Source organism: Aythya fuligula, chromosome 13 (assembly GCF_009819795.1).
Source record: "Aythya fuligula isolate bAytFul2 chromosome 13, bAytFul2.pri, whole genome shotgun sequence".
Lineage (NCBI taxonomy): Eukaryota > Metazoa > Chordata > Aves > Anseriformes > Anatidae > Aythya > Aythya fuligula.
Window position 1 is genome coordinate 742,538 of NC_045571.1, and position 243,735 is coordinate 986,272.

At 40.4% G+C, this 243,735-nt stretch overlaps 1 protein-coding gene across 8 annotated transcripts; it reads left to right on the forward strand.

Annotated features, from left to right (window-relative positions):
* The first annotated feature begins 83,280 nt into the window (after window positions 1-83,280).
* On the forward strand, window positions 83,281-241,729 carry GRIA3 (glutamate ionotropic receptor AMPA type subunit 3). 8 transcript variants are annotated; one of them, XM_032196007.1, is made up of 16 exons: window positions 83,281-83,545; window positions 84,239-84,397; window positions 118,732-118,971; window positions 155,498-155,685; window positions 180,259-180,312; window positions 181,810-181,971; window positions 185,872-186,039; window positions 187,647-187,751; window positions 189,040-189,147; window positions 190,214-190,420; window positions 200,292-200,668; window positions 209,561-209,759; window positions 224,595-224,842; window positions 225,403-225,517; window positions 240,388-240,635; window positions 241,490-241,729. In XM_032196007.1, exons 1-15 carry the CDS (start codon window positions 83,449-83,451, stop codon window positions 240,631-240,633), a joined length of 2,673 nt encoding a protein of 890 aa, XP_032051898.1. In that variant the 5' UTR covers window positions 83,281-83,448; the 3' UTR covers window positions 240,634-240,635; window positions 241,490-241,729. The 8 variants fall into 8 exon arrangements, with proteins under 8 accessions (XP_032051898.1, XP_032051897.1, XP_032051893.1 ...); XM_032196006.1 differs by lacking the exon at window positions 225,403-225,517 and adding an exon at window positions 238,283-238,397; XM_032196001.1 differs by lacking the exons at window positions 83,281-83,545; window positions 225,403-225,517 and adding exons at window positions 84,124-84,146; window positions 238,283-238,397.
* The last annotated feature ends 2,006 nt before the right edge of the window (window positions 241,730-243,735 follow it).

Here is a 243,735-nt window from a genome sequence, read left to right on the forward strand (position 1 = left end):
GTCACATGGCAGCACTTTTGTATTTTCATATGAGCGCACACTGGGAACTTGTAGCTAGCACCATGGTCTAACAAGAGGGGAATTTTTAGACATCGTTTGTTATGGACTCAGTGGTACCAATGGTATCTGTCCACAGGGGACAGGAGAAATTTCTCACTGGAGCTATTAATCTGAGGGGCCCAGTACCTTCAAAAGTTTACTGTAGCAAGCTCCAAAGGAAAGGGAATCTTACATTTACTAAAAGTAAAATGTCCTCCTGTCCCCTTCTTTCCTTTCTTTCAGTTCCTGTGAGCATCTGGATTTCTGGGGCTGGGCATTTATTTCTTTATTTCTGGGCAGGAAGTAAACACTCTGAAAGCAATACAGAAAAAGAAATGAACAAACAAACAAACAAACAAAAAGAACACATTTTGCATTGCATAAAATGCCTCTGGTAGTGCAGAATCATTTTCTTTCTTTTCCTAGTAAAGAAAAAAAAATATTTTTTGCATACTCTAGTTATCTTGAAGCCCTTCCTTTCCTGAAGAGATGAAACTCTGCTGTCCACGGTCTCCACAAAATTATATTTACCTCCTTCCCCCCCCACCCCCCCCTTTTTTTTTTTAATTTTGCTTTTCTCTGAATTTCCACTCTTGTCTGCTCCTGTGTGCTCTTGTCCTGCCTCCTTCACCTTTTACTTCTTGAAGTAAATTCAGAGGGGCAGTGAAGACATCAGTAAGGGCAGATACAGACTGGGGACAGTGACTTCACTCATGTTAACACACACTCAGATCTCTGTCAGATCGAACATTAGCAGCCACAGAGGAATTTCTGAAGGACTGCAAAATCTGACACTGCCCATGCCTAGATAGTTCAAATTTAATTTGACATAAAAGAAAAATATGCTCAGCTTTCAAGTAGAAATTCACCCATGATTTGGAGAGAGAAATAAAGAAAAAGGAAAAAAAAAAAAAAAAAAAAAAAAAAAGAATCATAATCAGAAATCCATCTTGATAGCTCAATTTCATTTATTTCAGACTGAGAGAAGCAATTGTGTCCTTTCCTTGTTTACAATGCAGTGGAAGGAAACCGATCACCCACAATGATGTGAACTGCAATTAACAGATCAATAGCAACTTCCCCTTAATAAAAGCCACAGTTCTGTGCTGGCCTGATGTTTTATTCCTCTATGGCAATCAGCACGATGGATCTTTCTTTAATCACTGCATGTATGTCTTGCTAGGTACATACTTATGTGGCAATAATAGGTGTGAGTCAGACCTTTTGAAACAGGCAGACGGACTTCCTGCAGCCGCGCTCTCAGCACACCCTCACCTCCTTACAACAGTCTGTCTTTCTGCACCAGTGTGTAATTACTCACCACATTCCACTTCAGTGCCATATGTATATTCCTAATGATTTACCATATGAATAAATAAGTAGAACAAATCTCCAATGACACAAAATACAAAATGTACATTTTAATCAGGGTAATATTTAGAAATCTACTTGGTGTATGTTTATGAGAAAGTTATTTATTTCTAATGACTGAGAGGTGCTCTAGTGGAACTAATTGTGATAGATTATTTTCTTGGCTCTAACAATTTATCTGATTAACTTAGTCTACATTTTTTCTTTGTAAATTGTCTAAAGCACTTGGACTTCTCTAAATATACTTATTATTTGTAATTGTTTGCCAAATTGCTTTACCAGTGGTTCTTGGTCTTTAGATAATTTGCAAGCTGTTTGCAGCCAGTACTTGCTCCTGAATATGAGAGCTGTGTAATTTTATTTGGATTAGTCACATGGGTATTTAACTGTATGAACAGGAATCCTTATGTGATCTACAGCCCTTATGAATTCAGATTTTACTTCTTATGGCTACTTCTTGATTCACTTGTACTTAGTGGCTGCCTATTTTTTTTCCTGCCAATATCATAACTAATATACTTATTTATGGAAAGTAAGCATAAAGTGGACAGGAATACACAAAGCATATTCCAGACTTGGTTGGTTTTGTTCATTTGTTTTGTTTTGTTGATTTTTGTTTGGTTGGTTTTAGTGAAAAAAAATATTAAGGGTTATTAAAAATAAATGATAGGCAAATACTTAGTCTCCAGAAATCCCTCACTCCTGCTGAAGTATATGCACTGTAGATATGTATTGCTCTCTAAATATGATGGTATGGTCCCTGGTGCTCTTTCATGCAGAATACTCATTGACTTCAACTATCTGGAAAGTGGCTGAAGGTTAAGTGTTTAGGTGAAAGGTCACCAGTAACCACAAAGTAAGCCAAAACTATTATGACTTTTCATTTAACAACTTGAGAAACATTAAAGTAATGAATTCTCTATGATCTTTTCCTAGTAAATGCATTCTTGTCATGATAAGAGCATCAAGCAATAGCCAAATGTATGAATATAATCCAGATAAGAAAAACAGCTGACACCTGAGCACTGGAAAATGAAAAGCTAACTTTTCCTACAATGCAATTAATTCTTGAAACAGTTAAGCTGTAATTGAATAGGAAAGCATCACAAGAAAACTTTATTCTTGTCATTGGGTCATTTTTACCTTTGTATGAGAGGTGCCATGCGTGATAGAAACCAATTAGAACTGAATTTAATTTTGCAAATTATTCATTTAATCTTTAGTTCTCATTTATCAGTCTAGAAAATAAGGTAATTGAAATGCATACTGAACATGAATCAAAGGAAATAAGTTGTAAGAACATTTTAAATTAGTTTAAGAACTTTTGCATCTTCTGTGCCATCAAGAAGTATCTCCAAAGACTCTGACAGCTGCCATTATTTGATATATATTTCAAAATCCTGTTTATTCAGAAATTTATTCAACTGCAAAACCTATGTCTTTGTGCTGGTCTTCATACCTGTAAGCCAAAGACTTTCCTTGCTTTTACAGAACATAATAATGGTGTAGTCATAATGGTCAGGGATATGAGAGAAGTAATTACAGAAGTCTAGATGAATGTCAGTGGATTAAGAGTTTAAAATATTGTCAAGGCATGATGATGCAGTGTTGCATGATAGCAATGCAATGAAAACAAAGTTAACAAAGTAATGGGAGTTTGGGGTAGTGTTTTCTGGAGGGGGGGATTTCAAAGATCACTTGAGGCTAGGCAACTACTTTTCAAACGAGACTGTGGCAACATTGCCCAGAGCTTTGATGGGCCCATGCAAGAGTTCAAAAGATTCCAGGCTGAGCGTTTGCACGTTTCTCCTGCTGGAAAAGTTACACTGAATACAGCCCAGACAAGCAGGATTTTAATGGTCCAAAGACTTCAGGCACGTTGTATTCCTTGTGATTTCCCCAGTGCACTGGTGTGATAGGTTCATATATGACAATCGGTTTTCTTCTCAGTACTCATACTGGAGCACTCCAGTTCTGGCAGGAAGCTGAGCTCCTGCATGCTAGGGTGTTCTGTCCTGTACCACACGGTGGGTGTATTTATGTGATTATATGTTTTTCCTCTTAGGAATACACCTAAGAAATACCTTGATAATACTAGGAAGCTCTAACCAGGGAAAATTTTAGCTCTATTCAGATGACAATGGCATCCGGTGGTTACGAGAAGCAGAGTTTATGCACTTCCTTAGTTATCATGACACTACCAATATATTACCAGGGTGGGACAGTGATATATCAATAGCCAAACTTCCCTTCAAGCCAGGCAACAACAGAAGGTGAGCTTAGTTGATTTTGTATGTCAGGATACATTCACCTTTCAAAACACAAACCTAGCACTGTTTTAGCATTCTGAAAAACTGCATTGATTGTGGCAAAGTAAACTAAGTACTTCAGGTTCTCTGAGTTTTGAAATGAAACAAGTGTTAATTTTGCATTTTGTTATATGTATAATTTTTCGTAGTATGGTTTGTTTGGGTTTTATATTGTGGAATATCGGCATGCATTTTCTCAATGCTTTCTGTAATACGAATCATGGATAGAAGCCATATCAACAAAGAAAACTCATTTTCCTCTTATTTGCATTTTTATCCTGGAAGAGTAGAAATAGGCTTGAGAGATTCACGTATAATGTTCGTAAGATCTTAATGAACGTGTGAAGTGATTCCATCACATATGTGTACTTATAAGTTCTGCATAAGGTCAGACTTTGTCAGTAGCGATTGGAAACAGAATTAAAGTGCCAGAAGTTGTCCAGTTTATTATCATGCTACTGAAGCCATCTCTTCTCTGATATTTCAACAAAGGAGCCTCAGGCAATCACAGTAATTATTCAGAAAAGCAAATCTCAACTACTTTTAAATGCAAAATTCTCTGTCCTAACCAAATGATTGTTAGCACCAGATTACAACATTATAGAAGACACTTTGCCCTTCCTTATGCGTAAATCAATCTTGTTTACATCTTGCCAAGCAGCAAAGACAAAAATTCAGTCAACAAATTCTAGAGATCAGACTGGGATGCACAGCAGATGATGTCAATAAATATGAAAGAGTGAAAGAGTGTTCAGTAATATCCAGTTTTTAGCTGATATCTGAATATGAAGCATCTGTGAGAAATCCATACACTCCAGCAAGACCTGAGTGTATACTACGATAAACTTTAAGTTATTGATCTTTTCAAATAGGAAAAAAAATCCCTCACATAGAAAAGTCTATAACCTGGTAGGAAAATTTGTTTTTGTTTTTGTTTTGTTTTGTTCAAATTAAAAAACTCTTGTTTGAAAGAACATAAATGTATAAAAATTTAATATGGACTCTGACTTTTACAATTAAGTGAAGAAAGTCTTCTTACATGTTAATGGTCCGTAGACTTCAGGTGTGTTGTATTCCTTGTGGAATATGTGGACCATGAATAAAAAATGACAGTGCAAAGAAAAAACATGTTACCCATAGCTTGTTCAATGATAGAAAAAAAGGCAAAGAGGAATGAACTGCCTGGCAGCTGAGAAATTCTGGAGGGCCAGGTTCAATAGCAATCAAAAGTTAAGAAGGGTTATCCTGCTCATTTTTTAAAAAGGTCTTGCCTGCCTATCTGCAAGGAAGGACTTAGGAGAGAGATCTTACTGGAACTGAAATACTAGAGCTGTAGCAAGGAACAAGCTATACAGATTTAAGACGTGGTCTGTCCTCAGCTCAAGGTGAATTCCCCATTTGAATACATTACATGACACTTTCAGGCTCTTGGAGATCATATTCTGCCTAAAACAAAGTCTGAGCTGTGTTCTTTGGTCAGAGTGTGCTGCACAGGGAAGTTGTGCACTGCAGCACCCAAGTGCTCTATGCCATGGATGGCCTGCTGCAGTTTTCCTCCTGTAATGAGGCCAGATCTTCTACCTGATAGCACTCTACATCACTCAAGTGACTAGTTCATTTAGGTTTAAATGGCCCTTCTGCCTGAAGTGTTGGCTGCTGTCTTCATCTGTCATGGCCATCTGCTCTACTCTTTTTTTCTTCTCAGCATGACTAAAGTAACTTACATATAAGAACAGATTGCGGGACACACATTAACCTCTTTAGAGACCATAAATGATCCCTGAGGAGTGTAGAGTTTACTCTTTAACTCTGATTCCTCTTTTCTTGCAAGCACACAAGCGATCTTATACTACTATTCCTACATCTGAATGTCTCAGGCATCTCTGAGTAACTGTCTCTCTAAATTTCTCTTTAGGGCACATTCTGCCTTTAGTTTTTAAAGACTTCCTATTGACGTCAGAGAAGGCTATGTGCATATATCAAGGACAACATATGTCGCAGAATCAATACTTTTTCTTTTTTTTTTGTACTGTCTCTTCTCTAATAGTAGAATACCACCTTGAATCAAATGTGTCATTAAAAGGTGTGCTAAGACTCTTTGAGCTCTGTCATTGCATTCACTGAATTAACTTGGAAATACACGAAATAGACATCTCATATACATAGTTCCTTTAAACACAAGGTTGTTTGGAGTGTTAGTTGAATAGGCTTTTAATCTTACTATCAGTGATTCCTAAAATCAGGTTTCATATTTAAGGATTCAAGTGGAAATATTTCCATTTATTAGTATTTAAAAATACAGCATTTATTTGGACATCGATCTGTTCTATATGTCTAGATCATAAGATTGTCATGCCAAAAGGATGTTACTTCTTATCAATCCCCTCTTAATCAATGAGTTTATGGTACTAGCAACATGCACCTTCAAAATTTTTCATTTATTAGGTAAAAGCTATGCATTAGTGACCCCATATTTCAAGTGTTTGAACCTTATTAATACCTTCCCTTTCCATATCACACAGATTACAATAAATTTAGGTGCAACTATTTAAAAGTCTCTACGTGGATCATTTGACAGTTGTGATTTCTTTTAATTTTGGAAATGCATTTCTGTTAACAAGCAAAACTTAAAATCACACAGGTATCATTGTGGTGCTAAATAAGAAAGTGGTACTTCACTAGATCTCAGATCACCAGAATAACCTCATTTCCTATTAAGACCTAAAATCCTCCCCCAAAAATCACCAAAAGATATCCAAATCTGATTTTGTCAATCACCATTGTTTCTGAAAAGAGAAAACCTTTGCTAGAAATAGCACATTTCCAAATAACCAATTAGTTCATGCAACATTATAAGCCAAAACTACTGTAGAATAATGTTTAGTCCTTCACTGGCATTTGCAAGAAATATATTATCTTTATGAAAGGCTAATTTTTTTTAATTATTTTTATTTTTGCACTTACACCAAATTTTAGCATTCAGAAAAGGGTAGTAGATATGCCTCCTCTGAAAACCTTTGAATCTTCACTGGAAGTCCTACACAGCTATAAAGGCTTTCACACACAGAGAATCACACAGAATTTCTAGGTTGGAAGAGACCTCAAGATCATCGAGTCCAACCTCTGACCTAACACTAACAAGTCCTCCACTAAACCATATCACTAAGCTCTACATCTAAACGTCTTTTAAAGACCTCCAGGGATGGTGACTCCACCACTTCCCTGGGCAGCCTGTTCCAATCCCTAACAACCCTTTCGGTAAAGAAGTTCTTCCTAACATCCAACCTAAAACTCCCCTGGCTCAACTTTAGCCCATTCCCCCTCGTCCTGTCACCAGGCACGTGGGAGAACAGACCAACCCCCACCTCGCTACAGCCTCCTTTAAGGTCCCTGTAGAGAGCAATACAGTCGCCCCTGAGCCTCCTCTTCTCCAGGCTGAACAAGCCCAGCTCCCTCAGCCGCTCCTCGTAAGATTTGTTCTCCAGGCCCCTCACCAGCTTGGTTGCCCTTTTCTGGACTCGCTCGAGCACTTTCATGTCCTTCTTGTAGCGAGGGGCCCAAAACTGAACACAGTACTCGAGGTACGGCCTCACCAGAGCCGAGTACAAGGGGACGATCACTTCCCTAGACCTGCTGGCCGCACAGCTTCTGATAAAAGCCAGGATGCTGTTGGCCTTCTTGGCCACCTGAGCACACTGCTGGCTCATATTCAGCCGACTGTCCACCATCACTCCCAGGTCCTTCTCCGCCAGGCAGCTTTCCAACCACTCATCTCCCAGCCTGTAGCTCTGCTTGGGGTTATTGCGCCCCAGGTGCAGGACCCGGCACTTGGCCTTGTTGAACTTCATACAGTTGGCTTCAGCCCATTGGTCCAGCCTATCCAGATCCTCCTGCAGAGCCTTCCAGCCTTCGAGCAGATCGACACACGCATCTAACTTGGTGTTGTCTGCAAACTTACTGAGGGTGCACTCAATGCCCTCATCCAGATCATCGATAAAGGTAATAAAGAGGACTGTCCCCAGTACTGAGCCCTGGGGGACACCACTAGTGACCGGCCTCCAAATGGATTTGACTCCATTCACCACAGCTCTTTGGACCCGGCTATCCAGCCAGTTTCTAACCCAATGAAGCATACGCCAGTCCAAGTGAAGACCAGCCAGTTTCTTGAGGAGAATGTTGTGGGAAGAGCCTTACTGAAGTCAAGGTAGACCACATCCACAGCCTTTCCCTCATCCACCAAGCGTGTCACTTTGTCATAGAAGGAGATCAGGTTCATCAAGCAGGACCTGCCTTTCATAAACCCATGCTGACTGGGCCTGATCGCCTGCTTGCCCTGTAAGTGCCACATAATGACACTCAAGATAATCTGCTCCATGAGCTTCCCTGGCACTGAGGTCAAACTGACAGGCCTATAGTTCCCCAGGTCTGCCCTCCGGCCGTTCACAGGATTTCACAGAATTTCACAGAATTTTCTAGGTTGGAAGAGACCTCAAGATCATCGAGTCCAACCTCTGACCTAACGCTAACAGTCCCCACTAAACCATTTCCCTAAGCTCTACATCTAAACGTCTTTTGAAGACTTCCAGGGATGGTGACTCCACCACTTCCCTGGGTAGCCTGTTCCAGTGCCTCACAACCCTTTCAGTGAAGAAGTTCTTCCTAACATCTAACCTAAAACTCCCCTGGCTCAACTTAAGCCCATTCCCCCTCATCCTGTCACCAGGCACGTGGGAGAACAGGCCAACCCCCACCTCGCTACAGCCTCTCTTGAGGTACCCATAGAGAGCGATAAGGTCGCCCCTGAGCCTCCTCTTCTCCAGGCTGAACAAGCCCAGCTCCCTCAGCCGCTCCTCGTAGGACTTGTTCTCCAGGCCCCTCACCAGCTTCGTTGCCCTTTTCTGTACCCGCTCAAGCACCTCGATGTCCTTCTTGTAGCGAGGGGCCCAAAACTGAACACAGTACTCGAGGTGCGGCCTCACCAGAGCTGAGTACAGGGGGACGATCACCTCCCTAGCCCTGCTGGTCACACTGTTCCTGATACAAGCCAGGATGCTGTTGGCCTTCTTGGCCACCTGAGCACACTGCTGGCTCATATTCAGCCGACTATCCACCATCACTCCCAGGTCCTTCTCTGCCTGGCAGCTCTCCAACCATTCCTCTCCCAGCCTGTAGCTCTGCTTGGGGTTATTGCGCCCCAGGTGCAGGACCCGGCACTTGGCCTTGTTGAACTTCATGCAGTTGACCTCAGCCCATCAGTGCAGCCTATCCAGATCCTCCTGCAGAGCCTTCCTACCCTCAAGCAGATCGACACACGCACCTAACTTGGTGTCATCTGCAAACTTACTGAGGGTGCACTTGATGCCCTCGTCCAGATCATCAATGAAGATATTAAAGAGGACCGGCCCCAGCACTGAGCCCTGGGGGACGCCACTAGTGACTGGCCTCCAACTGGACTTGGCTCCATTCACCACGACTCTTTGGGCCCGGCTATCCAGCCAGTTTCTAACCCAACGAAGCGTGCGCCAGTCCAAGCCAAGAGCAGCCAGTTTCTTGAGGAGAATGCTGTGGGAGACGGTGTCAAAAGCCTTGCTGAAGTCAAGGTAGACCACATCCACAGCCTTCCCTCGTCCACCCAGCGCGTCACTTTGTCATAGAAGGATATCAGGTTCGTCAGGCATGACCTGCCCTTCTTGTAGATGGGCGTCATGTTTGCTAGCCACGAGTCATCTGGGACCTCCCCCAGCAGCCAGGACTGCCGATAAATGATGGAAAGCTACTTGGCCAGCTCCTCTGCCAGTTCTCGCAATATCCATGGGTGGATCCCATCCGGCCCCATCGACTTGCACACATCCAAGTGCCATAGCTGGTCGCCAACCATTTCCTCATGGATAGTGAAGGCCAAATTCTGCTCCCCATTCCCTTCCACCAGCTCAGGGTACTGGGTGTCCAGAGAACATCCGGTATTGCCGCTAAAGACTGAAGCAAAGAACGCGTTAAGCACCTCAGCCTTTTCCTCATCTTTTGTAACTAGGTTTCCCCTGCATTCAGTAAAGGATGGAGATTCTCCTTAGTCCTCTGTTTTGTGTTGATGTATTTGTAAAAACATTTTTTGTTTTCCTTAATGGCAGTAGCCAGATTGAGCTCCAGATGAGCTTTGCCCTTTTAATTTTCTCCCTGCACAGCCTCGCAACATCCTTATAGTCCTCCTCAGTGGCCCACCCTTTTTTCCAAAGATTATAAACCCTCTTTTTTCTCCTAAGATCAAGCTGCAACTCTCTGTTAAGCCTGTCTGGTCTTCTTCCACACCGGCTCATCTTTGGGCATGTGGGGATGGACTGCTCCTGTGCCATTAAGATTTCCTTCTTGAAGAGTGCCCAGCCTTCCAGGACTCCTCTGCCCTTCAGAATCACCTCCCAAGGGACTCGGCCAACCAGTGTCCTGAGCAGCTCAAAGTCAACCCTCCGGAAGTCCAATATAGCAGTTTTACTGGTCCCCTTCCTGGCCTCACCAAGAATAGTGAACTCCACCATTTTGTGGTCACTCTGCCCAAGACAGCTTCTGACCACCACATCTCCCACCAGCCCTTCTCTGTTTGTGAACAGGTCTAGCGGGGCACCGCCCCTGGTAGGCGCACTAACCAGCTGCATCAGGAAGCTATCTTCCACGCTCTCCAGAAACCTCCTAGATTGCTTTCTCTGGGCTGTGTTGTGTTTCCAGGATATGTCTGGGAAGTTGAAGTCCCCCATGAGAACAAGCACCTATGATTTTGCAACTTCTGTCAGCTGCCTGTAGAACTCCTCATCCATCTCCTCATCCTGGTTCGGCGGTCTATAACAGACCCCGACCAGGATGCTAGCCTTGTTGGCCTTTCCACTGATCCTAACCGACAGGGACTCAACCTTGTCATTCCCAGCCTTGAGTTCCACAACATCAACAGATTGTCTAATATAGAGAGCCACGCTACCACCCCTTCTGTGCTGCCTGTCACTTCTGAAGAGCTTATAGACAGTCATTGCAGCACTCTAGTTGTGAGAGTGGTCCCACCACGTCTCCGTGATGGCAACCAAGTCGTAGCCTGCCTGCTGCACGATGGCTTCCAGCTCCTCCTGTTTGTTACCCATGCTGCGTGCTTTAGTGTAGATGCACTTCAGCTGGGCCATTGCCTTATCCCCCGGCCTTGCCATTGTTCCCCCTGGCACAGCTCCAACAAGCCTTGTTTCAGCCCCATCCCCCTTCTGACTTAATTTAAAACACTCTCAATGAGCCCTGCCAGCTCCTGGCCCAGGATCCGTTTTCCCCTTAGAGATAAGGACCCATCTGCAGCCATCAGGCTGGGTGCCAAGTAATGCAGCCCATGGTCAAAAAAAACAAAATTTCTGTGCTGGCACCAGCCTCTGTGCCACATGTTTATCAGGTGGGCTTTCTGTGTCCTCTCCGTACCCCTCCCTGCCACCGTAGGGATAGACGAAAACACCACCTGTACTCCCGCTCCCTCCACTAATTGTCCCAGCCCCCTAAAGTCCTGTTTGATAGCTTTGAGGCTTCTCTCTTCAATGTCGTCACTGCCAGCCTGGACTATCAAAAGAGGATAATAGTCAGAGGGGTGAACCAGATTGGGAAGCTTCCTGGCAACATCCCTGAGCGTGGCCCCAGCGAGGCAGCAGACTTCCCTATGGGTAGGGTCAGGACGACAAATAGGGCCCTCTGTTCCCCTGAGAAGGGAGTTGCCTACAACAAGCACCCTTCTTTCTGTCCTGGTGGAGGCAGTCCTGAGGCGTGGAGTTGACTTCCTCACCCTAGGCATCCTCCTGGGTACACTTGCTACCTCATCCTCACCCACCAAGCTCCAGGGCCTCAAACCTGTTGCGTAAGGGCACCTGGGAAGGCGGGGCCGGAAGGGGAGGGCATCGCCTGCGATGTCAAGCAGGGACCTGTCTCCATTCCTCCTCAACTCCCAGGTCCCCTCCCTCTGCCCGACAGCGACAGGGCAGGGGGTCCACCCCCATTTGGGGTGTCTCACCCCAGTACCTCTCCTTGAGGCCCTGCAGGGAGTTGCTCCACCAGTCTATCTCCCACTCACACTCCCTGATAGCCCTCAACCTCTCCACCTCCTCCTTGAGTTTTGCCACCATGTGGACCAGGTCATCCACCTGCTCGCACCTCACGCACACAGTCTCTCTGCCTCCCGCCGATGGCAGCAACAGGCTCAGACACTCCCCGCATCCAGTGACCTGAACTGCTGCATTTTTGGACAGGCAGTCGGTCTTGGTGTGTACTGACTTCCTGGAGAGAGCACCTTGTCTTTATCTTCTTCATTTTTTTCTTTAGTTGTTGTTGTCGTTTATGTTTGTATTTGGAGATGGAGCTGCAAGGAACAATATAGTTAGGAAATATTCTTTCCTAATCAGGTCACTCATTGAGTAATCAAACTGAAAGAATATATTTTCTTTACTGCTTTATGGTCTGACTCACAACCCTTGCTCCCATTAAGTGGTGCTTACCACTTACAACCTACTGAATCCTTCACAGCTACCTCGAGTGAATTTCCCAGTGCTACTCAGGAAAATTGAAGGCTGCCAAATAAGACCCACTGTTAACATTTTACCATCATTTTCAGTTTACTATCTAAAGTCCTACTTTTATGTCACAGGGGAAGTCTAGTATTCTTCACAATGTGACAGTTTGTCAGACGCCTACAAATCAACATCATACAGAGGCAATGAAGGTCTTCTTCGTTTGCCTGAAACAGCTTCCAGATGTAGTGCAGGTTAATAGCCCTGTTTGAAGCTGACTAGTTGTTTCAATGTGTATCTGTTTTTGTTGAGGATTTATAAGGTCTGCAGATTTTGTGTGGTTTGCTTAGAAATGTAATGTCTCTGCCACTGATAAACCTTAGCAATATTTTTTTTTTCCTTGAAAAGCAGACATACAAGAAATTCATAAAACAAGAACAACAAAGGTGAATGACAGAAAGCTGTTAACACATGGCTGGGGAGCCAATAGTTCTGTTTGTAGAATCAAGACCAACATGAATTTGTCCCTGCCTGAGCCTGCTGATTTATTCTGATTAAAGCACTCAGCCTCTGTGTGTTGTGACATCCCGATGTGATTGATGAGGTCTCACTTGTTATAATTTGATGTTACCTTTGCTGATCCAGCAGGACTGCACCTAGCAGGGTACCCAAAGCCTGAGAGCTTAGGAGAGCAAGTTCCAAGCTGGTTTGGTGATCATTCAGGGTGTTTAGGACAGATGATGTTAAGCTTGGTTTGTAAAGTGTTTAGAAATATTGTGATGAAATATCTGACTGCTTCGCTACTCCTCCCCAGGGCTCAGAGGCTTTGGAGCCAATACAGGCAGTACCAATGCCTGCAATGGCATAGGTTAAGCCTCAGATCTGATTTCTGTTCTTGCCTTTTTGTGTGAAAAGCCTGCGTGACTTGTGGGTGCTCTTTTCATTAGTCCACCAGTGTCTGTGGAGCTCACTTTGTTCTTGGCCAGAATATTTTAAATGTAGTTTACATATTAATGGAGAAACAAAAGAATCTGTGTGATACAGTTGGAAAAAAAAAAAAAAAAAAAAACACAGAGGGAAGAAAATATGAATCAGTAGAAAGGTCTGACACTACCTGTCTCTCTCCCAGCTTGAGTACTCCAGCCCAGAGAACAAGGGTACCAATTCCTGGTAGCCACAGGAAAGAAAGAAATGCTCAGGGCTCTCAGGTAATAAAAGCTTTTCCCACATTGTCACTGAATTCAGTGAATGCAAGAGCATGCAGCCTGGCCTTGGGCCAAGCTAGCCCAGCAGCTAATGCCGTGCTGAATTGTGAATCTTCTGCAGAAGCGTGAGAAGAAATTCTGCCTTTCAGGCACAGCCTCAGCTCCAGCACCCTGCTGTGAGATAGAGTTACCAGGATTTGTTTGTACATCCATCAGAGAAGGGAGGAAATCAAATTGTCTGAGATTGAGGTGAGGGCACCACACAGGTTAGTAATAAGTGTAAAAACCTTTAGTGTAAGCATGGGATAATATATTCCTACGAAGAGCTCACCTTGTTCTCTATCTGGATATCAGTTTAGTTCCTAAAGCAGGAGAATTTTATGTTCCTTGCAAGGTTTGCTTATGTTAACTATTCTAATGCCAGATATTCTTGACACCCCTATACTGCGATTCAGCCTTGGATTCTGGTAAATTTGTGAAAATAAATTTACCTTCATCTCTGCTCCATCTGCCAGTCCTATCTCTGCTCTTAGTGGTGTCCAAGACTACAGTTTGCACTGAAAGTTGTGCTGGCCTGTTGACCTCTCCCACAGCTTCCATGCTGATGGCTTCCACCTCTATTTGCAGTTTCTACATTCCCAGTTATTCCTATTTTATAAATGACACATTACAGCCTTTTAAATAATGTAAAGGTTTTAGATGTAAATACTTCTTTTACCATCTGTACCTGTTTAAATTAACATTTGGTACGCCCCTCTGACTATTACCCTCTTTTGATAGTTCAGGCGGGCAGTGATAACATCGAAGAGAGAAGTCTCAAGGCTATCAAAAGAGACTTTAGGGGACTGGGTCGGTTAGTGGATGGAGCGGGAGTGCAGGTGGTGTTTTTGTCCATCCCTACGGTGGCAGGGAGGGGTTCAGAGAGGACACGGAAAGCCCACCTGTTAAACACATGGCTCCAGGGCTGGTGCCAACGCAGAAATCATGGGTTTTTTGATCATGGGGCACTTTACTCAGCACCTGGCCTGATGGCCGCAGATGGGTCCCTATCTTTTAGGGGAAAAAGGATCCTGGGCCAGGAGCTGGCAGGGCTCATTGAGAGAGCTTTAAACTAGGTAGGAAGGGGGATGGGGCTGAAGCTAGGATTGTTGGGGCTGTGCCAGGGGGAACGATGGCAAGGCCGGGGGATAAGGCAATGGCCCAGCTGAAGTGCATCTACACCAATGCACGCAGCATGGGTAACAAACAGGAGGAGCTGGAAGCCATCGTGCAGCAGGCAGGCTACGACTTGGTTGCCATCACGGAGACGTGGTGGGACCAGTCTCATGACTGGAGTGCTGCAATGCCTGGCTATAAGCTCTTCAGAAGTGACAGGCAGCACAGAAGGGGCGGTGGTGTGGCTCTCTATATTAGAGAGTCTTTCGAGGTTGTAGAACTCGAGGCTGGGAATGACAAGGTTGAGTCCCTGTGGGTTAGGATCGGCAGGGACAACAAGGCTAGCGTCCTGGTCGGGGTCTGCTATAGACCGCCGAACCAGGATGAGGAGACGGATGAGGAACTCTACAGGCAGCTGACAGAAGTTGCAAAATCGTCAGCTCTTGTACTCGTGGGGGACTTCAACTTCCCTGACATATCCTGGAAGCACAACACAGCCCTGAGAAAGCAGTCTAGGAGGTTTCTGGAGAGCGTGGAAGATAGCTTCCTGACGCAACTGGTTAGTGAACCTACCAGGGGTGGTGCCCTGCTAGACCTTCTCTTCACAAACAGAGAAGGACTGGTGGAGGATCTGATTGTCGGGAGCTGTCTTGGGCAGAGTGACCACAAAATGGTGGAGTTCACTATTCTTGGTGAGGCCAGGAAGGGGACCAGTAAAACTGCTGTATTGGACTTTCGGAGGGCTGACTTTGAGCTGCTCAGGACACTAGTTGGTGGAGTCCCTTGGGAGGCGGTTCTGAAGGGCAGAGGGGTCCAGGAAGGCTGGGCGCTCTTCAAGAGGGAAATCTTAATGGCGCAGGAATGGTCTGTCCCCACGTGCCCAAAGACGAGCTGGCGGGGAAGAAGACCAGCCTGGCTCAACAGAGAATTGTGGCTTGATCTTAGGAGAAAAAAGAGGGTTTATAAGCTTTGGAAAAGTGGGCAGGCCACTAGGGAGGACTTTAAGGATGTAGCAAGTCTGTGCAGGGACAAAATTAGGAAGGCCAAAGCTCATCTGGAGCTCAATCTGGCTACTGCCGTTAAAGATAACAAAAAACCTTTCTATAAATACATCAACACAAAAAGGAGGACTAAGGAGAATCTCCATCCTTTACTGGATGCGGGGGGAAACCTAGTTACAAGAGATGAGGAAAAGGTGGAGGTGCTCAATGCCTTCTTTGCCTCAGTCTTTAGCGGCAATACCGGATGTTCTCTGGATACTCAGTACCCTGAGCTGGTGGAAGGGGATGGGGAGCAGGATGTGGCCTTCACTATCCATGAAGAACTGTTTGGTGACCTGCTACAGCACTTGGATGTGCACAAGTCGATGGGGCCGGATGGGATCCACCCAAGGGTACTGAGAGAACTGGCAGAGGAGCTGGCCAAGCCACTGTCCATCATTTATCTGCAGTCCTGGCAATCGGGGGAGGTCCCAATCGACTGGCGGCTAGCAAACGTGACGCCCATCTACAAGAAGGGCCGGAGGGCAGACCCGGGAAACTACAGGCCTGTCAGTTTGACCTCAGTGCCAGGGAAGCTCATGGAGCAGATCCCCCTGAGAGTCATCACGCAGCACTTGCAGGGCAAGCAGGCGATCAGGCCCAGTCAGCATGGGTGTATGAAAGGCAGGTCCTGCTTGATGAACCTGATCTCCTTCTATGACAAAGTGACGCGCTTGGTGGATGAGGGAAAGGCTGTGGATGTGGTCTACCTTGACTTCAGCAAGGCTTTTGACACCGTCTCCCACAGCATTCTCCTCAAGAAACTGGCTGCTCTTGGCTTGGACTGGCGCACGCTTCGTTGGGTTAGAAACTGGCTGGATAGCCGGGCCCAAGAGTCGTGGTGAATGGAGCCAAGTCCAGTTGGAGGCCAGTCACTAGTGGCGTCCCCCAGGGCTCAGTGCTGGGGACAGTCCTCTTTAATATCTTCATCGATGATCTGGACGAGGGCATTGAGTGCACCCTCAGTAAGTTCGCAGATGACACCAAGTTAGGTGCGTGTGTCGATCTGCTTGAGGGTAGGAAAGCTCTGCAGGAGGATCTGGATAGGTTGCACCGATGGGCTGAGGTCAACTGCATGAAGTTCAACAAGGCCAAGTGCTGGGTCCTGCACCTGGGGCGCAATAACCCCAAGCAGAGCTACAGGCTGGGAGAGGAATGGTTGGAGAGCTGCCAGGCAGAGAAGGACCTGGGAGTGATGGTGGACAGTCAGCTGAATATGAGCCAGCAGTGTGCTCAGGTGGCCAAGAAGGCCAACGGCATCCTGGCTTGTATCAGGAACAGTGTGACCAGCAGGGCTAGGGAGGTGATCGTCCCCCTGTACTCAGCTCTGGTGAGGCCGCACCTCGAGTACTGTGTTCAGTTTTGGGCCCCTCGCTACAAGAAGGACATCGAGGTGCTTGAGCGGGTACAGAGAAGGGCGACGAAGCTGGTGAGGGGCCTGGAGAACAAGTCCTACGAGGAGCGGCTGAGGGAGCTGGGCTTGTTCAGCCTGGAGAAGAGGAGGCTCAGGGGCGACTGTATCACTCTCTATAGGTACCTCAAGGGAGGCTGTAGCGAGGTGGGGGTTGGTCTGTTCTCCCACGTGCCTGGTGACAGGACAAGGGGGAATGGGCTTAAGTTGAGCCAGGGGAGTTTTAGGTTAGATGTTAGGAAGAACTTCTTCACTGAAAAGGTTGTGCGGCACTAGAACAGGCTGCCCAGGGAAGTGGTGGAGTCACCATCCCTGGAAGTCTTCAAAAGACGTTTAGATGTAGAGCTTAGGGAAATGGTTTAGTGGGGACTGTTAGCGTTAGGTCAGAGGTTGGACTCGATGATCTTGAGGTCTCTTCCAACCTAGAAATTCTGTGATTCTGTGTGATTCTGTTTGTTTATGTGCTTTTAAATTGCTTTTTCCATACCAGTAATTTACAAATTGATACCCTTGGCATGTAGCTTTGTGTAACAACATTGGTCAGCCCTTAATTAGTGCCTCACAACCACGTGCAAATCCTGTTAACACAGTAAGATAATATGTGCCCTATATTTCTTGTTGTTATTCCTGGTCTGATGAAAAGGAAGCCATAATAAACATGTTTTATAAATATTATTCAAATGCAAAGAGGCTTGGAACCTATCTTCTAGATAGAGGTGTTGTAGGAACAATAAATAATACTTATGTAAGTTTTCTAAGCCATCAAAATGCAGCCATCCCTAAGGATGTGCTAGAGTAAGTATGTCCAAGGTCAGGATAAAATGTCCTTACTGAGCCTCTCTTTAGCTCTATTACATGCAGCTGTATCTTGAAAACACTTCGGGCCAGACACTGTATTTTTCCATTTGTTTTTGGAGAGCCTGTAGGAGCACTGCAAGCTAAATGATAACTACTTCAAATAAATTTACTGATTTTATTGCAGTCTCATGGGATTTTCCTACTATCTCGTGCTGAAGGTGTTGCCCTATTTATTTATTGATTTGGGGAGATCTGCCTTTTGGAAATGGCTCAAGGACCATTTTGGAACCCAAGTCAAACTTCAAACAATGACATTATGTAAACTGTTATAGGAACTCCAAAAACATGTGTGTTATCTGTACATACACAGTGCAGCAGAATTAACAAAAAAACAGTCTGTTGACTTCTTTATGCCATGCACAGGTAGTGAGTCATTTTTTATTCAGGATTAAGTCCATTTTTATGGGAAGCTATTGAATAAATCCTGAAAATGATCAGAACAAGTCTAAAATGAAAAGTATACCCCTATTGCCATAGCAAAAAAATCCGTTTATTTTTCCCTTTGGTACTCAGTCCCACAGATGCCAGGACAACCATTGCACTGCCCCTGGTCTTAGTGCTGTAGACTACACTTCTCTGTAGGCTTGCAGCTTTTCTGGAAACTTGTCACCCTGTAGCACAAAAAAATAACCTTCAGATGCAGAAGGCATGCGAGGTGCACCTCTGGGTTTGGCCACAGTAACTTGGGTGTATCTGTGCATTGTCTGTAGGTGCCTTAGGGTGCCTGTGCCTGCACTCACTGGGTCACCATTCCACTGTGCTGTCACCACTCTGCAGGATCCCAGCGATGCTCTGACAGGCCCTATGCAGTCAGACTTCCCTCAGCACACTCTCATAAAAATTGGTTAACAAGCAGTTCAGTGTGGACTGCCAAACACCTTGAAGTTCATAACGCAAGATTTAAAATGTGATGATTTAGGCAACACCACAGACTAGTGAGAGTCACCTGCAAGCCTCCTTGGTTTAGATAAATTTGGGGAAAAGATTAAGTAGTGGTTCCATTAAGCCATATACATATTCATGCAAGATTTGTTATTTGTATAGTCATTATTTTTTCTGTCATAAGTATTTAAAAAGCTACACCTTTTTTATGCAAATTTCTGCCTAATAATACTTGCCAGGCTTCAAATTAATGAATTGCAAGTATAAATTTGCCCATTACTTTGAATCACAGAATGAATTAAAATTCAGTCACAAAGATGCTATTTATCTTCAGTTTTGCAGTAGATGCTTCTTAGTCCTCTGTGCGTCAGCGTGTAAATATTCAGGATGGAGATGCACCAACTTGTACAAAGAGATTAGTGAAAACTTAAATTACATATAGCACTTATATTCTTGTGTTTATATATACTTCCAGTAACTGTCAATGTGCTGAATATTTTCAACAGATGAATGGGTGTATATATATGTACTGCATTGACAGGGCATCTTGTTAGCACAATGAACAGTATGTAAAATTCCTCCTCCTCACAGATACATAAGGGTTATATAAAGATTGTTGTGACTTAGATGTACCTACAGATATTGGTCAAATCATAGCAAAATCTAAATTTTGTGCTTCCTAATATAATAGGCAAAATATGAAAGTTCGTGACAAGATTCCCAGTAACTGTGGAAGGCTTTTTCTCAAATCTTCCTTTCCTCTCTAGTCCCCTCTAGCCTAGCTGACAGGACATTTCCTTGGAATTACATGGAACCCGTTTCTCATTGTCTAATTGCCAGTTAAAGCATCCATCAAATAACCTTGGGGCTTGATGCTAATACAATTGAAGTCAGAAGTGTAAGGGAGAGACTGGGTAAGATATGCCTTGCTGCTTGCTGTAAGAGCAATGCATTTGTGCATGCCCTCTTGGCCATGAGGGCACACTGCTGGCTCATGGTCAACCTGTCATCCACCAGGACCTTCAGGTCCTTCAACCAGGAGAAGCAACATTTAAAAATGTAATGAAGTATATCAATATTACTGGATGTTACACGTTTCTAAATGAAACAATGCTAGTATTGAAGACAGTTCATTATGTACTTGAGGACAGGTTTCAGGCAGGTCATTCTTTCAGTTTCTCAGCTTTAGTTAGTGCGTTGTTGGTAAAGAGTAAAAAAATGATGAAATTGCACTACAATTAATCTTTAATAAGTCATGTGCAATTATTACTCACAGTGAAAAGCAATTTACTAATTCATCCAAAAATAGCATAGGAAAAACCTTATCTGTAAGAAGTTATCATCTTATGCATTATTCCATTTAAGCATTAGATTACAACAGCTACTCATTAACTCTGGGAATTGTTAGGCATTTCCATAAAGTGTGTGTCTTGGTAGGATTTTCCACAATTTGCATTTTCCATTGGTATAATGGTGTTTTTAAGGAAATATTTCTTGCCTGCATCCTATTCATTTTCCTACTTTTTCAGTTTTAATCATCTGCTTCACAAAGCTTTTTGAAAACATTCATATTCTCTTCTGTTTTCCTTCTTTTCAAAATAGTGGTGTTTTCAGAAAAGGCGTTCCACTCAGAACCATGGAGACAAAGATTTCAGAATGTTTTTTTCTTAACCTGCAGGACGTTTAAGAGTTTGGCCCCATCTCTGCTTTTCAGAGGTACTTGAGCAGTGTAGGCAGTCCCTTGTAATAGTTTTCTGCAGACAGAGATACTGAAGAGAGATTTTATTGCATTACAGTAAAGTTCTTGTCTTGCTGCCACAGTAATAAGCTCCAGTAATCTTTCCTCTCCATTGTTATTTAAATAATCAATAGCAGCACCGCTTAGTGTCCCCAGTAATAGAGTAGCATCAACTGTTTGAGGTTGATACCAAACCTGTATTTAAGGGCATTGCTATGAGCAATTTATCTGGTATCATACCCATGAGTGTGAAGAAGAATCACAGCAGAGAAATAATCAGCAAAATACTTTGCTTTTGCCTATTTGCCATTGTGTTTGGTGCATCACTGTCACAGACATGGTGTAGTTTCCATCCAGTTAGACTGCATTTGATGCTAGCTAAACTTTTGCTCTTCAGTCTTGTTCCAGAGCAGTCTGCAATGCATGTGCTGTATGACACAGTGGTAGTTGAGGTGAGTGCAGGTATGATCTATGCATACCTTCTTGCTCTAGTTTGCTTTTTCTCATTCAGACTACTATAATCTTAAAGTCTCATTCTAGTGTTATAACTGTGGATGTTCATACAAAATTAATATAGGAAGCATATATTCCTTTGTAGAGTGTAGGCGAAGGAATTCCATCCATTCCTGGTATGACCTTAAAAATAAGGTCAGGGAGATAGTACTTAAGGTTAATGAGGTAATGAGTTAACGAGGTAAAGGTTATTGTTGTAAAAGACAGCAGTCACAATGACTGTTTTCTTCCTTCTTATTAGATACATAAATTGATACTGGAGTTGGAGAAGTAGTGGAGTGCTGTACACCAGCAAAATTTACTTGCTGGAGATAATTACCCATCCAATTACAACTGAGAAAAATAAGTGGCTCTTTCATTAAGTTTGTGATTCAATACACACATTTTCTTGGGTTACATTGGCTCTTAAGCATAGCATATAGAAGCTGTATTTTTAAGTTCTGAATCAAATTTAGAGTAAATTGTAGTAATGTGAATTCCATTAAGTTCCCCAGGGCTCCCTGATCTGTTTGCTTAGTCACATACAGGTGAAAACTTGAGTATCTTACATGCTGAGGCACAGAAAGAATGTATCAGTTGTGGTAGGGAATGACCCTTTTACATGATGTGGTTGTGTGGTGAAATGCTAGTTTTGTTCAGGCTTTTTTCTTGTTTATAACTTGTAAATCTACACATAAGTTTTTTCTTGAGTTACAACTTTATTGTTGCTTAGACTGCAAGGTAATAGCTCTTCTGAAACATTCTCCACTTTGGATGGTAAATCTCCAGTCACATCTGAGAAGAGTATTTTCAGCTCTCCCACCCTACCATCTCTGTTTCCACATTTAATCCTTACTGAGATACTTTGAATTGCCCACTGTGCAGTGGAGTGTAGACTATACAGACTCTATAGACTATGTTTTGTTTTGTTTTGTTTTGTTTTTCTCTATTCTGTTTCCTTTAGTAGGCAACTGAACTTTTCTGGGGTCATATTTGGACTGTTTTTGTAGTATTTCAGAACATCACTTAAGTGACTCTTTCCACTGATGCTACTTTTCTTTGTGTACTTTTTTATTTATTTTGGCATGGTCTCTTGAGTTTACACCATCTGTGGTACCAGCTCTCCATCTCTTAGGTATAACATGCATCAGTGATCAGACTTAAGCTGGCCTTTATTCAAAGAAGCTGATTGATGATGAGCTCCCTCAGCAAGCAGCAACTAATAATAAAAATGACCTTACAGGGTGATTTGAGTTACTGCAAGCAACTACTTACCACCTGCAAGCAAGCAGGAGAGAGGGCATAATTTATAAACAAACTGAAATGGAGAAGATGGTAGAGGTGGTGCTATTGTACCTGCTACCTGCAGCTCACCTTCTTTTAGCTTCAAATATGTATTGCAGGGAGAAAGAAACCCCACTAAAGCAGAGAGAACGAAAAAGATCACATGCTCAGATATGTTAATCTTTGTTTATCATTTCCCTGTTCTCAAATTGTTTATTTGACCAAAAACTTATGTTAAATGCACTTCTCTGGTTCCCAGTTAATCAAAACCAATGTTGTACTCATTTTCCGGTTTGTCAAAGACAGGATCTAACCAGTTTGGTAAAATGTGTACAGTAGAATTTTATTCCATGATGATGATTCTGGAAACTGTCTATGCATATCTAAAATTGTTACTTTTTTTTTTTTTTTTTTTTTTTTTTTCTGCACACCTTCTCAGCTCCTTCATTCACTCTCTAAAAATTACTACTTTTTTATGATCACTTGATAAAGTTTTCACTAGAACAGACACAGCTCTGCCTTCATGTAGTACCCTCAAGCCTTTAGCCATCATCTTTGCTGCATGCAATAGTAGTTTGCTAAGTACAAAGCAGTTTTCATTTGCTTTTAATAATAATAAAAAACAAACAAACAAAAAAAAAAAACACCTATAAGAATAAGGAAGGTGACACTAATGAGGGGTATTGAGGGGTATTTTTGCAGCATTGAGAAAGCTTAAATTACCATTTGTGAGTGATATTCCTAGAGTTTCACACCATACAGATCTGCTTTCTTCAATCACCATCCAAATTATTATACTAAAATGTTAATGATACAGTCAGCGAGTCATATAGAGATGCTGATTTATCAAGTCAGCAGAAAAAAATACAGATAATTCAAAAAAGATAACTTTGGAAAGTTAGTTTGTCACTGCCTGTTGAGGAAAAAGAATAGTGAAAGCACCCACAGAGGCAGAAATAGGTTAATTTTGTAATAACTACAGATGTTCATTACAATTTGTATCATGAGAATTTTCTTCAAACCCTATTAGCATCACAGCTAAAAGATTGTTATCAGAATTTTATAAGCATTATTCTGTTTTTTGTTCTCCTTTAATCTTTGTAACAGTTATGAGTCACCACAGAATTTCAGTGTTCAGTATATTGCCAGTTTAAAACCACGGCCAAATGCAAAACAAAAAGAAAAACTGTGCAAGTTGAATCCATTTTTGTGAAAATGTTAAAGAGTAAATGATCTGCTTGTGAAAAATTGTGTTTCTGGGGCTCTTCCTGATGCACAATTTTGTAGATTGTGAGGCAGATTGTCACAGGATTCAATACAGAAGATGTGTGAAATATCATTAAGGGTTTATAATGTGTATAATAAGTTATATCATCCATTAAATGCACGCTTGTTAAAGCATCGTGATGGATAAATTACCACCTTATTCATGGTAATTGAAATCACACATGCAACTTCAATAATACTATAGGTTCTGTTTCTGGACTTTAAGGGGCAAAATTACACAAATAATCAAAACTACACGCTTCTCTTGGGCACAAAGTACCTGGCAATATGTGAAGGGTCCATACAGATCACAGATCAACCATCCTGGAGGCATCAGAATGCCCACTGGGGAAAAAAAAAAAAAAAAAAGGCCAGTATTATACCAGAGATAAAGTTGGCCATAACAGGACAAATCACATCTACTCAGTAGGATGGTTATGCATTTGGCAAAACAAGGTGTCCATTTCCATATCAGAGTAACAATGATTTATTTTTACTCTTGATATATTGCATTGACCTCAGAGTGATGATATTCAATATGTGTAATTGTATTTGTGTCTTGGAGGATGGGTTAACAAAAAACATTCTTATGATAAATACATTCAGTCCAATTTGCCGTTATCAGATAATGTGGCAACTGTCAACTTTGCAAAGGAAGTGTAAAATGATGACTGCTCAGAACATCATGTGAACTCATTTTGCACAGGCTTAAGTGCTAAGTCAGGATACAAGGCCATGTGAGTTAGGATCAATATGCTCCTAGGCATTTCAGCTACTTCTATTGTTTCTCTTATTTTATACTTTGCATAGCACAGAATCTGTTATTTAATTTCATAAGCAATAAGAAAGTATTTATAGCAACCATAAATGTTCTATAATGAAATAATTTCATCCTTAAATTTAAAAGTACAAGAGGTTTATAGAAGCATTTTAGCATTAACTCTTTTATTTTAAATGTACCCTAAATGAGGTTTAGTCATTTGAGTTTGAGAATGCCCTCTAAATTTGGACATCATGAAAAATAGCTATTCTTGGGCAGCTTTTGCAAACAAAAGCAAGAGTGAGAAATGACATAGCAGTCAGCTTCGGAAGTACAAGCAGCATTTGTATCTGAACTGCTCTAACATTTTCTTTTCTTGAGGCTTGCAATCAGGACCAAATCTGAAACTTTTGTTTGATATTCTCTTCAGTATGGAGTCAATCAGGAAACTGCTGAGCTAAATGCCCAGACATAAAAGAGCACTCGGAATTTAGGCCAAGGAAGTTTAGAAAATTTAACTGCTTCCCACTTAAAAATCCTACTGGCTCCTTCTGTACAATCTACAAAAACTGCTTGCTTTGTTTCTAGCTGAAGACCCCTGGTTTTGTAGAAATCGTATTAGTGACAATATTTTTAAGAGGTCAGGATCAGTCCGCACTGAATGTTTTCTCTCTTTCCATCATTATAGTGTGTGCTGTCTTTTCATTTAGTTTTCCTATATCCTTTCTCTGCTGCTGGTTGGTGACATTTGCCTGCTTTGTGTAGTGACATACTAAGGTCCTCAAGTGTAGCAGTAAATCACAGAATCACAGAATTTTCTAGGTTGGAAGAGACCTCAAGATCATCGAGTCCAACCTCTGACCTAACGCTAACAGTCCCCACTAAACCATTTCCCTAAGCTCTACATCTAAATGTCTTTTGAAGACTTCCAGGGATGGTGACTCCACCACTTCCCTGGGCAGCCTGTTCTAGTGCCTCACAACCCTTTCAGTGAAGAAGTTCTTCCTAACATCTAACCTAAAACTCCCCTGGCTCAACTTTAGCCCATTCCCCCTCGTCCTGTCACCAGGCACGTGGGAGAACAGACCAACCCCCACCTCGCTACAGCCTCCCTTGAGGTACCCATAGAGAGCGATAAGGTCGCCCCTGAGCCTCCTCTTCTCCAGGCTGAACAAGCCCAGCTCCCTCAGCCGCTCCTCGTAGGACTTGTTCTCCAGGCCCCTCACCAGCTTCGTTGCCCTTTTCTGTACCCGCTCAAGCACCTCGATGTCCTTCTTGTAGCGAGGGGCCCAAAACTGAACACAGTACTCGAGGTGCGGCCTCACCAGAGCTGAGTACAGGGGGACGATCACCTCCCTAGCCCTGCTGGTCACACTGTTCCTGATACAAGCCAGGATGCCGTTGGCCTTCTTGGCCACCTGAGCACACTGCTGGCTCATATTCAGCCGACTATCCACCATCACTCCCAGGTCCTTCTCTGCCTGGCAGCTCTCCAACCACTCATCTCCCAGCCTGTAGCTCTGCTTGGGTTATTGCGCCCCAGGTGCAGGACCCAGCCACTTGGCCTTGTTGAACTTCATGCAGTTGACCTCAGCCCATCGGTGCAGCCTATCCAGATCCTCCTGCAGAGCTTTCCTACCCTCAAGCAGATCGACACACGCACCTAACTTGGTGTCATCTGCGAACTTACTGAGGGTGCACTCAATGCCCTCGTCCAGATCATCGATGAAGGCGTCCAGATCATCGATGAAATTTTCTATACTATTTTATTAAATCCTTCTGTTATAGACACTAACTACTATCTATGAAATGTTTTTCATCTCCTCCACTTTTAGAAAGTGAAAGTACTTAAGGAATTGCAGAACAGTAATCCAAGGAATTTTTTCAGATTTGCATATACCTTGCACATCAGTTTCATCATGGAAACACTTTCACACTTCCCTGAGTGGTTATGGCCTAACATAAAGGCAAAAATCTACATGCCATCACCACTAATAAGAACTGTTATCATTTTATATTAGCACCCAGAGATTCAGATGAAGATTAAAGCTTGATATAATACAGGTCCACAAGAAGACCCAGACCTTACTTCAACCTCTAGGCAAAGATCAGATTTTGCTACTGTTACTCATAGTGAAGAATCAGGAAATAACCTCTAAAGGACGATATTTCACAGCCTGAAGGCAAACAAAAGAGAATTCTCTTTTCTGTCCTTCAAAATTTCAAAAAGGACACTCCATATTATCATACAATCAAGGCTGACTGTTTCATGTAATGTTAGCTAGTTCATGAAGAGACCTGCAGATTTCATACTGTTGGTTTAAGTGTTAATGGATACCTATATTTAAGTTCCTTGATGATAGGAAGAAATTCAGTCTCATAAAAAACATAAGGCAAAATTTACTACCCATATTAACATGAATTTAAGGCCATTGCTCTCAGTTACTGTGGAGTATATAAAGAAAGAGGAGATTTTTTTTTCAGTGCTGGCACAGCTTATCAACAGCATGTGTCTGCAATAGCAAGGGGAGCCTGCTGTACTCCATCAAAGGCTGGGACAGTGTATAAAAACATTCAAGGAACTGGGAGAAGCAGCAGACTCCGTTCCAGCTGAGACAGCAGCTGTGTGCAAGGATGTCATACTTCCTGCTGTAACAAGTAACAATAACAAGCATAAATTGAGGAGGTGGAACGGGAAGCGACTGAGTAACTGAACAACTTAGAGACAGTAATTTACAAATTGTTTAGCTGTTTGGCATACCCTGGTGCCAGCAGGGCTGGATCCAGCCTTGAATGTCCCTTCCTGAATATTGCCACTGTTCTGCTGTTGTTTTGGTTGAGGGGATGGTGACAGACAAATAGTACTGGGAAGTTGAGCCTGTATAGAAATGGACACAGATGAGACACCTCACACAGGACAGTGCTCATTTCAAGGACTATTCATTGTTTCTGGATAGTCCTCTCTCCACTTGAGACATGGACTGAAAGCAAAGATGCATTTCACATAGGTCAGCTGAGAGCCAGCAGATAGAGGTGACCTTCAGGTATTCTCAATTTGGTTCAGCCCTGTGGGCTGGAATTGAACTGCCTTGCATGGTGCTGCCAGTTCTCTGACTAATACAGTTCTCTGCTGGCCTTTTTTTCTGTTCAAGACCTCATGCTTTTATTCTGGAAAATCTCTGCAGTTCCATCCAGGAAGGGGAAAAAATATATATTTTAGAATATATATTTATTAATAAAAATAAAAATAAAATAAAAAAATAAAAAATATATATTTAGTTATATGTATTCAGCGAAGTTCAGAAGGGGAGTCATTCTTCTCTAAGTTACCTGTACCTTCCAGCCAGCAATGAGGCCTCCAAAGGAGCAACTGCTTGAAAGGTAGGCAGCGATGCTGAGAGAGAGAGTGACAGGAGTATCAACACCTAAGTTTACAGGTCACCCAAAAGGTTCACCACTCAGGGTAGTCCAGCCTCTATTTAAAGTTACCCTCACATAATTATGCCCACCTAGAGGAAAACAGGGCAAGCAACAGCCCTGTTTCTTGAATGTCTACCTTTTTAAACTTGACAAGAATGTTATATGTCTAATAAATATTTCTCTCATTCTTTGGAGAAAGGAAGAAGGCTTGTCACTCAGGACCCAGATATCAGGTCCTCACATTAAATCCCATGGCCTCCTGCAATATACTACAGAGCTTAGAGGCTTGCTCCCAAAGGATCTGTGTTCCCAAACGTCAGCATTTTTTTCCAGAATCCTTTCTGTTTTGCCAGATGACATTTCAGCTCCTTTAATTTCCTCCTCTTGTCTTCACAGCATCCTTATGGCTACCGCATTATCTTTTCAGCACAGCAATCTATCAGCCTCACAGAGAATATTTTGATGTATTTGGCCTCCCACAGTTGCACAGAATTCCCTAGTAAATCCCCTCCTCTTTTAGAAGAATGTATAATTGTGCTTTTTTTTTTTCCTTTTTCAAAACTGAGTTGGATTTACAATAAATTAGAGCATCAAAGGAAATAAAACCTATTTGTTAGTTTTATGCTAGCAAAAGAGAAAAAGCAGCCCACCTTATCCATGTGGGTGTTCTCAGTCTGTTCCAACAAGGTGCATGCTTTAAAATAAGATTGGGACAATAAAGCTTGGGAATCATTCATCTGAAATCATCAGCCTGCATACACTTGGCAGACTAAAACTCTGGAAAATTTCAGGCTGACATTTAGAATGGAGTGAAATTGTTTAAACTACATTTAACAGTAACTTTTCCATAGCCTTCATCTCTTTGTCTTCCTAGCATGAAACCAATGGGTAATTCACTTGGCAGTCTGCAATATGTCTAGCTGAGATGGTGCCAATCTCACTTGATAATGTATGTTGCATATGTCCTGTGGTGATTCAGTGGGCTGTATTAGACACACGAAAGAACCTTTGCAGAGGCATGGCATCTTAACCTTTAAAACCCTATTTGGAAGGTATTTTGCAGTATTTTGTGCTCACTGCTGGAAAACCACCTCAGTTACCCGACTGAGAACCACTGGGTTAACCCCTGGCTGCTGCTGAACATAATGGTGCTGCACTGAAAACTGCCCGGTTATGCTGCATTTAGTATAAACCTTAGCTGGTGCTCAGAAGGCAAGTTTTTCAATCATTATTAGAACGACAGATCAGCTCTTCAGGTTTTCAGAGTAGATGTATCACACAAACAGCTGCTTTTGGCATGGGGCTCCTGAGCAGCCTTAAATGCTAAGATCTTGTTTTCCGTGATTTGAAAGGACTTTGTGCAGTAGCAGTAATTCATGCAGCTCTAATTAAAATTTTGCTTCTTTCCCCATTTTATGCTTGTTATGTCCAAACTTTATAGTTTCGGCGTCGTGTGCCATTTAGAAAGTGACACTGTAGGTTCCTTTTCTCATCTTGGCAATAGGTTTCAATCCCAATCTCAAAACTCTAACTTCTATCGTTGAAAAGTTCTCGCTTCATTCCTAACACCGGTGCTAATTTTTTGTGTGTGTGTTGTTTTTTATCTTGTGCTGTAGGTCTGATTAAGGCTCATGTGATATTACACAGTTACTGTGATATTACACAGTTCACTAACCCCAGAAACCATGGAAACAAAGCTGATAAGGGACCCTCTGGAGATATTTATTCCAAACTCCTATTCAAAGTAGGGTTAATTTCAAAGTTAGATCAGGTTGTTTATGGCTTTGTCTATTCAAATTTTGAAAATCTTTGAGGAGGGAGATGCATATAATATGATATTATGGTCTTTCTTCCTATTTCTGTAAAGATAGACAGTCAAGGCATAGGCTCATTTTGGCAAAGTGCACTGCAAGGATTGCTAATTCTTGCATACATCCCCAGAAGGGTATGGAGACTAATTCTATCCATGAAACAAAGATTATCATTCCTTTATTACAGATTTTATTTTTTAACAAATGGAAACTGTGCCTCATTCCTAGCACTTAAAGAAGACAGCCTCCATTTTCGTGATTCCTACAGAAGCATGCCACCTTATGACAAGTGGCTTTGTTAATCCCTACTCCAGACCAGCTAGGAATTGTACAGTTTGTATTATTTTACACTCTGCCTCAAATTCCTGGGCTTCTGCACTTGTTCTATTGGGCATTTATACTCTAGGTTTTTAGGCCACTTAAATTTTCAGACAAGAAAAGCTTTAAGGAGTCAAATTTATTGTGTTTGGACAATACCTAGCCAAGATTGTGGTGCCTACCTTGTAGATTTTAAATGGGAGTGAAGAACAAATGTTAAATAATAAATGTCCATTGGGCTCAGAAAAGCAACTATATTAAAAGTATTCATTCTTCAGCTCTCCTCTCCATGTATTCAAGTGGTTTTCCAGTGCAGAAAGGTCTCTGTGGTGGATGATCGTCTAATGCTCCCTATAAGCTGTCTAAGGAAGGGCAGTATTGCCTTCTCAAGAGTCTGTTCTCTCTTCCTTGATTAAATTGGTAGAAAGATGCTTAAAGACGTGGAAACAATTAGTGCTGGTTGAGGTATACTGTAGTGGCAGCAGGAGAAAATGTGGAGATTCGTTTACAAAGAATAGCCTTAACAATACATGGAGAATATTAGTATTTAATCACTTGCTTGTTGTGCAGTATTCTACAAGTTGGAACCAGCCTTGCTGCCTTATGCAGCATTACTTTTCACTTAAGGATTTTGTGCCATGCAAATGTTTTCATTTCTGTGGTGGGCAGAACCCAGAGTTGGGATGGGAAGCAAGTACTACCTGGCCTTGTGTAGCACAGTTGTCACAGGAATGGCAAAACCTGCTCAGAGGATGCTGCAGAATTAGCATTCTCCTCCCAGCCACAGACAGAGAATTGCCAAGAGCTGAAAGCAACTGGTAGCCTGAGAAAGAATGAGTGTGCTGCTGTGACTCTTGGGCCGGTCTTGCTCTCCATCACCTAACTCAGGTGACAGCAGGGCACTCAGGCCATGGTGCAAAGTTATGACAGGGGACAGTCGTGGAGAGGCTCTGGCTTTCTGGCTGAAGAGGAGCTTAGTAGTTTTCCTTAGGTTTGTGTGCCTCTAACGGGGCAGCTCGCCTTTCTGGCTTCACAGTCATGTTAGTTTGCCTCTGGAAAAAATAATAATAGTAATAATAACAATAACAATAATAATAAAAAGAAGCTTTTAGTTATCTAATGGAATCCTTCCTGTGTCATCTTCAAAACCACTCTTCGGTGTATTTCAGTGTTTCACCATATGTCACATGTTACTCCTGTTCACCACATGAACAACATTGACTTGAATCCACTAAACAGAATGAAATGAAATCTCATCTATTAACTGTAATGGGCTGGAGTTTATTTTTAGGAGCTTGGAGTACTTGGTGTAGGAGAGCTCTGTTGTTCTAGCAATGTTGTTTTAGCAACTGCATGTGTACCTACCCTCAATGGTAAATCACTGTGCTCAAGACTTTCAAGTATCAATAATTCTTTTTATTTCCTGCTATTATAACATGCATAAAATAGTACTTACCTACTTTCAGAAATATAACTATATAATCCTTCATTCAGTCTTTGTTCTTGGTAGTCAGACTTTAGTGAATTTCTTTAACTACAGGCATTTTTGCAGCTCAGAGAAAATGTCAGATAAATAAAAGCATAGCTCACACTCCGCTAAACCTGTAGAAAGACACCTATTGACATCAGTAGGAATAGTACAAAGGTTTAAATGTTTCATCCTTTCTTACTCCCTTTATACCTTGTACTGTTATCTGTAATCTCCATTAAATACAGTTCACCTCTTACATGATGATGATGAATCCTCAAATAACGGTAAGATAAGAGGTATCTATTAATGGACAGAAACTAGTTGATGACAGAATCCCATTATAGTTTCATAGTATTATGGTGACATAAAAATCAGCAGATATTCCCCAGAAAAGAGAATTTGCAAGGTGATTTTCTTCCACTTCAAGCCAGAATAGTGTGTTCCTTAAAGATGGAAGAAACACTGGGAGACCTTGCTTCTTTCAAGAACTTTATGACGAACCAGTTAAGTGAATTTGTTTCTTGAAAAGCTTACTGCGTTAATTTCTTTTTTTGCCTCTCACATGCTTTCTGTAAAATTTCACATGGAAATGATCAGAGAAGGGATCTTTGGAACCCTTGTTCACATGAGATATAAGAAAGCATCACACTAAGTATGAGCTGGAATGCATGCTTGAAAAATGTGTAATATTTACATGAATGCATAGTTCAATTCTGATGTCATTTTCAGAAAGATAAAGGCTGTCTCTTTCCTAGCAGACTGTGTACAGCAAAAGAAGAAAACCTTCAGCATGTCTTAACTTTAGAAATGGGAATCTGGTGCTTTTCTCTGATTATCTCCAGCTTCTCTTATTTTAGTTTTTTCTCTAGCCATCTGCAGCCCCTCTGAGATCTTTGCCTTCAAAAGCCTTGTAAATTCACATTTGATTTAAAAAAAAAAAAAAAAAAAAAAAAAAAAAAGAGCACATAGGCTGAGAATCAAAGCTTCAGTAGGGGCCTTTGCTATGCTTTCTCTTGCAACAAAGCAACATTAAATAAGTCTCATGCTGTCCTATCTCCCGTTCCACTATGCTTCTTACTCTTCCACCTCCCCAACATCCCATCAGATGTGATGAGTCAACTGCATGTAGACCCTTGCCTGTAGGACTTTAAAATCAAGATTTAGAATGAAATGTTACAGAAATTCATTTTGTGAGTTTGTTTTTTTGTTTGGTTGTGGTTTTGTGTTTTTTTTTTTTTTCATAATCTGTATCTGGGATCAAGTTTATAGCTTGTTCCCTGAAGGCTAGAATAGTCCCACTTAGAGCTTAGCCCCACAGATAGTTGCGTCTGCCCAGCAAAAGGGAGCAGTAAAGGACAATGGTGAGCAGCAGTGGCCAAGACAGGCTAGACACTTCCAGAGCTGTCCTTTGCTACCTGTGAAATCCTGATGTATGACACTGCAGATAAAAGCATGGGTCCAAAGACAATTAACAGCTGAGTAAATTAGCTGTGACCTTGCAGTTTGTGGCATGTCCCATGGGATCCACTGAAGGGCATCTCCCATGCTACAGTAAATATAAGTCTGCTTACCACATTTCATTAGGAAGGATATCACCCTGTGGTGCTTAGTCCTAGCTAATGGCAAATGTGCCTTGCCATCGGGTAACTTACATGCTGTAAGTCAGAAGCTATACTTGTCCTGTTCATCTGCCATATCCCAAGCTCTATTTAAATCAGTGTAAAACCTGATAAGGATCCAGCCATTCCTTTTTAACTCAAATTATTTTTGTCTTTTAAATTAAGTTTTCTTGTGTCCTATTTAAAATCCTCCACACATTTTCTCCAGCTCTTCATTCAGTATACTTATCTGCTGCACACATTCTCCAGTGATTGAAAGTGCTGTGCTTTTCACTCTCAGTGCAGCCAAGTCAAGCTGATAAACATGCTTCCCCTTCTCCTGTTTGTCAGTTTGCAGTGTGCTGGACTTACATTTTCATTAACTTGACTTTAACAAAACTTTTCACAATCCTCCAGGGACAACATCTCCCCAGTGTAAATGCTCAGACCTCCACTGAAGTCAGACAACTTATGACAAATTTTGCCAGCTGAGGTCCTGCCTACAAACATTGGGTTGAATCTGAATTCTTTATTCCTCATGAAGCTTGATTTACTCTGCACTCCTGCCCTTCCTGGGGATGAGCTTTCTGCAGGAGGGGGACTGCATTATTTTACCAAATGGAAGTGTGTGAGATTGTTTCTCAGCAGAAGTTTCTGCAGCCATTTCTGTTGCAGAAATGCTGCAGAAAGGTCTTTGAACATGATTTCAATTGGGAAGGAGAAAGGGAAAGACACCCTCACTGTTTTGAAATGTAATTTTCTTGTTGAATTATTTATCGCCCCTTCTGCTTCTGTTGCCTCAGGTATTCTTTCAGGTGAAATGCCCTTAAAGCTGATCACATCAATGCCACTCTGTCTCTTGCTTTCACTTCTCCATGGTACTGTGTTTCCTTTTTTCTTGCATCTGTGAAGAGAACTATTGCATATCAATTGCAGAGCCTACAGCTTCACAGAGATACCATGCTGGACAGCTCTGAGTTTTGGGAATGTGTCAAGGGTCTTTTCCTTCATTTATGTCTTTTCACAGCACAGAATGCTCACAAAGATGCCAGTCTTTTTTCCTTTTAGTTATATTACATGATTCTGGTTATCAGATATATTTATGGTCTCATTACCCTCCCCCACCAGCTTGATCACTTTCAATTTGGTGAATGTCATGTTGTTTGACCCATGACTTGCCAGCCTGCTGGCATATTATAATTAAAAGTCAAGCTCAGAAACCACCACTATACTTTATACTAAATACTTAACTTGTGTCCTTGGCAGGAAGACAAAGCCCTAACCATAGATTTTAAAATGGCCTTCAAAATCAGAAACCATTATCTACAAAAAAGGTTTATTCTCAGTTCAGCCATCTATAATTACTGTACAATATCAAGCATCTGTCTGTCCTATTTATATTGCCAAGATGAAATTATAACCATGGTTTTATTCTCTTTATTTTTATACTGAGAACTAGCATAATCCACATTCTTTGCAAAAATAATCACCCTTGTCATTTAATGCTATTAGTTTTTCATTTTCACTGAGACTTCAAAAAATCTCTCTCCATATTAAATTCATTAAGAATTCTCAAACAGAAGTATTTTTAATCTCTAATTATCTGTTGTTCTTATTTTGTATAAATGTAGCAGCAAGAGGAATACTATTTGATTTCCAGCCGTAGCATTAACACTAGATTTGCTATGCTGGGAGAGAAGGGTGAGAAGCTCCTGGTGATGAGAATAATTAGCAGGGTCCTACCGAGCAGTGAGGGTGACAGTGCTTAGCTCAGCTGCTAACTAGGAGCTGGTCACTGCCTGCTGGCTCATGCTCCAGACCTCAGCATAGATTCCTCACATGAGTGCTTCCATTGTCATTGGTGAGATAATTTATATAAATAACATTCACACATAGCTGTATGTTTTCAGGATCTTGCCCGGTAAAATCATCTAAGTGTATCTGCAGAAATGAAAGGAAATTCTAGTTTCTGGTCATGAGGTAACTCTGTCTCCTTTTCCAAAATCTCCAGTTCCCCTCTAACCATATTCTTTTGATTTTATTGACCTTTAATCCAAGTCTCACATCCATTTCCCTGTGTCTTTCATTTCTGATGTTCTGCCTTGCCCCCCTCCGTCCATCCCCTAAGTCTGACTAGCAGCAAACTGGAAGTTAACTCTTTGACATCTTCATTGTTTTGATGCTGTGAAGACACAAAATCTGCTTGGACTCTCCTGACCTGCCTTTCCCAGAAAAATCCTTTTTCAAGTACTGTGAATCTCAGTGAGCAGATATCTCACAGAATTTGTCATTTGCAAGCAAGCTGGCTGAGAGTAGATGGGGTCACGGTGAGCTGTTTCAAAATTATGGATGTTTTTTTCACTCTGGGTATGGAGAGAGGTGTAACACTCGCTGCCAGCATCAAAAAGACATGCTAGCAACTATAATACTTCTTATAAGCTATTTTTTGTTTTGTTTTGTGTTGTGTGTGTTTTGTTTTTTAATTTTTCCTTCTGAGCTGACCAGCTGCTTTTGTGAGGATATTAAAATCCAGAGTTTATAAGTGCAACAGCATCAGAGGAACTGGTGACAGAAGCTGTCTGATGTCTGACATAAGCTGTCTGACAGAAACTGTCACCAGCAGACTGATGACTATTGGGATCAGGATTCTCCATGTGAAATCCAACCAAGCCACTGCAATTTATTCCCTTTTGAATATAAACATTCTCAGTGCATTCTCAGTTTTCCCATTTCATGGTTGAAAGTAAGGAATCACCATGCGTAAATGAAAATGTAGACAAACAATTGAAAAATCCAGTTTTAAAACCTGAACTAATTTTTGTTCTAACACCCTGGCTTGAAAAAAAATAAATAATAATAATACAAGTACATTGTATTGTTTCTGCTCCTCTGCTGACATTCATGGGAATATTTTCAACATAGCATAGCTAATCTTAGACAGGGAAACATGAAATTGTATAAGCAAAATTCAGGCTAAAACTCCTGAGAAATTCTTAACAGTGAGGTTGTTTATATCTCCTGAGTTACAGTATTCTCAGTATAGGAGACTACCAATAGAAGCAGAATTTTACTGTGATTTTATTAAATTACAGTACTTTTAACCATGCTAGCATGGTAGTTTGAATTAAAGTTAAGGAAACATTTGAAATATAAATATTAAAATAAGGAGCAACAAAGAAAGGTTAAATACTTTGTTGATGTGTATGGGCCTATAAGATTTGGGAGGGGAAGCAGAGGTTATTTAGCAGCTCATTTTCTTTGATTAATTTTAGGCTTTCATTCTTTCCAAACATTAGGGGAGAGCAGATGGTATTGATATTTTGCCCACTTTTATCATTGCTAACTGTTCAGTTTGGAATGTGTTTATGTACCCCCATTGTCATGGAAATGCACAGACAAGAAGCCTTAAATCAATTCAGCCATGTATGTGCTTTTGCAAAAGCACATACCTTTTTTCCTTATTCAGCTATGAATTGAACTGGTGTTTTGTTGTTGTTGTTGTTTGGTTGTTTCCTGAACATACATATTTTTAATATCTGATATTTAAAGAAAACCTGGAGAGGGGGTGGTGACTATATCCCATGAATTGTAGTAATTTCATAAGCACTTCTTGTGCTATTTGGATCAATGTTTAAGTCACAGCAGAAAAGCAACAGAGGCCCTGTTGTGTGCTGATTTTGAGCAGTGTTTTTGATATCACATCTTTTGTTATCACAATATTAAAACCACAGTCTGAATAGTCCTAAACCTTAATTTCAGTTAAAGTCATCTTTTTAAAGTTAAAATACTTTTAAAAAAGCTGTTTATATTAACTGGCAAACCTTCATGCTTCTATACCAGACGGCAACTGTCACTTTGAAATTAGCAAAGAGTAATTTAAAGGTACACATTGAATGATATATGGAGTTTCCCTTTTTGTTTCAGTGCTATTACAACCTCACTTGAGATTATTGCTGTAATTTTGATGAATGTTATGAAGTTATTTGACAAAACAGAGTCTGGACTTTGTAATTACATTTTGTGGAAGCATCTCTAAGTATTATTTTGACTAAACCTTAAGCAAACCTATGGCTGTGAAATTATGAAGTAGCTACTTGGGGCTCATCAAGCAAGCTGCATGATGCAAGGTTGATCCCCTTTTTCTTTTATTTATTGTCTCAGTAAATTCTCTAGAACAAATATCAGCTTGACTTAATGAATTGTGGTAATGTGAGGTCATGTATGAGGTGTTAGAATACAGAGAAAATGGGTCTATGTACCTATGGCATGCTTGCTTTGGTCTGCTAATAAGTGCACTGTAATGTTCTAGCCAGATAATGTACAAATACTTTTTTATTTATTTTTTTAAATATCTGTATTCCTGGACTACCTGATCTTGCTTGATTCATTTTGAAATACATACTGTTATTACTGCAGCTAGTAGTACTAGTTCAGTTTGTACTCAAGAAAGTTGTTTCTGCTTTCTTTCTGCATATCCACTTTGTAAATTAAAAAGAATGATTTGGGTTTGCATTTTTTTTTTTAAGAAGTGCACATAAAAGTTCTTTTTGGAACCTTGCTACAGAATTTAAACAGGAGCTAATACAATTACTGGAAATCACTTGGGCATGAATTTGTGTGCACACTAGTTAGTCCTCTTAAGCTCCCCTCAAGTCTTAGCCAACTTGAGAAATTTCGGGCACATTACTGAGACTGTAGTTTTAGAAAAAATATATTTTCTTTTCAGAACTCTCCAATTACTATGAATGAGCACCAGCATTGTAACATTGCCTATCCTCTGTGCTTATTTTACTGCTAATTCTTAAAAGCTGAATACCTAAGGAAATAGAATATATCTGCAAAATGTCAAATAACTTCCTCAACTATAAAAAGTGCTTTTGAAAAAGTACTTTTGAAAAATGGTTTTGATCCAATACTTCATTTTAGTGTAGTTGTAGCTTCCTGGTACTTAGTAGTCTAACAAGCAGAGAATGAAAAAAGGTCAACAGTTGAACCTAGGTCAGCTTCATGACAAAGGAAATTTCTGCTCTTTTTTCTTCAATTAGAGGACAGATTCCCAGATCTGTGGAGTTTAATTCTTTCATTATTGCAATATAAGTGTGATTACGTGGTTTACATTTCTGTGAGGCCATCTTATTTCTAGTTTTAAAAATTCTTTTATACATACCAGTCAATTGAGATATGTCTCCTCCTGTCCTATGTTCTCTTCCCTTTTTTTCCAAATCATAACTACTTTCAGGTATAATTGGAAGACCTCTCCACCTTCTTATTCCTCTAGAAAAAAAAAATACAGTAAGAATAAATCTGTCAAAACTCACATCAGATGAAATGATTTTGATCATTTACTTTTTGGAACCTGTACTTAGAATAGGGCACAGGATATGTTGCATAATACCTCCTGTTCTGGAGACAGATCATTGGAATTATATTAGCAATACTACTCCATCATTTTTGATCTCATGCATACAAATATACAATTAAATGTATAAAAGATGTGTAATCAAAAAAAAAAAAAAAAAAAGATGTATAAAATCATAGAATCATAGAATCATAGAATATCCTGAGTTGGAAGGGACCCTTAAGGATCATCAAGTCCAACTCTTGACATCGCACAGGTCTACCCAAAAGTTCAGACCATGTGCCTAAGTGCACAGTCCAATCTCTTCTTAAATTCAGACAGGCTCGGTGCAGTGACCACTTCCCTGGGGAGCCTGTTCCAGTGTGCAACCACCCTCTCTGTGAAGAACCCCCTCCTGACATCCAGCCTAAATTTCCCCTGCCTCAGCTTAATCCCGTTCCCGCGGGTCCTGTCACTGGTGTTAATGGAGAAAAGGTCTCCTGCCTCTCGACACCCCCTTACGAGGAAGTTGTAGACTGTGATGAGGTCTCCCCTCAGCCTCCTCTTCTCCAGGCTGAACAGGCCCAGTGACCTCAGCCGTTCTTCGTACATCTTCCCCTCAAGGCCTTTCACCATCTTCGTAGCCCTCCTCTGGACACTTTCCAACAGTTTCATGTCCTTTTTATACTGTGGTGCCCAGAACTTCACACAGTACTCGAGGTGAGGCCGCACCAGCGCAGAGTAGAGCGGGACAATCACCTCCCTTGACCTACTAGCGATGCCGTGCTTGATGCACCCCAGGACACGATTGGCCCTCCTGGCTGCCAGGGCACACTGCTGGCTCATATTCAACTTGCTGTCTACCACGACCCCCAGATCCCTCTCTTCTAGGCTGCTCTCCAGCGTCTCATCGCCCAGTCTGTACATGCAGCCAGGGTTTCCCCATCCCAGGTGCAGGACCTGGTACTTGCTCTTATTGAACTTCATGCGGTTGGTGATCGCCCAGCTCTCCAACCTGTCCAGATCCCTCTGTAAGGCCTTTACGCCCTCATTTGAGTCCACAACTCCTCCAAGTTTGGTGTCATCAGCAAACTTGCTCAAAATACCCTCTATTCCTACATCCAGATCGTTTATAAAAATATTGAAAAGTACCGGCCCTAAAATGGAGCCTTGAGGGACCCCACTGGTGACCGCCCGCCAGCCTGACACAGCCCCATTTACCATAACCCTTTGGGCCCTGCCCGTTAGCCAAGTGCTCACCCATCGTATGATGTTTTTATTTAGCTGTATGGTGGACATTTTGTCCAGTAGGATCCTATGGGAAACCGTGTCAAAAGCCTTGCTGAAGTCCAAAAAAATCACATCAGCTGGTTTCCCTTGGTCCGCCAGGGAAAGAAAAATAATATATCAAAATGCAACCTTTTAAATGAGTTTCACTGGGTCCCAGTCCCGTTAAAACTGCAGAACTTCCACAAAAAGGTACTTTTTAATTATTATTTTTTTAAGGGAATAGGTATGGATGTGATAAAGGAAAAGACTTTGTGTCACCCCTGAGTTTTTCTTCTTTCTTCCCATGCACCTTAAGCAGGGGTAGGATGGCTCTCTGTAGAGCCTGGAGTACAGAGCAGCCAACATGGCTTGTGGGAAGGCTCACAGATGTCTTTTCCTCAAGAGGAGAGATGGTGCCAGGCATCAGCCAGTGTGTGCGTTGGGACCATCTGGGATGTGATCAGGGCCCTGCTGTAATCCCCATGTCCCTGCTATGGGGGTGAGGGGGAAGGTTGGTCACTGTCAATGTGAGGGAGCCTGAGATGCAGGAGTAGCTGGGGAGATTAAGTGGACTAAGTGTTGCCTCCTTTCTTCCTCCATTGCTCAAAACAGGGCCAGTACAGAGCACAGCCACATCCCTGTGCTCCACAAAAATTGTCAGATTTGACAGCAAACTCACTAAACGTGCAGATTTTCAAACACCTGAAGAAAGAATCTCCAGCTTTCACCATAGCACAGCTAACATTGTCCTGTATGTATACTGGTACATCAGGGGAGTCGTTTCCTTTCCCCAGATTAACAAAAATGGGAAAAACCCCATCTGTGTAACATATCTGTTATGGGTGGAGATCAAATTGCAGCTGCCTACAGAGCTGACAAATGTAACTAGACAGGAGCAGAGATGGTTGAGATCACACCTAGGACAGCTGAGCTGATGTAAAGGCACCTATATTCCAGGCATAAAGTTTTACACAATTGCAGGTATTCAACACTAATTGAAGCTTTTTTAACACACTTATTTTTTTTTTTCCTGTTGTAAACAAAGCATCAGAAATCACTGTTACTGCTGTATGATAGGTAGTAACTATCAACCCATAAACTAATTTTCTTGAGAAGTGACAGCTCTGCTGAACTACAGAATTTGTCTGAAGTGTGTTCAGTGAGAACCTCAGGAAGAACAAGGATGCAGTTTTACCCAGCTTGTTGATTTCAGGAGAAGCCAGGACTCAAAATCAATTAAATCAATAGAAGCCCTTCCTTTGATAGCAATATTTTTCACCGTAGAACATCAGTGATATTTCAAATACGTCTGTATTATTGAGATGTATTTATTTTTATTTTCTGTGCATGTTTACTAGACATGTGATCTCCTTATTAGCCTAAACAAGCTTATAATGCTCCTCTGAGAGAAAGGAAGAAAATGAAAAGAAAGGAAAAAGAAAGATCAAAGGCCAGGAAACTTGCAGCTGCACTGTTGAATGGGATAAGCAATTAAGTACACAATTATATGTAAAAGGTAACAAAGATATGTAAGGGTAATAAAGTCATCAAACTTCTGCCATTATAAGGGAAATATTTTTACAAGAAAGACCGACCTACTTATTTTGCTGTAATTACAAATGTGTTAGTGCTGAACCAAAACAAATTCCAGGAGTGTGCAATGGTATCACTGAAGAAAAAAAAAAAAAAAAAAAAAAAAAAACACAAAACAACAGCAGTGTAAGTGCATTACTATGCTCAGTAGTCTTAGTGCATTACTACACTTTATAGTTCTCTTGTAGTGATCAAACTATTATTTAGTAGAGCAAGCAAAGAAATAAAGTAACATGTTAGATGCACAATGGCCAGTGAAATCTCCCCAGCACACAAGCCAGAATGCAAAATATTCCTATTTTAATGTTAATGCCAGTCATTTCAACTATGTAATGCATACAGCAGTAGATCTTATTCAGTAAGATACATCTATTTCCACCAGATCTTTATCTTCCCATTCATGTATATCCAGCACAATAAAACTCAGGCTGTGAAACCTTAATTATAGGGATGTATAAGCACCATTTTGGAGATGGTTCATTATATTGATTGTTCCCTCTATTTACCTCAATATTTAATAAGAATAATAAAAAGAAACACAACAATTACCTCGGCTATGATATTAAAACCACTTCACACTGTGCTCTCTTAGTCCCAGAATTTCCATTTTGTTTTTTAGAATGACCCTTGTTCATTAAGTGGGAGCTAGGGCAGGGGGGGAGCTTTTGTTAGGCTTTTTATTTGAAACCGTTCATTTTGATTTAAGAGCCTGCATTTTAAAAGAAAATTCATTGGGATTTTTGTGTGTTCTGAGAGAGGTACAGGAGTCTGAAGAATAAGTGTCTTTCTGTAACACAAAATACTGCTATTTCATGCACTAGTTCTGTAAGTGCAAATGAAGCCAAACATAGCCAGTGAGAGAAGAAAATTAATTGAAGGTATCTGTAGGTTATTCAAACAGCATCTGAAAATTAATCTGGTCATCTGAACATTCCAAAGCCGAGCGTGAGATTACAAAACTGTTGCATGTATCAATGTATCAGTAAATAGGTGAAGAACATTTTCTGCAGAGACTGCAGTTGGCTGGATCAACACCTTCTGAATGTCACTGCTGGTGGAAGGTGTCCCTCAGCTTCACCTCGCTGCCCTCTTTCAGTGCTCTGAGATTCAAAAGGGATATGATGATAATATGGCAAATAGTGCTCTGAATCTGATTCAGCAGCACTCACGTCTTTGAGTGGTAAATAAAACATAACCCCTCTGTTTGTGCTAATGCACAAAAGATATGTAAGCATTGCAGCCAAAACAGATGTAAACTGCATGCCTTCCCCAGAGACACCTGAGTACTAATGTGCTGTCTGCTTAATAAGGTCATGGGCTGTAACACCAAGATAAAACTGTGCTGAAATGATCTGGTTTTGTTAAATATCTGTGACTTTATTCTTGTTTGAACTAGAGTTCTAAGAAAAGCATCTACTTTTGGTTTTCAAATTGCCATTGATAGAATTCATCACAACCTTGATTAAATTGTTGCAAGGTCTGATAACTCCTGCTGTTAAAAATGTGCGTTCTATTTTTAGCCTGAACCATCTGACATCCATATCTAACTACTGAGCCTTGCTAAAGTTTTATTTATGGAGTGAAGACACTGTTGTCTGAGCTATGTTCTCCACATTGGTCCTTATATACAATTGTCTTCTTTCCCCTGCATCTTCTCATCAGTAAACCAAACAGACTTAGTTCCTGGTGCCCGTGCATTCTTTCATCAAGCATTCCTGTCTCTGTACATTTAGCAAAAGCCTTTTGAATGGTAATTTTCCAGGATAGGTTTCACCAGTCTCAAATAGAGTAATAATATTTCCTACTAATCAGTACTCTCCTGTTTATATACTCAAAGATCTCATTAATCATTTTAGATTCAGCATTGCACTCCGATGGTTATCTACCAGGATCAGACAGCTTTTGTATAGTTAGTGCTTCTGCGTTGGTCTTCTGTCTTGTAAATATGTCTTGACTCTAGATGTAGGACCTCACTTCTGTTTGTGTTACATTTTTGTGTATCTTTTTATATCTTAGGATGGAGCCCAGCACACTTAGGTAAGTAATCTATTTACCCTATATATCAGCAATTTATTTCCACTTCAATTTTAATAACCATTACAGTATGCTCATTTTTTGTTTGTCTTGGAAATCTTAACTGCAAATATGTGGTCCTCATCCCTGAAGATATTCACTGAAGACACAACATACCTGCCAAGGAGTCACAATGCTCAGTTATATTATAAGCTTTGTACCTTAATTGTTAACTGACTTACAGTGCACAACACTTGATATTTTCTTAATCATGAAAGATGATTGGATATATTGTAGAGATGCTGTGATCCAGCGAATGGTCTTTCTTCTCAAATAGCTTCTCACAATTTTTCTTCCTTTTTTCTAACACCTGCATAAGAAAGCATGTATTTGTGTCCTGTGCTGCAGCCATTGACTGGCAGTTCGAGCAGTGTGGAAAAAAAAAAGTCTCTGAATATAACTACTTGCTCTATGGTAATGTAAAATTATAAGAAAATAGAAGAAATTGTATTTGTAGGTTCATCACTGGTCATAAGTGTCTACTCAGCACTACATCTCAAATATTCGGGTTAAAGGAATAGCTTCACTATTTGCTCTCCTACTGTCACTCTTGATTAGCTATCATGGACAGGGAGAAGAGAAACCATAAGGAAGCTGCCCTGATATTCACAGAAAGCTTCATTATCTCCTTAAATATGCCAAGTTAAATCTATCTTAAAAAGCTAGCGGTATCAGCTCACCTCAGAGGTATTATCTCTTAGCTGGTTCTCCTGTTTCAAGAAGACTCTGAAAATGCCTATGTTCTATAGAAAAGACTTTTAGCCTTTTAGTACCTCTAATTGCCAAACTCTGATATAATGAAATGATCAGCTAAGGCTCTGGGCTGAAAGTGTATTTTAAACTGTACTTGAAAAATTTTAATGCATAAATTGCATTAAATAAATGCATAATGCATAAATAATTAAGGATTTATGCTTTGTGTTGGTTTATTTTTCAATTCAAGAAACAATTCCTGATGCATAGTGATCATCCATAGCAGCATGCATCTCACTGGGCCATTGCATAACAAAGATCAAAGAAATTATCTTGTCTTTATTTTAGTTAGTAAAGTTTAGTGCTTTGACTGTGTCGTGGTTCCGCTTGAGTGGGCAGCCAAGCTCCACCACAGCCGCTCTCTCACTCCCCCTCCTCAAAGAGGAATGGGGAGAAAATATGTGAAAAGGGCTCAAGGGCTGAGATAAGGATGAGAAAATCACACAATAATTATTGTAACGGGCAAAACAGACTCAGCATAAGAAGATAGTAAGCTTTATTGCTCATTACTAACAAGCTACAGAAGTGAGAAACAAAGGAAAGAAACCAAAAGCACCTTCCCCCCCATCCACCCTCTTCCACCTCCTCCCCCCGAGCGGCACAGGGGAACGGGGGGATGGGGGTTATGGTCAGTCTACAGCACTTCTTCTCTGCCGCTCCTTCTCGGTCACTCTCGTCCCCTGTGCTGTGGGGTCCCACCCACGGGATACAGTCCTTGATGAACTGATCCAGCGTGGGCTTCCCACAGGCAGCAGCTCTTCCAGAACTGCTCCAGATATGGGTCCGTACCATGGGGTCCATCCCTCAGGAGAAAACTGCTCCAACCTGGCTCCCCTACGGGCAGCAGCTCCTGCCAGGTCACCTGCTCCTGCGTGGGCTCCTCTCCACGGGCTACAGGTCCGGCCTGGAATCTGCTCTGGCAGGGGTCTTCCACAGGCGGCAGCCTCCGTTGGTGCAGGTCCACCTGCTCCACCGTGGTCTCCTCCACGGGCTGCAGAGTGGAACCCTGCTCCACCGTGGTACTCCATGGGCTGCAGGGGGACATCCTGCTTCACCATGGTCCTCACCATAGGCCGCAGGGGACTTCTGCTCTGGCACCTGGAGCACCTCTCCCCCTCCTTCTACACTGACCTTGGTGCCTGCAAGGCCGTTTCTCACTGCTCTCTCCCTCCTAGCTGCTGTGTGGCGCAGTGTTTTTTTTCCTGTCTTAAATATGCTCTCACAGAGGCGCAAAACAACATCGCTTATTGGCGCAGCTCTGGAAAACAATGGGGCCCTTCCCAAACATGGGGCAGCTTCTAGATCTTTCTCACAGAAACCACCCCTATGGCCCCCTGCTACCAAAACCTTGCCACGTAAACCCACTACAGACTGCAGTCCATAACAGCCCTCTTGACACACCATCTGTTCTGCTTGCTAATGTTCACTTGCTTCCAAGCTATTGTCCTGTAAAGGTTGATTGCTGGCAACTCCTTTTCTCTTAGACTTTTCAACTTGTGGCTGAAAGTCATCAAAGGCAAATAGATGATTCCAAGGATTCAGGTATCTGTTGAGTTTTTGTTAGAACACTGCAAGCTTCCTGCTCTGGATAATCTGATGAGGAGCACATTTGCTATAGGCCAAAAAAATGAGAGATAAAGCTTTTCTGGTGTATTTATCATTTTAAAATGTTTTCTGACTGCAAGTGTTCCTGTCTGTCAACATTTCTTGAGGTCAGTTGCTGGAATAGAGGGTCAGCTGGGACAAGAACATACTGGGGAAACAAGGAATCAAAGCTGTGTAAAAGAAAACAAGGTTTTCCTATAGCACTTCACAAAGTGCTGTTAAGTCTCTTCTGCTGCTTGGTTGGCTTTACAAGCTCCACTAGGTGCAAAAAAAGATAAGTAACCTTTGTATTTAAGAGAGATCTCTATTTTCAGGGACTTTTTATAGTGGCATGTGGTTTAGGGTTTTTTAAGGCAACAGTGGCAGAGAATCTTAAATCATAGCAGAGCTTTGTTATTACGCAGTGCTGAGTTCTGTGCTTCTGGGTAGCTTCTCTTAATTGTGCTTATTAAAATGTGTTTTAGAGTTGCATGTTACGCACAGTGATTTACAGTTATAGATCTTGTTTCTGCTCACAAATAAGAAACCTTGCCTCCTTCCTATAGCTGCCTGGCCCAGTAAATATCTGAAACAGGTATGACATCCCAGTAAGTCATTTAGTTCATTCCCTAAAGGCTGTTACCAGATGTGCTCTCAGACTATCTGTTTTAGGTGTTCTCTAAGACCTATTGTCCTAGTATCACTGTGATTCTTTACTAAACTAAATCTACATGAGGAGAACCCAAGGACTTTCTTTCTAGTCAGTCTTTTAGATGTTCTGCCTCAGGCCAAACCCAAACTGCAGTCAATGAAGTCTGAACCATATTGGATTTGAACCTTGTCTTCTACCTTTTTCTTTTGCATGCTCCCATGGCTCCATTAAAAGTTCACCTCCTCCTTGTTGTTATTGAAAGAACTCAAACTAGAAGCCAGCCTTCATAAATGTGGCACTTTAAGTGTCATAAACATCAATCTTAGAGACTTGTCTCCAGGTAAAGTGAAAACCAAGCACTTTTCTTATTTGCTATGGCAAACCAGGAGCAGTTTATAAGAGGAATAATTTCAGATCTCTATTCAAAAGTTCTATCCAAATTACAAGTTCAGAATTCAGTTTAAAGGTTTTGTTTTCCTGTATAATTTATTCCTTTAGTATGTACAAATATTGCAATTAAACTCTCTGGTGATTTCTTTTTCCCTTTCTTTTTCTTTTTCTTTTTCTTTTTCTTTTTCTTTTTCTTTTTCTTTTTCTTTTTCTTTTTCTTTTTCTTTTTCTTTTTCCTTTTTCTTTTTCCCTTTCTTTTTCCTTTTCTTTTTCTTTTTCTTTTTCTTTTTCTTTTTTTCTTTTTCTTTTTTTCTTTTTCTTTTTCTTTTTCTTTTTCTTTTTCTTTTTCTTTTTCTTTTTCTTTTTCTTTTTCTTTTTCCCTTTCTTTTTCTTTTTCTTTTTCTTTTTCTTTTTCTTTTTCTTTTTCTTTTTCTTTTTCTTTTTCTTTTTCTTTTTATTTTTATTTTTATTTTTATTTTTCCCTTTCTTTTTCCCTTTCTTTTTCTTTTTCTTTTTCTTTTTCTTTTTCTTTTTCTTTTTCTTTTTCTTTTTCTTTTTCTTTTTCTTTTTCTTTTTCTTTTCCCTGTATGGAGTGAATTTTGCTTTGATTTTTCTTAACTATTCAGAACCCCAACAGAAGTTTAATACCAATATTTTATTGAAATTATCTGTTCTCTAGGACTTGTTGTAGAAGCCCTGTACATGTTTTTATTTAAATATTCTCCAGGCTCAATTTCTATAAGCAACGTTTGCCTGGTGCATATTATATTTTTACCAGTACAGGAGGAGAATTACATGTCCAGTTGCCCCTTCCCATGCCTATGTTTCTCAAATGTTAAGCAAGTTAAGAAATGCTAAACAAGTTAAGTTGCAGGTGTTACTCTTTCTTTGGTTTTAGAGATGTGTTTCTTGTCTCTGAGGTGTTTACTTGCAATTGTATTTACTGCTCATGGCCATGCATGTACACGGTCATTGCAGACCACTTCAAACCACTCTTTTTCCCAATGTAGATTTGGGGAGGTAAAGCTCAGGAAGACAAAACACAACTTAGAGTCGCAGGCCAGTGCAGAGGTACAGGAGCAAACTCTGAGGAAATTGCTAGATCTGTACTGTACAATACAGCAGCACAGGCTCAGGTGCAAGTAGAAAGACTGAAATGTTGCATGTTTCAGAGGCACCTGGTTTAGCAGTAACTCTAGGATTTCTGCAGGATGTTGCATCACTAAATATAGACATGCTGAATTTGATTTCTCTAAGGTTATACAGAAACAATTCCACATCTTGTGATAACAATAATCATGAGACCATCCTTCCTCCTGTTTTTCATCTCTCCTGGGAATGCAGATTGGGAGGACCGAGAATGTCTGACTAAATACTCTGAAAGATTCACAAGCTCCTAACTGGGAGGGAAGCAAAGATACCCAGTGCTACCCAATAGATCAGAGACAGGTGGAAGAAAACATCACCCACCACTGCCATAACCATTAGACTATACTGTTTCAAAAATACATGATTATTATTTTGTCTGTTTCTAGTTTTTAAACAATCTGTTCTTAGTGGCAGAAAGAATGTAAATTCCTGACTTATTTTCAAATATCCACATTCTTCAGTTATAGCAAATGTCTTGAAATATTTTACCTAAATTAAAACTTGCCTATAAATATTCAATGAGTTCTGCTGAACAGAATAGATGTGCTCATTTATCCTTCTGGCAGGGATTTTGGAGGGTCAGGAACCATTATGCTTTCTTGGGGCTTGCTCCAGAAATTGCACATCTCAGTCAGTATCAAGCTTTCCTATTGCTCTGGGGCCCACCTAATCTTGATGCAAAATTATGTGTAAATCCTATAACAAATTCACTATTTTTTTCATCCCATTCACTATGCTGAAGAGATTACTTTCTTCTTTAGATTTCCTCTCACGTATCTGAACTTGGTTTCATGTCTCCCTTCCACAGTCTCTGTTCTTTTTGTCTTTGCTCATAGGCTGTGTTTCCTATGCTTGTTTTAGCATCTCTTCTCTGATAGGACTGGCCAAGGTCTGCAGGAAAGCTGTTGCCAAAAATCCAGGACCTAGAATTCCTAATTTCCTACTTGCTGCATATTGGACTCTCCTGGCTGGCTAAACAAATATAAATATACCATATCAGAGTGAATGTAATAATACTTAATAATGCTAGTTACAAATTATATACATTGTCAGTGAACATTGGAATTTGCTAGGATTGTGAACATGGAAGAACAAATTATTGTTTGGTAAAGGATTCAGCACAGCTGTAACTAAAAAGAACTGAAGCTTTGGGGAGTTCTTTTACCTTGTATTTCACAGAATCATAGAATGGTTTGAGTTGGAAGGGAACATTAAGATCCTCTAGTATTTATCTTACAGTATTTATAGAGTCAGACCTGAAAATCTGCATAAGAACCGTTAACAGCATATGTTATGTCAGAAATAAGAGAGACTGAAAAAGGACCAAGCCAGTTTTATCTCTGGCCAAACATGGAAAAAAGAGGTGGATGGGCAATCTTTCCAGAATACAACATAAAATGAAATAAACAGGTTACAGCCATTTTTACATTCAACTCCTTCTTTAGCTGCGATCATGATTTAGCTCCAACATTTTTCCTGGATATCTCCATAAATACTGTTTTCCAGGGTAAAAATAGTTTTAACTAGGATTAGTGCCATTGCTAACATGATTTCTGACCACTGTATTCTATCTCACTTCATACAGCACAACACTTTCAAGCATACAGACACCTAGGCTGGCAAAATCATATTCCCTAAGATGATCAGTTTTTGCAAGTACTTTTCCTGAGTATGAACTATAACAGAGCAAATATCTTCCCTGCTATTGGAAAGACCTTACATATTTGTGATCAATTCAGATTTTATAAGAGCTTACTAAATTCCGTATTTGCACAGTTAGCCTGAATTTGCTTAAATGTAATGAACAATGAATATCAATTAAGTGATTACTAATGAAAACCTAACCTAGCCTAAGCACAATTAATTTCTGTTGAAATCTGATTCCTTAAAATTTAAGTAAATTGACTTGGTTCTGTTTTAATTGAAAGTGTTTTTTTGTTTGTTTGTTTTGTGTTTTTGTTGTGTTTTTTTTTTTTTTTAAATTAAATATTTTAACAAGCCATATCAGTTTTATAAAACAGGGTGTCCAATTGCAAAAGCTTCCACTTTAATTTGCAGATGTATACATCTTGAAAAGTTAATGCACCATACATAATGAGAAAATTCTTCAAAGTGATTTAAAAGCATATATAACTACTTGTATCCAAAGACCCTGTCTTAAAAGGGATTGATCCTAGTATCCAGGTTATACTCTGCAAGAGAAAAGACTTGCTCCTCCAAGTTTCTAAGGAATAATATCATCTGATCTCCTTACCAAGACACATTTAAATGAGAGCATTTTCCCTAAGTGTTCACTAAGAGCACTGCCAAGAGAAAGCACCAACAGCAGAGGACCACCAGATTCAGTGTCCATGGATCTGCAATATTAGTCCTACAAATCCGTTTCAAGACATGTTGATGATTGGAGCTGCTCTTCCTGTTGCTTAGCATGTTCTATCTGGATGGTCCTTGAGAGTTCAGAGTATGTGAAATAAGTGGCATCATGTACCAAAATGTCTGAGACTTGGGGATATTTCTTAGATCGGAACTAAGTTTTGAAGTGTTTTTGCCATACTAAGCTCAGGGAAGAAGTTTGCCCTGGAAAGCTGTATTTCCTCTCAAGCCATTTTAAGACAAACAAAGGAAATAAGGTGTTACAGGAGTTACCATTCACTTCTAGTAACTCGCCAGTTCCAGCATTTCAGCTGAATATGTAAGATGCGACTCAAATCCCTCAAGGGCTTGTACCAGCAGGCTGGATAACTATCCTAATCTCATAGGTCTAAAGTCATCCTTTCTGTCTGTCTCTGGGGGTGTTCAACTCTATCAGGTCAGTGAAATGTGGACAGACCTCTGCCTGCAGAGATGAGGCTGAGGAAGCTGCTTTGCCCTAACAGCAAAATTAGGACAAATCAGAATGGCAGACAGTTAGCGAAGTCCTCCAGGCTCCCACATCCCTAATATTTTGTGATAACTGTTAGGCTGACTATAGGCTAGTTGTAGATCTACCACTTTCATCTTCCAACTTAAGAGTATGTGTTGTAAGCAAATTAAATCTGTGAATTTTGGTCACTAGCAGTAGCCAGCATTTCAGCAATGAGCAGCAATTCAGTGGTACCTGTTTCAGTGTGTTCATTTTGTGCTTGAATTTAACTGATTGCTTCACTTTGGAAGGAGTTCTGAAAATCAATGCAATAAATAAATACCAGTATTAAGTTCTATACTTGTTTGTTATGAAATCCATCGTTTTAAATGAAAATTTCAATATGCTCACATACTACAAAATAGGATCATTGTAAATTTTAACCCAACATTCACATACTGCAGGGTACACCCATAAAATCTGTAGAGGTTATTGGATTTTTTTACTTGTAGATTTCTTTAATATTGATTTAAAAGCTGTTACCCAGAAGGCTTGCTGATACTAAGCCTTTTTTTTTTTTTTTTTTTGCAGTGAGGAAAACCAGTCAGGACTCTAAGTTTTCAGACACTGATAATATGCATAATTTTGTGCAGCCTTTTAATAATGCAGCAAAAGGATATGTAAATCTGTCAATTTCATTTACAGAGTCGAAATCTGCTTCAATAATTTTTGTGAGATAAAGAGATAAACTATATGTATTCATTTGCATCAAAAGTTCATTGACAGCCTGCTCTTAAGAACAGTTCTGGTGCTTTCTTTATTCTAATGTACAAGTTTGAAATTTTATTTTCTAATAGAAAAAGAACAAGCAAGTGAAAATGGGCTCTTACAAAATGGAGCCTTCCCCTACCAGGCAGCCTGCAGTGGGGTCTAGCTAGAGTCTCTCTTCTCCAAAAGCCTAGAGAAAATATTTTCTTCACCAGACATTATCTATGTATTTCTTTTCCCACATCTGTCAGCCAGTTTGGAAGTAACAGTCAACACTATATGTTGGGAATTATGATGTATGATCTCAAAAAAAGCAATCTAACTGAGTTTTATTAATGAAATTGGAACACATACACACACACACAAAAATAACTGAGATACAATGAATACTGATGATGATACAATGAATACTGAGTTGAGGCTACCACAATGCAGCAAGATAGTCCTTGAGAAATCTGATTCTTTCCAGGTGATCCCCTCAAAAGTATACACTCATGAAGCAGTGGTAGTATATAAGTTTTAAACTGTGACAAGGATATCTGGCACAAAAAGGCTCACAAACATTTTGCTAATATCCAGGTTAATTGTCACCTACCGTTAGCATTTAAAAGATCTACTTTTAGCAGTAAAAAGAATGAAGTATCAGTTGTTTTCTTAGTTGAGACACTGAATTTGGGACACTATGTTTTGTTTTTCTTTGCTATAAGAAATTGATTCAACCTATGTTTTACAGAGGAAAAGTTCAAGTGCTGTAGCTTTGCTTGCCTAGAGATTAACCAGCAAACATACCAATAAGAGACTTTTAGCCATTTTTCTTGAATTGAGCTAGTTATCCAGGGCACAATTATACCACAATTCTCATAACTAACGACACCTGCTTTGCAAACTAGTTGAAAGAGTACTTCTATAACTGGTCTGTTCAGCATGGCCCTGGGATTTCAGCACAGCAGCAGCTCAGAGAGACAAAGGACAGTGCCAAATCACCAGTGCCACTCCTGCAAAAGAGGACTAAGTCCAGGGTCCCCACTCAGCTGAATACCAAAGGGCAGGCAGTGCTTGCTTACTTTCTCAGCACAGATAAAACTGAAGTAAATGTGCATGTTTCACAAGAAAGACAAACCTTCGGGGCTGTAAGAATGCTTGATTTAGCCTCGCACTTTTTTCTTATTACAACCAAAGCTGAGAACTCTTCATTAAATCTGATTCTTTGGGTTTTTTTTTTTGTTTGTTTGTTTGTTTCTACAGTAGAAATATACATATTTCTATTTTATTAGGAATAATAAAATTATTTCTACTGTTATAAAGCAGCTACAAGCCGCCTGTACATATTAATACCAGATGATTAACAAAGGCCAGGCCACCTATCATTGCTGAGTTTTTGTTCCACAATATTTTGTTTTCTTCAGATGCTACAGTAGTACAATTTGCTTAACATACGTAGCCAGTCAGAGAATCCCAAATGTCATTGGTATTTATCTTCTGAACACACAGCTAGACATTCAGTGTGTGCTAGAAGAAGCTCTGGCTGTGTTCTTTGTCTGGGGAAGATTCCTGAAACTGACATTTTTAGAAATTTCCCTCTTAAAATAAGAGAAACTATGAGGAAAAAGAAAAAATAAGCAGTAGGTTTCAACGCATTTATAGGTACTTCCATTTTCATTCTTAAAAAAGGCATGCCAAGGACAAGAGGAACTGGAAAATTTAAGGGGAAGCCAGGATGTTTTGCAGATGCTGGCTAGGTCTACTGCTGAAACTACATAAAATATTTAAAAGTACTGTAAGAGGTCTAGACTAAAGTACCTCTAATGGTGCTGTTTAAGTTATGAATTTATTATGAAGACTTAATACCTGGCAAATCTAAAAAAAAAAAAAAAAAAAAAGTAAGATGAGTAATTTCTGGGTCTTGACAAACGGCAAATAGAAATAAAACATTTTTTCCTTAATCTAGTTCAGACTGAAACCTTTAATTCCCATCCGATTAAACCTGGTTGGTAGAACAACAGGAGTGTTGGGAAAAAAGAGAAAAAAATGGCAGTGAGTTATGTGGTCTTGGTCCTGTAGCTTATATAAAATGTTCAAATTAAGCTGAATACTGAAAGCTGAGGCAGTGAGACAAACATGAAAATATAAGATAGCTCCTGTCTGAGTTTCATAGCAAATTATCTAATTAACTAACTTAATTTCTCATAGTCAGGATCTTAATTGTGAAGCCTTCAAAGCTCCAGTACCCTCTGAATATTGAGAGAACTTCATCACATTACTGTAGCAGTTTAAATGATTGGTTTTGTGTGTCTCACCAGAAGTTACCACTTCCTCAGAAAAATACAGTGGGAACATCCACCAGAGCCTTGGCCTTGCCAGTGCCTGACCAAGTGTCTTAGGTTAACCTTAACACAAATGGAGCTGGACCAAGTTGGCCAGATCTGAGCTGGAGTCACGGAAATGTGTGCATCATCTGCTGAACGCTGTGTGGGTATTATCTGTCAGCAAAATGCCATGAGTGGACTGCTGGGAATACTACCTTCCTAAACTGACCAAAAAAAAATTATCCAGAGCTCATGTCATTCCCTTTTCTACTTCTTAATATTTGTTTCAGGGTTACCTAACCCTAAATGTTTGACTATTGCCATAGCATCTCAGCTTGTAGGAAGCGGCTAACTTCCCCAGACGCCGTAAAATAAAAAGCTTCTGGGAAAACATGACAGATCAGCACATGGATTTTCTTTTTAGTCTTCTACCTCCCTATACTGGCAATTCACACAAGACCCTTCAACTGATTTCACAGAAGGATAGTATTTGCATAAATATGCCTACTATTCTCCATATAAGCCTCCTATTATATGCACATTTTAAAGGAATATTGCCTGCAGGTGTTATCCAGGAATTGAAAATGCACCAATTTGGGCTTTATTTAAGCAATAATGACTGATGGAGAGGGTGTTCCTTTCCAGTTAAGTGTTCCAAGACTTAGGTTTTGTCGTAATTAACTGCTGTGAAAGTCCTCCCTATCAGTCATCACTGCCTAAGTATTAGATGGGGTGGAGGGGGGGAAGGTTTATCATTAATCATTAGAAAATGCCAGACAACTGCTGTTTTGCTGTTATGGAACATGTAAGCATAAAGAAAAAAATTACCAACAGTTACTTTTTAAGGTATTATACGTTGGCCTACAAGTTTTCTTAGTTATAAGTTATTTATGTATAGCATTTAGAAATCAGCATGGTAATTTATAAGAAAATAGGACTATACCGATTTTGTAATTTTCTGTACAATGGCTGTTGCACTTGTTTGCTTTCAGCATGCTCTCAAGTGAAAAAACAGCAGCATTTTCTAGGGACAGGTGTGCATCAACTCTCAGACTGGAAAGAACTCAAGCCATCAGCCACAGCTACAGTAAGGAGGCTGTTGTGAGCTTGCAGCAGGATGCTCGTTTGGTGTTTGTCTGCTACGTGCTTCATTGCAATCTATATGAAGTACAATAAATATGAAATATAGCAGTAATTATGCATTACTAATATACATTTCACATTTATATAAATATCTATATCTTTATATAACATATAAATGAGAATTACATAGATTAATGTTGTGTAAATATGCTAAAACAAATATAACCTATGACATAAACAAAACATGACAAAATGTCTTTTATTTCCACACAGGAGAAAAGGAAGCTCAGTTCATGGTTGTCTGTGTTGGTCCTTTAGCTCCAGCTATCACAGTAACAGTGCATGGACTCTCTCTCTTCTGTATAGGGAATGTTATTACACTGCTGTATTAAGATGAAGCTTGACTTCTACAGCCCTAAACTGCTCTGTAGAGGTACTCCTGTATATCAACACATGGATGTAGTCCTGCCCTCAAATATTTTGGTCCTACCATGAAACCAATGTGGGCCATTGCAACTTATGCCAAGTTACAGCAGCCCTAAGAACTTCTACACTTAGAAGTGAGTGTCCCTTCAGCTGGGATCAAAAGGGACTTTGGTAACACATATTATTTACATTTGCCTGTCTCAGGAATGGGTGAAACTGAACCCTGTCTTTCCACCAGAGCACAGACATGAGATGAGTACTGTGTCAAGACGCTCAGTTTCTGCTTGCCACATATTAGAGAGCTACACACTGGCTCTAATGCTTTCATATTAGGAGCCAATAGTCACGCAAAAGCTTTTTTCCATCTTACCAAGAGTGATTCACGCCACTGTTTTCCCTTTTCTAACAGCAGTATTCAGTACCAAGTAGTCTTCAAAGCAATATACTCCAGAATGAAAAACCAGCTAGTACAGTTTAGCATGGATGCTTTAAATTTTACTAGCTTTACATGCTGGTGCACATATGGACTGAAATTCTAACCTTTGTTAGTTACTACACTGTGATCAAGACTTCACCCGTTATATCTTAAAATGTAAAATATCACCATACATGGTGGATGCAAAACCCTGCATCTGTGCTGTACCTTTGGCAGGTATGCTATATAACAACAGCAAGATAATTTCTTACATGGCTTATTTTCTTGAGATGTGTAATTTCAATGGAATTATGTGTATTGATGATACCCAGGTATATTGTAGCTGTTTCTAGATATATTGCCAAATCTGTCTAGTTTAAATCCTAAGATTTCAGAACAAGAGATCTAATAAGGCTTATTGAAGAATACAATGGCACAGCAGGCTGCCCAGGGGCAAGGAAGAACTAACAAAGCCACAATATTGATATTTTAGCCCAGAAACAAAGCAGACTTAGTAATTTGATGCAGACATATTCCCCTCTGCAACAAGGTTGGTGTGCTTGCCTATTATACACCATTTGTACATAGCATATTGCATAGCTCCCTCTTGAGAAAATCAACCAGGTTGTGTGCATACTGTGTAACACCCACAAAGATTGTGCCATGGCTGGAAGAACCACCCTAGCAAAGAGATGAGAACGGGAGAATAATTCAGCAGACAGACAGCCCATATCAAGTAACGGAAAAGATGGAAGCAGTGATTCAGAACGTTGTTTTCCAGTACCAAAGGATGATTTTAAGTCAAGCAGAACAAAAGAGTACCTTTGTTTATGGTACATATGAATCGTAAGGCATCTTTTTCGGCGTAATCATAAATTGCATTTTAGGGTTAACAGGCAAAGAGAGAAACAGGCATAAGAAAGTTCATATGTCACTCTTTGTTGCAAGTGTGTGGTTTCTTGAATAATTAAATCTTTTCAGACATACATATATTAATGTTACAATTTGTCACAAAAGTACCTCACCGTGATTTTAGGACTAATGTCTTGGATTGGGATTCAGGAAGGCAAAGTATCAGTTTTATCCTGGCACCTACTCTCTCAGTGATTTTCAGCAAGTCCATTTTTCAGTCTCAGCTTTTTACCTGTAAAATGGGAATAGTTATGATAGCACCTTTGCTCATCTCATCTATTCATCTCTCTCACATGCGCACAGCCTTCTGACTTTTTTTTAAAAAAAAATGGTTTATATCATAAACAGTAATATATGAGCCTTGGTAATGTCTCTGAGGAAGTATTTATTTTCTTTCTGGATGTACTGTACATCCATTATTCCTTGATCTTGTATGACCACACTGCTAATATATAAATGCTAAATATCAATGCTTGTAATTGCATAGAGTCAGTGTGCAAATGAGACTATTAAAGACATCTAAAAAAGAACATTTGGTTACTGAGGGAAAGTTAAAGAGGAAATAATTACAATAAGCCAAGCTTATGTTTCTGCAATGCAGAAAAAAAAAAATATATGTCTAAAATGAACTTATGTATATGTTTAAAAGTTGGGCATTTCTCTGGTGAGTAGTTTACCAGTTTGTTACCTTGCTTTGAAAACTTTTTCTAGTTATTTTCAATCTTGCTAGTTTCTAATTTCAACCAGGACTTAATTTTAAGTTATATTAGCTCTTTTGCCATGCAACATTTTTGTATGGTCTTGTTTTTTTCTTATTAAAAGCCCTCATTTTTTTCTACTGTGTTAGAAGTATGTTGTGGGTGGTTGTTCTCGATCATCCAAAAGTAAAGGAAAGGATACGCTGCAGTTATTTGCATGCTTCTTATTTTAGAGCTCTTTACTATGAGGAAGTTAGAATTACAACAACTGGTTCAAAGAAGAAGCATTTAAATGAAAAGATTTGTGTTCAGTTTCAGTTATCCTCGAGATATAATCACATTGCTTATCATTTTATCAATACTATAAGCATTGTTAAAGTAAGAGGTGCCAGAGAAACTACCACCGTATTTTTTTTGGTTTCTTCTTTGTTGGCTTTGTTATGAAAGCCTTTTAGCTACTAAGAGTAATTCAGGATGGTTGGTTGATGGTTGGTTTTGTTTGTTTGTTTGTTTGTTATTTACAAAAGCCCTTCAGGGACTAAGAGTACTTTTGGTTTTCCTTTATCAGATAAATTCTTAGAAATCAATTTATGAAGGAGCTGGATTATTCTAAAGCTAAGCAAGATTGAAGTCCTACTGGCTGTCACTGGAAAGTACTCTGACAGACCAGCAGTCTCCATGAGCAGAAGGCACAGAGCCACATTGGCCGGTTTGGCCGGGACCTCAGGTGTGTATGTGCTTTGCTGTTAGTGCTGCTGTCCAGCATTCCAGCTTCTGTCAGTGTCATCCTCTATTACCTCCACTTTTGCACCTGATGGTCCATAACATAAAAGCACTGCTTCATTTGCGGGTCCAACAAGGGAGTGAATTAGAGAGCTAGCCATCAGCTCAACTCTAGTCCAGAATGCAGTATTGCCAGGAGTGGAAGATTGTATGTACATCTCTTGCCTGTTATTATTTCTGAAGCAGCTTCAGATTGCCTAAGAGTGTCACAATAAGCAAATGAAAGATAAATGAACTCAATTAAATTTAAAGGGGAGAAGGAGGAGCTGGATTTTCAGAACTGCTTCTATGATTTAGAGCCGTAACTCCTGTCATAACTCTCAACTCACTGGGAATTGACTGCCTAAATCTTTCAAGCTCTTTTGAAACTACCACCCAATATTTTTTCCCTGGGCAGATATCACTAGCTGTTTCCTTTCCCCAATGAGATAAGTGTGTCATAAATAACGTTCAGCAAAATAAGTCCATAATATACACTTTTTATGTGCTTTTATACACTTTCACAAGGGTAAAATAATATCTGTATAAAAAGTTAAAATTGTTTAGTTCTGCTGTGGATTAATACATATTTAAACCGTAAACTGGGATAGTGCTTTCCAAGTCTGTCTTCCATTTCAGTTTGGTTTAAAAGATCAAAGAAGTTCCATTACCTAATAAGCCCGGTATATCATGGAGACTGAAATCTGAGATTCAAAATGAAGTGTATCTAATGGCTAAAAAAAAATTATATTTTTTTATTATGTTAATGGTATTATGTTAGAGGTAGGTAAATACTATAAAACGTGAATTCACCTCACTGAAATAAAACTTGCATCCCACTTCTATGGCCTACAAAGTTTATTTTTCAGTCCACGTGAACAAGAGGCTTCTTCAGTTCCAAGCCAAGCTGAAGTTCATTGAATGCTTTGAGAAGTGTCAGCACTTGTGAGTCTGCCACCTGTTCCAGCAGTTAATTACCCCTGTAATTAGGGGGGTTTCCTACTCCCATGGTTTCCCTCCACTTCTCATAAGTGGTTTTAGCATTTCATAGATGCCAGGCTCTAATACTGTTCTTGCTATTGCTGTCAAGAAGGATTAGATAGTTTGATAATTCCTCCTCCTCTTATTCATCCAAGGATATTAGATTACACTGCTCAGAACAGCAGTAAGAACTCATTTGAAGTAACTGTGTATAATGACTCAAGAGTTTCTCTGCATGGGGTGAACAGAGATGAAGTTCTTAATCCCTTTGGCATCATTTACATCCATGTTCTAGATATGTGGTTGCACGTTTGGTAAAAATTAAAAATACTGTGTTGATTTGCATTCGTTTTATCAGGTGAGTCACACCACACTGACAGAGCAGCCTGTCCTTATTGACAACTTTGGTGGTAATAAAAATACTGGAACTTATTGGAACACAAACCAGTCCCTGAGTGTTACCAACAGGTGCAAAAAAGTTGATATCCCGTCAGTAACAACTGTATTTTGTGATCTGTCTGTAGGCCATCAATCCATCTAATTTGTCCTGTTTTATGTCACTGTAATAAGCATATTTAAAGCAAAACTTGATGTGGTACTAAGTCAGGTGCCTTGAAGAATTCACGTATCCTACCTCCAGGGAGTTGCCATTATCAGCCAGGCAGACACTCCTGCCAAAACAACAAGATCTGCCTTCAAGGAATGCTGACTGGCATTCATTTCATTTTTGGGTTTGGATGTTTGCTGACACGGTCCTGAATGCATTGATATCAGATGAACCAATCTGTTATTGTCTAGATCATCCTTCTAATATATCAGGATTATGTTGGCAATTTCCAGCTCTTTAATATTTTCTCAGATTGCCAGAGAGTGTTAAAATAAATGTTAATGGTTGAGAAAGAGCTCAGCTACTACAACCTAGAAGACTCCTGGGCTGAATTTCTCTGTGTATGGTGGTCTGAAAACATATCAAAACACAGAATAAGCTTTTCTGGTTTTTAAGTGTATTGTGTGAGGTATTGCCCTCTTAATTGATACTAGAGTTTGTATTTTGAGCATTTCCTTTAGAAATCCTGTAATCCTGCACACTGTTTGCTTTTCTCATCGGAGTAATTCCATTTATGTGTAAAGGGGGTCATAAATACGAGAAGCAGTTGATCAAGAAGACTTCAGGATGCATTTCCAGAACAAATAGTACCTAGCTAGAGAATCAGGATCTCATTTATCTGTGAGTTATCTCTGTTTTGTAGATGCATATGTACAGGGCTTTGATCTGATATCATACAGATACAGGTGTATCACTTTAGTATCTGATCTTCCTTAGATGTGAATATATTTGAGCAAGGCCGAGCTTTAATTGGTACCACAGCAAAGACCTTACCATTCTTATCTTTTCCACAGGAAAAAAAAAATATATATATATATATGTATATGTATGTGTATATATACACATAATATATATATGTGTATATATATACACATAATGTATAATATATAATATTATATAAAAATGTATATATACTTCTGATTCTAAAGCAACAAAGAAGAAAGAGAGACAGAAGCACTGGCCAAACTTAACTCGCAGATTTCTATGGATAATCAGAAGTTTTAGAAAGAGAAATGGAAAATGTATCAAAATTCCATCCACTGTTGGAAGATATTTGTGGAGTAAATAGCCCAATGTTTCCAGCCATAAGGCAAAACAGGTGTTTTGAGGAAGCAGAAATGTTCTCAGAGTAGATTCAGATTTCTTGTGTGTCATCCTTATTGTTCCTCAGCCTTAGCACAAGGTGATATTCTAAGGGAGGAAGCAGTGGGATCAGAACTAAGAGCTTTCCAGCTTGAACATAACAGTTGCCAAATGATTGTAAGATTTACCTATGTATGATAACAAACCAAACAGGCACACTCAGTCATGAGAAAAGAATATTAGAAAGGTTGATGCATTGTTGTTATTACAAAATACAGAGCAAAAATGCATCTGAAAGTAATTTTTTCTTGTTTCATTATACTTTACAATATGCACACTCAATACTGGACATTAACAATGCAAATCATATATACTGGCTGATATAATGGCTTCCCACTCAATCCTAAGCAGAGCCATTATGAGCAATTTTAGTATATTTTATTGAGTCAGTGAAAATTTTATTCTCTGAAAGACTGTAAGAGAATGAATTGCTTTATGAAAAATACAGCATAGCTCCGCATGCGGTTGGAGGACTAGTGATGTTCCCTGACTTTAATAAGCCACCTGAGTTCAGGAGCCACGTGCTTCTTCTCTGTATGCAGTACCAAGGAATGACATCTCTGGTAATACTGTCACACCTGTTCCAATGTTCAGGGCCTCCAGAAGGCTTAAGACAGATAGGTTCTTCTGCAGTTGAGTTCTGCAAATTTCAAGCAAGATAACTTGTTAGCTGCTGCTTGGTAAATGGCTATTTCCCGTCAGGTATCTCCTTGTCTGGTGCCTCCAACGGAGGAAGGAAGAAAGCAAGTACTAAGGAGAGCCTAAGAGTCCTTCCTTTCCATGAAAAGACCAAAGGTGTGGTGTTTTTTCTTTGTTATTGCTTTTTTAGGTTGAGGTGTCTGTGGTGTGAGTGTGCTGCTCTGAGCAAGGCTTCTCTGAACACAGGATCTCCTGGTGAGGCAAACGTGGAGGTACCGCATGGTGCTGGGTATTCTCTACTCCATTCACAAGGTTGTTGGGGTAAGACTAGGGTGAGCCTAGGGATGTATGAAGCAGTAGCCAGATCATATGAGCTGATGTGTCTCAGGCTGTTATAAATGACAGCCTTGATCACAGTAGCCTGTATACAATGTTTTTCAGGCTTTTTTATTATTGAGGCCCTAAACACCTTTCAGAGAAGCAGACATTTCTGTAAAGATAAGCCTACTAGTATTGGCCTTATTTTTTTCTTAGTTACCTTCCTTGGATATCTTACAGACCACTACCCTTGGGGCTCACAAACCATAGGTTGAAAACCACTGCTGTAAATACACACACAAATCAAGCAGTGGCCCTGCTATTGTTTGGAGGCTGTTGTTCATTTCACATTTGTTTTGTCTCTCTGGACTGCAAGCTTTTCAGAGTAGGCACTTCCTTTTTCTGCTCAATGTAATATATAATGCTCAACACAGCAAGGACTCCATTTCAAGTGACAATACCAGAACCCCAACAATGAATAACAATAGTGAATGAACACAGTGATTGTCATCTAGTGTCAGGAAGGATTCCTCCACAGAAACCCAGTAGCTGAAAGCTGATTACAATGAGACAGAAGGAAGTAAGAGAAACTTTCTATCCCATTACTGACTCAGTCATTTGCTTCTCTTTGCTACTGTTTTATTGGCACAGCAGGACAAAGATGTCAGCCTATTTCAGGGTGTAACATGCGTTTTCTTCCTATAGTATTGTACCTGCAATAGTGCAGTATAGAAGGTTGCAACCACGCTTGCTCTCTTACATGTGACTGTCTAAATACTGACACAAATACTGTACCCATGCTGTTCATTCCAGAAATCTGACATTTCTCAAGATGAGGCCAATGTGTTTACAGATAGATTGCTGAGTTTATTCAAGCTGAAAGGTACTTCTCATCTTTTGAAATGTCAGGCTGCTGCTCCAAGAAAAATGAGTACAAGAGATAGGACCACTGTTGCACAGCTCCATTTTTAAATGAGCAATATATGATTGAAGATCCCAGCATTCATACAGCTAAGTGCTTTGCTGTGATATTCACTGCACTGGCAGAGTTTAGTTACTTGTGCCTGCTAATCACTCGCTTTCAACTGGACTTCCACAGCAGTCCCAAAATTCTAGTATCCCTTACAACTTTTATATCTATTTCAACATCTGTAGTGCCACCTGAGGGGCTGTACCTTTTAAATGATCCTCTTAATAAGCTAGAGTGCACAGGTTTGACATAGAACTGCTCTGTAGAAAGGTAAGGAGAGGCACGAGGAGAGCATAATGTTGTTGAGTTTCACTGTGAAACTGCTGTTAGCAGACTACCTGTGCATGGCAAAAGCAGGTTGGGACCTGCAGTACTGAGGACATGTGAAAAATGTTGATCTAACATCTCCAGCTCCAACTACTAGTGCCAACAGCTTTCATTTCTCCTCTATATCTTTATATCTCCTCAATAACTTAGGGTTCTCTGTAAAATCCACGTGTAAAATCTAAGCAATTATACCATACTGTTCACATACCTTCCATATATATGCTGGATGGAGATGTTTTTAAACAGGAATAATCTGTTCAGAGTCTGGAATGTGCTATTTTATTTTCAACCTAGATGAACTCAATAACTAGCCTTGACTATTTGCCTCAAAATTGTTAGGATATGGAGAATGCACCGCTCCAGAAAATCAAACAGAAGAGCACAACATTCAAAAGCTTAATAAATCACACATCTGTGTCATCACTTAACTGTTATAAAACCCCATTTGGTTAGGCTAGTAGTGCTAGAATCACATTAGAGCCTGCTGCAAGGTAGTAACGTCAATTTGCTATTGCTGTTGAAGCCTCAATTGAACCTCTGTCCCAGAGTACAAATGATCTAGTCTACACTGAGCATTGGAATCACTTTGATCCAGATCTCTACTAGAGCAAGAATAATTTTGTTCAGTTTAATATTGTTCAGTACAAAATTAAAGGTTAGATTATCTGCAACAACTGCAAAGTTTAAACGCGGCAGAACCACTGTGAAGGATTGGGTCACCTAAACGGTAATAAAAAGTGAAGCAGCTTGGAAAATCTGCCGGTAACTTTTTGCTGTTTGTCTTTTAGGTTTCCCTTTCTTTTAATGAAGGTGTCTATTGTTGGCACATCACCCATTACAAATCTCAGTGCTCAACATAAGCTGTTTTATTTTCACTTGTCTCTTCAGACAATTTCATCACAGTCTCTCTTTTTTTTCCCCTCCTATGGCACCCTGCTCAGAGAACAAATATCGACATTAGATCTTTTCTGTTTGTATGGAGAAAGGGAGGTATAATGATATTTAAACGACTTTTAAATAAAGCTAATAGTGCTGCTTTAGACAAGGCATAGATATGTGGAATTTGTTGTACAGAATCTTTCCTATGGGAAATTTTGTCAGATTAGATTTCTATGAACAGACATTTATCTAGCTGTAAAAAAAAAATCAGTCCTAACCCATACAGAGCTCTGTAGGAAAGGAATTCTATGCAAAATTTCTGGATACCCTCCATAGGCATGGGAGAAGAAAACCAACTTGCAGTCACTCTGCTGTGGTGATACCTCTCTACCTGAATTCTTCCAACATCTTCTACAAGTCTGACTTCAAATGTCTTCCTTCTGGAGACACCCATGAAACTTGCTGGGAAGACTAGCTTTATGCAACATGCTGGGTTAAACAGATGCTAAAGAGACAAAATGTTCCCTTCTCTCTCAACTTTGGAAAGCCATACAAAGAGGGAGGCTGGAGGCTGTATGGTCAGGAGATGCTGTCTCTTAGGCCAATAATTTTCTGTTGAAAGGAGCAAACTGTGTTCTCTAACAAACAGCTATGACAGCAATGTGGCACTCAGTACTCCTCGTAAGTGTGATGTAAGGCCTATCACAAACCTAGGCAGCAAAAGCTAGGCCTCCCAGCCTCCTTTCAGTTCATACACCCAGGCATTAACTGGTTCCAATGCTTATTAATTTGTCCTTGTGGTCTCATGTTGACTTATTGTAAAAGTGACTAGTATTTAAAAAAAAAAAAAAAAAAAAAGGATTTGTATTAAGAACAAGGAGGAAAGGAGGAGGAAAGACAAGGAGGGATTAAACTGCAGAGTTCTCAATGCATTATCAATGCCTAGTAGTATTTTCCTAGTTCATTTTTTATTAGTAGAAATGATGGTATTTTCATATAAAAGGGAATACATTTACAAAATACATGAAATCTGGCATCAGGTATAATTTTGATACACACTCCCCTACACAGAGCCTCTCAGAGGATCTGTCTAACATTTATGAAGCTGTGTTTGGTAGACTGAGTTTATATTTGCTGCTGCAGCAAAAAGCATTCACGCCTAATGATGACAAGTGTTATCCTCTTTATGCCATAAACAATTGATTTTCAAACAAAGATAAGAGATTTATATATTATGTATTCCATCTGTAAAACTAATTAACTCCTTTGATTTAGCTGAGAAAGGTGATGTTTTCTGAAGCTCAGCTTTACTGAAAATTGACCTTTCGATCTACAAACATACCATTTAATTTACAAGAGAAACAAAACCTTCGGAATTATATTTACTCAGTTACTTTAATAAAGGTCAACCCTTTTCAGAAACAATTGTAAATGTGGCATTTAGCTTTTCATATTTTGGAAAGTGTTATTTGAATCTCCACATCCAAATAGAACATTGCTTTTGAATTAAAAACAACTACATAAATAAGAACAAAGACATTTTATTAAATTGTCTCTGTCTAAGGTACTGTAATTAACCCTTAGCTTTTATACTTCCCTAGGACTATTTTATTTCTCCTGTGACAAAGGTCAACTAATTTTCAATACATATAATACAAGTACTAAGAATGAATATAATGTGCTTTCAAAGGTCCCCCAAGTTCAGCAGAAAATAGAAGAGGCCTTTTCTTTGACCTTTAGGAAGGAGACTTGCAAATTCATCGAGGAAAAGCTTTTTTGTCTGAGATATGGAGGCCCCAGTCCAGCAAAGCACTTTACTGTATGATTGAGTTTAAGTGTGAGAAGCCCCACCACAACCAGTGGGTCTACTCCTGTGCTTGAAGGCCAGCAGCAGCAGTTACTTAATGAATGGATTGTAGCTGAGCCCTGGGATGTCCAGCTGGAGCACAGCCCTACTGTGTACTGAACTTAAAAAGTACAGATCAATGGAGTGTGCTAAAAAGCGACAATTTCAATGATTTGTTTTGTATTCAAACTTTCTGAGATCAAAGAATCTAATTGTGTTGGTTTCGAGGTATGGAAAGTGGCATCAGGACAATTTCCTTGTTCCTTCAGTCTCTTGCTCACTTGTATACCTGCAAAGAATGAGTCTTTTGATCTGCCAATTCTCTAATAGAAACTGCAACAAATGAAAGCCATTTGGATGGGAATCATTTAAAATTTGTACAATCTACAGAGCGAATGACCAAATAAAAGTGGTAAGAAAAGCAGAGATTGAAACCTATTCTTTTTTGCTCCTGGTTCCTCTCTGAAAGTGTACTCTGTTTAAGAGCTGACAGCGCTAAAGATTGTGGTTAGGTGGAAGGTTTTCTGTCATCTCATGTGAAGCTATAATAGGAAAAAGGATTGGAAGTCTGCAGTAGACCAGAAACAGTTATTCTGAAGCTTGGATTGCTGAAGAAAACCTAGACTCTTACAAGGTATTTGTGATGTTTTTCAGTGTGTGGAGCAACTTAAGCAACCACAGATCCCTTCCAACAGCTTCAATGAAGAAAGGATTTACATAAATCCAATAAAAAAGCTTACATTTGTCATCATATGATAACATTTCAAACTAGCATGTGGAAAAAATCTGCGTAATAGAATTAGCCTGAGAATTGTACTGCCCAGGACATTTCAGTCCTGATTAATGCTAATCTTGCACTAATTTACAGCATGAGGAAACTTTCTCTACAGAATAAGTATACTGGAGCCAGGTCAAAAATGTAACTGTTGATTTCAATGCTGCTACACCTGGATATATTGAGGTTGTCCTCCCATGTGTCCTTTTCTACAGTTCTTGACCAACATTTCGTCCTGCTGCCTTTAAAAGCCTAAAATAATTGTGAACAAATCCCAAAGTGATTGTTTGATTTGCTTCAAAGTTGAATGCTAATCCTGTGTTTTGTGGACTGAGCACTGTAGGCTAAACTTTAAGTTTGAGAGCTGCTAGAGCAAGAAATTGTTTTGCAGAGGCAGCATAAAAAATCCTCTAAAACAAACGCAGTGTATGACCTGTAACAAGGCTAAACCATAAATATCTTGCTAGGTGCAGAAATATTCTGGATTGCTGAAGTTCACTGTGGTTTCAGTAACAGGTTCAAAAGCGTCTTTCCTATAAAAAGCTTGACCATAGGTGAACCAGATTCCAGCATCATTCATTCAAAACTATCATAGTTTTCAACTTTGCTGTCAGCATCTGAGCTAAGCTTCTAGAGGTTTGAATTTCATGAAATATCTCAGTGAAGAACCAGCCTCAACCATGCAGTGCATTACCTTGTGTGACAGACTTTGGGAAAACCCTTCACCTCACTACAACAAAGGCCCTGAGGAATGAACCTAGTGCATTCCTAGTGCATTTTTTATTAGTAGAAATGATGGTATTTTGCTTGCTCAGAAAAACAGAAGGGAAACCAATTAAAACATCTCAGCAGATAAAATTAGCAAAAATTAACTAAAAATGTTATGTCCTAGCTTAATAAAATGAAACCTGTCTAGCCTCAACTAGGGTAAGTTTGTAGCAGCAATTTCCATGGAGACCTATTCCCTCTTCGGTCCCATTTGGTCCAATTGGTGGACCAATTCCACCTACTGTCAGAGTAGGTAGATAATCCAGAGACAGGACAGGTGAAAAAAGTTCTTGGTTCCTGGTGCATGTCTTATCCTACTGAAAGAGGAAGGAAAGTGTGTTTGTCTTTCTTTCTGCTCTGTAAGAGTAAAAGCAGCTTGTTGGAGTTCTTACAGCAAAATGAAAACCAGTCAGAAGTCTTACCAGACCAGGAAAGAAGAAAGTAGTACCTAAAACAAAGTATTAAACAATCACTGAATGACCAAAGGTCCTTGCTTTAGCTGCTCTATACCTTCTTTATTTGGTTGAAGTTTCCAGAGAATTCTCCCTCACAGTTTTTGATGCAAGCTACATACAAAGAAGAGGCATTTTCTGCATCTTATCCAGTCCTAAATCTGTGCAGTTTTTCAAATAGAGGATTTTGAAGCCTCAGTTTAATTCAAATTTTGCAACTCTCACCACAGTAACACAGTGCCAATAGTACTCTCTCGGTAATGTTAGAAATGGTCATCAGTCAAACCACGAATGGTGTATGATAAGGAGAAATTGCAGATCACCTTGTACAGCTATCAACCTTAGTAGCTACAGGTTCTTGGCCACATGTTTCCTTCTAAACCTGTATGAATTAATGGTTACAATAACAAAACTCACTAGTGGAAGTCCAGGACAGATTTTTCCCTGCAGTAGAGACCAGTAACATTTTGACTGTATGAAGTATTTATCTCAGGACAGAAAAAACTTAAATTCTGCTTTGTAGTGAAATGGTTCTAAATATGGGTTGACAATACCAGTTCAGTTCTTCTTTCCCACAGTCACTGTAATGCATGCTGACCTCCATAAGCTGACTGTATTCTTTCAAATCATTCTGAGTCCTCTGCAGTGTTGTCACAAAAAAATGCAATCTTACTCAGCACAGTAATAAATCTCAAAGCCATCTGGGGAACTCTTTGTAATGTGTTTTAAGTGACACTTCTGTCTTGTTGTGTGTCATTTGGACCGTAATGAAATGGTAGTGGTTGGCATGAAGTTGATCAGACTGTATGCATTGGATCAGGCAACATGTTCAGCTTCATTATAACATGCATTTTTGTAATATTATGTTGTGGAACCTGTGATGATAATAAAAATAAGGCAGACAAATCAGCCTGTTCCAGCCAGGTTCAACAAGGCTTTTAGTACGCCCTTTTCCATTTTCCAAAACAAATTATCTTCTAGGCTCAAAAGGTGAAATGATGTTCAAAAGACTTGTTGCTTTAGAAACGAAGTACAGCATATCAAAGGTAAATGGAAAAAATATGTGAACATGGAACATAGTGGGAAAAACATAAATACTAACATGTATGTCAATACATTCAGAAACACTGAAAAATGTATTGTTTATCTTTCTGATTTTAATTCTGAAAACAAATATTTGCAGCTTTCAGAAACCTCAACACTAAAGATTAAGATTTGACAGAACTTACAATGTTAAGATAACATATTTAGTAATAAGCACTGCCTAAGTAAAAGCAATCTGAGAGCGAATACCAAAAAGGTTCTTTTACTAATGAAGGATCTCCCTAACAGAAAATTCCACGAGACAAATAATTCCACTGTCAAGCACCAGCTGTGCTGGAGTTTCATGTTTATCTCATAGAGACCTTGGTTACTAAAAATGTGCCCTTCACTTTTTCACACCAGGCATAAATATTTCAGTAAAGGGAATTCTGAACATCCTTCCTTTCTTTTCTTGAAAGAAGAGTAAGAAAAAACCTGTGTTTGTGGGCAAATGCTCAAATATTGCAACATTATTTGGTTTTTGTAATGATATTTTTGAATGGGATTTGTGTTTGAAGACTTACTCATAAGGGACTTGCAGATATTGCACTCCTAAATGTAACACTTCTGGCTACAGTTCCAACATAATAGCAGCATGCCTAGGGGCTGCTTGGGAAGTGTTTGGCACACAGCATTATCTAGCTCTGTTCACTCTCCCTCATGTTCTCCTCCTTCCTCCCAGGTTGACACAAATTCCTCTCACAGTTTAGAAACCGAAGAGAAAAAATAACAAGTTCCCATGTATTCCTTAAATATTCAGAAGTCCCACTGATCATAGTGGGAATTTTGCACAAGAAAGGATGACAAGGTTGGGTTGTAACCAAAATCCATATTCGAAAACTGGCAAAAGCTTTTTCTCCTAAACTTTAGAAACCATTAAAATGCAATAATCCCCCATTCATATTCATTTGCTATCCTAATCTAGACAGCTGGACAGTATAAAGACATAAAATAGACCAAAAGGTTCTTAGTAAAACCCCAAGCTGGGTTATATTGCTTAAGAGATTCTTTGTTCTTTTTTTTCTTTATTTTATTTTTCATATCAGTTCAGAAGAATTAAGCAACAGAGGGAGCATTCTAACAAAGAACAGCATGATAAACAAGAAAAAATGAAGCTAATCTTTGCTATTTTGTTGATGCTATTTTGTTGATACTCAAGCACTGATATTTCAGTGCTTGAGTATCTTGTACCCCACTTGTGGCTTCCACGTTGCTTCGAACTCCTTGCTAATATTTGATTAAAGCATCACATGGTGTTCTGAAGATTATATGTCAGCTGTCCCCAGGCAATTTGAAACAAAAAATAGAGGTGTGAGTGCGCCCACACACATATGAACTGTATTGACTTATCCAGAACCAGTCTTCCAAGATGGGTGACAGATAGCCGATGAGTCCAGGTCTTTGGCTGTGCTCTGAAAAACACTGCTCCTGGCTGTGGATTTTGCTGACTTGTTTGGAGTAGTGTATTAACTCTCGCATAAAATGCCTGTGCACATTTCTCTATTTTAAATGCGGTTCATTCTTTCATGGTTTTGTGAGCCTCTGTTTGATGACAAAGTAGCTCTTAGCTTGTCAAAGGCTGAATGCCACTTCTGTACAGCGCTGGAGCTTTTTGTGCCTAGCTATCAGTGCATGCCAGTGTTCAACAGCAAAGTGATGAATTCATAAAATGTACTAGCTGCTCAGCATTAAAAATTCTGCACCACAAGGATGCGATAATCGCACTGACTTTTGAGAAAATGTTTTGGGGTTTGGTGTTACAAAAGGTCTCTGTGTCTGGGAGTTGATGCTCTAACCCCTAGTAGTACAAGGAGACTTCTGCAATGCCTCCACTCTCTCTAAATAGTGTATTTGCTGATGTGCTCAGCTTCAGCCTGGAAGTACTAGGGAAGGCTTCCTTACCCCTTTTATACATGCTGGTGACAGAATAAATTTTCTTTCCCTGAGACTGTTTTTGGTAAATAAGATATAGCAAGGATTTGACCAAATAAGCATTCTCACTGGAAGTATTTTCAAAGCTGTTTGAAGGAGGTGATGTGTTTGCAAATCAACTAAAGCAGGATCAGAAGAAATGGGATGTGACTGGGGTGACCAGTGACGCTTTCAAAACCAAGAGCCAATACTTAATTCATTCAATATATAAGGAAGATGGATGGTGCCTTTAATTCCTCTTGAGGGTTTTTCACATGAATATGTATGCGAGGGCCCTGCTGTTCAGTTTATAGATTTAAGTTTAGAAAAATGAAGTTTGTTATTAATGCTGAAACTAGAAGGGGAAAGTGCAGCCATTGGCTATTTGTGGTTAGAAAGGATCTATGCTATTACCTGTGGTCATTAACTTGCTTACAACTCTGAATGTAGTGGTAAATGGTTATGAAAACAATCTTAGTTTTCCTTTGCTCTTACAATGTTTCTCAGGTTTATGTGACCCCATCAGTTAGGATGTGGGCTCCTAGAGGCAGATGAAGGAATGGCAGAAAAATTAGAAGAGTTCCTCTTATGCACAGTTGTTAAAATTCTCTAATGTAGAGGAGCAAAAATAGGCTCCTCCACCTATGTCTCACCACAGAGTAACCAGGCTTCTCAGAGTTATAGAGCTACTGCTGCTTTTACTGATTTATATTGTTTTCAGGTACGTAAATTAGAGACTTGATGTCAGAGGGTATTACTCACAATTTAAACGCAATACAAAATGCAGCTATTTAGTGCAGCTATTCTGTCTGCTGTGACAAAGTGCTCACATGTAGAGTCAGTTGTCTAACTGGGGAATCAGAGTTTGTTTTTTCTCCTCTCTATTTCAGTTTCTTTCTATCAGTCAGTCATCCCTGGTTTTGCAGACAAAAAGAACTGCTAAGCCGTTTTTTAAAAAACATGTATCACATAATGTATTCTTTGAGGGTTTGAGCCTGTGCCCATTGAGGTCAATAACAACGCTTCTATTGACTTCAGTGGTACAGAATCAGGCCCTGAGGCTCAAAGAATTGCTGTACTGTTAATCCCTTGGAGCTAGGAGGGAAAAAGGGCTTGTAAATGCATATCCCACTGCCAATAAACGGATGCCAAGCAGTTAGCATTTCTTGCACCAAAAGCATATGCAGTTTATACCCACATAGGTTTTTAGAAGTCTAGATGAATGATATTCCCTCCCTAGCCTCCCCAAAAGTCACATCACTCCAGTCCTTAATAAACAATGTCAGCCAGATGCATTCTGAAAGTAAGACATAATTTCCTAAAAAATAACAGAGCTAACTTTTCTACCTTCTGCTTAAAGCATCATTAATTAGCAACCCAAATTGTGCTGAATTAAGCCCAAACACAATTCCAGCATATTTATATCTGGAGCAGAAGTATTGGCTGCTTGTTTTATTATCTCCGCCATCATCGATCATGTACAGTACATTTTACAGAGTAAAGTTTTGAAATGATTAACTGCCCTGTTCCCCCATAGTACTTCGTACATTTGATCGATTTCTAGTCATTTCATTCAGCCCTGACCTTGCTGTGTAACAGTCACTTCTATAGCCCCAAATCCAGTTAATCTGTGATTAGTGTCTGAATTTATCTCTGAACAACCAAAATATTTCAATATTAACTAATCTTTGCTTGTGTTTATATTCCTTTCGGCTTCCTAAATTGTTGTTATGGCATGATTTCACTACTCTGCATACAAAATGTGAGGCCAGATCCTGAGGTCTGTAATCCTGTTTTTAGGCAGAAAAATCTTCTATTGAAGATGAAAGTACAACCCTAAAATTTTCTCATTCTCCTTTTTTAGAAAACAGCTCTATTTGGAGGAGAGTACCTGTCCATGTCTTTGAAATATCAAAAAAAAATCAGGCAAGATGGGTGAAGGTTAGTGAGGATATAGACAGTTTTCTGACAGTCAGAATCCAGAGGCAGGAAACATTATTCCTGTGTTTGTGTGAAAGAACTTTCCTTTGCATGCTGCTCCTGGAACAACAGAGCTGCTTTTGTGATCAAACTATCTTTCATCTCCAAATCATTTTGGGTAAACTGAATCGTGTAGTCCACTGAACAGAAGGAAAAGTTGTGAAGCCACAATACCTGCTAACCCTCACCTAAGCAGTTTTGCCCAGAGAGAGTGGTGTTTATTGCACATCCTCACCCAGCAGTCCTGCTCAAGGCTTTCAGGGTTCAGAATCAGTTATGCTAGCTTTCACACCAAAATCAGGCTTTTGCTCCTCTCTTTCTTCTGTTTGCCAGAAAGAGCAATACATCTTGCAGGCGCTGGCTGAATTCTTATGAAGTTTCAAAAGGATTGTTCAAAAGTTTCAGTGTGTTACGCTTGATAAACCCCACTGACAGGCTTCAAGCTGCAAGGATGTCACTGGGGGTACAATTAGAAGGCAGTGGTATTGCACAGAAACCATCACACGTCTTGTATAGTGTTTAAAGACTGTACTTGGTTGTGAGACTGGGAAAATGTAACCCAACTCTGTAGGCCCAAATGAGTTTGCAGAACTGAAAGCTTGAAAGTGCATTTTTAATCTTAAAAGGAATATGTTTGATACAAGTAATGGAGAGATACTTGGGACTCCACAACGCTGTTTTGTTACAAAGCTAGTGGGAAGTTTTTCATTTCAGGGTCAGTTAGAAGCATTCCAACTTCTGAATCGGAAATATATTTCCTCTTTCAGGGAACGTACACATATATGTGCTGCATGGTTTTAAGATGTCATTGTCCTAACCTTATCAAAATGAAATTAGAATAATGCTTCATCCTTCTCGCATTTGTGATCTAATAACTCAGAGTCTAGTGTGATGTCCACTCAAGTCACTGAGGGTTTGTACTTGGAATCAGAAATTTGTCTCAAGGTTACATCTTTATATTTCAGGGCCTAATAACTCTGATAACCTTGACAGAGTCTGTGAACTTTGAAAAATGCTGTTGCTACTAAGAGCTGCCATTCAGTTTCTCTTTGGCTTGAGTAGCTTAAATGGTCTGGTGTGTTCCAAACTTCAGTAATTCAGCAAAAGCCTTTTGATGAACACCAACTAAATTGAAAGCATAGATCTCTCCTGATGAACAAATTTTGGAAATTTTAGTTATGTTTTATCATCAAAAATGAACATTGCTGACGGATGTGAGAAGTGCTGTCAGCTGATACGTGTGCTTTTAGCTTACAGCTATAGTTCTGAGGAACGAATTATTTTCATGTATCTATTTTAGAAGATCACTATCAGCTTATTTGAAATGTCTCATAATCAACGCATACATGAGTATAAAGTTGTGGGGACTCTGCTATTTGACCAAATGATTCTTAGTAAATTTAAGAAATTCAGGAATAATTTCTTATGATTTTTGAAAAAGCTGGTTCATACATTTCGTACTGAAAATAAACAGAAATTAGTTGACTTTCAGTTCATTATTGTGCAAAGTATGGCAAATGCATTCATTGAGAACAAGTAAAACAGCTGGATTCTGGTCTTGTTTTAAATGCAAATTTCAGCGCTCTTATGAAGTTCCCAATGTCATTTCCAATGTGAAATAGCTGTTAGCTTAAGCAAAGCTCCCATTGCAATCAGGGAGGCCATGGCCTGAGATAAAACTACAAAGTATATCTGGAATACATGACCAAACACACAGATCAAGGCCTATGTCCATCATGGCCTGACATTTACTTGGCTTTGCCAGTAGGACTGCAAGGCTGTTTCTCAGGCTTCTTATTGTGTCACTGACTTGAGTTTCTTTATATATTGTCTCTTGGAGTGTTCTAGAACAACAGCTGTTTTTCCTGAATTACAGTTCCATCCTCTGGCATTTGTGTCATCTCCAAGCCTCTTTTTCCTTCTCAGACAGGGTCCTCTACCCAGAATCGTGTGTGAACTGGCATGTTCGAGTGATATCACCAGGCTGGTAATCATAATTTATCTGTACAAAGAATTCCTATTGACTGCTGACTGAACAGGAGCTGAGGGAGCTCCTGACACTCTGAGGATATTTTACAGCTAGCCATTTTTGTATCTACAATGCAGCCTGCTGAGGTGGCATCTTTTAGTATTCTTCTGCAAAAAGATTCAGAGCATGTGGAAAGAAGGGTTAAAAGCTGAGTGGAGGTATATGAACTGGCAGGTAGTTTCTAGCAAGAGCCAAATGGGAGACAAATGACTCAGAAACTACAGGGTCCAGGAGTCGTTATAGTCCAATTCATATAGAATTAGAATAATGCTCTGTCTCCTTCTTGCTTATGACAGGTTTTATTTGCTTTCATGCTTAAATACATTGGTAAGTCTGTAAGAGAGAGATTTATTCTCCAAACTGAATCCATAATCCAAGCAGATGTATATAGCAAACATACGATTTCATGTGTGCCCTAAAGCCAAACTCCTCCTTGAAAACTTCATAACTGGTGACCTACTTAGAAGTTGAGTTGAGCTTTAATGGCAAAACCAGATTCAAAGTTCATGTATATCTAGGCATAAGGGCCTGTGCGATGCTGTGTGGAACGGGGTGGCCCTAAAAGTATGAATAACTTTGCAGTGAAAACATGGCCTTTGGTACTGCTGTCATTGGCTTTCACCTTTGACAGCAGAATGTTTCCCTAAAAAATAGTGGAAACAAATGCTTTCCAAAAGATTTCCAGCATGTTGCTTTTCATATGTAGTTAATACTTCAAAACCTTGTAACAGCACTCCAGAAATTTACAGCAGCAAGGAGCCCTATTTGGCAACACCTTTCCAATTAATCTGCTTTTTTTTTTTTTTTTTTTTTTTTTTTTTTCCAACAGTATAATTATGTTAGAAATAAGGAAAGCAACTGTGTATTCATGGTCCAATTTAATGGGCCCCAATACTTTGCTAAAGCACTGCAGTGGATCAGTTGGAGTTAATTATTATACAAGATTACACTGCAAATAACAACAGTACATCAAAGTAATGTGTAAAGTCTGCCATGCAACGCAAAAGCAAGAACTTTCAGAGTTAAGTCTAAAATTATGTGTTTGCATTTCCTCTTTAACTCACTACATCACACTTAGTGTTTGCACCCCCGATGAAACCTTGTGTAAAACTGGCCACTTCTTACCTAACACTTCTGATGACTGTGTATAGCCACCTAACAGGAAGGTTCTAAGGTCAGTTCTGAATTGTCTTGCTTTCAGAAATTTAATTAACTGATTTATCACTGTGAAACTAACTGTTGGGTTGGATGCTTCTCAGACCCAGAGTGTCCATAACCTAGATGTAGGTGGCAAAGCTCCAGTTCCTGAAAAAGAGTGATTTTATGTAAACAGATTTCAAGGTAGAACTACAAGGTGATGTCTCTGTGACCTTTCCCCAAAATAGAATGGTCCATACTCTATTTTTTTATACTTTCCGTATATTTAATTTTATACTTTCTGATGTACGAAGAACAAGTAGCTTATGAGAGAATTGAAATAAAAATTCTAGTCTTGCCTCTCCTCTCCAGTCTTGTCCCTAGCCTCTCGTGCACCTCAAGAATATGGATATGGCTACATATCCTACAAAATAGGCTATTAGCTTTATTCAAAGACCACTGAAGTCAATAGAATGATGTTTAATAAGTGTAAAGGTTTTAGATTACACTCTAGGCTACTGCAAGTACCAAGGAAATGGCATCTCACTCCTTTAAAGGAAAGATTTTACTTAACTTACATTTATTGTTTTTCATTTTTTAAGGTACACTAATGAACAACAGAAAATGGGGTGACTTCCTAGACTTTGCCAGTCAATAACACTGTGAAGTCTGCTCATGAAGTTTCAGCAAGCAAAACTTACTGAAAGCAATGGCTATATATACAATCCAGTGCTTTGTCATCAAAAATAGGATGTTTTAGCAACATCTTTAGTTAGACAAGCTTCCCATAAATGGGCAGTCACTGATAGCAGTGACCTTGTTTGTTAGTGCTTGAGTGCTTAGTTAGACACAACAGAACTGAAGTAAAAACAGGATTATAGCAGTTTACATGTTCAACATTGGTTTCCAGATAATCTGATACTAAAACATTTAAGAGATGATAATAAATAAATATATCTTTTCCTGCAAATCAGGACTGTGGACTCCTTGGGGCTCATGGGATACTTCTGAAGCATCTGCAAAATGTAATTAAGAAACGTAAATCTATTGTCATTTGACTTCTATTTGCTGCATAAGAACCATGGCAGATCTACTGGAAAATACTTAAGACTCTTCAAATTGATATAAGGTGAGAATTGCTACTACAAAACCATTTTGCAGAGTTTTTTTTTTTTTCACTTCTGATGTCTTTTATTGTGCTGAAAGAGCAATCAAATAGTCAGTTTCATACTGTAATTATCAAGATCCAGCACAGTTGCTATAAGGTGTGAGTTACAAAGCCAAACAACTTTTAATTGGGACTAGAAGTTTTATAAAGCATGAGAATGCTTCTGTTGACATTGGCTATAATGTTAATATAAGATCTTTTCAAATAAACTACTGAGTTTCTGAAGGGTTTGCTGTCTCCTGAACACTGCAGATTATCAGAACTACATTGCATTATTCATACCAATGTAAGTATACACTGTAGTCGTTTTTGTACTCTCAGTTAATCCCACTGAAATCAATTAAACAAATCATGTTAGGTGGAATTCATCTCTGTGCAGAAAGACAATGCAAGCCCTCCACAATAAGACAAAATATGATTTAAAGACTGTGGATTTGATCTCTTTCAGTATACAGGGGTCAGAATCTCCAGCCTGTGGGTTAGACTGTGATGTTACAATAGGATATATCTCTTCTTCCTACGATTTTTCTCTACTATCTTCTTAGATTCTGGACTGTTCTTTAAATTCCCTGTATTGACACCTTGCTAGCAGCATTGGCATTTTTCTTCCAGTTATTGTCTTGTTAGACCTTGAGATGCTGTTGGAATTAGATGGTAGGTTAGGTATCTAGGTGAGAGAAAATAAAGGTCTAAAAGTAGCAGAGCATACATGAGAGGAATGAGCTGCTCTATGTACCTCTTTCCTCTGAGGAAATGCTTTCTTTTCGTGGAAGTTGCACAGGGAGAGTTTTTTTCATGTTCAAGGTGACTTTTTTGGGTAGTGACAAAGCAAGGGAGAGACAAACACCCCATAGACAATATATTTCCTAGGACTAATGAAGACAAAGTTTAAAGTTCCTTTTCTGTCAAATTTAATTCCTGTATTAATTAATATCTTGTTTATATGAAGTGAATGGACTCTTTAAAAAAAAAAAAAAAGCCTGATTTGCTACCTTAGTGCTGCAAAGGCTCACTCCAGAAGTAAAAACACAGGTTCTTTGAAATTAACAGAGGGGAATGTCAATTTCCTGCATAACTCAAACTTTGTAACTACCAGACCACTTGCTTAGGGGAGGAGAGGGATCTCTCTCTGATCAAGTGGAACAGATCAAATCCAAAATCCTTAAACTTCAGTGAAAAATGTACATTCTTATTGTATAGACATCCCTTTCCAAGAATCAGTGAGCTTTTTCAACAGATATTTTCACTAAAAACCACTACTATAAATCTGAACTGAAATGAGTCATAGTAATATACAAACAAATACTGGGAAAAAAAGTGGACTTTTGATTGGCAAGCAGTTATCGGAAGTCATTGTTCACTACTTGCAGCTAAAGGAGATTGTCCTTAATATACTTCAGTAATTATACACAGAAATAAAGTAGTGGTCAGATTCTGAACAGAGTTCTAAGTGGTTTAAAAACTGGTTTTAACTTTCAAGATTGCTTGAAAACTGTATTTATAGGTATGAAAGAAAAAGAGAGAGGATTAATTTTATTAACAGTGTATATGGGATACTGTTACTTTTTTGATTTACTTTTTCTTTAAGTAATAAATATAGATGCACTCAGCAAAAGGGTTTAAATAAGAATTGCAGGGTTATGTTATGCCAGCAGTGCCTAGCGTACAGTTCATCAAAAACCAGAAGGTAATATAAATTGTTTCTGACATTATGGGACTATAATAACCCTACACTTCCACCACCCCCTAGCTCTTAGAAGGACTAGTAATATGGATTCTTAAGATACCACAACCTCAAGAAAAATGAAGGCGTTTGTACATGCTGTTTCCACATTTGTATTAGTTGTGCAATTGTAGTATACATAGGTTATTACTGTAACAATCCATGCTCAAGTCTGATAAAAGTTGATGCAGGAATTTGCTACCTAAAGTTGAATGTCTCCAATAACAGAGTAATGACTTATTTGTCAACAAGTTTCCTCATTGAGCCTGTTCCTATACAAATCTTGATCACCCTTCCATGTGCTAGAACATATTTCTATATGCCAGACAGCATTATTCTGCCACGGTGTAGTAGATAAAATCCTAGTTCCGATGACAGAGGTAACAAACCTCTGTTGTTCCAGGATTTCACTTGTTGACTATTCTTAGCAAAAAAATAATAACAACAAATCAATGATTCACCCAGTCTCCTATACTGTCTCTGCAAAAACTTTCAGAGAAGGTTAGACATACGATGAACTCCCATCATGTGCAGGAAGACCAGGTCTTCTTTGAGGCATCTAGCAGCTACTTTCTCCCATGAATTATTAATCCCAATAGCTTTTTCATCTAACAGATTTACTCTGCTAATTCATATAAATTTTTAAGGTTTTAAAAACAATTATTTTTGCTAAGACTAATGTGTAGAAGGTAGCTTTATAGATTAGCTATAAACTGCACAGCAGAGTATTTCTGTTAAACTGTCTCTCATCTGCTGCTTTTTAATTTAATTTTATGTCTCTGTTACTGCTTGGTAATGAAAGGTAAACAGGAGAGCTTCAACAGTTTGTTCTATGCCCACTCATAATTTAATCAATTTTAACTAGATGTCCTTTGACCTGTTCTCTGAAATATATGTGACTATACTGTCTATATTCATTCTCCCTCTTTTTATACTGTACTTTCCCTTTGACTGCTGCTATCTGTAGTTTCATCTTCTCCTTGAATCCTTTTGTCTTTGCTTCTCTCCCTGCCTATCACTTTAACTGTAAACTGTCAGTTGCAGAATTAATCGGTTTAGCTAATGAAAATGCTAAGATTAACATAAAGTTCGGTTAATCATATCTCCTGTTTTTATGAAGAAATAGCCGGTTAAAATAATTTTTAAAAGGCTGTAAAACACAATTGGCAATTATAATCTAGTTAGGTTGGTAGTGGGAGAAGCACAATGATTTCTGGAAACTCGCTGCCTGTACTTCTCTCTTGCAATTAAAAACTGGGAATCACAGAAGTGCTAAAGTCAGCTTAGTGCAGTTAGGGTGAAGTTTGAGCCAGAGAATCCTGGTGTAGATTTTGCCATGACTTTATGCTAAAACCATGGATTTAGTCTAGTAACATCAGAAAGCTCGGTGAGAACGCTGTGTCCCAAATTCTCTAGCATTTTTCTAATCCAGTATTAGACATCACAATGAGAACACATTAGCTAATTATAAATCATTACCTCCTCCTGGCTCAGGTAGATAGTACTCAGAATCCCCTAGTGTCCCAGGCCACTGTAAATCATCTGAACACGAAGCTCTGATTATCCTGCAAAATCTTGGTTGTATTTAGTTAGGAAAGGTTTGGGAAAGCATCTGGTATGACCTTGGTTACCATGGAACTCATTAACTTGAGTCACTTAACTTCCAAGTATGTAAACTATTTGTAAGGCATTAATATTCACATAAAGCCAACTAATATCATACTAATTTTGTCCTAGGATAGATTGGGTTCACTGTAAGAAAGAAACAGGGATGTAGTCTCTTTGGGATTCTTCAAAATCTGTACAGGATTGTTGCTGTACCATTTGTATATAAAAATATTACCATGAAATGCATAACAAAAAAACAATGTGTTTTGAAAATGTTAATAATAATGTGAATGTTAGGGGCTTCAGGAGGAGAAAGGTGATAATGAAAATTTAGTTGCCTCTTAGCACAGATTCATTTTAGATTATAATGAGACTCCATTTTGAGATGAAGCTATGAAGTACCATTTTACTTGGGATCAGGTACCCATCCTACCAGCTATCTGTGAAAACGAGATTCTGCTATATGCCACCTTCATTACTGGTTATTTAATTTTTTCCCATATGTCCTAACATTTATAACGTTAAACATAATTTCTTTCATATTTTTTCAGAACATCATAATCAGGTGTGTCAAGTGGGGTCAGGCTGGAATACACAACTGGAGAAACAGGAAGAAGAAATTTGTGGGAGCAAGTGCACAGGAAGAAAGCAGGGCTGCTATGAAAGGACACATAAAAGAGGACTTGGAGACTATGTGAAGAATGTGTTAGAAATGGACTGGAGGTAAGTAGAGTGGGGAAAGAGGCATAGTCTGCAACCAGAAAGACAACTTATTAGCCTATAGGAACATGTGTTTCACAAGTATAATGAAAGTCTAAGTTTCACATAGCTGTCTGTAACTTTCAGGTCTGCTATTTTTACCAAAGGACATCTGAGAGAAGAATTCTCTACAGTAAAGCCCAGCTGTTGCTCGTAGTCTTAATTCTAGATCTGAAACTTCCTGCCTAGGTGAGCTGGATCAGTTGCTTTCCCTGATTCTTACATCTGTAACAGAAGAATACAATCCTGCTTCATAGGCATGTCTATGGTAATTCATAAATAATATTTGTACAGTGCTTTGGGCTAGAAGAGTGCTACCAATATAAAGATATTCTCCACATATCTCTACAGAAAACCATTTCTTTCTTTAAAGAGCTAAAGTGTCAACTGCCATCTGAACCTAAAGCGGGAACATTCCCAGCCACCCTACAGCCTGATCTCTACCCTGCCTGGACTGGAATTGATTCCATCTTCTGGAAATGATTTTTCTAAAGGAGCACGCATATAGCTACCAATGCATGCACCTAGAAGTAAGCAGGAGTCACACGTGTGTGCATAAAGTCATATATGTGCTTAACAGCTCTTTCTGTGTAAATGTGATGCCCTGTTATACATCTGTGCCTTTGGCATCCTTCAAGAGTAGTGGTTTGAAACTGCGTGTGTGCAGTTGTCTGCTAGTCTCACATGAGTACTTACATGAAGCTACAGTCAGTATCACTGGCTAATTATATTGCAAATGCAAAGCCAAGTGCTTCTGATATTATCCCTAACTCAACTGTACATAGACCAGAAAAAAACTACCAGCCTGAGATTAGCAAGGAGGGAGGAAAAAAAAAAAAATCAGAGGCAGACCAAGGAAAAGTAGTCTGCTGAAATCAGAGGAAAAGAAAACATCAAGTGTAAAACAATCTTCCCTGGGCCTAGGAGATGGACTGGGTGACCTAGTATCTCTTTTCTGTCTCCATTTTGTACAGTTCCATGAGCCTCAAAGCAGCAAGAAGAGAACAGAGCTTCAGGCTCCATACAGTGAGACGTCAAGGAGAGGGATGCAAGATCAACACACCAGAGAACCAAGTTTCCAGCAAAAGCACAGTGTCTCCGTATGTGTCCACAGGCCAGGGGCATAACAAGATTGATGCTCAGCAAAGAGGTGGGTACCAAGAGGTACGTGGGGTACCTGACACCCGTCTGCCTGCTCCCTGTGGAGATCTAGCATCTGTGCTACTCCGGGTCTGTCATTTTCCACAGCATAAGGGGCAACGGAGAGACTTTGCTGGATTTCTCCCTTTTAGAGGAGGTTTGGAAGGATCTAATATTCCCTTGTGCGGGATAAACTCGTCCTGACGCCCCTTCCCACTGCCCTGTGCCATCCCCGGCCCTGTCCCTGCCCTGCCGCCTCCCTCTCTCCCCTCAGGCGGGCCCTCGCCCTCAGCCCTGGCCCCCCTGGTGGCAGCGGGCCCTCACGGCACCCTCTGCCCCCGGGCCCTGCGCCTCCTCAGCCGCCCGCCATGCCCGCCCAGGACCCCGGCCGCATCCCCTCACCCTCCCCGCGGCTCTGCGTCGCCTCCCCCCTTACCTCCCCTCTCCTCCTCCCCTCAGGCAGCCGGCCGCACCGCACACTCTCACACACACGCACACGCGCACACACACACACACACACACACACAGACGCACGCACGCACACACGCGCACACACACACACACACACACACACACAGACGCACGCACGCACACACGCGCACGCACACACGCGCACACACACACGCGCACACACACACACACACACGCGCGCGCGCACACACACACACGCACACACGCGCACACACACACGCGCACACACACACGCACACACACACGCGCACACACACACGCACACACACGCGAACACACACACACACGCGCGCGCGCGCGCACACGCACACACACACACACCCCGCCCTCGTCCAGGCGATAAAGCTTTAAAGGGACCAGCCGCCGCCCGTAAGCCCCTCAACGGGGGCCGACGGAGGCCGAGTGGCTGCAAGCCCGCCCCCCGCCAAGTTTGATCGATCTCCCCCTCCCGGCCCGGGCGGAGCGCCTCGGCGGCTCCGCTCCCCACCATCTTTGGGGGAAGTCCCTTGCGGGGGGGGGGGGGGGGGGGGGGGCACTGATGGAGACAAGGGGGGGAGAGAAAGGCAAACCTCGCAGCCAATGAGCCCTGCCAGGCTGGGGTGAAGACAAGAGGAGAGGGATCTGAGGGGAAAAAAAAAGGAAAGGAAGAAAGGAGGGGATCGTCCTCCCCGCTACCTCCGCCAGCATCAGCACCACCGTTGGCTGCTCCGAGGCTCCCCTCGCGCCCATGCCCGAGCCGCCCGCTTCGTGCTAGGGGCTGAAGCGCAGGGGCTGAAGAAAATGGGGCAGAGCTTGCCCCGGACCCTGCTGCTGCTGCTGCTGCTGGCGGGGCTGCTGGGGGAGGCTCGGGGAGGATTCCCCAACACCATCAGCATCGGTAAGCGGCACCCAGTTGCGCCGGGGCGGCGGGGAGAAGCCAGCAGCAGCCGGCCGGGGAAAAGGGGCGAGGGCGGCCGCAGCTGCTCGCGGGGCCAGCTCGGCTCCGGCCCCTTTCCGCAGCCGGCAGGGAGATGCGGGAGCGGTGCCCGGGCTGCTGGGGCGGCTGCTGTTCACCCCGGGACCGACGGGAGGCTAGGGTCCGTCTCCGTGCGGGATCGCAGAATGGTTTAAGGAGCGGCAGCGTGAAGCGCAGCGCTGTGCCCTCAACCTGTGGCCGAGGGAGCCGTCAGGCTGCGGGCGTGCGAGTGAAGAACTTGGGGTTTTGTGCCTTTTTCTTTTTTTTTTTTTTTTTCCTCCTTCATCGTCTGTCACACATCGAGCCCCGCGCCCTGCTCCTCAGGCCGGGGTCTCTCAGCCTTCCAGGGGTAGAGGCTGGGGCTCGGGAGTGTCGGCAGCCACCTGCAGCCCCCCAGTGCTCGCCCCCTCCACCCCCCGCCAAGGGCTCGGGGGGGCTACGGGGTGCTTCGCCAGCCGAACTTCGGGGTTGGCATTTCGTGCGTGTGCTCTGCCCAAAGGATGATCTCACGCCTAGGCTGCTAGTATGCAAATGTAACTTACTACCTCTGCTTTTGCTAACAATTCATTCTGAGATACCTTCTATCCCCACTCCTGTTTTTCTCTCTCAACCTAGGTGGACTTTTCATGAGGAACACTGTTCAGGAGCACAGCGCATTTCGATTTGCAGTGCAGTTATACAACACGAACCAAAACACCACAGAAAAGCCCTTCCATTTGAACTATCATGTAGATCACTTGGACTCTTCCAACAGTTTTTCAGTGACAAATGCTTGTAAGTAAATACATGGTTTTAAAAAATACATTTCTTTGTTATCTGTCTTTACATTCGATTGCTCCCTGGCAGCCTTGAGTACTTGTTCATAGGATACAGTGCAACAAATGTGTGTAGTGACATGAGGCTTAGTGGATTTACAGCATAAGGTGGTTGAGTAATACCTTGGGGAAAGTTCTCTCACCACTTTTTCCAATCCTTTTAGTTTTGTTTTCCAGAAAAACAGCCATGTTGTTTATATAGCAGCACTGTTTAGCCGTGATCAGTGATTTGCCACTGAAGTAACATCCCTTTTCTGTTAAGGCTACAGCCTACCCATGTGAAGCAGCATAATTTGCGAATAATACTGTGGAGAGGAGTAAATCAGAAACAGCTGTTCACAAGTGACCTTCAGGGGACAGAACTAGAGGGCCTTCCTTACCTCCTCTGCCCTGAAATACTGCCTTGTTTTCTTACAGTGAAAGTCCTGTTAAAAACTGAAGAGTCTGTCAGCTGATGAATACCATTAGAGCTGAGGGGAGAGAAAATGGAATCAGAATGCTCAGCATTATGAGAAATAGCTGTGCACAAGCAGTGCATATGCATAATTTGAGCCTTTACTAACAAAAGAGGCAAAATAGAACTCTGAGTAGTATTATCATGGTGTTAAAATGCAAAATCCCTTTCTGAAAGACTAATGCGTGTTCTGCATTTAAAAAAGCATTCCTTTACCAATAGTGGCTCCTGAATATTTATTTTACTGACATGTCCATATTCAGTTTTATGCAGCTGTTATCGTAAACCTCTGAAAATGAATGGAGTCTTCTTGCAAGGTAGTTGCACGCACTTTGCAGTATACAGAAATATGTCTGTACATGATCTAAAGAACCTCTGAATGCAATGTACTAACTCTGTGAACAAGATTCCTCTTCATATATTCACAGTATAAAATTTTCAAAGAGGAAGCATTGTACGAAAATACCAGAGTACTGGTGAGTTGAGAACTACTGTGTCCTGTTTTAAAACAATTTAATGTTTTGAATATCTTCTTTCTGTTTTGTTTGTTAGAAAGCTCTTATTACCCTCCCCTGAGCTACATAATAGGAAGGCTAGAGGAGTAGATATTTGATTCTTCCTTGGATTTCGCGTATTTTCTGAGAAATGTGGTGATTAGAAAATATACAATAAGGAAGTACTTGGACAAATTTGGGGTTCATATTCAAACATATCCCCCATGTGACTGCTTCTTGTTAGTGCAGCATTACACTTTTTAAAGGGCTTTGAAGTAGGACCTTTGAAAGTTGGGGTTGGGTATAATTATATCCAATTAAAATATTTTGTAAAGTGGGGGAAAAAAAGGGTAAATAAGCGTGTCTGTACTTTGCATCTTATTTTACTAATCCTATCCTGCCTCAACAGCTCTTACAACAAACATCTGACTATTAATCCTTAATCAGTGTAATCCCTTCAAGAGGGCTGTATCTCAAACATAGTTTCCTAAACATCAGTTATATAGATTTAAACTAAAGACATTAAACTGCTTGGGTGATTAATTATTGATTGTTTTTTTAAAAGTTCTACCAGCACTTCTTTGCAGATCCCACCAAGACCAGTGAACCACATGTTCATTCAGAGGCAGTCAATGTATTATTTAGTCAGTGTGCTTCTCACCTTCTGACATCTAATGATTTTTGTCATTGCTTAGTGAAAGCTGTGGTGATTTTAGCAGGATGAGCTGCTGTTCTGTAGAATAGGGCTGTGTATTTCAGCATACATTACCAGAGTAGTAAAATTTGTAAAACTTAAATCTCTGGAGAAACCGTAGATCGGAGAATACCAACCTACAGTAACCTATTCAAAAATAGAAGATGTGAAAGAAGAAACAGGAGAAAGAAAATGAAAAGGTGACCTTGTCCATAGCTACGTCAAACATCTGGTAATACTGTTGACAGAAAAATAATACAGTGAGTCCAAGTCACTAGCCAGATAGGTCTAAGTAGCTCAAATTAAAAAAAAAGAATAAATAAATCTCTTTTCAGATTTGCAAGCAGTTATCTTTGAAAGTCAGAATGCTTGTGCATATTGATACATCAGGATGAACTAATAAGCTCCACACACTGCATGGCTAACATTTAAAACATTCCGGCCCACATACCTTAGTCCCATCCTCGCTTCCTAGTGGAGTGGCAGATAATTTCAGGGTGCTGCCATGAAGGAATTCTTTCCACAATATTTTTACTTCTCTTGAAGATAAGCATAAATTGTCTCCGGTGCTGTCAAACAACCTTTTGATCAATATTTGCAATTGGCAGGGATCCATATGAGAGAAAGCTGCAGTGACTGTGGCTGCCTTCATCAGCGAGAAAGACTGTGACTGACTTTGTGGTGGGATATATAAAGGAACTGAAGGGAAATCAGAGAAAGTAGCATGTATAGGTTGAGCCAAGTGCCTGTACTGGTCTGTATCCATAAATTAATAATTTTCATTCTCCTTTGCTCTGAATTATTTGATAGTGTCTGTTATAAGTGTTCATGTGTGTAGGAATTGAGGGGGTCTCCACTTAGAAAAGACTTAGCTTCTTACTGTACAACTGCACATCCTACTTGCTGCAATCTGGTGCATTCCAGAGGCAGGAAAAAATATCTTTTCTGAAGTGTTCTCATGAGCCAGAGATAAAAAGCCCACCTCTAGTAGGCTTGATTTGGCAATATCCCAACATGAGAACAAAGTTGTTTAGAAGCAAAAGAAAATTCCTGCCCTAAGCCCCTCCTTCTCATTCCTTTTTCAATTAAATGATGCATAATCTGATTCATGTACATGCATTCCCTGCTTCACTGCTAGCACTGAGCCTCTCTCTGTATATTTAATTTACACACATTCATACGGTATTCATCCACTCTGTGTTTATCTACCCATCTATTTATTTAGGTGTATAACATCTTCACTGAGAACAAATGCAAGCACAGAGGAAAATTCCAGTGTATTTAAAGGCAAATTAAAGTTTATCAGTTGGCTTTGGCAGGATTTATTATATCTCTTAAAATAGGAAGCTTTTTGCCATCAGAAAAAAAAAAAAAAAAAAAAGGAAAAAAGTTAAATTGAGCTGTGAATGTATAAAATGAAGTAAAATATGGATATTTGGATATTTTATCTTTTCTTCAAAAATGCTCACATAGAGAGTGAGCTGCCTTTTTTTTTTTAATAATAAGAATATAGCAACCAAAATGTATAAATCCATTGCTAGAAACATCTTCACATTTTTATTGTAAGCTCCGATGAAGGATGTTAGTATTAATGTTGAATTATGCGTACAGTTCTGTAGATCATATTCCCTAGAAATAACCCACGTATATCTTTCTGCTCTGCATTTGTAGTGCTCTATACTAACACTGCTCTAGCCTCTGCAGTGTCAGCTCATTAGCACACAGATCTCATATTCCCTCTCTGCACTGTCATTGCAAAAAATTGCTGTTGTACACCTTTGCAGCCAACAAATGTGTTCATGCATTACGTACAATTTTCAAGAAATATTTAGAAAAGCAAAATCAACGTTATACATAGTCCCCATGGAATTTCTCAAAAGAAAGCATTAGCTTTCATAAAAATCTGTTGATCATGTAATGATAGTGATGGGATGTGTACGGGAGAAAGGGAGTTTGATTGCAGAATCTAATTAATCTACAGACAGATTCCTGCTCTCAGCTCTACCTAGCCTACTGACTACAAATTCTTGTCCTATTATTTTTTTCTAAGTCATTTCTCATATATCTTTTGAACCTGGAAGGCTCTTTTTATATTTTACCAAATTTTGGTATAATGTTTTTTCCCTAGGCACTCATTCTCGAAGAAAAAAAAAAAAAAAAGAAAGAAAGAAAATGTAATTACATGCTTACCTTAAGTTGCTAAAATCCTTTAACACTTTAACAGATCATATGGGAGTCAAATTTCTGACTTTCTTTGAAAATCTTTCTTTAGCATCCTGCAGTCCTTTATTTAATGTTGAAAATTCAGGAAGATTTTAATTGAAGAAAGGTCTGTTTGTTATTGTGAGAATGTTACAGAAAATGATACCACAGGGCTAGTAGCAGACAATTTTTTCAGTTTAACTGTATTTATTCCTTTTCACAAAGCAGAGTTTCATATATATATAAATATATATATGCTCACATGCAAACTCACACATGTGCATGCATGCATACATACAGTTTTTCCTTAGGTGCTGCTCACCATTTCTTTTTGCCAGTGGGTGGATAATTTGTTTCCCTTGCATCTGTGTACTCTTTGGCAGCTGGCAAAGGATGCTGATGCTGAAAGTGGTCAGTTCCCTTCTGCCAAAAGCATAAGCATGTCTCTGACAGTCTTGCCAAGTTTGGGCCATGTATCAGTGGTTTTACTTAAGTAGAAACCGCAGGGTAGGTGCCCAACTCTCCCAGTACAGATTGCACTGTGGTTTCTCCCAGTATTCCATAGTAAAATGCCTAGAACTGTGCTTTCCGCACTGTTCCATTAATTACAGATCCCCCCAAATGCCTTTTATGCTGTGGAATTTGTTAAATATTGTATGTTACTGCTGTATGGCAAAGCAAATTAGCTGGCTTTAGCTTAGGAGTCAAAGCTTTTGCAACATTGGGATAGATGAAAAGGTGAAGAAGAGCGTTCCAACTAAAGTTTGTGTCCAGTTCATGGCAGAAAGGTGATTTGTCATTACAGCAAAAGTGATCTCAGTGTTGGCAGAAGAAACCATATTGTTTCAAATTAATTTTTGTTATATCTTAATTTTTAAAAAAGTTGGCTTCCCTTTCTCTTCTCCTCCACTACATACAAAAGCATTTAGATGTCGTTTAACTGTTAGGATTAAATTTAACTTGCACTGTAGAGAAAGTAGAAAATCTTATATGAATGGACACTTTCTTAAAGAAGCTCTGTGAATTCACCACATGGATGAAGAGTAAAGTATGATGAAGAGACCCATATACTTGTTCAATTTCAGAAAGATTTTGTGCAGATGCAGAGATCAATTTGTTCACTTTTCCTATATAGCATTGGGTTTGGATGACCCATAAGACTATTAGCATGGGTTGGAGAGCTACTAACTCCAAATCCCACTGAAGTGTGTGACAGCTATAGTTTATCTCTAGGAGGAAATGGAGATGCCACGATAGGAAGCAAGCATGTGTCAGCAGCTTTTAACAACAACAGAAAAGCACAGTTTTGTTGAATGCTGACTTGGGACCTTGTCCAAAAGCCACAGAAAACAGTATGTTTCTTTCCTCTGGGCTCACTGTGCTCACTGTCTGGGAGGTGGGAGGCCATCACACTGCAAGTGTGAGATTGTTATGCAGGAAGGTGTGAAATAAGGCAACTGATGTATCTTTAGAGGTTTTTTATTGTCACCATCCAGCAATTCAACATTTTTCCATTTAAAGTACATATTTTGTCATTACCCATTCTGCATTGCTGATTTTGACTTGGTAAGGTGTCCTTAAAATGTTATTAGAGTATGTTATTTTTAAAGCAGCGACAGTTTTGTTTCATAGTTCAGTTTCAAATCAAGACAAACAATCTAATTGAAAGCTCATGTTCATTTATTGCAAAGATGGTGTTTATGTTGATTTTGTATTTGGCATTTAAGATTCATCCTAGAGTCAGTGGTTCCTGTGCTGCTGTAAAGTACAGAACACTGGATGGCCGAGGCCTTTGTTGTGAGAGAACTTGTATGTAATAGCTCCGCACCTATTGTCATAAAGCTTACATTTGCTATACAGGGTCTTTTACTTCCACTAGAACAATGTAACTATCCAAAAATAGAAATAGAAAAAAGATTGATCCAGACCAAACCAGTTTCTTTGAAACTCTGGTGATTGCAATGAAGCAATTTCCAGATTTCATCCGTTCTTCTAAATGTGTTTGTGTTGTTTTTTATTAGAGTCGTTTCCTTTAGTTATATTACCAGCTTTGTATTACTGTTTATCTTCAGAATATCAGATGCCTTATAAACCTCAAAGTTGGAATAATCTTGGAATTTTTCATGTGCAGTCCTACCATGAGGACTCTGAAGTAGGCATCTCCTGTTCAGTTGTTCATAGGCATTGCAGTGGAGGTTGGCAACTATCACACAGCTTCACAGTCCATACTCTGGCTTTTCTTCATTTCGGGGAGTTTGGAGATAACTCTGTAGCACCAAGTGTGTGTATTGGAGATCATTTATCACACATATCTATATGTGAAACATTCAAACACTGTGTGCATTTTTAGTTGACAGCACCAAGATGTAATCATTAGGGGTAAAAATATCATATGTACACAGAGCAAGAGAGAAACAGGCAGGAAGGTTTCAGTGTAAAGAAGAGTAAATGTAGGACGGAGTTATATCAATGAATTCACCTAGCAGCCATTCGTGCATATCCCTGTTGTGGAGTCCAAGCCACTGGGTGTGCTTTAATTCCTTCTTAACTGCTTCTAAATTAGCGAATGGCAGCGTGTGGCCCTCTGCACGCACAGTGCATGAGGCACGGAGGCCCTTATGCATGAGGATCAACCTGCAGTGGCACTGCGTTGTGGATAAGTTGCCCAGGCACTTCTAAAAACGTGAATCACTCTCCTAGAATTGGATAATAGCCCAAGTGAACACCCTTCTGCTGGAATGGAGTGACCTAGCTGATCACATAAGTGCAATTGTTTTGCTAGACTATGTGGATGCTTCAGATGTGCTGAAAGTTGGTTTTATTTATTTATTTTCAAACAGAATTTACAACACGTTCACTTGTACATTACATGATTGCATTTGGATGCTTGGTCCAGCCCATGTATTGGGCTTGCAACTGTTGAAGTTTAGTCAAATGTGACGTTTGAAATTCTCATCAGGATTTTAAAAAAAAAAAAAAAAAAAAAAAAAGCAGGGCTGCACGATGACATCACTGTCTTGAATCGCTTTTAATGCAAGAACTGGGCTGCATGATAACTCCCTTGTCTTCCTTGTCTTTAGTCCATTTGCATACAAGAACTGTCTTTAAAATGTTACGCAGGTATCTGGGAAATGTGTATCCACTGTCTGATGGTGTACATTCCGCATGTGCTTGCTTTATTTTCATTTTTATTTTGATTCCTCTTTCTCCTGGACTGATGTGTGCTTTCTGATTTCACCAGTTTTGTCATCTGTACACATCATGCACTTTGGGCTCAGGCCACGCCATCAGGGGGCTGATCTTCAGAAATTTTGGGGTATCTGATGGCTCCTAGCATGATTTGGAGTAAGTCCATTTGCTACTTCTGGTAGTACAATTTCGGTATTTCTTGTACAGGAGTAATACAATTTACCTGTACAAAACAGAGATTATGGGGCTGTTTAGAGTGAAAAACTTGGAAAGTCTTGGCTAAATTGCCATTTAATTGATCACTTCTTCTATTCCTAGCCCTTCCTAAATATACATATATATATATATATTTATATATACTCTTCATGCTTCTAGAAAGTTAAAAAATAAAATAAAATAAAGAAATCAGCACTTACTAATTTGCTGTCCTTGGCGGAAGAAGACATGTTCCCACTGAGGGACCTAAGAGAACATGTGTCAGCACTGTGCAGCAAGCCAATCTATCACTTTACAAAGGAGAATTCTTCAGCTCTTTACCTGAAAGAAGCACAGCAGTTGGAAAGAAATCAAGTTTTAATATTGGAAAAGTTCTTTGTCTCCTACACATGCTGGATCTTTGTTATAAGTATGGTCCACACTTCTACAGCACAGCATGTGCCTAATTCTTGCCAGTCTGACCCACGCTCAGATTTGAGTGGGGTAGGATGAAGCGTCTGTACTGGAAGCAGTGTTTCCTGTTGATTTCTGTGAGGTTTGTAGAATGTGTTGTAATCAAAATCTCACAGCTACTAGTTTTTCCAGTAAGTGTGAACAGTGCATTTCATGGGTTGTTGCTCCCATGATTTCTTTGTGTGCTTTCTGTATCAGAGATCTGAGTCCAAGAGAGATGGTGCAGCTCCCTTAGTGAACACACCTTGTGCATCATGGGGTTGCTGCATTGTGGCACAGATCCTGATTGGTCTTTGCACACTGATATGTATGTTAAATTCCGTAAAACTCTTGCTGTTTTGTTGCTGTTTGGCAGCGCCATAGGTGCAGGGAGAGAGATGGTTTGGGGAAAAATGGAAATTGATTAATTTTTTTTTTGAGTGATGAAGCCTCTCTACATGAGAACATGGTAAAATATTGATTTTTATCAGTTGTAGGAGTTTTGTCTTCTTAGGCTTTACCACTTATGTCACCAAGTTTGGAATCTAATGAAGTCTGATGGTCAGAAAGCTCAAGTTCAAATGCATTCTTTTGTCCTAGCAGTTGGATGAGAGCTAATTAGTGTCCGTTGATCTGTAAAGGACTCATCCAGGGTCTAACGCTGCACTGAATCTAAACTGGTTGGGGATTTAAAATTGTCTTGCAAGTACTCAACCATCGCTCTCCAAAGGATTTGTTTAGTGGTCTGGTGACACCTCCAAGGTGGCTTCTCTTCGATTCTGGAGTGTGTCAAAAGGAGTTGGACCTGAGGAACCATTAAATCACAGAATCACAGAATCATCTGGGTTGGAAGAGACCTCCAAGATCACCTAGTCCAACCTCTGACCTAGCGTTAACAAGTCCTCCACTAAACCATAGCACTAAGCTCTACATCTAAACATCTTTTGAAGACCTCCAGGGATGGTGACTCAACCACTTCCCTGGGCAGCCCATTCCAATGCCTCACAACCCTTTCAGTAAAGAAGTTCTTCCTAATATCCAACCTAAACCTCCCCTGGTGCAACTTTAGCCCATTCCCCCTCGTCCTGTCACCAGATACATGGGAGAATAGACCAATCCCCACCTTACTACAGCCTCCTTTAATGGCCAAGCAATCAGCATATCTGCTATCTTACTTCTGATTTTCTTTTTAAAGCATTGCTTTTTGTGCTTATTTTCTTATAACTTCTTCATGATTAAAAAACAATGCTAAAGAGAAAAATTGTGCATGATCATCCTATGCCAGCAGATCCTGTCTCTCTTCTCTGGTAGCTGTGTCAGAAGAGCGAAGTGCTGTGTCAGCATGACCAAAGGCAGTTTTCACCTGCTTGCCTCAAACATCTTGGACAGCTCAGGCCATGTTGCTCCATAGCGCTGTTCTCTCACTGCACTGCTGGGTGTCCCCAAATGGATTGTATGTCCCAGAGCATTGCACTGCATGATTTCAGAACCATGTATGATCAGGAGTGGTGGCAGCTGTGTCACCTGCAGGCCTTTCATTTCAGATGTAGTTGCAAAAAGGTTTTGACGATTAGTTTGGGATCAGCCAGAAAACTGGAGCATTGAAAGCTTTTTAAATAGTTTTGGACTTCAAAAAATTGACTCAGTTTCAGCTAAAGCCAAATGTTGTGTTTTGAAAATGTTGATTTCTGGGTTTTGTACTTTTTCCTGACTGAAACAATTTGGTGAAGCCTATATCAGTTAGCATAGTGTTTCTGCAGACAAGAATCTGCCTTTTTCAGTAAGAGCACCTGTTCTGTCCAATTTTTCTGATGACATACAGATGATGGATGTGAAAATTGTGTGTGTGTTTGTGTGTTTTGGAAGAAGCTGTTTGCATTTTTCAGGGTATGTAGTTCAAGCTGCATGTAATGGATTTTATGGATAAACAATTTTTGTCAGTTCAAGTATGTATAGCATGTCTTTTCCTCACCATCTACAGGCAACTTACTTTATTACCTGGAAAGGCAGTGAGATAAGTCCAAAATTGATCAAAATGAGACCAGTTAAACCTCCTGAAGTTTTCTGCTGTTGCAGTTTAGTACTTCAGGTGCAGAAGTTACCTTGGTTAAAGCACAAATCAGTATAGCTTTACTACATGCGGAATGTTGTAAATGTAGTGAAGTTTTCTATGATTAGAATGTCTTGTTTCAAAAACATGCCTTCATGTGCATCAGGTGTGCTTTGCTGACGGTTGTTTTTTGTGCTATGTAACATAAAAAGAAATCACAAGCAGTGATACGTGGATATATGTGTATCTGCAGTGACCACTGGGACTGAAACATTTTGATGCTTTGTTATTCTACCCTAACATGAAAAAAAAAAGCATTTTTTGTATCCCATATAATAAATATAGTTATTATGTTATGATATATGTTAATATGTTATGACAGTTATGATATATAATGAGGTCTTATTCAGATCAGATTTACACCATGATGAATTTGGAGTGGCTCTGTGGGAGTTTGAAGGAGAGAAGCCAGTGAGGGGTAAAAACAGAATGGTCCTTCGTGAGGTATTCCTGGCTCTAAGACACCAGATAAGGGGGGGTGCAGGTCCCTGGAAAGCCCATAGATACTTCAAGGGAGACATGGAGCATCTTAATCAGTAGCACACCTCTCCCCCAGGACTGCCCAGGTAGTCCAGGCTCTTTACTTCAGCAGCCAGCTGAATGTCCCCTTGTGTAGCATCTCACATATTTCCTCTTGGAACTTTGGGAAATTTAACAAAACATTCACGTTCAGCAGTAATAAGAGTCCCTTTATAAATGATGCTGGGTATCTCAGAAGTATCTGTAATCGACTATGTAGAGCAGAATCTGCCAAGGAAAGATTTTGTTTTTCAGTTGAAACAAAATAGAGTAAATCAAATAGTCTACAGTGCAAAGTGCTGACCTTGCTTTTAGCAGGAGTTGCTTATACCATCTCCACTTCCAGATTTTTATTTTTCTTTTTTCTCTTTTTCCCACATACATGTATTTTTGTAGCTGTGAACCTTTCACTACTTTTCTGTCTATCTCTGCATCGGTTTATGGATTTTGCAATTCTCATATGAATAGAGGCTGGGTGACATTAAAGACTGTAGACTTCCCTGTGAAATTTAACTCGTGTCTCTTGCATGTATAATGGTAGTTCTGATTGAAAAACATGGCACCTTTCTCTGAGTCGCTCTAGAGCTAATTCAAGAACAAGTCTGTGGCAAAAGAGGGTCTTTTGGCTGAAGCGTAAAGCTAAGGCTTTAACCTACTTTCATCTATACAAACACCCCATTATTTTTCATGAGTAGCGGTGCTGCTAACCCCTGCAGCCTGGTCAGGTTCCAGCCTGGATCTCTATCAACATAAATCAGTTATTCTCTTGGAAGCTTTATTCAGATAAATTATCTGCATTTCCTGTCTTAAATTCTTACTGTGTTGTTCTGCAGTGGGAGCCCCTCTTTCATATAAGATGCGTTTGGGTTGAAGCAATCTCTGCATACACTGGTGGATGCAATTTGATATTAGTTTTTCCCTGCAGGTTTTTCAGAAAAGATTTTATATTCCTTGATAATATCTGGAGATTCCCTGTGTTAATAAGAATTGCTTTGTTAATTGATTCCAGTGTCTACTGCTCTGTAGTACTCTGCCTTAATCAGGATCTTCACATGAATTTAAAAATGGCATCTTCCTGGACAAAATTGCAAGCAGGATTAATATAATTCTTCCTTTCAACCATGCAGTCTCTTAAAATGCTTATATCAGCTCTGAGTTATTTTTGTGCATGTTGGGCTGAATTCAATCTATTGCAGGGTTCTCTTTAAGGGGATTGAAATCTCCTTGGCAATAATATAATCAATATTGATTATTAATTGTGGTTTCAAGAAGTTTGGGCAAAGGTGCTTGTAAAATATGAATCTATCACTTCAGTTTCCCAGAAATTCAGCCATGTAATTCAGTGTATGTGGAGTGCACTTGCAAAAAATATCATTAATCCCCAAAGGCAGGAGGTTTCCTTCTGCAAAATGGGTGTAGGAAGGGCAATAGCAGTTTAACATGCTCCCATGCTGTCCTGCTTGTCTCATTTCTGGATGATAGATACCATAGATGTATAAAGCATTGAGATCAAGCCTCCTGGATGACCAGGACCCTGTGACTTTGCTCGGTGTGGCAGGGAAGGGCCTGCAGTTCAGATGCTGCCGGCTGCTGCTCTGCCAAGCCTGCCAGCCAGAGGGTCATTTAGTGCCGCTTGCAGGAGCACGCTCTGTTACTAAGGCCACTTAGGGCTCTTCGTTTAAGCTCTTATTCAGGACTTTGGGCTAATAGTGGGGTACACTGCTGTCTGACCATTTGTGTGAAACTGAGAGACTTTGTTTCACCAGTTTACCCAGACTGGGTTTTGCTAGTTTTGTGGCCAATTTCCACTTTGAATGCAGTCACAGAGGAGTATAAAAGCATTGTGCTGTCTTGATTACAGTTCAAGTGTGTAGAGTTAGTGTCAACATAGAGAAAAATAGTAACTTTAATATATTGTTGATCCAAGCAATAAAGTTCTGCAGCTTGATAAATTCACCCATTCTTAAGAGCTGGCTCTTTCTCTGTGAATGTCGCGCACACAGTTTTGCTTCAAAAATATTATCAAGGCTTTCATTTTAAACTAGCCATTGACTTCTGTCTGCAAAGGCAACTTCCATGGTGCAGCTTGTCTTGCTTCACAGAGGCACCAACTGGGCTATAAGCTTCCCCTTTGTCCACTTGAAAGTGTACTCTGTTACAGAAGAAGTTAATGCCATTAATCTTTTTACTGTTGACCATGGCACTACAAACACACCACTGAAATGCTTTCTTGGTGTGGTTGGATGTGCCAGTCGTCCTTCACATCTTGTAGTGGCAATAAGCTTGTAAATTGGTTAATGCTACAATTTAAATATTGTTCTAATTGCCATAAATATTTGGAACAACAGGCTTTAAGAGTGAGCAGGGTTTGCAGGTATAGATGGAACAGTATGACCTTTTAGCTTGGCCCAGCAGCAGTTTGGTTACCCAGACGGATGCTCCCTGCTCATTAGTCTGTTCAAGGGGCCTGGGCACTTCTGCAAAGCTCATCTGAGAGAGTTTCTGTGCAGCTTTGCACTCTGTGAAGGAGCTGAGGTGACGGAGGCTTTGGCTCCCATTCATGGTATCCACAAAAAAGAAATTGCTGCAGTCCGTGGTGTATTGAGCTCTCTGCAGTGATATCTCATGGCAGCACAAACGCTGCCTGGAAGCAGATGAGTGCCAGCCTCTAGCTCCTTGGGAGAACAATCATTCATCTGTTTCCCATGGAGCACACACCAGGGATGTTATGGCTCCTATCAGCTGAAATAGGGAAGAAAGCCTAATAATACTTCCCAAGGTACGGAGATCATCCTGTGGGAGCAGGACATGTTCTCAGAGCTGCAGACCATCTTGTGAATGGGAGAGCAGTGGTGTTGCTGCGGCAGCCCAGAGCCCCAGCCCAGCTGCCAGGCAGGGCCAGTTGCCTCACCTGCAGCAGCTGGATCCATCTTTGTGGGTTTGGAAGTCATGTTTGGGATCTGGACCCTGCAGAGATGTGTTTTTTCCCTTTAGTCAGCTGCCTTTGTTCTTCTTCCTCTGTTCTCTGTGCCTGCCTTGCTTTGAAAGAGAGGAGCAGATAGAGCATAATTAAAAAAAAAAAAAAAGATAGCTCTTTCACTTTATGGAGACAGTGAACAGGCCTGCAAATGGCACCGTCTGTTCCCTGTCTGCCTGGGTTCACCTCGTCACCTCGCACCCGTCAGCCTCAGCTTCAGTCTCATTCCCATTGAGCTGTGAGGCTTATTTCAGTCTCAAAACCTCTTTGGAGAGTGGGCAGGTTTAACACTGAGGTAGTTAAAAATCCCCAAGTCACTTAGGTTTCCTCAGATCTGACATCGGTTACCCTCAGGGTAGGCTTACTCAGGTCATTGGAGCTTCCTCTGAATCCTGTTTGACTTTGAGATTGTCACAAATCCTTGGGACCATGCGAATTCCCTGCAGAGCTGGAACTGCTGCAACACAGAGGGGTTCTGGTGCTTTCAGTGGAGCCTGTATGTAAATACAATAATTGTGTAAATGAAAAAACAACAGGAAAATTCTTCAACATTTCTTCAGTTTCTTGAAGCCTGCCATGCCTTTTGCTCTGATATGAGCCTTGTGTAGTTCCCAGTGATGAACCTCCTGAAACAAACAGCTGAGATTAGTGTTATTTATAGATAACCACAGAGATCATTCATTCATCTCAAGCTGTTTATTTCTGGGCAGCCCAGTGAAACTGATGAAATTGCAAGTTGTCTGAAATGCTTCTGCCAGTTGTTTGAATGAACAGTATTGATTATAGTTACGGGACTATTCATCTCGTACTGGCACACATACAATACATGTATTATAAAAATGTTGTGTCTGTTGACAGCTGGGTTATGAAATCGTACACTGAATTATCCTTATACACAATGTATACATAGTCTTTCCTTAGTCCTAATTCAAGAATATTAAAAGTAACTTAAAGGAGAAGAGAATGGAATAGCAGACTCTGAAAAAATTATAATGGCTTCATTAGAAATGATCAGTTAATAAATTTATGTTGAAAAGAGATGAAATGGTGAAACTGCAGTGTCTGCTAACTGGACTAAATAGTCTTCTGCTGTGGAGACAGAGAAATTGCTATTTTACTAACTTACTAAAGGATTTCTTAGAAGATGTGGACAAAAAAAAAGACCATTTCAGTCTACTCTGTTACCACATTTTTGGTTTTCTGGCTTCAGAGCAAGTACCTTCATCTTTCTTGGTTTTTATATTAAAAAAAAAAAAAAAAGAGTGATGCAGTGATTGTCTTTGTCCACACTTACCGTCCAAAGTTTTTTATCCTTCATTCTGTCGCTTAGCTAATGGTGTGTATCCCAGTTGCCTGGGTGCTCCATCACATCCTCCTTTTGCTGAAGGAGGGATTCACTGCTGAAGCTGAGCTGTCTGTCCCCTCCCTGGAACAATCTGTTGTTCTAACTCAGTGCTAAGCAAACCCCAAAAGTTGAAAGAAAAGTCCCTCCCTCATTTTATGGGATGTGGTCTTTCAATGATGCATTGCTCTGTATTTCCAATGATTCATCTTTTGAAAAACTATGGTCGTTAAATAAAGATTAGATTTTAAGTACTTTAAAATATGTGCTTTAAAATTTCAATTGTCTTGCTTTGTAGTAATGAGTGCTCAAAAACAGATTAAACTGCCCAGAGCATTTTTTTTATTTTACTAATTTTCATTTGATTCCGTCTGAAATAATATCATCGCCTGTAGTTGTCCCGAATTTAGACTAGTGCAACTGACCTTCCCTGAGCAGACCTTCCCTATATTTAGCTTTGTTAATTGGTGCTTTGAACATAACTTGAGTGGTACACATGGTATGGTGACAGGTGTGACTGCAGGATGCCTGGGTGTGTGTTTTTAACATATATTTGAAATTGTAGCAAATTTCTTAAATTGCTGCATTTAAGGATTCATAAAATATGTAAATCCAGCCTCACAGCTAGAGCAGACTGACTTACTATGTGTGGTTTAAGTGGATGGAAGCTGATTTACATCACCATTATTCTTAAAATGGTATTTAGTAGTTAGTTCTTTGGGGCAATATAATGGATAGAAATATTTACTAATTTGTGTGTTGGTCAGTTCCAAAGGATCATATTCTTCAGTTTGCCTTACCTGTGATAGTTTTCAAATGGAATATTTTTTAACCTTAATTGCAATTTTCCACAGTGTAAACTACCAAAAATCAGTTCCTTTCTCTTGATCATTTTTCCTTTTACTTTGTACTCTGAGATTTTCCTTACTAATATGTAATACATGTGTAACAATGAAAAAGCTTCATTTGAGCATCTCTTGCTATTGGTGCTTCAGATCCTAGCAAGATCCATCTGCTTCTTTCCGCTTTCTGCTTTCTTTCATTTCCACTGTAATCACATTAATTGATGGTGAGTTATTTTTTAAAAATTCCTCAAATTTCTCTAAAAATTTAGTTTCCCATTATGAGACATGATATTTATGTGCTCATCCTCCATAAAAAATGTTGAGTTAGCAGAATAAATACCCTATTTGTCTGTTGGAGAACAGCTCCCCCCACCACCACCCCGTGCCGTCAGCACACACAATGAGAGATGGAGTCTTCCAATAATTTGTGGAGTGCAACAGCTGGTGAGATACAGTAGGAAGGATAAAACAGTAGCTTCTGCACTTGCCAAAATTTAGGGATCTCTTCAGCTGTGAATGACTCCACTTAATTGTTATCGAAGCCTCCCCTGCTGAAATTATGCATCAGAGCAGAACAAGCTGAACACTTGTGAAGACTGAACCTGCTCCTGCTGCTCATGAACCAGATACACTGTAAATGCAAACAGTAGGTGCTCCCCTTATCTCTAATTAAAGCACGGATGTAAGTTTGACTACTCAGTTGACTATTTCAGTTGAAAAGCAGGTATTTTTGCTTGGTATATATTCTCAACAGCCTTGCTTTTCTGGTTTCCTCAGTGGAAAGGACAGTTTGATGGGGAAATCTTTAGTGGTGAGTCTCTCTCCTCTCTCTCTCTCTCTTTCTCTCTCTAAAAAAAAAAAAAAAAGAGAGAGAAAAGAAAACTGGGATGCTTTCTGCCGTTACTTCAGAGTACAGAGGAGAATTTCTTGGAAATCACAAGGAATTTCCTGCTATTTTTTCTTTCTTCTGCAGAGCTGCAATGTGATTGATTTTGTCCTGCTTGCCTTTGTCTGGCTGTCCAGTGCACAAGCCTGCAAGCACAAATATTACTAACTTTGCCCACATGACAGTTTTCATGGAAACTGAGCAGAGCTGTCTCTGTAAGTTAAGCATGTGTGTAAGCACATGGAGAATCAAATCTCCTAAGTGTAGGGCCACAAGCCCCAGTGCGTAATTCTTTCTCTTTCTAATACCTATGCTGGTACTGATAATTTATTTTTAAAATACAAGGTCATTTGTGCTAATAAGGATTATATGTGGTGGTCACCTGTACTGTTAAGAAAGCAAAGGCAGAGGATGAGATAGGGAAGGGCAATATTGTCATTTGAGAGGATGCATATATACGGCTTGTAGCTTGTAGGATGCATATATATGGTTTGTAGTCTTTATGTGTGATATTCTTCAATATTCTGTGCACTTCTTCATATACACATTAACAGTTCAGCTGTATGAAGTGCTGCTTGGATGCCCTAATCTAGGCCTGTGCTTTGATCTTTATTAGTCGCAGTACCCATTGTGAGCAGCCTCCACTGTCACCTTCCGTCAGAAGTCAGGCAGATCCCAGCTCCTGGGGTTTTGTCCTGTCAGACAGGGCGAGTATGTGGGCTTGCTTATCAATAAGTGGCTGTTTCTCAGAGACACTGATGTAATTCTTGGTCAGAAGCCTAAGTTCTTCACCAAGTCTATCCAGGGTCATCTGTTCGAGGATCTTTTTTCTAAGCTTAGGCAGCAATTTAACTTTTTGAACAAAGAAATCCCGACTGTGCAATTTTTGAGGAAGAATCCTATCTTCTGAATCATATTTCCTCATGTGGTTGATTTTCCTTTTTTTTACGTTGATTTTTTTTCCTTTTGGATTTTATTTCTTTGGTTTTGTTGTTGTTTTTTTCTTTTCCACTGTAAAATGCTGTCTGAATGAAAGACATCTCTCCTATTTTTACAGACATCAGCTTGTATCAGGGACAAAATTTTAGACTATACATTCAGTGACATTGTAGTGTAATATTACTGTAATCAGTAATATTTCTTAATAAGTTACACATGATATGACTGCTTGATTCATGAGAAAAGTCTCACAAAAATGAGTTAAGTTATATGGTGTGGGATAATACTCACTCGTTCCCCCCATATAACCCAAACATGACATTCAGAAATAAATCTTTTAGGAGAATAATTTAATTATCTTGCGTTTCCCACATCATTGAGTGTTAATAACCAAACATGCTTTGGATTCTCTCCCTTTTTGGGAAGTTTGACTGCACTCTGTAGATACAAGAGTTTTAGAAGTAAACTTCAGAATATGGTTTGTCAGAAGACTATAGCTCTGTACAGCATTATTAGTTTCACTTATTTGCTTGACCTGTCACATCTGTTCTGCTTAGCTGAAGAAAATGTGAAGACAATCATAAAAATATCAGACACTGTACTCATTTACATTTGCTTGATTGTTCCTTTTGGTAAGAGAAAATATTTTTATTGTGTGAGTTCAGTGGCTTCTCTTTATTCCCTAAAATTATACTTTATGATATGTTTTTATTCAAAGTTAATTTTGTGATAACAGGACACTTTATATTTGAGAATAGTTTGGATCTGGGGGCTGGGAGGGGGAAGGAGAGGACCAAGTACATAAATGGAAGCCACAGCTTAGAAGAGGATCCAGCATCAAGAGTTATGTTGCACTTCTTTCAAAGATGTGAAATTTGTTAAGTGCTCCCCGCTAGGGCACAACCTTAGTGTTTTTGCTGGTGCTGGTTTGAAAAATTTTTGTTGCATCATGAGTAGATTTTCTGGAAGGGAAGCTTTCTTTCCGAAAACCAGAAAGTAATTCACACTCATTCCATTTTGCACTAATATGTAGTTTATATCCATATATTCATGGCTAGTGAATTATTCTGCTTCTGGCAATCTCACTTTCTGTTCCTGTAGTTCCATATAGTTCCCATAACAAAATAAGAGGATAGATTAAGAGTATTTCTGACTCCTCTAAAGAGGAAGCTCCTGTCAGCTGGCCACTACCTGAAGCCATGTAGAACACATAAACTTTGAAACGATTAAAGATTTTTTTGCAAATAATTTCTTCCTTTTTTATTTTCTAATTTATTTGCACATGTAGCAGAAATTTCTGATGTTGCAGGATTGCATCTCTGTGTTAGTTCTATCACTTTTTGCCTCCATTTTTATACAGTAGCAAGGAAGAGAGGAAGATCTGTTTATAAAAGCATGCTGTTAAATCCATAAAAATTCTTGAGAGATCTGGGTTGAATACAGAAAACTACCTTGAAAATAATCCTTAAAAAACGACTTTGTAACCAATCAAGGATGGAACAAATACATTAAAGAGGATGAGAAAAAGAAGCTGGAATAGCACGAATTTACTACTTGAACAATAAGCACTTCCAATACAGTAACTCAAATCCTGGTTGCTTTCCTTTGCAGGACGGATTAAATGGGATTTCATTTAGGACCAGTTGCATTGAGCTATAGAAAAAGGGAGAGTCAGGCAGGGTTGTTTTGTGCATGTGTTGTTGTTTTTAATGCTTTTGATGCTTACAAAATATTGGCATTTTCTGTCCTTGGAGCTCAACATTTGGTTTGATTGAGATTCTATAGGCCACACAACTTTTTGAAATACTGGATTGGCTGTGTTTAATTACAACCATTGACAACCTAGCTGTGTTCGCACTTCTGCAAGTTTTTGTAAATTTTTCCTAGTTTAGTGGAAAACTTACAAAGGTCAGTAACTTGCCATACATCCATACAGTAATTTCAGGGTTCAAAACCATTCTGATAACCAGAAAGGAAGTTACAAGTGTATTGCTATGATAAGGAAGATTATAAACAAATCTGGAATATTTTTAAATAATTCATGATTACGTACCGCAGATCAACAGAGAATTTAGCCCCAAAGACAAAGAACGGAGTAACAGAGAGACTTGATGCCCATTTTTCTGTTATAGGTGAGCTCTGTAGACCAGGAGGTAAGAAACAATGTCTGGGCTTCTTCGGGAAGCTTGGAGGGGCTGATGAATACATCAGTCCTTTCTGTGCTACTCTACTGGAGGATTTGAATCTTTGTGTCTTCAATGTATTAGATCATTGTAAGAATGTCATTCTGTTGTTATCAAATTAATTTTCCTCATGCAAGTTTCTGTACTATTTTTGTTATAGGAAGGTATTGTCTTGCTGATAACATTGCCAGTGGGAAGGAGGGCCTGGATTAGCTCATGTAAATGAAAAATATACAGAGACAATCAGAGTACAAACAAGTCTTCTGTGCCTATAACTGACGTTTCTGGGAAAATGGAGTCTCTTGTGCCTTCTATTATAGTCTGGAGAGTCACTTCACTTAGTCTATTAATCTATCTGAGAAGCTATACTACCTGAGTTCACCAAATAAATCTATTCCAAGGCCTACAAAATTTTTAAAGTCCAAAAGTAATCTGTCGATGGGCTGCTTTAAAAGAATTGACACCATCGATCTGCTTGAAAATCAGACTAGGAAAATTCAGTAACAATAGCCTAGCAGTGCCTTCACACTGTGTATTAGTTTAAGCAAATACAAAGACATTCTCATAGTACTTCCTGTTGTCTGCTGTTTTGATAAGCAGTATAGAATTACGTCAGGTGTATATATGTTTGGGGAGAAAGAAAGAGAGAAATCTCCTGTTTTAGGCTATGTTTGTGATGAGCTGCTTTTTGTTGGATGATGTGAATGCTTCCCTTGATGACTGTTATACTTGTTTTAACAAAAGAAAAATATTTATTCTAATTTTAAAATGCAATTGGCACTGATTTGCAAGTTAAAACTGGGAGTCATTTATCTCTAAGACCTGGAAGATATTGTTAATTAATGTAATGCATTTATATTTGGTAGGACAGGGGTACATTTTCACTGAGTTCTTGATACAGTTCCTCCAGTGGTTATGCCTGTGCCAGCTGGGAATGAGAGCTTCCCTACCTACAGAACCAGTCTATGGCACCCAGAACTGGCAGTGTTTCTCCCCAGTTTATCTCTTGGTAAGATCGCTCCCATCCTTTGCACAGTTTTATTCAATGACACAGGTGGTGCTGCAGACAAAGGATAACCAGCAACAGGGACAAGCCTTCAAGGTGGCGATTGCCTGCTATAAAGAATTCATCCTACAGCTTGCCACACATCAACAACTCTACCATCATGCAAGAACTTTTCTTAAGACAGGGAAGTTTATTGTCATCTGTCATCCAAACTACTATAGTTAAACTGTTTGGTGGTGGTAGATTGGCTATAGGAACTACTGTCTTAGAGGTACACACTGCTATTTTCGTGCCATTTCCCAAAGTGCTGAACTGATCTGGGTATTGCTGGATTTGCACAGTTGTGTTGGAGACACTGGTGAGATTCATCTGCACGTTCCTCGGCTGAGCAATACCCCCTAACGGGGCAATTTCCTTATGGTGCCACAAGGAGTGATTGAGTGCTGTGGAAAATCCACTGCAGTGGCTTATTGAGGGAGGCATCCACAGCTCTTTTGAAATTAATACTTGTTTTCTGCCATAAGGATTAGTGTCTTTGTTCCATGACCAGAAAAGACTTGAATAGCATTGAGATTTCTTTGCTGTTTTGGACTTTTCAGTTTTCCTCTCTCTACTGGGTTTACAGTGTTTTTGCGGGATTGTTGGAATTTGTTGATGTTACTAATACAAGAAAGGTATTATCAGATTTAGTGATTGTTGTGAAAAGCCAGAGAAGAGCACTTTTTAGATACTTCTAATAAATGCTGCAATCACAAAGGGATTTAGAGTAAGGTTACTGATGCATCCATGAGGATGGAGCACCTCTGTGAACCAAGAGGGCTGAGGAATGAGTTGGAAAGTAGGTCTGATATAGATGATTGAAGAGTTGAAAAAAATACTTATTTCAATAGCAACAAAGTTGCTTGAATGTATATTTTATACACATGCAAAAAAATGTTATACAGAAGCTGGCCTATGTTTGAAATACAGTACACATGATTAAATCTGGTCATGTACAAAGGAGCTCAGAATGTGAAAACACTAAGTTTGCAGTGAGCAGATTGGTTAGCTGTACATTTGAAACAACAAATACGCAGCACACACATTCTCTGTTTTTAGTCAAAAGAACTGCCAGGTACTGCAGATGTTGTTTGCAGTAAAGCTGAAAAATAAATATTTTTTTTTAAAAAAGGGGGGGGGGGGGGCAACGAAGATGCTTTAGCACATAAAGCTGTAAAATTTCTCTTTGAGCTACTTTAGACTTTATATAAGGGGGCATCAGTACTTCAGGCTTTGGAAGCCTCTTGGTTAGGAATATGTGGATACAAAACAGTTACTGTATCCCACTGATGTTAACTCTACAAAAAAGTTGGAGATAGAGAGGTGGGAGAAAGGGCAGTTCTTTGAAGACACAGATTGGCAGGTGCATTTCTGCTAGCAGAGATTTTAGTAGGTGACTGTAGAGAAGAGACTAGTCAAACCTGGAAAAGCCATGATGTAAATCGACTAAATCATGCAAATACCCCTAATACAGCTAGACTGCAATACAGTACTTAAGGGGGACCTCTTACCAGTTGAACCCTACCTCTTGGGTCCACAGCTCCCACTCAGTCTTGTGCACATACTTCAGTGTGTGCCTCTTCACAGAAACACTTAGGTATGTGCCATTCATGCACACAGCTTTGGGATCCAGGATACTTAGCAAAATCTTGCTGCTATCAGTGAAGCAGCTCTGTGCGTGCAGAGTAAGTATGACCAGGCTGAAGTTCTTCAGCTGTTGGCGGTTCTGCAGAAATTCAAGTGCTGCCCCATCCTAGTGTCTCATAAAACACTAGATTTCTGATGAGGACTTCTGCGACCTCCTGAGTAGGACAAAAGAGCTGCTAGTCTGGCTTTGGTACGAGTCATGTTGCTCTTTGTCAAGAGAAGATAGGAGGATTCCCACTCCTTACCACAGTAAAGCAGTGGAGTTGCACCAGGTTAGCATTTTACTATGCTGCTGGCTGACAGCAGGGAATCAGTATTTAAAGCTACAGCAATCTGTCCAAACCCTCCAAGATTAACAAATAATTTCAAACATGGTCTGTTGTCTCACTTGGCCACTTTCTCCTTCTCTGAAAGGGTAGAACTTGATTAAGAATTAACACGTGGCAATGTGACTTTTCTTTCACAATCAGGCTTTTGCTGTATCATTTCTATCAATTTTGGCTTTCACATTATTCAGCTGTGCACCAGACAACTCTTTTGTTATGTGCCAATTAACCCAGCTTGATAAATAGTGGTTATGCATAATTTACACAATAATATTCTTGTTGTTCCCTGTAAATAAGGCACTGACTTAGCTGAGGGTACTGATCTGTGAATTATTGTCAGATGTGATCATGAAGATCCAGGGGGCTGGTAACAAAGCCTCTTTAGACAGCAAGGCAGATAGATGTGATATAGAATATAATAAAATGGGGGAAGTGGAGGTGTTTTTAATTTTTTAGGGGATGTTGGGATTTAGTTTTTGTGGTCCTGTAGTTTGCTCTTTCAGTGTACTGAATGGGCCTCACAGTGCTAGTCCACTGCTCGCTGAAGTTGTTGGGACATTTTCCAGTGGTGGGGACTTGGACTGGACTTGGACTGCTCCCTAAGGAGCATCTTCAAATGATTTTCCTGGCTGCAGAAGCCAGGTTTTCACAGTTCTTTCCCCTTTTTTGCGTTAGCTGATGTGAAGTCTCTCAGACCAGTAAGCTGACAACTGAAGGACACGAGGAGCAGGTGAGAATTGCTTAGCCCCATGAAGCTTGAGTAAACAGCAGGAGGAAATACAGTAACCTGAAATCTAACCCATTCATCCAAGATGCACATATAGAGACAGTGCTTGCTGGAATAGTATTGCAGAGCCTTCAAGAAGGTATTAGGGGCTGTTGCTTTGGGTAAAGTGCGCTGTCAGTCAGCCAGTACCATGTTCAGCATCCATAGAGCCAACTGGAAACTGTCCAGAGCTGGAGGCTGCACAGCTGCTGTGCTGGCAGTCACATCCCCTTTCCCCTTGGACAGCCTTAATCCTGGCCTTTACCTCATGGTGAATTTTCCCCAGTTCATTGATTCCAGGTGTGTTTTCTGTTTTGTCTCTTCTATCTCATATTCCATAATATATCCCCACAGGCCTATAAGTGGCACCACCTCAGCAGACTCAGCTCATCTTTCATCATGCTGCCAGAGTCTTGTTTTGATATATTGCCTTTCACCACAGTGGCCCAGAATGAAGTCAACTTCTCAAATCACATAGAGGAGGATCTGCTGAACAAGCATACATTTAATAATATGTCTCTGTCTTTCTACTCCCTCTGTGCTGGGATGTTCCAATAAAATGAGTAAGAAATCCCTTTAGAATATCAAAGTGCTGTAGCTATCTGGCCACTGATTTGCAGATCTGATTGCCTTTAACTATTGGTACTTTGTGGTGTTCAGTTTAATGTTCAGCGTAACACCCCCAGTCTGCAAAATGCTGCCATTTCTTGATAGGTGTGTGTTTTGTTTTTTTCCTTCATGCCACAAAATGCTTGCTTCTTTCTTGCCTGCTGTGTAAAGTATTGATGAGATATATATGATACATATCATGTCTGAAAATGATGATGATAAATGATGACTAGGATATTCCCTGGTCTACCAGATTATGTGGAATTCACATTAAAAATGCTTTTTATGGCATGTCTTTTTCTTCCAAAGCACTGTGCTTAATGTCTTTGTCGTGGTTCCGCTCGAGTGGGCAGCTGAGCTCCACCACAGCCGCTCTCTCACTCCCCCTCCTGAAAGAGGAATGGGGAGAAAATATGTGAAAAGGGCTCAAGGATTGAGATAAGGACGAGAAAATCACGCAATAATTATTGTAACGGGCAAAACAGACTCGGCATAAGGAGATAGTAAGATTTATTGCCTACAACTAACAAGCGAGAGAAGTGAGAAAACAAAGGAAAAAAAAACAAAAGCACCTTCCCCCCCCATCCACCCTTTTCCACCTCCTCCCCCCGAGCGGCGCAGGGGAACGGGGAATGGGGGTTATGGTCAGTCTACAGCACTTCTTCTCTGCCGCTCCTTCTCGGTCACTCTCGTCCCCTGTGCTGTGGGGTCCCACCCACGGGATGCAGTCCTTGATGAACTGATCCGGCGTGGGCTTCCCACAGGCAGCAGCTCTTCCAGAACTGCTCCAGATATGGGTCCGTACCACGGGGTCCATCCCTCAGGAGAAAACTGCTCCAACCTGGCTCCCCTACAGGCAGCAGCTCCTGCCAGATCACCTGCTCCTGCGTGGTCTCCTCTCCACGGGCTACAGGTCCGGCCCGGAATCTGCTCCGGCAGGGGTCTTCCACAGGCGGCAGCCTCCGTCGGTGCAGGGCCACCTGCTCCACCGTGGTCTCCTCCACGGGCTGCAGCGTGGAACCCTGCTCCACCGTGGTACTCCATGGGCTGCAGGGGGACATCCTGCTTCACCATGGTCCTCACCACAGGCCGCAGGGGACTTCTGCTCCGGCGCCTGGAGCACCTCTCCCCCTCCTTCTACACTGACCTTGGTGCAAGGCTGTTCTCCCACTCCCTTGACTCTCCCGGCTGCTGTGTGGCGCAGCGTTTTTTCCCTGTCTTAAATATGCTCTCACAGAGGCGCAAAACAACATCGCTTATTGGCTCGGATCTGGAAAACAATGGGGCCCTTCCCAAACATGGGGCAGCTTCTAGATCTTTCTCACAGAAACCACCCCTATGGCTCCCTGCTACCAAAACCTTGCCACGTAAACCCACTACAGTCTTGCAGAACTCTTGTTACTTCGAAAAAAATTATAGAAACATTCATGATTTTATGTTGAACTATCAAATGTTACTATGTGTTTATTAGAATATGCATATTAGTAGAGTATATTGGCTGTTTATAAGTAAATTGCTGCTAAATTTCTGGGTGTTTTATAACTGAATGACTTTTGAAACAATTTTTTTCATGTTTTTCCTCTCACCAACATTCTTAGAAAAATTGCTTCAGAAAATACTAGAAATAGTTACAATCCAAAGTAATTAGACTGGTGTAACATACTAATGTAAAATAAAAAGAATCTTAAATGGTAAAACAAATAGAAAACAGTTATTTAACTCGAGTGCATGGTATGTACTAGCGTCGTGTGCACACTGTCCATGTTTCTGCAGGGAATGGTCATGATGCATGAGATGGAGTTTAAGAAGTGAAAGACACAAGTTACCATTGTTTACTGTGAATATATTTAGACTCTCCTGGGGAAAACTGGTAGGTCCTCTGACTCACTCCCACAGGTATTAGCTTATCTTCTACATTTCAGTGAGAATGGAGAGTGTGGTTTTCTCAAAAGGCAAAAGCTCGGTGAACTGCTTTATATCCATATGGTAAGGCTGTAACTCTCCTTGAAGTTAAGGCCAGTGCCCAAACTATAAACATCCAGGGACATAAAGCTGGCTATCAGGAACAGTGTTGGCTTTGCGCATAGTGCTGTTGTTGGCAAGGCATGGTTGTCCTGGAGAAACTGAGCAGAAACATCTCTTCATCAAATACTGCATATTTGAAAGTCATGCAGATACCCAGTGCCTTTCCATTTCTCTCCAGCAGTGAGTTTAACCACTTAGAAAGAGAAACCTCTTGCTGCGCCTCCTCCTAATACTTCTGTTGGTGTCAGAACCAACATGGGCAGTAAGGGGAAGAGCTCATGAATAACAAATCCACAGCATTTATATCTGAGCTTTGCAGCAGTGTTACAAAACATTTCTAAAAGCCTTTTATTTTAAACTGCATGGTACGTAATTGATGTCTTCCCCTTCAAAACTTAAAGGAAACCTTGTGAGCAGCTTGTGGAGGTGGTGGGATTGGGATGGAAAGGGGACTGTTAACATTAGAGTATAGTACTGGAACAGGCTGCCCAGAGAAGTTGTGGATGCCTCATCCCTGGAGGTGTTCAAGAGCTGGTTGGATGATGCTCTGGGCCACTTGATCTAGTGAGCGGCATCCCCGCCCATGGCAGGAAGATGGAACAAGATGGTATTTAAGGTCCTTTTCAACCCAAGCCGTTCTATGATTCTGTGATTCTATGAGTACCATCCATTGCCTGGATGTGTTTAAAAATAAAAAATATATCTGTAATGTTGCAGTGGCTGATCTGAGAGTTTGAACTCCATCTTGTAAAGGTACAAGCAAGATAATGTAGTATTCTGATTAGCACATATTTAAGTATAGTCCTCGAAAACTTAATACATTTTTTTAAATCATGCTCCAAGAAGTTGGTTGATTTGTATGGCACCTTTAATCCATTTTAAGCTTTAAACCACCTATTATGGTTCCCTCAAGCTCCAATAGATTATCCTTCAAACTGAGCCGTGCTAATCTGTTTAATATTCTTTCAAAAGATATATTCTCATACAACTCTGGATCCTGGGAGTTTTAAAAGATCAGTGTGTAGTATTGATTCTGGCTAAACAGTGTTTTCGGAATTGGACCTACTGATAAAGGGCTGACACTTTTCCTGCACACTGGATGAGTTGACTCCCGTGTTTCTTCCACCATCAGAAATGTGTTGTAAACATGGAAATTCTGAATATCGTGTGTTTTTTTTTTCTTTTTCTTTAAGAAAAAATGAAACAATTATGATTATTTAGTAGGTTTGCAAGACAAGATACTCATTCTGTGCTTGAGTTTAATCAAGGTGCTACATAAGTTTTGTTTTGTTTTTAAGCTTTGTGGCCAGTAACCTGAAAGCAGAAGTTGTGTAATGGCTCAGATTCTACATAATCTTAGTCTTGGAAGCAGCATGGGAGCCAAACAGTAAGCGTATAGGTAATAGCAGCAAAAGTTCATTGCATGTCCTAAGCCACTCAGGTCATCTGTGTATATTCTCTGAATAGAAGAATACCTTTTACAAAGCTAAGCACATCTTTCTCAGGAAAGTCAAAGTGGTGTTTAGTGTGACTTTCTGTCCATCTTACCATTTGGTGCTCACAGATGTCATTGTTAATGACATTTAAAGTATCATAGAATCATAGAATATCCTGAGTTGGAAGGGACCCTTAAGGATCATCAAGTCCAACTCTTGACACCGCACAGGTCTACCCAAAAGTTCAGACCATGTGCCTAAGTGCACAGTCCAATCTCTTCTTAAATTCAGACAGGCTCGGTGCAGTGACCACTTCCCTGGGGAGCCTGTTCCAGTGTGCAACCACCCTCTCTGTGAAGAACCCCCTCCTGACGTCCAGCCTAAATTTCCCCTGCCTCAGCTTAACCCCGTTCCTGCGGGTCCTGTCACCGGTGTTAATGGAGAAAAGGTCTCCTGCCTCTCGCCACCCCCTTACGAGGAAGTTGTAGACTGTGATGAGGTCTCCCCTCAGCCTCCTCTTCTCCAGGCTGAACAGGCCCAGTGACCTCAGCCGTTCCTCGTACGTCTTCCCCTCCAGGCCTTTCACCATCTTCGTAACCCTCCTCTGGACGCTTTCCAGCAGTTTCATGTCCTTTTTATACTGTGGTGCCCAGAACTGCACACAGTACTCGAGGTGAGGCCGCACCAGCGCAGAGTAGAGCGGGACAATCACCTCCCTTGACCTACTAGTATGCTAGCTGTTTTTTTAATTACCAATATTTTATTTGCATATACGTCAGTTTGGCAGTTTAGGATAGAGGGGGTCAGGGTTTACCTCTACCTGAGTAAAATTATGCTAATGGCCGAAGTACATCAGACCTAAATGAACTTGCTTCTGAGTGCTTTCTGAAAGTAGGCCTTTCATCAGCCTTTGTGTCCAGAAGGATTTGACCTTAGATACACATTTCTTTCTTAAGAGCAGTCGTGCGAGGCTCAACTGGCACCTCTTGCCATCATGGTGTGCATGAGAATCAGCACTATTAGTGCTCTTACTAGCACTGTTATAGCCTAAGTGGCCTGTTTTTATTGTTGCAAACTGGTATTTTTCATACACTCGTAAAATTCATACGAATGTTTCAATCAGTGTGAAGAGGAGATCCAGCATGCAGCAAATTCATGTACATTGTTAGTTTTATTTGGCTATAGTAGGATATATAAAGGCCAAAATGCATAAAATTTAATGAGTGGAGTCATGTAGGTCATAAATTAATAGGCATACTGAAAGACACCAAGGTTATGTAAATGTATTTGTACAGCACCCAGCACCCAGGAGGTGTGATTGTGATCAAAGCAATCATGAAAAGTGGATAATAAATAAAGGCTGTTACCTAATAGTGTGTAATGGGGTTGTGATGGGATGACAAAAGTGATCTTGACCAGAGAGTATTTGGGGGTGCTTGTATCTGGACATTCATTTTAGATTGCTTTCTAGTAAAGGGCTTGTAAAATATAAATTGGTTAATCCTTATGCCTTTCATTTGCAATTTAATAAGTCCTTCACTCCCTCTTCACCCAGTGCCTGAATATGCTGTTTTTATCTTATTGGCTCTTCTAAAAAGAAGTACAAACCAAAGGAAGTGTCTTTGTGTGAAGAAGGAACTAGACAGAGCAAGTTGAGCAGTGTTTTATGAAAAGAACAAGATAAAACAAACTTCAGTGATACCACTGAGAAAAATGTTTGTTGCCATAAATGAAGTAACAATAGTAAATTATAATTTTGTTTTGCTTTCTGCTGTGAGGTTTCTTTGTTTTTGCAGAGCATTTTTTATTTGTAATGGCACATTCTTTATTAAGTAGAATGAGAACTGATGTTATGATCAATATCTCAGGAGGATTTGGATCCAATTCTCAGCTGTAACTTCATTGATTCACTCCCAGCTCCATGAATATTCACTGCTAACTATCTCAGAAATGGATGTTTTCATAAATGCTTCTTTTTTTTCAGCTGAGTTTTAAACAATTCATGGCATCTTTTCTTCTTGACAGAGTTCAGAGTCTTAAGAATTTAAATGTGAAAACTGATTTTATTGGCAACAGATAATTGTATTTCATTTTAATTTTCATTTTAAATACAGTGACTTTGTCTTTAAAGCAAGTTCTCAAGTCTGATTGCCTGGAGCATCCTAAAGTAGATCCTTCTGCATTCGTGGGCACTGCTGTGCTGATCTCCTTGGGGCTCAAAATAGAGAGAGGCTGCTTATTCATTCAGGGTATTAAAATGAAAGGGAAAGGAAGAAGTAGAGGCATTGTCAGTCTCTCTAAGAGCTGTGTGAAGTGGAATTAATGATAACTCTCATATTGTTATAGCAAGGAAGTCATAAGATGGAGACTCTAAATAGAAAATAGCCAGGATACACTGTGTATTATTCCAATATAAAGTAGTCCCCTTAGTCCATTGGCAGAGGATGTCAGTGAGAATTGTGTGGAATCCAAGACAGTTGGCAGAGGAAAGTGGAGGGAATAAAATTATTTCACAGCTGAGGGAAATGCACAGCACAAAACTGAGGAAATGGTATGAGCAACACACAAAAATGTCAGTTGTCATTGTACTCCTGCAGAGAGTTTCAGCCCAAAGAACTGCTTAATTATCAAGACAGCAGACCTTACAGTGCCCCTTTGATATAGGTTAATTATGTCAGACCCATTTTACAAGATATTGATGTGAACAAAATGGAAATTACTTGTCCATGTAAACAGTGATGAAGAGGGAATAATGTCTAAAATACTGTAACTTCCAGCCCCTGACTACAAAACTTCCAGGCTCCTGCTCCCATGGTCAGAAATGTGACAATTACGAGGATCCTGTGTAACATAAAGTCCATTGTCAAAGACATCATCTGGTGGAAGTAGCATATTAAGCTCCATCCATTAACATACATGTATTTCTTTTGTTGGCTTTATGTGTCTTTTCTCTAAACAAGCAAAATCCAAACCTTCTTGTAAATGTCCCTAGTAATGTTTCAGTTTTTTATAGTAAGAACTGGAATTAGAAATAAATAAATAAAATAATAGGTGTCAGAGAAAATTTGACATTAGCTTGCAGGCAACAGATAGTAGGGATGTCAGAGCCTATACAACATTGCTGTGTCAGCGATATTCACGGTCACTAAAAGGTAGAAAAAATAAATACAGATAGAAAGCAAAAAATAAATTTAAAGAAGATACAAATCATCTAATAACTTGTATGAGATGGGGCATCTTTTGAGATTCTGGCCTGGAGCATTCCTGGGGACTGAGTGAAAAAAATCACATCTGGTTAGTCTTAATCTGGTTAAATTTCTGTGGCAGGGTTGATTTGACTGAAGAAAGGATGGAACTGCTAGTAAAACAACCGAAGTCAGGGGTTCAATGAGTTACACAGAGGTTTAGGAAGGTTCAGCTGCTATTCCATAGAGAAGCAAGGATTTTTATTTAATTGTTTTTGGTTTGGTTTGTGTTTTGCTTTTGTTGTTCTTGTGTGTGTTTTATCATTGTTTGTGGGTTTTGTTGTTTTATTATTATTTTAACAAATCACTGTTATTTAAAAAAAATAAAGTGATCATTATGGCTCAGAGTGTTTCCTTTCCTTGGCAAAAAACAATTCAATCCCTCATGACCTGGAAGTTCCTTATCTTCTCTTTACATGCTTGAGAATTCCCAGGCTTCTGTCATACACCCCTGCCTCTGCTGAAAAAAATACCATGTGGCAGCTAACTTACTCTGAGGACAAGCCCAGAGTTACGTCTCCATTTAAAAAGTTGTATCTGTCTTGCATCTAATGCCAAAATAATGGCTTATTATGGTCCACCATTAGGACCAAAAAGGGTCCACCGTTAGAATAAAAGCTACTTGGGACCTTTCTCCCTTACTTACGCAGGTTACAATTTTTTCGGATCAGGCAATAAAGAAACTTGGTTGTGTGCTGTCCTTGGAAACAGTATCAAAAAAAAGAGCTGTGATTAAGAACAGTATCTTAAAGATATATCTCAGAAAAAAAAAATAAAATTACTGTTTTTATGGAATGAATGGTTACACCAGGATTTGTCCAAATCATTTCTTTAATCGCCAAAATATGTGTTTGACCGTCTGCATTTTTTTAGGAGGGAAAAATGAACATAAATCAACTGTGATGAATTAAGGAAAAATACCATAATTCTTACTCTAAAATGAGGATTGTCCTGTTGTCAATAGAAGATAGTTTATATAAAGAGCTTGACGCTAAGGTTTAGTTACCTAAAACTAAATTTACCTAAAATTAAGTTTTATTTTCTTTTTTAATTTTTGTTTACAGATTCATGGTGTTAGAATGGTAATGTAATTAAAATAAGTGTAATGATGTGTTTGGTTTTTGGAAACCAAGGAGCAGTATGGCCATAGCTTTGTGGATGTTCAGCATGTTGATCTGACCACATGAGATTGGGTCACAGAGTAAACAAAAGATATAATGCTACAAAGTCATAGCAAAATTGTGAGTTCAAAAATGCAGGTGAACATTGAGGACCAAGATAATTGATCTTTTATCTTCCCCTTATAAAAACAAAGGTTTATTTGCCTTTTAAATGGGCCAGTAAAATTGCATTGGCACACTACAGTGCATGCAGATTAGATAGTCAAGAAGAAATAAGGTATAAAGAAAGAAGCATAGGAGCTTAAGAGATGAAGATATTAAAAACTAATACAAGATAGATAGCCTGTAAAATGTTAAAGATCTGCAGTGAATACAAACCTGAATCAGAATATAATACTGGTCAGGAGTCTGTGCTTGTTGGAAGATATTGTTGGTGATCCTCTCCTCTCACCTGCACTGGGATGCCCCTTGTTGGGATATTTCCTGGAATACACTGACTTACTCTTTTCTTCTTTCTCCACAGTAAGAATCTGCATAAAAGCTGGTAAACTAGGCCATTAATAAATACATAAAAGAAGTCTAATCTGTAAGGTACTGACTCAGTGTATGTGAGGACACTCAGCTCTTGCTAGCCACTTCAGTGATTATTCTCGTGGAATTAGAGAGTTTTTATGTCATTGAAATGATTTGGAGACTGTTAGCCTTTCTAAAGTAGTCCTTATTTTTCTCTTTTTTTCTTTTTTTAACCTGTAAGTTAGTGTTGTTTTCTTTTTTAATTATTTCAGTGGATAATCTTTATGGTAGCTTTTCTACTTTATATTCTGCTGGTATGTGGTTTAACAAAATGCTTTTTGAATCTGTGTATTTAATTCCTTGGTCATTCCTCTGGGAATACATTCTAGCTGTATTATAGCTTCTTTTATATCTTTTCTCCACTGTGGTTGAGAACTTCTTCAAACTTTTCTTTCAGAAATCAGTATTTCTTATTCCCTCTCCATGCCCTATCTGCATCTATTTTCTATATGCCAGTTGTTATTTGCTGCTGGTATCCACTTCTGGTCATGTCCTTTTACAATGTCTTAAACACTTAAATAAGTTCTTTAATAACCTTCCTATTTTTGCATCTGGACCTCCAGGAAGAAAATGAAATTTTCACAACTGAGTACCAATTTGAGGTGTTTTCCATTATGATGTTCCAATGAGCTAATACGGTGGTGAAACCTTTTCAAAATTACTTTAACAGGCTTTGGTGATTCTGAATAGCATTTATGGTAGGAAATGTTTCATGATGGTACTTGCAGAAGTAACTATGCTGTATATTTCTGTGTAGAAGTCATGTCTACTTTACCAGTAACAACTTCCCCTTGCTTTCTGCAAAGTACACAGTGTTTTGGCAAAAGTGGTTAATGGGGCTAGTTGGAAATTGGTGCAAAATCCAGCTCTTGACAAGTGGAATTGTTGATGCTTAGTGGCCATTTTTCTTGGAAACTTGTTTTTCATTACAAATGGGACCTGCTTATCCCAGTGCAGAAAGGTTTTGATGTAAAGTGCTGCTGTGCTGTAGTGTGCTTCATCTGTGTGGTGATCACCATCCTTACTATAGAGCTGAACCCCTGCATCCCACCCGTGAGGTTTCTTCAGTGTCTCTGATGCAGTCTCTCCACAGGAAGAACCCAGGGCCACAAGAAATTTGCTCTGTTTCTACAGAATTGAACAACAAAAAACTCATTCTCCCTGCAACTTCCACAAAGTTGACTACATTTCTAAATTGAAGTACTTTCATTTTTGCCCAAAATGGTCATTATTCAGATCTCTATAAAGTCTGGGAAATGCAGTTTTTCTCCAGATAAGTACACATGAAACAAAACACCTCTGGCTGAGTTTTGTGTCCTGACGCTAGGTGAGTTCCTCAGGTCACCAGCATGGTTAAACACTAAAAACCTCCAGGTTAAACAGTATCAATGTCTGTCGCGTGAAGCAACAATAGGTATTCTTTATATTGGTAAGCCATACACCTTCCAAATTGCTTCTGAACATTTTAGTACTCTATTAAGAAGTCAACATAATTTCTCATTGAAAAAGACCTAACCCAGGTTTCTTACAGGGATTTCAGAGTGATGGACTGTAAAGAAATGAAACACTGAGGTTGCTTTGAGTCAAATCTGAATCAGAGTGGGATGCCGGGGAAAACTGCATCTTAATGTTTTGATATTTAGGCAGACTTGACATTTGTTGTGTAGCTGCTAACAGAGCTCTCAAGGTGCTACTCAAGGGAGGGAAGGTATTTTACAGATAGGCAATGTAATCCAGTGTTTGTTTCTTAAGGAATGTGGAAACATTAGTGGATTATAACAATGTAGCACCACAATTTGAACTAAAAATATACTCAGACCAGTTTAATTGTGACAGAAAGTTTGTACAACTCACAGCTACACTGAAATTAGTATATAATATCTCACAAATTCATTCCATCTACCGCATCATACAAAACAACTTCAGGATTGCTTAGAGGGCTTACTTCAAATATACTTCAAAAAATTGTTTGCATTCATTTTATTTCACATTTTAACCCCTCTGTCTGTTTCTGTTAGTCTGTTCACAGTTTTCCAGAGGCGTTTATGCCATCTTTGGATTCTATGACCAGATGTCAATGAACACACTGACGTCATTTTGTGGAGCCCTTCACACTTCCTTCGTCACACCCAGCTTCCCAACAGATGCAGACGTGCAGTTTGTCATCCAGATGCGGCCAGCATTAAAAGGAGCCATCTTGAGTCTCTTGACCCATTATAAGTGGGAAAAGTTTGTGTACCTCTATGACACTGAACGGGGTAAGCACCATTGCTTTAAGTGCCTTTGCTATTTTATAACTCGCCACAAAGTACTACCAGAATCATTATGTGAAGCCCACCCCAAGTTGCTTCTGTATGCAGGTTGCAAATGCTGATTGTCCTAGAAATTTATTCTGAGGGAACAAAAATTATAGGATAGATGAAAAGAAGGTATTGTCATATTACTTCCCTTCTGTAAAGACCTTATGTTAGGTGTGTAAGCATTCAATTTGGAATAAATGGTTTCAATGGAACTGCAGGCTCAACTCTTGCCAGGGTTTCTGAGTCCTTGCAAAATGAGTAAAGTCGGCACTATGAAAAAGGCTGTTAAACAAGACCTTCCACTGTGTGTGATATTGCAAATCCCTCAACACTTTGCATAAATGTGTGTTTCTCCTGCCACTGGACAAAGACAGTCAATGCTAAGATACACTATTCAAATGTCCAGGCATCAATGACAGCCTAAGAATATAATGCATAATATGGTTTATGGCTCTGCTGGAGAAAAGATGCTCTAGATATGTCACATGGATATTCAGAGATGAATTTAGATTCATGATGAGAGTGACCAGAGATATATTTTACAAAATGAAAATATGGTAAAACCAGTGTTTCCATGCTTAAGCCAATTGCTGACTAATTGATGCATCAAAGGTAGCAAATCCTGTCAAAGGGAGATCTGTGCATCAGAAGCCATTTACTGTGAAGAATCTTGCATGTTTCTGAGGAGTAGCTGTTGCCAGCTGCTCTGAATATACTGACTTTGCATAGCTACAGTTTTTACCTGCATAGCAATTTTTGCATCAGGTAGATATACTGCTGTCTTTCTTACCCATTTTATGATTAACAACTCCAAGACCTTCAAAGGAATCTGGATAGAGCCAGATAAGCTCTGATTTCGTTCCCAGCTCCCATGACAAATTTCTGATGACCTGGGCTACTACATATTGGTAAACATCAAGTCTTCAGTGGATCAGCTTTTCACACTGAAGATTAATAGGGATATCCCAATAAAGAATGTAGTATATGTTCAAAATAATGTATAAAGTACCTGATAAAAGTTGAATGCTTGCTCAGCATTTTTTGAGTGATTTGGAGATGCTAAGTATTGCTAACTTTGAAAAGCACTAGCTATGAGGTCAGGTAGGAAAGTATGGAAAATCTTAGAGTGCCATTAGTTTTTAAACCTTTTAAAACCACTATCCAGGCATCTTATTTTGTGATTAAGTCCACTTTTAAATGAAAGCTCCTGTGACTATGACAGTTATCTGAGTAAGGAAGGTTTATGTCATTTGATGTTATTTGTGGCTAGCATGCATGTTATGCTAACCATATGTTATGTCAGGCATTCAGACTAAGTCTACCAGAATGGGGAATCTGAATTAGAGAACAGCGTAAGTGACTAGGATTATAACATGTAGCTCGGGGTTAGAAGGTAAAAGACCTGTGTCTTCAGGATGGAAGAGGCATCAGTACATACACATAGCTTGATGATGGTCTTTGAGTTGTTTCTGATACGTGTGTGTTTTGAGATACCACATCTTATCTTTCCTTACTTTACATATATGCTCACTGCTGTTGCTTGATAAAATTGTTGCCTTCACTAAAACAGGAACAAAACTGAACAATTAATTATGTTACTGTACATTTATTTGGGTTATAAAACAAACCTGGTAGCAGTTTTATCAGAACTATAATTGCTGTGCTTTTCCAGAATTAAAATAAATTAAGAAGATTCATATAGGAGGGAGCAAAGCATTAGACGCTGAGAAATAGACATTATATTATTTTGATGGCAGTAATGAGGAATGACCACACCTGAAACATTTGGCAATCCCAGTAGCCTGACTGATCTCTTTGATAGGCCTTCAAATACAAAAAACATCCCAAGAACTTCTACAATAATAATGGTGAATGACTTTTTGTATCAGATAGCAAATAAGGCTGTATATATTCCTTATGCTGAGATACCACTGGAAACGAAAACACTAGAGCTGTTCCAATTTTTAATAATTCATGTCTTAGATACTTAACTGCTTTGGGGCACAAGCACTGTAGAGAGGTGTTAAACAATTCACTTTCCGTTCCTAAAGTGAACTATCGTTATTTTGCCGGCTTTCTAGGAAGATTATTGTCATCTCACTGGTTTGTTCTGAGAATCTGAGAATTTTCAGAACATTACACTGCTCTTTCTTGTGTTGAATATTAGGTAAGGAGTAAATTGTTCTTGCGAGTAGTTTTACAAGGTTCTGCTAAAGTAAAACACTGCAATGTATTAAACATTACATTTACTATTGATAAATACCACAACATATTGCAGGTGCCATACAAAACTGAATAAGCCTTATTGTGGTTTTATCAAGCTTACTGAACTATTTCAATTAAAGCTTAGGAGAATGGAGAATCATCTTCTTTGTAAAACTGCTTTCCTTAAGCAGTGCTTTTTTCCTTCTTCGCTGTCAAACAATATAATCATATGGTTTCCCCCTCCGTGACAGTAGGCACAATACTGTGACGTTTGGCTTTTGCAATGAAGACAAAAGATAAATCTCAAACAATAGAATAAAGTTAAGATCTACAATTATATGGAGAGGTGGTGAAGCTTTTAATCTGGTGAGTTAGTGTGTAAGTGTCATATATGTTTATAATTGTAAGTACTTTATTTTCTGTTGCTATGAGATGACTGAGTGTTGCAGATTGTGCTCTCAAATGCATATTTATGTGCAGGTGCAAAATAAAGTTTCTTAAAAACAGGAACTTTGTTGCTAAAGTGCACAGAAAGAAGTATAAAGTGTGAGATTTATGAATTCCAGCAGCAAGACTTATGTCTTATTGCTTATTTGAGCTGTTGGACTTATTCTTCTGTGAAGAAACTGAAATTTAAGAGAAATATCAAATTGTATGTCCTTCTAGTACCAGCAGAAAAAAAATAAATTATACTTTGCAGAGAGTAATGATGCATTAGGAAAAGATTGCTAAGGGAAGAAAGGACATTAAGCAGTGCTTAGAGGATATAGTCATACGTTCATTCCATGCCACATGCTTTTAGTTCATGTGAAAGGGAAAGGCAGGGCTGTTTTCTGTTTGTATTAACTCAAATCAGTAAGTTGACACTGTTGGTCGCTGTGATGCATGCAAAATATCTGATTAATTATATGGTGCTAACTGCCTCAGTAGGCATCTCTGCAGTAGAACTAAGACTAATTAAGATTATGTCAGGATGAAATGAGATCGGGTTACATGCAGAAAGCCATTAAGAATTTGGATATCACTTGTCAGGAAAGTCACCTTTTGTATCTCCTGCTGAGGATTATATTTCACCAAAAAAAAAAAAAAAAAGCTTATTTCCAGTCTTCAGGTCTGTTTCTCCTCTGGCTTTGTGTTACTGTAAGTCAGATATTATTCTGCTGAAGCCGGTGGACCGGAGTAACTCTGGTACAAATGTGCGCAGAGGTAGGCTTGTGGGTTTCATAGTCTTCTTAATATTGTGTGAAAGTGTGAAGCACTTCTCTTCATTTAATTATAAAATTGGTGTGTTAGATTGCAGTACTGAAGCTTTTGTTTATTTAAATTTCCATATGTTTCTTAACTAACATTTTAGTTATTCAGTTATTTTTGTCAGAGAAACACTGTTTTGTGCAGATTGTTCACTCCCCATTTGTCAGCACAACACAGGCATTTTGTCCTAAGTTATTTTGATTTATCGTATCTACTGTGCACAAAGACACTGATTTATGTCATGCAGATCATTTAAACAAAATAGCATCAAGTGATTCCTGCAATGTGCGTCAAGTTTTCTCCCTCTTCCTTTGGATCATAGTAGTCATCCTAAAACATCAGCCTTGTATAGCTGGAAAGGGGCTTTCTTTATGTTTGTACAATGACAACTTACACAGTGGGACCTCAGTCCAGACAAATAGGCACATAGGCTTTATGGTATTGCAACCACATACTTCTAGAGACTTAGAAGTATTAAATTCTTCTGTCATTTAGTTGTCATTCAGTTTGTCAGTGGGTATCTAAGGATACTGAAGATCAGGAAGAAAAGTATTTGGTAAATAGGATTATCATTGTCTAATAAATATTTTTTAATGGGTTAACATTGGCAAAGTGAATGGTGAGGTACAATAGCGTGTGTCTAAAGCTCTAGGTTATGTGGTAAGAAGATTTCAAAGTATCTCCTTTCATTTCTGAAAGTAATTATATCTTTAATCCTTACTGCCACAGAAACACAAAAATACAACCTGAGCATAGCTGATGGGTAAGTATGCAGGAGGGCTGAAAGTTTACTTCCAGAAAGTATGACTTGTACCATTCATCTTCACTGTGAAACCTTATGGTACCTGGTTGCATAAAGAAATGCCAGGTAATGAGACAAAAAAGAAAAAGGAGAGAAAAAGAAAAAAAGTTGCAATTGTAAGCTTCTTGATGATTATGCATAAGGCATTGCGTTTTCTTAAATTGGGTTCAGTACATGACAATGAGGTCTGATTCTGTGCTGCTGAAGACAAAGAATAACTCTTCTGTTTAGTTCTGCTTTTACAAAATGAGGTTAGTTATCTATTGCTATCAAAGGACAAGTCACTTCTGTGCTGCTTTCCCTGGGGAATGAGAGATTTGAGCTGATAAAAGAAGAGGCCTGTAGAACCAGTCTCATTATATCTCCCACCAAATTAGAGTGATTTTCTTGTTGTTGCTGTGGGGGGGAGGGGAGAAGTGAAATAGTTGCATTGAAAAAATACTGCTATGTAGAACGTTTAATTTTTTGCAGAAGTTTTTGGGTAAGATTATTTTTTGTGGAATCCAGCAAGACTTTAATACCTGATGAATTCTCAGGGATTTGGGAATTTCAGGTGCTGGTATGGCTTTTCTGTGCAGATTGAGTCTCTGCTGTGATGAAAAATGTAACATAGAATAACCAACTCCTGTTTTTAATCACCTTCCACCAGCAGACAGATGCAAAAGAATTCTTCTTACCACATAGCTGGTTTGTTAAACTCTATGTTGTCTTTCTGCATGTCAGGAATTTTTAGCTTCATTTCTAAAGTTCACTCTTCAATAAAGGGGGAAAAAGAATATGGTGGTAGCAGCTACACCAGGTTTAGCAAAACCTGAATTCAGCACCTGCTAAACAGTCAAATGTCAGAAGAATTGATAGCTGAGCTGTTCATTACCGTTTTTATTCTCCAGAGCAGGGGAGCTATGCCACCAGCTGCAGAGCTGGTCTGACTCCATTGCATGAAGGAAAATGGATTTAAAGATGACTCACATACAGTTTTCTTAGAATTAAACATGGGATCTTTCACTTTGAAAATGATAATTCTTGTTTGTAAGTAGGTTTATACCTCTTGAATACTTCACAGTTGCATCTTTTGTAAATGTATTTTCCTTGAACTTTCAGAATAGTGAAAGGATTTAAAATCTCGACATTATCTTCTTAAACATCAGTCTGTGGCAAAGAATAATGGAGCATACAAAGCATGTTTGGAAGCCTATAAAACTCCATGAGAGGAAAGAGTTACTGCCTTGATTCTTCACCTTGATTCCATTGAGCTTTTTGAATCATTTGCTGGAGTGTTTTGGATAGAAGCCCAGGATCACATGCATGACATGTAGGGACTATCAGTTGCTAGCATTCAGACAGCAATGTAGATTGTAGAATCACAGGATGGTTTGGATCAGTAGGGACCTTGAAGGTCATATAATTCCAACCCCCATGCCATGGACAGGGATGAGCTACCATGTTCTCCTGTCCCACTTCTTTGTGCACTGGGAAATGCACAATAAGAAATAAAATCCTGGCAAGACCTCCAGAACTGAGGCTTGGCCTCCATATCACAGAAACAGATGTCACTGGTGTCTATGCATTTGGAGAGTAAGTCCTAGTAACTGCCATCCAGAAATTCACTTCTAAGTCACAGCCTCAGCAAAAGGCAACTTGCAGCATGGCCACAAAATGTTGCATGTTTTGCATGGCTTTCATTGAGAGGATGCGATGTAGCTTCAGGTTTTCAGGCTCTGGTACAACAGAGAACACACACAGTGTAAAGATCATTATGGTAGAAAATCCATTATTTAGATTTAAAGAACGCTCAAACTCCATTTAGCTATGTGTTGTAAGAAAATTATCTTTCTTTCAGTATCTGTTTTTTAAGAATGAGTGATTTTACCATCTCATAATGCCTGGAATTTGTATTTATATTGAATGGAGAACAGTAGATACAGCTTAGCAATGTTTGTATGAAATATAAGTAATTTACCCTGACAAAGAGGCACATTTTGACATTCTTATTTAAGGCACATTGCTTCATCACTTTCAGCAGTATAATATATGAACTAAGGCACTATTCAGGAAACATACCAGAATCTCAACTGAAATATTCCAGGATTGCTTTACTGATTGACTTTACTGCTTAAATGTGTTAGGGAATAATCTGAGCCTGAACAATTAAATCTAGCTTTTTGGTAATCACCTGCCATTTATTTCCTCTGAAACCTGTAAAGTGTCATACAGACTCCCTTTACCTTGGTCTCTGTGGTATACAGATACAGAATAAAGCTCTTTGACTGATCCTTCCCCAAACAAATGTTGAGACCCTGTGTGGGAGAATGGATGCTCGCTGGTTTTTTGGTGGACTGCAAGCCTTAAGCATTTTTCTCCTGATCTTTCCCATTAGCTGCTGTTTGTTTAGCTTACCCCAGTAATCACTTAAACTGTTTTTTGAGCTTATGAGCAAAAGGAGTGAATTGACTTTGAAAGTCATCCAGCATGACATGTATCATACTGGCAAAACTAAGATGCAGCTAGAGACCACCAGCATACAGAGTTCATCCTGGTGTTCTGTACCGAAGCTTTGTGCCAATGCAAGTTTTGTGTGTACACAGAGCATTCAGTTTGGTGTTGAGATGCCTGGGCAAAATGCCTGAGCATCCTTTGAAGCTGCTGGAACATGCACTACTGTCAGCAGTATTTTCCAACAAGTAGAGTAACTGCACATGTGCAACAAACGTGTCTTGTTTCATGGAGCCCCTGAGGAAGCATATCAGCCCAGCCATGAAGGAAGGCAGGAACACCAGAGCAAGAGCATGATATAACAGAGCCTTCATACTGCTCGTGCAGTGATTCTGTGGTGTTGTTCATTCTCCTATCCACACATAGTGGTATTGGGATAGGGGATTATGTCGGCCTTGCTCATGCTGAGTGTGAATCTGGTTGTGGCTGAGAGAAGGACCAAAAGAATCTGACCTCAGTTTTTGTGAAATCAGCTTGTAACAATATTCAGGTATACAGCATATGAGCTGGGAAAGTCCTGAATAAATAATTTCTGGAATCCCAAAGCAGGATGTGTGTTACACGAGTATCCCTAGAGAAAGTGACTGGAACTCTCAGGCATGTGAGCTGAGGCCTGAATATCATACACGGTAAACAGGAGAACAAACTCACCCATGCCATAGGGATGAAGTTCACAAGTCTTTGCATTTATAAGCTTATTTGTGTAAATGCATGTATTTGAATAGTTAGCTTTTCATGAATATGTATGCTTTATCAACTCTTGGTATAGCCATAACACATTTAATTTTAGTGTTATTTGTATTAGTAATTTAAGCAGCAGAAGCTTTTGTTCTCTGTTGATTTTGTGTGTGTCAGCAAGGCCTAAATGGCCAGTCTCACATTTCCATATTCCTTGAAACAAAGGTAAAATTCAGGACAGCTTCCAAGTAGAGAAGGAGGGGAGAAGGGCTGAAAAGATACCTGAGAGGGGTTGCTGGCCCTTTTGCTATGAGACAAGGGCAAGGACTTGACACAAAGCCAAGCCTTAGAGGTAAGGAAAGGCTGTGGTTGGAACCAGAAGAGACAAGGTAGAATCTGTTGAACTCAAGGAGGTGCTAGGACTTTTTAGACTAGAAAGAAAGGCCAGGAGAAAGAGTATTGACATGCAGAAGATTGAGCACACTTATATCAAACCTATTTATTAACCTATCTCATCCAACAGATCAATGAGTTTACTTAGAGCTACTTTGAATGTATTATTTCGTATTGATGTATATAGCATAGTTTTTTAGACTGGAAGACATAATTGTCTTTGGCATGTAGATGCTCAGAGCAAGGCAGGCTAGCTTTACCTGGGGACTTGTGCTGATTCTGTTCTTGGAAGTGAACTGTCTTGCTTATTAAAGTCTGTGTAAAGGGGGTGGTACTTTGAGTAGAACTGAAGAAAGCAGGACTGTTTAGTGATGAGCCTAAGATGAAGAAGTTCTGAAGTATGTATCAAAAAGAGACAGATGCATAATGTTGCAATAGTATGTGAACTTTAATACATATTTCAGTGGAGTTGCCTGTTCTGGTTATCATACATTCTTCAAAGAAAGACATTTTGACATCATATACCTTAATGCAGTTACAATAGCAGTATTTAGCATTTTTGTATTCTTACAAGTTTGTGTATTTTATCACTCTTCATTGGATCTTGACTTCATGTTTACTCTTCCTGTATATATTTTTCCACCTAGAAATAGTTTATTTTAACCTGATCATGATGTATTATTATCGGTGGCCCATGATATTTTGTGGAACAATGTGTGGTTCTTACTCAGAGTGAGGGAACAGATTCCCTACATAAACCACAAGAGACTTCACACTCTTGTGAGTGTGATGTGATAGCAAGAAGATCTTCAGTTAAGGCACATGAACAACATTCACCAGGTGAAGAACTTTTGTGGAGTGATCACACGGTGTTGTGGCTTAATGGTATGATATAGGAGTGACTGTAATAAGTACAAGTGGTAAAAAAACAAACACAAATGAGATTACTTCAATGTTTGAGAAATACAAAACTAAATTGGAGCTTCTCAATAAGCAGGGAAATCAAAGCTTCTCCTTTCATAGAATGGCCTCAGACACTCAAAGGCAGGCTCTCAGTTAAGCAATGACATGTTCTTTTCTCACTACCAAAAGAGGGGCTTCATACGCAGTTTGAATTTCTTTTGGTAGAGGACTATATTGCATGCTGGATGAATGGTGTCTAAGAATTTAGCTTTGTTAAAGGCACTTTGTGCTTCTGGAATGATTTCTATTTGATTGTCTCAAACAACAATGTATAATCATTGTTGATTATAGATCAGCAGCATCTGTGTAGCGCAAATGAGAATTTTCAATCCTGTTTTTCAGATGGAAAATTTGAGGCACTGATCAGGCTAACTGCCTGATCTTCGTCTACTTACATCTATGGAAATAGTTGTTGAGTTCAGAGCACATCGAGCTATAATTTAAGAGACATACGGAATGCCAGACTGGAAGCCAGCGGCTTGGTTACTGGTGAAAAACAGATTTTCATATTCCTGCACAGGATTAACCTTCCCTTAAATTTTACCTTGAATTTCCTTTCTCACATAGAAAAAAAACTTGAGCCTTCAAAGAAACTCTTAATGGACTACTAAGAATCTTTGCATTTAAGGTACTTAGTTAAATTTGGAGTTTGTATGAAACATACTTTAGTTACAGCTTCAATACCTTCGTTCAGGTACAATATCTGACTGTCTTAAATGTATTTTACTCCTTCAGACTTCACAATTGACTAAACTAATTTGACCATAAGCCTTTTACTTCCCAGAAAATATGAGCTGTCTCAGTATGCATAAAGATGACTCAGATGCTTTGTAGGAAGAAAAATAAACGTGAATGCATTTATGATAAACCCACTCATCCAGCAGGTGAAGTGACCTCATATTGTATTTAGGTTAAGGATTTTTTAAAGGAATTTTCTCTTAAGGATATAGGTTTTTCTCTGGTTTATCATGAGACATTTAAAATCACACTTTTTCTTTTTTTTTAAAACTTTTCTCCTTACAATTCCCAGCTTGACAGCACTGTGAGCATGCATTCCAAAAGCTATGGAAAACAGTGTACTACTGTAGTACAGTGGAACGCCTTCATTCCTCCATAAAATGATAAAGTATTAATCTCTATGAAAAAAAAAAAAAAGTGAAAAGTTCCTGACATGAATTTTATACGCCGTAACAAGCGATTATTCATTCCTTCAGCTCTAGATGCATAGCTTTTGCTGGCCAACTCTTTTGCTTTGATTCATGATGCAGAGAAGAATCACTGGGAGAGAAAGGTGACCCAAAGTTTTATTCCTCCTGATCCTGAGCTCATCATTTTCACAGCCTGTTACTTTGCACTTAAAAATATTTCTGACTTACCTTGGTTGCTAACAGTCCAAAGAAACAGATCACCATCCAGTGATTTGCAGAGCATAGCAGCATTCATTCAGAGCTGTTCTTCAATTTATTAAAGTGATTAAGCACAAAATTTTCATCTCTTGCAATGACAAACTATCCCCTTTATTGCTGAGTGGTTCTTTGATTTTTAGGGCCTGATTCTTCAGGCAGTGCTCTGCAAGCTGGGTGTACCATGGAATCTGGATTTGAATGAGAAATAAATCTGTGCACCATCCAGATGAATGGACAGAGTCTAAGGAAGCTGAGGTGTTTCTGCCAGGATAGTCATCATTTAGTGAGCAGCATGGGCTTATGCATCATGCCTGAAACTGAGCAGTTTTGTAAACCAGACCTGTAGCAACTGGAAGCATGGCTCCACTTCTGTTCTGTGCCCCAGTGCAGTGATCTGTGCTGAGATCATGAACGTTTGGTAAGCTACAAGCATCGCGGTTCCATGCTGTTATGATAAAACAGCATCAGTCTAGAAAGGTTAGCAGTTACCAAGCAGTGGTTGTTAATTTTTTTTAGCAGCTTCTAAGGTGGTGTTTGCTTTGGGGATATTTGTGTCAATGGTGGTAATAATAATATGCAGTGAATTGCTGGGGCTGTACAAACACCAGATATGGGAGGACTGCTGTTATTTCTGCTGTTATTTCCATAAAGTGCTGAACTTTTATAGTGTTGTGTTGTAAGGAGCATGGCCACACCATACACTGCACTGAACCATACCACCCTAGACCAAAGACAGATGCAAATTGTATTGTTTGTTATAAGCACTTAATGTCTCATGAGCATTTAGCTGAAGTTCCTTTCCCCTTTGTAAATTAAAAGCCCCTTCCAGCTATTCTAGTATAACCTAATGAAATTTGTGAAATGTCTACTAAAGTCTTTCTGCTCTCTATATGATGTGGTATATAAACCAGTCCCAAAGACAGTGGCTCTGGTCTGTTCTTAAGCTGTCTAGATCACAAAGCCATAGTTAAGAAGACTTTCAAGAGAAGAAAATACATGACAATGGTATTTAAAGATTTTCTCAGGGTACTTCAGAATATTTTAAGCACCCTGAAGCCATCAGATAAATGTAGTTAATAACACAGCCAGTTTCAGGTGTCTTTTAGCAAGGTTGTTCATGGTGATCACTCATATTATTGCCATCCTTGTAGCAAAGGCTATGTATGACTGTAAATTTCTACTGTGATCCCCTTGGTGATATAATAATAATGAATGTAGTCTCAGAATTAACATGGGAAAGCATTTACTAAAACTCTAAGTGTCTTCTATTCAGTTTGACTGGTATCATTCATACCCAAGTATGGGTGGTTCTAATAGGAGAATATATCAAATAAACTAAAATGTTGGGTAAAGTTATGATATAAACAGTATATTTCCTCTATTAGATGTAATTTTCAGTTGCCATTACATCCTGCTGAGCAATCTAAAATATATGGAAGAATCCGTAATTATCACTCATCTTTATGAAATGTCAAAGTCATATACTCCATCGACCTCAATCTATGTGCATTAATTCATGAAGAATTTAATTTGAGTTTAAGTCAGAACTGCAGTATAAAAGCCTTTCAGTGCAGTTTAATTATTTTGCCAGCATTATAGACACATAACACCATCATGGTCTAGACTGGATTGTGTCACAATCTGTTCCTAAGACTAAAGATTTTGTAAATGTGTTTCTAGATCAAATAATGCTATTTACTGCAATCTTATTTCTCAATGATTTTTCTTTTACCGTACTGAAAAAAGGGGAAATTACAATTTTATGCAAAAATATTAGTCTTCAGTTTGGGTAGTTTAACATATCTTTTATTAGCAAGATAAGGCTTTATTCTTTAAAAATAAATAAATAAATAATAAATAAATAAATAAAGGTTGGGGGGAAAAAACTGTTGTCTGACATTGACTGAGCAAGATCAAACCTTTGAGCTGACTGCAGTGGTGTCAGTAATTGCTCTGTAGGTAGAATTGCCTATTGCTTAGTGGTATTAGCATCATCGATCAGTTGTTTTTGTCCATGAGCTGACAATGATAAACTCAAATTAGATCAAGATTTTATTAAAGGAAGAAAATCAAATTATGCCTGGCTGTAGACAAATAATAGTGAGTTATATGAACACATAGTTATTGCAATAACAGTTTTTGCAGAGATTTCTTGAAAATAACCCCCCAAACCCTCCTGTTTCACTCATTTTTTACACTGTGCTCTGCCTCCCTCATGTACACAGCAATGGGCAAGCCTAAATGCTCATAATGACATTGTTACGGTAGCCACAAAGAGTGGGAGAGGTGGCGGGGGGAGATCTGGGCTGTTCTGTAAGAGAGGAATTTCAGGGGAGGTATGTGAGGGGGTGAATACAAGGATGCATAAGTTATTGCAGCCTCAAGGCAACGGTAATTTATGCACTGACAGTTTGAGTTTCATGCTATGCTATTTTAGAAAAGCCTTGCAAAGTAACTGCCTCTGTTACATTAGTGTATGTGTTGGTTTTAGAGATATTCCACTTCATGGAGACAGTTTGAACACAAACATTTGAAACACATTCATCACAGTGTGGTAGTTGTCCTCTTTCAGCAAGAAAAAAAATAGTAATATAACAAGGATAGTTATTTTGCACATTCTAACATGAATTTGAATGCCCTGAAGGATTCTTCAGGGTTGTTTCATTGCTTATTTGTTGGTTTGTAGATATGTTGATGAAAGTGAAAATTGTGGCTTAAGATGATGCATGTGCATTGTATTAGTGTAATTATTATTTAGTTGTCCTTTCTGGCACCATTTTGCTGCACTTAAAGAAAGCAACAAAATGGATGTGAAAGGCATACATTAAAATAATGACCATTGTGGTTTGCATGTTTTCCTTATGCTACAAATCAGAAAAAAGCCTAGCTGCACACAGGATCAATAATACCAAGCAGTGCTTCCGTTTTGACATGAACAATATAATAACATTTATACATTCATGGACAATTTCCTTAAAAGGAAGAATTCAGCCTGGCTGTTTGATGGTGAATTCTCATTTAGATAGCAACAATTTCAGTGAGTTTAATAAATATAGTGGAACTATATATCTGGAAGAACAAATAAAGAACAGTGGCTTCAAAAGTGTAAAATGACTAGAATTACACTGAGTTTGCATTAATAATAAATATGAAGCCAAACGCAGTGAGTGTAAGCAGCTGTAGGCCATTACCATTTAGATTTAATTTAAGTAATCTCTGAATTGACCTTCTTCAAAAACTGGTAGACAATATAAACACATCATCATCTGACTTGTAGTGAATTTTACATGCCAACCGCATCCTTATAACATTTTATTGGGTGTCCCATGAAAATTATGGATAGAAAGCTAATGGGAGCCATGCTGTTATTTGTTCCTAAGTTTTAAGTGCTACTCATTTTGGACAGATAGAATCTTGGTTTACGGGACATTCATTTGGATTTTTCTGCACATAGTGTTTTTGTGGCTTCAGTGACCTCCCTCTGACTATAAAGCTGGATTTTGTCAAAGTGCTTTTAATATTAAAACTTCTACTGTAAGGGATTCACAGTGCTGATGAATGTAACCAAGTTGGTTCAGTTGCGTAAAAAGCAGAATATGCCTCAGAGTATAGCAAAAGCCATTCACTATATTTCTTTGAAGTGAATCATTGTATGTTTACAACAGGTAAAGGTTTGACCTCACGTATTTTAGAATAGTTTCATTACAGGTTCAGGGGAAAACAGCAACAAAATTGTAACACAGAGATAAAAATCATGATTATAAAGGAAGACGAAAAATTCTCCAAATTTTTATATTCAAATGTGTTCTTTTTTCCTAATTACAGAATCACAGAATTTTCTAGGTTGGAAGAGACCTCAAGATCATCGAGTCCAACCTCTGACCTAACGCTAACAGTCCCCACTAAACCATTTCCCTAAGCTCTACATCTAAACGTCTTTTGAAGACTTCCAGGGATGGTGACTCCACCACTTCCCTGGGCAGCCTGTTCCAGTGCCTCACAACCCTTTCAGTGAAGAAGTTCTTCCTAACATCTAACCTAAAACTCCCCTGGCTCAACTTAAGCCCATTCCCCCTCGTCCTGTCACCAGGCACGTGGGAGAACAGGCCAACCCCCACCTCGCTACAGCCTCCCTTGAGGTACCCATAGAGAGCGATAAGGTCGCCCCTGAGCCTCCTCTTCTCCAGGCTGAACAAGCCCAGCTCCCTCAGCCGCTCCTCGTAGGACTTGTTCTCCAGGCCCCTCACCAGCTTCGTTGCCCTTTTCTGTACCCGCTCAAGCACCTCGATGTCCTTCTTGTAGCGAGGGGCCCAAAACTGAACACAGTACTCGAGGTGCGGCCTCACCAGAGCTGAGTACAGGGGGACGATCACCTCCCTAGCCCTGCTGGTCACACTGTTCCTGATACAAGCCAGGATGCTGTTGGCCTTCTTGGCCACCTGAGCACACTGCTGGCTCATATTCAGCCGACTATCCACCATCACTCCCAGGTCCTTCTCTGCCAGGCAGCTCTCCAACCATTCCTCTCCCAGCCTGTAGCTCTGCTTGGGGTTATTGTGCCCCAGGTGCAGGACCCGGCACTTGGCCTTGTTGAACTTCATGCAGTTGACCTCAGCCCATCGGTGCAGCCTATCCAGATCCTCCTGCAGAGCTTTCCTACCCTCAAGCAGATCGACACACGCACCTAACTTGGTGTCATCTGCGAACTTACTGAGGGTGCACTCAATGCCCTCGTCCAGATCATCAATGAAGATATTAAAGAGGACCGGCCCCAGCACCGAGCCCTGGGGGACGCCACTAGTGACTGGCCTCCAACTGGACTTGGCTCCATTCACCACAACTCTTTGGGCCCGGCTATCCAGCCAGTTTCTAACCCAACGAAGCGTGCACCAGTCCAAGCCAAGAGCAGCCAGTTTCTTGAGGAGAATGCTGTGGGAGACGGTGTCAAAAGCCTTGCTGAAGTCAAGGTAGACCACATCTACAGCCTTTCCCTCGTCCACCCAGCGCGTCACTTTGTCATAGAAGGAGATCAGGTTCGTCAGGCATGACCTGCCTTTCATAAAGCCATGCTGACTGGGCCTGATCGCCTGCTTCCCCTGCAAGTGCTGCATGATGACTCTCAGGAGGATCTGCTCCATGAGCTTTCCTGGCACTGAGGTCAAACTGACAGGCCTCTAGTTTCCCGGGTCTGCCCTCCGGCCCTTCTTGTAGATGGGCGTCACGTTTGCTAGCCGCCAGTCGATTGGGACCTCCCCCGATAGCCAGGACTGCTGATAAATGATGGATAGTGGCTTGGCCAGCTCCTCTGCCAGTTCCCTCAGTACCCTTGGGTGGATCCCATCCGGCCCCATCGACTTGTGCACATCTAAGTGCCGTAGCAGGTCACCAACCAGTTCTTCATGGATAATGAGGGCCACATCCTGCTCCCCATCCCCTTCCACCAGCTCAGGGTACTGAGTATCCAGAGAACATCCAGTATTGCCGCTAAAGACTGAGGCAAAGAAGGCATTGAGCACCTCCGCCTTTTCCTCATCTCTTGTAACTAAGTTTCCCCCCGCATCCAGTAAAGGATGGAGATTCTCCTTAGTCCTCCTTTTTGTGTTGATGTATTTATAGAAACGTTTTTTGTTATCTTTAACGGCAGTAGCCAGATTGAGCTCCAGATGATCTTTGGCTTTCCTAATTTTGTCCCTGCACAGACTTGCTACTTCTTTAAAGTCCTCCTTAGTGGCCTGCCCACTTTTCCAAAGCTTATAAACCCTCTTTTTTCTCCTAAGATCAAGCCACAATTCTCTGTTGAGCCAGGCCGGTCTTCTTCCCCGCCAGCTCGTCTTTGGGCACGTGGGGACAGACCGTTCCTGCGCCATTAAGACTTCCCTCTTGAAGAGCGCCCAGCCTTCCTGGACTCCTCTGCCCTTCAGAACTGCCTCCCAAGGGACTCCACCAACCAGTGTCCTGAGCAGCTCAAAGTCAGCCCTCCGGAAGTCCAATACAGCGGTTTTACTGGTCCCCTTCCTGGCCTCGCCAAGAATAGTGAACTCCACCATTGCGTGGTCGCTCTGCCCAAGACAGCTCCCGACAATCACGTCCTCCACCAGTCCTTCTCTGTTTGTGAAGAGAAGGTCTAGCGGGGCACCACCCCTGGTAGGTTCACTAACCAGCTGCGTCAGGAAGCTATCTTCCACGCTCTCCAGAAACCTCCTAGACTGCTTTCTCAGGGCTGTGTTGTGCTTCCAGGATATGTCAGGGAAGTTGAAGTCCCCCACGAGTACAAGAGCTGACGATTTTGCAACCTCTGTCAGCTGCCTGTAGAATTCCTCATCCGTCTCCTCATCCTGGTTCGGTGGTCTATAGCAGACCCCGACCAGGACGCTAGCCTTGTTGTCCCTGCCGATCCTAACCCAAAGGGACTCGACCTTGTCATTCCCAACCTCGAGTTCTACAACCTCGAAAGACTCTCTAATATAGAGAGCCACACCACCACCCCTTCTGTGCTGCCTGTCCCTTCTAAAGAGCTTATAGCCAGGCATTGCAGCACTCCAGTCATGAGACTGGTCCCACCACGTCTCCGTGATGGCAACCAAGTCGTAGCCTGCCTGCTGCACGATGGCTTCCAGCTCCTCCTGTTTGTTACCCATGCTGCGTGCATTGGTGTAGATGCACTTCAGCTGGGCCATTGCATTATCCTCCGGCCTTGCCATTGTTCCCCCTAGCACAGCCCCAACAATCCTAGCCTCAGCCCCATCCCCCTTCCTACCTAGTTTAAAGCCCTCTCAATGAGCCCTGCCAGCTCCTGGCCCAGGATCCTTTTTCCCCTAAAAGATAGGGACCCATCTGCGGCCATCAGGCCAGGTGCTGAGTAAAGTGCCCCATGATCAAAAAACCCATGATTTCTGCGTTGGCACCAGTCCCGGAGCCACGTGTTTAACAGGTGGGCTTTCCGTGTCCTCTCTGAACCCCTCCCTGCCACCGTAGGGATGGACGAAAACACCACCTGCACTCCCGCTCCATCCACTAACCGATCCAGTCCCCTAAAGTCCCTTTTGATAGCCTTGAGGCTTCTCTCTTCGATGTTATCACTGCCCGCCTGGACTATCAATAGGGGGTAATAGTCAGAGGGGCGTACCAGGTTAGGAAGCTTCCTGGCAACGTCCCTGACCCTGGCCCCAGGGAGACAGCAGACTTCCCTACGGGTAGGGTCAGGCCGACAAATAGGGCCCTCTGTTCCCCTAAGAATCGAGTCACCAACAACAATAACCCTCCTGTCTTTCTTGGTGGAGGCAGTCCTGAGGCGCGGAGTTGACCTCCTCGCCCCAGGCATCCTCCTGGGAACATTTGCTACCTCTTCCTCACACACCGGCCTCTCAATCTCTAGGGCCTCAAACCTGTTGCGTAAGGGCACCTGGGAAGGTGGGGCCGGAAGGGGAGGGGATCGCCTGTGATGTCGAGCAGGGACCTGTTTCCATTCCTCCTCAGCTCCCAGATCCCCTCCCTCTGCCCGACGGGGACAGGGCAGGGTGTCCGCCCCCATTTGAGGAGTCTCACCTCGGCACCTCCCCTTGAGGCCCTGCAGGGAGTTACTCCAGAAGTCTATCTCCCGCTCACACTCCCTGATGGCCCTCAACCTCTCCACCTCCTCCTTGAGCTCCGCCACCATGCGGACCAGATCATCCACCTGCTCGCACCTCACGCACGCAGTTTCTCTGCCTCCCGCCGAAGGCAGCAACAGGCTCAGACACTCCTTGCATCCGGTGACCTGAACTGCGGCATTTTTTAACGGGTAGTCGGTCTGCGTGTGTACCGACTTTCTGGAGAGCGCGCCGTGCCTGGTGGCGACCATTATCACCTAGTTACGGCTGTTGTTAAGGAGGTGTTGTTTGTGTGTAGGGGGAGCGCTCTGCCCTTCCTGCGCGCCCTGCCTGCGCGAACTGCCGCGCTAACTGCCGCGCCACTCCCTTCTGACGCGACAAGTGATTCCAGACAAGTGATATTTACGACTTCATATAAATAATGCTATTTAAAATGTTTGATTAAGAGCAATGAGTTCGTTGTGTCAGTAATGAGAATTTTTATTGTGGGCCACTTTGTAGTATTCTGATAGTTATTTTTTATACCTCTGTTAAATTCAGATGGTAAAAATCCACCTAGCTGTTGTATTTAACCTGCAGTTGTTACTGGGAATGGGAAAGGGATCTCTTCTGGCCTTGTGTTTTGGCAGCATCTACCATGATGGTGGTTCTTAAGACCTACTAAAGGAATCATTGCTGATTATTACACCAGAACAAAGGCAAAAAGATGGGAACATTTTGCCTCAAAATTGAGAATTAGTTTCAGTTTTATTACTTTAAATATATTTATAAGAGTTAAAATATGAAGCATAGTGGCCTCAATTGTCATACAGACCACAGAGTCTAGAAGCAATAGAAACAGAAATTGCTGGGTCACGAGGGAATCTAGTTTTCCATAAACTAATAAAAATAATGTTCTAATAATTTCTATGTGATACTTCAAAGATTTTTAGGGACTGTTTTGTTGTCTCATTTTCTTTCCAGGGCTTTCTACTTTATTCTGGGGTAATATAACAATAGGTTCTTAAACATAGGTAATAACTGTGCAGTTTCTCTTCTGCCTGTCAGAAATAAAGCTTAGAAAGAAAATTTTGTTCAAGTCAAGTAGAACCTAGGAAGGAGTGGGAAATGTTCAGCAAAACAAACATTACAAAGTTCATTTTGAGCCACGTTGAACAATTTTAGTTTATCTGGAAAATCTGGTTCACACTATTTTGAAAATAACCTTCTGTTTAATCTTTGTTCAAATTTTGAAATGAGAAGTCTGGAAGAATCGTTTAAGAAATATTTTTCTTCATTCCTTCAGCCAAAATAATAAATTTAGCTTGGCCTGAATTAACTTGTAGCTGTGGTCCTCTCCCCTCCCGAAGCTCTATTCTTTTAGTAAATGTACTGCTTATTGGAAAAAATAAAATAAAATAAAAAAAAATCACCAGTTCTATTATTGAACTAATATAGTGGAAATTTCTAACAGGACAGTTCTATAAACAGTAAATGAAGTTCTGTGCCCATGTGTGATTCATGCAGTGCATCAAAGAACATTTTTAATTTATTTGAAAATGGCCAATGGCCACACTATGGAAAAAAAGACAGCAGTAAACACACTGCTTTTAACCAAAATAAATGCATTAGGACCTTATTTTGGCAATCTTCACATCTCAGTTAAATATTATGATATTCTGTGCAAGAATATGATTTTACTGAGACTAGAATTATTTATATACCGGCCTTCATTTATTATCGTCAACACTTAATTTTGTTGTATTAATATTTTTTTAAACTATGGTTATGAAACTGTAAACATATTTTAAGTTTTGTCCTGTGCTAAGTTTGCTCAAGAAGCAAAATTACTATTTGGCAATGATTTTTAAATCATTAAATTACAGGTTTACTGCCCTTCTACATTATGTAAAGTTATTTGGCATTCATCAATCATTTGTAGGTATAAATGATTATTGTATATAGATACATATTTCCTAAATAAAAAACATGAAATTATCATTAACACTTTATGCAAAGACAGATTCAACAAAAGTTTTGATTACAATTTTTCAGGTACGGATCAGACTATTTTAAGTGTTTATTTTCTGCTCAGTGCAATCTTTTCCATATGACTTCTATGTGCTTTTGTGTGGTGTTGATCATGTATTATCTTTGTAGAATTCATGAGCATTGTTCATTTAAACAGTAAGTTAGCAAGGTGACTAATAGCATACTATTTTATTGGTGTTTTCTCTTTGCCCCAACTGTTAGTTTGTATTTCCATAAGGAAAGTTTATCAGGCACAGATGTCTGAGCTGCACCTATCATAAGGAACCTCATCTATTTAAGAGCTAAAGCTGTTCCACCCAGACACAAGAAAATCCTCAGACAAGAAGCAGTCAGCTTTACTTAATGTCATATTTCTTGCAAGGTGCTTTTCAGACAGTCGGCCTCATCTCTGTTATTTTTGTCTCATCTCTTGGAGATGAATGGTGCTTTGGTACCACAGGGGTCAGGTGAAGCCATGGTACATAGTTGTGCCTTCTAGTGGTGAGAGTGCTTTTGCAGATGGAGTAAATGAACACAGACAAAATCTTGTGTTGAGACTGTCTCATCTCTTAGCCCTAATGGCATGTATCACTCATTCTCACATCGGGATTGCTGAAGCCCTCACAAATACTATGGTAAAAATTCCATTAAAACTGATGACAGCTTTTTCTTTGTCCTGTTCAGTTTTCAAAGCAAAAATCCCAAGCATCAGAATAGAAGCTCCAAAATCCATTTAGCTAAGTAAGAAAAAATTACCAGAAAAGCAAGCTGTTCTGTACTTCTTGTGGAGGATACAAAAGTTGGTATTTCTTCCAGAAACCTGATCACAGAGGAGTACTGCATGCTATTACATTCTAGCCAGTGGCTCAAGAAAGGAGCTAAATGCCACAGTATTGTAAGGAGAAGTTGCCCCTGTTCCAGGCCTCTGGTCTTTTTAGACATGGTCAAATAGTGAGGTAAAACCAGCTTCTTCCTCTACGGTTTATAGAAGTGTATAGTTTAAGAGGCAAGCCTTTAACTTAGTCTTAAACAGCCTCGAGTTGTGCCAGGGGAGGCTTTGGTTGAATATCAGGGAGAATTTCCCCACAGGAAGCATGATTAGGCATTAGAACAGGCTGCCTAGGGAGTAGTGGAGTCGCCATCCTTGGAGGTATTTAAGAGATGTGTAGGCGTGATGCTCTGGGACATGATTTGCAGTGTTAGGTGGAGGGTTGGACTTGATGGTCTTAAGGGTCTTTTCCAACCTCAGTGATTCTGTGACTGTATTCTAACTTTATGCTTTGGAGCCTTATTTTCTAACTGTGCCTGAAAGTTACCCTATGCAGCAACTCCACTTGTTTTTCCCATGGGATTGTTGCATTCAGCTGCTAGGAGTTGCTTTGAAAATGCCCAGTGGAATATCACCTTCTGTGGGGGAAACACAGTCAGGGTGCATCAGTTTCACTGTTTAAAACCATTAGATTTGCTGACCATTCAGTATAAAGTCAATCCTGGTTGGAACAGAACAAACCAGCCAGAAAAGTATTATACAGCTTCTGCCCCACCCTGGGAACCAAAACAAAACAAAACACTTGAAATAGCCAGTTAGCAATGCATCACTGAGGTCAGTGTGTGTATTTCAGATACAGGCACTGTGCTTTTATTTACTACTCTGTGTAGAGGGATGCAGACTGTACATCCAGCAAAGGAAGGAAGAGCTGACTTCTATCACATTCCACCTGGATGTGGGACTGTGCTTTAGCATAGTCTGGGTGCTGCCACATCTGAGGCTTTCTAATCTCTTGCCTTCCTTTGTGCTAGTAGTGGTATGCTGGAACAGTTGGAAGAGAAGCCACAACCTGGGTCCTGAGATGCCAACAAGGAAATTGAAGGCATTATCTGAAAGACAGCTGCTGCAGAAGCTCCCTGGGTATTGCAAGGCACTCCCACGGTGCTAGAGGTGGATCCAGTGTGTGTCTGAATATCGGTGTTGTTGCTCTGAGGAGCTACATGAAGGATACAGGAAATGAAGCTTCAGTAGGGAGTGAAACCTTTCTCACATTGTCAATACTCAGTGTTTATTTAAGAGAAAAATCAAAAGATTGTCTGATAGCAAAGAGCTTTCCTGTGCCACGCCAGATGTTCAGCTGCATGCAAAATTCCTAGAGAAGCTTCTGGGAGGTATGTCTAGTGTATTAGGCATTTCCATGCTACTTGAATCTCAGGTCTGTTGACCATGTACCTGAAATGCTGAAATCAATGGACCAGAAATGCTCTTTGTGACTTTTTAAAAGATGATCATTGGGATTCAAATTTACCCTTTCTTTGGCCATTATAAAAACAACTATTTAGAAAGATCTGTGTTATTCCTGATAAGCCTTGACAGCTACATACTAATTTCTTGTTAACAGACATGAGTTTCCACTTTGGTAAGTGCTGCTGGTTCAAATTAGAGTCCTGGTGTTTGAAGACATCTGTCAGGAGGGAGCTAAGAAAGATGAGTTGAAGTTTATAAAGCTGACAAATACAGGTGATGAGGCTTGCCTTCCATTTTTTTCTATATAACAAAATAAAACATAATTTTGCTTCTTCTTTAATGTACTGCAGATGGCTAAGTTAATTTTAACTTAAATTTTAACAACTTAATTTTTAACTTCAAGAAACCAGCCAGTTTATTGCATTTAACATGAAATAATAAGCCACTAGCCCAGTGGAAAAACTACAGCACATGTGGTGCAAAATCACATAATTGTCTTGCTGATACGTATTTAACAGTGTAAGCAGTTTGACATAGTGCTTGATGCCATTCCCTCTGCAGTGAATGGCAAAGCTCCCTGGAACCTGGTGCTGTTGGAGGGGTGTTCAGTGATTGGGATTAAGTGATTAACTTAGTGATTCCTAAGTGTGCCTCAAAAGAAATACTTGCAGGTTTAGACTGTAAATGAGTTCTGTATAGCTGTTGACAGTAAGCGTTGTGAACCACTTTGTGGTCATGGCCTGATGAGCAAAAGCATTACACAAAAAATGTTGCAAATTGCTTGCTTTTAAGTTCTGAATGGCATGAGGTCCTTTTTGTCTTTCGGATACATATGCTTAGAACCAAACTCAGTCTTTCTGTGAACCCTTTTAGGAGCAACACATATAACCTCTGCAGGAATACAGCTGACATATTCAGAAGTGTTCTCAGAATTCCCACAAAAATTCCAGATGTCTCTAGCTGAAGCATATTTAGGCTTGTGGTCATTGACAGCGTTTTAAATCTTTTTCTTGTATGGGGAATGGAAAAGAGCTGATCTAGAGAATATATGGTTGATTTCTCTCTCTCCCTGCTTCACTCCCAGGGTGTTATTGTTCCAAGATGTAAAAATATTCCTGTATGTGGAAAATGAGGTACTGGTGTTACATGTAAGGCAGAGAAACTGGAAAGTCAGGTTGTTTCTCTTCTGCTATTCGGGAATAGATGATGGCATAAATCTAGCCTTCTATGGAGTCCTAAATACAAAGGACATTTGGGAGTGTGCTTAAATTAGGCTGAAGGTCTGCTGTGGCAGATCCGCTAATGCTACATGGTAGGACCATAATCTCAGTGTGCATTTGTTTTTAATCAACCCTCAGTTCCACATCATCCAAAGTGATAGCAGCGATTTTTTTGGGCAAGTAAATGAGCAGAAGACATGAAGTATAGCAAGGGAGTCAACAACAGTGGTATTTCTGGTAGACAGGAGTGAAGACAGCAACAAGATTTCCATTACCAGCAGAGACAAAAGGGCTATCCAAAGAATAAGGGCAGAGATGCCCAGTGTAGACTTCTTTAAATAGGGACAAAAATTTTGCTGCTTTTGTTAACAATAGCTAAGGCAAGTGTGAACTGGTCTGTGCAGTAGCACAGAATGTGATTCATGACCTCTTGATACACTATAGTTTATAGCACAGTCATAATAACCCAGTGTTTAAAGAATATGCTTTTAAAATGTTTCCTTTTCTTTTTTTTTTCTTTTTTTTTTTTCACAGAAAAAAAAACAGTAGAACATTTTCCTGTAAAAAGAAAGGTGTTGGCTTGATATTTCACTACAAGGAGAGGGTTAGCTTTGAGAACAATCAGAGGGGACCAGCTCCCTGGAGTAAACACTCCCATTATATTTTAAGCCTGGAACATCATTAATAATTAGTCGGGATAGATGGATTTTTTTTATTGAATTCAATACCAGTTCCTCACAGGCATGACTGTCCTGATTTTCCATTGCTTTTCATACCTGCACAGAGATTATTACAGTGGCACAAAACGTTAAAATAGATCTTATTTAGTTTACTTGGGGAAAAAATAATGACTAAACATCTAACAACAAGTGCCACCCAACTGAAGGAGGCAGTGGTGAATGATAAACTTTTGTTTTTAAGCATTCATCTGTGCATAACCTTTACAACCTTCCCATTCTGTGTATCAGGGACCTCACTTGTTCTGTGAAACTTTTCTCTACCTGAACAACTACAGTAATGATAAACTGAGTGATAAGGACCGTGTTTGTGCTTCTAGCTTTGTGCACCATTCACGATATAGTTTCTATTTCAGATTAGATAATACAAAACTTTTTGCATGTTTTATCGTTGTAGTTTGCTAAGTATGCAGTCAGATTTGTGAGGCTTTGGAGTCACAGAAGAGTAGTCATGTATCAGGGTAATGTCAAAACAAATGAAATAGAAGAGTTCTTTTTTTCCACTGAATATCAGATTGAATATTCAAATAGCATATAAACATTTTAAATAAGAGTAAACACTTGGCAGTGTAATTGGGTGCGAAGCCCAAAGTAATTGGAGTACTGAGGTTGACTGATCCCAAGGATGTTTTTGTTGCAGCTTCCTAATTTTACGAAACAGCTCTGAGAAAACATTGAGAACAATTTAGTTTCATATTATGAAAATAAAGAGCTTGTAGTTTAGATGCAACCCCTTCCTTTCGTAATACATATTCTGCCACTCTGCAACCACTGATAGTCTTTCTCAGATAAGTGCTCAACCCTTTTAGTCAGGTAGTCTATCTGTGCACTTGTTGAAAGTGTTGCAATGAAATAGCTAATTAACAGTGTATTCTGTAGAGAGTTCTGTGCCACTTTCTAAGCAGGCTACAACGTACCTATTCTGAAAAGCGCATATCCTGTTTTCATAAATTATTTCCAAAGGCATACAGGACAGGTCTTTCAGAGGTATTTAGGGTTTTAGCATAAATGTAGGCACATTTCCAAAAGCACCTTAAGCACTTGAAGTTAAATCAGCAGAGTGCAGGTACCCAACCTGTTCAGATGCTTCAGCAACTGCATCTTAACTGCCTCAAAAATCTACTCCTACCATCCTACCCGAGTCACTTTTGAAATGAAAGGCAGATACCCATGAAAATGTTACCTACATTGCACTGTGATATGCGCTTTTCTGAAAGGATCACAGGCAAAGGCATGATTTTTTTTTCACATACCAAATTGTTTCCATTTCTAGATTATATAAGTCTTTACCATTTACCATGGGCACATGGTGAATGAAGCACTTGTAACCTTTTATTGATACTGTTCCATGTTCGTGGTGATGCAGTAGTGTACATTTATGCTAATATGGGGACAAATTTTGAGGTTATATGCCTGTCTATTGATACGTCTTTTATATGCAGAATCAGTTTTGTCTAAGGTAGGTTGATATATGGTAAGGTTGAGCTTTTGTTGAAATTGCCTTTGAAGTCATATGTTGTTCCCTGAATTCTGTTTCTCTATGAAGCCCATCACATTAGTCTTTCTAACCATCAGTTATCAGAGCAATAAGTTAGGCAAACTCTGTCCATGCCTAGCTAATGTTACTTTTTTTTTTTTTTTTTTTTTTTTCTTTTGATAGTTCAAAATTGTGTTATGCCTTCCTGTGTAAATTCCATTTGTGGAGCATAAAAATGAAGGGGATGGCACCACAGAGGAAAAAAAAATCCAATCCCTGAGCATAATGTCTTGGAAGGAGGTATGCTGTGATCACAAACTAGAAAATCTGGATCTGAAACCCAGCCCTTGTTAAAGTGTGGAGCCAACCCCAAGATTATTCTCCTTCTCCTTCATTCCCCAAGTGAGCACATCAAAACTTGGAAAAGTGGAGCCAGAGCTAAAGTTTTGAATCACATTCCTGCCTTACTTTAGTGAATATTTATGCTGGGATGTTCACACATTTCCATTTATTCCAGCATAGTATTTCATCTAAGCTGCCTTCATGAGCTAAGTTAGGAATAACATACGCAGTAACTGCCCACAGATAATTAAATCTGTGTTTTCCCCCATCTAAGTATACTGACTACAGCCTCTGTACTTAGAAGTTGCAAAATACAAAGCAGCAGCCAAAAAAAAATGTGTTGTAGCAGAGAAGGGATGTCTAATGCTAAAATTGTTAATGTTTTTTTGTTGTTGTTGTTTTGATATAATGAAGCAGACCTCTAATATTCAAATTGGATTATAAAACTGCATATTAACAGGGCATTGTTTCCACTCTACTATCTTTCTTCAATAGTAGGTAAAGATCAAGGAATCTCCTCACTGACAATTGGTAGTTTCTGCTCTGTAGATGATGTGAACCTGTTTTGTGTCACCATCCTGCAGAATGAACCAAGTCTCTTTGATGTCCAGTGCACGATGGTGCAGGAAGTAATGGTGTTGGGCCACTGAGCCCATACATACTCATTCTGCCTCCTCATTTGTGTTAAATGTCTTGAAAAGTAACTTGTTACCCCTAAACTTTATGCTGGGTCAGGTGTTTTGTTGTATATTGATGTCATACTAACCATCTACTAACTTTGTTGTCATACTGTTGCCTCACTGTAGCAAGAATCAGTGTAAAGGAAGTTACGTGATACATATCTGGTGCTCTGGTCATTGCAGTGGAACTGTACTTGTGTGTTCAAGCCCAGTTCAGGCCAAGTAGTCAGGGAGGTGTACAGGTCTGTCTCAAATTAATATGAGACTTTGTAATTAATGAATACGTGCTTGTTATGAAGAGAAATGCTTGAACTGAAAAAATATAGGTAACAGTGCTGTATAAAGGCTCCATGTTGCTAGCTGTTGGTAATAAAAAGGCAAAAGTAATAGAGTGACTGAAAAGAAACACACATGCAGGCTGTGACTATGGATCCATAAATTATCATTTATATTATCATAAAAACTCATTTAAATTTCAGAATATTTTTAAAATCAGCACTCACCCTTTGATTGCTATATTTTTTTAGTGTTCAGAATAAATAAAAGGAAATTAACTTACAGGCTGGGACATGAGATGTATTCCAGATGCAAGGGCAATTAAAATGCTGGATACCAAAGGGTGAGATGTTGATGAAGAGAGACTTTGAAAGGCTGATAGCATCTGTTAACGAAAATTCTCAGAGGCAAAAGATTTGTTTGCTCAGGTAGTTTGAGAAACAGAAAGTATAGATAAAGGTTAGGGACAGGAATAAATATTTTTCTAATGATTGACTGAAGGTCAGATAGAAAGAACAATTTTACTATGTTTGAGGACAGTTCAACTAGCATAATTCTTCCCAAGACATTTATCTGAGGTGAACCTAGTTGTTTTTTGTGATGAATATGTATTTCAGTTCAGTGAATATGTATTTCAGTCTGATTACCATAATCTCCTGTGATTGTTTCTTCAAAGGAATAAAATTTATCATTTCTTAGACTCAGCAGCTCTAGACATGTTTTTAAGAGAAAGCAGGCAGCAATGCTCTTGAATGTTCATGCTAAAAACCCCGTATGTATCATGGCAAAGAATTAACTTGTTATCAATAATTTTAAGTTTGCAGCATACATTGAAAATACATTTTTAGCTCTTTAGATTAATGCAGGAATAAGTGAAGCCAAGTTTTAACTATTTTCCAAATCCTCTGCTGTTAACAAGTAGATAAGTTTCCCTATTCTAATATATCAGAATAAGTGCACTAATATTCTGTTTTGGCTAAAGAAGTTATTGAAGATTAAAAACGAATTCATTTTTATTTTCCTTTCCCAAATGATAATTTCACACAATATTTTCCTTTTAAGTTTATCTGTAGATGTGCCAAAATTGTGCAACTTTACCCTGAATGATAAACAACTCTTTCCATCAGTATCCCAGTTCAGCAGAGGCTAGGTAGCTTTCCATTTATTCTAGCAAATAACATCAGATACAAAATGATTCTGATATAACATAATGATGGTTTTACTATGTAATTTCACTGGCTACTGTGTTTGTAGGCAGTATAAGAATCTTTAAATGTATATGTTCAACTATGTTATCGTTTGACATAAAAATAAATCCTAGATAAATGAATCAGGAGAACATGAATTTGAATTTTGGCCCTATTACTAATTCTCTTTATGGTACAGGACAAATAATTTTTCATTCTTCATGAAATTTATTATTTGTCTATTTCATATGGGAGTGTTGATAGTAAAACTGTTAATTTGCAGAGTTTAGAGATGTATTTAATATTAACATTATTAATAAATTTTTAAGACTTTTTCTGAAACTGAATGATATAAAGATATCTCCCATGATATGCACTGCTTTGTGTTAAGTATAGACTCTGTGGGAGATAAATATCCATGCCCTGTGCTTCTGAAATAATGAAGCTAGGCTAAAATGTGTCAATGAGGCACTGATAGATCAGGAGTTCTGCAGGTTTATTGAAGAGAGGAAGGAAATCCACGTAGCTGTATCAATGCCAATGGGAAGGTCAGTATTGTGTACATTGTGTACAGGAGCAGACCTTTTGTTTCCTAAGTAAAATCAGTGTTCATCACACCACCCCACTCAGATCAGCCAGTCAAGCCTTGAGAAAGGTAGTTCGACAGCTTGGCTCATCACCGAGCAGCAGCCTGCTGTTGCTTTATTGTAGCTTTTCATTTCCCGTTTTCTCCAAGTGATAAAATAAGCCAAATATATCCCCTCAAAGTCACTATTGTCATCAGAAACTGAGTTGGATTCACCATGTATGTGTCTTGTAATATCTTCACATGCTCAGATTTTGGCTTTTTTAAGCTTTCCCTTTGAGAACTGGCTTTACATGGAGTGTACTTCGGTTGTCTTGCAGACAAGTTAGGTTTTCTTTTCCAGCCTGGTAATTGCTAACTATGACTCCTAATTAGAGTCTTTTTGCTGAGATAAATATGTAAACACAATTAGGTATGTATTTTTTAAGTGCAGTAATTAGCCTCATCAGTTGAGTGCTAGTCAACACATTGGGATTTTTGTTCTCTTTTAGTTTCTCAATTGCAGGTACAGGTTGTGAGTGATTCCTACAAAATGATGCCTTACAGTTTCATGTCTGTGTTATCTTCCACTGATTTTCTGTGTTACAAACATAGAAAAATGGCACTGCTTCTGCACGGTCTCTCTCTCACAACTAGAAAGAAAACCTAAAAGGTTGTCATCCAAATGTGCCTGGAGTTAAGGACAGACCACGGCCAAAGCACCTCACTTGGGCCTGACTTTGGTCAACTTGATGGCATCTGACATCAAGAGGATTATGGCTGAGGTTCTGTCCAGGGTGGCCAGATCTGGTTTCTTCAGTAACCAATGGATGGGAGTAATGACAGAACCCAGCTTTAGTTGTCTGAAAGAAGTGGTGGTAATATCTTGATTTCTCCATTTTTGCCCCGAAGAACTTCTATTCTGATTACATCATTCAAAGGCTTTTCATCTGAAGGCTACTCTGCAGGCCTCAGAGCATGGTGTGGACACATTCCAGCTCACTCCCTTTAGAGGCAGTAAACGAGGCTCCAAAACAGTATGATCAAGGGATAGAAGTGGTCACAGGTGAACAGAATGAGTGGAGCCACTACAGAAGGCTGCATTTAGACAAGGCTATGATACATGTTGTTGGTTTCCTGACACCAGTAGGATGCTGGACGGTCCAAAACAAATGGTTTATTCTGAATTTGCTGATGTCAGTTGGAGTATGTCATTTCTGGACAATTCAGAGCACTCAGGGAAATTGGTGTTGGACAGGGATATCATTGGAGTTAAACTCCAAGTTTTGAATCCCACGGTATTTATGACAGTGTTGTGCTTGCTTCATAGTTTCAGGCTTTCAGGTCTGCTGGAGAGAGACCTGAAAGCCCTGGATTCAGTGTAGAACTTGGCAAATGAAATCACTCTGTATTTAAGCAGTGTAATTATTTGTATGAAGATTTCCTGAAATTTGGAAGTTAATTATTTTTAATGTTAATGTAGTTTTACCATTTCACCATTTGCATTTTATAAAAACAGTTTTCCTTTTTGGAGGGCTTTCCTTCCCTATCCCTAGGCCCACACCTCCTCTCGTGACAGCATGCCCTCACCACTACCTCTGTCAGCCTTCTGATAGCATCAGCATCAAAAGTTCTTAATAATAAGTACACAAATGATACCCTACAGCCTATGCCCACTAAACAACAAATCACTCTTCACCTTCTGTCACTTCTCAAAATACATTTTTTTCTTTGATCTTCTGTGCTAGTTCTTCTGTCTTCTCTGCACAAATGTTTACCTGTTATATTTTCCTCAAGCAGAACATAGTCTTGTTTTAAAATGTCTCTATTTCATCTGTTTTCTGTTACCCATCTGCATCCAGGAGACTATAATAGCTCAAATATTATTCTTCATTTGGAAAAATTGAAATAAAGATTGGCATAGTAAGGCTAAAACTAGAACACAGCTGTTTCGATAAACTTTGGATCATATTATTGTATTGAGGTATACCTATCTGTCATACGCTAGGAGACCTGCCAACATCATTGTGAAAGTCATATGTAAAAGTTCTCTTACAGAAGTGACAGCATTGTTTATGGCATCTTTATGTCTGACCTTGGTTATTGTGCTCTTTGGTTCCTTACTGCATTACTCTCATTTTACAATACCACAGCTGCATTCAAAAACACTGAGTTGCACTGACCTAAAACTTGAGTAAAATGTGGGGTGAATTAGATACAACAGTGTTATAGAAGAATGGATCAAGGTGAAAAGCATTCAGAATTTTTTTCTTTTTATTTAAAAAACAAAAGGCTTTTTCTTGCATTCAGCAGGTCTGAATTCCTACGTATTTAGCTACATCCAATCCTGAACAAATGCAGACCAGATGGTTCCTGTAAATTCTCCTTTAGAGCCGGGCAAGTTCACATTCACACAACCAAGCTGACATGTCTGTTTGTATAGTTTTCTGTGTTTATGGATGACAGTTTGCAGTAATATATGTGTACAGGGTAGATTAGAGGTTTACCAAATAGGAAAAGCAGAAGAAAAAAACAACAATAGTGTGTGTTTGCAACTGGGTCTAGAAGGTTGTCTGATACCAGAATATCAAAGTGCAACACATCACATGTTGCTTGCCAGATAGAGGTGATCAGATCAAAAACAGATGGAATGTGTTTATTCAACTTTTATTTAATGATTAGAACTCGCACCTGTTGGACAAGGGAGCACTCCAGTGTACTACTCATTTGCTACGTCTCTTCCTGGTGACCAATTTTAGTAGCTTGTTCATTGCTTCTTCCACCACTGTAAAATCATTACATGGACACAAGTTAGGCAAAGGATACTTACCTAACTGACATGTTTGGATTTTGAATGATGGCGTGTGTTTTGGGTTGAGTAGATTCTTTTTAATCATACATAATATGTTGAGCTGTTTGCTGTTAAATGAGTGCTAGGCCAAGTGCCAAACACACAGAATATGTAAGTGTATCTCCGCTTTCAGACCTCTGGTACACTTTAATGTAAGCTGGGATCACAGCATTTGTGTTTGCTTGGAGAAGCACTTGCCTTGATGACCTCCTTCCTGGTGAGTTCGTTGTGCCCTTGTCAAATGTGAGTCCATACCTAAATCCCCAAAGTTCATTCATGAACCAGAATCTTAGTTCTTTGGATCATGTCACAGATTGAAAACACAAGTATTTGTATCAGCACTGATGTTCATTCAGCTGGCACAAACGTGCTGCCTTCCAGGAAGATACCCGTTTAAGATCTTCAGTACTCAGCAAGGCAAAAGAAAGAGGGACTGCAAGCGAAGATTCTTTCATTTGTAGTAGGAGTTTAAGGTCCGAGATCTTACCTGGAACATTCAGAAACGAAATTATTTACATCACTCCTAATTTTTTCTCAGTAAGTGCTTTGGTGTCACTTGTGAGAGCTCACGTGATGCTGCAGACATTCCAGTGTGGTCATTTGCTCATGAAACATTAATGACTGCTGTTATTTAAATAAGTTTACTGATTATATATGTAGAATTTCATCTGGCTGAGCAAATTGCTCAGATGAATTTTGCTTATGTAGATGTGGGAAAAGTTTTATGAGCTTCAAAGACAGATGAAAAGGACTAAAATGTCCTCTTTGCCTGTTTTAGTCGGGTCAGTTGAGACATCCTTGTATCAGAGGAATGATGTGAAAGACAAAGATACAGGCTTTTGTTCTCTGGCAGAAGTGTGAATATACTGGATGTATGAGCGTCTCAGTTCAGCTGCAGTGAGGACTGCCAAGAGTGTAATTCTGTCTGGGATGTTTAATGCACAGATACAGCATTGCAACAAATGATATTTTCCATGTTTTGAGGGAAATTAATATTAAATATTTTCCCTCTTTTGCAAGCCTCAGTCAGCAAAAATCAAAATACTTGCTCCAGTTCACTAAGTGGTGAGCTGGGCACTTGTTTTTGTTATAGTTTTATTGCTATAGTTGCCTCCAGCCCATCATTTTGTGGACTGTTTAGATGAAGGCTAGCTTTTTTAAATCATCGCTCTTTTAAGAATAAGCCAGACAATGACACACTTGAATATTAAGACCAGGATTGCCTGTGCATTTAGTAGGTGCAGATCAGATTGGCTTGTGTGATTGCATTTGACAATCACAGGTAGAACCACTCCTCACTACATGGCTAGAAGGAACCAGAATATAATGTGGGTCTTTTATCTGACCTGGCAAGTATGGACATTGCCATCAAGTGACCAGACATAACTGTAAATCAGTAATACCAACACATTAATAATGTAGTGCAGCAAAGGGATGTGGTTCCATCAGAAAAGGTAGCATCAAAAACAGCTCTTCCAGAGAAATATGTCTTCCATCCTGTTTCTTTTGCACATCCAAGGTCTGACTGAGGAAAAAAGAGTTTGAAGGATCAGGCTGGAGTCTGAATGAGTTTTTCATCTTGTCTGTGTTTATATTAATGTCTGCAGAATGAACAATCACTGAATTTTAGTAATGGTGTCATGAGCCTGTTTAGATGCTGTCATTGCCTAGAAGGAAGTCAGTTTTTCTTGCCTTACCTGATATTTTCTGGCTTTAGCATTTGAATTAGTATTAGAATTTAGCATTAGAATTAGTATAAGCCAGCGACAATATTAACAAAAACCTTTCCTGCATGGCTTCTTTGCTGGCCATGCATTATTGGTCCTTTAGCCTTTTTGGATAGATCTGATGCAGACCATAGAAAAAAACTACAGAACAGAGATAGTTCAGTAGCTGGCTGGTTTCCTGTAGGGTGAATGAGATGAGAGGCACTCATGAGAGTTCAGCACCTCCAAGGTGCTCAGGGCAAGCATCTCTTGAGAAGCAGTCACACAGTGTTCTTACCGGAGGGCAGAAAATGGAAAAGTTCATTGCACAGGTCTGGTCACAAAACAGGGAGTACGATTTCCCCTCTATTTACCAAAGCAGTGCCTGAGAACAGGCACAGATCGCATTGTTGTGTTAAAGAGTGAGAGAAATTCACATCTGAAGATAAAATGGGCCTTTTATTTATACAATCACGCAGCTTATGTAACAGCACTCTTAATGGTAAAGTACAGCTGGAGCCTGGAATGTGTTGTTTACAGAAATACTATGTAATAGGTAGCAATGTAAAATGTAGTAAATGGTGCCGAAGGCAAGCAGCATAGAGAGAGATCAGAGCCTGGGAACTGGGAACATGCACTAGTGAAGAAACAACTTGGTTGCCTCTCTGAAAGCAGGAAGTGTGGACAGTGTTTTTGAAAAGAAAGAGGAATGGGCTTTGGGCGGTATCAAAGGACTGGCCTTCCTAGAGGAAGAAGTCCCATGAAAAGCTAGTTGACAAAGTACAGACGGTGACCACAAGGGAGATTTCAAGAACTGACGAGGATAAAGGGGACTGTGGCTATAAAGATTTCATGTGACAAGGAAGAACAGGAGGTAGAGAAGGCAGAAATGATGAAGCTCCAGAACTGGTTTTATCACTAAGACTTGTATGGTTGTATTTTCATGCAGAGAAATGCTGCTGAGTAACCTTGCTCTTCTCTTTCTTGAAATGTTAACCAGTGACTAATACACTTGTGCAAAACCACCCCACTCCACAAACACACACGTGCCTGGTGACAGGACGAGGAGGAATGGGCTTAAGTTGCGCCAGGGGAGTTTTAGGTTGGATGTTAGGAAGAACTTCTTTACTGAAAGGGTTATTAGGCATTGGAACGGGCTGCCCAGGGAAGTGGTGGAGTCACCATCCCTGGAGGTCTTCAAAAGACGTTTAGATGTAGAGCTTAGTGATGTGGTTTAGTGGAGGACTTGTTAGTGTTAGGTCGGAGGTTGGACTCAATGATCTTGAGGTCTTCCAACCTAGAAATTCTGTGTGTGTGTGTGTGTGTGTGAAAATTAGGAAAATTGCCTGCTTTTCTTCAGAGATATACAAGGCTTGACAAAATGAGCTCTGACTCAAAAATGTTAACTGAACTCAAGGTACATAGCAGTCAGTCAATGGCACCTGCACTCCAGCATGTTCATTTTCATTTATTTCCTTTAGACAATTCATAATTTTGTATGTTACTAGTGAAAAACAGAACTATTGATTTTCTTTGTCATGTTTTTATAATCCTTTGAACCATTTTATTCAATTCTGAGTGTAAAAAATAGACTTACCATGACACATACTTACACATCACATGAATGATGAAACAAAGTTGTAAATATACATTGCTTACTGGAATGACTTCTTTTCAAAAACATATCTTTATACTCAAAGTATTTGTAATTCCCCATTAGTAGTATTTATGCTCCCACATCAAAATTCCTCATTTGTAGCCAACCAAATATCTTAGGCTTAGATCTTCCTCCTACATGTAATGGAATCATAATGCTGTCAGAGACATCACAGCCATCTTTGTAGAATATGATGTTAAGGAAGACTGAGTTCATTGTACTATACATATGTAAATGCCTCCCTTTTAGTAGTCTCAGGGGAAAGAAGATGCCAGAAAGAATTCTCAACCAGCCTAAGTATTGTCACCACCTTTCATGGGATAGTAAAACACATTCATACAAGGAAACACATTAAGAATCAAGGAGGCTGCACTGGGAAAGTGAGGAAATTTGAGTGAGACTTAAGGAAGTCACATAGTAAATTATAATAATCTAACTGCAGTCTAGAAAATCACCCTCTTTACTTGTTTGTATCCATAATGATGTGACTCCTGTCTTCAGACAGTCACGACAAATTTAGCACTGTAGCCCTACAATGACACCTGAGTTCAGGATAGCAATTTGTACAATTTAAAACAGGGAATGTTTTGTTTTTGTGGAGCTCAAAGTCTTTTCTGTTTTGGGAGCACAGGGAACTATTTATTGCAGAGCACAGTGAATTGATCTGTTGAGCATGTATATTTATGAATGTGTTTGTAGGTGTAAAGTCATTCTTAGCTTCTCAAGCCTGGCTGGAGAAATTTACAGTATGACTAAATGATTGGACTGAAAGTTCTGCATATAAATTATCTGAACAGAAACATAGCTCACATGGATGCTTCTGTACAAATAAACCACATCAGAAAGAACTTTATCGATTTGAGGTAGATGGACTCTCTTGTTTACTGGCATCCACCCAGATCTGAAACAATTAGAATGATGCAAAAAATTGAATCTCCCTGAATCAAAACAGGTAATTCACCAAATTCTCATACATAGAATGACTTGAAGGTTACTGTTCCCAGTTCCCAGTTTCACCATCTTTCACTTGGGGACTTTACTTGAGTTCTATCTGCAGCCCAGGCACAGCTGTTCACAAGAAATGAAATGCTGTTGCTGGTATAATTCCTCACAGTGCAAGCTTTGGTGAGTCCATGCTGCTTCTCTCCTCTGTTTCAGGTGCTAAATGAATTGGTGTTACCTCAATGTAAGCATCGAAAGTGTAGTTAATACTGCTACACTATGTATTTAAAAACATTTTTTGAAATCAAATTGAACATCAGTAAAATATTCTCCTGTGATTCAGGGCTCCAATAACCAGTACAATGACTTAATTGGCATTCTTACGCAGTACTTGGATCTTTGCCAGTTAATGACCCATTGCTGCAGTCTGCACAGGCAAATTACCCCTTCTGTCTGGCTCTTGAAACTGATGGACTTTTGCCCAAGTAATGGCTGCAGGCTCCTATTCTCAGCTGGCATGGACCCCAGCATGACCATAAACATCCCTGAGAGGGTCATAATATGATATATTGGACAGATTTTGATATGCCTCACAGTAATATACTGATGAACAATTCTGCTGAATCAGTGACTTTGGCAGTGGCATAGCAGAAATAAGACACACTGTTGCTTTCTCAAGTAATGAAGCAATTGTAGGCTATTAGTTAGTCTGTGTCTCTTTAGATGGAATAATTTTTTGTGAACCCTTTGTCAAACATCCAAAGTAGTTCTTATATTTGTTCTGTTTTTAAATGGCTGCACTGTCTCTTCCCCTACAGGATTTTCCATTCTCCAGGCAATTATGGAAGCAGCAGTTCAGAACAACTGGCAAGTGACAGCCAGATCTGTAGGAAGCATAAAGGATGTTCAAGAATTCAGAAGAATTATAGAGGAGATGGACAGGCGACAAGAAAAAAGATACTTAATTGACTGTGAAGTAGACAGAATAAACACCATTTTGGAACAGGTACATTTTTAAGTTTTTCAGGCATTGTGGTCTCTATATAACAGATTTCCTTTGTGTTTTGAGAAGCATCTATTTCTAGAAATTAATTGAATGTTCATTGAGATTTGAGTTCCAGTGCTTGGCCAGTTACCTAGTAAAATTAAAATTCTTCACCGATGCTCATAGCTGGTTGCAGCACTTACATGTAACCTACAAGGAAATGTCTCTGTGATATTTTTTGCAAAATGTTAATAATGAATTATTTTTAAGTAGGTTAAGATCCTAAAACCTCAACTGCCAGAGCAACATTATTTGCAGCAGGGATTACAAGACAGGTGTGGTTTGTTAAGTGGAACATGAGACAGGAAATAAAAAGCCAGTGAAGTAGTTTCAATCATGCTGAAGAATTCTCAAATGGAAATACTGCTAATGAAAAATTCAGCTGGTAGTACAAACTGTTTATTGGCACTCTGTGGGACATTAATCCCTTCCGTCTTCACTGGTATTACTGTTGACAGGCTTAAATTGTGGGTGATGCAGTTCAAACACCTTTACTGGGGAGGACTGAGTTTGGGGTGACTGGTTTGCTATTGCACAGCCTTCTAAGTGTTTGATTTGCCTCAGAGGAATGGCCATACCCCAACCATGACAGGGTGCCCCCAACATGCCTGCATCACTGTCTGTGCTGTGCAATGTGCTGGAAGAGATCGTATCATAACAGAGATACAGACACATCCCAGGGAGCAGAAGCAGGACAGGTCCCTGCCGCCTGGCTTGAAGCAAAGGTGGGGTTGGTATAGAACCAAGTCCATGCAGATTGTTTATTCATTAGCATGCAGGGATTTGCTCATATTAAGACTGAAAGGCTCTCTGATTATTGCCACTTCATAAATTTAGTTGTGGGTTTAAGGTATACATGTAGAGCAGATCAAAAGTAGCAGTTAAATTTCATAAAGCTTTAGCATGTCTTTTAGAAATGTTGTATGGTAAACTAGTAGCAACTGACCTCGCTGCCATAAACAAAGCCTAGAAAATGGAAAAGATTTATTTATTCACTGAGGTTTTTTCTCAAGGTATTCAGTTCCAATCAAGCCTTAAGGTGTATCACTGATGTGCATCTTTTGAAATTAGTTTTCATGAAATCTTTGTCCTAAATTGTCTCAAATATTTCTGAAAGATCTTAAAATTTTCTTGCAGTTGGATTTTATGACTCAACCAGTTTTAGCCAAGCAGTTAAATATAATCAGTCCATTGCTTTTCAACCAAATCCATAAGACATTTTCACACACAAACTCTATGTCATGTATGTTGCCTTACAATTGTAATAGGATTATTTCTACTTAATTTAATTGAAGGTACCTCATGAACACAATTGTTTGAATTTGCAGTACCAAAAATGGATTTACAACTTTTTCTTTAGGAAACAAACTAGGTAGTAAAGCAAATCAAACGTAGCTTCTGAGATAAATACTCTAGTAGTAATCCTGTCTTGTTAGCAGTCATACAAGAGGATTCCAGTTATGCAGCACTTTCATTGGAGTATTTTCCTATTTATTTCACTGGGACCATTCACTTCAAAGAATTGTCCAAGCAGATCCCAAGCTGATGCTTCTTATGCTAAAAATACCTTCTGGCAACAGTTTCCAGAGATATTTTTATTAATCTGAGACCGTAGAGCAGTGACATGAGTTTCTGCAGGGAAAGTCAGTGCTAGTGGACCCCAGGCCGATAGCTGAACAATTATTGGTTTTAGGCTTTTCCTTCTCCCTCGCCTCTGCTTGCCTTGTTATCTTCTCATAAGGTAGCTAAAAGAATTCACAAGCATGTGCAGTACTTAAATCCAGCCAGCTAGTTTGCTCAAGGGAGTGGTGAGTTGTCTTCTTTATAGCCAACTGTGTTTGCTGATAGCATACCATCGAGGGGAAAGATAACACTGGATTTGCATATTTCAAATCTCGTGCTTCATGGCAGTCTAGAAAGTCAAATCAGTGCTTTGTATGGAGTCTAGAAAGTCTGCTCAGCTAAGAGGCAGTACCATCTGCACACGTTAACAGCATGCTGACTGCACAGCTGCAGGTAGCCTTGAAGCTTTCTACCAGTGAGGGCAAGGGGAAGCCAGGCCTCCCTGCCTGTGATGGCAAAGCATGGGAGGACAAATTCTTCCCACTGAGCTGGCATAGGTTTAACCATTTCTTTCCATCAGGGACAGCAGCAGCACTTGTCAGAGAACCTGGACTTGAGAAGCATAAATAGGACTTACTAAAGAGCAAAAGTAACAGCAGAAATAAACAGTCTGGAAGGCACTAAACAGTCTGCGCACATGCTGAGCTCACTATTAGACTTTTGGGCTCCTGGCCAGGCCATTCGGCAAGCTCGTCAGTTCTCTGCTCCAGAAACTACATATCATGGCTTCGTGTTAGTGCTCAGATTAAATAAGAATGACCTCTTTTTCTGTGTTAGGCTGGTCAGTTTGTACAGTTCTCTTCCTTTGATGCTTTCTTCAACCAGCTCAAACTAGGATGCATGGCTCTTCCAAAGGTGTAAGTTTATCTAAAGCCAATTACCTATTTGAGGATTTTCTTCTGGGACTTCAGGTCCTGCTTGGAATACTTTGTACCTTCCTCCAGTGACGTGCAGTTACATGAGACAGTGACCTTCAATCTTCCGTATACCTTTAGCATCTGGCACATCTATATGTCCTTATATTTCTAAAAGCTGATACCTATCATACGAGGTGCTTCTCTTCTCAGGGCTGGCTGGTACCCAGGAAAGGATGTCTCTCTCCTGGATCTCCCTGGTATGTAAATGTAAGGGAGGAGAAAGAGGACACCTCAGCTCCTGCTCTTCCTGGGTAACCTTTTTTTGTGCCAGATTTCCCTCTGCAGCACGTCTGGTTTCACTCCACATCCAGAGAACCTTGTGCATGACCCCATATTGTGTCCTAAAGGTGGATGCCCAAATCACCTCTGGCCCTGTCTCCTCAGCTGCAGAGTAAGAGGAAGCAGAGAGATTAATAGTCATCCTCTTGGTTACAATCTGTTTCTTTTTTTTCCCTATAGTTCTATAACCATGTGGATCCATATCCCTCCTTGCACAACAAAACTATATTCAATTTAATCATCTAGTGGCCTCTCAAGCATACAGATAGCAACATGCAAAATTCATAAGCTCCTCACACTTCTTGTCCCTTGATGCTAAAATATTCCAGTATTCCTTCACAGATAGATATAAAATTTTGTCCTCATAAACAGAACATTTTCTTCTGAGAACTAACAGTAAGCTTTAGCTTGTTCAACCATGTATTTAGAGACATGTTTTTGAGTTAAGAAATGGGTTTTTCTTATTCCCAAGATAACAAACTGTATTTCAGACTAGAGTGGCTTTGTATCCATTTAGAAGTAAAACTCCCGAGGGAAAATAAGGAGGAAGAAACTCCTTTCAGGATCAAAATGGTGAAACTTTACAAAAGACCTGATTATTCCAGAGACTGCATGCTTTTATCAAAATGACACTATCTCTAAACATAGTTATATAGACTAGACTCCAAGGCAATCTCTACTGAGTGGAGGCATCTCACAAAGCAGAAGTAATATTGTAGTAGAGAATGCAGTCCCCAAAATTTTACAATGACAGGCAAACCGCTGAAGGAGACTTGAAGTAAAACATCCATAAGATTAAGGGTAATCTGATTGACTGAACTCTGTCCAGTGCAAGTACTGACTATGGCTTGACCTTTGAGTCTGAGATTTCGAGATTAAGATGCTCTGCAGGTTTTCAGTGCAGCCACTGCTGCATCCGTCTGCAGAGTGGTTCAGATCTCAGACGAGTTGTTTCACTGCACAAGAGCTTTCCCATTTGGGGTGTAAATACAAAACAGCAGCGTTTCGTTGCACCAACAGACGTAAAAAACAGCAACGATAACTGCCTATAAACACAGTGGGACACTTGAAGGAGAGAATATCCAATATGTACAATGTTGTGTAATGTCACTCAGAAAGTGGTACAGTTCATTTTTATGTTTCCAGTGAACTAGAAACTTAAAATTTAGGGCATTTCTTCATTAGGTGCCCATGAGTATTGTTGAAACCAGGATCTAAAGCAGAATGACAGGTCACTTCTTTCCCCTCACATCTTCAGGTTTGTATGGGCATGTGGGGAGGAAAGGGGAATTACTTGAGTCAGTTACCCTCAGGACTGAAGCTCGCAAAAGGTAAGTAAAAAATGGGCATATGTCAAAACTGACAGCTGTATCTGCCTGAAGGGCCTACTGCTATCAGCTATAAAACTAATAAAGAGCCAGAGATGGATTGCTAAAGCAGGGAGAAGCAACATCTTGGCTTAATCTGCCCCATGTATAGCACATTTCATGTGTAGCTGGGGATAGAATTTCTAGCTTGTAAATAGTAATGCCTCTCCCAAGCTGTCATCAAGGCTTCATAATGCAAGGCAGATTCCAAATGACAGGAATTTAACAGTTTGAGTATTAGTCATCCCACAGAATGACTGAGGTAATGGCGCACACATTTTAAAAATGTTCAAGATGCGTTAAAGCACGATTTTAAATGTAGTTGATCAGTAATAATACTAATTAATATGAAATGTCCCACCATAAATGCACACACTGCAGCATGCGGAAGACTGATGCTAAGCAAATCTGGTTTCTTATGCCAGAGGCGTATGAACCTGAAGTCACCGTTAGAGTTTTTAATTTTCTGCAATAGTAGCAATTACTCATTTTATGTTTTATGATAATTCATGGGATATAAACACACACACCAATGCACACACATGCATCTGCTTTTGATATTTTACGTATTTTTATCACCACATTTGCAGTATGCCTTTATGAAGTTAGAGGCATATTTATAAGGCAACCTCTGCATTACCTTTAAATGTACAGTGATCCACAATATTTTCTCAGTTACACAGCTGCAAGTATAGAGCCAAACATTATCCCGGAGACAATGTTTAAATTGGTACCATTGCACTCAGAGATAGACTGTCTTTGCTTTGAATTTCAGATAACAGGTAACTAAAAGCACATTTTGCTGCAGAGTTTGCCTTCCTCTGCAGCTTTTCAGCACACAGAATTTGTGCATTTCTGTTTGCCTTCACAAAGCCCTCAGAGGGTCCCACTCATTAATTAGCCTGTGTCCACATCATAGGAGCTGTTTCTGAGCTTGGCACTAATTGTTACCCTTGCTGACAGTCTCAGCAGAAAAGCCAAGCCTGAGGGCCCTTTGGAGATAGCCTCTCACTCCCAAGTTTGATGTACTCTGGAAGGAAAGGTATGCATTGATGCTTCCCATGCGATACCTGGACTGTAGGGACAGGAGTTGGTTTTTCACTACCTCCACAGATACTTTCCAAAAAACAACATTCACAAGAAATCTTTGGAAAATGCAGAATATTTGTGGGGAAAGGGAGAGCTTGCTAGAACTTGCTTGACATGTGATCTCATTTTTTTGTTGCACTGTATTTAAGCATCTTGCCATCCCTAGCAGCTCTGGGAATCTTTTTTCACCTCTTGTAATCCACCGTCTTATTTTAAAATTGCTTGCTCACATGTCTAGTCCAGGTTTTAAAAAATCAGTGTTGTACACAAGTTGCTTTATTTCAGTCCTGGCATTTAATGTAGTTCTTTATTCTCTGTATAAAGGATAAACCCTTTCATCTTGGCAGACATTACCTTAATTTCTGCATCTGTCTCTCAAATAGTTTAATGCTTGAAATTCTGCTTCTAACCAAAGGCTTTCCTTAATTAGTTTCCAAGGCAACCATCTTTGCAACAATTCAGATGAACCAACTGCAGGGAGAGGAAGGAAACACACCATCAAAATTAATAGTAATAGCATAATACCACTGTGCAAACAGGCATTGTACATCACCAGAGACAGCGTGATAGTCCTGGTGTCTCATAAGTTCATTTACAAGCAAAGTCCTAACTCAGTAAAAGAACAGCCACACAAAAGTGTATGTCTTTTTTTCCCCAGCTGACGAAGTCAGGATTAATGGCCTCAGTGTGTTATGAATCACCCTGTCTGGGGGAGGAAGAGGACCACTGGTGCTTCTCAGGGCTCCTCATGAATCAAGATGTTCCCAAATGCACTTCACAGAGCACCGAGGTGCTGCAGCTCCAATTTCCAGAGTGGGACTTTCTTTTTTAGCCCAGAGGTTGGCGGTGTGGTATATGATACAAGTAACTGATAGCTACAGCCTAGTGGGGATGTCGCTAATATGAGGTCCCTAGGCGTGATCCAGAGCTGCAGTGCCTCTGCTCTGGACTACAGATGGATTTAGATCAGGCCCTAATACAGCAAAGTAACATCCCAGTGCAAATCACTCGCTGCTTATAATTGCTTTCAAATGCAATTCCTTTCTCTTATCCCACCTTCACACCAGAGCAATGCCATTAGCCTCCCTGGAGTAAATTAAAACTACCAGGGCTAGCCTGGGGTAAATTTATAAAGAATCAGGCCCTATAAATCATCAACTAAGCCTGAAATGTCAACATGCCATAGTATTCAACCAGTAAGATGGAAAACAACATAACAATTTTAGAGGAAATTAATGTTCCCAAGCTTTAAAAAAGTTGATACTACTATATCAAATTTATGTGTGTGAGACCATGGATGTGCATGCATAGGAATAGTGGAGTATGTACTATTAAAAACTCAATCCTCCAAAATATGTAATGAATAAAATAATATGAAATATGAATATACCTTTAAAAATACCTTGAGTATCTTTTATCCTGGGGAGATGCATGTAAAGGATCGGAAAGGAAAAATACTGCTGCGACTTTATTACGTCATACGAGTAAAAAGACTTCCTCTGCTGCATAGGCTAAGCCTAGTAAAAATAAATTAACTCTTTGTAATCTCTTTTGGTTCACAATTTTTGCACCAAGTTTTACAGGCAGTACTGCAGAGTGCTGATTATAGCAAAGCAGAATAAACCTTTCAAACTCCTTCAAAGCATTGAAAAGAGCAAATTGAATGCAATTCTAGTCACAGTAAAATTCAATTTACAGTAAAAAATATAAGAAAAAGTAACATTGTCTTTCCTAGAGAAGGTTGCACTGATTTTTTTTTCCCTTAATTTCATAGGACATTTAAAATGGAAAAGAAATGCTGAAAAGGGAAAAAAAAGAATGGCTACTATTCAGTGTTTTTCAGTCTGCTTGAAGGCAGTGTTCTGCAGTACAAACCCCCCCTCCAAAAGATTCTCATGTGAGCATTGGGACTGAATTACTGCGACACTTCTGGGTTATATCCACATAATGGTTTGAAGTGATCCTGACATGCAGTAATGGTTTATATAAGCAGAATTCTGTTTCCAAGGGCTCTTGTTCAGTTCCGGGGACTAACACAGGTTTAGCTTTGACATGCTGAATAGAGGTGTAGAGAAAATGAGAAGTTTATGTATTTTTAAAATGAAAACTCTGTGTCTCAGTTTACCTAATTTTTTCTTCTCTTTCCACAAACTTATATACATCCTATTATATTGAGAACAACTATGACTGGGGGAGTTTCATTTCCCCTGCAGAATATGAGAAGAAATAAGTATCATTCAAGTTTGTCTGTGATTGCCAGAGTATACTCTTAAGAACTATCATCATACAATTTTAGAGAAACCCCAAAAGAGACCCAAAAGGCATAAATAGATATCATTTTTGTGTCACAGAAATGAGGCATTAAAGGCCACTAATGAGCTGCTTGTTAATGATGTGGATATGCCTTTACACTATATGACTGGACTGAAGTATTCGTGATTCCTGCAGAGTTTGAAAAATTCTGAGTAAATGTAAGATGGCTATTGTTAATAGCATTTGTGAAAGGGGCTTTAGATGTTGTGAAACTTAGTTAAGGAGGATAGTTTGGAAGTCAGTTTTGATTGTGCTGAATTTGATATATTTAATTTGGTCTTGTAGCTCTACAATGAAAGGATCCACAACCACAGAGAGGCAAGGGGGTAGCAGGAGTAAAGAGAATATCTGCAGAGTTGGCCATGAGAATGTTATTGTGATGGAACCCTATTATGTTGGGATAAGAGCTGGTTACCTTGTGGACTGAAGGAAATCTAAACATGAATGTTGCTAGGTAGAGGCAATTGACTGTAGTGGCACAGCCACATGCACCTCTTTGCTTAACTTTTCTGTGGTAAGAATTGACTAAGAAACATTGGTGTCTTTTAAAGAGGTGTTTGTGTCAGTGCAAAGCATGGTTACCAAGAACTTACCTACCTGAGCAGTTAACAGAAATTCCTGTTCTTATGGGCTGCCTAGAATATCAGAGTAGAGATAGCAACGCTACATATTCATTCTCAGGTTAGCAAAACCTCATGTCTCTTCTCAGGTGCTTGAGCAGCAAGGGATATATTTCCACAGGACCTTGACTAATGCATGAGACTTGCCCTTGACTAGGTGAAATGCAAAAAAGTTAAGTATTTCAGAATTTATCAGAAGCAGTTTACAATATCAGAATACAGAATACAACGATCTTTCTTTGTGTATGTTTCCTATCAGCTTATATAAAGTGAAGTTTCTTTGGAAGATCCATGTAGAGAAACAGCCAAGTTGCAGAGTCCCAAATACAGTACCAAAATAATTGTCTTCAAAAAAGGTCATTTGAGCTTTGGGGGAGGTTGCTCAAAAATTTTACAGTAAGTTACCATTACACTCTTCAAAAAATTTCAAAGTGGGGTGTTGCTAAGAATATCAGAATTCCAGAGAAGACGTCAAAAAGCATCACTATGATCAAAAATATGATTGAACTTTGATGGCAAGAGTCCATTGAAAAGCTTCAGACCCAGGTAATTGTCCAACATTACACCAAAAATATGTCAGATCAGAGAACATAACTTAAACCCTTTCATGTCACAGTTGCTGACCTTCTGGTAGTGGCTGACCTGAGAAGGATTATAGACAAGAAAGGGGGAGGAAGACAAAATACTGACCCAGCAGGACTGGAAGGTGCAACTGATGAGAAGAGTACCACTCCCTGGTTTGCCAGTGCTGAATTAAAGGAATTCTGGCATTCAAGACCAAAAGCTTATTGTGCTTTGACATTTCCTGTACATGTTTACTTTTGGTTTGTTTTCTGTGAGACTAGAGGTCTTTGTGAAATTTCATGTGAGTTTTGAAATTAAAGTTTCACAGAGGCTTAAGAAAATACTGGAATCTCTGTGAAATTACCTTGTATGTAAAAGCATTTCATTATTAAACATCTTTCAAGATAGGATCTTTCTCAAAGAAAATACTAGAACTATGGGGACAATAAAAATATGGACTCCTTCCTAAAATGATTGTGTGGAAATCATGGCTGCAGATTAACATATTTCATTGATTTACTTCCCTTTATATATAACTCCAAAAATTCCTCTGGAAAACAACTGGATTTTTACAGTTTAATCTCACTCCAGAACCCAAAGAATTCACTAATAAAAAATTTTGCAACACATAAATCTCTTTGGAGAAGCTCTCTGTAGGAACAAATTGAGAACCTCTTGAGAACCTCTTGGCAATTATTAGGGGCAAAGGTCTGTTGGCCATTTTGGCTATCTCTTTCATACACTACATTATTATTTTTTTTGGTAGTTTTAAAAAGCACTATATCTGATCTTGGATTTAGCAGAATATCTTTAAGCGATGAATGATAGCTTAAGTTTTGATTGATTTTTATGTGAAGGTCTTTGTACTGAAAGACATGACTTGTGAGGAGAGATGCAGTCCTGAGAGATACAACACTGTGCTCATCTGTCAACAAATGAAAACAAAGAGATTTTGATAGAAAGAAAAGGTTATTTCATGAATTTTATTTGGCTTAAAGAGTAAACAATTGTGATTACAAATGTCAGTTACTAGGGATCGCGAAACTCTGCATCTCTGCATCTCCAGGGTCTGATGCTTTTGCAGTATATGTCTTTTAATAATAACTATGCCATCAGATTAGATAATCTGATAGTATTGTTAAATCATACCAAGGAAAATGGATTTAGGGAAATCATCACAGGGCACAGAAAATTCACAGAAAACTTTGTTATCACACTGAAAGGAATTAGAAGAAAGTATCACGCCCTCAGAATTTATGTTGCAGTTTGTAATATTTTGCTGAAATAATTTCTTATATACTTTTTTCTGCATGACTTAAATGCATGCTCTACTACAGCAGTCTTCAATTAGTAAATGTCATATTCGTTATGGGAAAAAAAAAAAAAAAGTTTAGCTTTCTGGAGAGAGAAGGGAGTACAATACAGCTTCAGATGTCGCCTTTAATTACCCTCCAAGGACTAATATGCATGACCATCACCTACATGGGGATGGCCTAAAAGTAAAATTTCACTCTTGAAGTGACTAATCATCAAGGAGAAAGGCAACAGAGAGAAAGACACAGAAAAGAGCTAAAGAGGGAAAAACTTTATTAAAGTGCTACAGAAGTATCTCAGGTTCTTGCTTCTACAATGCACATTTTTGTCCCTTCCATTAGGAGATTTGTGTCTTCTAGGAGATTATCTCCCATAAGAGATACATTGTGGTAAACCTGAAATCTGTTTAGAGAAAGTTTTACAGACATATACTAATGATCTGTGCTATAGAGAAAGGTAGGATTATGGTTTTGAGGTGTGGTTAAAAATGTAAATGATGGCAACAGCATACAAGTAAGATTCTTAGATCTATACACTGCACAAAAATACAAAACCCAGCAATACAGACTGTACATGGATTTGTGACATTCCCTGAAGGACAGGAAGTCTCTGAAATGGTGGATAAATTAATCTCAACCATATATGCAGTTATTTTTATCTGCAACAAATAATGTGTGAGTAGAATCTTCATCTTAATATTTAATACATTCTTCATTTAATATTTAACTCAAATTTAATATAGTACTCATTCTTCATATAAATGAAATAATTGTTTACTGCATATTTTACAGCATCACAATCCCTGGTGCCCAGATTCTCATACCATTAATATTAAGTGAAGAAATAAATCACCTTCACTGGTTTTGCACTATGGTTACTATTACGAGGTTCTGGCCATTTGTATGAGGAGAGCCATTCCTACTGTAGATGGAAATGGGTTTATTTCTGTGGGATTAAAGGCAGGATAAGTATTACCTGTTTGGCTGTGGCAAGGCCACTACTACCTGTGATATTTTGCCACATTATTCTTGTTCCTCTGGAGCTTCGTACATTTGTGCTGGTGCTATTGGTGTGATAGAAAGAGACAAAATCGTAACACCAAAAAGGTGTCAACATGCTATTTGAATTTGAATTTACTCAGGGAAGACTTCACCTTGTCTTCTTGTACTTAGAATCCTCAAAGTGAACTTGCTTATTGTGTAGGAGCTTGCATGTGAATGGGAAAGGGGGGGGGAGGTGGCAGACACTGCAAATTTACACCAAAATGGAGGTTACAAGAGATCTTATTTTTACTTTGGCATCTGGTTAGATGAAGAAAATCATTTTCACTTTTAGGAAGAGCTTCTATTTTCTATTCTATTTATCCTATTCCAGTCTGGAAAATTTACATGACAAGGGGTGACCTGTGCAAAGTAAACATAATGAGGAATGATTATGTATTGTGAGAAACACTCCATAGCCAATAACTTAGGCTCAGGCGAGGATCTCAGTGAAGTAGTAATTTATTCGCGATTGCAATGGCGGGCGCCCCACAAGCAGGAGAGAGCGCATCTACTAGTTCCAAAACACAGTTTATATACCTTTTGATGGCAGGACCCTCCCCTGTTTCCCCACTGAGTGGGTAATCCAGATTCACAATCTATCTGATGCTTCACAAACAATGCATGGCCTTCAGTCGCCGGCCTGTTAACTTTCAAATTTCTTTTGACATTTTTACTGCTTGAAGTGGTAATGTTTCTTCACTTATCTGACTTGACTTGACACCGTGATTTTCACCTAATTGTCCTAAGGAGTCTGATTGTCTGCATTTTACAAGGTCGCCTGCTAAACTTTCTTATCACTGTAAGCATATCTCAGTACCACATTCCCTCCTTCTAAACAATGTAACTCTGCAAAAACAACATTTCTATTCCCACAATTCCCCCCTTTTCTTTTTTTTTTATAAACTGTTGATTTTTGCAAAAACTCTTTTTATTTTTATTTATTTGTTTATTTTAAGTGTAATTTGGTAAATATCTTCCTCTTCTTCACTTTCTTTGCTCTCCATTTCCTCTAATATCATTTTATCTGAATAGGGTGGTGGATCTATGGTCATTTGTTTCAATAATGTGGTTTCAATTAACCGCTGGACAAGTCCCCTTACACAGGGGATAACGCAACAGCCAATAGCTGTCAAAACTCCTGCTACTATAATCAAGGATGTAAATATGGACATTACCATCCCTTTCCATTTACCAAACCAAGATTTCAACCATCCTGTGATGGAAGTGTCTGCTCCCGAATTTTCTGCTAATTCATTGGCAAGGGTGGTAAGCCCTTGCAATGCTCTTGTTACTGTGCCATCCGGGGCAGTATTGTTACGGATAAAAGTACAATGGTTGCCCAGCATCACGCATACACCACCCTTCTCCACAAGCATCATATCTAATGCTATCCTGTTTTCCCAAGCCATTTTGCTGATGGCATCTAGTTGTTCAGCGATTCCTCTCATCGCATCCTTGGTATAATTGATGAATCTCTGCTGATTATAATAGAAATAATTAATCCAATCCACATTTTTATTGATTGTTACCCACCAGAACAGTAACTCAAACCCTGCAGCAATTTAATTTCTGGCTTTATATTCATCCCGAACTCCTCTAGGTACCCCAACAGAATCTATGTATACTCTATCATCAAATGATATTCCTAAGCCTCCTTTACTTCTTCTGGGTATTTGTGATGTTTCTCTTTCAAATGCCAGGGTGAAGGGTATAGCTGATTGAACAAGTGCACAAGTGCCTTCCCAATTAGATGGTAGGGTGGACCGTAAGATCTTCCCTCCACCATACCACCAGAGATCTGCCCTGGGGATCTCTAGTCTTGAACAGTTTCCCATCAAGTCCTTGGTAGCACAAGGCAAATTCTCCAAGATGCCAGGTAGCACTCACACCCTGCCGTGAGAGGCAAGCTGTATGGTTACCTATAGCTGTAGAGAATGCAGGGGGAACTGTGATATTGTTATCATGCAAGAAACAGCAAAGAGAGACTTACAGGCCTCATTTCCCCAGGCAGTCTTTTCTTGGTACAATGCAATCATACATCGCATCCCTTGGGAGTCTTTGGTCCACCCCCATGGGAAGGGCACTATCTGGGCAATCGGTCATCCCGAGGCACAAGCATAGCAGTAGCTACGATTGAGACTCTGGACAGTATATTTGACCCATTCTATCCAGGCATTCACGTCCCCATACCCTGTTTGAATCTCAAATGTTTGAACTGCCACATTTCAGAGGGCCTCCTGTTTACTCTCCTGTTTTCTCCTTGAGTTTCTCCCTTTCTCTGATGGCAATAGAGGATTGTTTCCATACAGCTATTCTCAATCTGGCTGTTGTGTCTCTCCCAGTTATTTGTTCTTTCTGCTCAATTGTCATTGGGCATTTAAATCTCCACAAGCTAACACCTCACAAGCATCAAACGTGACGGCTTGTGGTACATAACCCTCTGTCACAGTCACCCATATTTTGATGGGGTATCCTGTTTTTGCTATTATCTGGTCATGCCTTTTCCAAGTTACCAATTGACCAAGGCCTTCTCTGAGGCCTAGAATCACTAAAAACAAAATTAGTAATCGATTTTTCCCTGTCATTATTTTTAAACCTTAGGTTTCCAAATAATTATCGATACAAAAATAAGATGTACACTACTACTATAACAACCCCCCCTTGGGAGCACTGCAGTTCGCTATAGGTCTGTCCTTTCTCTCAATCACAAGTCACACTCGTTAGTTACCTGTGAAAATAAAAGGTTAGTTTACAATTGTAAGCTCTTATCCTGCTCAGAGTCCACTACGAGATTTTTCTCTTCAATTTCAACTTCCAACAAGTCTTTTGTAGGAACAGCTTCCCAGGTACTAGCGTCGACAGATGCCTTCACTCGAGTATAGTGAGTCCAACCTTTTTCCGCAGTTCTTACGGCTGTTTCAGTGGTCAGTAATTGTCCTTCCCATTCAGGCCGGAGTTGACTCTTTCCAGGTCCGAATCAGGACCCAGTTTCCTGGATGATGGTGGTGAATGGGGAATTCCAAAGGTGGGGTTTGAGCCAACAACCCACAGGTCCTGAGAGATGACAAAGAAGAAGACAACCCCAGAATACAGTTCTTAAGGAAACTCTCTTATTTTGAATTGTGGTATCTCATCCCTTCTTGCCCAGATAGGGCAATCTGAACAGCATCTCATATGGTGAAATTCCTATATCCTTTCTTGTGCTGTTTAAACCTGTAGGAGTAAGCATTTTACCAAAGGAAGTTGGGTTTCTAACACTAGTTTAGTTAATTGCTTCTTTAATGTCTGATTCATTCGCTCCACCTTCCCAGAAGAGGAGGGGTGCCAGGGGCTGTGAAAATCCCACTCAATCTCTAAGGCCTGCTTTAAACCTTGCAGTAAAGCTTACACCCATCTAGTCACGTGGTCAATTAGGACAAACAAGTAACTCAGTAAAGTTTACCTGTATACTTTGGAAAGGTCAAACCCCTGGCTCCCGTCCCCCTCTAGATGGGTTACAGAACACCTTTTTATTTACCTTTTGACATATGGTACATCCTCTACATATGTGCTTCCCTAAAGTCTATATTCCTACACAGACATACTTTCTTAGCACAATATCACACATTGCTTGCACCTCCCAATGACTCTTTTGATGTAAAACAGTTAATATTTGCCTCATTATCACTTTATCAGCATTTCTCTCCCATCAGGGAGTATCCGTTTTCCTCAGACTTCATGGCTCCTGATTCCTTAAAAAAATCATTCTTTTAAAACTTTTTAGTTCTTTCTTAATTTTCAACAATTCCTGAATCCTCTCTGGATTATTCTTCATTTTCCCTCAGACATTAGATGTCTTAAATACCTGACTTCTCTTTCGCCATATTGTAACTTTTTTTTTTTTTTTTTTTTTTAATACTCCCAAGCCCTGCTTTCCCAGAAAGTTGAATAGCTTGTTAGTAGCTTTCTTCACAACTCTTTTCTCCTGTCCTGACAACAGAAAACGATCCACATATTTGTTAACATTAATACCTCCTTGGGAGGTTGTAATTGCTCCAAAATCTTTTGTTATTTAAACTGACCCAGATAGATAGGTGGCCCTGTAAACCCCTGAGGTAAAATTGTCCACCTATATTGTTGCTTCCGCCCCCATTTAAGGGTCTTTCCAGTCAGAGGTGAATATACATGTATGTTTGCTCTCAGGCCAGAGAGCACTCCATTAATAACACTGTTATTCCAGTCTAACAATTTACTATTTGAATGCCCAATTTAATCATCAAATCCCTTCCCAACAGATTAGTCCTTGCCTTGGGTACATACAATAATTACCCAGTGATCATTTTATCCCCTAGTCTCAGCTTGGTATCCCCCCCAAAGTGGCACTGTTATCCCAGCCCCACTTTTTAGGGTTTCATTAGTTAATTTAATCCCTGATACTTTACAGGTCAGTAATGACCTAGCTGTTCCCCAGTGTATTAGGTTTGATGGCAAGGTTCGGGGGCTGTGAGCAGGGGGGTGGGAAACTGCAGTGGCAGCCCCCGTGAGAAAAAAAAAACCCGGAAGCCTCCCCGTGACAGATAAGGGACAATTTCATCTGGCCCTAAGGGGCCCACTGCTGCCCAGAGCCAAGCCATGAGCAACACAGTCCGTGCCTCTGTGAGAGCACATCCACGAAAACAAACAAACAAAGAAACAAACAAAAGCCTGCTGCTCAACAGCAGTTGGGAGAGCGAGAAACCCCCCCGCAGACACCAAAGTCAGTGCAGAAGGGAGGGGGAGGAGGAGCTCCAGGCACTGGAGCCGAAGCCCCCCCTGCGGCCGCTGGAGAGGCCCCTGGTGGAGCAGGCTGTTCCCCCCTCCCCGGTGCTTGGAAAACTGAACAAACACCACAGCAAATATGCAAATATACCATAACTTCTAGACTGTTACTTAGATAATGCCTACATCCTCTTTCCCTGCTCATTCAACTTTAAACAGCTCTGTTAAATATTACATGCCACACCTTTAACACCTTCAGCAACTCTTTTAACACTTCCTTTATCTTTTTCCAGCCTGTACTTTTCTAATACCAGCACCAAAGGCTCAGTCAGGGTCCAACTTAATTCCATACCTTTTCCCTCCAAGATACTGAAACAACATATCAATATAGCATATTTCATCCCATTTTCCTTCTTTCCTCCTTCTTCCACTCCAGATATTCCCATTCGAAGTGGCCAGCCTGGCCACACTTAAAACATCTTATCAAAGCCTGTCTCTGCTAGGACTCGGGCCACAACACAGGCAGCCCTCTTTGCCTGCCATTCCTTCATCTCTCTTCCTCTCCTTTCCATCCTGGCCCTGACTCCCCCTGAAGATTTTCTTCATCTTTCTCCAACCCTCTGCCTCACTACCCGCTGCACTGTCAATACCATTAGTTTCGATCTTCTTTTTTTTTTTTTTTTTTTTTTTTTTTTTCCCTTCTTATCTCCCCTCCAGACACACCCCTCCAGGGCCTCCCGCAGGAGGGTCCCCCAGTGACTGTTCACTACATTCCCCCCACCTTCTGAAGCATTTTCTGCATATTTTGCCAGGCTTTAATCACACAATGAACTTTCAAGAGCCCTTGGGATACTGGGTCCTCAGGTCTCATCCCCAAGTACTTTCTCATTCTGACACTAAGTCTCTCATATAATTTCTGTGTTGCACACTATTATTATTCCAGCCAGGATTGGCAAGTGGGTATTTCTGCCCTGCCGGTATTACCCCTGGTCCTGGAGGATGAGCTCTTTCCCATTCTTGTATAGCAGCTCTCCTCCTGATCATTCCCATTTCTTTCCCTGTAAACAACATACTTATAGACATAATTCCCTCCCCCAAGAGTATAAATCAGGTCGTAGGAACTGGTCTAATTGTTCAGCTAGGCTGTTGGGGTCCTTGAATAAAGACTTCCTCTCCTTCTTAAAAAGTCCTAACCTCTCTGCTGGTAAGGAGGAGGGGGTAGTTCACCTAAGAGGATACACAGTTAGTGTTAGTACTGTTAGTATCAGGGAAGGCAAAATTCTCAACATATCTTCTACCTTGTTCTAATTCTTGCCAGAGCCTAGAGTACAATCCTTCTTTAGGGACAGTGTTAATTACAGTCCCTGTCTCCCTTCCCGGAGTGACTGCTGCTGCCACCAGTTCAATATTAAGATTATAGGGAGCATAACTTGGCTCCTTCTCTGAAAAAGGAATCTTATTGTTTACACATAAATTTAAAGCCTGAATTTTCATCAGACCCGTATTTTGGCCAAAATACTGCTGTTTCCTTAATTGATTCTTTTGTCCAGACTGATACACAATGTTTAACCTGTGTTTTTTTTTTTTTTTTTAATTACTTTTCTTTTACAATCCCTCTAATTTTGGGATTATGTTTCCAATTTCTTATCATTTTTCAGGAAGAACTATTAGTAGGCACTCCCCCAGGGATATCTCCCTGTCCCCTGGAACTCATATTTTCCCATTTTTCCTAACCCTCGCCAGTATGTGCTACAGAAATTTCCCTTCTGCAGTGTACCACACACCAACGTACTGAAAAATGGGGGTGTACCGCCAAGCATTTCCCCGTGCCAGCATTACCGCACACCTATGAGTTTACCAGATTCCCTGGAACTCGTACTTCCCATCTTTCCTAACCCTCGCCAGTATGTGCTACAGAATTTTCCCTTCTGCAGTGTACCACACACCAACGTACTGAAAAATGGGGGTGTACTGCCAAGCACTTCCCCGTGCCAGCGTTACCGCACACCTGAGTTTACCAGATTCCCTGGTGTACTTCCAAGCACTTCCCCGTGCAAGGATTACCGTACACCAGATTCCCCTGGTGTAGTGCCAGCACTTCCCCGTGCAAGGGCTTACCATACACCAGATCACCCGACCCCCAAGGCAATACTTAATATTTCTTACCTTGGTCTGTGCACAGAGTTACCGGATCAATTCTTAAAAACCCGGAGTGCCTACCTTCTTCCTTTCCCCACTACTTCACGGATCCTGCCTCTTTAACCAGTCTCGGGCCCTCTGTCACCTTTCCGCAGAACCGCCACCGTCGATGCACAGGACCGCTAAAATCAGCGGGGCATGCCTTCCTGCTGCTGCGGCGGTGGGGCTCCCCAGTAGGTGACTGGATCCCGGACGAGCCCCCAAATTGTGAGAAACACTCCATAGCCAATAACTTAGGCTCAGGCGAGGATCTCAGTGAAGTAGTAATTTATTCGCGATTGCAATGGCGGGCGCCCCACAAGCAGGAGAGAGCGCATCTACTAGTTCCAAAACACAGTTTATATACCTTTTGATGGCAGGACCCTCCCCTGTTTCCCCACTGAGTGGGTAATCCAGATTCACAGTCTATCTGATGCTTCACAAACAATGCATGGCCTTCAGTCGCCGGCCTGTTAACTTTCAAATTTCTTTTGACATTTTTACTGCTTGAAGTGGTAATGTTTCTTCACTTATCTGACTTGACTTGACACCATGATTTTCACCTAATTGTCCTAAGGAGTCTGATTGTCTGCATTTTACAAGGTCGCCTGCTAAACTTTCTTATCACTGTAAGCATATCTCAGTACCACATTCCCTCCTTCTAAACAATGTAACTCTGCAAAAACAACATTTCTATTCCCACAGTATGACTATCAAATGCTGTTTCACCAGATCATTTGCCCACATGACAACAGTGTAGACAATAATGTTGGTATTAACAATGCACCCTCCTTAGAATACCAAAATGTGGTGGCTGCAAGCCTCATGGGCAGCTCCCACACCACAGCAAGGGGCTATGTGAGTGGGAAGGGGGCCAGGAGAGGACTCTGCATTCTCCAGCTGTAGGACGTCTTCAGTTTCTTTTTTTCTTGATCTACAGAAACAGAGCTGAGATGCAGTGCATTGTAGATGCCACTCAGCATAAACTAAGTATCCTTGGTAACATACTGATGAGAAATTTAGGGGACTTGACTTCAGCTTTTATTGAACTAATTGGACTGTGGTGCTCCTTTCTGAAGTGGGTCTTGAAGACTAAATTAGCCAGTGCCACTGGTCCAGTAGGGTGCTGCCACAACTTTTCAATCATTTAATCCAGTATCAGGTAGGAGCTGCTCAGATCTGAGGTGAGCTTGAAGTAACTCCATCCTTGGAAGTGCAGTGGTGCTATCAATAGGGATACGAGCTAGAACACATCTGACCCGATCACCAGGATCAGCCAGTGCTCCATGACAATTTAGGTTTGCCAGACAGTTGTTGCCATGCTTGACATAGCAAGGGCCTGTTACCGATCCTGTTCCCACAAAGAGCGATCAACACTGATAGCTGATCCTGATGATTCTGTTGAAATTTTTTTAGACCTGTGTCCATTTTTCTATTTTGCTTGTTTGCTGCTGAAAAGCAAGCATCATGCCATCATTGCTGGCATTTGCACACTGCTTTGAAGGCGAAGGTGTCACAACTGGATTTTGAAAGCAAGTCCTAGTGGAACATTACTGCTCATGTGGAGGTAGCTAAGCTCTCCTGTCCTCAGAAACTTACATGTATGCTTAAAAAATGAGAAGACATGCTAACATGCTTGAAGTTAATCGTGGGCTTTTTGCAAAATTTGGACCCAAATTAATGTGTGAATAACCTCAACAAAGATGACAAAATCCTTCTTTACTCTGAGCTTTTAGGAAATCTCATTTTTCTTGCTGCCTTTCTAAAACCTAGGAAAAAAAAAAAGAGTTCTGGACTTAAACTGCCTTATTGTTCCCAGATACATTAAAAATGGAAAGACACAGCGCAACAGGTCAGATCTCTGTCTGTCATTCCATTTAAGTGGCATATTTCTGCAACTTGTCAGGAGTGAAAAGCACAGGAAAAATCTTTAGACCTTCTTTGTGGCAATACTGCCTGTCAACATCAGTATTTTATGTTATGGGAAGATCTAATAGACTCATAAAATATCAGGGTTTTGAGGTAGTCTGTAGTTTTGTGATTTAATTTCTTTTCTTTCTTCTTTCATTTGTAAATAAAGGATAATAAATAGCTTTGATTAAAAAGACTAAACTGACCAGATGGCAATGGATTCAAATGAAAGGAAGATGAGCTCCAAACAAGTATTAATTGGACATGGTGGTTTTCTTTTCACTTCTGCCAAAATCATAATAGCCACTTCTCTACATAAAAATGCAAACATATCCTCTTAGCTTGTACTTTTCAATGACTCCTTTCAAAATCAAAGCCCACAGAGATGTGACTGCAGTAGCATTTCTAGATCTTTTCTGATTTGGCATGTTTTAGTGTAGAATTCCAAAGATAATTGCCTTCTTCACCTCTGCTTTTACTGGTGAGATTTGCCTTCAGGAATCCCAGGTCCCAGTGGCAAAGTTTGGAGCAATGAAGACTCACCTTGGTAGAGGTAGAGAAGTATCAAGTTAGGGAACATTTGGGCTTGATAAGTGAAGATAAAGGTGGCTGAAAACTGACCGAATTGCTGGCCTTTGTGATCAGCAATACAAATCCAGCTGGAAGCTAGTTACTAGTGGAGTACCCCAAGGGTACTGGGGCCAATACTGCTTAAACTCTACTAATGACCCAAGTGATGGGACAGTGTATCTCAGCAAGTTTGCAGATAATACAAAACTGGGAGGAGTGTTTGATAGGAAGAATAACCCCATACACACTGAGTAGAGCCTTCCTGGCTAGGAAGCAGCTCTGCAGAAAAGCATCTAGAGATCACGTCAGACAAGTTGAATACTGAGGGGGTAGTCAGACACTGAAACAAATTGCCCAAAAGGGCTATGGAATCTCTGTCTTCAGGGATATTCAAAATGTAGCACAGTCATGAGCAGCCTGCTCCAGCTGCCCTGCTGTGAACAAGGGTGTTGGAATAGACATTCTCCAGAGGCCCTTGCCAACCTCAGCTGTTCCGTGATTTTCTCCATCCATAAGTGAAAAAATATCTTTCCCATCCCTGAATCAAAGACAAACCAATGATACTTTAAAAGACAAAATATGCCTGTTCCGCCCCACCTGCCAAGCTTGCACTATTCTTTAATTGCTCCTTTTCTTTTGAGCCCACAGACTCTTTTCTTCCTTCAACCTATTCTTTCCTTGCCTCTGTTCTTTTAGTTCTGTTCATCTTCATGCTCTGTACTTTTACCATTCCAGTTCTTCATCGGGTCTTTGGAGGACTGTTCCAGCACAACCCTGGGGTCTCTGTTACTACCATTTATAACAACTTCTGTGCCTTGATCTTCATCTAAGATCTTGCCAGTCTCCTCATCTTAAGAATTCGTCTTATATTGTTCCCTTCATCCTTAATCCCAACATTTAATTTTCATGGCCAAGAAAAAAGCAGATTCTTGTTCTAGACCACAAAATAGCTGTGGTTGTAATTTGAGTAAGGAATAAGTCAAAAGGTAGCAGAGTAATTATGGGGTTAGTATCAAAGATATTTCGCTTCCATTGCACTATTATTCCTCTCTGACATGTGTATAGCCTTTGGACTACATCGTGAGGGAATCATCACTATCGCTTTAGAACTGTGACAGTGCTCATACCAATTTAACATTAGCCGGTTCAGCTAATCTCTATAATGCTATCTTCAAAAACTGTACAAAAAAAAATTAAAGCTAAGGGAAAAAAATGTAGTCGCCTATTTGTTATCATGATGACTGATACGGTGAAAGCCAAGTTGTCTTTATGCTTTCATTCAAAAAATTGCTTCACCAAGGACATGAAAACTAAAATTGGTGATGCTGATTTAATTTCTCAAATCTGGCATATTGTTCCATACTTCCAGTAAGCCTTGTGCTGGCCACAGTTTATGCCTTTTATTTTAAAACTAGATACATTTTAATTATGTTCCCTTTGGACTTTCTTAATTGATTAGAAACATCCAAAGAGTTAATTAAAAATACAAACTTTTTTTGCTCTATATCAAATCTGACATTATGATCTTTTTATCTACAAGATGAGAAGTCTGAATTATTCATGATAGTTTCCAGTCTTTTTTTTTCCTCTTCCTTTGTTCAGAATTAAATCTTATAAGCTTTTATTTCAGTCAAGGTGAAAGCAATATTAAGTCTTGGAAGTGAAACTTACCAAAGACATGTAGCTCTGTGAAATCCTTGTCCTGTAATCCTGGCTTTCTATTCACCACCACTATTCAATATCCCACTTTCTATATAAGCTTCACAATATATAAGCAGTTGATGAGATTTATTTGTTATACTCCTGTTTTTCTTCTTCATAAAAAAATCTTTATCCATCCCCGTGCTCCCACAGGAGTAACCCTGATGGCTGTGGTTGTTTCTGCTAGGCTCGCTAATCCAGCAGCTCCCTGCAAGATGCTGGGCAGTTGCTAGAGGGTGGAAAGTGAGGGGGGAGGAGAGTCATCTGCGTTAAAATTTAGGGTAGCATGTGTAGTGAATTTTAAAAGCATTGTTAAGATCCAGTTAAATAATTATGAACTAATGTGGTTGATTGTGTGAATAGAAACTCTAGCAGCTCATTTCTGAAAGATGCTTTTTGAATAAAAGCTTGACTGTAGTATGTTGGACCTCTCTAAGGGACTAAACAGTCAGAATTATTTCTGGCCATTTTGGAGACATGATAATAGAGGAGATGGAAGTTGAGTCTGATGTATGCTAATGAGTCCTACATTTCCTATTTGCAGTATTTCTCCAGATGTCTGTAGCAGCTCCATGTGTGTTTTCCTTGCAGCCTCTGACTTCATCTGTCATGGTATTTTCTCTTAAATAAATGCATTTATAACATTAAATGCATAGAAATGTAAAAGCTTTCGTATTTTTTATTAAGGTTAAAATGGTAAAGAACGCTGTTGTTGTCTTTAACCTTTAAAAAGTAAATCGCTGCCTTAAAGGTGAAATTTAAACAGACAGTTCAATATGCAAATAGCGCACACACCGGATGATCTAAAGGAAGACTGCACATTTCCATAGAAAACAAATGTGAGTGTAGGAAAGCAAATGTTTTCTACCAACACAGTGTACATACAGTTCTCAAGAGGACCTGAACAGCATTTTATTTTCAGGCTTCTGGAAGTATGCAAATTTCTACAGAATTAAATATGAACTTGAAATAGATGTCATCTATTAAGGACAAGCCAACCCAAAGAGACAATTCGGAACTTAACAGTTTAATCAAGAACTTTAAGAGGCTCCTCGATATATCTAAAGTAAATGACTCAAATGTCATCTGATTTTAGTAAAAACTTAAGTGGTCCATTAAAAAGCATCACCTGATCACTTGACCTGCTCTTGGTGATACAGTCATGGTGTATGGTCAGAATTATGTTTGCTATTTATAATTGTTAGCAGTTTACCCCAGCAAAGTCTGAATAAGTTGAATTCTGTCCTGACACATACATAATCACTACAATTATTAATTAAATTCTTGCTGCTGGACATTATTTCAGCAGCTGTGGTACTGGATGGATGTTACTGAGGTTATAACCTGAAGAAGGGAATATTGCTAAGTGCAGTGGCATAATTTTGTACAAAGGGTATTGCTGGTGAGCTGACAGCCAGCTTCAGGAACATGGGGAGTGTATTTTTGTCTCCTTTCTGCAAAAGCACAATGGTGACATGAGCACACAAGATGGCAGAATTCCATCTTCCCACTCATCCCCTTTATATTTAGAGAGTCTGTCTGCTCAGTTCATCCTACTGCTTTTTGTCTCTTTGTGATTCCATTTAATGGCTCCATTTGTACACAGACATAGCCAAGTGGGGTCAGGGAGGGCAAATGTTAGTTTAGTGGACTGTGCAGCATCATATTTAGTACAAATTTTGACTAAACATATACGGTCAAATGCATCCATTTACACTGGAAATGACAAGTTTTCAGGCTGTCAAAAGGTAATGAAGGTCACTGCCTATAGCTTTAAGAATTTAACTTCAGTCATGGATACATGGCAAGGCTTGGCCAGGGCTCTACTGGCAGGGAGCACCCAGGACAAGTTGTGCTTTCAGAGCCCTGCTGTGCTGGTATGGTTTAATAAACACTGGACTGTCTCACCTACCTCTCACATACTCCACAAACAAGGAGCATAAAAAAGAGTCTACTAAGTGGGTAGATGTAGTGCTGCTTCATTTCAGAGCAGAAATAATTGAAATGATAACGAAAATGAGCATAAGTCAGCAGGGAGGCATTATGATGACAAGGGTGAGATTGCCAGGTCATCTCTGCAAGAGGAGTCATCTCAGCCTTGAGAGTTACTCTCTTTTGTACAGTGCCCATATGTTTTAAAAAACACAAATGACTACATCATGTCTCTAAAGTCACAGGTCTGTAATATTCATGCTACCCTTTGATTGGGTGTAGAAGAATGCAAAAATTTTCATTCTCAGGCTTATTTTCCACTAGTTGAGAATCATCCTCATACACTGAATAACATGTAACTTTTTTCTTCACACAGGTTGTAATCCTTGGCAAACATTCTCGAGGTTATCACTACATGTTAGCTAACCTGGTAAGAATTTTTCTTCATTACAAATACAGCTGAGGTTGAGAGGGTAATATATGCTGCTCAGTTTGTGTCAACCTTAATCAGCAAAAGAGTAAATGCATGAATGAGTTCTTGGATTTTGAGAAATGGCTTCAGTAAATACTGGAACTGGTATGTTAAAGTTACTTGTACTCAATTATGGTCTTTATTTTATCTAAGCAGCTCATATCCTCCACTAATTTTAGAATAATAATTTAATTATATGTTTTCAACTAATTTGTGTCCTCATAAATAAGGCACTTGGTAATTGTAGTCTTCTTTACATTTGAAAATTAGGCACTCCAGGAAAAATAATTGTAAAATATGTATGTATAATATAAGTGTTGAAAAGCTGCAAATGAAAACAATAATTCCATCAAGTAAAATGGCCAGACGGATTTAGCCATTCTTTTGTATTATAGAGTGTAGGGTGGTGACAGTGTATGTACTGACCTTCCAGGGCAAGACAGCAAATTTTTATTTGTAACAGAACTCCTGGCATTGAATCTGAAATTTACTTTCAAGGATGTTTATAATGCCTTTGAAACAACATCTGCTAGATTTCCTTAGAATAAGTATTATATTGTAATCGATACTTGCAGAAAGACTAATTTTTTGATTTCTGTGTCTACGGTGAGTAGAAAAATACTTTTCCAAAGATCACACACTGACGTTAGCAATCCCACTTAGCAGAATATTCTCTATATTCACGTTTTGGTGTGATTAAAACAGAAAAGACTAATTTTTAAATCCCTTTATTTAGTATAAGTACTGTACAACTTTAAAATGTGTCGTTTTGCATTACAAGAAGCAGTCATGATCTCACTGATTAGACTGCAGAGTGTGCATAGAAATACAGGTATTCTTATTCTGGGTTGTCTTTTAGCATGTGTAAGCACTGATATTGAGATAAACATGACTGCAATCAAGTAATGCTAATCAAAAAGACACCAATTTACTGCCACAAGTATAAATAACAACAGAGTGGGAGAGAATCACACCATTATGTTTGAAAGTGAAATGCTAAATGATGCCGTGACTGACAGCTGCTTGCCAAGGAAGTGCGTGCTTTGCCTCCCCAGAACAATACGTGTGTTCAGTGTTTTTCTGCTCCCAACATTGAACCTTTGCTGTACAAAGCTCTTGGACAGGTTTTCACCATGATGAGAGAAGTGGAAGTAGTACTTCAAGCTTCCCCAATGCTTTCTTTCTGACCAGTGAATGTTATATGCCACACTACAACAGGGCAGTTTTCCATCGCAAAGGTCTGAACAAGAAGACATTTTAAAATTCTTTCCTATGCCATTATCACAATCCCATGTGCTGTCATGATAGCAATTGTCTCCTTGGTAGAACATTTTCAGCTAACAAGAAATAAATTCATCAAATTATTTTTTGCTAAGTTTTTAGCAGGTAAAACTGAACTAAATAAAAGAGGCTTTGGATGACAATGATTCCTGTTTACTACATGTGTCCTCCCAGGGTTTCACAGACATTGTGCTGGAGAGAGTAATGCACGGAGGTGCCAATGTTACTGGATTTCAGATAGTTAATAATGAAAACCCAATGGTTCAACAGTTTCTACAACGCTGGGTGAGGCTCGATGAAAGGGAATTCCCAGAAGCCAAAAACTCACCATTAAAGGTACTTATTTTACTTGGACGAGATGAAATGGGTTTTAATAATTATTTAGGGTTTTTTAACCCCAGGTGTGTAAATGTGTGTGATACACATCCCTGACTGGAATATGTTGCATTGTTCACAGCAATTCCAGAAGTGAGAAAGAGGCAAAAGTTGTCAGTCAGACACAAGTGCCCAACTCATGGGAGCAAAAAGTAAAAGGCTTGATCTTGCAAATGCTATCATTGTGCAGTGAGGATAAAAACTTATAACTTGAACATTTTGAACCAGTCTTGGGGTGCAGGTGTTAGTAATTAGGTTAGTTTTTCAATGCAAACTGTGGGCTGCTGGTCAATTTTAATGCTAACAGAAAATTTCTTGTAAAAAAATTAAATAGCTCTGGATTCACTGAAGGGCCTCTGCTGCCTGCTAGTCACTGCTGACTTGCCCTCATAATCTAAACATGTGTTTTCACTGCTGTCCTTTACAGAAATGCTCTGGATATTAAAGCATTTAACCAATGACATTTTCCAATTCAACCAGTAATATTTTCCAAATTTGTTAAGCCCCAGGTTCACTGAAACTGTCCTAGATTGGATGAACTAAAGGTTACTATTATTAGGAGACATGCAACATGTTAATATCTCCCACAGATTTGTTCTGCCTCAGCATCTATATGGTAAAGGGGTATGTTATTCACTGTCAATCAAGGAGTGCATCAAGGATGCTCTGGCCAATATTTCAAGTCGTAATATCTTTTAGGATCACTATTAATATTCCCATTACCTCCTTTCCTTCTCTTTTTCTTTTGATTAGACCTGTTCTTTTGCACCAATACAAATAGTTGAACAAAACCAGGAACTGGTGGGGGATAAGAGGACCTCAGACTACTGGTGGGTTTTCAACAGAAAGCCTGTACAGCTGGTAGCACCAGCTTCTTGGAAGAAGTAAACCAGGGAGAACAATCTGAGAGAGAATTGAAAAAGATAGGGAAAAAAAAAAAAAGTGTCACTATGAAAAAGGGTAAAAATCCCTCTTTTTAGTTTTAGTTAGTTTTAGAAGGAATTGATGAATGGTGTGTGGTAATAGTCTTCCAGTAAATAGAAGGTTGGTAGAGAAAAGAAAATAATCAGCTATTTTCCAGAATTTCATCACTACCATAAGCTAAACAATGCTAGAGACTGTTCTCCAGTCCTGCCACCAAGAAACATGGTGTGTCTATGCCCAAGCTGTTAAACTGGTCTAGCTATACCCAAGCTGTTAAAGTGTCTTAGCATCTATAAAGGGTGGCTGCATCCAAACTACCTGTTGGCGAGTCCTGTCCCATGCATGGGAAGCAGTGGGATGCAGGCTGGGCTGGCCCAAACCACTCCACGATGGTTCTGGTCACCAAAAAACTGTGGTCAGTTGAGTTCAACTGCCCTCACCCAAGTCTTGGCAGAGTTCAATTCTGTAATGTAGGCGTAACTCAAATGTCTGCCAAGACAGGGACAGGAAGCAGTCAGCTGAAATTGCAATCAAGATGATTTGTAACAAGCACAGAAGAAGAAAAAAAAAGGGGGGGGGGGGGGGGGGGGGGGGGGGGGGGGGGGGGGGGGGGGGGGGGGGGGGGGGGGGGGGGGGGGGGGGGGGGGGGGGGGGGGGGAGGGGAGTTAAGCACAGTAAAATGGTAAAATGTACCATGGGAGGTAAATGGACCCCTTTGATGTTCAAAAGCGACAGATTTAAAAAACAAGTCAGGAATAGTCTATTCTGAGTGGTCCTATTTCAGAAGTGTTGGACCAGATACTTCACTGCAGTCTTTTCCATCCTGGAGGTGGATGTGATTTCGTTGGGGAAGGCAAATTATCTTAATCCCACGCCATCCCACAGCCTTGCTGGCATTTCAGAGAAAGCTCAGAAAGGCAAAAAAGGCCCATAATACTCAGTGTATTGTTCCCTGTTGACTAGGAGCTAGTCTTGCTTTCTAAAGCTTCCTAACAGTGAGGCAGAAGCAAAGATAAGTATTGCACTAATCTTTAAAGCTCGGAAATATATAAAGTTATCCTGGGAAGATTTTGTTCCACTTGAAAGCAATTTACCTTAAGGGAAAAATTATTCTCTATCCTTAAAAAAATAATCTTAAATATATGGTACAAACACAGAGATTACATTACCTTTCCACAAATGTACCACTCATTATAGAAATGTGCACAGTATTTGTCAATCAGACAAAAAGCATACTTAAAAATTGATGTACAATATTTTTGATTAGGAAATAAAATTGCCTAGAGATTAAAGCCCTGATGTTTAATTTATTCTGTATTTTATCAGCCTTTCCCTTCCCTCTCTCTTTTTTCTCTTTGCATGCTCATGCATTTATAAGTAGAATTCAAATAAAGTAGAAAATCAGATAGCTCTCTTGGCATGACTTGGAAGGGACTGCATTAAGGTTACTGACAATTGATGCGGTCTGCTGAAAAAAATTATCACTGTCTAAATTTTATGTAGTCCTAGATTGGACAGCTATTACAAGATTTTTTTTAAGACAAGAACAAATAGCTGTTAAAATCACTATCTGATTCCATATTGTTGTGTGGGATGTGACATACAGTCTTTGATAACTTATTAAAGAGGAGAGGGTGAGCATAGCAAGGCCAGCACCATGAGAAGAGGTAAAGGTAGGCAGAGTCAACAGAATGCCTGTACTAGGTACAGTCAGAGCAAGAACACCCCTCACACACTGAGTAAGGGTTTATAAACTGTTGTCATTTAAAACTCTGTAAGGAAGGCTCCTGTAAAGCCTTCATAATGCTACCTTTGTGCTCCTTTTTATCAGATCTGCTTGTCTTGATCTGCACACGTAGGTCTGCTTTGTTCTGTTCAGATTTCCTGAAGCTTTGTATCAAACTGAAGATCTTGCAATAAGATGATACACATTTTTAAGAAATTCAGACCACTACTCATGCCGACCTGCCCTACAGGACAGAACTAACTGCCTCAGAATTTAAGAAGTCTTATCCACAAAGAGAGTGGCTGAGTACATACATAGGTAGAAGAGCAGGCACACCAGTACACACAGATAACTCTTCCACTCATCTTTTATTTCCCCTCTTCATTCTCATAGAAAGATGTGGAAGAAATAGGAAAAAAAAAAAAAAAAAAGAAAGAAAAAAAATAAGCACCCCTATGATATTTTGTAGGTGCTATTAAATTTATAGCATTGGGAGATGTCACCAGACACATATGTCAAGCAATGAATGAAGTTGACAGCAGCATAAACAGGTTGTAAAGGAGTCTTGGGGTTTTGTTGAAGACTTGTTGCTACACAAAGCTTGTGACCTTCCTCAGATTTACTGTGTGAGAGAAGTCAGATGGGCAATGTCAGATGGGCCAAAGAAATGTAATGCCTAACATGTTTTTTGTGATTACTTGCTTGTATATCCGTCTACTAAAAAAAGTTATTTGATCTATTTCCAGCCACAGATGCTACCTAATCAGGATTGTGGTCCAAACAGAAATGATTTATGTTACCTTCGATTCAAAACTGTCTTGGCAATCTTGTTAAAAAAAAAAAAAAATTTCCAAGCAAATAATATGAGCTCTCCTTTGCTATTAGTAGCAGCAGGGGCCAGCACGGAATTGCAGATTTTTGTAGTGACCTCATTTAGATGAGCAAGCTTCCACTTAAACTTCATGCAGCTGCAAACTAGTTTTGTTATTTTGCTGTTCTGTACTATGCAAAATGAAAATATTTTTTATTTGTTATTTGATTTAAGTGGAATGGTTTAACAATGTAAAGCATCTGAGGCCAGAGTGCAAGCAAAAGGGCTTGTATGCACAGTTCTTCTAAGAGCATTTAACTAGAGAAGGACTAGACCTGATAAATCTAGGATGATTCTAAGATTGCAGTTTGTCACCATGTTTTATTTGGATCAATTTTAGTATACATCTGCATTGACCCACGATGCAGTCCTAGTCATAGCAGAGGCTTTCCGTTACCTGCGAAGGCAGCGTGTTGATGTCTCCAGGAGAGGTAGTGCCGGAGACTGCCTGGCTAACCCTGCAGTACCGTGGAGCCAAGGAATTGATATAGAAAGAGCACTGAAAATGGTAAGGGCAAACATATTCTGGCTATGGGATATATTCACTAATGTAGCATTGCCCACACATGTAGAGATGTTTATTAAGTTCAACATTCGCATTAGTTAAAGAATTTGTACCATCTGTTTGAACTTTATGGCAAGTGAGACATTGAAAAGCGTCTTGAAAAGAGCTGCATTTTCCCACCAAAGAGAGAAATAAATTAAGTGTGAAGTCAAAAAGTGTCAAATGCACAGTGCTCATGTCTCAATACACACCAGGATGAACCTGACCTAACAAGCTCTGCTGAGACATATAGTCATTGTTGTATTAAGGTAGCAAGACAGCTTCCAGCAAATGCCAAAAGCAGGCACAGCAACTCCAATCTGGCCGCAAATTATATGTCAGCAACCCTGCAAATGCATTTACTCAGTCCACAGTTGATAAAACCTTTTTAGGGACAGATTTGGCTTTCAAAGTCCCTTGCACATCTTTAGGTTTTTGGAGATGGGAATAACTTACATATTCTTCCAGACTCTTGAAATCATAAACTGTTTTACAAAGGGTTCAGATCCACTTACTACTAATAATTTTAAAAAAATACACTACTACACTACTTAAATGTCATTCTTAATTTGTCTCACTGGATAATTTGGGGTCCAAGGAATTTTGACTGTTTTAGGGAGTCCATCCCTATCCATCATTACAAATTTGATTGCACCATCTCTTAACCATAATTAGCAGATCAGTAACCAGCCCTGAACATCTCCAGGGACCATGATTTCAGAGTTTCCCTTTGACCAATTTTCCATTAGTCATTCTGTAGCTTCTACAGCATTTTGCTGAATATTAAAGATAATTTACTGCAGTTTCAGACTGTTACCCCTTTGCCTAAGATGACAGCTTGTCAGTGTTGATAAGGGATAAATGGAAATATCTTACCCTTTCATACTGGGAAATAAGAAAGATTATTTTCTTTGAAACAAAGTATTTCATACTTCCCCTTAAAATGATTCATGTGACTAGGTAATGATAATGACTTACCATCTATATACCCATCCATCCAGATTGAGACCGAAGCTCCATAAGCAGTAGAGACAATTGTCTGTGTTCATTCAGAGAAGACATTCATTCCTTTCTCCTGCACTGGGACTGATCTTAAAATAAAGCACTTCCCAGAATGAGCAACGATACGAGAGTCTGGCCCATATCACAAATCACTCTATGCCATACTGTGAGGGGTTTAATGGCATTGAGTTGTTTCAGGTGCATCACTGCTACTCCATTCTATATCAGCAAACCCAGTGTGACTAAGCATGGCAGAACCAGTCTTTCTTACATTTAACATACATGCAGGGATAATTTCACTTACACTTAAGTGCAGCTCACTCTGCAGTAGTGAGTCACCAACTGAGTACTAACTAACAAAGAATATGTACAGCTGAAACTGAGAGAATTGGGGCTTTTTTATTACAAAGAATACCACTGGCTGTGTCAGAACTGCTACACGTCTCTCATATAGATAAAAATTGTGCTAGAGCTAGTGAGTTCCTGTAAAATGTAACAGAGGAAAAAAAAATAGTGATTCTGTTATTAAAGTGTTTTGCTGGTTGATTTTTTCTGTTTATTGCCTTAAGGTGCAGGTTCAAGGAATGACAGGGAACATCCAGTTCGACACCTATGGGCGGAGAACAAATTACACAATTGATGTGTATGAAATGAAGGCTGCTGGATCAAGGAAGGTGAGTTTCATGATAGGCATTTAAATTCCATACCTTCAGAAATATTTATTCCAACAAACTAATGGAACTCAAAAATACTATGCAGCCTCTGTAAAAAAAAGGACCCAGAGGAATCCCTACCTTCTTGCTGTCCTCCAGGAACCTTGTTCTATTTTGTTCCTGAACCAAATCACTCATCCTGCTTAATATCTTCATAGGTTTCCATTTCAACTTCCAGCCCCACTTCTTCCATTAGAAGCCACGTGGAGCTTTTCCACTGCTGAGCATGCTACCTGTTGTCATGTCCCTGTGCTCAGCCCAATCTCGTAAACTCCTCTCCATCTTCCCCTTCCTCTCCATAAGAGGCATCAGAGCAATAGGGAAGACAGAGTAAGTGTATTTTAGAAACCTTCTGAAATTAATAGAAAATAATTTGAGTTTTAATTAGGATTGTCACTACTTGTTCTTGTCTCCTAAATAAAGTATAGATCCTAAGTGGTGTGATTGGCTAGGTCCCTGTTATAAAAGCAATTTAGGGCAAGTTTTCAAAAATAATTAGATAGGCAAGCTCTCAGGAGTATCAAGAGATGAGTCTGAGTGTATGAGACAGAAAAGTCCTGATGATAGACACCTGATGATAGGTACCTAACCTGTTTAGTCACCAGTGTGACTCCTTAATCAATTCTGCACATACTTGATAACAAAATACCTCTGGACATGGCCCAGCCATTCAGCAAGGTTTACAGCGCAGACATAAGTGTTACTGCTATATTGTGCAGAAATATAAAAAATGGTGTAATAGCATAGCAACGTAGCCACAGCACTATGAAGGTCAGCACAAGTCAGATGACAAATAGTCACCTCACACTCACCAAGGGTTTTGTAACCCACCTCGAAGATTAAGCTACTGTGCCTGCATTGCTAACAGTGGCTGTGCATCTACTCGAAAGTTAGTTCAGACGCATCTACAGGTACTGTATGCACTGTCTGAACTGCAGCAGAATATGGATAAATGTTTCGAAATCAAATAATTTTACTCAAAGTGCTATGGAGTTTATTTTCCCATTTATAGTTAATCCTTATGCTGTGGATAGAGAGGAACTTATTCTACAGGCACCATAACAATGTGAACATAGATAGTGAGAATTTAATATGTATTTTCACTTAGATTCAGCTTGTATTTATTAAAGCTCATGTAGCCCTGCATAAATTTTACAAAATCATATATTTTGACAGTTCTTGTTATAAATTAATGCACCAGAGTCCTTGTAAAAATATGTAATGAGATTAACAATCTCCCTTTTTATAGGCTGGTTATTGGAATGAATATGAAAGATTTGTGCCAGCATTAGATCAGCTGCCCTCTAATGACACTTCATCCGTGGAGAACAGAACTATAGTAGTCACTACCATCTTGGTAAGTTTCATGTTCTTAGTGTGTTTGTGTTTAGGAAATAAGATGCATGGCTCCTGAGATGTGTTAGACACCTCATCAAGAGGCAAATGTTGAGTGCTAAATGACTTCAAGTGACTGAAAAGTTTGGTATCTTCGAGATACGTGCTGAGGGCTTGACAGTGTAAGCTTCTATGCGTACCAGTAACTTTACTTAGAGGAGTCCCACTGAGCTCAGCAGTGTGCTTCTCTGCTTCTCAGACACTTGAACTCAGTCAAACGCCTCACGTAAGTGAAGTTATGCCTGTATGTAAATGATTATTGCAGGGTCTTGCCTCCCTGCTCTAAGGTCACATCTTGTACACCTCACTCAGGTACTGCTTTTGTAAACTCAACCCCTGTGGGCTGAGGAAGGGTGGCACAAGGAAGCCTGTAGAAAACAGGAAATGCTCTAGCACTGGGAGTAAAGCTATCTATACCCATGCACTTCCAAAGGAGTAATGCTCGTCCTGTGTCTCATAAACAGCAGCACCTGTGTCAGACCCAGTGCCTCTACCAAATGTGCTCTGTGCAGCATTATTTGTGACTTTTATGCCTGTTACAATTCTATTAAGCATGAGCTGATTTTTGCTATTTCCTGAAGCACTGTATTTTATGCTCCTATGAATTTAGTGAGATATAATCAGCATTTCAGCCAGAATTTTCTAAGAAGGCTAAGGGAATTTAGTGACAAAAATCACTGCCAAGGATTTTAGCCTAGCTTATCTTAGGCTGCTTTGAAAATATCCCCATCAGTGCCCCTTTCTACGCCATGGGGGCCTTAGAAAATTATTTTGATGCTGCAGGTGTTGGGTATGTCAGTTCTTTAAACACTAAAAACAGAATTATTACTGCAATGATGCCAGTCGACTGTCTAATAACGTAAAAATTAGGCCTAATCTTACAAACAATAATGTAACTGTTAAAGTTGAATAGTCCTGTTGTCTTCAATGGGTCCATAGTAGGAATAAAATCTGTAGTATGTGTGACTGTAGGACTGTGTTTTAAAGTTGCATTTTAATTCATAGACTTTTGGTCTTTTGTTTCAAAGGAATCACCATATGTAATGTATAAGAAAAACCATGAACAACTAGAAGGGAATGAAAGATATGAAGGATATTGTGTAGACTTAGCTTCTGAAATAGCAAAACATGTTGGAATAAAATACAAACTGTCAATTGTTGGAGATGGGAAATATGGAGCTAGGGACCCTGAGACTAAGATATGGAATGGCATGGTGGGTGAACTGGTCTATGGGGTAAGTTTTTCTTAACCTTCATTTTCATGTTCTCTATTATAAAATGTTATGCTCAAAGTTAATAAACTGCAAAATAAAGATCATCTGTTTGAATACCACATTTAAAATTATAGGTATTTCTTTGTAATACTGTTTTTATAGCACAGTTTTTCTAACCATTTCTTTGTAGGAAAGTGTCACATTTTGTCACTGTTCTCCAAACCAGAATCCACAAAATGTTGAGAAGTAGCACTGGGAAAAATTCAAATTCCTTATGTACATCAGATTTTCCAGTTTTCCCTTCATGTGCTGCTTTTTTAGTTGCAATGCCTCCTTTTTCTCTCTCAGTCCTGTAAGTGTTGAGGGTTGCCCCTGCTATTAAAGGTCTGATCCTATGATGTTGAGCCTCCCCGGATCACTGATGTCAGATTGTGCTTGACTAAAGGCTCAGTTAGCCCCATGCATGCTTTTCAGGATAGGAAGCAATGCAGGGCTGAAATCACCCACAACTTTTTCTCTTTAAACCCTGGATTTGTCTTTTAAAATGAACTGTCAGACAAAAAAAAAAAAAAAAAAAAAAAAAAAAAAAAAAAAAGTCTAAATCATTACATTCCTCTTTATATTTCTATATCAGGTGTACATTGCTTTCTTTAGTAAGAACAAAAACAGCAAAAACAGTCCAGAATTGCCATTTTAGAAACTTCTTTGGAAATGTGAATTTTGGACTGCTGATACAATAAACCAGATGGAAGGGGGAGAAAGCTGGCTTTGCAGAAAAGACTTTACAAGCTGATATGTCATCTTTGCTTTTCTTTTTTTCCCCACAAATGCTAATGAGGTGATTTGTGATTCCGCCCAAACTTTACAGTTTATTTTTAACAAGCTTTCCTTTATTAAGAATATCTGAGCAGAAGTGATGTTTCCATTGCCTCCTTTTGTTCCCTTGCTGAGTGTAGTTTCTAAAAGTCACCTCAAAATTCCTCTGTGATAACATCTTATCATCATCTCTTGCAAAATGTGTGGTGGGATAACTCTTTTCAAATCAGTCTTTTTTAAAAGTAGTTGCTGGATTTCCAAACAGTTTTTTTTTTTTCCTCCTCTGGAACAGTCAGTCCTAATCGCTTATTATATACTCTGTAGCCTATTCAATTTCAAAAGATTTTATACAAGCAACAATGGTTTTGTGGTGTTGTGCTAAGGGTAGGGAGGGAAATCTCCTGATGAAATTAAACAGGGGTCTGGAACCCTGGTTTGTATCTTCACTTTCCTGTTGCATTGAGGTTTGACATTATGAAAGTTTTTTGAACATCCAGTGCCTCAGTTCTGTGATTTGGGAAAAGTGTTACCTCTCTTAGAGAGCACAAGTCTGTTGAGAACTTCTGAAGGGAATGTTTAGTTTAGTTTCGAGCATGATTGCATTGCAATGAAAACATAAATCCTCAGTTTTCCAGTGTGTAGTTCAAGCAATATCAAGGGTATTAGCTGTAATTGGGTCCTTTTGATATATTTGCAAGTGACAAGCAAGGAAACAGTTTATTCACTTAAAAGAAAAGTCATATCATATGCCAAAAAATAAATTAAATAGAAATTAACAAAGGGAATATGAAATTACTACTAACAGCCAGGGCACAGGGACCATCTATGCCAGAGGAGGAAAGGTGTGATACAGGCCACTGCCTCCATGACGTGAGCCAAGTAAGACTAGGCTGTGCAGCTGCTGAATGATGCAGGATCCATCTGTATTAAGGGCTCGCAGACCTGAGCCATATTCCTATTTCAGCCCAGTCTTTGCTTGGATAAGCAGGTTGGTAGCAGCTGCCTTTTCTACAGCCACTTGGGATGAGCCTCACTCAGGAATCTCTGCCTCCATAGCATCAGATTGAGCCCGAGCCACTTCTCAACCCAGCCACAATTGTAACCTTTCCACACCAGCAAAGTACCGCCTCAGGGCACCATCCGCCATACCTTGAAACACCCCTGCCGTTGTCATTTTTCCCCACAAAAAAAAGGTCTGTTCTTTTGTATCCTGTCCCAGAGTTTCCATCTGTGTTTTCTCATTAATGAAAAATTGAGGAACGTTTCCCTCCCTGGCCTCCAACAGCTCCTCTCTGCACACTGTGAGCTTGTTTACCCTGCCTCTTAACTGCAGGCTCAATTATTCAAAGGTCAGATGCATCCCTCAAGGTTTGAGTGGAAGCCCAGGTTAATGCTTGCAGCTTGGCACTGCTGAGCTAGCTCCCCATCCTGCTGAGCTGTGCAGAGATCCACCCGGCTTTCTGTAAGCAGGGGAACAGCCCCTGAACTCAGCACAGAACTCCCCAGCCCTGTTTGCCAACACCATTGCCTCTTTCTCCAGCTGTTGAGAGGGGGCTATGTACACAACTCACAAGGATGTGCACAAAGCCCTTTGAAGATGAAAAATGCTCTAGAAGTGGTAATTATTTGGAACCAGTGCTTCATTCGTGTTCTGACTTTACTTTATCTCTCAGGGGCTCAAAACTCTATTAGGAAATGAAAACTGTACATTTCCCCTAATGCCCCTGTGAGCCTTGTCTGCAAAATGACTGTCATATTTGGCTCCTTCGGATTCCATTTTGGGAAGACAAGAGGGAGATTAAATGCCTTTATTAGCATGTGTGGAAGACAGACGTGGGGGAATAAAAGGGGCCTGATCGGTTTTGGTACCAGTTATCCAGCAGCTGAACCGAGCTGTGGCAGCAAACACAATCTTCTAGATTGCATTTGTCTCAAGTGTTTCCTATGTTAAATGCAGCATATTCCTGGCCCAACAAGCTTGTAACCACCACCTGGTGCTGCTGGGAAGTCTTACCAATTTCTTTTTAATGCTGTGCCCTTTTTTGCATAGCCCCATGCACACAACACTTATCTAAAACTACTCTTAGCACAGTCACAGGATGTGAATGGCGTGACATTTCAGTGCCAAAACCCTCATTAACTGTAATTAACATTTAGTGTGTGCCAGTTCTTTGCTACTATCACTCTTGCTTCCTGTAGGATGCAGTGCAGCCAGGTCCTCACAGCCTCTGGACACTGCAAAAACTAAGAGAGATTTCAAACTCAGAGAAATTTCTAAAACACGGTGGAAACTTTTAACAGTAACAAAGCAAGTAGTTAGAGCTTTTTCCTGCACATTTCTATTTAGAAGAGTATTTTTCATTCTTAACTGAGACTTAGAAATATCAGAATAAGTTTATCAAATACTTCTGTTTCCAGATCAGTAATATCTTTTGTTTTAGACTTTCCTGGTGAAAAGTGGTTCCTTGTTGCTGTCATCACCAAGCTCACACTTCTGCATAACCAGGGTGCCACTTTTTCTCACTGCTGTGCAAGCCTTACACATGAGCCATATTCCCCATTAAGATTTAAGGTGCACACATGTTGAGGAAGCTAAATAGCCATGTTATTAATACATAAATTGATTTATGCTCCTTCTAATATCCTGAGATGAAATAGGGAAGCCAGCCCATACTGATGCAACACATCAACAACACAACAACAGCACAACAACACATCAACAACACAACAACAGTGCAGCTCACCCAAGGACTGGGGACTGATCAGACAGAGACTTGCGTTCTGTGTAGTTAAAGCAGTTAAACTCTCCTCAGTTTGCACGAGTGAATTGCTATTTAAACCTCAGCAGCATGGCAAGCACTCCCCTTCCGTGATCCACCCGCTAACGACCTGCGTGCCTCCAGCACTGAGGAGCAGGCAGAGGCATGCATGGAACTTTGTGCCTGCCGCTGCTGTGCTCCAGACAATGGGCTGCTCTCCTGTGCAGACTTTTATTGCTTCTTCCCCTCTCAAACTATGCTGTTGCTCTTCCTTCAGTGTGCAGCCAGGGAAAGGCTTCCCTCCCCGGGCCTGATGCTTTTCACATTGCTGAGGCTAATTGGCAGTAGGTTTAACACGTATCTTAATTGTAACTACAAGTGCTTTGGGAGTGGGAAGAGCAGACGGACCTTACAGCCTTTAAAACTCCTCAGGTACAAGAAAGCCTTTATAAAAACCTCAGAATTTGTAAAACACTGTGAAGGAACAAAGCAGGGGTGTAAAGGGAAGGCAGTCCCCCAGCTGTGCGCAGCCTCCACAGTCAGTCCGAGTGAGACCACGTACACATATCCCTGCCCTGAACGGGCTGACCAGCCGCCACAGCCCTCAAAGCAGAAGCAAAAAGACCACGTGGACAGCTTTTGAGTAGCAGCTGAGAGGAAGACTAATTCAAAAACATTCCCTCATGCTCTCAGTCAATGGCAGCATTCCCTGCACAGCAGGCAGGAGAAGCCCTCCACTCACCCCTTGCCGCTGGTTCAGGCTGTGAGAAACACTCCGTAGCCAATAACTTAGGCTCAGGCGAGGATCTCAGTGAAGTAGTAATTTATTCGCGATTGCAATGGCGGGCGCCCCACAAGCAGGAGAGAGCGCATCTACTAGTTCCAAAACACAGTTTATATACCTTTTGATGGCAGGACCCTCCCCTGTTTCCCCACTGAGTGGGTAATCCAGGTTCACAATCTATCTGATGCTTCACAAACAATGCATGGCCTTCAGTCGCCGGCCTGTTAAATTTCAAATTTCTTTTGACATTTTTACTGCTTGAAGTGGTAATGTTTCTTCACTTATCTGACTTGACTTGACACCATGATTTTCACCTAATTGTCCTAAGGAGTCTGATTGTCTGCATTTTACAAGGTCGCCTGCTAAACTTTCTTATCACTGTAAGCATATCTCAGTACCACATTCCCTCCTTCTAAACAATGTAACTCTGCAAAAAAAAACATTTCTATTCCTATTTCTATTTCTATTTCTATTTCTATTTCTATTTCTATTTCTATTTCTATTTCTATTTCTATTTCTATTTCTATTCATATTCTATAGGCAGTAGCAAAGGCCAGGTACAAACACTGAAAGGCACTAGGAGGTGTCACACCAGTGGCGCTACCAGGGTTCAGCCACCGTGCACCCCGAGAGGGAGGCGTGAGATGAAAAAGCAGATGTGTGCTGCTTTTTTCCATTTGCCAAAAACAACAGTAGTATCTTGGGAGGAACTGTGGGCATCCTTTGGACATGGAAAGTACTTAACAGCAGATGAGGCCAACTGCAGTTTTAATACCATAATCATTTTTTATGTTACCCAGCTAATACACAGTAATACTTCAATGTGGCTTGTTGCTGCTCCAATTTCACCTGTTGTTTGTAAATAAGTGTTAGAAGCACAGGATCCTCATGACCTGGCCCCTCAACACACCCTGATATCCCTGGGTATAGTGGACTACATTCTCAAGGTAGCTTTTACCGGCAGGCACTGCAGGTGATGTGTTGCTCTGTCTGACACCCTGTCCTGGCACCTGAAGACCTTAGTGCCCAAATGAGTCATACACTGCTCAGAGTCAGTTGTCACCCCAACATGGTCTCTTTGATGCCACTGTGTGCCTGCATTCACTTTTGGGGTGCCTGATGGAAATCGGGCAGTCAGCACCTGGCATGGTGTCCCTCTGCTTCAGTCTGAACATAGGTGCATGCTGGGGGGCACCCTGTAGCACAAACCTCTTGCAGAATGACCATAGCCCAGACCCACTTCTTGAAAAGTGATGCACTAGCAAAGAAATTCTTCAGCCCTGCAGACATGAGCAACCAGAAAACACGTACTGGCAGGAGCCTAGCTGGTATCTCTTGCTACCTCTAGTGCATGTCTTTAAAGATAGTAAGGCTCATCTTTAGGTCTGTAAGCAGAAGAATTCCATCCCTCCTTTTGGATTACAGAGGTGGAACGTCTTATCATTTTTCTTTCTCCACGCAGAGGGATATTTCCATTTACTTTTTTTTTTCTTTTTCCCTCCTCTTAAGAGTCTTGAGATTTGCAGCCCCCTGGGGTCAGCTTTGAACAGAGTGGGCAGTGCCTCTGTGCTGCATGTCCTCCCTAAATCCGTCTTCCTACACTGGTAGGCAGAGACAGAACGAGCCTCAGAGGAATCCATGGCATTTCTCTCCCGGCTTAAATGTAGTGAATATGGTGTTTGAAACACCATTAGTCATGAGTGATTAGTAAAGCTTAGTTGTTGAGGTTCTTAACTGCCCCCCCCCTCCACCTCTGCACAGGGAAGGGCATGTTTGTGGTTGTGTTGTGCAATTATTTTTTTTTTAATCTAGTTCAATTTTTACGGGTTCAGCTTATCTGCAGCCATAACAAGGAAAGAGATTCACAACCATGCTGCAATTATTAATGATCTGTTAGGGTGCTTAGAGCTCTTCATAAGCTCTCTCCATTTCAAATATTATATATCTAAATAAATAAGCAAAGAGTGGTCTGATTTTAACCTCTCCAGTGTAACTAACACTCAAGGAGGTGGTGGGGAATGGGGCTCAAGTACTGGATTTTTGCTGGGCCACTTTCAGAGCCCATGTTGTTGATGGTTTCCTGAGACCCTATGTCTGAATTAATTTCATTTTCATCTTGTTCCCTTTGCTGAAACAATTGCCAGCATATTCATTTAAGACATGAGGATGTTTCTTGGTGTTCCCAATATGTAGAAGTCCCATCAAATATGGTAGGAAAGCAGGAAGACTGAAGTGTTTCAGCAAAATAAATGTTTCTATCCCTAGTAATATTAAAACACAACTTAAAATCATTTACAATGCATGCATGATACAAATGAGAACATGGTAACAATTGGGCATTTAAAAACTAATTTGTCAGTGCTAAACAGAGCATCAGCTTCATCCTCTGAAAGACCCCACAGAAACATCCCACATGAGCTCAGCTGCTCATGAAGGAGATACAGGCTTTATTGCATGCTGCATCAGCACTTAGGAAGAGCTCCACTTTGGCAATTAAAATATTACTTTGGGAGAATTAAATTTCTCCAAGTCCAGGAAAATGCTACAAAAAGTAAACATGCTTATAGCTGATCCAGCCTCTTCCTGCCTCGACAACCTGGCTGTCCATGTGCACAAGGACAGGTGGTGAGGCTCCCACCTCCCACCTCAGCTCCACTTCTTGTGGAGTCATTGCCAAGTCTCTGCAGGTGTCCTGATTCATTCAGCTTGCTCTAATAGGGATTAATTTATAAGTACCTCATTAGTTCAACATGAAACACAGTAGCCATGGTCAAAGTGCTTAGTCTTCCAGCCAGCAGTGGACTCTACATTTAGAACTGATGTTCTGTGTGCATCTCATACCTATGACTGCATGCGTTTAACATTTAATAGTAGTTCAATAAGCAGTGCCTAAAAGACAAATACACATTTGGGAGGAATTCATCAGTGAGCAACTTCCAGAACCATCCAGTCCCTTTACCACACTCTACCCATGTGCCCCCAAGTCTCCCTAATACTTGGACAATTAACATGTTCATCTGCAAAGCCAGTAAACACCCAGCCATTCAACAGCAACCAGTACTTTCAGTCTCTAGATGCATTCTATGTTAAACTAGATTTTTGCAGCATGATCATTTGGAGGGTTTTCTCTTCGAGGAAAACATTCACTCAAGGGGAAAGGCAGTGTCCCAGCATGCATGAATGTCTAAAGGTGCTGAGGGGGGCTGTGGTGATGTACACCATGGGCTGTGTTTTCCAAATGGAAAACAGTACACAGACATGATTCATTTGATTATTCCAAGCAGTGAAATTATTCCAAACCTCTTGGTTGTACACACAAGTGCAAACTGTTAGGAGACATTCCTGAGAGGCTGAAGCAAGTCTGGAGGTTGTGTGCAGATGGAGAAGGCAGGCAGGGCTGCTGTCAGCCCCAGCCTTACGGCATTGAGAAGGTGCCTTGGGCATGACTGCCCAGGGACTCTGCGACACCATCTGGTACAGGGTGGTGAGGCTGAGGTTAACTTTCCAAGAAGCCCTTGCCATTGCTGCTTACACAACTTACACAAACAAATAAATAAATAAGCAAACAAACAAAAAAAGTAGGAAGATCAGAAAATCAGTTATTATTGAAAGTCACAAACATCACCATCAGATTTACATAAAGGCATATTCAATTATTTTATGGCAAAGATTTTCATCACTTCTTGACATTTCCTTAATGTTTCACTTTTATTCAAACTTCTACTTCTATTTTTCTGTCAGATACATACTTACTAGTTAGATATAGAACACTGATTTGAAAGGTGCACAATGGCTTGGTTACTGCTAAGTTAAACTTTCCCTAAGAATCACTTTTTCTTTATGAAATTCTTAATTATGAATGAAAGGCCATCTTGAAAAGGACAAATATCACAAATAGTTATAGGCTGCTTAAAAGAGGCAGAAAATTACAACAAAAAAAAAAAAAGTACATAGGTATGTAGAGTCAGAATAATTAAACCATTTTCTTAATGTGCAAAAAGACTTTTTTTAATTTAAAAAAAAAAAAAAAAAAACAACAACTAGTCCCCTCTAATTGCTGACATCAGCTTGAGTACTTTGCTGAATCAAGGTTAGGTTATCAGGTTATGGCTTGACTCCTTCTGGTACCAAAATACAACTAAAATTAAATATGTCGAAAATCTATTCTGGAATGCTATTTCTAATCAAGTAACTAAGCATTTTTTTTTATTTTTTTGTTTACTTCTCATTCTTACCCTCCCTCGGAATCCAGCAGAGATGTAAGGATTGAAAGGAAGGGGTTCCAGGTATTGCCTCATTGCAAATACTGACACACTGGTGAATGGTAGATGCAATGAGATGAGATTGTGCTTCCATATGACCCATCCTCAGAGAATGGTCTATGTTACAGATCTATAGAGTTGAGGTTTTGTATAATAAAATGGCATAGATTATACTCAAAACTACTATTTCGCATTTTGCTCAGATAATCCAGGCTATTTACTTCTCATGGACTCACAGATCTGTATTACTGCTCTTCAGTGACCTCAGAAAGGATGAACTGCCTGGTCCTATCAGCCCACTATTCTTCCATCATCTATCCCTTATTGCAGTGGAGTTCCAGAGTAATATATAAGGGGTAGTGCCCAAATCCAGCTGAAATTCAATGACTAATCACTTCTCTCAGGTTCCTTTTAAGGACCCTGGACTAATCAGTAAGGGAGTAAGAACTTGCTTTAAGAATGAAAAAGAGAACATCCAGATATAACAAACCCATAATTTGCCCCATGTCCTCAAGACAGATGGATGGATACAGGGTATTACTACAAAATGATGCAGGAGTCAAGAAGCAAGCACATGCCATCACACTGTGTCTATCAGGCATACAAGGATAAACCCATGTAAAAGGGAAAAGGGCATGCTCACAAACTAGCCCTAGAATTATTCCCCTTCTCCCCTAATGACTCCCCTTCCTGGAATTAAAAATTGACAATGTCAAACAACTTTTTAATGACTAAAAAGGAGATTTAAAAGCCATCAGTAATCCACCTGAACTTGAAACACCAAACACAATCATTTGTTGTTTCATTGTGTTTTGTTTGTGTTTTTTTGTTTTTTTTTTGTTTTTTTTTTTTTTCCTATTATTTAAGTACATTTGTATGTTAAATACAGTTCATTACTGATCTGGACTTGAAATGACATTCTATATGCAAGTTATATTGACTTTATATGTTATCCCAGAAAATATAGCTTTAGTTGTAGTTTAATGGTCCAGTGAAAGTAACATTTATTTATCCATTGACTTAACAGAAACATAAATACATGTTGGTATATATCTCCCTCTGTCTTGAAGGCCTTGCACAGACATTTTTTCTTGTTAAAAATTTTCTGTCCATGTAGTCCTAAAACAACTTCAATGACTGCAAAATGGGCTGCAAATAATGTTTCCTACTCATTCTTGTAATTCATCATCTGATTCATTAACCTCAGACTCTAGATTGTGGTCGTGTTGCAACTGTTCAGTAACTAATTTGGCTTTGTTTTCCCCTTTCAGAGAGCAGATATAGCTGTTGCCCCCCTCACTATAACATTGGTGCGAGAAGAAGTCATAGACTTTTCCAAGCCCTTTATGAGCCTGGGAATCTCCATCATGATCAAGAAGCCTCAGAAATCTAAACCGGGTGTATTCTCTTTCCTGGATCCTTTGGCTTACGAAATTTGGATGTGTATAGTCTTTGCTTACATTGGCGTCAGCGTAGTTCTTTTCCTAGTCAGCAGATTCAGCCCTTATGAATGGCACTTGGAAGACAGCACTGAAGAGCCACGTGACCCTCAGAATCCTCCTGACCCTCCAAATGAGTTTGGAATATTTAATAGCCTTTGGTTTTCCCTGGGTGCCTTTATGCAGCAAGGATGCGATATTTCTCCAAGGTTTGTTCCATACCATTCCATTACCTTTTTGCATTTTATGGTCATTTTTGATGCCATGGTGCATATATGTTACGTTTTCAATTTTCTTTTCAATTGCAAATTTTTGTTTTGACATCCCATTCAATGCTAAGCTTCATCATCAATCCAATGTTTGCTAACATTCACCTCAAAAGTGAGTGTCATTGCCTTATAATGCCACTTATGCATTTCTGCCAAACTTATATACACCATGTTGAGGCTGTAAAATGCATGGGGTTTTCTGTTTTCAGCAATGCTTGGAGGGCTACCGTGTTTTTGCTGCATATCTCATTTTACGGTCATCTCCTTGGTGCATATAACATATTATGCTTTGCAAAATCTGAATTATTTATTTTTTAAAAGCCACATGCAACAGCACTTTAAAACACCTTCACTCCTGCCATGGCTTCTGCTATTTTTGCCTGCTTTTTTTGTCCTTCATTTCTCTAATTTTGTTCTTGAACTATCTTTTCATCTATTAGTAATTTGCTTACTACCATGTTTTATATGTTTAAGTCTCCATGTGTGCTCCTCTAGTAGTTATGGTGTGTATCCTGTGTGTGTATTGTTATTTATATCTGGCCTAATGCATTTTCCCTGTGTTCATAGTCAATATGGTCTAATAAGCATTGCTGGTTTCCATAAAGATTTTTTTTTCATTCAAGAAGGCAGTCTTTCTGAATAAGGCTTAGTAAAATGTGCTTGGTATTAGTTCTATTTTAACAGCGAGCACTGCTATTAACCATTGTAGAATTGCATTTCTTTTTCAAAGAAGCATTTTGAAAACCACCAGAGAATAGTGAAGTTCTCTCTATTTGAACAATGCATACCTCAAATATTTTTTAGTAATACATATATTACGTTCCCACCTATACACTGTTAAAATACTTCAGTGATGTGCCTGTGGTAAGCGGTAAAATTATCTAGTTTCTTAGTGATAGAACAGTAATTATATTTTGTATGAAAATATTTTAAAATCCAGTTTACAGCTATTTTAATTATTAAAATGCCTGTTTAGTACAAACAGGATGCAGTTTTTCCCTTTAACAAGGTTGCTAATTAAGTCAAGAGAGACAGATATTTTCTGACTAAGCACTTATATTCAAAATACACCTTAGTAATTTCCATATTTGTGTGCCTTTTGCAAGACTTATATTATTCAATAGTTAACGGGTTTTCCTGGTCTAAGAGTGAAAAAAGTGACAAAACCTTATGGAAGGAAGTTTCATGGAAAGGATCATGATCTTGCCTGTCGTAATCTAATAACGATCCTTTAAGCTCACAGTCATTGCACATTCAAATCTGCTAATGACTGCAGTGAGGTCCAGGATTTTCAGAGATGCTGGCAGATAGATGCCTGTCATTATTTGATGCACATAATTCATATGTTTTAGAAGTCTTGATAGCAGCAGGTAGATACCATATGTAGCTGACAGCTGCATATACCTCCCATATAAAACATACATGTGATATTTTTGCCTGGTTATGACCCCACATCACAGTTCTCAGTGTTTCAGTGTGCTGTCTCACTGTCCTGCTACAGCTGCCAGCCTCCTTCTCCTGTTTATATGCTCAATCTCTGCTTTATTCCCAAATTCTGTAATGAAACTTTGCTTGCTGTTAAAAGTAATGGGTAGTTATAACATTTAAATTGCTGTTGACCATGTGTGTGCCTAATATAAAGGACCGGGAAATAAGCACTGGGACATCACATGGAAAGCTGTAGGCATTATACAGTTTCTGCTAGGTCTGTTTATTGACAGCAAATAGCAGTGCATAGGATTTTTGTTAAGCTCTCGTGTGACTCTGACATGCTCAGCCATATATAACATTATATAACGAGTGGAACATACTCTATTTTTTTTCAATATTACTATGATAAGTGCCTTGGAAATACCTACAAAAAACAGAGAGAGCAGTAAACCTATTTATTTTATCTGTCCATCAGAAGCTGTTAGGTCAATATTAATTCATGGCCCTCGTTAGAAGATACTATCTGGCTGTTTTGTTATCTTTCATGATAACAGATTCCAGGCAGTTATGTGCATTGCTACAGGAAAGACACAGAGAGAGAGAGAGAGAGAGGGAAAGAGAGAGAGATTTAATACGTTGGTTTAAATTCCAGAAACACCATTCCTTTGAATGATGTGTTGGTTTAAGTTGATTTAATGCCAAATTTCTTTTCCATAGAAGGGACTATTCCCAAGTATTCCATCCTGAATCCGTATCTTTGTATGGTTATGCTATTCATAATACATCGACTATATGAATGTTTCATACTATTCTATTGCCATTAAAAGGGGCTTCATTCTTCCATTGTGAGTTTTGTCTGAATAAATGTCTTATATGAGAGCACGCAGCACTTGTAGAGAGATGCCAACAAGCAGTCTGGAGAGATCACTTTTGTACTTGCTGATAAAGGCTCTTTCAGCTGCCTTTGTGTGGAACAGCTGTGACATCTAATGACTAGTTAGATCTATCCTTGGTGAGTATGCTGTGTGGATATTCCAGAGGATATATCCCTATACTCTCCAATCTGTATTTAATAGGAGTCATCTCAGCTGAATCAGAAAGCAGCCAGAGGACGGTGGTTAGTTCATCCTGTGATGGAACCGACACTTGTTCCAGTAGTTTTGTTTTGTTCTGCTATCAAAGGCTGCTGTATTTTTCTGCATAGTGAGCTAAAGTATTGAAAATTCACTTTTGATGGATCAAAAGTGGATTATTAAATTTGATTAATTAAAGATGTGTATGGCTAATGGAATCAGGAGGAAACAGTCACATTTGTAACACCATTCCGAGCAAAAGTATCTTTGAAATCTGTATGAGACCGCATGTTTTAATTTTGCTCTTTATTCATGTGGAACAAGGAGGCTAGATTAATTAATAGCTGGTGGAAAAAGACAGGGGGGTCATTAAAAGTTATCACAAGATCTTGGTCATTTAAGAGACTATATTTCTAGACCCATATTTTTGCAGCAGGCCTCAAGAGACTCCTATTAAAGGCCACAGGAATGACTTAGTGGGAGTTTCAAAACAGCAGTGAGAGCTGGGTAACTTGATGTTCCTGAAACTCCCACTGCTGGTTCCTATGATGAGAGAATGGAGCATCTGAAGGCAGAGCTTTAGATGCTTTTATTTATTGTGTTCTGTCTCAACAGCCGAGGTGAGTGCCTCCTGGCCAAATGAGGCCAGCAGGAAAGGCAGAGGTTTTGCTGGGCTTGTGAGCAAAGGACTGAGCTCCTTGCTTGGCGGGTACCCTATAGCATGAGCTCAGAGTGGAAAGGGGGGGTCTAGGCAAGCAGATTTTGCACTAGGTTGTTCAGGGCTTTTCATCAATATACCAGCTATCTTGTATCGATCATAAGAGCCCTATTAAAAATTAAGTAGTGTGAAAAGTGTATTATTTCTGTTTGTTATAGAAAATCAAATATGTTTTATGGCCATGAGTAGAAACTTTAAGCTATTTTGTTAAAAAATGGGATTTTGTTTGAATGTAGCAACTGAATGTGAAATTGAGTATTTATTTTCTTTTTCTCTTGTTCCTAATTTGCTCTCATTTGACTCCATGCTTCCTTTTAAATTTCCTCTCAAGGTATGCACTCTTCCTGTTTACTTCCTTTTGAAAACACCATCTGACCTTGTTTTGATAATTGTGTAATAATTCTGCTATACCAAGGCTTCATTACTCTCTTGTTTGTTAACACTCTAATTCACTTTAAAATGATGTCGTGCAATGTATCGATTTATTGAAACAGTTTGGAAAACAACACATTAGGATAAAGCATTAGTTGTTTGTTTTCAAATTACAACACTGCACACTTGGACAGGTACATCTTCATCAGAAAAAGTGGTATTGGTATTAAAAGCTGTGATTGATTTTTCTGTAATTGTTATCTGAGTAATGGAGAAACATTTCTGTGGTTCGCAGTACAAAACAAACAAATATTCTCTTATTACCAGCCTGGTGTTTATATACTAACCCTTTTTCTCCCTCATCACTCTACACCAGCCCCTGCAGTGGGTATAAGGAGTCTTCGCATCAGCAGATGGACTGGGAGGATCTGGGGTGCTTTTGGAAAAGGAGGCTGCCAGGCCATGCTCAACTGTGTTCTTGTTCTTTGATTTTGTCTGTCTCTCTGTCCTTTGTCATCAGCTTTGTGGTTTGTTTTGTTTTTCTTTTGCTCCATCCTGTGCTTGACATCAATTACAGCTATGTTAGCCCAGAGCACTTCATGGTAGCAGCTGTTTAATCTTCCTTTTCATGCTCATTGGAAGGCTCTGGGAAAAACAACTCAGTAGTGACATCCATTTCTCTTTCAAGTGACCTCAACTCTTCTGATAACTGCTCTGGTCCTCCTCTAGCAAGACCCCTCTCTTGCACGTAGGACCTTTGCCTGGGGAAGTGCATTCCTCTTCAACGAATCCAATCGTGCCCACCTCCCCCTGCTCTCAGCTGTTCTCCATTTTTTGTCCTGTATCTGTCTGCTTGGGTTATGCAGGTTGCAAGATCTCAGGAGCAAGATATTTTTACTGTTCTCTGTGCATAATACACTGTATGAACAGGCAGCTCAACACAGACGTTTTGTTATTGCAGCAATGTGGGACTGAGGTTTCACTGGTTTGGAAAATGCTTCTCCTCCTGCACATCTTCACCTCAGCAATGCATCTGTCCTGCAAGCAGAAGGGGCAGCTTCTGATGCAAGTAAGACATTTCCTAAGGAAAACTGTAGGGAGAATGAGCACACACCATTTTGTTTCCGATAGTTCCATGAAATTTGTCCAAAGACCCTGTCAAGTCTTTTCTTCATCTTCCTATTTCAAGAGGTGCTGTAAAGCAAGAGGGCCATGGGACCCCAGAGCAGCAAGATAAAGCTAGTTGTAGTGTGTGCAAGTGAATGTTTAATCTCCTTAGTCTGGCTCTGAAGCTGTCAACCTCACTGCAGGGAGGAGGAATCCAAATCCAGGCCTATCTTCATCTCAAAGATGGAAAGTATGTTTGAAAGAATGAATGAAAGAGGAATGAATTTCACCTGACATCGCCATGTAAAAGCAGTACAGTGTGCTCCAGTCAGGCATCTCACTTCTCTCCATACTTGTTGGAGACAGATGGGCACCTTCAGATCTATCCCACACTATAGCAAGTGAGGTAAATCTTGTTCGAGGGTGTCTGTCTCCTTTCTGTCTCCGCGATGGCTCCAAAGGGAGCCTTATTCAATGAGTTCAGTTGGCACTGCTTTGTAGATGGCTAAAATTAAGTTTTAGCTGATGTGAGAGTTTGATTTGGTGTGTAGGTTATCAAGTTTCACAAAGCAGCTAAAGCAAGACCCTAACTAGTAAGGGAGTTGGCCAACAAGGGCCTTAACCATCAGGCCCAGTCAGCATGGGTTTATGAAAGGCAGGTCCTGCTTGACGAACCTGATCTCCTTCTATGACAAAGTGACACGCTTGGTGGATGAGGGAAAGGCTGTGGATGTGGTCTACCTTGACTTCAGCAAGGCTTTTGACACCGTCTCCCACAGCATTCTCCTCAAGAAACTGGTTGCTCATGGCTTGGACTGGTGTATGCTTCGTTGGGTTAGAAACTGGCTGGTCCCAAAGAGTTGTGGTGAATGGAGTCAAATCCAGTTGGAGGCCAGTCACTAGTGGCATCCCCCAGGGCTCAGTACTGGGGCCAGTCCTCTTTAATATCTTTATCGATGATCTGGATGAGGGGATTGAGTGCACCCTCAGTAAGTTTGCAGATGACACCAAGTTAGGTGCGTGTGTAAATCTGCTCGAGGGAAGGCTCTGCAGGAGGATCTGGATAGGCTGGACCGATGGGCTGAGGTCAACTGCATGAAGTTCAACAAGGCCAAGTGCTGGGTCCTGCACCTGGGGCGCAACAACCCCAAGCAGAGCTACAGGCTGGGAGATGAGTGGTTGGAAATCTGCCTGGCAGAGAAGGACCTGGGAGTGATGGTTGATAGTCGGCCGAATATGAGCCAGAAGTGTGCTCAGGTGGCCAAGGCCAACAGCATCCTGGCTTGTATCAGAAGCAGTGTGGCCAGCAGGTCTAGGGAAGTGATCGTCCCCCTGTACTCGGCTCTGGTGAGGCCGCACCTCAAGTACTGTGTTCAGTTTTGGGCCCCTCGCTACAAGAAGGACATGGAAGTGCTTGAGCGAGTCCAGAGAAGGGCAACCAAGCTGGTGAGGGGTCTGGAGAACAAATCTTATGAGGAGCGGCTGAGGGAGCTGGGTTTGTTCAGCCTGGGGAAGAGGAGGCTCAGGGGCAACCGTATTACTCTCTACAGGCAGCAAGTGGGGGTTGGTCTGTTCTCCCATGTGCCTGGTGACAGGACGAGGGGGAATGGGCTAAAGTTGCGCCAGGGGAGTTTTAGGTTGGATGTTAGGAAGAACTTCTTTACCGAAAGGGTTGTTAGGCATTGGAACGGGCTGCCCAGGAAGTGGTTGAGTCACCATCCCTGGAGGTCTTTAAAAGACGTTTAGATGTAGAGCTTAGTGATATGGTTTAGTGGAGGACTTGTTAGTGTTACATCAGAGGTTGGACTCAAAGATATTAAGGTCTCTTCCAACCTAGAAATTCTGTGATTCTGTGATTCTGTAAAATCCCAGAAGATGCTCACTTGACACCTACAAAGAATGTAGGGCGAGGTAGATTTCTTGACTTGTTCCATTATTCTGGTGTTATATTTCTGGAATTTACTTTTGCAACCATTCGGTAGCCCTCTGTTGAACACTGCTGCAGCACAGCCCCAGCTCAAAACTTGGAAGCCTTTTAACCTCTTGGGAGGCCCTTGGGAAGGGCAGAAATGCTTCCTCTGCATGTTGGTGATCCATCAGACATGTGCCTGAGGAAGCACACACAGGCCAGAGCGATGGCGAGTTCTCTAAGAGTTCATACCTTGGAAGTCATTGCTTCCTGATGGACAGAGGTGATGCTTTGCTCCTTAAGCTTTCTTAAGCCATGTAAACATCTGAACCACCTGGCCTATCGGTACGGAGCTAGTGCAGCAGTCCCTGGGGCTGGTAACCCATAGGAGCCAGCCAGAGCCTGCCCCTCCAGTGGGAGCAGAGGTTCTGTGTCCTGGGGAGAGGAGAGCGGAGAGCAGTTGTGTTTCACCGCTTAGCTTGTTTATCCACATTCCTCTGGCCTATTCCGGACTGCGCTCTGTTTTGGTGGTGTTGGCAATAATTTTCTTTGGTGTGCTCTTTAATGTTGGATGGATTTTTCTTTCTTTCTTTCTTTCTTTCTTTCTTTCTTTCTTTCTTTCTTTCTTTCTTTCTTTCTTTCTTTCTTTCTTCCTTCCTTCCTTCCTTCCTTCCTTCCTTCCTTCCTTCCTCCTTCCTTCTTTCTTTCTTTCTTTCTTTCTTTCTTCTTCTTTCTTTCTTTCTTTCTTTCTTTCTTTCTTTCTTTCTTTCTTCTTTCTTTTCTTTCTTCTTTCTTTCTTCTTTCTTTCTTTCTTTCTTTCTTTCTTTCTTTTCTTTCTTTCTTTCTTCTTTCTTTCTTTCTTTCTCTCTTTCTTTTTATTTCTTTCCTTCTTTCTTTCTTTTCATATTAATTTAATGAGATCTTTTCATGGCCCAGGCGATCTCAGGCTCTGGCCAAGTCTAGGCAGATTACTGGCCAACCCCCCTTGTGTGGGCAGGGTGGGGACCCAGCACCAGACTTTTGCTTTTTTCCCATCTCCATCTGTTGGTAGGACAACTTGTACCCACTGTCTGGGGATGGCACTGAGGGGCTTGAAGGAAACAAACAAACAGGTAAGAGTTTTCTTGTTTTCTATTTCTTCCCTTCACACAAATTGAGGAGTGCAACACCCAGGTTCCGTGGATTTCATACATTTGGAATTGAATCTTCCTCCATTTATATGTGTAAAGAAATAAGGGAAAACATAAGAAATAGTTCTGTCTCAGCTCCTGAAATGATTCCTGATCAACACGCTGTGTTTGAAGAATGTGCACTGTGCATGGCAAGCAAATTCCCCACCCAGCTGAGCAGAGTGGTGCTGGTGTCCTTCAGCCCCCAAAAAACATTTTGAGCCTGATGTTCAATTGCTTTAAAGCAGCAAAGAGCTTTTATAGACACACAGTCTAGATCTCCTAACCCATAGGTGTTTTGTAATTGTGCATTAATACGTAGGAGGGTTTTAGTCCTTACGGTTTTCTTCTTTGAAAAAACACATATATATATTATTTTTACTACTTACTACGACATTGTTCTGGTGGTTAAAAATCTGGAATATGCTTGATCTGGAACAGTGGGCTTTAGGCATGCAAATTTCAATTAATATAAAGCAAATCAGTTTCTTTCCCCGCTTCAATATGCAGATTCAGTGTGTAATCCCTGCTAGGCCATGATGCTGGATCATACTGGATCATTTTTATTATATTAAATTGGATGTTTGCTCATGCCTTTTTGCTGTTCACCACATCTTACATTTTAAAAGGTATTTTTTTCCTTATGGCTGGTCAGACCCCAAAGAGCCAGTGATGCTGATATGCCACAGCAGGCAAATCAGTCAAGGGGGAAGGCTGGCCAAACAGAGAAAACAGAAGTCTTCTGGCAAAAGACACCCCTAGCAAAGAGTCTGTAGAAGTCAGAAGAACTTGCTGCCTGAGCCTCTAGATGGAGTGGGCTCAGAAGAACCATTATTTCTTTGTCCTTGTTTCCACTGAAAGACTTAAGAGGGTTTAACTAATTAAGAATAGGTACATGCTGAGCTTGCTCTCCTGAGGAAGGCTATCAGGAGCCTCTCCACAGATGTCTGAAGGATGAGGACAACAGGGTTGTGCATGTGAATTTCTCTTCAACAACAAAGATAAATCAAGGAATATCTTCGACAAAATTTGATGATATGTGTTTTTCCATAGATCTCTCTCAGGGCGAATTGTCGGAGGAGTCTGGTGGTTCTTCACTCTCATCATTATCTCTTCCTACACTGCTAATCTTGCTGCCTTCCTTACGGTGGAAAGGATGGTGTCTCCCATAGAGAGCGCAGAGGATCTGGCTAAACAAACGGAGATAGCCTATGGCACTTTGGATTCAGGCTCAACCAAAGAATTCTTTAGAGTAAGTTGCATGCTTTAAAACAGTTCTGTTAAATCTCCATTAGAGCTTTTCTAAACTGTATGTGCCTGACACACAGGGTCATAGTTTTCAGTCATTTGTTTCTACCTACCAGTAAAGCTGTTCTGATGAAATCTGCTTTGTGCAATCAGGGCAAGCCTGTGTTCAGATTTTAAAGATGCTTTTTAAAAGGCATTTTATCAAGAATTGGTAGTTTTGCTCAACCTGAAACATCCTAAGATGAAAAACCTGACCTCTGCTATTGTGGGAAAGGTCTCTAACACCAGTTTCCAAGCCTTGCTCTGATGAGCAATAATGCAGTCATTAGCACAATATTTAACAAAGAAAACTCTTGGAGAAATGACTCTCTTGACCTGCTTGTTCTGTTTGCCCAGCTGGCAGCCATTAATGTCATCCAGCATCGGTGTTTACTTGCCAGAATGAGAAGGGGGTGGGAAGCATATGTTGCCATTTCTGTGTGGCGCACTGATTGCTGCTGTTGCTGTGTCTTCATTGCTCATGAGTGTCTGGCTGTGGCTGTATCAAACAGCCAGGAGTGAAATAATTGTACCTCAGCATGCTATCGTGTGTTCACTTTGCTGATAGAAATGCTGGGTTTGCAGTATTTGAGGATGGAGGGATGTACATTTATTTAAGATCATCCTTTCTTTCTCCACTTGCCAAACCACAAGCTGCATAGGAGGTCATTAAAAACTTCATAGGAGGTTATTAGAACTTCTAAATAAGCCCTCAGACTACTTTTTTGTATCTAAAAATGCCTTCAGACCTTTTATTTCTGGTCTTTCCAATGGTGAACTGAAATGCTCAGCCCTTTCAGGAAGCTCCCAGCTCTCTCTCAACAGTGCCAATCAAATGCCATTCAAGCCAGCATTTATTTGTATAGAAAAGTGGTCAGTCTAATTATTAGCCAGGACTAATTAGTGCCTATCACATATCCTGGTCAAATGCAATTGTGAGGGAAGAGGGAGCAGTAATACCCTTGCTGCTGTAGGCTGGTTAAATATTGATGGCTCTCTGAATTTGCTTAAGATGTTGAATGTTTAGGCTACACATAAAAAAGGAAGTAGCGAGCAAAGACTGGAAAAGCTGAGACTCTTAAAATAAATAACATCATCAGAGATACAAGACTACACACACATAGGCAGGTGTGTATAAATCTGACATAAAAAAATTAAAAAAAGCCAGCAGTGAATACAAAGATATTTTATGAATTTTTTTGTACTCAGCCTTACCTATATGTAATGTCTTCCTATAAAAATTTGTACTTGCTAGTTCTTGTTTATCCGTGGTGGCAGATGCATTACAACAGCTTCTCTTTTGTATTAAAAACCTGTAAGATAAACAGTGACCTTGCTAAGGGTGACATAAGTGTATAAAATTTTGTATTCGGATTAATTGTCATCCTCCGGCAGTATTATCTGTACAGGAAAATGAGTTGAGTGGACCTGTCAGAAAAGGTGGTAAAATTTGCTTAGAAATATTGGTGTTGTTTACAGGCACCATTGTGTGCTTAGGGGAAAAAGATCTTCCTAGGAGTATCTCGTTACATTAATACAGGAAGAGCGATTGTCTGAGGGTGTTTCTTCATTTCCGTAATAGTTTGACATAACATGGAAATCCCTTCTCATGTGGAGATCAAAGGAATGAATGTTTCTTGTGAAAGGATACAAAGTCTAGTGAATGTGTGAATGCTTTGTTGTGCTGATAATAGTCTTGGAATGAGCTGTGACTATCATGGTGCTTGGAGAAAGTGGGGCTCTACATGAGGATGATCTGTCAGGAGCTGCCAGCTCCATCAGGAAAGAGAAGGATGAGGTGGGGAGAGAAGAGAGCAGAGCCCTGGTGCAGCAGATCCGGGCATAATGCCCATTCAGTGAGGTCCAGGTGGGCCAAAATGGGGAGGAGAATGGGCCCCAAGTTGTGCTTACTTTTTTTTTTCATTACTTTTAAAATTATATTCAAACTGTGATTGTTTCTTCTTGACAGTCTCAAGGCACCCAATATCATTTCAGTTGTATTAACTTTTGCAGAGTAATTAATTTGAGCGGAGTGATGCAGCCACAAAACTGTTGTAATTAATCTTCTTCAGTTGATTTAAGAAGGGCAAAAATTTTGCCATATATTAAATACATACACTCACATAAATACTTCATTGTATAGTCTTTATTAGCTACCTAATAAGGTGGTAATGATGGCTGTAACTTGAAATAACTCTTGGAGGACACTTGGTTTCTGAGTGCCTGCTGCACAGAGGATGCTCAGTCTGTGCTTTGGGCTGTTTTTCTTCCTCTGAGCTCTTTTTGCACCGCTTCTGGAGCACCACTGGGAGTGATAGTGGTCTGAGCCAGAAAAAGCCTTGGGTTCTGTTGGGTTTACTGTAATGCTTATTCCCCTTGCAAGGGGAATATCCTCATCCTGCCATTCCCCACCAGCATTTAACCAATTTGAGAACAGCTGGCTGAGTGGGTCAGGATCATAACTACTCAGCGAGAAAGGACGATTATAACTGAGGGGATAGCTACACGAGCAATTTAGTGCAGTGCTTATTCTAATTTCCCGTACATATGTGTGCACACCGTGGCTGTGACATGTGAGAGGTTGCTAAATCTTCCCAGGTGATGGGAGAAGATATCTGGATGTGAGCAGGAGGTGAGCACGTGCGTAGAGGCACCAAAAACAGTAACTTGGCTTTGCAGCTGGGCCTTGGCTTCATACAGGAGGCACAGGGCAAAGGCTGTCCCAAGAGCCTGGAGAAGAGAAGGCTCTGGGGAAGCCTTAAAGCAGCCTTCCAGGAGTTAAAGGGGGTCTCAAGGAAAGCTGGGGAGGGATTCTGTGTCAGGGAGTGTAGTGACAGGACAAGGGGGAACAGTTTTAAATTAAAAGAGGATAGGTTTAGATCAAATACAATAAATTTTTCACTAGAATGGTGAAGGTGGTGAGGCACTGGAACAGGTTGCCCAGAGAAGCTGTGGATGCCCCATCCCTGGAGGTGTTCAAGGCCAGGTTAGATGGGGCTTTGAGCAATCTGGTCTAGTGGCTTCCAACCCAAACCATTCTGTGATACTAAGATCCCATCGAGAAGCTTTTCTGGGTTTATCTCTTGATAGAGGTGTAATGCTAAGACATTTCTTAAACAAAGATACTGATCAGATATTGATCTTCATGCCTTTTGTTGGCCAGTGAAAGGTGCTAGACTGACCACAGTGAGGGAAAATCTCCTAATGCATCACAGAAGGATATCACATAAAAGAGCTTCATGTACCCACCATCTCATCTACACAGTTTTAGAAATAGCTTCTTTAGATCCTTCAGTCCATGGCTCCTTTCTGCCAGCTGCATTTCCAACTAGGATCACTTTGGAATGTTTCTTTTACAGTGTGGATACCTATCTACATGGAACTGGACCGATACCAGCCCCTCATTTCACATGAACAGATGGTAACGACTTCTAGCCGCTTCACAACTGGTCAGATTCCAGCTAGTGACCTATTTTGTAGTGTTGCCTGTTTCCCTAAATGTCACAGTGCCTTCCAGATAGATGCTAACCCAGCAATGTAGATTAAAGCTAGATACAACATTGCTGTTTCGAGCATGCATTATGAACACTTGTCAGTGTGACATTGCTCTTACAGTTAAAACATTAGAGCATATTTTTTGTAACATTTTCACAGCAGGGTCTATTCACTCTCCTCAGTGGTTGGTGACTCTCTGCATCAGGGTATTTGTCCGCCCAGTATATCTAAGAAACAAATGAGCCTTCCTATGTTTTTATATTTGTTGCTCGTTTCTGCTCAGAAACATTTTATGTTTTGCACTAATTAGCTTATAAAGGTATTTAAATGGCAATCAATACATTACACCAATTCCCTTTTGGCTTTCAAAGGGCATTCATCCATTTTGAAAATGAGAAGAACCTCTTCTTAGATATTTACTCGCATAAAGTCTCAGATTAAAGGCTCAAAAATAACTTTCTTTCTCTTGAAAACCAACGAAGGACTGTACTAGAAAGCAGTTACAAATAGCAACATTGCTCCTTTAAGGGCATATCTGTTAAAATTAATATTTTCTAATACATTCAATTAAAGCTTCAGCATATATGAGCAGCTCATCAAATCAATATAACATCATTTAATCCAAATTCAGCACTGAGCCTAAGTTTAATACCACAGTCTAATAGGTTTCTGACCTCCAGTATGCATTTATTCAAAAGGTGTGAACTTTACAACTAATTAATAATTCTTATGTAAACTTAGCTGTATTTAAACTTCTGTAGAATAACATGTTTCTAGATATTTAGAAATAGAAACTGCTCTTCAGTTTATTGTGGTTTCTTTTGTATAACACATTCTATAACGTTCTAACATTCTGTAACAGATACCTGTGTTAAGAGGCTTTTGAAAGATTTCTTTAAAACAACTCGTATGGTAGGTGTTTGGTCATTAGTAAACAGCTGACCAACCAGTACACTTCACTGAAAACCTGAAATTTCAGAAGGTATCCTTGAATTTTATGTAATATGACAGGATGAAATATTGAGATAGGTGACATTTAGCAGATCTTCCATTAGGTCTTTTTCTTTTTTTTGTGGGAAACTGAAGCATCTCATATCATACCATTGCCAATGTAGTTAATTACTGTTAACTAAAACTCAGAGCAAAAAAAAAGGAGGCCTCAAAGGACTGATATTTTATTGTACAACTTTGTATTTTCCTCAACAATGGTTTCAAGGATGTCCCTGACAAAACAACTGCTATCCAACAGTTCGCCAGTGCCTCAGATGAAATGACTTGCTGTTCTCAAGTCAGTTCTTTTTTTTTTTTTTCCTGGAAATGGCATCAGTTCTTGGGACTGTTAGGAGTTTCGGCAGAAAGGCCAAAGATCCTTTGGATATGATGGTTGTTCTGCTACAGCTGGTTACTCCTGCCTGGCACTGATGTTCATTAGTAGGGGACAGAGAATTTGACACTGAAATTGCTTGTGCTGTTGATAAAGAGAAGACTTCAGGCTCAGTGCCTGGAGAAGTCAAACAGGATGACAGCCTTCAAGCACAGCTTAGATACTTGAGATATTATTTTTAGGATTTTTTTTCAACATTGTATGAAACTCACAGCTTAAATTAAACTCTCTGTTACTTCAGGACACATGGGAGCAATAGTTGAGTTGAGAACATCAAAGAGCCAATGAAACATGTTTTTCTGGTGCCTCCTTTGGGAAGGCTTCACTTCTCATTGCATTTGGATACCCTACCCAGACACTTAGTAGTATCTTTCTCTTAATTAATGTTGTGCTAGGAAGCGATACTGTTCTCTTACTTCTTTGCAGGAATTCAGCACTTAAAATTCCTTTTCAGCAGTTTTCTCAAAAAGTTGTTCTTTCTGAGTCAGGCTCAAATCCAAGCCCTTTCTGGACCTCATACATACACAAATATATGATATAAAAACATTTTTAAGACACGAAAAGTCATACTAAGAATGGGCCTAAGATGGTTCCCACTTTCACTTTTTCTCTCTTCTTGGTTTCATGAAGTATGAATCAGCAAGAGCAGACAGAAAAGCATGCGATGTCCTGGCAAGATGCTTTGTGTTTCTTTTAAAAAGAACTTTAAATATAACTTGTTTATCTGATAAAACTAAATCTGATATAAAAATATATATATTCAAAAGATTAGTGCCAAAGCAGAAAGTAAACATTTATCTGAAAAAATAGCAAGAGAACAAATAAACAGATCAACCCCAAATTCCTTGGGGGGGAAAAAAAAAAAAAAAAAATCAACAACAACTCATCAAAAGGATTTTGAAATACCTTCCATTAAAAGCACTTTGGGTACCTAAGACCCTTTGGGTGTCTTTTCTTCAGGCAGTGCTTTGTAATGAGATGAACAAGGTACGGCTGTGGTGACACCCATGGGTCCCTGCTGGATGCAAAGAGCCAACTGCCTACGGTCATCCCAACCCAGCCAAAAGAGTGCGGAGACCCTGAGACCCTGAGGCCCTCAGCATGAGGGTGAGCTGTGGCCAGTGAGGCCAGTCCCTCAGGGTGGAAAGCCAGGTAGGCAGGGGCACAGCACAATCCCAAATCCATTAGGGAGAGAGGGAGAAATAATGACTCTAATAGGCTCTGAAGCACTAGCATATTATGCACCAGTTAGAAGATAAAGAGCTCATTGCTTTCCTCTGATAAGGTTGTAGGAAGACGAGAGGCAAGGGAAATAAATTCTACCAGCAAACAGTTTAGTTGAGGGAAAGCCATGAATTACGACCCAACAGTTGCCATGTGATTTTTGTGCATTTTATGCAATCAACAGTACTGAGACCATCATTAAAGCCTATTAAAGCCACCATTGTGAATTCTGTACCTGCAGTGCAAAGGGTTTCATTGTAGTTAAACTCCTTGATTTTTAATTTCAAAATTTATTTTGCCAGTGAAGATGAAGGACTTGTTTCTAACACAGAATTCATACACATTTTCCTTTTGCCTTTGGATAAAACTATGATTAGCACTTTCAAGCTTTCAGTATTCCTGGCACTGAACAAAACAACACAGTGATCATAACAAATGCCTGACAAAAATATTGAAGTGTGGTTGTATTTACGGACTTTAAAGAATAGAACATCACAGAAAAGTGATAGCTTCAAATATGAGCTGCGTTGATCTTTGATGCACAACGTGGCAGCAATTAATCAGAAAAAGAGCTATGTTTTAACTGCTGTTCTACACAGAAAATATGAAAAGCTTATTCACCCATATATTCTTCTCTCCCTTCCCTGTTTGACATAGGTGAGTGTGTGAATGGATACTGAAATGAAAGCGTGTGTGCAGGGAGTTCACCAGCTCTCTATTGCGCAGTGATGCACAGTCTACTTGTAGGTTATTTTCTCTTAATTTGTCGAGCCTCTCTTCTGCCACATGGATAACAGGCAGTTTTAAAGATGACAGGAAATCAAATGTGACATAATTATAAAAGAAATGGTTTCCCATGAAGTGATCTAATGTCCTTAAGCCTATGGATTGAAAAGGAAAATGTATCCTTATGGGAAGTAAAATTAGCAGCTCATCCATCATCCGCTCCTTGGCAAAGGATGTGTTTGTGTGGAAGCAGGGGTTAAGGTGCCCGAGCCATTCTACTAACTTCAACAGACAAGCCAGGATTCAGTGAAGCTTTCAATCAACATTTAGTAACAAATATTTGAATAAATCTCTCCTTATCTTCAATAACAGATGGCATTTTCCTATCAGCTCTACTTGTGTTCCTTGTTAAGGCTTTCCAGCTCACATACATCTTGATCCTGTTCAGAAATTGATTTCTCTAAGTCAAGGGTTGCCAACTGCATTGCGCAGGGGAATTTTGTGCTCGGGTCCAGCAGTGAGCATGGAGCCGAGCCCACAGTCAGGATGAGTGCAGTGGATAGCAGAGGGTTAATCAAATAATCATGTCTGCACTAGAGGAGGAAGCAGGGAGTGCCTCAGGGGAAAATCACTTGCTGTTTGAACGCTCTACTTCTTGGAGAACAGCTATCAGATAATGATAATGACATTACTCAAGACAGTGAGGACCCTGGGTTTTCAAGTCTCTCCTACTTTATTTAATGTGACCATGTCACATTAATACATGCTTGTTAGGGATTCATTTAAAATACATGGGTGCTGATAAATTACTTATAATGCTGCTACTGTTACTTTTGCAGAATTAGAAAATACATGGAGCTTTAGAAACTCTAATGATGAGAATATGAAACATCCCCTCTTGCAGTCCGCTGGGGTTTCTCCCTCATTGCCTGTATATTGGCCTGTTTTGTCTGGAGCTGAAAACTCATTAGGTCTGACAGTGTTCAGATACTATGCTGGAAACACTGTTCTCTGTTAATTTATTAAGGGCTGAACTCAGTGCAGGGCTGGGAGCTTGCTTGGTTGCCCAGGCAAGACTAGTCTGCTAAATGTGTCACGGCTGGAAGGATGCCCCTCCGCCTGATGTAATCCTGCCCTCCAGCCATTCATACACCAGCCTCCTGCTCCCGGGGCAGACAGACAGACAGGTGGACGGACATTCACACAGCACAACCGTACTGGTCTGCAGTGGTGCCACCAGCCCCGTTTGTCACCTCTTCCTCGTGGTGAGCACTCAACATGCACGGCTCCGACCATGAATCACAGGAGGATTCACAAAGACAGCTTGTCTCCTGGTAAAGACTTTCATTTTAATTTTCCGATCAGTGTTGCAATGTGCAGGAATGGATGGCAGCAATAAAGCGAAGAGATGAATCTAGGCACAGGCTGAAGTTAAATATTGTGCCAGGAAGGGAAGTTTTAAATCTTGATTTACATACTGCTCCTCAGACTGTTACTGACATGTCAGCGAAGTCTCATTGCAACCAGAGTGACTGCTCGCCTGTCTGTGTGAGCGGAGTGCATCTGAGACAAGGTGTCTGTTACAAGAGCTGCCCGCTGCTAAAGCCCATGTTTTCAAAACGACCATGATGCACAGGAAGAAAGCCTCAAAAGAAAATTCTTACATGCTATTTTTACAAGATGGACTTTTCTCTTGTAATTGGGACACTCTGAGTGTCAGGTGTGGTAAAGCAGGAATGCTGCTGGAGCCTGGAGGATTTTTTGCAGGCTTCGTCCCCATCCCCTGCATGTGCAGTGCTGATGATGGGCCTCCCTGCACACCTCCTCCACCTCCAGCTCCCTCCCAGGCTCCAGCCAGGCTCTGCCCAGGGGTGGAAGCAGCCAGGGGCTCAGGGGTGACTGCTCCAGAAAGTGCTCACTGTCCTGACAGCCCCCGTACAGGGCCTGGCCAAGCCTTCACTTCGGGAACCCTAGAAGGAAACAGAAGGCCCTGGGCTTGTGGGCCTGATCCACCAGCTCTCTGAGCTTCGTTTGCCTCAACTGGGAAAGGAGATTACTACTTCTAAGCAGAAGTTAGAACTTCATTAGCATTGGCAACAAACCACCGTGACAGTGTCTCCCATCCCAAACTTGACTGTGAACTATTCACCCTTTCCTTTACATTTATGCATACATTTTGTATATTCCTGCAAATATAAGGACTAGTTCACATACACGTGCTTTGGCCTTGCTTATCAGCAGTGTCCCCCAGATCCATATGCTGTGGATAGGGTGTGGGGGCTGGGCTTGCTGAAAGAGAGGCACCCTGTGTGCACTCGTGGCTTCTGACCTACTTTCTTCTTCCCAGAATGTAATAAAAACAAGAGGGTCATGTAATGATGGGATTGATTTTTCTGTCCATATAGGTAAGTAAATTGCTGGCATCACAAGTTATCTGTGGCTAAAAGCTGTGACATTGATCTATTAGACTGTGCCCTACGACCTTCAGTAAATGACATCCCTGCCTTCATGTCCACAGCTGGGAAAGGAGACTAACATGCCCTCGGGCCTTCTCTGAGACCTACTTTTTCCTTCACAGTAAAGAGCTTGGAAATCTCAGGCAAAGGCACCTTAGCAATAATATTTATCACATTGATGTTGTCAAAGCAGCAGTGTTAGGCCAGGCTCTGCCTGCTTCAGAGATGGCATTTGGCCAGGGGCACCTGCCCCTGCTTTGCACTCCTTCCTGAGGCTGCTCTGCACCACGCTTGCAGGCGCAGACAGGCATCCATCCGATCAAATCTTGTCCAAAAGACCAGGACAGCGGTAGCCACTTGGTTGTAGTTTGCCACACTGCGAGCAGCTCCCAGAACCAGTGGGTCTTGAAGTGATCCCAAAGCCAGGCAGCAGATGTGGTAGCAGGGCAGTCTCCCAGTCCCTTTTCACTCCTGTTGAGTAACTTGCTTTTTAACGGTTCATAAGCTGCTGGATTCATTACCTGCTGTAGAAGAGCTAATTGTGCATGTGGAAAAAAAGCAGTGACGGATGATAATGAAGCTCAGGTTCACACTTAACTACTCCAGTTCATATCAGTGAGGCGTACATCTATATAAAGGCAGCATGCATTATTCAGATTAAATACCTGCACTGTTTTTAGTATGGACCTTTGTGTTTTTGTGTCAGTCTGTCTGACTTAGGGCTATTAATTTCCCTTGTTAGAGAGCTATAATGTGGTGACAGGGCTGGTATAGTAGAAGAGCATGTGACCTCTGCTGCTGCAGGTCCTTTATAGATGTCCCTGCCTATCCCTGTGGTCAGGATGCACCATCCAGTTTGCAGCAGTCTATCTGACATCTGCTGCGTGTCCACGTTGCATTTACTGCATTTCAGTGCATACTGACCTACTCAAAAGTATATAAAGCCTATATATAGCCTGGACCCAGCCCTGAGACCAGGCAATAGTAACTGACATTCTTCTGAGTCTTCTCCCTCTTCAGCCCACCAGTTCCATTTGTTACAATAGCACTGTGGTCATGAAATGTTCTCCCACTTGTCCTTGGTTACTGTGGGCATCTTTTCTCTTTCTCAAGTCTCTTGTTTCTTTGTTCCTCTCTTTCTGTTTTGAAGACAGACATAAAAAATATGAATCAGTATGGTCTGAAATGTTAAATGTACAGACTGAAAAAAGAAAGAATGTGCAGTTTATTTTAAAAGTAAAATTGATTTAGGTTAATTTGGCTCATGACTGGATTATCACCGGTAATCATCTGTAAGAGAACATTTTTGCGCTTGACTGCCATGAAATAATTTCCTGGTGCCCATCAGAAGAAACAAAGGTCCAGTTTTGATCTTTTTAACAAAATATTCCATTAGCATGCTAGAGGAGGGAATTTTGAAGAAGACCTGCATGTAGCGGAGGAGGGGGCAGAAAGGGCTAAACTGTCTGAAACAGGCAAAGGGCAGCTCTGTAACAGACTTCAGCTCTGGAGGAAAAGCACTGCTGCTTTCAAATACAACAGCTTCATGACACTCAGGAGTGGAGGAGCTGACACAACGTCACTTTTAGCCAAAGTGTGAGACAGATGTCTGCAAGGGTAGAATGTAATGTAGTCAATAGGATAAGGCTTCCGCCACAAATTCTTTAGAGGTAAATTTAACCAATGTCAAATAACCCTGTGAGAGGTGCTGGCTTTTGTGGTATCTCTTCAGGCAGTTTTGAGTATGCAAATGAGGAACCAGGGTGTCTGGTCATAGTGCTGTGGGGCTGGGTCTGACGACGCTGAGCTGCTGATGCTGGAGGGTGGAAGCAGTAGGCATGCTGATGGGTCACTCTAATGCCATTCTGCCACTGTTCTGCCACCAACCTGCCACCATCCTTCTGCTGTCCTGCTGCCATGCAGCCACGCTGCGCACACAGGCCCGGCCTAGGTCATGCCACACATCTTGATGCTGGTTCTTGGTTTGGTTTTCTGTTGAGGTGCTGGAGCCAAACCTGCTCAAAAACAGGGAGAATTGCAAGGCAAAATTAAATTAAAAATGTGGATGGCTTGACTTGGCACTTCCTTTGATGATAAGCCCACTGCCACCTGGAGGAAGCAGGCATTTGGGCGTTGGGTGGTGACAGGTCCAGCGGGAGCTGCCAGCCTGATGGTGACACCATGGCCTGGTGGCGCCAAGCACTGCCCTGTGGGTGCATCGCCTGGGGGGGGGAGAGAGGCTCTATTTATGTCTGCAGCAAGGGTCTAATCATGGAAAGGCGCTTTAATGTGTCCTGAGGCCTAGATGAAACACTGAAAGTGTTGCTTTTCAGAAAAAAAATATATACCCTTGAAATCCCAAGGAAATGTGTGTGATGTAGTTCTTGAGAGCAATATCAAAGAAATAGGAGTTGCAGAGCACAGGAGTTATTGCAGTTAGGGGCTTTGAATTGGCTTAAATCTTTGCTTTTAAGCTTTTTCTTTTTTTTTTTTTTTTTTTTTTTCCTAAATATCTCCTTAAAAGTAACACTTTAATGAGAGGGAGAATGTTTTACTGACACTGAACTCTACCAGTGGTGTAGATCTGTCCAACCTTACTCTGTGTGGGAGCATAAATCCTTTGTGTACCAGGCACCTCTGTGGCCAGACCCCCTTGCAGCTGTGACTTTTAGGGGCTTCTGGTTTGGTTTGTCTGTTTTTTTGTGTTTTGTTTGGTTGGGTTGTTTTTTGGGGGTTGTTTGTGTTTTTCTTTTTGAGGCAGCTAGAAAATTGGATAAGCATTTACTCCAAACACCATTTATCATTTCATCTCTTTGTGTGTTTGACCACCTTTAGCCAACCAGCCGTTTCATTGATTGGAGCAGATGCAAAATATGGTCCCTAGGGCAGGCAAAAACACCCTGGTGCTTTCCCAGATGCCAAGCCCAGCCTCAGGCTGGGAGAAGCAGCACCAGCCTCACAGAACACAGCAGCACGGAGCTTGCACAGATACCGTCCCTGCTCCCGGGCCAGGCCCTCCTTCATGGACTCTGGCCCCTCCAAAACCAACTTGCCTTATGCATTTTTTTTTAAACTTCCTAGCTTGCACATTTTTGTCTACTTAGATCAGACCAGACTGCTGTACTCATTTAGTTAATTTGCTAATAACAAGGTACTGTAAAAATCCCACTTGGCAGAAAGAGGTGTGGGCAGTGATCATATAGAAGTGTCCTGATTTTTATTAACTAGATCATTCAGAAGAGCAAAATGAAGGTAGCAAACTTTAAAACCTAGTTTATTTGTTGAAGTTTAAAATAAATCTGTGGCTTTATATTTTTGAATCATGGAATTTGGGTTTTTGAATGATGGATGATGATGTTCATTCTTTGCCCTTGAAGCAGGGACCATGCTTTGCTCAGACCATTTGCAGCTCTGAGTGTGCTTGGCACTCATCAGATAACTGTTATTATTAACAGTGCACAGATGTATTGGCAATTGCTTTAAGGAAGGCGGGCCAGCTGGAAAGAGCATGAAAGAACTTATTAAAGACGCATTCCGGTGTGAGTTAGAAGATGAAAAGGAAAAGAAATTATGGTTTATCTGTGTAATTAAAGGCATGCTATACAGAGGAAAACAAGCAGAAGCATACATAGTATCTGCACTATTTTTGAAGCCAAACTACTTTAGCTGGCTGAGAGATTTAAGAGAACCAGTAAAGCCAAAATTTTTACCTTCCTTTTGTCCTTTAGATGCCCATTTCCAAATATAAATGGGCAGGTGCGTTTGTATTATTTATGTTAAAAGAAGATTAAGGTTGTAGGGACGAGCACCTTGAAACTAGGACACAGCAGAATTAGCATTGCTTATGCAGTCCGTGTGTTGGCCAAGCAATCTGTTTCTATTACGTTTCTGCGTGAGCAGATTGCATGAGTAGAGCAGGCAGCTCCGGCCGTGGTCAGCCCCATGCTGGGGGCAGTGGCGAGCTCTGCACCTCACACAGCTGTGCACAGATGCCCATGGGGCACGAAGAAGGTGGCAGCCACCACACCAGTGACATGCACCACCTGCGGGCAGCTCCCAGAGCCCCGCAGGGACACGCCTCCTCCCCACATAGCCAATCTTCATCCAAGGGGTGTTTGCCATGCAAATCCCTCTGGCTTGCTCTTAGCACCCCACCCAGCCAGCTAGCTCCTAATGAAGCGACATTGCATTGCCATCTCTCCGATTTCCTATTGTCAATGGTGCTGATTTTAATTGGTTTGCATTTTTCAGCTCATCAGGAAGGATAATTAAAATAAAATCTTGCCCTCCATGCTCCTTGCTCTCTGTCATAGCAATGCTAGCTGGGTATTTTAATCTGAAGAATGGTGAAGGCAGGATTTACTTCCCATGAAATGTTTGCAGGCTGGCTGTTAAGCATTGCATTATTCAAAACACATTAAATTGTCCTGAATGAAGAGGAAACGTGTCTTGATCATCAAGCTGATGGACATTAACAGTCTTCTGCCACAAGTTTGTTAAATTTGAGCTAGATTTAGCTACTGCATGTTTAATTCCCATTCTGCGAGGAAGGCTGTGGACAGGAAACTGGCAAGGAGTAGGAGGCATAAATTCAAGATAAACACAGGCTGGGCTGAAAGCCTTATATAAATCCTTGGGATTTCTAGACTGGAGAGCAATACGGTAAGTGTTACTGCCTTCTATCGACCAAGGAGGGAAGTTTAACTGGTAGTGCCAGATAGGGACACCTTGGAGCCTTGAGGTGGCTTTAACATCTAAGGGTGGTTTAAATCGTACTGGAGAGGATGTGGGAGAGGGGGAAGTAATGCATTTCTCAGCATTTCCACAGTCACAAAACCTGTGTGCTGAGCTAGAGGCTGTTAGCAATGGCTCAGTCTCAAGAAACAGGACAAATTTAAAAAAATATGTACATGGCACACAAGCAGTTAATCAGCAATTACTTCAGCTCATTGCTAATACTTGTGTTTACCATCTTTTAGGAGAATGGGAAACTGAATTTTGAAAGTTTGATTATTACATAAGAAAGGCTTTTGTTACTGCTATTTATATCCCTCATGCGAGCACCACTGTAAGAGGCCATTAGAGCTGTTCTTGCTTCCTGTATCATAAACCTTACACCACTGCTGTGAAAAGCAGGTTCCTGCTTTGCTGGGAACATTTAATAAGCAAGCAGCGGTGTTTCCTAACTGTGAGTGAGCACAAAAAACATTGCTGAGGAGATGTGTGGAAAGGAGAGGCTGCTTCTGCAGCTGTTGGCCAGGGCTGAGCATCGTCCCCTTGGCTGGGTGGCAGAGCAATATGTGTGAAGGCAAACCCACCTCAGGAAGGCAACCACAGCATTTTTTTCATTGTGACAGAAATTAGTGAAAGAAATGCTTGAAATGTGTCCCCCCTCCCAAGCCCTTCCATGGTTTTGTAGTGCCCAGGGGGTTTTGCTGGTTCAGCAACCCCAGGTGACACCACGCATCCCCGGTGTCCATGTTGCTCTTCATTTCCCCCCTTTCCTGTCTCCCAGAGATCAAAAATTGCCGTGTATGAGAAAATGTGGTCGTACATGAAGTCAGCTGAGCCCTCCGTGTTCACCAAAACCACAGCAGATGGGGTGGCGAGGGTACGCAAGTCGAAGGGGAAGTTTGCCTTCCTGCTGGAGTCGACGATGAACGAGTACATCGAGCAGCGCAAGCCCTGCGACACTATGAAAGTCGGCGGGAACCTGGATTCCAAGGGCTATGGTGTAGCCACCCCCAAAGGCTCAGCATTAAGGTGGGTGGAATAATATAACAATATCCATGTTGTTATAGTATTCCACCTACCCTGATGTATTGTGTTGTCATTTTCTTTCTTGTGGATATTGAGGTAACTTTTAAAGTTTAAAAATCTTCAATATTCCATGGAGTTAAATAAGACGGTAAATTACGGTTTCGTTTATTTAATGCATCCATTTTTTTAGTGTTCTCTTCGTGTTGTCCTTTCTGATTGTTTGTTGCTGTTTTAATTTTACAGTTCGATGGCTTTTTCAATTTAAATGGTAAAAGCCGAGTTAACCTGTCATATGTGACAAATGTTAGCTGCATGATGTGGTGTTCTTGTTACTTTTTTTCTCAAAGACGATTTCCCCATCCCGCACACTTCAGTTTTGAGCAAATGTTATCCTCCATGCCACCTTCCAATATTTAACCCTGTATTTGCTGTACAAACATTTTTATAGCTCCACGTTCTGTGAAATTTTAGCCAATTTGTCCTCTTGTGCTCCTTTTTTTATACGTTACGATTTCCTAAGCATTTGTGCATTTTTCTTACAAGTTATGTTTTATCGTTTCAAGAAATGCTGTTAACCTGGCAGTATTAAAACTGAATGAGCAAGGCCTCTTGGACAAATTGAAAAACAAATGGTGGTACGACAAAGGAGAGTGCGGCAGCGGGGGAGGTGACTCCAAGGTCAGCCTCAATGTCACCACAATCGGGTACCTTAGTGGAGAGTAATCGGCAAGGCTGTTATTGTACTCGCCAAGGAAAAAAAAAACGCAGATCAAAACTATCAGAATAATTGCGGTGGGGAAAAAAAAAAAAAAAAAAAAAAAAAAGCCATTTGCTTGCCCAGTAGCTCTTGCAAAGAAACCATGTTGTTTATCGTCGGCAGCAGTTTTGGTCGAGCTTGGAAACCTCATTGAACTAACAGAAAGAAGCTCTGTGTCAGTGGGACCTGCGCAGCCAGCACTTGTGGCTGCTCAAGGAGATGCGATTGCACCCAGCTGTTGTGTCAAATCCTGAGGATGAGGCTTTGGGGCCTCCTCTGTGACTTAGCTGTGGGTTAGAAGCATTGCTGAGAGGCTTTGTGTATTGGAAAGGGCTCCCTTCCCCTGGACTCTTCTGGAGACAGGTCCCCAGAGAGCCCAACCTCGGATTTGGTGGCAAGACTGGTGCCAGTAGGTTCTGTGGCTGAAGTCTGGTCTCCAGAGTTGGGCTGTGTGCCATAGCTCAGGGAAGGACAAGGTGGCTGCTAGATCATGTGCAGTCTGCGGTCACTCAGCACTGATCACAGTAGTGACATTAGCTAGAGCAGGCTGGATATTATCAGTCCTCTTGGGTACAGGAATTACCAATGAATTTAATTTCAACTATGGAATGCTAAAAGTTAAGCAGTGATGGTGGTCACCCATTAATGGTAAAATACTGGCAATAACAGCAATGTGTAAGGAGTTAGCACTTACAGTGGGTGAAGCTGAAACAAGAGATGTTGTTTGCAGCAATGCAGTGTATTAAAATGATGCAGTAAAGTAGAAATTCATCTTAAGGAAAGGTTTGGGTAGTTTTGCTTAGAGTTACCTTTTATATGACAACTGCCACAGTACACAGGAACAATGCACTTGCATTTGCTGTGGTTTTCAAGCATGGTTTAAAACCCCAGCTCCGGTGGCACCACTGACAACACCGCTATTGCCTTTTGTGGCAGAGGGTCCCCTGCACCCAGCAGCCGTGCCGGAGCCATGCTCCTGAAATTGATTTAAGATCTTGCCCGTTGCAGAAGCTGAGTGCACTTTAGTACTGCCAGCCCTACCCTGTAGAGCTAACAGGCAATTTCAAGAGAAGCTGTAGCTAGGACAGGTTGGACTTTCTTGCTCACCTTGGTACAGGAATTACTAAGGAATTTAATTTCAAATACATCGTTATACTGAAAAGTACTGAGATTAGTTTTCACAGTGACACTCTCTTACAGCTATTAAATCCAGTTCCTTAAGGAACAGTAACTTCTGATCCCCCTTATAAAAATGCTTCAGCTTTGGTCCAAGATCAATAAGAATAGTATTTTCAGTAAACTGCAGTTTCAGGCAATTACTGCAAATTACTGCTGTGTTCTATTAGTAAGAGTTGCTTGCAGTTGGTTCCTTTGAAGTTAACTCAGCTCCTCATCTCTGATATTAGCAAAAGGAAGGAGAAAATCTCCCATTCAGGCTTGTTCAGTGCCTGCTGTTGCAGTGCTCAGCAGCAGCCTGCAGATGACTACGAGCTCTTACATGTTTTTTAGCTCTGCAGATCATCCTTCATGCAACGTGTTTATATAATGTTATACTTGCTGGTATATTAAATGTTTAATATTCTCCTGGGATCCAGCACTGCGTTGTCTAATACCACCTCCATGAAAGCAAACCCTTTGTACCAAGCAGCATCAATGAACTTCATTGCTGCAAGTTCATTGAATTAAAAGCAGTCAACTAACGCTTACAGCCCTGAGGAAACTGAGAAGGATTTTGAAAACGGTCAAAATTAGGAAAGGGTCATCCTTCTGCTTCTGCTTGTGCTGAAAGTCCTTTCAAAAAGAGTAATACCGCCTATCAGCAAGCTCTCGCCCTGCTCAGTAGATTCTGGGAGAGGTACACCAGGACAGACTGTCCAGCAAGGACAGAAGAGTGAACATGATGGGCAGGCAGGGAAGGGGTTAGTTGTTATTTCTAGCGATGGCATAAATCAAAGGGCTTTTTTATGACAAAATGGCTTTTCCTTTGAGGCAGCGTTCTGCAGGCACTCAATCCTGCAGGCTCAAGCTCTGCAGCACTTGGACAGACAGGCGGACAGACATATGGATGCCTTCCCGGCACACTGATGTCCTCAGCCATCGCAGTGTCATGGCCATGCCATCCTCAAGCCCTTCCATCCACCCTGCTCCTCTCCCTTCCATCCTCCCTCCAGATCCTGCACTGATCTCATCCCATCCACACAGCTAATTGCTCATACCAGCGTGGCTTTATGAGTAGAGAATTCCATGCGAATTGCTTCAGGGCTGTTCTTTTTTCCCTTTTCCCTGGGAGAAGGCTATACCTGGAGGAACTGAGTGAAGGAGGTGGCACCTGGGGGACCAACTTGCTGCTCGGTGGGTGCACGTCATGGGGAGGTGATGCAGAGGGTCCATTGCTTGCTCAGGGCAGCTCTCTCTACCGACTGAGCTGACAGAGCCCCTCTCTCAGCTTAGCCAGTAGAGGCCCAGGCTTGGGGAATAGCTGCCCTGAACTGGCAATCAGCCCTGCCTGCTTCCTGCAAACGAACTGCATGCAGAAATGAATGGTGGTGCCAGCATCTTAAGCAGAGCTATGAAGCCAGGGGTAAGTATGCCACCTGTTGGCCTGCGCCAGTTTCCACCAACAAAGCATGAAGGACCCCGGTCCCTCTGTGTGTCCTCCCTGAGCTTTGGTGTGCAGCTCACCTGTGTCAGGGCATCAATAATGACAAGCTATATTTGTGAGTTCTCTTCTTGCTGCCACGTGTTCATGGCCACTGGAAGATTCCCCAGTGACTTGAAATTTCAGAAGGATTTTGAGGCTTACGGTAGGAATCAGAGAAGGTATTGAATGGCCTTTCAGAAAGTTTCTAAACCTACTCCATGACAGGAACTGTGTAAGGTCAGTCCTATGAGCATCCAAAACTCCTGTGGCCACTTGTAATTGAAGACTAAAGAGACTGAGCTAGTTCTCAGATGACAGTTTCAGTGCATCACGATGTGCCAGCTTCAGCATGGCACATCAGGTATGGGGCTGCCCCGCAACATCCAGGCTTCCCTCTGTCAGTGTTGGGTCTTGCTTAAAACCAAAGGGAGCCATGCTCCATCCATATGTGACATTAATACGTGTAGAGTGACTTCACTGACACAGGCGTCCTGGTACATGCATCAAAATTTGCCCATTTTTCTCTCTTAAATGAGCATGAATTTAGTTATTTAGTTTCATCCATTGGCTTCATAGCACAATTACACTGTATTCACGATCTCTTATAGGTGTCATCTGGGTTTGATATTGTGAGAGAATGCAGAATAGCAGTTATTATTAAAAAAAATAAAAAAATAATAAAGAAATATTCCAGGAAATACGTTACAGCTTATTACCAGTTTGGAAACTAATTATTTTGTTTGTTATACAATCCTGTCATCCCAGAGCTGAGTGATGGCTGAATAGGAATTTAACAAGAAATAGAAAAAATGAGATGTAGACAGCAGGATGAGTGACCTTAGGGAAACTAATTATTCAGTTGCATAGGAACAATTTTCTGCTAAGATTAATTGCTACATTTCTGCTGTTGATACATTTCTTGTATTCTCGTACCTTCGCAGGAACACTGAATGACAGCCAACACAGGAGGAAATTGTTGGAATGTAGCATTTCTCCAACTTCACGTGGCAGGGGCCCTTGCTAATTATTTGACTTAATTTCTCTAACGTATTTTTTTTTAGGTTGATACCTCTTTTGGAAGGCATCAGTGAAATGATACATGATGCAATACCACTACATTTTTTGGCTGCTTCTTTTTAATCAGAGGATAACTTTTCCAGAGAGCTAGTTGAATTCTGTCCTCTGAGCCACACATCATAAAGCATCGCATTTCTGAGTCCTTCCGAGATGAGAGCAGGGCCATTAGCAGATGGGATTCATTTCCGCCATTTCTCAATGGTATTTTGCTTTGATACATTTGCGGTACAGCAGTTAGCATTTGTGGCATAATTTTTTAAGTGGCATATTTTTAGAAGAAATCTGTTAGGCATCAATTTAGATGATACCTAACATCTAAAGAGCACCACTGCCATGTAGTGCTTTATAGAGAACATTTGGGGAAATGGTGGGCTTAAAAAGATACAGCAGAGTTTATTTGACCAATTTGTTTGAAATTATGTTCATCGGCATGAATTTACTTGTTACTCGTTCTATAGGCCTGGGTTATGATCTGGAAAAAATAAAATGGCCGGTCAGAGCCAATGGTAGTAGCGCAGAGCTAATTCATGCTCAGACCTAGGAAAGTAATAGGAAATTATTGTATTGTGCAAATGAGTGACAAAGCAAAATAATAGTTTAAAAAGCAAAATAATGCTTTCAAAGGAAGGCATTGAAATATGTGTTCAATTGACAGCTATTATTTCATAGCAAATTAGCAAATAAAACCGTGTATGTTTTATAACAATAGTGAAGTCTTAACACTTTAAGAGCTCAGTGGAGCATCTCATTTAGAGCACTGCCAAGAAGGGCAGACAGCCTGCCTTGGTTTGCAGAAATGTCTGTCCTTTGAGGATGGTTTTGGGAGGATGCAATTAGGAGACTCAGGACAAGGACTAAGGACAAGCAGGTTTCCCAGGCTAGGAAGGAGCTAGTGGAGTCAAGGCTGGCATCTAAGGATTAGGAACTGCTTCGTTTTGCTTGTGTAACTTTGGTGTAGCTGCCATGGGGACTTGCTTTGCTCCCTTGACATGGAAGTGTGCTTGTGCGGTGCTGACTGCAGCAGAGCAACTGCACGTCCTGCCTTCATGGCCGTAGGAAACCTTAGTGAAAGGCTTGTGATTCATGCCTTCATTTTGATAATGCCTGTGGTACTTAAGAGTTATTTTCCATAAATTGCTTGCATGAGTCATTTATCCTGCACTGTAAGCATCAGGATCAGAGGAGCTGAGGCTTGGTTCCCTGGGACTGCAGAAAGGACAAGGGAAAACCAGCAGCTGCAGGTGGGGAGCAGGGCCCCTGCCCTGAGCATCTGTATGGGTTTCCAGGCTCGCCTGTTTCCTCTCCATTGTTAATGACTGTCATATAAAATACAAAGGGAAAAATAAATGCCTTTCTTTTTCTTCTTCAAAGTAATTCTAACCTTACAGCACTGAGCTCAGATGGACAGGCACTTGTGCGCTCACGAGCGCTGTAATCGTGCTTGGGACATGTCTGGTTTGTACCAGCGACGAGGCTGTTCGGTGAGGGCCTTGTGGGCTTCCGACTGTGCAGCACCTGCCCACAGTCGCCTGAGGAGCTGGGAGCAGGAGCTGCAGAAGAGGCCATCCCAGGAGGAAAATAGGTCATAGAAGACGGGGGGAAAAGTGGATATGTCTAGCAAGAGAAAGAGAAGGTGAGGGGATAGCCTGCACTCAAGGTAAGTTGAGTCTCTTGCTTTTATCACCCAGGCTAGGAAGGATCCGTAAACCCAGGAAGGGCCCACAATGCTGTTGGAGGCACTGTGGGCCAGAGCGTGACGTTAAGCATCCGCCATCCTGCTGCTGAGCCCTCCTGAGCTGCTGCTCAACCCGCCCTCGCCGCAGCCCTATCTCAAGTCTCAGGCACTGCTACAAATGAACTACAATGACTTGTTACAGCTTGCATTTCCTAATCCAATATGCATGTATTATTGCATTAGCACTTGGCACTTCTATTAAATTATGATCCTGTTAGTACAGACTTTAATTTGCTTGAACTACATTTATGAAATGTATAAATATACTTTCCTAGAGACAGTGGCTGCCGTACACGGACTGCAAACTATCCGCAAAGCATGGAGGAACCTGCGGTCGCAGGTGGTGACACGTCTGGCTCTGCACAGGTCTGTTCAGCGTATGTGTAGGTGGTGTGATGGCACCATGCGTCTGTGCTCGTCTTCCATGTCGCAGCAAATACAGCACCAGCTAAAACCTGTTTTTAAAATGCACACCTAGTTCCTGCAAGGAAATCCCTACAGGATTCCACAAGGATGCAGTGGGTGCTCTGACCATCCTCTAAAAAAGCAAGAAACAAACTGTCCCAGGCTCATGGGTGCCTGTTCAGTAGGAGGAGTCCTCGCAGGCTGCTGCACCATGTAAATACGATAGAACATGGCACTGCCTGTGTTCACCTCCTGGCTCTGCTGCTGGCAGTAGGACATCATAAAAAATGTTAAAAACTCATTTACATCCTAATGCAAGAGTCTTGTCATCCCATGACACCATTCAATACACAAAACAGGCAAAACATGCGGCAATCTCCCTGAACCTCCCAAGTCAGCAACAGCCATGGCTGAGCCTGTAGCCAGCGCCTGCAGCAAGGGGAACAGCATCTGGTTGTGCCGTTGAGAGAAAAAGTGAGAAAAAAACCTTCTGTTGGAGGATTTAATGCCGTGATTGATGCTTCTGAGTGCAACACCAGCCATCAGCATGTGGTGTATTTCTTTAGTGGCTTGGGGATGTATGGGGCTCAAGGTGCCTAGTTTTAGTCTCCTGATTTTGAAGGCTCTCCGTCTTTTCAAACAAGATGGCTTTCACTTCTACCCCTTCCTCTGCCCACCCGCAGAGCATTCCAATCCCTAGGATGTTACATGTTTGCACACCTGCGACTGCTGGTTAACACAGGGCAGAAAGAAGTGACAAAGGTCGGAAATGGTGGCAGAGTGCAACCAAGTGTTCATTTCTTTAAAAAAAAAAAAAAAAAAAAAAAAGCCTGTTGCTGTTTCTGTGAATATGAAATGCTCAGTATGAAATACAGAAGACCACTCTTTGTGAGCAAAAGGTAATAAAGAGGAATAGCGAGTGACTGTATTTCAGGGCTCCGTTTACGCCTGCTTCAAGTACCATGCAACTATAGTCTTTAAACACATACAGCGAGTTTTAATGATGAGTCCATCTCCATCCTAAATCTTCCCTGTCCCTGACAAACGGGTGCAAAGCAAGACACAAAGCTGTGGCAAAGAGAATTCACTAAATTGGTGAATTATGACAGGCCATATCTTGAGAGAGATCTGATCTAGGAAAGAGCAGAACTCTTGGGCAATACATTCACCCTCCAGCTTTCTATCTAGTCAGAAATTATTTCAGAAATAAGATCTGACAAAAAGTCCATTCAATAGTTACAGATCAGGTTGGGATGTATAGAGCTTGGGGGGATAAAGTCCCGTATTTGATTTAGACAGGTCTTTAACCTCAAGCAGTGCCCTCTGGAGAATAGTGCTGGATTTGGTATCTCTTCCTGGATTGTTTCTATCTTTATATTTTAATGATGCCAAGGTGGTTGTTAGTTAGATCGGTTTGGTGCTCTGTCAAGTCAAGCAGAGAGCTGGGGCTTGATATCTGCTCTCACCAGTGCCCTTCTCTGTGATGTGCAGAAGCTGCCAGGCATGGTGTATGGGGCAGGGGCACTGGCTGCTCCCCTTGGGACGGTCCTGGGGTCATTAGGTTCCCAAACAAGATCTCGGGGCAGCTGTCTGGGTCTTGCCCTGTCCCCGTCAGATATTTGTTGCTTGGGTCACGTGAGAGGCAGAACTTATCACATGTCTGCAACTAGCTTCACCCCGTGTACCCTGATGTGAGTGAAGATTTGCCAGTGACACCAACAAGAACAATTAATTCAGTGTTTTCAGTGGTTCTGCCCCAAAGGGTTTTAAGAAGCTTTCTGACTTAAGCACTTTGCTTGTTTGCTTGCACCTTATTCTGCTTCCCTTTCCTCTGTCATTATGAGATGGATTTTAGAAACCCAAATGTTCAATGTCTAAACTCTTTGATGTTACAGCTCAGTTGGCTGGGTTGTGTTGACATCAGCAACTCTGGTGATGCCTCAGCCAGCAAGGACAGCTGTGGTCATAAGAAACAAGAGAAAAAAATCATGCTGCAGGAAGTAGTGCTCTAACTATATCAAATTCCTAAATTAAAGAGATTAGGTAAGAATAACAGGGATTAAAAATAAAACCAGTGGGGAAAAAAAAAAAAGAAAAAAAAAAGAAAAAAAACCAACTTTATAATGTACTCATGGAGACCTGATGCAATGTTGGGCTTTTGCCTACTTCATGTCGCTGAGATTTGCACAGGAGGTGAAGGCCCTTTACAAGTCTGCGGCTCACGGTCTGCCTTCATGCTGCTCAGCAAGGCTTGCACATTAGTGCCAAGCGAGGATGTCGTTCTTCGTTAATCTCTCAGTCTTCAGAGGGACAGATTTGCCAGAAGCCTCCTGTGGCTTCTTGTTGCTCTGAGCCCACAGATCAGCCATAAATCTGGCCTAGCCAGATATTAAACCAGATTTATAACCAGCGTGGTGTGACACAGCCGGAGCCCAGAGGTGCCCTTGGCTCTGTGATGTTGCCTACCCTAACGCACCCCAAACAGCCAATGCCAGGGTACACAAACAGTTTTTCTACAAATGCCACATCCCTGATGTGCATGTGTGCTTCCAGAGGACTTCTCCACCCAGAGGTATTTGGCATCTAATATACTGCTGGAAGGAAAAAATAAAAAATAAAAAGGCTTTCTATCGACTCTTCAGGACTTCACGTTGTAGGAGATGTGGTTCTGAGAACATCAGGAAGTCGTGTCTTTGGCCCTTGAGCTAGGGGACAGGCTTCTTCTGGTGGCCACGTGTACTGTACATTTGGAGCCAGCGTCCATCTGCCTTGTGAGGAGGATCCCATCGCCACTGCTCCCAAATTTCTCATCCTCAGCACTGAGCTAACGCTCTGTCCTCATGTCAGACAGCAGATGTCCTGCCCAGGTGGGCACAGGGGATGCAGCCCTGAACACAAATTTCTGAGAAACATCAGAAACTGGCTGCTGATGGGACTGAGGAATCCCTTATTGAGTGCCATTAGTTGTTGTGCCTCTTCTTTACAGCTTCCTTTTTCTGAATGATTGGGTCTGAAAATCCTAAATTAATTCTGAGCAACATTTCATCAGGTTTGGGGGGAGCAGAGTGCTGTCTGCAGTGTTCATTTGCTATCCTTGGCAATGATCATTTTGGGGTATAACATTTATATTACATCCATTAGAGCATAGAATGGGATATGAATTATCCAAAGCTGTTCCAATCACCACTTAAATCTTTATTGATTGCAAGTAATAAACATAACTACAGTGTTACAGAGAGTTTATGCTACTCAGACACCGGTTACATGCAGCTGACAAAAGCCTAGGGGTTAGTGGGTGAGATTTTCCTGTCCCAAAGTGACTTTTGCTCCTGAAGCTGCTGAATGCTCAGCAGCTCTTCCTTCACACTTCAGTGTCTGAGGGCCAAGCCAAGCACGAGGGCACAGTGCTGCAGACATCAGTATATCCCAGTTTCTTCCTGGAAAATGTACTTTCCTAGCAAGGCTGGCACCAGAGATGCTCTTCTCGCCAATTAACAGCACTTCTGCCAAGAACCTGCTTGGCCTCTCCTGCACAGGTTATTCAGTGACACGGGCTGCTCGCAGCACTGGCACATCAAAATATTAGTAAGTAGTGGGAATTGGTCACCAACAGCACAAATGTGACAGCTTTTGCAGGTGTACAAGGGCCTGCTGTGGCCTCCTGAAGCCTGTAGAAGCTGGAGCAATGGTTTTGCATATGAACTCTGGTTTTGTGTATCTGCTTTATAGAGGTGCAGGTGGAATCATGAAAATGAGCCCAAAAGGTCATTAATCAGATTTAAAACCTGTTATGATTTATAATTCGTGAGGCACATGAGTTATACCTGCTAACATCTGGGACTGATAAAGAACTGTTTCTTTGGTGATTAATTTACTCTTCTTCTACTTCAAACTCATTCAGGCCAGAAAGAAAAATCATCATGCCACAGCCTTTCTTAGCAGAATAAAAATTACAGCAACTAACATGAAATGTTGTTGAGCTGCTGCAGCAAAAGGAGGCCAGGCGAGAAATCCCTCAGACAGGGTGACAGTGTCATGAAGAGAAGGAATGAGAGAGCCAGATGGATTCTGCATCAAAGTGTTCCCTCTTTTCTGTATTGATGGCAAGGATGGAAAATAATCAGATAATGAAAGAGAAAAGCAATAGAAGCTCTGCATATTGCACATAGCAGCTCTTTCTTCTTAGGGATTATCTCACATGTAAGCAGGGGGAACATCCTCAGCCTGGAAGCAATGCTGTATCTTGTGGAAGATCACCTTCGTGACAAGGAAGTGCCATAGCAATTCCTACATTGAGAGGAAGAAGAGGTCAGGATTTTTAAACTGAACCAAAAGCCTGGGGGACCTGGTTCTGGTGTGGGATTTCAATGAGTGAAAGCTCAGCGCCTCTCAAAAATCGCACTGTCAGCATTGTCCCATCCACTGAGCAAGCAGCAGCAACTGGCACCTCTTGTTCGCTGTCCGTAAGGGATGGATGCCCACACTGCCAGCACCCAAGTGGAGTCTTCTAACCAAGAAGAGAGAAACCAAGCTGCTGAAACACCAGTGAACAACCTCTCTGTTCCAGGTGTCAAACAATGTTTGTAGCACACTAATAAAGTGAAGGCTGTGAGAACTGCAAGGCACCAATCTTCTTAATGGCATGCCTCCCTTAAATAAATCAGCCATAGCAAATGGCTTAATTTGCCATTGGGGGCAATATTACTCAGTATTAGGGTATTGGTACCATTTCCCTTGACTCAAGTCTTCCAGTCCTATGTAAACATCAGCCACCAAAATCTCAGTGGCGTTTTGTAAAGATGCCCAACACACCCAACCTCATGTGGTTACACCAGGATCAGACAAATCTAGATTAAAATAACAAACAACAGAACAAAAAGTCATTCGGTTATGGGGAGGAAGAAAACCACAGCAAGTCTGTGCCCCAGGGCACTGTCCTGTACCACAGGACCGCTGCTGGCCTTATCCCATTCACCGCATCTCACCTTGCTGGGAGTATGGAGCACAGCAAGAGCACAAGATCTCAACACCTTAACATTTCACTGTGATAAAAGCAACCAAACTAATCAGGAGCTGTTCTAGAAATCATGCAGGGGAAGATGAAAAAGAATCCCATCATAAATTAAAGGCAGAGGAAAAGCAGCCAAAGCCACCAGGGAAAAGGCTAAGGACCTCACTGAGCAACCCATATAGCCCCTGATCTAATTTTAAAAAGAAACTGGAAAGTGCAAAATTATCTCAGGAAAAAGATGAAGAAATGTAAGTCTTTTGAGAGAGAGACCCAGGAACAGAACAAAGGATCCCCTGAGCTGCTGGTGAGGTGGCCAGGGGGTCAGCAACTGGGATGAAGCCATCCCACAGGTCACAGGCAACTCACTGGTCCATAAAAAAGCCCTCAAACAAACAGGGCCGGGGCAAGCTCTGAAAAGTCACCTTTCTGCAGCAAGCACGGAAAAAAACCTCCCTTGCCTTCAGTACCAGGACATTGGTCCAGCAAGAAGCACCTCATGCTCTGTGACACCCAAATTTGCACTTTGTCCAGCACCCAGGGATGGGCTGTTGGCTCAGGGGGGTGCTCAGTGTCCCCAGCCCCAGGGTGCTGGAGCCCAGGTTGCCTGCCCACCTGCTATACCATAGGCAAATTCCCCTCTCTTTAGTTAAGATAATTTTAGTTTACCTTTTTTTTTCTTTTTTTTTCTTTTTTTGGCAGTTGCGTGTGCACAATTAACTGCAATCTTGGCTTTAAAAAAAATAATAAAGAGCCCTAATTAGTATGTTAAGCCTCCTCATTTCCCAATACTGTATAATGTTGTGAAAGCTAATCTATAATGTATTGGATGTTATGCAAATTCTCCATGCTCCGTAAGGGGTTTATAAAGGCATGCAAATTAAAAATAGTGTTTGGAATAGGAATGGGGGAAGGGAGCAATTGCACGATAAAATATGCAGAGAGCATGAAAGGTGTTTATAACCTTCTCCCTATTGTTTCTGTATTCTCAGCTGCACAATGCTTTTTAAAAGTGGAGAGATGTATTGCATAAAATCTTTCCAAACTGGATAGTTTTTAAGTGAAATTTAAAATTAGAGAGCTGTTCTCTCAGCAATCATCCACGCTGCTCTTTCTGCTGGGGCTCATAGCAGGTGCCTAAAGAGGCTGGGCTCTCCCTGGCTGCACATGATGCCTGGACCTTGTGCTCATCCCAGCCAGGTCAGGGGGCTCCTGGGAGGGCTTGGCTGGGACCCAGCCAGTCCCTGTCAGCGCAAACCTGGTGCCAATCCCAAAAGGTGGCACGGCATCGGCGAGGCTACAGACCAATGGCCCACCCTGGACATGCAAACCCAGCACTTTGACATTCACAAAGGTGTTTCATACAGGTCTGCACATCCTGATTTTCTGCTGCAGCTCCCCAGTGTGCCAGCTGTGTTTGGGATTCTTGGGGCCTGGCGGCTCAAGCCCACACACTGCTGTCTGCTGGGGCTTCACTCTCTGTTAGTGCCACGGGGGAGTCGTGCTGGACCAGAGCCGCTACCGGACACAAAGCTACTGCCAATGCCTGGTGCTCTGCAAAAGTGGGGATTTGGCCTTGTTTTGTTTCTCCTACCTTCATTTAACAGTGAGTGCCGATTACTCAAAGCGATATGGGCAGGACCTGGTAATATAGTGTTGCTCTAGCATTAACTTAAGGGGATGATCCAGTTGCCTGCAGTGTAAATACTTTGTGGCCAGGAACCCTGCTTTATCGCTTTGTATAGTTTTAAAGTAGTTTAAAGCTTGAATAACATAAAATAACATAATATAATGTTATTTATGTTATTTCCCACGTGAAGAACTCCTGTAAACCTTGCAGTATTGAAACTCAGTGAACAAGGCATCTTAGACAAGCTGAAAAACAAATGGTGGTACGATAAGGGTGAATGTGGAGCCAAGGACTCCGGAAGTAAGGTCAGTCGCTGAAGGTCTTTTCGTACTGATTAGAAATCACATTTTGACACACTGTTTGTGTATACAAAGAATGACTTTCAAAAGTTGCTATTTACATTTTGAAGGCTGAAAGAAAAGAATAGAATATATATATATATTGTTTCTGAATATGACAGCATTTTTCTTTCATGCAGTAACAAACTTAAGTTGTAAGTATGTTTTTCTATTTAGTATTTTGCTGGACACACATGGAAGGAGAATCCCCCAAAGCCCTCAAAGCTGCTATCTTCATTTGAATTTCCAAGTTCCACCACAGCCAGTGTGTATTATTCAGACCAGCATCTTTTTTTTTTTTTTTTAATTATTATTTTTTGTTTGATTGAGTGCCCCCACATTTTGTTGCAAAATTGTAAATTAGATCCTATACAAGCCAGTTAGGAAAACAGTCACATGCTTGTTAGGGGTGGAAAGTAACAGGGCAGACCTTTTACTCCAGCATGGGCGGCAGTGGTTGCATCAACCACACTGGATTTGCAGCAAACATTTATTTATGCTGCTAAGTTAAAAGAAAACAGAGTTTTGTTTTGTTTTGTTTTTTTCTATACTGAAAGAGGCATTGAGCATAAAAACACTGATGTGCTGTGCTTGTTGTTGGAGTAAAGGATGTTTTCAAAGGCACCTATAGGATTTCTCCTGCTGAAATCAGTTGCAACCGAGTGCCTAGCTCCCTGGTGCCTTTGAAAGCACTCGCTGTAACAATTCCCACAGAAAATGCTTCTGATTTGGAGCCTCCTCCTTGTATCAGGCACCATTTCAAGTTCCAGCCCAGCCAGCAATGAAACACATTGCTGTCAGCTGGGCTGGAAGCTGCCTGGGGCACAGCCTCGCACCTGTTGCATGAGATAAAGCTAGGATCCCAGGAAGTCTGAGCATAGCTGCTGCAGCAGCAAACCAGATAATTGTAAGGGGGTACACATGAGCAGTATTTTCAGAGCTCATAGCAGGCTGCTTGCTAAAACTGCATGCATCTAAACTGCCTGTGAAATGCACAGACACTTAACAAGGTAGACCCTCTTTTATTCTGAGTGCATGAAGTTTGAATGCTCCTGGAGATAGTCATACACTCAGATCATCTGTAGGCATCTGCAGTAAGCCCAGGCAGAGTGGGGCTGGCAGCAGCAAGGAGGCTCACCTTGCCTCAGCTCAGACAAGAACCACTAACACCCTATTCTGTGGCAGCAAAAGGATTGAACTTCTATTTAAGCTCATTACAAAATCCCGTTTTTAAAACCAAAATCTTTCTCCCCCATCTGTCACATCCTTCAAGGATGCAAACCCCGAGCAGCACGTTTTGTTCAGCTGGTCGCTGCAGGTGCTGGGTTAGCTTAGGGCTCTCCTGCTGGACCTTAACCTATCTGACCATCTTCCTAAGGCTGATTTTTATTTTTTTAAAACCTGTGGGAAAAAAGGTAGAAAAGTATAGCAGCATCTCATTAATTTTATCTACATTCACCAAAGCCAGGTGTCCGGTGGGTTGTTTTTTTTTGTTTGTTTTTTTTTGTTTTTTTTTCTGGTTTTAGTTTTATAAAGTGAGAACCTGCTACTTTATGTAGCCCAGTCTGCCTGTTAGAGTGTCCTGAAGGTGCCATGGCCACTAGTGGTGCCCAGCTGTAGGCAACTTTTCTGTGGGACAGAAAAGGCCTGGGGAAGCCAATGGCAAAAATCTTACCGACTTCCACACGGCCAAGATTTCGCACAGCAAACAGTTGCTGGATGGAGCAGCCCCTGCTGCCGGCCCTGCTCCACGGGACCAGTAGCACTGACGAGCGGGTCACACAATGTGACCGCCGTGGGTAAGGCTGTCGGGTCATGTGGGGGTTTGGGGAATCTGAACTCCGGATCAGAAAGTATGTATGTGTGGTCATTGTGGCTAGGACTGAGTGAAAAGTAACCTGTCTTCTGTCTGCCTTTTTCTCACAGCAAAACTAATGGTGTGGTTCGTTTCTCTTAGGACAAGACCAGTGCTCTGAGCCTGAGCAATGTGGCCGGGGTTTTCTATATTCTTGTTGGAGGCCTTGGGCTTGCCATGATGGTGGCTTTAATCGAATTTTGTTACAAGTCTCGGGCAGAGTCCAAGCGAATGAAACTCACCAAGAACACCCAAAACTTTAAACCTGCTCCTGCCACCAATACCCAGAATTACGCTACGTACAGAGAAGGCTACAACGTGTATGGCACAGAAAGCGTGAAAATCTAGGGGTACGAGTACAGTTCAGTCAACTAAAAATCTTTTTTTTTTTTCTTTATGCTTTAACTTCTGTGTGTTCTTTTGTTGTATGCACTAGAGGGCTGCTGTAAATGGTCTTTAAAAACGCAAACCAGTGGCAGTCTCTTTTCCATGGTGTGGGCTATTGACGATTTAAAGTTCTCCCCTGCACAGAAGCAGGCTCGTCACCAGCCTGCATTACCAACGGCGATGGTGGGGTCATGCTGCAGTGAGGACTCCTCTCCCCAGTAGTCTGCTATTCCAGCAGCTCACTGAATCCAAATATTTTGTTAATTTAAAAAAAAAAAAATCAACTTTGTTAATTTAAAAACAATCCAAAATTCACACCTCTTTTTCTTGAGACCTCTTCCCCTTTATTTTTAAAAGCCATACTCAGATCAGGTAAGCGCTTTTAGAAATCGTGATACGTAAAGCATGCAAAGCAGAACTGAATTGTTAGAGGTGGCTGTGACACCCTCACCAGCGCCACAAAGCACACAGGCTGCATCCTGCTCCTGCCTGGCTACCAGGGAGCTGGTTTGGAGGCTCATTTTCAATACATATTATATATACCAGCTGCCTACAGGCTGCATGGGGCTTGGAGGCTGCTGCCAAGCAGGCCGTGGGCACCCAGGGGAGAAAGGTCCCTGGGAACACCCCAGCAGCACAACGTCTCATCTGGGCCACAAGCGAAGGAGCAGAACAAGTTGTTCCCAGCCTCACTGGACATTATTAAAGCTCAGTGCTGCTCATGCTGCCTCCTTTCCTGTGCAGGTTGGTTCGTTACCTTCTAATGAAAGGCTCCCTTTCAGAGGAGAAAAATGAAATCTCATTGTTTTTATTACAGATCCTCGCTCTGACAGCACACGGAAGGAGAAGCAGCAGAGAATGTGGCTACTTCACGGATTTGGACCACCTGAGCCAGTCAGTCGTACTCTAGCCAAGGTGTCAGGCATGACACACGCTGATGATGGTGCAATGAACTTTTAACAGGAAAAACTGATTTTTTTCCTTCAGTGCCTTATGGAAGACTCTGAGACTCACAACAATGCAAACCATCACTGAAATATTCTTGCTTTGATTTAAATAAAAAAAAAAAAAAAAAAAAAAGAAAAAAAAAGGAGAGAAGAGAAGAGAAGAGAAGAGAAGAGAAGAGAAGAGAAGAGAAGAGAAGAGAAGAGAAGAGAAGAGAAGAGAAGAGAAGAGAAGAGAAGAGAAGAGAAGAGAAGAGAAGAGAAGAGAAGAGAAGAGAAGAAAAGGAAAGGAAAGGAAAGGAAAGGAAAGGAAAGGAAAGGAAAGGAAAGGAAAGGAAAGGAGAAAGGAAAGGAAAAAAAAAAAAGAAAAAAAAAAAGAAAAGGAAAAGACTGGTAACAAGACATTAGTATGTGGAGAAAAAAAAATCTTGTAAAAAAATCAGTGCAACAAAAGCCATTCTTTGATACCACTGCACAGTAACTGAACTCATGTCCTGAAAGCAAACCACAGCCAGTGCCATCAGCCACATCAAATTCTGAAACTCTTCCTGACGCCCAGCCTCAGATCCTGCTGTGCATGCACGGCCTGGCCTGGCACTGCTTCCTGGGCTGATGGCAAGGTGGTTGAAGTATTTACTTACCGGTGGTGTGATTGATAGTTTATTTTTTCAAGCCACTTTAAACTCTCCAGCTAATTTGAGCAATTCTGTATATCAGTGAATAACACCTGAAGAACAGAATATGTGCATTAAAAACAATTAAGGTCACTGACTGTGTATCTGTAAATCCAAAAGAAAGTAATCTGTGGAACTGCATGTCTTGCTTCCAGATCAGTAAATTAATTTTCTTGACAAGGTAGCTAAGTGCAGGCAGAAAATATTGTATTCCTTATAATTTATTTTTTTTTCTATCATCAGGCATACCTACAGGTGCTTTATTAAAATGACATTGGTGGCTTTAAAAAAAAAAAAAAAAAAAAAAAAAAAAAAGCTACTTGCTGTTTAGTTTCAGATCGTATTTCTCTTTTCTTGCTGTGCATTTGCATTTTAATTCTATGTTTAATATCAAGCAATGAAGCAAGAGAAGCACAGGTTAGTTTTTCCCAAGCCTGCTTCTGCTTCACAACAGTTTTCTCAAAACTAGCACTATGCTCAGCTAATGCTTCTCAACAGTTGTCGTTTTAAAAACGAAGTACGGGAAAAAGGTAGTAACTCCAATTAGAGCCGCAGTTCCCAAGTATTATTCAGCAACCTAACATGACTACTGCTAGCATTGGTAGATTATAGCAGCTCCTGCCAGCTCTGGCTCCGTGGCTGCTGGCGGGAGGATGCCTCCTGCAGCCCAGCGCATGCTGCGGGGCTGGCTGGTACCCACCTCCGTCCCACAGGCAGCTGCAGCAGCCTTTTAGCCTCGACCCTCTGCCTGGAAACTGCGTAATGTCATCTTTATAAATAATTTAAAAATAAAAGACCAAAAAAAAAACCACCTTTAAACATATTGTCAATCATATGGGAAACATTCAGTATCTGCATACTAATTACCTCTAATACGACAATATGTATTTTCTGTAGTTTACTGTAGGGTTTTGTTTCATCAGTAACATACAATGAAAAAGAAGCTCATTTAAACCAGTCTGACCCTTAGGTGTTTAGTTTGCTGATGATAAAGTTGAACTTTTAATAGGATTTAAAAGGAAAAAAAAAAATACTATATGGGCAAAGTCTTGTTAAAAATAAGTATTTCCAACAAAATGTAATATAAAATCATTTTAAAAGCTCATCAGAGAATAATTTATTGTTCAAGTTTTTAACAAGCTATTGAACAAAAAAGATGTTTGGTTTTGTTTTGTTTTATGAAACAGAAAACTTTTGTTTTTTTCAACTTCTGAATGCAATCATGTTCCCAGCAAGGGAGAACCGAAGCTGTGCAGTTATAAGTTGCATTTAAAACAAACATTTTTCTTAAAAGCTGTATAAAAATGTATGTTTATCAAATCAATTTTTAAAGAGTGGAGGATTCAGACCAGTGAAAAGAGTTTGGTAAATGGTTCAATATTTTTTAACCTTGCATGTAAAGCTAAAACAAAGTGTGTTAATTGCTTACAAATCCCAGCTACCAA

Bases quoted from the DNA above. Each gene is read 5' to 3' on its own strand.
- GRIA3 (XM_032196007.1), top strand. From the start codon at position 83,449: ATGGGGCAGAGCTTGCCCCGGACCCTGCTGCTGCTGCTGCTGCTGGCG. The intron at 181,972-185,871 runs GTACTTATTTTA...GATCAATTTTAG, and splicing joins CCAAAAACTCACCATTAAAG to TATACATCTGCATTGACCCA. The intron at 190,421-200,291 runs GTAAGTTTTTCT...TTCCCCTTTCAG, and splicing joins TGGGTGAACTGGTCTATGGG to AGAGCAGATATAGCTGTTGC.